This window comes from Phymastichus coffea, unplaced genomic scaffold, assembly GCF_024137745.1.
Source record: "Phymastichus coffea isolate CEN01 unplaced genomic scaffold, Cenicafe_Pcof_1.1 PCOF00023, whole genome shotgun sequence".
NCBI classification, from domain to species: domain Eukaryota; kingdom Metazoa; phylum Arthropoda; class Insecta; order Hymenoptera; family Eulophidae; genus Phymastichus; species Phymastichus coffea.
The window spans coordinates 410,953-699,310 of NW_026706834.1; the positions used below are offsets into that span (position 1 = coordinate 410,953).

The window sequence follows — 288,358 nt, forward strand, 5'->3', positions numbered from 1 at the left end:
TTTGTTTGCTCCTCGAAACCCTACAACTTTTGCTTCGAGTGTATTTCTCAGATATGCTTTGTTCTGAAATATTAGGTAAGACAATTAAATTTTGTTGGTCGGCCTTAAAATGACCTTGAATTCCCAACATGTTATAGCTTTCTAAACGTAAAATTTTTCACTTTATTCATTTACGGGTTCAAAAATAGGAGTAACTATTTTAAAAAATCACTTTATCCTTGAAGTTACCCTGAAAGTCAAATTCAAGGTCGAAGTCGTTGGTACCATGAAGTAATCCTCTTTGAACTCTACATCTTTGGATTTAAATATTTTTCGAAATAAAACCGTAAATACATTTTTTTGCGAATGTCATTGAGATCTTAACCTGTTAACCGAGGAAATCCCTTTCTAATTACGCAACATATAAAGGGCGCGTCCTTTTCCACTAATTGTAAGACGTGTATGAATGACGTATTACCATAGTAACTAGTAGTAAAATATACGTCTCGCCCGTTCCAGGGCGCAATATAAATATCAAGGACGTATTCATATGTCCTACTAGGGTGGTTCTTAATTTTTTTTTCTTAGTAGACCTTAGGTCCGGGTTAAAATGGCTTCGAGGTACTCTAAAAACTCTGCGCAAATAGTTTTTAATTTTTTTTTATTGTATTAACACGTGCCTCAAAGCACCTCAAGTTTCCCATTGATTTTATATGGGAAAAACGAGTTAAACGGTTTACCCATCCAAAACCTAGTCTAATTTTCAGATTTTTAATTTTGAAACCACATAATCGTGTGTATTTTGAGTCGCTGAATCGAATGGCACTATTAGTTTTTGTCTAAAATGCGATTAAAAAATTTTATAAGCGAAAATTGTCAAAAAAAGACAATTAACTGGCTTGTAATGTTTGTAACCAGTCAGTTATGTTTTTAGAAATACATATTTCCATGTATTTTGAGCTGCCAAATCGAATGGTATCATTAATTTCCTGATAGCTAAGCGGAATATTAAAGTTATAGGCCAATATCGGTGAAAAACTTGGAAAATCACCGGAAAACGGCAAATAACTTGCATACAATGTTTATATCCGGCAATATATCAGAAATTTCTTCGCGCTCACGTCAATTTCTATATATTTAAAGCCGCTAAAATGAAGAGTACGAGTATGTTTTTGTCAGTATAACCACACTATTTAGTTGTAAACCAAAATTCTTAAAAAACCCGCGCAAAGAAAAGGAATAAGAATCGTATACTTTTGATGAACATAATTATTAAATTTTTCCAGAGTAGTTTATATATTTTTTGACACAAGAAGAAAAATCAACGACTTATTTCTGATATTTTTTAACTATAAAATTCAAATTGTAGTAAGTACACGTATAAATTTTCACTGTCGTAAAAAATAAAATACATGAGGTGAAATCCAAAAAGTTACTATTTCAAAATTGAAGTTGCTTTATAATTCATGGTTTCGACCGACGGGGGCGCTATAGCTCGAACTGAAATGCCATGCATTAGGCATCGAGTTGATGCTCTACAGTTCATCATAGTTTCAGCTTTCAGCAAACGTATAACATTTGCCAGCATTTGTATACAATCTTCAAGTTTTATTGGTTTTATTAAGTCTTGTGCAAGAAATCTGTTAATAACTTTTCAGGAGGATTATTAGTAGCATTTATAATCACAAAGCTCAAATTATAATGAATTCTAGTGTAGGTCAATAGGTAACTGATTAGAATATGAAATTTTGTAAAATGGACAGTATACAAAAAGGTGAAATGCACAAGAAACAAACAAGAAACCTACGTATAAATAGCTTGGCTTATCGTTCTTGGGATAGTTTATTTATTGAAAATATTTTCAGATTTGATATTTTAAGAGTTCAAATCTGAATTATCTAAGTTATTGGTCGTGGTATGGATAAATATAAATTCTAAGCTGAGGTGCATATTTGCAATATGTGTGTCATTATGAAGAATATATTATTCAAATTTTCTTTAAGTGAATTAGAAAGACAATTATTTAAATTTCAGGTGGCTGCTTCTTTTGGATATATTTAATTTGATAGTACTGAATAATACAAATCTGTAGACTATGTGTATAAACCTAACAAGAATATCACATGTAGCTACTGCATTGAAATGAATAACTGTTCTTTTATTTATTTTGAAAACATGCAAGCGTACAGTTTAATTCATAATGAGTCGTTTACAGCTACCTCAACCTCAACAGACAAATAACATAATGCTCATATAACTCATTTGGTTTTTGATGAACATTCTTGAAATTATTAACAGGTACAGTAACCTATTTTTATTCATTATTTAGAGATGTATATTTACGTGCACCCATGTAAATGTGGACTCAAATAATAATCAGCCCATTGGTTTGCGGTAGTATTTATTTGTAAAATAAAAAAATTCTTGAATTATGACTAAGAAAAAACTTTATCCATAAATAAATAAGGATTGGAACCGTCTGAATTTACAAATTTAAATTCAACATAATTAAAATATTTTCCATTATTTAAATTAAACGTGAGAAAAATCATGCTTATTTCATAAAAAATGCATGGGGAATAATTTATTGAAGAAAAATTACGTACACAATTTCAACTTCAATTTGTTTTATGAAATTCTATTAACTCACCATGAAAATATTGAGCTTGGAAATATTTGATCTACTTAGATTCTGTACGTCAAACTGAAATTCCTAGTGAATGTTCTGGCAATTAGCAATGGAATGAATTTTTTCAAGTCTCATATTTTTAAAGGAGATTTTAGTATTTCGTGAATAAGTATTTGTAGAATATTTGTACATAATAAACATTTTTATGAAATTGAGCGTAGGTAGTTTTTAAATAGTACAATTTTCTTCGTGTTAAAGGGGAGCCTGATATAGATGGCAAAAGATTTACTTTAACTTTAATAATTTTATTTTGAAAAACTGACAGACATTTTTATTTGAAAATTTAACACAGCATTCTTTAATGTTTTAAGAAGTACTGTATATTTCTATGTTACATAATGATAAATAAAAAAGCGTAAAAAAATTAAGATGGAAGCACCTTTTTTTTGCTAAATTTATGAGAAGAACTGTAGTTGCCTCATCTTTTTGAAATAAAAAAACTGAAGTTTTCTTGTCGATGAACCTAATTTTGAATAATAAAAAGATTTTTTAACAAAATGGCGGAGTATTATAAAAAAATTTCAAAAAAGTTTCTTCATTGTAATTAACAAAAAGTGGTTAAATAAATTTTTGTTGCAAAATTAAATAGGTTTATTGTCTAGCTGATTGAATTATATTTAAAATGGTGGTTTTTTTTCTTCGGACTTTGAAATTTGGGCGAATGATCTTTCCCATAAAATTGAAAAATCCGAAAATTCGTTTTACGAGAAAAATGCAGCTAGAATTTGCGGTTACCTATACAGCGCGCCTAAGAAAGTTTGCAAAAATACACATAGCGCCGTAACCGTCCCAAGATTTACTCTGAAATTTTTACACAATACTTTTGAAATGTTGAACTATTAATTTATCTTACACAAAAATTGATTTATCAAACCACCTATATAGGCTTTCCCTTAAATTTATGCCGTGTAAAATAATCAAATCGTGTAGAATTCAAATCTGGGAAATACAGAGGATCCCTATTAATTTTCTTGAACTATTACATATTTTTTTATTAAAACCTTTTTCTTTCTAATGTCTTCCAGGTCTACAAATTTAAAGAAAAAAAATATTTCCAAAGTTTTATGTAATAAATTACATGAAAAATATTCCAATGAAACAACTGATTGCCTGACTTCTTATAAAAAGCAAATTGTAACTGATGAAAAATAAGAATATCATCGAAATGTGATTCATCGATTCTAGTTTTCGTTCTTTATGTACTTTTGTTATAAAAGATCAAATAATATTTGTGAGTCTCAATTCATCTTTAAGAATTTGACTGCTGATTATAAACAATCATGTCTTATAATTTGCGTGAGAAAGTGGATTATATTGGATATTGTTCTAATCAAATAGTAGCAACTAACAATTTACCAACTATCAGACAAGTACTGGCATCTTTGTTCTACAATCTCCGAAGAGTTTCTAAGACAGTTAACGACAGTGCGAAATTGGCAATAGAAGAATGTTTGATGATTTGGAAAAAAGCTCGAATAACTACACAAACAGAGATTAAATGTGTTATGAAATTAAAAGCTGAGTATGACAGATGGAGAAGCTTACACAAAAATGTTTTACGCAGATCAGAAAATCAAAAACAAAAAGAGGAAGATTATAGACAAAGTATAGATCAATTATTTGATATCGCTCATGCAGATGCATTGGAAGACATGAAAGATGAAAATGATAAACAATTTCTTCTTGATCAAAGAGATGATTATATTTACTGTTTAAAACTTCAGGCCGTCACATCCCTATTCGCATTTATAAATTTATCACATTATAGATTACTAGAGGTTTAAATATTCATAACGTCGCATTATTTTTTCCGTCGAAATAATTTAAAAATAAAATATATGATTTTAGTTATTCCAATAAACATATTAATTAATTTTCAGCACTGCGAAGATCAGAAAATTCTAGTCCCGATACAAATAATACAGAGACTAATGAGCCCTTGCCAATGGAAGTAGAGAATGAAGGTATCGATATCGAGAAAAATGAATCTGAGACTAAAGTAGACAAGGATGAGGTTGCTAGTGTTTCATATATCTCGGAAAACAAAAATCTTCCCAAAATGGTGTCAAAAGGTATAAATTTTTATAACCAATGGAAAATTATTTATTTAATCAACTTTCATTTGATTACAATAATGTTTTTTTATAAATTAATCTAATTGATAGTGATTTTATTTAATTAACTTTTTAAGTGAATTTGGCTTATACATTTTTGCAGAAATATTAGATGATTTGATTGGACCAGAATCTGAGTCGCCAATGTCTCAACATACACCACCCGTGAAACGACGAGCTACTGAAGTAGTCATTACTGCAAAACTAGCAATTGCATTAGACAAATGCAAAATTAGTAAGAGGGACTCAATGCATTTGCTGATGGCAGCAGCTGAAGCTTATGGAATAGAGGCGCGCGATTTAGTAATGAATAATAGTTCTATCCACAAGGCTCGTCAAACATTCCGAAAAGAACGATATTCAGAAACTTGCTTCTAATCTTTTCTCTAACCTACCAAGTACGATCCACAGGGATGGAAAATTATTGCTAGAGTATTTACGGAAAGAAACTTCTGATAGGCTTGCTATTATTATCACATGTGGCGAAAAAGAGCAGCTTTTAGGTGTACCAAAACTCTCTTCCAGCACGGGAGCAAATCAAGCTCAAGCTGTATTTCAGGCTTTGATTGAATGGTCTTTATCAAGTAATGTTGAATCGCTTTGCTGTGATTCAACGTCCAGCAATACTGGCCGGAAAAACGGTGCTTGTGTACTGTTAGAAGGATTGCTTGATAAAGAGCTGCTCTATTTGATTTGCAGACATCACATATATGAGCTCATACTAAAATGCACGTTTAAAATAAAATTTGGAAAGTCCACTGGCCCTGAAGTACCGTTATTCAGAGAATTTGAAGATTTTTAGAAAACTATTGACAAAACAAATTGGGAGTCAGGCGTCAATGATATTTTCGTAAATGAATCTCTCCAAGACGTACGAGAACAAATTTTAGATTTTTGTTCGGAATATTTGAAAACGGATTTGACCAGAAGCGATTACAGAGAATTTTTAGAACTGGTGACTATTTTTCTTGGAGAAAACGCACCTGATAATTTGAGTTTCCATCCACCTGGAGCAATCCATCATGCACGATGGATGGCAAAAACAATTTATTGCTTAAAAATATTCTTGTTTCGAAAACAGTTTCTATCCAGTAATAAGGATTTTGAAATAAAATGTAGAGATGTTTGTATTTTTATAATAAGAGTTTATACTAAAGCTTGGTTTTGTGCTCCGCTTGCTGCTGAAGCACCAAATCAAGATCTGAACTTTTTAAAATATTTATATGAATATCGACGCATAGACCAAAGTATATCTGATGCCACCGTCAAAAAATTTATAAATCACTTATGGTACTTGACTCCGCAATTGGCGGCTCTAGCATTTTTCGACAATAACATTTCCATTGCAGAGAAGTTGAAGATGTGTGAAGCTTTGGAATCAAGTTGTAGTGCTTTTGTTTACGAAAAACGAGTTTTAGTTAATGAAAATAATTTAATTGAGTTGGTTAATTCAAATATTTCTAATTTTATATGCAAACATATCTATAAGTTTTTTGAACGCTACAAAATAAACATATCTTTTTTGACGAAACATCCATTAAAATGGGCAAAGGATAGACATTACATTGATGGCTTGGCAATTATTAAGAATCTCAAAGTAGTCAATGATGTAGCGGAAAGAGGAGTTAAATTAATGACTGATTTTAACAAGGTTCTAACTAAGGATTATAAGCAATCACAATACTTATTAGCTGTGATAAATGATTATCGAAGCTTGTTTCCAGATAGCAAAAAAGAAACATTGATGAAACCTTATGAATAAGTATTTTAAATCAATATGTGATATGTCAAAGTTGAAAAAAGAATGATGATTTTTAATAAAAATCGATTGGACATTTGTCCAAATTGTGTAGATAGTAAATTGTACAAATAGTAATAATAATCAAAACAAAACATTAATCACCTTTATACTTTGTAAGTTTTATTTATTTTTACCACTTTTGATAGTTTGCACCGTTAAAAAATTTTTTAAAATAATATATGTGTATTTTTTTACGATAGTACGTATTTATACGTTTATTTATGAAAATTGGAATTTTAATATTCAAAAATGAAGCAGTTAAGTCGTTGAATTTCCTTCTTATGTCAAGAAATATATGAAGTACTGTGGAAAAATTTACTATTTATCATTGACAATGTTCAATAAAAGCATATGAGTCTTATTCCGTTTCTTTCCTTTTTCAGAATTTCTCAAGGATTTTGGTTTATAACTAAATTGTGTGGCTATACTGACAAAAACATACTCGTACTCTTCATTTTAGCGGCTTTAAATATATAGAAATTGACATGAGCGCGAAGAAATATCTGATATATTACCGGATATAAACATTGTATGCAAGTTATTTTCCGTTTTCCGGTGATTTTCCAAGTTTTTCAGCGATATTGGCTTATAACTTTAATATTCCGCTTAGCTATCACGAAGCTAATGATACCATTCGATTTGACAGCTCAAAATACATGAAAATATGTATTTCTAAAAACATAACTGACTGGTTACAAACATTACAAGCCAGTTAATTGTCTTTTTTTCACTGATTTTTCCATTTTTTTTGACAATTTTCGCTTATAAAATTTTTTAATCGCATTTTAGACAAAAACTAATAGTGCCATTCGATTCAGCGACTCAAAATACACACGATTATGTGGTTTTAAAATTAAAAATCTGAAAATTAGACTAGGTTTTGGATGGGTAAACCGTTTAACTCGTTTTTCCCATATAAAATCAATGGGAAACTTGAGGTGCTTTGAGGCACGTGTTAATACAATAAAAAAAAATTAAAAACTATTTGCGCAGAGTTTTTAGAGTACCTAGAAGCCATTTTAACCCGGACCTAAGCTCTACTAAGAAAAAAAAAATTAAGAACCACCCTAATGTCCTACCCGTACTTATTGTTGTTGACTTTGGACGTATTTATACGTCCCGTTCGGTTAACAGGTTAAGCAATAGAAATTTGTTTGTCTCAATTTTTTCCATTATCGAATAGTATGAGTTATTGACCGTCGGAGAACAGTGTACCGATAATGGCGTTTTAAACCGAATTAATAACAATATGATTCATTGACCAGCTGACTCGTAGTATATATGTGAAAAGAAAATCAGCGAATAGCGAAATTGATCATAGCGACCATAATTTTGCGAATTTAAAATAAATTTTGAATCATGCCGCTGACGTCATTCGAATGGTAAACCAAGAAAGGATAACTTTCAGAAATTGACTTCCGCTTTCAACACTGATGCTTTCGAATGTGGAAGTAAATCTTGGACCGGTTAATAAATGTGTGAACACACCAAAAAGTAATAACATATCGCGCCATTGAGGGTAATGAGAGGGCGCACCAAACATCCAAAAACCAATTTTGAGCAATAATAAAATTCTTTCATTGTATAAGAGGGAGTGAATCACTGTCAAGAAGACGACGAAGTCGATACTCATCCATTTTTATGTATGATCGCTAAGGAGTGCACCTTGTTTTCCGCGTGTGTCTTTATTGAGTTATTTTGTTGATTACGCGCTAGCCATATTCCTGTTACGAGGATTCGGCAGGATAAAGTGCAGCTAGAGGTAACGTCTGCATTTAATGAGTGGTTTTCGAGCGTTATTCGCGATTATCTTTGGTGAGCTCGAAATTCAGGCCGACGCATGGATCGGTCGCCATAAATCACTAACTATCACATAGATATGCAAGTTCAGCGCGCCGACCAATTTTTTTTCGCAAAAGAGATGGCGGAACAATAAACAGAGCATAATAGTAATTTCTTTGTTCGAAGTGAATAGTGACCTGAGCCGTTACTCATTCCGTTGCTTGCCGCCATTTTATTTGCAGCTGTGATCAGAACAAGTTTTTTTAGTTGTAACGTTAGACTGTTCCATTCGAATAACGGATTTAGTGAGTTCTTAGATGGATCCAGAGAAAAACTATTTGAAAACTATTTATAAAAATTCTAATGATAGCTCTAATGATTGCGACGATATGAATTTTTGAAAAATTTTCATTATTTTTTAATTATCTATAACTTTTGCACTACACATCGTAATTATCTAAAAATTTATAACGAAATTCACTACTATATAGACAAAATTTATACCATATCACGGTAACGGTGGCTTAGTGGGCAAGAGTCTAGGCTTCTGTGCAAGAGGTCGCAGTTCCGAGTCCCGGATATATGAGGATTTTCATAAATGAAATTTTCATGTGTGTGATTCCGGTGGATCGGATTCTACCATAAGCTGTAGGTCCAGTCATGATGAGCCTTCAACTTTATCCTCCTACACCATTTAAAAAAAATGATCAGAGGGGTGAGTCTGCATATTCATGACGATAGGGAACCAAGACTAATGCGTATAGGTACTTATTGTTAATTTATCTCTGCAGCGTTCCACGTGGACGTAGTTCTTGAAGTAACAATAACAATAACAATAACAATTTTATAAAAATTGATTATTTTCTTCTCAGGAGCTGATTGTGATAGCTTGGAACGTTGCATATTATAATTTTTGTAAGGCAAAATATTCGCGGTATGTGCACTTAAAGAGAGAGAGAGAAAGAGAGAGAGAGAGAGAATTCATTTGTTTGATGTCGAAGTGATTGAGTGTCAAAACTCTATTTTAAACATTCTCATTTTGTGTGGTAACTTTTTGAAATCTACACTTTATTTACTTACTAATTCTTGAACAAAAATAATTCATATATAATATTAAAATTAGTACAGGAGAAAGAAATTAATAGAAATTATAGCTATTATGAAATCTTCAAAGAAGACAACAAAGAAGAAGGATAGGAATGAGCATGTCCAAATTTTGAATCATCTCAATATTCAAAAATAATATAGTTTTAAATATAACACTAGCTAATTTGAGATTTTACGTCATATCTTTGATAATTAAATCGATAATTCATTCTCTGTCTATCTTAGTATATTTTAGATTTATTTTTGTAATTGAGATTAGCTAAATGCTTCTTGATTTCTGCAATGGCTCTACCTGGATTCAGACCCTGCAATAAAAAAATTAAATAAAAATTAGAAAAAATACATACTTTAACAATAGCTTTATCATAAAAAAGTTATTTTGTTTCGGAAATCATTGTTTCGGCATTGACAAGGATAGTCACATATCTTTCGATCATAATTACACTTATATTTTTAAGAAATCTAATAGCATATGAAAATAAAAGTACATTCATCTGAAACTTTAATGACCCACAGTTATAAATTACTTTAGTATAATCTGTCATAATGTTTATGCAAAATATTGCACAATTGTATATGTAGAGTGCTTCACACCTTACTGTAAATATAAGCAAAATGGTCAAAATGCTATCATTGATATCTTGTGTGATACTTGTACTAAAATAAGAAAAATATAATAACATTAAATTGTACATTGATTTTCAATATTATAAAGCCTTTGGTGATTTCAATATTTGTCCGTGCTATAAGTGTTGCAGAATATGGTATAGTGATGCCTAATGCACAAACAAACCAGTGTACCTTTAAAAGGCCTTGATTCTCTTTATTTCAAAAACCGTTGTATGAATCGACGATTTACGAGTACAATCTGCAAGTACAAAAATAATAAGTTTGGAAAAAGTTTTTCGACTTTTCAGATAACGACTGACTCGGATAGAAGTAATTATATGAAATTCATGATGAACTAAAAGATAATTCACACTGATAATGGTATCAATCCATTAATCTCTAAGTTTTTAGGTATTGTAACAATAGTTGCCAAGCTAATCATGGATACTACTACTAACAATCAAAATAGTAATCAAATTAGCAACTCAGCATCTCAATGAAACAACCAAAGGGTGAGCTTCAAGGCTACATCCACATCTATTAGCGAATGTAATGAAACTAATCTCTTGATTACGCCAATGGAAACATTAAGATTAGACAAATAGGATTTAAATGCAGAAATTAATTGAAATTAAAATAATAAGCTTGATAAGATCAGAGGATAATCTATATTTAGAAGCCATTATAACGATTGAAATTGCTGACTCGTTATGTCTCTCTCTTCCTAGTAGTGATAAGAAAATGTAACCTATTTCTCTGAACCTATCCTATGTATTCATGAATTTATTGTATTTATAATTATATTAGTAATCTTGATCTTAGGAGTCGTCCCTATAAATAAACTAAACACTTATTTTATTATAAACGTTTCGCAATTTTATTTATTGCCACCTCAGTACATCTGTTGAATATATATATTATTATAAATAAATGAATTCTTTCAATATTAATATTGTATTATAATATAAACATACGTTTTGTAATGTAGATAAAATTGAATAAATTAAGAGTTCTTCCGCACATACATAGTCTGTTATAAACATTACACTTTTAATTAAATAAATATTAATTTTTCTGTCTAATAATAAATATAAAAATAGAATAACAATCTTTTGTCAGTTAGGTAAAAACATAGTTTGTCAATTGGGTAAAAACACATCATGATCAGCAAATTAAAAGCTAAGTAACTGTTATGTATATAATGACATATCGTACTGTATATGAAATAAAAGAGAAAGACAGAGAGAGACACAACAAGAGAAAGAGTGTACTTGACGAGTGGGGGAAACACTGGAAGGAAAAGGGAATTAGTGATGTATTGTAATAACTATGTTTATTTTTCGTACTGAAACTAAATAGATTTTATGATGTTGAGTATTTTTGAGTATTGATTGTTTAAATATTTTGTGTCTTCCTGTGAATTGATGGTATTATCCGTAATTTTAATATACACCGACTCTGCGATGCATCTCTTTCTGTAATCAGCTTCTAAATGCATGATTTTTGCATTCTCCTAATCAAATTCATGTTCTGGATTATTCACGATATGGGCCGGTATAGGTAAAAGTTTAAATCTAGAGTTGACTGGATCTTCAATAGTTTTTTTCACGGAATATTTATGTTCACTAATTCTATTTTTGAGAGCTCTTTTGCTTTCACCGATGTAATTCGATGGACATTGTTTACACTGAATATTATAAATTGTGCCTGTTTTTTCCCATTTCTTTAATTTATCTTTGCCTAGACCAATAATATTAGATAGCTTGCTTGTCATTTTTGGTATGCATACAATGTTACTTTTCTTTAATGATGATTTGCATTTATAGAAAAATTCTTCTTTAAATGGAATTGGAAAGTAAATTGTCGGTTTATCGTTATTGTTTTTATTCTGTGTATTGTTATGACTATATGTATATTTTCTAATGCGATCTCTGATGCACACATCAACAAATTCCTCCGGATAGTCATTGTTATATAACATGTTTCTTACAATAGATATATTATTGTCATGGTGACTTTCATCAGATAACAATATCGATCTATCTATCAAGTTATTAACAATATTCTTTTTCTGTTTTAATGTGTGATTTGAGTTGTAATTTAAAATACGTCCCGACATAGTTGGTTTTTGGTACCAGTTAGTAATAATCCCATTATTTTTTCTAGTAATTAATAAGTCTAGAAAATTAATAGAACCATTAACCTCTGTCTCATAAGTAAATTTCAAATGTGAATTATAATCATTAAATACTTCGAAAACACGATCAAAGTCAATGCTTCTGATGCACATTAATGTGTCATCCACATATCGGTAATAAAAAATCAATAAATAAAATTGCGAAACGTTTATAATAAAATAAGTGTTTAGTTTATTTATAGGGACGACTCCTAAGATCAAGATTACTAATATAATTATCAAACATCAGGAGTGGAAAAAATTAACAATAATTTATTGTATTTATATTTATTTATTATATATTTACATACGTAGTTACACTTCTGTTCTGATATAAGGTAAGTGAGGTGAGAGAGATACGAATACGCAGGGATACTTCGGTGCGCGACAGCAAGGCGCGGAGAGAGAGAGAAATATAGTCGCGCCTTAGGGAGTGACTGCGCGCACTGATTGCCTCATTAAGGGCGTATCCCTCAATAGATCGCAGAAAATCGACGAAAACTTTGGGAATTTTTTAAAAGAAAACTATTCAATATTTTTTCATGAAATTTAGACTGTGTTTTATTGAAATTTTAACAAATTAGAAAAAATTTTTTTTAGAGAAATATTGTAATAAATAAATGTGCAGTACTCGTTCAAAGTTATAAACTTTTTTTTTTTTTCCTTTTTGGCGGTTCAAATCCTGGCTTTCCAATCACTCTGAAACATACAGAAAACATTTTTTTAGTTTCATTAGACATATTTCTCGTCGATGAACCTAAATTTATTGCTCGGAAAAATTATTTAACAAAATGGCGGACTTTTAAAAAAAAAATATATTTTTTTTTTATTGTTCATGCAAAAAAGCGGTTAACAAACAATATTTGACAGAATTTTATAGGTACATCGACGAGATTATTTAATTTCCGTTCAAATGGTTTTTTTTTTTTTTTTAAGTTGAAAATTCGCTGAGTAAGAGCGCCCGCCAAATCGACAAATCGAAAAAAAATGATTCGGAGATAAACGCGTTTAAAGTTTGCGGCAGGCGAAAACGGCATTTTTTTTCATACTCACATCGAATAAAATTTGTTTTCACTCAATCAGCAATACCAGCACCATAAAGGATACCTTCTTCTTCATCATACTGTTGATTTGACTTCGCAGCTTTTAGTTTTTTAGCAGTCCTAGCTGCTTTTGTGGATTCTTGGCTGCGGATTTCTTGACGCTTCACGCGCTCATCGTCAGCGCTCTTCGCGTAGTTGGCTGCGGATAGCCCGATCTTGAACTGCAGCGATTTCATAATTCTTAGTACACCATAGAATCCGTCATTCAAGAGTACAGCAGCTGTATGAGCGGCAATTTCAACAGTTTTTGGCCCACAGTGTAAATGCTTCGGAGCTAATCGCCAAATGACTGAGTTGAAACTTTCGTTTGCATTTTGCGTGTAGCCACCTAAGCATCTTTTCAATAAATCATCTTTCGATAAAACTTGATAAATCGGGATTAAATGTTTTTGTACATCTGGGTGTAGTGGAGCTGGATGCTCATAAACATCCTACTTGCTCGCCTTCTTCAGTTGAGAATTGATTACTGCGGAAAGATCTTCGTCTCTTTGCGGCACGATAGCCTTCTTCTTTTTCGCTCTTAGGATAACTAGTACTCATTTTCAAATTGTGAAAACTAGAAACACGATGCTCACTACCCAAAAGCCGAAATAAAACTGAGCAAACTGTAGTAACGGTCTCCCAAACGAATCCCTACCTTTCCCCAGAAATCTTTGTACCTACTATGCTACACCTAGCCTGACCCTGTAAACGAACGTACAGTTTATACAAAGGAAGATCGAGAAACATCTAATCCATTGTATATTATAAGTAGGAAGCGAACTGCAGCGCACCGCCCAGCGGGGCGCCTTGCCGCTCGAGCGCGCAGCTGCCTACCTGCCCTGCGTGCCAGAGTTTCTATACGAAAATAGCTATAGCGGCTGAACCGCTCTGAATTTCGGTCCAATATTTTAACAGCACATTCTTGAAATGATGTACTTTCGATCTATGCAAAAAAAAAAAAGACTTTTTTCATCGATCTATTGAGGGGTACCCCCTTAAGACGGAATCGAGTAGTTAAGCCCGCGGCGCGAGGAGTAGCTGTTTCGACAAGCGAGTGAGCGGATCGAGTCCCATCAACTGCCTTCTTCTGTCGAACCTTAGCTGTGTCCTTCTGCCCTTTTTCTTCGCCCCTGTTGTGTGTATCTCTACTAGAGAGCAGGTTGCGACGTCGTCAGACTCTACGAACAGTTCGGACACGTGAGCTGCGACCGGTGGTGTCAAGGATAAGTCTGTCGTTGTACTAGAAACTACTACCGAAGGAGATAGAGCTGTGCGATGCACGTGGTGGCCCATCTGTCGTGTGTACGCGTCAACGCACACCATAGAAACCGTCGACGTACCTAGGGTTTAGGCACCTGTATTGTAAGTACCGGCTTATTGGTTTACTCTCTCTCTCTCTCTCTATTCATTCGCTCAGCGTGCTCTCTCCCTCTTTCCGACCGTCTTTGTTAACTATTTTTAATTTAAGATTCTTTTTGTAAACGTTCTAACATACAAGGGGGGGGGGGGGGTCAATAAGTCTTTACAAAATCCAACAGATGAGGTTCGTCAAGCTTAAATTATGATGTTTTTGGCAAGCAATACTACTAACTAGATGTTGTACAAAGTTTCAGCTCGACTCGTTAAGTCATTTTTTTGTGAGCGTTAGTTGAACAAAAAGTTATTGGTTTATTTGAAAAATGGAAAAAAACAGAGTTTCGAGCGGTGATAAATAATTTTCATTTGAAAGGCCTTACACCAAAAGAAATCACAGTTGAGTTGAACGCCGTTCATGGCAAGTCTACCCCTGTGTTTAAGACTGTTTATAACTGGGTAAATAAATTTAAACACGGCCGTACAACAACAAAAGATCAACCTCGTTCAGGACACTCCGTAGAAGTAAGTACGCATGAAATGGTCAACAAAATCCACGATACAGCGTTGAGTGATAGAAGATTAAAATTGCGAGAATTAGTTGAGGCCACAGGGGGTTTGAATGAAAAATTGGGGATGAAAAAAATATCGGCAAGATGGGTGCCGCGTTTGCTCACTGTTGAAAACAAACGAACCCGCGTGGTCACCTCTGAGGCCCTTTTGGCACGCATACGTCGTAATCTGTAAGACTTTTAGCGTCGACTCGTAACTGTAGACGAAACATGGATACACCACTACACTTCTGAAACCAAAGAACAGTCCAATCAATGGCTTACCACAGGAGAACAAAGAAAGCAAAGACAGTAAAGTCAGCTGGTAAGATTATGGCCACGGTTTTCTGGGATGCGTATGGAATCATTTCATCGACTACTTGTAAAAGGACCAGACGATTACTGGACAATATTATGTGTCATTATTTGGTTAGCTGAAAGAAAAAATCAGAAAAAAATGTCCCTACTTAAACAAAAAAAATGCCTCTTTCTTCAAGACAATGCTCGAGTTCACACGTGTGCAGTTTCGATGGCAAAAATTAACGATTTAAAGTTCGAATTAATTGACCATCCACTATATTCGCCTGATTCGTCTCCCAGTGACTTTTTCTTATTTCCTAACCTCAAAAAATGGCTTGCCGGACAACGATTCACGTCGAATGAAGAAGTAATCGCCGTATCAAATGCCTATTTTGAGAGTTTTCAGAAATCATATTTTTCTGATGGCTTAAAAAAACTGGAAGGCCGTTTAATAAAATGTATCGACCTTCAAGGAGATTATGTTGAAAAATAAAAAAAAATTACACACGCGAAACTTTTTTTTCCTTCTTTTTGTAAAGACTTATTGATCCGCCCTCGTAATTATATCCCGCTACTTTATTTGAACGCCCTACCTTCTCGCGCCGACAACCGCTTTCGGATTTCCGACTTTCGCGTTCCTTAGCCAACACAACGAATCTGCGCTGATCCAGCCGTCTTGTCCCCGACGCGACGAATACCGGACCTCAGAGGACGACTACGTCGAGGAAATTTCAGGAATTCGTTTACTCGATGATTCCCAATTTATTACCTTATATTCACGGGGTAAACCGGGCTAAATCCTCGTTATAATATATAAGTTAGAAGTAAAGAATACTCACTCGGTAAATCAATTACCTAATTTTGAAAATATGTTCTCTATTCTTTATGTCAATATAAAGAGCTTATGAAATTAAGCAAACTTGAAATACTTATTGATAGTTTAAAGTATAAACCGCATTTAATTGTATCTACTGAAATAAGGAATATAGAATATTATGAACTTTTATGAACTTTCTATGCTCAGCAATTACAGGATTAATTAAAATGAAGGTAATACAGATAAACTGAACGATATAGGGGTATACATTTTTTGGTAGTTTCGTAAAATTCAGAGAAATAGACAAAGCCTCATGGACCTCAACAATCGAGTATAAGGTCGGTTCATCGAGACTATCTGCCGTCTTAATTATCCTTTTGTGAGACAAAACTAACCCAGTTCTCTTGGGCTATGCGATTCCAGAAAAATTGCCGACCGACTATGAACAACCTTACAATCATTGGAGGTAAGCTGACTATCTAAACTTGCTTAACCTTCGCCAACATAGTGAATTAATAGGTTAGAGAAAAGTAACTTCCAACGTCAAATATACTCTCCAGCGGAGAAATGCGTTAGCAATACTTTCTGGCGGGAATTGTGTCGTTATCTTTCTTTTTCATTAGGTTCTGTATCCTCTATCTATTTTTGTTAGTCACTTTTTTATTTATAAACTTTCATCATCTTTCTTCTGTCGAATAGGTATTTCTTTGCAACATCTGTAGATGGTGAGAAATAGGGTAAAAAAAATTCCGAATTTCCTCTCCATCTACAAACTCCATCGAAAAAACGTCTCATGTATGGCTAGTTGAGTTTGTTCTCTATCAGTAGTAGGGGCTATGGGAGTTTTGAGCTACTTACCAAATTAGTTGTGATTCGTACTATCCGTAATCGGCAACCATTAAATTGTCGAATTATCCGTGCATTATACCGACATTATGTATCGACGCGTGCATATTGTTCCCCGCTATCATGCGCATGCGCATGCCCCATAGAATAAGGTTTATTGAAAAACAAAAATGTAATATACACGAAAAAACTTGTCTATTTATTATAGTTGATAATTGAGTACAGAGAACAGAGAATATTTGGAGTTCCTTTCTTTGGAGCCATGAATTTTCACACTTTGAATAATTAGAAAGTTCTTCCTAAGGACATGGTGAGTTGAAAATTCAAGACTCTTTAAAAATTGGTTGGTCATTGTACTTAAAGGCTTGTACGATGATTATGATGATAGGATGATATATGAAAGATGATTTCCATAATTCTAAGTTTTTGAAAATTTTCCAAGTCAATATAATCAGTACTACTAATTCTAATATGTATATGCCCTGTTACGAGCTGGTTATTAAATTAATAGTCAATGCGTACCAATATGTGTCTAATGGGTAAGACTCACTTAAGAAAAATCCTGATTATTTGTAATGTGAGTGGAGTAAATAATTATTTATTAGTATACCTTGAAAATCTTGCTGAATAAGGTATCTGTTGATCCAGTCAGAGTTCGTGTATTGATATTAGAATAAACTTTAGACAAATCTCACTTTTAGAATAATATTTACTGAAAGGGTAGAAGGTTTTTTTTACATGTTTCGTTCGCAACAAAATTAATAAGAGTGACACCGAAATTGTCGGACTGAAGTTGTACGGAGTTCCCCGTATGAGTTACTTTAAAAGAACTTGCGATAAGAAATGAACTGTTAGAGCATATTCGAAAGCCTTTTATACTCATTTTTAAGATGAGTGTCGTAATTAAAAGTAGTCCTTGTTTATTACATTATGGTTCGCTGAATACGTAGTTTTGTTACTGCGCGTAAGCTTGTCCTAGTTTCGATTGATTTCTTGCGAATGTATACATAAAATTGATATCCTTTTTGAATTGCGAGATTGCGTGTGAAATGTGAAGAATTTCAAAACCTCTGCAAAAATACGTTGCGAGACGTAACAACTTTGAACATTTTAAAATATAATTTTAAAAAATATATATTTTTAAAGTCTGATTGGAACTTAATTGCGTCGAGATATCTACACGTATCAGAATTTTTTAAGTTCAAAAATGAATGGTATTATCTTCTTACTATGGAAGCTGTAAGCTGAATGACTCGGAGTGCAACTATAAATCATGACCTAATGTTTGAACTCCTAGTCTGATTGGAACTTATAATTGGAATTAAAATACTTATTAATCGCACGACAGTAAATGAGGACTTAGTTATGGTGAAGTAGCTGTACGTAAAAATTTTCTAAATTTATAAATGAATGAGATCATCCTCGTGCTACAGAAGCTGCGAACCGTATGATTCTAAGTGCAGGTACAAGTCGTGAAGTAGCCTTTGACCCTCTCCGCCTCTCTATTCATTAATCTATATGTAACAACAATCAATAGGTGAATGTCATTCAATTAATGAGCAGCAATGGGGTTACATATTTACTAGTTCTTTATTACAAGTGTCCAATACCCTCATTTCACTTTAAAAGATTAAAAAAATTGGTCAAATTTCTTTTCAATCAATTTTTTCTTAGCATTTAAAATACCTTTCGAATATTGAAACTTAAACCGAAAAAACTTTCATATATGTGTATAATAACACTTGCTCATGTATGCATAGAGCTGCACTATAAACTATCAAGATCGTAAAAATTTGTGTCACCGCGCTGTAGCTCAAGTGATAGATTTCGAATATTTTCAAATTAAAAACCCTTATTTTTTCTCATTTTTAGCGCATTATAGTTCGATATTTAAGAAAAACAAATCTTGTCAAAATAAAGAAGTGCCTAATGCAGCTTAAACGCAAGTGAGTGAAAGGAAGAGAAAAAAATGCCGTTTTATTTCTTCATGATATTTGTAAAAATGAAAATTGTGATTGAGTAAATAAACTGTATGATTGATTCACGATTTCATCAGCTGGAAATATCACCTTGGCAATTGCAATTTGTAAGTTTTTTACATTATGAATTGAAATGTCCATATTTTAATAGTGAAATAATTGCTTTATTATTTTAATCAGTTCATCTATATAAAGCTGAAATCAAAGAGATTGGAACCAAAATTAAAGAAGAAGCATGTGACAAATGTGCGTTGCAAAATATGTGTCTACAAAGCGTTGAAATCAAAATTGTACCTAATAATGTGATTATTTAAAATTTGGAAGTGATTTATGATTTATCAAAAGCTTTTGAAATAAAGTGATTTTTTGCGTGATAATTTATTATTATATTGATTATAGAAATATTTCGATATAATGTACGAGGTCTGTCCGGAAAGTATCGGGCCTACCTTTGTATTTTCGTGCTAGCGTTATTCTTTATCATTTGGTGGGTGGCATTCTTCAAAGTAATCCCCACTTGATTGAATAACACGGTTCCATCGATGTTTCCACTTTTCAAAACAGTCCTGGAACTCACTTTCAGGGATAGCCTTAAGTACACTCCTCGCATTGTTTTCAGCCGTTATTTTGTCATCGAATCGATGTCCTTTGAGTAGTTTTTTTAGTTTTGGAAACAGCCAAAAGTCATAAGGGGCTATCTCGGGACTGTATGGAGGTTGTCGAAGCAATGCGATATTGTGTTTGCTCAAAAACTGCTGCACAAGATTGGATGAATGCGCTGGCGCATTATCGTGATGGAGAAGCCAGTTACCACTTTCCCAAAAGTGCGGTCGTTTTCTTCTTACTGTATCACGCAAACGTTTTAAAATTTGAATGTAGTATTCTTTATTGATTGTCTGACCTGTTGGTGCATATTCGTGATGTACAACACCTTCACAATCGAAAAAAACAATCAATATTGACTTAACACTGCTCCGACTTTGACGTGCTTATTTTGGTCTTGGCGATTCAGAATGCTTCCACTGTAAAGATTGTTGTTTGTTTCAGGATCATAACCATAAACCCATGATTCATCACCTGTAATAACTTTTCTAACCATATTATCATAATTATTAACCATTTCCAGATTGTCCAGAGCGATTTCTAAGCGAATGTTCTTCTGCTCTGCTGTGAGCTATTTTAGGATGAATTTCGCACACACGCGTTTCATTCCTAAATTTTCGGTTAAAATTTCTGAAATGACAGTTTTTGGTATCCCAAGGTCTTCTTCTATTTCTCGCACACTCATACGACGATCTTGTTCAATTGCAAGTCGCACCCACTCAAGATTATCTGCGGTTTTTGTCGTCGAAGGTCACTCGGAACGAGAATCACTATCGACAGAAGTGCGACCATTCTTGAACCGTTTATACCACTTCTTTATTCGTGTTTTCCTCATACACTCGCTTCCGAAGGCATTTTCCATCATTGCAATAGTTTGCGAACTAGTTTTTCCGAGTTGAAAGCGAAATTTGATGCAAATTCGTTGATCTTGTTTTTCAGTCATTTTTGACAATATCAAAATCCGACGAACGCGAAAAAGGCACTGTAAACAAAGACACGCTGCGGATGAACTATACGTCTAGCAGGTGTCAGTAAGTAACCAATAGATTCGTGAGGCTTTACTGTTGACGATTCTGTCCGGTAGAGGTCGCTCGAACACTATGGCGCGAAGATATAAACGTAGGCCCGATACTTTCCGGTCAGACCTCGTACATCAACATCAGATAAAAAAAAATTAAAAATTTCTTTTTCGAAAGAAAATCTGTATACATTCTGTTGTATTCTACTTGGATTTACAAACATTTTCTTTCAGTTTAATATTTTTATATCTCTTGTATTTACTGAGATATTACAAATTTTAAAAAAATGGTTAATTTCTATTGCGCACGTTGCATTCGACAAATCCGAATTTACTATGAGCGTTTTAGATAGCGCTTGGAAAAAGCCAAAAAAGAATATATGTCAAATTTTGCTATGATTTTTTTTACCATACAGACCGGAATCAAAGATAGGCAAAAAAATTTTGAATTATCGTTAGAAAAAGTTAAAGCAAGGCATCAACTGCATTAGATGTACGAGATCTGTCCGGAAAGTATTGGGCCTACGTTTATATCTTCGCGCCATAGTGTTCGAGCGACCTCTACTGGACAGAAACGTCAACAGTAAAGCCTCACGAATCTATTGGTTACTTACTAACACCTGCCGGACGTATAGTTCATGCGCAGCGTGTCTTTGTTGACAGTGCCTTTTCGCGTTCGTCGGATTTTGATATTGTCAAAAATGACTGAAAAACAAGATCAATGAATTTGCATCAAATTTTGCTTTCAACTCGGAAAAACAAGTTCGAAAAATTATTGAAATGATGCAAAAGGCCTTCGGAAGCGAATGTATGAGCAAAACATGAATAAAAGTGTAGTATAAATGGTTTAAGGATGGTCGCTCTTCTGTCGATAGTGATTCTCGTTCCGGCCGACCTTCGACGACAAAAACCGCAGATAATATTGAGTGGGTGTGACTTGCAATCGAACAAGATCGTCGTATGAGTGTGCGAGAACTAGAAGAAGACCTTGGGATACCAAAAACTGTCATTTCAGAAATTTTAACCGAAAATTTAGGAATGAAACGCGTGTGTGCGAAATTCATCCTAAAATAGCTCACAGCAGAGCAGAAGAACATTCGCTTAGAAATCGCTCTGGACAATCTGGAAATGGTTAATAATTATGATAATATGGTTAGAAAAGTTATTACAGGTGATGAATCATGGGTTTATGGTTATGATCCTGAAACAAACAACAATCTTTACAGTGGAAGCATTCTGAATCGCCAAGACCAAAATAAGCACGTCAAAGTCGGAGCAGTGTTAAGTCAATATTGATTGTTTTTTTCGATTGTGAAGGTGTTGTTCATCACGAATATGCACCAACAGGTCAGACAATCAATAAAGAATACTACGATTAAATTTTGAAACGTTTGCGTAATGCAGTAAGAAGAAAACGGCCGCACTCTTGGGAAAGTGATGACTGACTTCTCCATCGCGATAATACACCAGCGCATTCATCCAATCTTGTGCAGCAGTTTTTGAGCAAACACAATATCGCATTGCTTTGACAACCTCCATACAGTCCCGAGATAGCCCCTTGTGACTTTTGGCTGTTTCCAAAACTAAAAAAACTACTCAATGGACATCGATTCGATGACAAAACAACGGCTGAAAACAATGCGAGGAGTGTACTTAAGGCTATCCCTAAAAGTGAGTTCCAGGACTGTTTTGAAAAGTGGAAACATCGATGGAACCATGTTATTCAATCAAGTGGGGATTACTTTGAAGGATGCCACCCACCAGATGATAAAGAATAACGCTAGCACGAAAATACAAAGGTAGGCCCGATACTTTCCGGACAGACCTCGTATATTGTATCATTTATTCTGAAACTAGTTGCCAAAATCTTTTAAATACTTTATTCAATTATAAGAAGTAAGACATAATCTATGTTCCCGTCCTAACATTAAGAATTTCTGGACTGATAGTAAACATCTTATTTTAGGAAAAAAAATAATAGTGAAGTCAATGCAGGCAAATTGTATTAACTTCGGTAAGTATTAAATTTTAGTGTCAAATTTTCTATATCGTAAGTAATATTAGAATCACACTAAGCTTTGAAAAGATCTTTTGATTAACCATGCCTAAGAAGAAAAGCTTATCAATGAAGCAGCGTGTAACAATGATCTCCCCTTGCACAAATTTAGTAAAAGTAATCGCCAAATTGCACATGATCTGAAATTTTCCAAACGTAGTGTAGATTATAATATATATAAATTACTTTATCATGGTGACACTAAAAATAGATATGGGGGTAGAAGACCATGAATAATAATCAAGCAAAATCATAATTAATTATATAGCACAAATTAATTTATGCGATAAACAATTAACTGCTACTTAAATCATATCTTAAATTCAAGCTATTTTGAAAATGAAAATAAGTAAAACAATTATCAAAAGAAGACTTCGAGAACCTGGTCTTTTTGGACGAATTACTGTGAAAAAAACTTTACTTCGAGAAGTTAACAGAAAAAAACGTTTATTTTGGTCCAGGGAACATAGACATTCGACTATAGCTGATTGGGACAAAGTTCTATGAAGTGATGAATACAAATTCAAAATTTTTGGAAACCAACGGAAAAGTTATGTGTGTCGAAGAGTGAATGAAAAATATTGAGAAAATTCTATTGTGCCTATAGTTAAGGTTGGTGGCGGATTAGTAATGTTATGGGAATATTTTGGGATTCCCATGTTGGCGGCCTTCTAAATATAGATGAAATTTTAAAGAAAAAAGACTATCACATTATTATTAAAAGGCATGTCGTTCCTGCAGGATTTAGAATATCTGGTTCTAATTTTATACTTTAACAAGATAATGACTGAAAACACACATCTAACCTTCGTATTACCTAAAGATTCTTGAAGAAAGAGAAAACATTAAATGTATGGTTTAGCCTCTCCAATCTCCGGATTTAAATCCTATTGAATTGTTATGGGAAAAACTTGATCGTGCTGTACGAAAGATATGCCCCACGTCGCGGACACAACTATCGGCTATATTGCAAGAAGAACAGAATAAAATCTCAGAATAAAATCTCTACGCCAAACAAGTTTGTTAACAGGATGCCTAAAATTTGCCGAGCAGTCAATAAAAGTAAAGGTAGAACTTTGATAAAAGTAATATTTAATTTATTTTTCAATGTTAATTTATTGATGATAATATTATTATTATGTTAGAACTATTTACTATGCGCAGTTAATATAATTGATGAATAAATTTATATATATATTTATGACTAATATTAAAGACAATTTATTTAGAAAAATAATGAATGTATTTAAAAAACCGTTGTTTTTTATTTTACAGGTACAAAAACTTTACCGAAAAATATAAATTTGCCTGTATGTATATTAAATGTGATAAAGGTTCTGCAACAGTAGTTGATTCGATCAATCGATACGTTCGCGATTCGGTAACACTCCCGATGCTGGAGCGAACGTCTAACAATAAGAGGGGGTGCGCGAGAGTTCAAAGTTTCAGTTAAGTCTCAGCTGTTGCTTGTGAGAGAGTATCGTCAAATTATTTTCCATTGTGTTTCGCCGTTTCGATAATCAAAAGTAGCCTTTCCAGGGAGGAATTCGTTGGCCTACAATCAGTTTCTTCAACAATTACGGCTAATCACCGTAATTGCACCGCAGGGTAGGTGCACCTCCCTTTTTCTGCGCGACAAAATACTAACGAGAGTATTTTGTCTATCGCGACTATTTTTGTTAAACATTGTAAATCCTATTCGCGTGCGTAAGTCTTTAGGCCCATCAAAGACTATACTTTATTAGAGATAAACGATCTTAATTTTATTCGCTGCATTACGTTATTTCGTTTCCTGTTAGTTAAATGGATCTATTACCGGTTAAATTTTAAACCTATTTCATCTAGGGAATTAGGTGGAATAAACATTAGGTTACTCACACGTAAGATAGATCGAGTGTCACAAGTCAGGGACTTAAGGTGAGTTCAACTCGGTTGCAAAGACCACATAGGAACAAAAGTATCAAACGTAAAGGCGAATACACGTATACTCATACGTGTTTAACGGAGTGGCGGTTCGCTCTGCATCGTGGGAGTTTGTTCTTTAATAAACCCCGTTTTTACTAGCTAATCCACACCGTTACAGTTCATTGTTATTTTAAAAAATAAATCTATACAAACGTATATTTGTTATTGATTACAGTACCCCCCATACGTAGTAAAATTATTAAAGTAGCCAATTGCAGCGCGCTTCGCGCATTCAAAAGACGCTGTCACATATCATGGACCGTTTTTCACACAATCGGATTACGAATAAACTGCCTTCATTTGCTCGGTCATAAATTTTTTTGTGATTAGAATGGGTATCTATAATTTTATAACAATATTTCATCCATATAATGTAAAAAAATATCAGGTACAGAAAAGTAAAATTTCTTTTTAAAAAAAATTAAAAAAAATTCTGTTGCATTCTACTTGGGTAAATAAACATATTCTTTTAGTTAAATATTTTTCTATTTCTTGAATTTACCGAGATATTTTAAATTAAAATAATGGTTAATTTCTAGCAAATACTCAATTGTGCGCGTTGTATTCGACGAATTCGAATTTACAATAAGCGTTTTAGATAGCGCTTGGAAGGAGCTGCGAAATGAAGTATCTCCAATTTTGCTACGATTTTTTTTCACGATACAGGCCGGAATTAAACATGGACAAAAACGTTTTGAATTTTCAAATTTGAATTATCGTTAGAAAAAGTTAGAGCAAGGTATCAACTGCATTTGATGTATACTTCATCTGAAAACTCTTTTCAAAAGCTTTCAAATGCACTGCCGCTGGTCTCTGAACATTCATTGTTAACTGACATATAAACCTTCTAGGTTTTGAATAATTTCGTTTTGGGGCGGGCAAAACAATTCGCTGACACTGTACCTATGTAATCATTTTGAAGTAGTGTAATTTTTATTATCTTCTATGAAATATACTAGTATTATCGACATGCACATATTGAAAAAACCTTGTCTGCCATAAGCCATCATTTTTACAACATAATATTGGATGATATGACGCCTATTTTTTTTTTTTTTTTTTTTTTTTTTTATTTATTAAACGGGCATAAACCCACATCAAGATACATATAAATATAATAATAAAATATATAATATAAAAAAAAAGAAGTATAAATAATTAATAAAACGACAATAGTGAGAAGAAAAAAATAAACGGAATAGCTATAAACAATATCCAAAAGTCGACAAAACAATACAGTAGAAAAATAACAAAATAAAAAATAAAAAAGTAACACAATAAAGGAAAAGAAAAAGAGAAAAACAAAATATAAAAAAGAATAATAACTAATAACTAATAAATAATAACTAATATAAAAAAAATAATAAAAGAATAATAAAAAAGAATAATAAAAAAAATAATAATAACAAAAATTAACATGTAGAAAGGGAGAAGCAGCCAAGATAGGTGTGTAAAAGGGAAGAAATAGGTGAGGTGTCACGTGACATAAGAAAAGAAAAATAAGACACTAGCGAAACACCGCAGTATTCGCACGAACAAGCCGTTTAAAAGCGCCCAAGCAAACTGAGTGAACATCCAGCGGAGTTGACAGATTATTAATAATGAGGCAAGATCGATCAATAATTGATAAATGGTTAAGATTCCACCTACGTGAACGGATGAAAAAGGTATGATTACGGGCACGAAGAGTGCGTGCTGGGACAATATGGAGGATACGGTTAGAGAGTGAAATCGAATCGATGAAATTATGACATAATTTATAAATGAAAAATGCAGACTGGTAATTAATGAAGGAAGTGACGGTACTAATATGAAATGAGTTTGCAATGGCAGAGTAGTCATGAGAGAAGGGATCCATACGTGGGCCAAATTTATTAGCTAAAAAACGCAGAAAACGATGCTAACAGTCTCTAGTAACTTAGATTGATGGTCAAAACGTAGAGCCCAAATAACTGACGCATACGTGAGACGAGAGCGAATATTACCATAATAAAGTGCAATGAGGGAGGCTGGTCGCTTAAAGGCACGACATTGCCTAAACAGTAGAAAAAGTGACCGTACAGCAGGACTGATTAATGTGAGCGGTGAACGATAAACTCCGATCGAACAATACTCCCAGATCTTTAAACTCCGTCACCCTACAAATTGCAAGATCCATACAAAAATAGTCGAATATATAAGACGCTTTACATCGAGAAAATGAAAGGACTGCACATTTATCAGTATTTAACAAGAGCCCATTAACTGAGCACCAATCAGAAAACCTCAGCAGATCCAGCTGTAACTCATCGGCATCATTCCTAGATGTAATAACTTTAAAAATTTTAGCGTCGTCAGCATAGAAAGAGATGCAGGAAGAACGAATAACGGAAAATGCATCATTTACAAAGGTAATGAAAAATAGTGGACCAAGGTGCGAGCCCTGCGGTACCCCAGAGGTAGCCAGATAAGATGAGGAGATGAATTTCAGGAGCTTAACGGAGTAGGTTCTATGTGATAGGTATGAAGAGCACCAGGATAGAAGAGGGCCATGAATACCATAGAACGACAACTTAGCAGCCAGAAGTTGATGATTAACACAATCAAACGCACTGGTAAGATCAGTGTAAATCGTATCAACCTGCCGATCGTCATCGAATGCGTCCGTAAGAAATTCAATGAACTCCGCAAGATTAGTAACCGGTGAACGGCGCGGAACAAAACCATGCTGGGAGACATTAATGACACGAAGAAGGAAACGAGAAAGTCGTATGGACACCAGATGATCACACAGCTTAGAAAGCACGCTGAGCTTGGCAATTGGGCGATAATTACAAACATTTCTCCTGTTACCACGCCTCTTATACACCGGAATGATAAAAGCTTGTTTCCAAGCAGTAGGAAAGGTACCAGATCGTAAAGATAAATTCATAATATACATAATCGGTTGAGCTAAACAATTGGTACAATTTACAAAAAAAAGTTGACGGGATTCCATCGGGTCCGGCCGCAGATGACGGTTTCAGTCCAGCAAGGCCCTGAGTTACCTCTTCAATATCAAGAGAAATGTCCGACAGCGTATTAGAATCAAACGTTAACCCCTCGAAACCATTAAGTAGTAAAGTTGAAGAAAAAACCGAAGAAAATCGCTCCGCAAACAAGTTGACAATATCCGGGCCATCATGGGCATCGATACTATTATAATACATACTATCAGGATAGCCAGAGCAACAATCCCTAGGATTAGCAAACCTCCAGAACTCTCCAGGATCAGACTCCAATGACTCCTCAACATCACTAATAAATCGACTGTAGTCGCGCAACGTCAGACGCTTGCAAATTATCCGGAAGCACCTGAAGTCATGTAATGCCTGACCATCTCCCGAAGCCTTAAATATCCGGTGGGCCATCTTCTTCTGAGAAATCGCAGCTCTCAATTCGTCTGTCATCCAACTCGGGAATCTAGCAGTGAAAGAGCCAGTAAGTGGAATTTGCAGCTAATAATTTCGAATAATTTCCGGTAAAAACAATCAAGCGCCAAGTCAACGTCCCACTCATGACCACCAAGGAGATCATTCCAATTTGTCGACGCCAGAGCAGCATTAATACTTCTATAATTTGCCTTTTTAAAGTTGAAGGAAGCAGAAGTATTAAATGGTAGAGAGCTCGGTGAAGCCACTGCAACACAGTTCAAATTAATAATGACAGGTTCGTGATGTCTGTCCGATGGTGCCAGAGGATCCAAAGCCGTGCAAAGAGACGCCGGAATACTACAAAATGCCAGATCAAGCGTGTTTCCAGAGCAATTTGTTGAACGAATCAACTGAGCGCACTTAAGAGAGCTCGTACAACTCTCCAATCTAGATGCCGAATCACGAATAGTCCTACTTGCTAGTACATCAGATGAAAGCACACCATCAAAAGCAGACCACGTGCAGCGGGGAAGGTTGAAATCACCCACAATGAGAACGGCACACTCAGGATATCCGGCAGCTGAATCCTCCAGAGAACAGCAAAAGGAATCCAAAGATGACTCGAGTATCACCGGTGAGAGAGACGTAACTGGCGGCAAATAAGCAACGGAGAGAAGTAGCGGTGCTCCATAGTCAAGCTTCAGAGTCACATGCTCCAAATCATAATTGAGGGTATGTACTGTTACAAAGGAGCATGTGCTCTCAATCCAAACGAGGATACCACCTCCCCTTGATCTGCCACTCCGAACCTTACAGCGATCCAATCTCACGAGCGAGTAGCCAGGAATCCTCAGCATAGCATCATCCACCGTGTCATCCAACCAGGATTCAGTGAGGGCAATTATATTAAACTTTTGCGCACATGTTAATACATTATTAATAAAAGTAGTGATGGATGATTTAATGCTACCAACGTTCTGGTAGTAAATAGAAAGAAGATTGGGTATCTCGGCTGCACTTATGCGTTTTTTGTTGAGGTGATGGAGGGTACGCCATTGAAAAATTTAATTTTGAGATCCTTCTCACCGGCCTGCATTCTAGAATTGATGTCGGCAATGGTCTCACGCAACAACCGCCGCTGAAAAGCGGATCGGTCCGGGCCACACTTCGCGTTCGGCACCGATTTAAGCAAATCCGGTGAGTGACGCAAGAACCACCGCGCCTCAACAGCAGACCGAAGAATGAGTTTCAATGGACGAGTCCTGTCCTCAGCCCTCTTTCTAAGGCGCAAAGTGGTGAGCAATGAAGCATCGATACTCGCCCCCACAAGTAGCGCCGCCACTGCCGCTGTGTCCTCGGCCGACGAGACATGTTCAGGGAAATTGTATATAATACAATTACATTTCCTTCTCCGCTGCTCGTTCATCTCCGCGAGAGTAACCGTATCAATCTTTGTGGAGGACTCGCCGACACAACTTTCCACCCTTGCCAGCCTAACCTCGTGGTCGTCAACTCGAGTGGCATGCTCCGAGATAGAATGGTTGACCGCCTGAAATTGTGAGGCAATGGAGCCAGTGACCACCGAAAGCTCATGCGGAATGACGCCCATCCTGGCATCCATGGCATCAGAGCGCGCGACAAGACCATCCGTCACGCGCTGCAGCTCATCACACCTTCCAGAAATCAATGAGACGATGCTGTTCAATTTCGAATCGAAATACGAGGTGTGTTCAAAAAATAACGAGAATTTTCGTTTTATGAAAAAAATATTTATTTATTCATCTACATTAATGTTGTCGCCTTCAAAGTAGTCCCCTTCGGATACAATACACTTATGCCAACGCTTTTTCCAATCCTCGAAACACTTTTGAAACTCGATCTTTGTAATAGCTTTTAGCTCTTTCAGCGATTCGCTTTTAATGTCATCTATGCTTGTAAAACGACGGCCTTTTAATGTTCTCTTTATTTTTGGAAATAGAAAAAAGTCACATGGAGCCATATCTGGCGAATATGGAGGCTGAGGCATCGTTACAGTTTCGTTTTTGGCCAAAAATTCACGAACAAGCAATGAAGTGTGAGCAGGCGCAATATCATGGTGCAAAAGCCATGAATTATTTTGCCATAAATCCGGGCGTTTTTTTCGGATTGCTTCACGCAAACGACGTTGAACTTGTAGGTAGTACTGCTTATTGATTGTTTGACCTTGTGGCAAGAATTCATAATGCACTATGCCATTAAAATCGAAGAACACAGTGAGCATAACCTTCACATTCGACCGCACTTGTCGAGCCTTTTTCGGTCTTGGCGATCCAGAATGCCTCCACTGGGACGATTGAGCCTTAGTTTCGACATCATATCCGTAAACCCATGTTTCGTCACCTGTTATAACACGTTTTAATAGTTCTGCATCGTTATTGACTTCATTTAGCGACTCCTGAGCAACTTCCATTCGCCGCTGTTTTTGTTCGAAATTCAACAATTTTGGAACGAATTTTGCTGCCACACGTTTCATACCCAAAACATTCGAAAAAATTTGATGGCATGAGCCAACTGATATGCCAACATCATCAGCGACTTCTCTGATTGTGATTCGGCGATCGTTCATAACCATTTCTTTCACTTTTTTCACGTTTTCATCGGTTGTTGATGTGCTTGGGCGTCCGGGTCGTTCGTCATCTTCAACGTTTTCGTGGCCATCTTGGAAACGCTTATACCACTCATAAATCCTTGCTTTAATAGCAGACTCACTATATGCCTTTGTTAACATTTGACAAACTTTACTACACTTTATTTCATTTTTTACGCAAAATTTAATACAAATTCTTTGATCCATTTTTTTTCACAAACGAAAATCGCCGAGCTCGAAAAACACGTCTAACGTTAGCGGCTGCCACTTAAAAAGTAAGCAATGAATATTGCTGAAAATTTTATCGTACTTCAGCGGCATGTGTACCAACATAATAAAAAAAAATTTTATACAAGCGGACTCTCCAAACCCGCGAAATTTAAAAATTCTCGTTACTTTTTGAACACACCTCGTATTTCACAACATCGTCCCATGATTCGCAATGCGAATCATTGAGGGGCTTAGGCGGAGACGGATTAGACACTAATCCGGCTTGCACGGCACTCATGATCGGAGACAACACTGGAGATAACAATGATGCTCTCGAAGGTATCTCAAGTCCTCCACAACACTTTTTGAATGACCCATTAGAATGTTTGGCGGTCTTGCTCGCACAACTCCTGTGATAGAGTGATCGGCAACCTGGACACTGCACGGCATCACTAACGTTGATAGGGCCCTTAGACGGGCACGAAAAACATCTATTGTCAGACATAACTGACGCACCAAACAATAAGACTCAACTGTCACTCACAAAAGTCCAAACAAAACAAGTCTACTGGTCAACTCACTAACGTCACGAGAGTAACAAATTAAGTGGAAAAACAATCAAGAGCACAAAAATATACACCCAATCGAAAACAGCACCAAACAACAAAATGCAGCACAACAACTGATTCAATTCAGCACGGCAATAACGAAACTCAAACACGTATTCTACTCTTATTCCTTCTTCTCGCGCGCGGGCAAAACTTTGAGGCTAGGATTCGCGTGACCACTCTGACTGACTGACTGACTATTTAATATAACGTCTATTATTTCTCCTGTGTTTGTTAATATGAGAGTTTATTCTTTTTTTTGTCATTATCTTTTTCAACATCAATTTAGAAACTATGAGATTTGTATAAATTACACAGGCCAACAGAATTTGACAAAAATATTTTGCCAAGAACCCGAGTATAGTTTTCCGAAGGTTTTTTGCGCGCTGAATCCGAATCCGAGGTCAGAATTACTCTGGTGGCTCCGGTTTTCGAGATATCCTAACCTTAAAGTGCAAAAAACGCGATTTTTGCCTATATTTGAGGTTATGTAGCAAAGAAAAGAAATTTTTTTCAAAAAACTGTATACATCAAATTAAAGTATGAGTTTTCTTCTTTCAAATGCCGTTGAGTATGCTCGGATATCTTTTTTTTTCACGAAGTTACACAAATTTGAAAATTTCAAATTTTATGAATTTAAAAAGCACCACATCATTCAACCCAAGCTATCTAACAAGTAACCATATTAAAGAGCCACTCACCAATTTAAACCAAACTTGGAAATATGACAAAACACTAAAAAATATTGTGAGCATCGTGCTTCTATTTACAAAATGTTCTCTTACGGGTAAAAACCACCCCTGCCAACCCCTAAACAGGCTCACCCACATAACTCTAGGTAGAGCAAGTTTAATTAACTGCTTTTTGATAAAAAAACTCATTTTCTAATCACAGGTATGCGTACTAATATGATCTAGATAGGCCTCATCCCCAAATACCTCCTCAACCCTTTAAAACCAGCCCTCCCAACCCCTAAGCAGGCACACCCACATGACGCTGGGTAGAGCAAGTTAGCCAAGTGCTTTTTATTTCAAATTTGTGTAACTTCGTGAAAAAAAAAGATATCCGAGCATACTCAACGGCATTTGAAAGAAGAAAACTCATACTTTAATTTCATGTATACAGTTTTTTGAAAAAAAATTTCTTTTCTTTGCTACATAACCTCAAATATAGGCAAAAATAGCGTTTTTTGCACTTTAAGGTTAGGATATCTCGAAAACCGGAGCCACCAGAGTAATTCTGACCTCGGATTCGGATTCAGCGCGCAAAAAACCTTCGGAAAACTATACTCGGGTTCTTGGTAAAATTTTTTGTCGGCCTGTGTTATTTAAAAGTACAGCTTTTTCAGTCATATGCTCACGGTAATTTTCAGGTACAGCATTTTGATATCAATACAACGTATCAAATTTGTAACGTTTTTCATTTGTTTGGATAAAAAACATTTTATTTCTTCACTATTAAGAATCATCTTTTTGTACGTCCGTTAATATTTAAGTACTTTATAAACATTTCTTTGATATTACCGTTTTTTCATTGAGTTTTAAGCTGTATATTGGAGCGTTATAATTGTTTATATCACTATACGTCAAATTTATATAAATAAAATTCATATAAATAAAAAAACTATTTCGTGAAAAAAATAGAAACTTGGATGAACAACAAATATTCTTGCTCTCGTAATTTTCATTTGAGTAAATTTGAGTAAATCATATCTTTTGTAATAACAAATGAAACTTCCTCTTAGTTTTTGTCGTCATTTTTGTTAAACTTTTCCGTTGTTGACGTCATATGTGCATGATGACCCGATTGCAGGATGGTCCGGAGGCTGAATGAGGGGATAGACTTTACAAGATGTATGATCCTGAATCAAATGTTTCATGACATTTTGATTCTAGGCCTGGATAAACCGTCGGTAGCTATCCTGAAAAACAGAAATTTCAAACTGATGGTCGATGACGAGAAAGCAACTTTAAAGGTGCTAAACCAATCCGGAGCCGGTGGTTTTTGAAGAGACGGGTAAATACAGCGGAGAATGGAGTATTAACCATCTCTTACATCTGGATATGTTTTACCCAGATTAATTTGAACAATTCTAAAAGCGCTTTTGAGATTCTATCAATGAGTATAGAAACGGCACCTATACGTATAGTACTAATATAGAAACTTTGGTTATGAAGGGATCATATTAGAGGCTTATTAACAAATGGCCACTAACTATTTGTGGGTAATAATGATGGAAATGCGCACACGTGTGTCTGAGTTAAAGGAATTGATAACCTTCTGTTACAGAATGTAAGTTTCAGGGATTGTAAATTTAAATAAAATTTAACTAAAAGATAAGAAAGGGATAAGGACAACTATAGTCACTTCGAATTACTTACAACATCAAAAAAAAAACATGCTAACAAATGGCATGAAGAAATTAATAGAGTACTGCATGCACAAAAATCTTGAATTGATCGGATGCAATCAACGCTCATTATATAGTATGGGACAGTACAGTTATCAACAATAGGAAAGAAGTACTAGTCGAATTCATTACAGGTATACAGATGGACATTGTTAATTGTGGGAAATAATTAATCTTTATAACATAATAGAGAGAAGGTTCTTGATTTTACCATGATCTCAATAAAGATATGAAAAGAATAACTAATTGAAAAGTGGAGAAGGAACCATCCATGTTGGATTATATGATCATCATTTTTGGAATGGAATTATCATGATCGAAAAGGGAATGAAAGAAAGCTCAAGAATACGAATTTAGTACGTTACGTGGAGGAACTGAAAGAATGTTTAGATCACTTTGAAATGATAACATGACAAAAAAGTGGACCTCAATTGGATAGTAAACCATATTCGCAAAGTCATGGTAGGGTTGGGTTATGAAAGAATAATTGTTCACTGAAACCATGTAGACAATCAAGTAACACGCCATGATGGAACAAACACGTTGATATATTGAGAAAAAAAAGCTTTAAATAGATCTAAAAATTAAAAAGGCTCGGAAGGATGAATGGTGTACAAAGAAAAACTCGAAAACTTTAAGAATGAGGTTTTTGGTTGATGAGGTATTGAATGAGTTTAAATATAAAAAAGAACCATGACAGAGCTACTGTTCAAGAATGAGTAGCTTAGCATATTCTGCTAAAATAGCTAGGCTTCTTATCAGGGCAAATAATGTTCAATTACAGATTCTTAAAGATGGATCAAGCGTATACCTGGAAACAGAGGAGGACAGACTGAAACTTCTATTAATAAACTTACCTAACTTTGGTAGGGAAGGAGAGATACAATGAGAGAAACGAAGACGACAAGAGGAGAATCGTAGAGAAACCAACTGAAAAACCTTAACACAGATAGTAATATATAAAATGGGAAAAAATATATATAATATTCGGCTCTGATAACATCTTTTCCAAGATGTTAGAGGAAGGACTTGAAAGCATTTTAGGACTGATTACGCGGTGAAAAGTTTCAGGTTGATTAGCCTAACTTTGTTTATGCTTAAAATAGTGCAAAAGCTGATGGATCTGTATGCCAGGTAAAACATGACAGCACAGGGATTATTTCATTATAATTAGCATACATACTCTGTGTAAAAATCTATTGAGACCGCCCTCTTTGACGGTTTGGTTATTTACATTGAAAAGGAGGAGAGGAGGAGATTGTTATAATAGTCTTTGTGAATATAGAGGGAGTTTTCAGTATCATCTTTAAAAACACTATAGATAATGCTCTAATTGGTTTGGGTATACTTTAATCCATCAGAATATGTATTAAGGGAACACTAAATTACAAAAACGTGTTTAGTATATGACAGGTAAAATAAATACAAGGTATAATCATCAACGAAGAACATCCTCAGAGAAAGGTGTTTTTATCTCTACTGTAAAATCTCATAGATGAGGCTATACATATACTTGACAGAGAAGGAGTTACTGCAGTCGAATATGCTGATAAATTCAGAATTATTGTTAAAGGAAAATACGAGGAAATACTACCGAACCTCTTACAAGGATATCTGCGATGTGATCAGGTATGTTGTCATGGAGAGATTTTGGCAGTTAATCTTGGTAAGACAGATTGTTGTTGTCACGAGAAAATACAAAAATGAGGTCAAAAAACAAATATTCTTTTACGATGATACAATATTCTATTCAGAAAGGATATAACTTCTAGAAATATACTTAGATAGAAAGTTAAACTGCCAGCGTCATCTACAAATGCAAAATAGGTAAGTGATAAATATATTCATGCATCTAGATTATCTATTGGGAGAGGTTATGGACTTGACCCTCGAAAAACTCTATAGGTATACAGAGTTATACAAGCACCAAACCTGACTTACACAATAATAATATGGAGAAAAGTAACTAAGAAAGTAACATCAAAGAAGATACTCAAACACATTCAGGCTATCACTTGCAGAAGAATTTGTGGACTGAAAAGAAGGACACCTATGGCATCTATCACGATGATGCTTGACATAGAAGTACTAAACCTAGATATCAAGGGATGTGCTGATAAGTTAGCATAAAGATTGACATGCAGTAATGACTGGAAAGACAATGGGATAGGACACATAACCAGAGAAAGAATACTATTTAGACGGGTTGTAACGGTCCTATCTATGAGCTAGTTTATTATATCACTGAATCACTGCAACCAGTCTAACACATCTATCTGTTTATTCAAATCAATACATTAAACGGCGCTACCTCACTGTTTACTCGATTATATTCATATAAGAGTCAAATCAAAATAAATAGCGTAACGTCACAAAGTAATAGATATAGATATAGTGATTAAGAAAAATTTGTTAATTAGAGATAATTTTAATATAACAAAGTATTTATTATATAGATTTTAGTACGTGGATTCAGAATATAATAACACAAATTGCATTTAATTATTAAATAATAATGAATTTCAATATGCAAAGTTGATTTATTTATTACGCTAACAATATGAATTATTAGAAAAATGTAAATAATCCATATGCAAAATGAATAAGTATAGTATATGAGTAAGAATTGGTTTCATTAATAACAGCTGAATAATAACTATTATTAGTAAATAAACAATTAATAATTTATTTAAACAATAAGCTGTATATAAAACGAAAGTATTAATTTTATACTTAATAATGATAGCTTTATGATCTAGAAATCTTAGATAATTAATCTAATAATTGCATTATAAGATTAGAAAAAACCGTTACAAATATGAAAAATTAGTTATAATTCAAATGTTATTAACTAATTTAAATATTTATTTTTAGAAAATACTTCCGAAATTAATCAACTATAAAGTTATATAAAAATTTAATAATTTTCTATTGTAAATATTGTAATATCATGTTAATTAACTTTATTAGTTAATAACTTTTGACGACACTATTTGCGATAATTGTATATTGTATAAAATCAACAAACAACAAATTCTGTAAAGTTTACATGTGTTAAAAGCTTACTATTAATGGTTATTTACTTGTAAATTAAGAAAACTCATTTCTCAAAATTCGCGAATGTCTCACGAATGTTCGATGACATCTCTCCTGCAATAATAAGTGGGAAAATCTGTGTATAAATAGGCCCACTTTTGCACAGACTAGCATTCACTTCTAGCCTTGCAAAGTGAGCGCATGAGTCTGAATAAACTTGGCTAATACCTAAGTTCTTTCTTTCATTGTGATTAACTGAGCAAGACTGTTCCTTCCTTATAATTCGAGCTCGACTTATAGAACATTTGGCGCTATAAGAAACTTGGGCCGAATTATATCGTATCCAAGAAAGACTTTAGCTCTGCTTATGCGACAATTCGCACCATAAGAAACTAACGTATCGTCTGACTTTCCTTGAAACATTATACTTATTTATATATATTTGATTTGTTTATTAGTATTAGAGTACATTTGATTTATTTATTTATCGACGAGTAAAATTATTAGAAATAAATTCTTACTCATTAGCTGGATACGAGAGTTCGAATTATGATTATTTATAAATGATACGAACATCACAGGGTCTTAATTGGGATACCCTAAGGTAGGATAGTAAAATATAGCAAGTTCAGGAACCAACAGTAAACATATAAACTTACAGACCGGCTCATTCGCGACGCGGTGGAAAATAGCAAAATTAGTCTTGCTATATAATGAAAAAGAAGAACCTGGCATTCCTTTTTTCTACAGACACTTGAGCCTGTTAGACACTGCGGGAAAACTGTACGAAGCACTACTGAGACCACGACAAACGGACTCGATCACGGAACCGGAGGACTGACTGACAATCAATATGGCTTCCGTAAAGGACACTCAATAATAGGCGCAATAAGGAAGGTCACCGAAACCTTCCAGTGGGTAAACCGAGTATGTTATGGTGCGAGACCACTGGTCTTGTTGCGATATTAGATGTTAAAAATGCCTTTAACTTCACCAGGAGGGAGGCCATTTTGGCTGCTCTACGACCTTTCGGAGTTCCTCCTAGCTCATGCGGGTATTGAGGAATTACCTACGAGACAGACGGATCACGTGCGAGACGACTGAAGGATAGTCTAACGGACTCATCACTACGGGCGTTATGCAGGGGTCAATTCTGGGACCAGATTTCTGGAACAGGGTTGATGACGGCCTAGTAAGTCTGGCTATACTGGAAATACCTCGCTGGTCGCTTATGCCGACGACGTAGCGGCGGTGATCGTACAAACATGTAAGAATCGAGACGTCTGCTAATGTCATTGCCCCACTCGATCATGTTGTACGGTGCGGAAATCTGGGCTGATAAGCTCGACGTTAAAAAATATCGTAAACGATTAACGAAAGTACAGAGACAAGGAGTGTTGTAAATAGCGCTCGCCAAATAACAGAAATGAAAGTACGAGACAAGCTCTGACATAGGAAGAACTAACGCAGCTGTTATGGAACAAGACAGAACAGTAAACGACTGGAACCAACGGTGGACAAGAAACAAGACGGCAACATGGACAAGACGCTTGATAAATGGTCTAAAACCGTGGACGCAACGAGGGTTCGGGGAGGTTGACTTTTACTTGACCCAATTCCTCACTAGCCATCGATACTTCAGACATTACTTATTTAGATGCAACCGAGTACGGACGCTAGACTACAAACATTGTGGACGTGACAAAGACAACGCAGAGCACACTTTTTAGGCGTGCCCATGATGAACCACGGACAGATCGCAACTGAAAAAGAAAACTGGTATTATGCCGGACAATACTGTGACAAAAATATTACGTGACGAAGACAGCTGGACAGCAGTCACGATCTTTATTGAGACTGCTCTGAGAGGGAAGAAGGTGGATGGATGCCTGGAATTTGGATGAATTTAGTATGAGAAAAACAGCGGGTGAATTATGTGTAAAAGGTTGAATAAATAAAATGGACGGAAAGTCGTAACGAAACAAGGAGACGTAAGTGGGGGCGGCTGCGTTGGAAATCAAGAAATACAGTAAACAACTGATGAACGTCTGTTCCTCAATATTCCCTGTGATGACAGGGAACATTGAGGATTGTCTGCTCCTAAAAAACGGTCTTAACCAAGACCGTTCTTGTGGTGGCAGGTGTAATTCCGATAGGGGCATATACGAACTTTATTTTTCTATTCAACAACTTTTCTCAATCATCTAGTTAAAATATAGTGAATAATTATAAAGTGTAGACATGAGTTTATTATCTAGAATTTCTTACATCGTCCCAGAAGCACGACGATTTACAGTACAGTACTACCATGTTATTTCTCGCTTGTTTTTGGTATGTACCTTATCTGCTGAACTGCAATTTGTCAACTCAGCAGTTGTCACATTATATGCTGCGTATCTCGCCTCTACATTTTGCATTTATTTTATATTATTTTACCTTTTATTTTAACAATCTGCAAGTATTTTTACTCGTTGCACTGTCAGTCTGCTAGACATATCGGCCGATTAAGACAATGATAAAGGACGCTACTTCAGATGAAATGAGTAAAACCACTAAAATGTAGTGGCCACTGTCAAGGACCGACCTGATAAATTGCATAAATTTACCTATTGAGGTTATGTTATGGGCCAGGTAGAAAACTATTCATCTGGTGACAATGTTCAGTACGAATTGTGTAAAGTTGATAGCTATGGATTTGACCGATTAAGGAACACTGCCTGTAATTTTAGCAAACTCTGGGGAGTTACAAAATCGATTAAACTGAGAAAAATTCTGGAGCGGTGATATAGGCAAAGTGAAATCTTACTCGGAAAAAGCAAGGAAAAACGGACAGTAAAAGATTAACGAAGTGCCTTGAAAATTTTCTATTATAGAGGAAAAAATAGTTCTACTTCATACTTAACCTATTAAGGCCCAGGCAAAAACTGGAAGAGATAGCGTCAAACTAACTATGCGATTCATAGGCAAATCGAAAAAAAAGATACCCGTGTTTTTTCTTTAGCCATTTGCAATTGTTTATAAAAAGTTATTTAAACAAATTACCAAAAAAGTTATTGTTTTACGAATCTGATTGCGGAAATCGATTCTACGGGAAAAAGCATGAAAAAAATGTATGTAACATTTTTTTACCGGACTTCAATTTATTAATGTAAAACGGCAATAAATAATTGCGGCTCCAACAGTCAAAGTTTCTTCGCCAAATCCCAAGCAAAATCTACGCTAGATATTGAAAAACTAACTATGTCATTCATAGGCGAATCGAAAAAAAAATACCCGTGTTTTTTCTTTTGTCATTTGCAATTGTTTATAAAAAGTTATTTAACCAAATTACCAAAAAAGTAATTTTTTTTGAAATCTGATTGCGAGAATCGATTATACGGGAAAATACATGAAAAAAATATATGTAACATTATTTTGTCGGACTTCAATTTGTCATGAAAAACAGCTATCAAACATTGATCATGTAATTCGATTGAATTTTTATTCAGTTTTATTTTCGTGATCTTCTCGGTGTCTTTTGCACAAAGGTATAGCACATTTTTGGTAATAAAATTCAGTTTTCATCTCACACGATAATACCCCACATGTTTTGTACATACCTTGTTTGATTACGTGTTTATGCAATGATGTGTCGCTTGATCTCTTTCGCTTGTTAGGACGTTGATTCACAAATTTCTCAAGATAAAATTCACAAACTTCTTGCACAATATCTTTTGAACCTTTAGGCAAGTCTGGGTGCAGCTTATTATAAATCACAGTTGCATTAGTCAATGAAGCCTGAATAAGTCGTAAGAACAGACACCATGTCCATTTTTTACTCCTAATTGAAGGCATCAAAGCATTGCAATGTTGATCATGCAAATCAACCCCACCCATGTTTTGGTTATAGGAAGAAAACGCTTGAGGGAAAAGAATGGACCTCTTAGCTTTTTCATGCCATCGCTGCACTTCAATTCTCGGTTCATCCACAAATTTTGTTGATAACACTGATACAGGTTTGGAATCCATCATAGTTATATAATTCAGTTTGGAATTTTGATCGTGAAGAGCGATAGTTGTTCCCCTCTCAGCTTTTTTTGGCATTTCAACTTTTTCTTTGACGCGGTTTTGTCTGACCGTCCCAGTTGCTGATAATCCAATTTTTTCCAAATGTACCATAAGATCTGGATTGGTGAAAAAATTATCAAAATACACATGATACTTAGTAAGATCTTCTTTATTAGTTACTTGTAGTAAAGGCGATAGCAACTTGATAATGACTTTCGATCCCAAACAAACAGCAACTAGAGGGTTCCGTTCATCGAGTCCTGCTTTATCTGTATAAATATCCAGTTCATATAAATATCCATCTGAGGAACAAAGGGCCCATAATTTTATTCCAAATCTGATTGGCTTATTTCTAATACACTATTTTATGCCAAACTTCCCAAAACATCTTACCATTATCTCATCTATTGCTAAGTTGTAATAAAAAAAACTGAACTGCATACTATTTTCACGAAAATAATCATATAAACTTCTAATTTTCCAAACTTTATCATTTTTATTTTCATTTTGAAGTTTATAAAATCTTATTTTCTTCTTGATTTAAATAAATTTATTTCTTGTCATAAGTTCAGAAATAACTGGACATTGTAAGATTTTTTAGTTGACCAATAGTCACGGAGATTTTTTTTCGAATTGAAAATAGTAATCATTATGATAACAATAAATTTTTCTAGATCATTCATACTTAATTCAAAATTGTTTTCAGTTGTAACTTCTATGATATAATTTTTCATTGAATTTGAGAAATATAGTTCAAATAATTCCAAAGAGTTTTTAGAATACAAAAAGGAAATGGATTGAATGTTGAAGGGATCATCGTTATTCACAGTTGAGTTATCTTTCAAATCTAATACTTGCCAATCGTAAACATGATTGGGTTCTAATAGTTTTTGAGTGCTGCTGTATGCGCTTTTTATATGTTCATACGAACCAACAGGAATCAAATCAAATGATATATTTTCGTCAACATTGCAATCAGAATCCCCATCTGAGCTTTCGTGATCTCCGGGAATGAACGATATATCGACATGAGCTCGGGAATCATTAATATCATCATCCTCGACAAAATCGGTTAAATCTTTAACCATCCGCCTTGTCATTTTTGCTTGGTTCAAAAATAGACAGCAATTTACAAGAAATTATAGATTTTCGCTGTAAGTCAGATAGAAATCAAATTTTCGTATCAAGAAACAAAACCTCTAAATTTTCTGTAAAACCGTTAGCCCACCACTCAAACGTGATCTCTAACACGGTTTACAAATTTTTACAATCAAAAAAATTTTTTTTCAACTGAACTGAACTCAACCATCAGGTTGAATCACTTGTGACTGTCGATATCAATTCAATGCTTGATAGCTGTTTTTCATGACAAATTGAAGTCCGACAAAAAAATGTTACATATTATTTTGTCATGTTTTTTCCCATAGAATCGATTTCTGCAATCAGATTTGTAAAACAATAATTTTTTTGGTAATTTGTTCAAATAAATTTTTATAAACAATTGCAAATGGCAAAAGAAAAAACACGGGTATTTTTTTTCGATTTGCCTATGAATGGCATAGTTAGTTTTTCGCTAACTAGCGTAGATTTTACTTGGGATTTGGCGAAGAAATTTTGACTGTTGGAGCCGCAATTATTTATTGCCGTTTTACACTAACAAATTAAAGTCCGGTAAAAAAATATTATATACATTTTTTTCATGTTTTTTCCCGTAAAATTGATTTCCGTAATTAGATTTGTAAAACAATAACTTTTTTGGTAATTTGTTTAAATAACTTTTTATAAACAATTGCAAATGGCAAAAGAAAAAACACGGATATTTTTTTTTCGATTTGCCTATGAATCGCACAGTTAGTTTGACGCTATCTCTTCCAGTTTTGATCTGGGCCTTAATCGGTTAATAGTTTGTAATAGTAGATAATTTTCAGTTTAGAGATTTGTACAGAAAGAAAACATTGCAATATAAATACCATTCCACAAATATAAATGAAAATGTATTTTCCATTAATTACATCTCTTACTCTCCAAGAAAGTCCAGCGTGTTTTAATATTTTTTTTTATTTTAAAATATTTGTCAAAGTTCCAAATAGATCAGAGTTCTGAAATTTTTCTGAACTGATGAAATTTTACTAATAAAATTAATTGTATACACACCTTTGGACAAGTTCGTGTACAATTCATAATTGTATGGCAACGATAAAGAGAATACGGATCTTTCAATTTTTCCAAGCGTCCTGTTGTAGCAGTATCACGTGAATCAATTATCCATCGGTAAGCCTGCAAATACATAAGAAATAAATTGGAATAAGAAATGAAGTAGTTAATTTAATATCCAAGGCTAAAATGTCTTACATTCCATAGAATATTATTATGATTTAAAAAAATAAAATTAAATAATTTAACCTACAAATTCGTAAATTGGATTAAACTTGATTAATTTCGAAATCATAAAATATCATAATTTTCTATTATTTTTCAGGATAAATAACTTCAATAACATAAGACAAGTAAATATTGAGCGAGTGTTGACCTATATTACAAAGGTGGATCAATAAGTACTTAGAAAAAGATAGGATAACTATTTTTATATGTAGATTCGTTTTTATTTTTTATTATAATCTCCTTTTCGCTGCATATACTTTTCCAGAGGTCCTTCCAGTTTTTCTAAGCCACTAGAAAAATATTTGAAAGTTCGTAAAAATAGCCATTTATTTGTATTACACAGCTCCACAAAAAAAAATGAAAGTCAAGTGTCAGAAACCAAACCTACCCTACCCTATGTTTTTCGGGTCGCTGAACACGAATCCGAAGTCCGTTTCACCCCATCAGGTCCTGATTCCCCATAATCTCAAAGTTTAACTCCAAAAACCACTAAAATCGTGATCTATGTAATTCTCAAGCATATTTACCCACAGAACAATATAATTAATCAATACACAAACCATAAGCCCTCAAACTCTGAGACCCTGTGTCGCCGTAACCTCAAAACCCGGGACCCCCGTAACGCCATAACCCCTTAACCCCCATGAACTCGTTTTACAGGCATTCCGGAAAAAAAATTCCGGAAACCAAAACCTACTTACCCTATGTTTTTGGGGCCGCTGAATACGAATCCGAGGACCGTTTCACCCCATCACATCAGGACCTTCCATAACCTCAAAAATCAACCCCAAAACCCCATAACTCGTGACTATGTAATTAACAAGAATATTCATCCACGTGACACACGAATGAACTACAAACCATACGCCCTGAACTCCTTAGACCCCGTAAAGCCGTTACCTATAAGCCCAGTATACCCCCGTTATGCCATAACCCCGTGACGCCCATAAACTCGTTTTACAGGCATTTCCCGACAATATGAATATTAAGTTTCAGTGACTCGGTTACTGTATAACCTTATAGCTCGCTTTTTAACAAAGAATTGAGTCTCAAACACTGCGAGGTTGAAATATGCGCGCTACTCTTTGAAGTGTAGTAATATTTATCAGCTCAAAATCTGAAAACTCCCCAACTTTATCATTTTCCAGAGCCGCAAACCCAAAAATCGAAGAACTCTGAAACGTTCAAGCCTAATCAGCAACAGAGATCTTCAACGCGAGGTTGCAACAGATATTTGCGTCTCCAACGCTAAACTAATGTCCTGTATCTTATTATGTGAGGAACTTTATTAGTTTATGATAAGCGAGAAATATATTCTTTTCTCATGTGTTTAATGTGTCTCGATATAATACCCACATTCAGCCGAGCCCAGGAACGACGACGTGGACATAGCAGGATTCCGTTCCCTTTGGGGTGCTTTATTTTCGTGAGTTCCCCTTGCATCTCACAGTCGGGGTACTTTATTTTCGTGAGTTCCCCTTGCCTCTCACAAATAGAAATATGAATATAAATTAATAAAAACAAATGTAAGTAGAATAAAAGTAAAGTTTTTCATTCTGTTTTGCATCTTTTATGATATCTCACTTGCTTACTCTCGAAGGATCGACGAAGTGAACGTCGCTTATGAGTTTGGCTATCCACTTGAACATCTCGTTTCAAATTCCAAACGTAATCTGCCATCATATTTACTTCCCAAACTCCTTGGTATCTTTTTTCCATATCTTTGATATCCTGGTGGAATCTTTCTCCTTGCTCTTCACTAAAGTCGCCCAATTTATCTGGAAAGAAATTAATATGAGAATCTAAAAAATGTAATTTAACGCTCATGTTGCAGCCTAGACTTTCAAAATTGTGAATAAGATCACTCACCAGTTCCTTATAATTTGGACTTTTCATATTTCCGAAGAAATTTGTTGAGACGTTGTAAAAACTTGTCCATGCAACTTTCTCTGTATTCGTCATATGATTTATGAACAATGAATCGTTGAAAAGTTTCTCGGATTTGTGGACCATCAAATACACCTGCCTCCAATTTTGCATCACTTAGTTTGTTCATTTTCTGTGCAATATACTTGAAACAGTCTCCTGATTTATCAAGAGCTCTTACAAACTGTTTCATAAGCCCGAGTTTTAAATGTAAAGGTGGTATTATGATTTTCGATGGATGTACAAGCGGTTGATTCGTAACATTCACGGATCCTGGTTTTAACGACGATCGTTCGGGCCAATGTTTCACCTTGTAGTGACTATTACGAGCTCTACTATCAAAAAGGCAAAGGAAACAAGGGAATTTTACATTACCACTTTGCATCCCCAAAATAATCCCAATGATTTTTAAGTCACCACAAATCTGCCACTCATGCTCCGAATATTTAATTTTGTTCAAAAGATTCTGAGCATTTTCGTAATTTTCTTTGAGAACTGTGGAATGAGCGATTGGTATTGGAGCAAAGACATTTGTATTATGGAGGAGGACTGCCTTCAAACTACGAAGTGATGAGTCGATAAAAAGGCGCCAATCTTTTGGCCTGTAAAAATCAGCTTTTAAACTGTTTATAAGACCAGCGACATCGTTACAATATACTAAATGTTCAAATTCGTCATGTGTAAAAAACTGTCTTAGTTCGCTTTCGCGATTTCTGTATATCGTTATTTTAGTACCTTGTTCTAAAAGATTCTTTTCTTTTAACCTAGAAGCTAAAAGTTCATGTGCCTCTTTTGATAAACCCAATTCTCGGCCCAAATCATTTAGCTCATCTTGACTGAATTGTTGTGGAACTTTAGTCGTTTTACAGACGTCATCGCTCAAACTAGATTCTTCGTTCGATTCTTCATCTTCTTCAGTGCCACTGGTACTCACGTTATTTTCATCTTGTTCTACCATCGCTTCTTTACTAACGTTGTTTGATTCCATGGGGCGACAGTATGGGGTTTCCAGGAAGGTAGCAGGCGAAACATTTGATGGGTACCTATACTTTATTTTAGATTTATTTTTCGAATTAAATCCCTTGGTTTCCGTTAAACAGAAAAAACAATCATCTCTTGATTCTGGTTTGCCCCATACGACTGGTGATTTGAATTTTGAATTTGATTTGGCCTTAGTTCTGTGGCACGTAAGTAACGTTTTGTGACAATAAGTGCATACAATGTGAGGGACCCAGTCTTCATTTTGATTCGACATATTACGATCGAAGCAATAGAGGTATGAACTCTGAATAGCATCTGTTATGGTTTTCCGACAGCTTGGTACGACGAAAGGACCGCACACATAACAGAAATTGTTTACTTTGTTGGAATTGTCGTGAACATGTATCGATACTTTCGTCTTCGTCGATGCTGGTGCACCGACCTTTTTGGAATTGCGGTTGCTTGATGACGACGTCTGCGGGCCCGCTTTCGCACCCTGACCAGCCGCCGATACTGGGGTTTCCAATCCCTGCATCGTAACTTTACTACGTGTGTTTGCCATGACGGCTCAGACGCCGTTATCCAGGGTCTCTGCCGGATGGCGAAACAACTCCGTTGCCCACCGTCAACCACGTGGAGGTGCCCTGGATTGCAAACACGCGTAGAAAATTACTAGATTTGTCTCACTATCAATTCGTTTACGCCAGCTTCCCGACATTCGATTTCAGATTCCGACATTTGGATCAATTGGTCGTGGGCTTCATTTTTGAGATTATGGGAAATCCTGATCTGATGGGGTAAAACGAGCACAAGATTCGTGTTTAGCGACCCGAAAACTATGGGGTAAGTAGGTTTTGGTTTCCGGAATGCCTGTAAAACGAGTTCATGGGGGTTAAGGGGTTATGGCGTTACGGGGGTCCTGGGTTTTGAAGTTACGGCGACACAGGATCTTATGGTATGAGGGCTTATGGTATGTGTATTGATTAATTATATTGTTATGTGAGTAAATATGCTTGAGAATTACATAGATCACGATTTAAGTGGTTTTTAGGGTTGAACTTTGAGGTTATGGGAAATCAGGACCTGATGGGGTGAAACGGACTTCGGATTCGTATTCAGCGACCCGAAAAACATAGGGTAGGGTGGGTTTGGTTTCTGACACTCGACTTTCATTTTTTTTTGTGGAGCTGTGTTATCATCTCCTTATATCCTATTCGACATCAATCACTGTCTAGTAAGCCACTTTTTTAGGTTTGGAAATAAAATAAAGTCTCTGGGACTCAAATCTTGTGAATACGGTGGATATTCCACTAATTCGAACTTCAATTCCTGAATTTTGGCCATTGAAACTACGCAAGTGTGCACTCGTGCATTATCTTCATGAAACAAATGTTTTTTCTTGTTCAAATAACAACGATTTTACTTTATTTTCTGACTTAACTGGTCCAATAACGACGTATAATACTCTCCCATAATTGTCCTTTTTTTCATAGTCGATGAAGATAATTTTACGTGCATCACAGGAAACAATGGCCATAAACTTATCGGCCAAATTAACTGTTTTTACCTTCTTTGAAGCCCGTTAACTTTTAACAATCCACTATTTTAGATATTTCTTCGTCTCGGGAGTGCAGCGGTGTATCCATATTTCATCTACAGTAATGACTCATCGTAGAAAATTGTTCAAATTAGGGTGGATGTACGCTAAGAGGGCCGTAGCAACGACCGCATAACTGCGTTTGTTCTCCACTCTAACCCGATTCTTTGATCACGTAACACCATGTCGTGGATTCTGTCGATCATTTGGTAGGTACTCACTTCTACATGACATCCTGAACGATGTTCATCTTTTGTTGATGTATCACAACGTTTAAATTTGTTTAGCTCATTGTAAATAGTTATCAATACGGGGTAGATAGACCATAAACTACATATAACTCAGCATTGATTTCTTTTGGTGTAAGGCTTTTTAAATAGAAATATTTTATCACCGCTCGGAACTTTTTTTCCATTGTTAAAAGATAAGCAAAAGTTGTTCATTTTGATCGACGATGAAAATGGAACCTGAGTTTTTAGTTTTGATAGTGTTGAAAAATATTTATCATTCGTTACGATCCAGAGAAAAGTGGATCACTGTAAAATTTGGTGTACAACGATTTCTAGGATAGGCAAATTTTATTCTCACATCCGGTCCCGATATCCGAAGGACTTTTAGCAACAATGTCATCTACATGCAGAAAACCAAACTCGCGTACGACGTGACAATGATTTCTCTACAACGATATATTGACATAGAATAATCACGAGTGCAGCACTGGTATGTGATGGAGTAAGTATGAAGCAGATTGACTGTTCTCTATTTCAAATAAACCTTTAAGTGATTGCAAAATTTCTTTTAAATTCTCAAAATTGTAACAAAAGAAAGAGTAGGGAGTAGTTGCTAGTTAATTTTTCGAGACTTAATATTAACCAATTCTTTTGGTATAAATTTGGAGCTCATTAATACTGTGAAAATTACGTTGGACTATAAAATCACAAGCATCTATCAGTGTGAGAAGTGAAGGAAATATCTAAATAAAGGGAAAAAGGGAAAACGCACTCAACTAAAGGAAACACAATCGGCAAATACTTTATTTACTTTTAATGTGCACATACCTGAAATGATGGATCGATTTATAGACACACTGAATTTATCGATTTCAGTTGAAGATTTAGTAGTTTACAGACTGTTACTTTACAGATTAGCTGTTGGATAAGTCGGTAGCGGGTAGAATGCAGTAAGTCATAGTTAAGACAGCGACCAGGTACTAAAAGGTATTTATTTGAGGATGAGAATTGAGCCATCTGGATGGGGAGTACAGGGGAAAGGAGTTTATTTTATGCTGTCAAGAGTACGAGATTCTCAAAACTAACTCTGGACCTCCATGTCTGTAATTCAAAAGTAAAAAGTACTACTCTCAGCCACGATTGAAACTTATCAAACCGACCAATATAAAAATTAGTTACTGAGATAGATAGATAGATAGATAAGAATTTATTCACCGTGATGGCAAAACATAAAATACAATAATATATAAATATATACAGTAATTGTCACAGCTTTAGTTTACATTATGCCGTACCGGCATCACATTTCATCACAGTTCGATCACAATTTTAGTTCCTCAGTCAATAAATAAAATTATGATTGTAGTTATTACGTTAAAATAAATAGACTAGGAATTGACTAGTTCACAGTTCAATATTCCAGAGGAAACAATAATTCTTATCACTACAGTCTAGCTTGCTTATAACTAGTAATGCAGTCAAAGTTTAGGCTAGTTTTCGTCATACAGACACAAAACAGCACAAAAAATAAATAAACAAATATAATTCACTACAAACACGTTAATAAATAACTGTACAAACATTTATACAGTAAACTAATAGAAATAAGAATACTCCAGTGGTACCACCCTACGCCCTCAATGACGCAAAGTATCCGCGCGCCCCCCTCTTAAACCTGCTAAGCGACGGCGCGTGCCGCAGGTCAGATGGAAGAGTGTTCCAGAGATGGGCACCCATCACCTGGAAAGACCTGCGAGCCGTCTCCGTTCTAACCTTAGCAACTCTAAGCTCAGCCTGCCCTGCCCTACCCGGATACCTTGACTTGTGCCCTATGAAGAGCTCAGCCAGGTAGCCAGGCTCGCGCATGGTCAAGCACCTGTACATTAGCAGGGACATGGAATATTCCCTGCGTACGTCCACGCGAAGCCAACCCAACCGCGACCTATATGGAGAGACCGAGACATCACGCGGGATACCATAGATGTATCTTACGCACGCGTTGCTCAGTCTCTGCAGCCGCTCTCTCTGCTCCGCCGAGGCCCCCAGACACACCACGGTGCAGTAGTCCAGGTGAGGCTGGGCCATCGACTCCACCAGTCTGCGCCGGAGCAGCTCCGTAGTACACGGCCTAACAAAACGTAGGCCGTACAGAGCTCTCCAAACCTTCGCCGCGACCCGGTCAATGTGCGATCTCCACGACAGCTTGCTATCGAGAACGACCCCGAGACTGGTCACTTCATTACTAAAGGGAACAAATACTCCCTCTTGCACCTCAACACCAGGCAAGACCTCAGCGTAAATGTCATTGACATGTTTGTTAGTTCCAAACATGATAGTTTTGGTCTTGCCCGCGTTCAGGCGCAGATCCGAATCCCGGGCCCAGTTCGCCACCAATCTCGCAGCCTCCGTCAGCATTCGGATGCCCTTTGTCAATTCATTTTTATGTATATGCAGATAAATCTGCAAGTCATCCGCATAGAAGAGGTATGAAACCTCATGTCCACGGAGCACATCTTTCAGATCGCCGACATACAGGCAAAACAAGAGCGGTCCCAGCACCGAGTCCTGTGGAACCCCCAGATTCGTCTCCCGCCACTCCGAGCCCCCACCCCCAGCAGTAACCCTTTGCGAACGACCACCGAGGTAGGACCTCAGCCATTTGAGAGCAGAACTAGAAAAACCAAGAGCACGGAGCTTGCGCAAAAGTCGCGAGGGTGATATGGTGTCGAACGCCTTGCTGAAATCGAATAACAGCAAGAGCATCATCATCCTTTTGTCAACGCCCATTCGGATGTCATCCGTCAACTTTAATAACGCTGTCTGAGTACTGTGGCCCCGCCTAAAGCCGGCCTGGAGGGGATCAAAAAGATTTTCTCTATTCAGATACTCCGTGATCTGGTCATGGGCAAGCTTCTCGAGAACCTTTGAAAGAAAGCAAAGCAAAGCTATCGGACGAAAGTCCGAGGGCGAGGAAGGGGTGTTGTTCTTCCTCAAGGCAATCAGCTGTGCCCGCTTCCAGGCTCCCGGGAACTCCCCCTTAGCAAATGAGGAATTAAATATTAACCTCAGGTGCTCACCTATGACTGGAAGAGCCTTCACCACCACCCCATGGGGAATCCCGTCCACGCCGCTCGCTTGTGATGTAAAATGGGAGACAGCTAGGATGACGTCATCGATGCTAACAGGTTTGAAGGTAAAACCTCGCTCATCCGCGACATCAACTCCAATCATTCCACTATCTATATCCTCAAGCGGCGAGGCCGCAACCCCAGCGAAGTGGTCATTCAGCTCGTCCAAGGTAAACCCATGAAGGCCATCCCCACCCGCCCCTGGCAAGAGGCCGAGGTTCCGCATTTCCTTCCAAATATTTTTACCTTCATCAAGAGCGCTAGACAGATGATTTTGAAGGAAATTAACGCGCTCCTGTTCCAAACGAACCTCGACCTCCCTGCTAAGCCTAAGAGACTCCTCTAAGACATCCGCCCGCCCGGTACGCTTATAGCGTCTTCGCGAGGCATCACGTCTGTCGACAAGCCTCCTCAGCTCTGGACCAAACCAAGGAGCATACTTTTTCCTAAGGCATATTGTCTTCTCAGGTGCAAATTTATTTATGGCCTCAGTTAAATTATGGTTGAGGCATTCCAGCGCTCCCTCCAAATCCGACTCAGCAGCGCCAACAGATGCCCAATCGCAGCGTGTCAAGAAGTCTAAAAGCATATCCGGGCGAATGCCACGAAAGCTGCGATAGGTAAAGCTACCCGCCGAAGGAGAAGGCACACGGATGTCAATCATGACCTCTATAATCGCGTGCTTACCGAATTCGGGGAGCAATTCGTTCTTCTGGTCCGTGATCGTGTCGCATGCGTCGGTCAGCATGACATCAATCCATGTGTGGGAATCACCCACGTGATGAGTCGGGCCATGCCGAACCAAACTCAGCGACAACTCCCCACCCAAACGCGCGATGGAGAGAGCATCATCCGAGCCCGAACTCATATCGGCATTAAGATCACCCATGATGATCTTATGACTGAAATCACCACAGAAATCCCTCAACACCTCAAAAAGATCCGAGCCCTGCTGCAAGGGCACCTTAGGCGGACGATAGATGACGCCTATAAGTACCGGAGGAGAATTGCCCGTCTAAATACTGCAAAACAGGTACTCTGGTATTCCCGGTTTCCCAGGCCCTTGAGTGGCGGATGAAGCCAGCCTTGTAATTTTAAATTCTTCACGTATGAAGAGGGCAACACCGCCCCCATTAATGTTGCGATCGCTTCTTATCACCGAGTACCCCGGAACCCGTATGATGTGATCATCAACCACAGGTCCCAGCCAGGTCTCAGCAACCCCAAAAACATGATAGATGGCATCCCCAGCCAGGAACAGACGAAGCCTCTCAACACGCGCTCTAAGCGAGTTAATGTTGAGAAACCCAGCCCTGAGGAAACCACCGCGACATGCAACATCTTTGAGAGAGAGAGAGAGAGAGAGAGAGAGAGAGAGAGAGATAGAGAGAGCCTATATGTCTGTTTTGAAACATAGACTCTACAGTTCGAAAGATATGAATCAAGGTAGTCAGACTGTGACATAGATAGTACTTTGAAGCATAGTATTCCGAAAGAAAGTAATCGTTTAGTGCAGAGAGCAAGCCAATTTAGGCGGAATTTATGATACATAACATGTGAAATAATATTTTTAGAGGGATTGACAAGATATGATCTATGATACAAGCTATCAAAGCTTTTCCTCCACCGAAAGTTACCAAAAATGTTAGATAGTTCCTTCGACTTTGTAATTGTTATTGATGCTTTATTCAGAATTTTGATGAAATAACAAAACCTCTGACTATACTTATACAAAAAAATGCAAAATTTTTTTGTAATATAGAACAACAACAACCATAAGATAAATTGAAAAAGTTATTGTGTGAAGCTCCCATTTTACAATATCCTCAGTCTGATAAACCTTACATCGTTAGAACTGATGCGTCGATCCATAGTTTAGGCGTGACAATCTCAAGGAGAATTGGATTACGACAGACCTACCGCATATGCATCTAGAGTTTTGAACAAATCAGAACAGAACTATATGACTTACAAATAAGAAGCCCTTGGAATAATCTTCTGTGATGTTTGTATCACTTATAAATAATAATTCGTACTCTCGTATCTAGCTGCGTTAATGAGTAAGAATTCGTTCCTAGTAAAATTACTCTAATTGTTAATAAAATAAATTGATAAATCAAATATATGCGAATAATAATAAATTGATAAATCAAATATATGCGAATAATAATAAATTGATAAATCAAATATATGCGAATATGAACAATGTTTCAAGGAAAGTCAGACTATGCCTTAGTTTCTTATGGTGCGAATTGTCCCATAAGCAGAGCCAAAGTCTTTCTTGGAGAGGATATAATTCGGCCAAAGTTTCTTATAGCGCGAGATGTTCTATAAATTGAGCTTGAATTATAGGAAAGGAAAAGTCTTCCTCAGTTAATTACAATGAGAGAAAGAACTTAGGTATTAGCCAAGTTTATTCAGTCTCATGCGCTCACTTTGCAAGGCTAGAAGTGAATACCAGCCTGTTCAATAGTAGGCGTATTTACGAGGGTCGTTTGAAAAGTCCGTGCAAAGTCAGAGAGATGGCGCTACTAGTGCGTATCAAGGTTATTTTCAGTTAGTGGCATATCTTGGAAGAGCACACACCAAGTTTCAGCCAGATCGGCCAATTACTTTGCGGTTTATATTTGTTTCAATCAAAGAAATCGAGTGGTTGTAAAATGGACGAAAAAGAATTTCGTGTGTTGATTAAACATTACTTTTTTAAAGGCAAAACGCCTCAGGAGATTAAACAGAAGCTTGATAAACATTATGGTGATTGTGCACCTTCGATTAGAATGGTTTATAAGTGGTTTCAAAATTTTCGGAGTGGCCATATGAGCACAAAAGACGCTGAACGTTCTGGACGCCCTATTGAGGTTACCACTTCAGAAATCATTGATAAAATCCATGATATGGTGATGGCTGACAGAAGAGTAAAGGTGCGTGAGATTGCTAGTACTGTAGGCATCACGAGCGAACGGGTACATAATATTTTGCACCATTATTTGGACATGAAAAAGTTATCCGCTAGATGGGTGCCGCGATTGCTCACGATTGACCAAAAACGAGATCGTATGAAGTGTTGCAAGAATGGTTTGCAGCTGTTCCAGCAAAATCCGCAAGACTTTAAGCGTCGTTTCATCACTGAAGATGAAACATGGATACATCACTACACTCCTGAGACCAAAGAATAGTCTAAACAATGGGTTATCAAGGGGGAATCTGCTCCGAAAAAGTCGAAGACAATTCCTTCGGCCAGGAAGGTTATGGCGACTGTCTTTTGGGATTCGCAAGAAATAATCTTCATCGACTATCTGGAAAAGGGTAGAACTATTACAGGCGAATGTTATTCATCGTTATTGGATTGTCTGAAAACCGAGTTGCTAGAGAAACGTCCACGATTGGCCCACAAAAAAGTCCTCTTCTACAACGACAATGCACCAGCTCACGCCTCAGCTTTTGTAGTCGCAAAACTGATGGAGATAGGGATCCAACTCGTTTCACATCCCCCCTATTCTCCAGACTTAGCTCCGTCGGACTACTATATGTTTCCTAATATGGAAAAATGGCTGGCGAGGAAAAGATTTTATTCAAACGAGGAGGTGATTGCAGAAACGAATGCCTATTTTACAGTCTTGGACAAATCCTAAAATTTGGAAGGGATTAACAAACTAGAGCAGCGTTAGATGAAGTGTATAAGCCTAAAATAAGACTATGTTGAAAAATAAAAAAAGATTTATTAAAAAAAATCAAGCAGTTTTTATTTTTGCACGGACTTTTCAAACGACCCACAGTAGCCGATTTTGGATTCAGTCGGTCATAACTTCGGTGACAAGCCAATTCTCAACCGAATCGAATGAATCTTTTTTTAAAATACTTGTAAGTAACTATAATTGTCAAGTTTCCTACTACTTTTCGGTTCTGATTCGTGAATCGCCGCAAAACGTCAGGGAACGTCAAAAATCGTCGGAGGGTAACATCACCTTGAAGCATGTACTACACCTAGGTCATAGGTAGCACTAAAATAACTATTAGATACAAAACATACCCGTATTTTTTTGTTTGTCGATTTGAGCCATAAAATAAAATTATTTAAACAAATTATAAAAAAAACAAAATTTTTTTTACATAAAAAATAAATTGCAGCAATCGATTCTACGGGTAAAATCATGATAAAAACCTCCCTAACATTTTTTCCTTAGAGCTCATTTAACCAGTGTAAAACGGCAATAAACAATTTCACGATAGAATGTGAATCTCATTTGTCGCGTCTTGGAACGGGTCTGGGCTAACCATCTTTGACTTTGAATGAACTATTGCTTTCACAGCAAAACTGAAGGAAAATAACAACACTGTTATTTTCCTACATGACTACCAATTACTTAAATGATTTTAAAAAAATTATTTCAAAAAGCGAAAGGCAACGATCTCTTTTTTAAAAAGACCAAATTGTAATCCAAAATTCACTTCGTAGAAACTTTCCGTAATAAAAATAAATGGCACTTATACGCATAGAAAAATAAATCGGAACAATTCTTTTCCTATTAAAAGACGACCAATACACAGAGATAGGTATAAGTACAACAAGATATGAAACGAGAAGGTGAGAGTGAGAATAAGAATGGGGGAGTGAGAGAGAAAGGCTAAGATAGAGTGAGGCAGACAGACGAAGAGAAATAGAGATTATAGAAAGGATGAGAAAGAGGCACATGCACAAATTTTCCATGATTATGCAATATCAGGTAAGTCAATAAAACCTGTATAAACATGAACAGCTTATTTTCCTCCAACCCGAAATTTCACTTGCTAATCTGGCAAGGTGTACCTGCTGATGCACTGAAAACTGTTAACCGTCATAAAGGTCGGCGACACTGAGGCTAGACATGTGACTATTTACCTCCTTAGCCAGTCGCCGATTTACATGGCTTTTAATCCCTTTCGGTCAACCTTCAGGTAGGCTTGCAGAGTGCAATCGTGCACCTGGAAAACACAGCTTCTGATTAGTTGCAAGTTTCGCCAATAATTACCCTCAATTTTCCACTCTTCATTTGCTGGTGTCTTTGCTCGTTGAGTGCCAAAAGTCGACTCTTTTCTTGTCCTTTCTCCGGAGAGAATAGTTCTGTAGCAAATAAATAGTTCTGTAGCCAAGTGAATTCTAATGTAATCGTTTCAGTTTTTTAATTACCATTACACAACAGTTTAAGCTGCCATCCTCAATTAATTGAAGATCACAGACGTAAGTACGATATTTCATTAAATGTAACTAGTTTAATTATTTCATCAAATTTAATTAGTTTAAATCTTAGATAATGTTCGAGTAGCTATTATTCCAATTATTAACCCATTAAGGCCCATGCCAAACCTGGGCAAGATAGCGCCAAACTAACTATGCCAATCGTAGCTAAATCGAAAAAAAAATACCCGTATTTTTTTTTTGCCATTTGCAATTATTTATAAAAACTTATTTAAACAAATTAGTAACAATTTATTTATTTTGAAAAACTGAAAGCACCATTTGATTCTACGAAGAAATTCAAGACAAAAACTTATATGACATTTTTTTGTCAGACTATTTTTTTAGCGTAAAATCGTTATAAACAATTGGAAATTTTTTTAAATTTTATTATTTTGAAAAACTAATTGTGCCAATCGATTCTATAAAAAAAATCACGAAGAAAACCTACTGAGTGTTTTTTCATCAGAATTCATTTTGCTGGTGTAAAATTGTTTTAAACATTCACTGCTCAAGGAAAATTTCTACGAAGTGAATTTTGGATTACAATTTGGTTTTTTTAAAAAAGAGATCGTTGCCTTTCGCTTTTTGAAATAATTTTTTTAAAATCATTTAAATAATTGATAGTCATGTAGGAAAATAACAGTGTTGTTATTTTCCTTCAGTTTTGCTGTGAAAGCAATAGTTCATTCAAAGTCAAAGATGGTTAGCCCAGACCCGTTCCGAGACGCGACGAATGAGATTCACATTCTATCGTGAAATTGTTTATTGCCATTTTACACTGGTTAAATGAGCTCTAAGAAAAAAGTGTTAGGGAGGTTTTATCATGAGATGAATTCTACACCTGTAGAATTGATTGCTGCAATTTATTTTCTATGTAAAAAAAATTTTTTTTTTATAATTTGTTTAAATAATTTTTTTTTATGGCTCAAATCGACAAACAAAAAAATACGGGTATGTTTATTTTGAACTTACTTTTGTATCTAATAGTTATTTTAGTGCTACCTATGACCTAGGTGTAGTATATGCTTCAAGGTGATGTTACCCTCCGATGATTTTTGACGTTCCTTGACGTTTTGCGACGATTCGACAAATTAGAACCGAAAAATAGCAGGAAACTTGACAATTACTATTACTTACAAGTACTTTAAAAAAAGATGCATTCGATTCGGTTGAGAATTGGCTTGTCACCGAAGTTATGACCGACTGAATCCAAAATCGGCTACTGTGCAACCCTTATATACACAGATTTTCCCGCCTATTTTCGCAGGAGAGTTCTCTTCGAGAAGTTTTCGAATATTCGAGAAACATTCGAGAATTTTGAGAAATGAATTTTCTTAATTTACAAGTAAATAAACATCAATACTGAGCTTTCAACACTTGTGAACTTTACAGAAATAGTTATCGATCGATTTAGTGTAATTTACAATTATCACAAATATTGTCGTCAAAAGTTATTAACTAATAAAGTTCATTAATGCAATATTACGATATTTACAATAGAAAATTATTAAATTTTTACATAACTTTATTGTTTATTGATTCTAGAAGTATTTTCTAAAAAGAAATATTCAAATTAGTTAATAACATTTAAATTATAACAAATTTTCATATTTGTAACGGTTTTTTGTATAACCTTATAACGTAATTACTAGATTAATTATCTAAAATTTATAAATTATAAAGCTATAATTATTAAGTATAAAATTTACGCTTTCGTTCTATATACAACTTATTGTTTAAATAAATTATTAATTGTTTATTTATTAATAACAGTTATTATTAAGCTGTTATTAATGAAACTAATTCTTACTCATGTTCTTTGGTTATTCATTTTGAATATGGACTATTTACATTTTTCTAATAATTCATATTTTTAGCGTATTAAATAAATTAACTTTGCATATTAAAATTCATTATTGTTTAATAATTAAATGCAATTCGTATTACTATAGTCTAAATCTACGTACTAAAATCTATATAAGAAATACTTTGTTATATCAAAATTGCATCTAATTAACATATTTTTCTCAAATAACAAAAATTATTATATCTATATCTATTACTTTGTGACGTCACGCTCCTTATTTGGTTATGAAATTATACTCTTGTACTAAGACAATCGAATAATCGGTGAGGTGGCGCCGTTTAAGGTGCTAATTTGTGTAAACAGATAGATGCGTTTGACGGGTTGCGGTGATTCAGTGACATAATAAACTAGCTCACAGATAAGACCGTTACACTTCGCAATCAAAACATTTAGAACTTACTTATTTGGAAACAAATTTACCTTAGTAACCGACCACAAACCTTTACTGTCATTAAAATCAGCCGATAATAGTAGTAGGATACAAACATGGCGATTAAAATTCGATGATTGTGACTTTAATATAATTTACCGCTCGCGTAAAGAAAAAGATCCAGCTGATTGTTTATCGAGGAACCTATAGAAGTCAAAACATGCGTCACGAAACGGGTACAAAGAACAAAATTAAAAGATGAAATAATATCAATCCAAACATTAAGTAACAACGATAAGATAACAATTATGAATGACAAAAGAATCCAGGGAAAGAATAAACGAAAACAAATACCTTGTAGCGCCAGAGATAGGCATGCAGTACAGGTGACATGCCTAATGCAGCGCATCTTCACGCGCTGGGGTAATCCCCACAGCCGTGAATCCATTTGGACTGTTATTAGTTTTGTGAGGATCATTCGGGCTCGCCCTATCCTCAGAGTGAGGGAGTGAATCGGTACGGTAAGCTGAGGTTTACCCACCGATGGCATCAGATGGCCACGTGAGTGGTCGCACTCAAGGGGAGAGTCAGAGGGTTAACTCCCTAAGACTCGTCAAAAGTGGCGGAGAGCGTGAAATCACCCAGTCGCTTTGGATTGGAGTATTGTCTTCCCTTATGGAAGGGATGTCGCAATGCTCTAGCCTGCCTTCCCTGGAAGGCATCGGTCGAGTATATTAAAAGAGGATGAATATCCGGATGGGAGCGTGTGCGGCCGTCTGACGGTCGTTTGCGGAATCGACGGATAGTAACGATGACATTACAACCTAAACTTAGTATCATCAGTAACATTCAAAACCAAAAGAATAAACATCTCATTAGAAACACAACTAACAATACAGATTGTCATAGCGAACACATTGTTTACAGTATATATTTCAATATAATTTCGCAACAATAACATAATTCATATCATTTCTGAGAAACATAAAGGATTAGATGAAAACACAAACAACATATTAATAAAAAAATCTAAAAATAAATCAAAGTTTCACTATAAATGAAATAGAAACATTAAATCTTAGAAATGGAAAAATGTTCGTATGTTTAAATACTGCTACATTAGCTGAAATAGGAAAACAAAATTTAGCCGATTTTTTGAAAATTTGAAAAACTTTTTAATACAAAATAACATTTCGACAGTGAGCATTTAAAAAAATATCGACATAAGAAACATATGGTGATCGGAAATAGAAGATATATTCATAATCGCGTTTCCGAGAGTAAGCAAGAAGTTGATACATGAAAGCTCCATAAGTTTTGATATTTCTACAATCAACGAATAGCGAACATACTGTTCGCCGCTTCTATGAGCCATTTGAAATACAATTGAGTACTGTTGCATCTATCGAGAGGAGGCCCGACAGCGCCGCGACGAATACTTAATCTAATTTTAGGCAATATTGATTTTAGAGAAGAGATAATCTAAGGCTACTTTTTTCTCATAAGAGAGAGAGAGTCTTATGAGTTGAGCACTTAGATTATCGTGAAGAAAAGGAATAGTAGGCTAACCACTGAATAATGTAATCAGTCTCAAGAAATAGCTGAGTCTTTATTTCGTTCAATGCTCACGTTATTAGGCAAGGTAGGATTATAAATCCTCTTGTCGCAACGTAGAGCGAATTTATACTTGCGAAAACGGCTCCTTTCTACACTTGGTAGCCCCTACAACGCTATTTTTGATATTAAAATAAACTTTGTACAGGTTTTGTCGCAAAATGGTTCGATCGAAATTAAAAATTAGTGATTTAAAAAATTAAGTAGAGGATAACGAATTTTTTTATATAAATCGTTTTTCAAGAAAAAATCGCCGTTTAAAATTATAAGTGATATAAGTTAGATATTTAAATAACACGGAATTTACAATAAATTTATAGAAAATTTTTACATAAAAAAATCACTCGTGATAAGTGGAACATTATTCAAAATAAAAACCACTAACTTAACAATCCATTTTTGAATAATAATACAGGCCGACAATTTTCAGACTCAGAGACCAGACAGACTGTATCTGAAGGAATTTGATGCACTGAATCCAAATCTGGCCTCAGAATTGTTCCATCACCCTAGGTTCCCGAGATATCCTAACCTAAAAGTGCAAAAAACACTGTTATTTGCTGTTTTTGAGGTTACATAGCATCTTGAATAAATTTTTTTTCTATAAACGGGCGACAGCATCATAAAGGAGCACTTTTGCGCTCTGAAATCCATTTTAGAAAAATTTGAGATAGCTTTTTTCTCATCGAGATATCATTGATTGAAGTTAAGTATTTTCGTAGTTTCGTAACAACGTTTAAACAGCCTATATTGCATATGTGAGCCTATAAGCCCAATTTAAAAGTAATCGTTTTCGATTGAATAGAAAACCATATATGGGTTATTCTTGGCTATTTAATGTGCCAGGACAACCAATAACTTTGACCAATACACCTATCAAATCATTCGATAAAGTTGCTGTGGATATAATGGGGCGATTCGAGATTACAAAAAATATCAATCGATACATACTTTCAATTCAAAACTAACTCTCAAAATTTATCACTCTAGTAGTGTTAAAAGACCAAACCACGGAAGCAGTAAGCGAAGCATCTATAAAAAATTTATTTGTATTTTCGGAACCCCAAAAGTAGTATTAACAAATAGAGCAACAAACTTTTTTAGAAGTAAAATGCTAAAACAAATAGCAAAAGGATTTCAATTCGAAAAAATTGAAACAAAGTCGTTCTCTCCAATGGCTCTGTTGTGAGAGTAAATTAACCTCTTTGCGAATATATCGCACAATTCACATAAAAAAATGCGAATGGAACGAACTCTTAGAACTAGAACAATTTAATTATAATATCAGCATTCACACTGGTTACAGCTTCACACCGCATAAACGTGTTTTTGCCTTTTCCAGCCAAACTGCTGTCCAACATATCTTTAAAAAAATCTGAGCATTTACTAACCTTTAATGGGTATTTAGAGAACATAATAAAAAACATGAACAACTTAACACACATTTATAAAGAAATTTTGATAACTTCAAAATAAAAGTCAAAAGAATAGTACGACCAATTTATAAACTATATGGAATTCAAAATTGGAGACAAAGTTTGATTCATGAAGAAACCAAGTCCTGGACAATTAGAAAAAAAAATATTTAGGACCGCTTGAAATATTAAAAATATTTGAAAAAGGCAGTGTTGTAATTAATTACATCGAAAAACCAAAAACAGTTCATACTAACAAATTAAGTTAAGTTAAGCAAATAGATTAACATTTTTCAAATTTCAGGAAACATAATGGAACGACTTTCACTGATTAATAATTATCACTCTCATCCAAACAAGTAAAGGACTCATTAGATTCAACTACGGCTCAACTGCTCTCATAGACACTAGAGAATATGTCTTCCATGCCACAAAAATAAATTCAACGCAATCTACAATAGAATTATTACAATAAACAGAATTTAGGTCGATAAAAACCATCCAACGTAAAATAGAGATACAGCATACAGTTTTTCATTGCAGTATGTTTAGCCATTCAGGTCCTATGGAAAACGTACTCTAAGAATACATCTACAATCATGATAATTGTAATAATATCCATCAAATAGGTATTTTTAAATATGATAATGTACATATTTTACGAAAACCATAGGATTAACTTTAGCAGGAAATATTGAGGGAAATTCTTGTTCGGGAACAGCCTATGCCGATAATTTCGGAACTTAGAGTAACGTTTTCGTACAGGGTCTTTTAGATATAATAATTCTATAGGAAAGTTACAAATGCCATGTTCGCCTCTCTCTCTCTTCCGCGTGCCTTCCCCTGAGCCGCTGCCACATCGGTCTTGGTTGATTAAAACCGAGTATCGACGCACGATGTGGCTTTGTTGTAGATTTGATTCCTGATCGGCGGAGATGCCTGGCGTTGGAGGGATAGGGCAAGAGCGGAGAGCAGAGGAGGAGAGAGAGAAGTAGTGTCGCCGGCATGAGTCGCACATGTGTGCGTAGCCGGCGGCGCTCGGCCGTTTTTGAGTACCTATAGGGGGGGGGGGGGGGTCGAGTAAGACGTCGCGGAAAGCGCGAGATCGCAGTCAGTGTGGCTTCGACCAGCAATTAATTTGGAGAGTTGAGCCTCGCGACCGAGAAGTGTGTGCGATAAGCATATCGAGTGAACGGAATAGAAAAGGAGGACAGGACCATCTGCATCCATCCAGAAACCCGCCTTTCGAGGACGACATCGTTGGCCCAGAAGACGCGGACTTCTGCGGCGGCGCTCCCTCCCAAGGTCAGGTACCCTTTTTGTTTCTCGGTGCGTGCCTCGATTTCTCTCTCTCCGAGCATCGTATAGGCCGGACGCGGACGAGCGGTTGCATGCGTGAACTCGCATCGCCCTCGCGGAATTCGCGGGACAAGTTGTAAGGTGATGTTCTGTCTCCTGTGCGTTAATTCGCACGAAACGAACTTAGCCCGGACTCGGCCGATGCACACGTCGAACGCTGTATGTACGTTATTGTTGTAATAAAGTGTAAAATAGCTGAACTGATGAGTTTATTCTGTTTAACCTGTCTCTCTCGTAATTAGTTAAATTGCGATTATCGATATTACCGGACGACATAGCCCTTGTTAATTTTCCGCAACGAAGCGAGTGTGCCTTCCGAGCCTTTCCCCTTAAATAATTTGTGACGCAACGTTGTTCGGGCTTAAATTATTAACGTACGTGTTACAATGGAAAAAGGCTACACCTTTTGGCCGTTATCACTACATGAAGATTGTTTTAAGAACCAATACGATATTTTGTATAAAGGACCGGTTACTAAAATTACCTCAATCTGTCAATCAATATTTAGCATAAGCACAGATGATGTATCTTTCACATTGTCAATCAGAGAAAATATAAGTTTTTGTAACAGACTTTTGACAAAAATCAAATACATAAAACATTTTATATACGAAAAATCTGTATTGAATGTTGTACATAACGAAGATATTCAGACAAAGCAAGGAATATTTAATTATGATTTGTTCACGTATTTTAATAGTAAGTTCATGTATATAGAGAAACATTTCAGCTCAAAAACAAAAAATCTTTACTTACATATTTAAAAAAAAATATGAATTGCAAAAAAAGTCCTGCACAATTCTCTATCCATTGCATCCATCTCACCTGATGAATTTGCATATAATTTCATGGAGAAGTCCAGATTTTGATTCCACATGTACAGGAGTTTTACACAACTCCCACCAAAATCAAAAAATAAAACATACTATCTCATACTTAAGACACACATACTACTGAAAACGGGATCATAAATAAATTATAACACAATCATTCCCCAACACTACAAAACAGGAAATCAATGGATAAATTTCACACCAACACCGAGAAAAGCAATCAACGCAGTCCTGACATTGAAATCAAACACTACAATAACATGACAGCTAGCTGAATTAAAATCATTAGCAACTAGTGGTATTTACTTCCAAAAAGATTTGCAACATTTACAAAACCATATATTCTTTCTCACGGAGAAAGTAGTACTCCTCGAACTAATTACGAGAGGTATGCGCGGCGACGAAAGCATGCAAGATGTGACATATTGTATACAAGTTCTATGTCACTAACAAGGAAAGTACCCCAGGTGTCCCTCTCCGATTTCAATAATACTAAGATATGTTATGGTGCATCAAAAAATAAAAGACACGTATTTTTTTATCCGCAGATATGCACCTTAAGGAGGTGAAAACCACCCCTAAAAGTCACCCTCAAAATCATATTTTTTTCAATATCTTCGGTTCTATTTAACATTTATCCATAAAACAAAATGGAAAAAAATTGCCATGAAAAACGCAACAACAGCATATACGCTTCAATAATAAGGGTTGCAACCGTCAGATTTAATAGGGGAAAAACTGTATTTTCCTAGTATTTTTTTCGTGTAAAATTTTACAGAATTGTTACGAAAATATAAAAAAATGTTTTTTAAATATAAAATGACAGAAAAAAGGTAACCTGTTTCGGTGTTTCCGCATAATCTTTTGTTACGGGGATGAACTACCCCTAAACCCTATTATAAAGCAATATAGATAAATAATACAATAAACGAATCCTCGATTTTGATAAAATTGTGGTATGTTATAGAGCACTGAAAAGTAAGGAATACGTATCTTTCGCAAAAGGGACCTCTCACAAAAGGAAAACCGGATAGGCCAAACCAAGTGATACAGCGATTCGCCTAATCGCTTTTTCATGATGAGACTGTGGAATTTGAATAACAGTCTCCCCCTTGAGCACGGAAAATACGGGTTTACTGGTTGTCTGGCTTCCATTCTAGATTTCCGTACCGTTGAACGCGTTCCCCGTTCACTCGAAGGAGGAGTGATAACAACGACCAGTGAACACGAATCCTTACCGACGGTCGGTAACCTCTTTACCAACTCTCGGTTTTGTTGCGCACTTGTAGTTAGGCGCATAAAGTCTATTATCTTTACAAATGTGACAGATGTGATCTTTTCCTTGTGCTTCAGTGGTAAACGTGAAACCTCTATCGGCGACCAGCATTAAGCTGTATTTCTAGTATTTAAATAAAGATGTTTGTTACGTTTTCTTCTAAATGAATGGTAATTATTTCAATTAAAGCCGAATCATCCTACGGGACGATTACTGTCAGTCCGAGTGGTCCACGGCTGTGGAGATTGCTCCCCGCGTGGAGACACGCTTTATTAATCACCACCTTAATGCACGTCTGCCTATAACGTTACAAAGGAGGATTGATATCAAACTTGATATTTACGGAAAAGACGTTGACCAACCTAGCGGAAAACACCTGAAACAAAGTCATCAGCAAATTAACTAAATTCGGCTCCATAAATTTAGCCATTATAATAAGTGTCATTATATTTTAATGCATTATAAGCCTATTCAACGTAATAATTAAAAGCTATACGTTCCACTCAATATATAGATTCTCAACATATTTGCTAGCAGCAATATTTAGCTCAATTATACAAGCATCTATTTGTAGCGCTAAACAAACCATTGGCTAATCAAACGAATAAAACCGCAGCGAAACACAATGAATATGAACTAAACCAAATAGTAATTGATCATCCAAAAATTACAACACCAAGTTTCTAAAATAAACACACAAAATATTCTTTGCATTGGATTTGCATTGATCAGAACTACAAAATTAACACCAACAAAATCGTAAAATGAAACTCTACTATATCATAACATGAAATATTATTAATTGCGTAATGTTATTACTAAACTCAAGATAAAAATAAGATGTAATCAAGTACAATTACTGAATATCTCAATTTAATATAAATTTATTTATATTTTTATTATATAAATTTATTTATACTTTTCCTACATTGATTTCGTACCGATATGCAACGATCTAGCTACGGAGGTGATACGTCGTGACACATAAACTTTTCCATTGAGATCAGCAGCAATCGATCGAGCTCAAAGTAACAAATTAAACACCAAATGTATTTCTCTTTTTTTTTGCAAAGCATAAATTTTTCAAATCAATAATAAATAGAACTCAGCAGAATTTGAAGTTTAACGAACCCGAAAATTGAGATGCCTGACAATTTGCTTTCATCATTGCTCGATAAATTTAATATATGCCGAAAAGATAATGTGTGAAACAACGTCTCAATATTCGGCAGTTGATTCGCGACGGGCGATAATTTCATTGTAACAAATTACTTGTCACTCACGAAGTGGAATTCATTTTACTTAATAAAGCAAGATATTCCATTAATGTCTTTAAATACCGTACTTAAAATTCATTTCTACGACGTCCAAACAAAATATCCTCAAGTAAATACAAAGATCAACCAAAGGAAACGACATAGAAAAATAAAGGAATAAAAATAAAACTTAGAAACATATACTACGATTAATATAAAGATTTACACATATTTGTTTATATGCAAAAGAAAATTGTAAACAAGGTAGCAAACAATCATCCTCTTGAAAGTATATCACCCAGGTAAGACTTGTCATTACAATAACCTATATTAACTGTAACGTATTGTCTTATGCTACGTTATAATTAAATTCGGACTCTAAGATATATTTGTAAATTGCGTTTTCGAGAGCAAGCAAGAAGTTGAGATACAGTATTAAATACTCGAAATAATCAAAATTATGAATGTCTGTGTATTTCAAGAATCGTTATTGAAATCAATCATCAAACAGCGAATATAGTATCAATCTACGCAGTTTGCTACTTCGACGTATCGTTTAAAATGCAGCTAAGCATCTTTGCATGTATCAAGGAAAGGCCCTATAGAGCCGCAACAAATACTTAGTTGAATCTCTAGGCTGTGTTAATATGATCAAAAGAGGAGATAGTCCAAGGCAGCTTTATTCTCATAAGAGAGAGGGTCTTATAAGTTGAGCTCTTACTCTATCGTGCAGGACAGGATAGTATGAAAGTGGGTCAATAAGTCCTTTGAAAATGTAAAAGATGACGCTCAAAGCATCCAAACTCATGTTGCACCAGCAAACATCACTATTAAATAGAGTGCTGCCGAAGTTTCAGCCAGATCCATCGAGTAGTTCCATTATTATCGTCGATCAAAGTAAGCAACTTTTGTTTCTTTTTAACAATAAAAAAAGTGTGTTCCAAGCGGTGATAAAACATTTCCATTTAAAAGGCCTTACACCGAAAGAAATCAAAGCTGAGTTAGATGCAATTCATGGTGTATCTGCCCTTGTATTTGTAACTGTTTCCAATTGCGTATATAAATTTAAACGTGGCTATACATCAACTACAGATAAATATCGTTCAGGCCGTCCTGTAGACGTGAGAACTCCGAAAATGATCAATAAAATCGACAGCATGGTGTTGAGTGACCGAAGAATAAATTTGCTCGAAATAGTTGAGACCACAGGGATTTCAAAAGGTACAGTCATTTTGATTTTACATGAGAAATTGGACATGAGAAAAATTTCGGCAAGATGAGTGCCGTGTTTGCTCTCATGTCAGTCGAGAACAGACGTAGTCGAGTGGTGACTGCTGAGGCGCTTTTGGCGCGCATCCACCGTAATCCGGACGATTTTCTGCGTCGATTCATAATTGTAGACAAAACGTGGATAAAAATAAATCTTATTCTACAAGCCATTTATTAAAAGAATACTTATAGAAATCCATTAATAATTTACAGTAATCTCTGGAAAGAATGGCTACAGCTCAAGCGACACAGTGTAGTTGAACAAACGCACGAGGGGCTTCGGTTCGATTCCCCGTAATGTTTATATATATATATATTTTTTATTAATATTATAATTTTAGTAAATGATAAATATATTCTTATATTTAAAAATTATTTATTCAAGTTTAAAGAATAGTGACATGGAAACATCCATCCTCATTGATTACACAAGCCGACAAGAAAAAAAACCCAGAAACCAGACAGTACGTTCCCAAACGTTTTTGGTGCGCTGAAACCGAATCTGACCTCAGAATTGTTCCATCACCCTAGGTTTTCGAGAAATCCTAACCTAAAATTTCAAAAAACACGATTTTTCACTATATTTCGCGTAGTTTTCGTCGTAAGCCAATTTTATTTTAAAAAACGAGTAATGCTATCTCAAAGTACTACTCTTACCCTTCAAAACCCTTTTTTCAGATTTAAAAAATCTTTTTTTTCCATCGAGATATGGTAGATTGAATTTGAGTGATTTAGCGATTTCGTTACAGCACGAAATAGTGGCGAATTTCCGAATAAGGATTTATAGTGTAATTATATGTTTTTTGGGTCACTGAAATCAAATTTAACGTCAGAATGACTCTATAATCTCAATTCCCTTAACCCTAGAGCCCCATAACCTACAACGCTGTAACCCCTGACCGACATACTCCAATTTCCTTAACCCTCGAGCCCTTTAACCTGCTGCGGTATAACCCCCGACCCTCACACCCCAATTTCCTTAACCCTCGAGCCCTTTAACCTGCTGCGGTATAACCCCCGACCCTCATACCCCAATTTCCTCAACCCTCGAGCCTTTAACCTGCGAAGCTATAACCCCCGACCCTCACACCCCAATTTCCTCAACTCTCGAGTCCTATTACCGCGACGCTATAACCCGCAACCCTCATACCGAAATTCGCTACGCAAAATACCTCAAGCCTCCAAATTATATTCAACCCCCGAGCCCTGCAAGTCTGCAACCTCAGACTCCTTTGCCAGAATTTCCTCAATCAGCACTTCAAGCTGCTATCGTATAACCGTATGTCTCTACATTTCAATCCCTTCAATATCCAAGCCTTGTATTCTATGCAGCTTTCAATTACGCGTTTTAAATCTCATTTATTCAGTTTGTGAGTGTTGCATCTGAATATCTGCAACCCTACAGTTTTTCACTTCTTTTTTTTATAAAAACGCTGTCGTTTATCTTGAAATGAACGTTGAAGAGATTTGCGTCTATGATGATCTGTCAATGTATCGTGTCGGTGTAGAGCCCAGCAATAGTCAGCCATCATGCTCTCATTCCATCTACCTTGATAATGTTCCTCTTTGTTTCTGAAATCTTGATGAAATCTTTCACCCATTTCTTCACTGAACGCCCCAACATTGTCCGGAAAGTATTCCAAATGTGAAAACAAAAAGTGTATTTTCAGGCTCATCAAACACCCTAATTTTTGAAAATTCTGTAACATTGTCGACACAATAGTTTTGTATTTAGGGTCCCGGTGGTTTCCGAGAAAATTCTCGGTGACACTTTTGAAACTTATCCAAGCATTTCTCTCATTAGTCGTCATTGTCAAGTGGAATTCATCATAATTCATAAGTGCTCGAATATCTCGCCCTACAAATAAGCCTTCCTTAATTTTCGCTTAAGACAATTTAGGAATTTTGCCCTGAAGATACTTGTAACATTCGCCTTCCTTATCTAGTGCCTTGACGAATTGCTTCATCAAGCCCAGTTTTATATGGAGTGGAGGTAACAAGATATGTTTAGTATCAACAAGGTTCTCATGGACGACATTGTGTGATCCAACAACCATTCCGATTCGTCCATTCTTTCCGAACCCAATGTTCTTCTCGTGCACGACTGTCCCAGAGACACAAAAAATAGGGATGCTTCGTATTTCCAGATTGCAAGCCAACTAATATATTGATCATCTTGAAATCGCCACAAACGAGCCATTTGTGTTCATTGTAATTGATTTTCTCAAGAAGGAATCGAAAGTTATCGTGGGACTCTTTCATCACAGTAGAATGAACAATGGGAATATCTGCATACTCATTCCCATTGTGCAGAAGTACTGCCTTGAGACTTTGTACAGATGCATCCATGAAGAGTCGCCAGTTCTCTGGATTATAACCTCCTTGCACTTCATATAAACTGATGAGATGCTTTATATCGTTGCAGTAAACAAGGTTATCCACGCAAGTAAAATATGGCCGAAATTTAATATTTCTCTTCCTGTAAATAGAAACTTTTGTCTCAGGTAATAAAAGATTTCTTTCTTTTAGTCTTGAAGCTAAGAGTTCTGAAGAATCTTTCGGAAGATTTAAATCACGGATCAGATCATCCAAAGAATTTTGGTCGAAAAGTTTGGGCTTTTTTGAGTCGGAAAAATCTTCTTCATCACTACTGCTGCTTTTGTCTGTTACCGGAACTTCTATTGGTTGAAGTTTTTTTGGCTCAGAATCAGAATTTTTTTTTCTTTCTATTTTTCCATACTGAGCTGCTGTTACACTAGAAACGTTCGGATAAAGGAGAGAAGCTTTGTTATTATGATTAAAACCTAAAGTATCACATTTACAAAAGTAACAGTCATCATGGTGATTTTTAGGTTCACGCCATATTGTTGGTTGGAGAACAACTTCGGTTTTAGTTTTATTCCAGTTTTTCAAACTTCGGCGACAGTCTTCACAAATATATTTAGGAACCCATGGTTTGTCTAAATTCTTCATAGGTGTCTCGTAACATTCTTCAAACTGATCTTTAATGATATCAGTGATTGATCGACGAAGTCGAGCTACCACAAATTTACCGCAGATATTACAAAAGGAACCGATTTTTCCTTTGCATGGAATTCTACATGCCGACATCTTCAATAACTTATAAGTTAATTGGAAATCACGAGTAATATTATAAACTTATTCTAATAACGAAATGGGTAAATATAATTAAGTTTCTAGAAGACAAAGTAATAATAAAGATCAGTAAAAGTACTGCACGCAGTGTTATATGAGAAATAATAGAAAGTATTTAATTCCAGTGACTTCTCCGTTAGCCTGCCGCTCAAACACGATCTCTAACAAGGATAAAGAGTAGAACACAAAAACTTGGAGTTTTTGAGCAATGTCATACACGGTTATCCTCAAGTAAGGAAATGTAGGCCCTAAGTGAATCCGATATCTGCTAACGTAGATACTTTCTTCATCGTTAGTAGACCAGAAAAATGTAAGATTAAAAATCCTAGCTGATCGATTTCGCAAGTTATAGACACTCGTAAGTAAACGTAAATTGTACTTGTAATTGTACGTAAGTTGGATATGAATTTTCCTATCACAGACACAAATTCTTCTACCTTCTTTTACCGCAGAAATGACGTCTATAGTTGTTCCATTGACCCAGCGGTATTCCCCGTCCACCAAACCCGAATTTCTTTAACCCTCGATAGGGCCGGGGGTTATAGCTTCGCAGGTTAAAGGCTCGAGGGTTGAGGAAACTGGGGTGTGAGGGTCGTGGGTTATACCGCAGCAGGTTAAAGGGTTCGAGAGTTAAGGACTTTGAGGTATGTCGGTCAGGGGTTACAGCGTTGTAGGTTATGGGGCTCTAGGGTTAAGGGAATTGAGATTATAGAGTCATTCTGACGTTAAATTTGATTTCAGTGACCCAAAAAACATATAATTACACTATAAATCCTTATTCGGAAATTCGCCACTATTTCGTGCTGTAACGAAATCGCTAAATCACTCAAATTCAATCTACCATATCTCGATGGAAAAAAAAGATTTTTTAAATCTGAATAAAGGGTTTTGAAGGGTAAGAGTAGTACTTTGAGATAGCATTACTCGTTTTTTAAAATAAAATTGGCTTACGACGTAATACTACGCGAAATATAGTGAAAAATCGTGTTTTTTGAAATTTTAGGTTAGGATTTCTCGAAAACCTAGGGTGATGGAACAATTCTGAGGTCAGATTCGGTTTTAGCGCACCAAAAACGTTTGGGAACGTACTGTCTGGTTTCTGGGTTTTTCCATTTTTTAAATTTTGTCGGCCTGTGTTTTTTTCTGATCCTTTTGTGTTATCCATCTGACATTTTCAGCAATCCAATTTTGACTTGGATTAAGTGATAGCCAATTTTTCATTATAGTTATTAGACTCATGTTTTTACATTTATAAATTACTATCGCATTTAGCTCATACCTAATGTCCTCAAACGAGTGACAATGACGTTGTTCACGAATAGAGTATTTGTTAAAACTGCATTCTTTTCGTCGCACAATTTATCACAAATAGTCAATGAATTACGAGATGATAGAAGACACGAATCTTCATGTTAGATTGATATGTAAATTTCATCGCTATTTTTGAAAGATGTATTGGTGTATGGTTGATGAGTATGAATCTCATAATAAGCCAAGAATTCATCAAAAGCAACGGGTGACAGTATTACTCATCCCAATGGCGTTAGATTCAAAAACGTTTACGTTTACTCGAAATATCTTGTAACACATTCGACGCTGCTACCTATTTTAAAGGAGAAGGGTAAGAGAGGCGCATTCGCTCTAGATATAATCGGGAGAGAAGATGAGTAAACAAACTACACTTAATTACTACATACAATAACAAACCTTTCATTACTTACAAAAAAAAAAAAAAAAAAAAATAATAAAGGACGCTTAGCTTAATCGCTTAACCTAATTTATCACATAATACATTACGCTTAAAGAACTTATACGCGACTTATCTTAATTCGATGAAAAAAATCTTGCACAGTGGCCGGCGAGTGAATGCCTGGATACAGCGCATCTACAATTAACCGCGCACACAATTAAAAACGGCGAAAGAACAAAGGTAGTAGGCAAGTTATCACCAGGCTACCTATTGTTCGTACAGCCGCATATCACTGAGAGAGAGAGAAAAAATCGGGAGTGAGAGATGACCTAACCTTTTCATTTTCTTCTCGATGATCTTCGTGAGGCGAAGGTGGCAGCGGCAGAACAAGCCAATCGCCATGCTTCTCGCCGTTGATGTTAATGCCGGCGTAGGTGGTACGCGTGATTATAAACGGCTAGGGTGTGGAGCTGCGCAGGATAGAGAATAGTCAAAAAAAATATTGTTGCAGAAACTACAAAGATGATTGGAAATCAAGGCGCGAGCGAATTTTCCAGTCGGCTAGCCTAGATAATTGGCTGATGCTCAATAACGGTTGTTCCAGAGAGAACATGCACGGCCAAAAACCACGCTCTCGCGGGTTATCCCCTCTTAACCCACTTATTAAACAGCGTGCGACAAAACGCTAATTGGTCGCGCGGTGCCCATCTGCCTATGTCCGCATAGTGCGTGCTTACGCACGCTCTCTCTCTCTCTTTCTTCAGCTGCGGCGTTTTCTCTCTTGTTCTTTGATTGCAGCATTCTCTCTCTCTTTCTTTGGGCTATTTCGACAGGGCCTGGCAATCTATGGCGACTGAAAAAGAGGTAAAGTAGTAGACGGAAAGGAAAATAGTGGGTCTAATACTGACCACTGCGCGTAGCCGACAGCAGAGGGGAAAGGGAGAGGAATTAGCGAGAAGCAGACAAGCAGTCACAGTCTCAATCAACCAAAATATAAATTACTGGAAGAGATGCTGAAATCTATAGACGGAGTGAAGTATTTTCCCTTCAAAGAGCATGAGTCAGTGATTATCCCGAGCATGAATTATCCAATTCGATAATAATATTCGATGACATCGTATGCAAGAAGCAGAATATGGGCGTGTTTTCTTTTGTATGGATAAAAATAGAAGTGTCGACTGCTTCTATCTCTCATAAACGTATACTTCTTAAACATCTCCTAAGAGATAATGTTAATTTGTTAACAGTTTTTTGACAAGACAAAGTACACATGAAATTTATATTTGGCGATCACATGAATTCGAATATGACTTACAATTAATTTAAAGAACTATGCGCGAAATGTTGACTAGATGATAAATATGGATTTTTAGTGATTGACAAGGATAGAGCAATTAATAATAGAAATTATCGAAAGGGTTTTGACTGCTTTGTTATAAATATATTACAGTAGTAATATAATATGCATCTCATAGTAATCATTAAAACGTCAAAATAGAAGATCATCTAAAAGAAAAATACATTTTTCAATTTCGAAAAGTGCAAGATGCAATTAGAAAGAAGTATAATCTATTGAATCATGCTCAAAATTGCACTGATAGTCTTAAATCAGATGTTCAAACAATATTTTGCAAGTAAAATTTAGATCCCTCCTCCTGAAGTTTTTTTACGGGCACATAATAGCCACAAATTTAATATCGTAATTGGTCCATTATTCAATAAGACTAAAAAAAGATAGGAGAGAAGGATTGAAAAATTGGTGTATCTTTACCCAGTTATAAGGTTGTACGAAACAACAACATTTTGTAACGAAGAAATGCGACCAGTCTGTCTGGGTAGCTCGCGGCTGTTCACACAAATTATTTATTTGGGGATTCAGGAAGCAAAAGACGTTTCCACGACTGAAAAATGCATCGAGCACAACCACGTTAAACGCATGGATTCAAAGTCGGGATGAGGAGTGATACAGCGGCGAATAAACACAACACCGGATTAACAAACTATTCCTTTACTTGTCAACAATCGATTACAAGACGGCGATCTCACGCCTATACGAGGGTGGTCCGATAAGTACTTAGCCTCACTGCCCGATGGCGCCACTCTCGCAAAAGAAATATTCCATCACGTAGTACAACCTTCTCGATGGTTACTGTCAAGATTTCAGCCGGATCGGAGTTGTAGTTTATTTTTGAGAGCGTGTGAAAGCACGTGTGTCAGTTGATTTTTGAAAAATGGAAAAAGAACAGTATCGGTCAGTGATTCGATTCTTGTATTTGGAAGGGAAATCGCGCAGCGAAATCAAAAAGCGCTTGGATGCTGTGTACGGTGACTCTTCTCCTTCAATGACGACCGTCAAAAATTGGTTTAATGAGTTTCAAGTGGTCGCACGTCGATTTTTGAAGAGCCACGTCCAGGTACTCCGAAAACGGCTACTACGGAGGATAACGTGACAAAAATTCACGATCTCGTATTGGCAGATCGACGATTGAAGGTGCGCGAGATAGCTAAGATCGTAAGCATCTCAAAAGACCGCGTGGATCATGTCCTGCATGAAATTTTGGGCATGAGAATGCTGTCGGCACGATGGGTCCCGCGTTTGCTTACTCCGGACAACAAGTGCAACCGTGAGACAACTTCAGAGCAATGTCTGACGCTGTTTAAGCGCAATTCAAAGGTGTTTCTACGTCGTTTCGTGACAGTCGACGAAACATGGATCTACTGATATACACCAGAGACCAAGGAACCGAAACAGTGGACTTTACCCGTCGAAAGTGCTCCGAAGAAGGCGAAGACTGCCCCATCGGTCGGAAAGGTGATGGCCACCGTTTTCTGGGATTCACAAGGTGTGATCTACATCGACTACCTGGAGAGGGGCAAAACGGTCACAGGGCTGTACTATGCCGAATTATTGGGCCGATTCGACGTCGAATTGTAGAAAAAACGGCCCCATTTGTCGAAGAAAAAACTGCTCTTCCACCATGACAACGCACTGGCTCACACCTCCACCGTCGCCATGGCCAAATTGGTCGAATTAGGCTATGAAATGCTGCCCCATCCACCGTATTCTTCAGATTTAGCCCCGTGCAACTTCTTTTTGTTTCCAAACTTGAAAAAGTCACTCGCCGGGCAGAAATTTGAGTCGAATGAGGAGGTAATCGCTGCCACAGAAGCCTACTTTTCAGACCTCGAGGAAACGTATTTTTCAGACGGGTTAAAGAAGTTGGAGCATCGCTGGGCCAAGTGTATCGAGCTAAAAGGAGACTATGTTGCAAAATAAAAGTCCACTTTTCCAAAATTTTCGTTTTTCTTTTGTAGGCTAAGTACTTATCGGACCACCCTCGTATACTACGATCGGCACAATAACAAACGTGAACGCGAAGGTGAATCGGTGGCTGGTCAGCATGCCGATTCCCTGTTTAAAACTAAATATTACAATAAATGTCCGATAAACAATTTCAATCGATATTTCGTCAACGGGGTAGCCTGCAGATCTGCCACACTAGCCATCCATCAGTTGGCACTCAAACATGCAAGAGAGAGACAAGAGAGAACACAGCACCGACCTCGACCTTCAACCTCCCTGACGGTTAGAACGCTTCGCAGTTTGACGTCACTGGTGCGCTCCTTTTCGCTGATCGCCTCGTTGGTGTTATTGTCGTCACTGTTTGTTCTCTCGCTTGTGCTCTCGTTTGCTCTAAGAATGTTGCTGCCTCAACCTCTTGTTCGCTCGTTGATTGTTGTTGTTGTTGCTTCCGCTGACCTTCGGTTACTCGGTACTGCAGCAGCGATAAATTCCGCTCATGCGCGCACCTCGCCAGTTACCCACAAGCACCGGTGCCAGGTATCCTTCGGGACACAGCTGGGCGCGACCTAGTCACAACACTCCAATTTTCGTCCGCGCACCGGGCGTATCTCCGAAAACGAAAACGTTGTCGAGGTCTCGGGGCCAACTCTGGAAAACCGTTAACTTCGGTTTAATCCGCGCGCGTGACCTTCTCTGCTCTAGCCCAGCAGATCTCTCTCGTTAAATTTTCGCCGGTGATCCCCAACTAGAGCGCTCTCTCTCTCTCTCTCTCTCTCTCTTTCATTCTTCCTCTTCCGCGCCATCTCGATCGCTCCAGCCGTCAGCTCAGCCCGTACACATCACCTCGAAAATAAAAATCCAAGCATGAGTGTGCATGTCACACGCACACACTCTTAGTTTGGCACGGCGCGCAGACATTGGCGAGAGCCAAACGGACGAAATCGGTCTAGCCGAGATTTTCTGTTACAGCCCCCCTCGAAGCAACCGATCCTTTCCATAGGATCAGGGGCTGGCTCCCGCTCTCGACGTCCGGGCGCCTCGCCATGGCTGGACCTTTCCATTGGCCACGAATGAGCTCTCTGGTAGCGATCAAACAACATAAACTAAATCCAAAACCAAAAAGTAAACCCAAAACTAAAACTAGAATCAAAACCAAACGAACTGATAAACACAAAAACAACGACCAAAAAGAGAAACGCCACTTCTTTGAACCGGCTCGGCGCCTCCCTCGATGGGGCAACCCGATGCGAAAAACCGCTCGCGGGCACTGCCTTACACGGGTTGCGCCTATGACACTCCGAACCATCCCACGCGTTTCCTGGGCTCATACTCTGAGGTCGATCATGTCGTGCCCGAAACTTGCAGCTCACTTCGAGCTACCGCAGAGAGCGTTGGACATCCGCTCCCCGCGGATCGGTTTTCCGCCAACCTACGGATCGACTCGCAGTTCGCAAAGATGCGGAACTTATAGTTCGGTGCCTGGCAGTTCTGGCACGACTCTCTCGACCGACCCAGAGGTCAACCCATGGCATAATGTCCCGGTTGACGACACCGGGAACAAATTGGACCTTCTTGCACCTGACCAGTCGGTCCTCGGCCAGAACTAGAGCACTCCAAGATTCTATGGCTTTCTCCGTTACAACCATAGCATTGACCATGAGAAACAGCTCTATCTCGCCCGTTCCTTAGGCTATTTTGACGTTGAGCGACCTGTATATTCCTGTTAGATCTTCTCTAGTTTCTCTGGATCCTAGGACCGGGATATTGTACTGGTACGGGCTGCATGAAACTTCTCGCCGCGCACTGATACTCCTCTGAGTCGCTACCCGACGAACGTCCGGACATAACATGGTATTTCTCTTCCCTCGCTTCTTCTTCTTGGCCTTCGGCTTCCTCGCCGGAGGCACATCTTCTTGGACAACCACGGCACTGACTGCCACATGGCTCTTCTTGCCCTTCCCTCAATAGGCAGCGTCCTCAACTAGCAAATTGTCCTTAGTAGAAGAAGGGTACCACCTCCTCTCACACTCATGATGCTCCTCCAGCTTCTCTTTGTAGTACTTTATATCACGCAGAGAGTATACCGTCTTTTCTCGGATGTATCTCCCGTACGCCGGATTCAGTCCCGCCCTCGCTAAACGGACCTGTTTTCTCTCTGACGGGGAGGCCTCATTCGCCTTACGACGCTCTCGAACACAGTCAGGTAATCTCCTATCGATTCGTCCTCACCCTGCGTTCGACGAGCCAACACATCGTAATACTTCTCGACATCCTCGTAATCGACAGTCTCCGGCAATAGTGATGGAGGAAATTGTAGGCAAACTCTCGAAACGTACGCCACGTTCCAAATTTGTTGGACAGCCACACCTCTGCGCGATCGGAGAAGAGGACGTACGAAACTGAAAGCAACTCACAATCCGGAAACCTGTAAATTTATATACAGCGCTCCAAGCTCTTCAAAAAACGCTCAGCCGACGATCCTGAAGCTCCGGTGATTCCACGTACGGAACGTGGTCACCGTATCAGCCCATCTCCCGTTCAAGCGCCTCCTATCGTCTCGAGGGGGACCACTCACTGGAGTTCAACCGCGCTCGATTTTCATGGTGTGACCGACATTGGAAACGAGCACATGATCTCTCGTCCTCGCTGGTGGAACTAACGTCATCCACCTCGCTCGACTCCTAAGAGCTCACGGGCCTATCGCGCCTCCTGCCTGGCCTTTCCCCGTGACATAGTCACCTGTGATACGTCTCACTAGACAATTTCAGTGACGACGTCGGCAGACCCAAATTTCCGGTTGGTCTCGCTCGACGCTCTCTATCACTTGTCGCTGAAGCCACTGACCCTCGTCTCAGCTTCTGCAAAAGTCCGTAAGAACCTGAAAGCTGGGGTAGCCTGGGCTGACTCACTCCCTGCTGTGGCGCGATTCTCGCACGCGCCAACGACACTCGAGAAACGACTGGAGCAGTGGGAAACTACGCCGCCGGAGCCACATTCCCTGCCACAGCTCGACTACCTACACCAAACTCGAACGCCTGCAAGACCAGCACTATCTGATCAAGTATGGCTGGGTCATCTGCACAATGGCCGGTAGCAAAGTAGGGTCCGGCAGTACCGCATTTTCCCTCCCAGCTCCGACACCGGGATCCACTGCACCATCCCCCAGCACGGCCGAGGCAAACACGGGGACGTCTCGTTCCCCCTCTCGACCTCCGATGTGTTCGACTCATGTCCAGCACCCTTTTCAACGAGGGTCCGCTGTGCGATGTCGTATGGGTCAACCGACCCTGAAATCGAAAGCGAGTGCTCCGTCCCCTTACACTCAGAAGGACGGAACAAGGAGAGGTCATCACCTCCCAAAGAATTCGAGTGAGACTCACACGTTAACGCCTGCTCTAGCATGTTGCGCAAACCCTGATCCGCCCCCATATCCTCATCGTCACCGAGGATGGGCTCTGGTAACGGACCAGACAAGAAGTCCTCGGGGTACAGGGTAGCGCCGGTCTCGCGATTTCATAACGAACGCGCGGAAAAAGCGGTTCTGAAGCACGACTAGCTTCTCCTCCGGACTCAAGCCCTCCTGGAGCATCAGCTCCGTATAAAAGCAACAGGTGCCGTATAAAAAGCTTCGGCTCCCTTGAATTTTGCGGCATCTCAATTTGTCTCCCGATATTTATGCGCTCTGCTGGCACGTCTGCGGGCACGGATCCTTTCTGTATACGAGATGAGCCCTCCGAAACAGACTGCGCAAGCTTGCACGAATTGTCTACCGCGCTATCACAGTCAAAGCACCGAACCAATCCCCACTCCTTGTTGCCACACCTGCATCTGTGGGTAGACACGCACTTCTATGATTAGCAACCAATGACCCAAAAACCAGGAAAACAACTAAAAATTCTAAAAAACTACTACCCCGCAGGATGGGCCTTCCTCTAGCTCCAACAGTACCCGCTCGGCCATGTACAACAGTGTCCCAGTTACTACGCACCGCAATACCGCGTCTCAGTTGACAACCAGGCTAAGACTCTACTGCGCACGCGCTTGAGCCGCTTCCGGACACCCCAGCGCCGGCTGCTACGTACCTACTCAGCCCCCTGCGCACTCACGGCGTACGCGCACTATCTAACCGTCGTAGACTGAGATACTGCATACCGCAACGGTTGCACCACACAACTATTCACGCTCAAAGTGCCCCTGCACTCAGGCAGTCACGATGCACTCAGATTACCTACTGGAGTTCACCACCACACTAGGCGAAAAACCTAGTTGTCTAGAATCATAAAGACTGTTCTAAAAGTCTTGTTTAAGCGATAATAAAGCGATAAATAAAGCGATCGAATGAAGCGATCTGTTGCATGGTGTTTCTATCTTTTTATTACATAAATCGGAATTAATCAACGAATGAATTAATTGTAGGTCACTCTACCTTCCACATATTTAGTAAAATATATATATTTTTCCTTCGTATGAAGAAGAAGGCTCACTCGACCAGGGAGCTCATTCGCAATTTCTTTGATGAATACGTGTGATCGTATCCGTTGAGATTATGAAAAAATACAGGTATTAATTCTTTATAAACAATGTTACATGTAGTATGAGCAGATCCTCGATACTTTCCAATAAAGTGTCTATGATCGCGAACTTTTGTATCCTTTTTAGTATCGAACAGCTTTTTACATTCGTGGCATATCGTACCATGAAGAAAACTGAATATCTCATGAAAATTTAAAGGACCCCATACAAATCTTATGGAAACTGGTTTTCGGCTAAATTTCCTAAAATTTTGCATAGAGGTAGCCAGGAATATATTGATAAAAAATCTCAATAGGCACCTTAAATCAAACCCCAACCCCCTACAACCCTCCTAAACTCCAAAAAGTACTTGTATGAATCTAGGATCATCGATGTTAACATCCAGCTGAAATTGCTCATCATTTTCTCTTACTATTTTATCTTGAATATAAGAAGGAGAAAGGCCAACTTGATAAGTACCTATGGTAATAATTTAAATCAAGGAGAAGAAAATCAAGTAGATGTTTATGTAAGCGTTGCCAATTTCTTCGTCTTAAGTTATCGATTTCCACTCTCGCTTGCACAACATTAAGGGTGTTGTCCAGTCGGGCACTTTGAAAAAATCGATTTTTTTTTTTACATTTTTCGAATGTATATGTATGTAAGAATATTGTGTTAAATTTTTATAAAGATCAGAGCAATATAAGTGTATTTTTTTCAACCGAAACGACCCTACCCGACCGCTCGTATACCTGCGCGCGGAGCGCGCCGATCAGACCTCTGCTCTAATCCCCTCTGACGTGTCTTTTCTATTCATTTAGACAGCTGATGCTGTATGAATCATACAATTCTCTGAATTCTATTGTAAATTTATCTTTGTATTGATTTATAAACGTATACCTTTAAGTTTTTGGAGCAATAACGTACCTTGGAAAGAGCTCTGCTGCTATTGTAACAGCAGTTTACGCTCAGACTTCGTGCGTGCAGTATCCACAGTTCAGCATCATGCCTCAAGCGAAAAATAAGAATCCGAGCAGAAGAAATAAATGGAGATTCAGTAGAAATCAATATACTACTGAAAAAAAGTCAACGCAGTCAACAAGCAAAGCTGCTGAGAAATTGGAATCTGACAATTCATGTTTTGACGTTGAAGAAGATCCAATGTCTGGGTACGTTATTATTAACTTTTTGACTGTGTTTTCAATGCTGGCAACATTTTTGGTGTGCAAAGATTGTAGTAAAAGTATTAAGTTTACGAAATTTGGAATACGAGGATTAAGATTCAGATTATGTGTAACGTGTGAATGTGGAAAAAAATTCATAGATTCGTGCCCGCGTATTAAAACTGGGTATGAAGTTAATCGTCGCATAGTATTTGTAATGCGATTGATTGGTGTTGGATTAGCAGGAATTAATAAATTTTGTGGATTAATGGAGTTGGGCAGAGGTTTACACAAAAATGCTTATTATTGTATTCTCGATCACATTACCGCCGCAGTGAACAGTGTTTTCAACATCGTAACGCGCAAAGCCGTTAGCGAGGAACAAGAAGTGCATAAGGAAAAAGGACTTCCCAAGGATGTTTTATCTGTTTCGGGTGACGGCTCTTGGGCAAAACGAAGTTTTTCCTCTTTGATAGGAGTAATATCTCTTGCCCTTAAATTCACTGCAAAAATTGTGGACGTGATTGTACGCTCAAGTATATGCAAAGCATGTGCACTGTGGAAAGGAAAAGAAAACGATCCTGAATATGAAGCTTGGTACGAAGAACACAAGGAGCATTGTGATGCAGACCACGTAGGCAGTTCTGGTTTGATGGAAGTCAAGGGAATCGTCATAATGTTCTACCGTTCAATCGAAAAATTTGCAGTTAAGTATGGATTTTATATTGGTGACGGCGACTCAAAGACTTTCAAAATGTTGCTGGAATCGGAACCGTACGGTAACCCTCTTGTTGTGAAGAAATTGGAGTGTGTTTTACATGTAGCAAAAAGAGTTTTTAAGCGTGCTAATGAAGCCAGAAAAGCATTGATACAAAAGAAAAAAGCCTTGAAGGAAGCTGAAAAAAAAGCTACAGAAAAAATATCAGTGAAAAAACCCACACCGAAGAAAACTGTTGCGAGCAAAGTTGCAGAGAAAAAAAGGCTGTCGCACAGCTTCCCGCTACTAAAACTCAAGATTTAACGATCAAATTAATGAAAGAGCTGTCAGAAAACTACGGTTTAGCTGTTCGCAGAAATAGTGATTCTGTTGAGAACATGCGAAAAGAGATCTGGGCTGGTTTCTATCACAAAATCTCAACAGACAAGAAGCCGCAGCATTCGTACTGTTTGCCGAGTTGGTGCACATACCTTAAAGCAAAAGAAAGTAAGTCTGAAAGATTACAAACACAAACCGGCTCTTTCTTCTGAGGTGCAAGAAGTACTCAAGCCGATTTATGAAGATTTGACGAAGACCGAACTACTTGAAAGATGTTTAGGTGACCACATACAAAATAACAACGAAAGCTACAATCATTGTGTCTGGAACATGGTACCTAAACATCTTTTCAATGGCAAAAAAATAGTTAATATTGCAGCAAAAGTAGCTGCATGCATACACAACGAAGGATACAGCCCAGTTTTAAAAATCATGGAGGAAATGGGTTTGAAAATCGGGCCGAGCTCTGCGAATTACATCGCTGATCACGATTCCACGCGTGTTCAAGAAGCAAATCGCCACAGCTTGAATACTTCCAAAGAGTCTAGAACAGCGAGAAAAAGGGCTAGATTGGAAGAAAATCAAGGTTTCGATCAATCAGAAGGTACTTCATACGGTGCAGGCATTGCAGATTAAATTTTGGTAAGATATTTTTTATATTTTTTGTTTAAAAAAACTTTAAAAACGCGTTTTTCTCAAAACAACGTTTTTTCGGACCTGCAACATGATTTCTCCGGAACCAGTGGACCGATCCTTTTGAAATTTAGACCACATATTCTATACATAATTATCAACAAAATTAGCCCAAACTTAATAATTATGGTCCATTCTGTAGCTATTATCATACCAAATCTAAAACACTTTGATTTTTTTGTTTCAGATAAGCCGTTGCTGAGAAATCATGTTGCGACTAAGCTGTCTTGAAATTACCGCTCAATATTCAACTACGTATTTCGTACAATAAACTTGAAAAAAATGAATAAAAAAAAATTTTTTTTTGGAATTTAAGATCTAATTTATTATACCTATGTATTTTTATATCCATATCTTTCATAATCTACTCAAAAAAAAATTCCAAAAAATAGCAATTTTTTTACCCCGCCGACTAGGCAACACCCCTAAGCATTCTTGATCTCTTAAGCATTTTTCTCACAAGTTCAGCATTTGCTTCTTGCATAAGTATATGCTGACATACAAGCATATATAAATGATAACGTATGATCTTAAAACGCATTTTAGATCAGCGAAGCACAGGACAGGTGAAGAAAAGGTAGGGGAAGCTGTTCTAGTCGCTTTGGCTGTGTAGCTAATATAGATAGTAAGAACTATCAAGAGATAAATGCAGCCATCTCTCAGTTGGTAGAGCTACGGTCTTTGGATAAAATGCGAGTTCGATTCCCTGTAGTTTCTGTTCATTTTTTTCGCTGAGTTAAATCTCTATTACATACACATAAATAAATTATATTATATAAATAAATTAGATTTAATTACATATAAATAAATTTGAATATTTAAAACGCATTTTGAATTGGGTGGGAGAGACGGGGAGGGAGAGATTGGGGCGGGGGCTCTCGCGCGTGATTTAAGAGTGTTGATCTGATAGCTCATACACTTCAGAACACTGATCTGAGGCCCCTATAAGTTGTGGCTTCTCTAGATTACCTACTCAGGCAATTAATAAGGAATATTACATTCAAATTTTACAACGTTTGGGTGAAGCAATGAAAAGAAAACGTTAGCACTTTTGGTCAAGTAATGGCTGACTTCTCCATCGTAATTATGCGTCAGTGCATTCGTCGAATCTTGTGCAGCAGTTTCTGAGTAAACACAGTATGGGATTGCTTCGGTAACGTCGATACATTTCCAATATAGCCTCTTGTGACTAATGGCTGTTCCTAAAACTAAAAAAAAAAAAAAAACACTCAAAGGATAGTAATTCAATGAAACAATGACAGTTGAAAATGACGTAATGAGTGTACTCAAGGACATCCCTAAAAGTGAGTTTCAGGTCTGTTTCGAGAAGTGGAAATATCGGTGGTACCATGTTCAATCAAGTCGGAATTACTTTGAAGGCTGAGACCCACCCGATGATGACGATAACACCCATCAGAGTAAATTAAATAACTTATTAACTTGAAAACTTTCGATGAGTGTGGAAGTTAGTTCAGCAAATGCCATGCTCTAATACAAATTTATTACAATAACGTTTGGACGGCATGAAGTTAGTATTAATTACATTGAATTCCTCGACGTAAAACTATTTTATTTTATTTTATATATAGCCAAACTCAGTGTGCCACATAAAAATCTTTTTTATACACGAATTTCCCGCTAACAATAAATTATTTAAGACTCTTAAAAATATTTGAAAATAGGCACGTTCAAAATTCTAGTGACACTATATTGAGTATAAAGTATTGTTATGTATTCTCCTCTGATTTCGAACGAAATACGTTGCTAAGCGATTTATTAGTTTTGTTCGTTTTGCTTGATTTTGTTTTCTCAGTTGTGTTTTTGTGTTGAGATGAAAAACATATATTTGTGGTTATTTAAATAAATACGTTCTCGTTCTTTTTATAACAAAGTTATTGTTATTTTGTGTGAGTGTACGTGTGAGTGTAACATTTTGGGGACCCCTCCGGGATTTCGAGATGTCAGGAAAAACGCCGCGCACACCAACGCATGTACCATTCCAGACAAAAACAAGAGCACAAATTGCCGCGGAGGAACAGGCCGCTGCAGTTGCTATTACCAGTGCCGAGATTGCTGCTATGGCCGACGTTGTACTTGTTAACAATGATACCGCTGCTCCTATTAAACATCGACCGGAAAAACAAACAAGACCTACTAAAAATACAGGTACTGTTGCTCACACTAATACTAAAGCTGCTCATGTTGATTCAGGTGACGACTCGACGGCTGACGGCTAGCGCTCAGGGAACAATGTCCGGGTAGTGATTGCGGACGTTTTGCCAACGCCGCCGACGGTCGCAGATGCCTCGGGTGCGCTGACCAATGAGTTGCGGGCGGTGACTGAACCCGTCCTCGTGCCTACGGTGACCGATATCCCGTTGCCACAAGCTACTCTCCAAGAAGCGCTGTTAGCACTCAACGATGCAAGGGTTGAACTCGATAAGTACCGAAGACAACTGGAGGTTATGCAAACCGAACGAGAGGCCGAGCGAGCATATCGTGGACAATTGGAAGAAAGGTTACAACATCGCAGCGTCGAAGAGCAGAACGTTACGACGGAGCTTCGTCTAGATGCTACTGTTGTTGATCGTCATCGAACCATTGAGAATCTACAGTCGCAACAATGTCTTCTTGAACAACAACTGACCCAGTTCCGTCAACAACGAAACCAGATGAGTTCCTCTTCCTACCTTACTACACAAATTACACCAATAACAAATACAGCGAATACAAGTAACACGTGTACACAACAGATAAGGTTAGATAATAGGGAGATGAATACACCTATTGTAAACTCAGCCGAATCAATTGAAGTAGGGTTAGGCTATAACTTCAAACCTGACACTTATGATGGCACAACTCCTCTATGTGAATACTTAAATCAATTTAATTTGATTGCAAGAGCTAACGGGTGTAGTGATGAAAAGAAAATGATAGCATTAGCAGCTTCGTTGCGTGATAAGGCAAAAGGTGTATTGAGTAGCTTTACCGATATGGAAGTTTTGGATTTGAAATCATTATTGGGGAAACTAGAAGCACGATTCGGTGAACATTTAGAATCAAGTAGTTATTTCTTGTTTCAAAATAGAAGACAGAAAATAGGCGAAGATCTTCCAACATTAGCTGCTGATATCGAGAAACTGGCATCGTTAGCTTATCCTGAATGTTCATTAGAGATTCGCGACAAAATTGCTTGTGCTCAATTTATTATAGGTATCTATCATACTGGAGTTAGAGAAGTTCTTCAATTAGAGCGTATAATTTCTTTGAAAATAGCTTTAGCTCGTGCTCTAGAAGTGAAATCGATCAAAGAAAGAAACAAGATTCCCGTCTTTCGAAATGCGCGAAATTTCCAGAATAACCCAAGTTCTTAAGAAGATAAATTTCAAAATGAAGTAAATAGTATAGATAATGGCAAATAGAGTCAACCATTAGATCCTCGAGAATGGTTGAAGAATATTGAATGCTATCATTGTCATAAAAAAGGACATACACGCTCTCGATACCCGGAGCAGGGAAACTAGGGTGTGTCGAACTTTCAGGAGCGGGTTTGACATTTAGTGAACAAGCTCCTTCCAATAATGTTGCTGGACCTGATTTGTCAAATATGCGCGTTCGTAGAGTTCTTGGAAATTTGAAGACTTTTAAGTTTAAGGGTAGTATTGACAGACAGTTATGCGTTTTTAAATTAGATACAGGTTCAGACGTGACGATCGTCAATCTTCGATTTGTTGATCCTCATTATCATAAAAATTTTCTATGATGGTTCGAGTGTGAGGTACCCCACTGGTGAAGAAGTTCCTATCCAATTCAAAACAATTGTCCGCGTTAACTTGGGTCAATATTCAATCTTGATGACAGTTTTTGTTGCAGACATTACTGACGACTGTATACTTGGGTGTGATTTTTTGAATAAGACCAAAATTACAGAACCAATAACTTTTTATTTCGAAAACTATTGAGTTTAGAGGAAAAGTTTATAGAACAAAAAGTCTTAGAATTCATCAAGGAACATGTCTGAATTTTTTCAGAATTTTTGGAGATGATTTTCGAAAAATGGATTTTCCGTATTCTCCGAAAATTCAAAAATCTCCTCGGAAAATACTGAAAAAATTCAGGCGTATTTCTCGTTTAATTCTAAGACTTTTTTGTTCAATGAACTTTTTATCTAAACTGAATGGTTTCCGAGATAAAAAATGAGAAATGTTTTTTATGGATTTTTTTTTATTTTGCCACCATTTTGTTGGAAGAAGTGATTCAAAAATTCCACCAAAATTTCTGGAGATACTTTGATAGTCGTGATCACCTCTGATCATATTTGTTTGATGATTTTTTAGCGGTAACATTGCTAAAAAATATCGCAAACTTGATTTTTCGCAAAATTTTTCAGGTTTTTATTGTTTAATTGGCTATAACTTTTTTATAACGCAATCAATCGCAATTTTGAAAAAAGATTCTGAAAGAGCGTTAAATTTCCCATCCAAATACGTGTTTGCAGAAATTTCTTAGGCCTATGACTACCGAAAAAAACGCGTTGAAAATCGACAAAAAAATTGAGCATTTTGGTCGTTAATGGGTTAATTTATAATCATAAAACCATGAAATGCATAAATGTATGGGCTTCCAAAGTATTCATTCACTTCTACTTCGCTCATGATCATTTACTCATAAAAATAGCATAGTATTTTTATGTTTTCGAATATTCTCACATTGTATTTGTTACAATGTCACTTTCACCATATTTGTTCTTAAGTATATCTTTCAATCTATCTTTTAAATTTGTATTGTTTAATTAATATTTTACTCTTCTGAATATTTTTTCGGAAACAATAAATATTGAAGAAAATAGATATTTAAGTGTACTCTGAAAGGAAGGTACCCCAGGTGTCTCTCGTCAATTTTAGTCTTTTTCGAATATATTATAGAACATTGACAAATAAGACGAAATATCATTTATAATAATAAATATAATTAAAATAATATCCAAAAACCAATAACCCAATAACCCAACCCAAATAACTAAATGGTCTTTATTAAAATAAAAGTTCTTATTGATAATCATGTCTTTTATGGCGATTTTGTGTAATATAATAGCTATTTTTCTTTTGAGTTTGGCTGTAAACCGCAGTTAGTACTCCCCACCAATACACGTGTAAGATTAACAAATTGTAAGAAACATTTTCGGTCTGCCACATTTTCTGCCACAATAAACAAAAACTGTTAAAGTATGCTATTATTTCGAAAAAAGATACCAATTTTCTACTGATACGTAATAAAATATACGAGGGGTGGTTATCCCTTGACAAAATTTGTTAAATGCAAATACACGTCAGCTGACAATGAGATATATATGTTTGGGTAACATATATTTTTCCAGATTTTTTTTCAAAATTAATACTTTAAATTTATTAATTTTTTAAATTTATTTTTGGTTTATGCTTGAAACTAGAACAAATTTTGTGATCTATTGACATATCCTAGCATTATTTTTAATATGGATTTTCTAGCTAGTTTGGATGAAAAATATAGTTTTTCCCTTTAAAGGAACTATTTCTTGACACCCGTAACTTTGACGAGCTGTTTGTTTCATACCTAAAAATCGTTAATCCATAGATAAAAACACGCGTGTCTTATTTTTCAAAAAACTATTAAAGTATGCTATTATTTCAGAAAAAAATCCCAATTTTGTACTGTTACATAGTAAAAGATTCGAAAGGTGGTTACACCCTTGAAATATTCTATTTAGAAAAAATATAGAAGTATGGCAACTGAGATAAGTATTTGTGTATAACATATTTTTTTCATATTTTTTCACTCAAAATTAACTTCTTTAAATATTTTTTTATAAACGAATTGTTTATTTTACTTAAAAATAGATAACATCTTGTCAACAAATCGATATTTTTCATCCCTTTACGTAACACAAATTTTCCACTGAGTTTAGTTAAAAAATATTAAGTTATTTTTTTAAAAATGCTTAAACCACCCCTCGTCGATTAAAATTTTGAGGGGCTGTCTCATCTTCCTGAAAAGCTTTTTCCATAGATAAGAAAAACATGTGTAGCTTATTTTTTAATGTTCTACGACATATCAAAAAAACACTGAAATAGGCGAGGGACACTTACGTTACTTTCCTTGTGAGAAAATGTTAGAAAATCACTTATACAGGTATAGCAAAATACTTATGCATTTATCAAATGGCAAAGACTTACCTGCATCAACACAGCAGGGCCAAGATATTTATCTCCGTTCCACCAATAAGAAGGACACGACGTACTGCAGCATGCACATAATATACATTCATATAATCCATCCTAAAAACAAAACTTATTAATGAATATGTAGAAGTAGTTTAAATAAATAAATTGCAAATAAACTTTTCAAAGCGATTAATATTTAGGTATCTTATAATATATTACTAAGAAAATAGCTATTCGAAAAAATTTCTGGTTCCAATACTTAGATCTACATTTTTCTCATAAGTAAGGAACACTTATTCAATGAACAATTGGATGGACCTACTTAAGCTACAAAAAGAGAGAGGTTTAATTTTCAAATTTATATCTATAGCCTATGCGTGTGGCTATAAATTTATGGAAAATATTTCCAACGTAATTTAGTGAAAGAGAAAGTAAGATAAAGTTAAAGATACCAAGGACCTACATAAACTATGGGACATTGGAAATTTGTTTTTCACAAATGTACAAATCCTATCTTATTATAAATTTATTAGATAAATTAAATTTCTTAAAAGCGATTTATAATTTACTCTATAAGAAGACGTAAATATGTTCAGATACATTCGTCGACGAGGCTCGAAGGCATCCTGGACTTTTTGTATAAAGCCGCTTACCAGGGTAAGGGCGCGTCCGCCGTGGTGTTCGGTGAAGGCCAGAATTTTGGATTGGTCTTCGGTTTTAGAAGTCGCGATCCTGGAGTGGCGAGCCTCTCCTGCAGTTGCCTCGAGCGATACCCATTCCTTTCAGAGGACCGCCCAATAACGGACCTTAGAAGATTGTTCGCTGACCATCCCTTCGTCTAGTGGAAGCTGTACCGCCAAAGTCTCGTGTATACGCAATAGTTGATTTTTAATTTCAGTGTAATAGGAATTAGCCTGAGGCTTCTTCTTCGGTAAGTTAATCATATGCTTTTCCTCGATAAACGCCGTGATTATTGTTTTGATCGTTCAATTCATCCCTTCCGTTGGATTACTCTTTAGAGAGAACGGAGTGCATGAAAATTCGCTCATTAAACTCGCGCTTAACGTTTTGTACGTTTGTTTTCTGTACTATTATACACCTTATCCAACGCGTAAAAATGTCTATAAATATTAGCAAGTGTTAGTATCCTTGGGTCGATTTCAGAGGTGGACCTATGACATCTCCAGAGACCATTTCTCAGGGGCGGGATAAAACATATTTCCCTATCAGTTCAACAGGAATCCTCTGCTCCACTTTTATCTGCTGGTAGATTTGACAGTTGTGCAAATAATGGAAAATAATGGCAAAGGTGGAAGACCGCGTCAAAAAGTGTCAAAGCAGTTAACTATGGCAGGAAATGTATACCTGTTAAAGTTACCTCTATCTTAACTAAGAAGAGAAGAGCTTCCAAACTTGTCCTAAGTATTGATTATGACGTATCTGACGATCGCATTAGCTTTAAAAATAGCAATAACAAAAAATACAAGGTATCGATAAAAACAGTTGAACGTCATCTTAAATTTGAAAAGACTGATCGATTTGAAAGACACGACAATGATTCAGCATTAGAATTTTTCATAGAATATAGGTATAGATTACATGGATACATTACAAATATTACAAATATATTACAAATATATTTATATATATTACAAAATCAAAAGAGAATATAGCGTGAAAACGGCAATTAAACGTCACGGTAAATGATAACGATATTCATTATTTATAACATTGTTATATCATATATTCATTATATTACAAAAAGTAGTTAAAATCGCTATTTTTAAAACTGACTTCTCCTTTACATTATGTCGAGACTTCGTCTTGGCACTTTTTCTATCTAGTGACACCCATCTCCTTGCACTGTTATTAATATTAATTTTGACCGATTGTTTGTCGTGTTTCTGTACAAGTGCGTTTTTGAGAACGCTATATTCAGTTTAGGGAAAATTATAATCCATTAAGGTGATATTGTGATCTTTACAGGAGTGGAGATAGAGGATAGGTAAATTATTTCGTGTAGTTACCATAGTAGTATAGTCGTTGTTATCCAGGGGCTTTGTTGGATAGTGAGATAACTCCGTCATCCATTGTCACTACGTACGGGTGCCCTGGTTGCAACTATATGACTAGGTTACTAGATTATGAGTGAAAAAAAAATACAAGATATTTTTTCAATTCTACCACAAAATAATTTCGAATTGGCTGCGAAGTTAACTTCACTTGAGAATGAGCTATTGAACAAACTTTAAAGTCGGATTGAAATTCCAAAAAACGGCTATACGCATTTTTTAGAATTTTTTATCTGCTTTTTTGGAGCTTGACCTTTAAATGTTTTTCGATCTGTATCAAATCTTTCCAAAAACGCTTTATATAAGCAATAAAGTTTTCATTTTTTGAAGAGATAGTTGGGGTGAATAAGAAAGTTGGAGCTAGCCTTTTTAAAGTAAAGTTGACTTCATTTTTTAAGTAGATACTGTTGGAATTTTTTTCGAATATTTTGGCTAAAATCTAATTTGGGTCAAAAGTCGGCTTTACAGAAATATTTATTATTATATTTTTATATGATATAATAATATTATATTATATAAATCTATTTTTTAGCGAAATTGTTTAAAAACAAAACGAACCAGTCTCAAGTTATATTAATAAATTACAAAATTTAGTTTTACAAATAAAAAATTTGAAAAGACTAAAAACAGATATGACTGACGGAAAATACTCCGACTTTGAAAATTTCATCAATGCAGCCGCAGTAGTAAATTCTAATAAGGGTTTGCAACAGGATATCCGACTAGGAATGTATAACCAGAATGATTTAAGTGCGGCACTACTAAATGTTATCGAAATAGAAAGCAATCTCAAAAATGTTACTGATTGTATTGGCGGAATGTTGGAATGTTTTCTTGAAGGGCAGTGTATAATGTTTGGATATACAGGATATGCCAGTTTAATCGCCTCAGTGAGTTTTTGCGGTTACTATGGGAATTAGCGAAAACCGCTTCGGATGAAAGTTGCTCAACTTCGAAGGAGACGTGTCCCTATGACCTTGCCGTTAACCTTGTTGTTGGAGGCTATGTTTAAGGTTATTTTTAAATCAACTTTATTTTTTTTTAAAGATTTATATGTAGATAACTTTTTTTATATTCTGACACCATCAATCTAAAATTCAGATAATAATCTTCAATCGAACTCTCTCTACAGACATCTAAAACATGCTAACTTGCTATAAGCTTGTTACAAATAAGAAAAATAGATAAATCTTGATTAAATTAAATTGATATAAGACTGATTCCGTCTCAAATCATGCGCAGCCAATTGGGCATCCATGTGCGAATCACTCCATACTATGAATTTGGAATTTTGAAATACTAATTTTGAATCTCTGTTCTTTGTTTAATATTAGTCGCAATTAGATAAAATCTTTTTCATGTTATAGTACAATGTAAACCTTTCAAATTTATGTAATGAAAAATATGTATAAGTGCATTTCATGGAAAATTATGCATTTTTCGAAAAAATGCATTTTGTAAAAAAGTTGATATATCTCGAAAAGGCCATTTTTTTGACTCATATTTTTTTTACACATTCTTCGTTTCAATACCTTCAAATGTATATAAGTTCGGTTTCCGATTTTTGCTTTTTTATGGAGATAAAAAATTAAAAAAATATTTTCACATTTAATAAAATTTGTAATTGAAACTGCAAATGAATAGTTGGTGTTTGTTCAAGAAAGTTCCAAAAGAAACAAAATAATATTTTTACACCTTTTTTATGAAGAATACACACACACACACGCGCGCGTAAAGTTTTATTCGATTTAGTTTTCCTTTTGTTACTTGTTTTTTCAACTTTGTTTGATACAACTTTTGCCTTAATGTGGCGTATGTTATTATATCGACTCTTTTTTGAAGATTTTTTTTCATTTTAGTTTTCCTTTTAGTCACTTTCTTCTCCTTTTTCTCCACTTCTATCCATTTATGTACGGCATTTATAGCGATGTAACATTTGGTCTCCCTTTCGGATGGCTCAGACTTCCAATATGACATTGCTGTATATCGTAAAACTTCATGACAACATTCCTCTCTCTAAAAAATTTTGAATCTCTTCTGATTTTATAAGTATTAATTATATCCGTGAAGTGTGTAACGGGCTTATCTGCCTCCTGCCGCAGCCCCGGAGGCCTGACGATGTGTCGAGTAGATGCGTGAGAGATTTTTGTAAGGAACCTCTTAGCTGCAGAAGACAAAGTAGCCGCGATCTTATAAAGTGATCGCGCGCGTACTTATTGAGCCCTCGCGCACGCCTTATAAGATATTGGGTAAAGGAACGGGAAGGACGCCGGGCAAGTGAATTCGAATCGGTGTCGACCGTGATCTTTTGTTTATTCTATAAACAAAACGGCGTCCAGAGAGCGACGCTACAAAGCGGTACACTCGAGATCCAGACCGGACGCAAACGCTGCGTAATTTGCTCAATGTGAGAGACAGAAATGACCGATAGCTAAACTATCGACAATGTGACGTGCACTCGCTCACCGGATCCGCGCGTCATACCTCACTTTCTTCACTTTTAGATCCCTGGTGTTCGGACTCTAAAACGGTCCAGTGCACTCGTTGCCTTTCGTGGAGAGCCTTTGGGGCTCGATGTCCTCTCTTTTCGATGTGGCTTGTGCAGCGTAGTCAACGGCACATCGACGATAGCTCATTACTCCGACAAGGTGGTGTCGCAATTCGCCGACTCTTGTCGCACCAATTGCCGCTCGCATAGGAACATCCATGTGTGTAGCAACTGTGAGAGGCTGCCCTATTTGTAGCCTGTCTCGCTGCACCGGTTAATTATTGGTTCTAGACGACAAAACTAATGATGCGACGATGCGAGGGTACCGAAATGAAATTAACTACCAATTGCACGCTCCTTCTCTCTCTCTCTCTCTCTCTCTCTCTCTCTCTCTCTCTCCTTCGCTCTCGCGCGCGGTTCCTCGTCCACCAAGTTACCACCGTGTAAACGACTTCTTGTGACTCGCACGTGATTTGGCTCGTGCAAGGAGCGGACTTCATTACAAGTGTATTTCTGAACATGATGAACGGAGCTCTCGGCATTTTGAATTGAGTCCATCTCGGAATAATACAAATTATGGAGAGTAGCATAACGTTTTACTAAGCCTTCGAAACCATCGACGGTACCTTCTCCATTGCCAGATCTAGAAAAAATCCATTTTTTATCACTTTTGCCTTTTTAAATTCACACAACTAGAAGCGATTTTTCAAATAACCTGCAGCACCATAAAATAACATGGTTATTGTTTTAAGTACAATATCATCTTTAGTGAGTTATACTCTCAACTATTTTAATTATTTTTTGCATTACTAATAAAGCATGAGAATAATCATATTTCATATCATCACTGACAACGACAAACCTTATCACCATATGTCCTACATATCAAAGTACAGTAGAAATTAAAACCTATTTGTTAACCCAGTTTACCTTTCCTTGAACAGGAGTTTTCAAGATAACTGTCCAATTTTCAGCGAAATCGACGTGCATTAACAGAAGTCAAAGATTTGTTGGCACTCTTTCTTTTTCTGTTTTTATTTCTAATCTCTGTATTTCCTTAGTCCTTAAGTGTTAAATCACTTTAACGGTATGCTTTGCAAGCTCTTCCTTAAATGTGAAAATAAATACCGTTCTAGTCTCTAAGTTTCTTTTATTGCAAACAGCAAAACATATCTCATTTGACATCTGTAATTTTATTTAAAAAAAATTATTTTTATTTTTTATCTCTGTAGAAAAGCAAAAAACCGGAAACCGGACTCATATACATTTGAAGGTATTGAAATGAAGAATGTGTAAAAAAATATGAGCCAAAGAAAAAGATGGCCTTTTCGAGATATATCAACTTTTTTACAAAATGCACTTTTTCGAAAAATGCATAATCTTCCAAGAAATGCATTTATACACATTTTTCATTACATAAATTTAAAAGGTTTACATTGTATTATAACATGAAAAAGATTTTATCTAATTGCGACTAATAATAAACAAAGAACAGAGATTCAAAATTAGTTTTCATTTTCTATTTTATAAGTACATTTTCAAAATGCATAATCAGTGTAACTATGCATCTGATGAAGAAAAGAAAATACACATGTCTCGTTATTTTTGATATAGAGTCATAAAAAAATGATATGGAGTGGTTCGCTTATGAGTGCTCAGTTGGCTCTGTATGCATTGAGATGGAATCAGCCGTAATGTCTAAACGATATATTCATTGCAAAAAATTATACTGAAAACATGAAAAATGTTACAACATAACAAAAAAAATATTAATTTTTTTTCAGTTTCATATTTTGAAAAATCACTAAAAGTAAATTAATGACGGAACTTGAGTAATTTTTTAGATTTTCTCTACTCTTGAATCTTGGAAGTTTCGATTGAAATGATTGACGTTCTTATCTGTTACGTAAGTATTTTTTCGACATTATTTCGCTTATTATTATATCTATTAATTTAATTGTTTAATTGTGTTTATTGAAAAAAATTGAAAATACATTGATGTGATGATTTATTAATTAAAAACAATTTATTAATACTAAATGTATGTTTTATTCCATGCTTCACTGTGACGGCGGCTCGAAAAAAAAGAAAAAAAAAACAGGCCACACACTTAGCTCGTAAATTAGGATGAAAAATTGCATACAGCTGAGTAAAGAAAATTTTTTTTGTGAACGGCAGTTTTCGGCTCGCGCATCTGGCAATTTTCGGATGTTTGGAACAATCAGAGCGAGTTTACGACCGCGCCATTCGGAGTAGCCAGATTGCGAAAATCTTTGAAAAATAGAAATCTGCAGCGCACATGTGCACCCTACCGATAATACCGTTATTTTATTTTAAATAATTTATTCTCAATTTTATTAATTTCTTTCAAATTAAGGGAAGTACATTTGCTTGCAGATCTCTTAAAAATATGCGAGTATTCATTAAGATTTTTACTGCGAATTTTATGTGTTTAATCGTTGAAAAACTCAACTTTGCGTTAGAAAATTTAAGAACGGCTTGAATGAAAGTTAATGAATATATTCATTATAATTAACTCTGATTTTTCAATATTTCTTAAGGCTTTTTAGTAATTAATTAATAGTTAAGACTATTAAAATCTTGTTTGTTTACAGATAAATATAATCCTTAACTTTTGTTCTGTACTTTAGTTTTATTATAGATTAAATAATATTTTTGTAAAATTAGAGTACCACACACACAATTACATTTAGATAAAATTAGTTTATATAATTAAAGATTAAAATAGTACATAGAGGGCCATCTGTGTGAAGAAGGCTCAAAACACTTGAATGAGGCCACTCCCGCACATTCCCCCCCGGCCAATTAGGCTTCGAATTTCGCTTACGCTTGAGACACTCCCCAAATTTTCCAACCAATTAAATCAAGAAAATTTGAGTTCTTCCTACCCAAAAATGACAAGGATTTTAGGGTGGGAGTCTCTTGCAAAAAGCATAAAAGAAAGCTCTTTAAGAAAATTAGGCAGTTATTTTTTCAGTTCGTGTAACTTTTTCGAATTCGTTTAGTTGGTTCAAGTTATTTTTTGTTCGTTCAGTCTGTTCAGCCCGTTCAAAAAGGATCTCCGTGTGTGTGGGAAAACTAGTATAAAAAGTGAGTAAAAAAATTAAATGAAAAATTTACACTTTAACTTCTTTCCATTAATTTTTCTCTAATTTTCAGTTCATTTCTTTCCTTATTCATTCCTTTTCTAGTTTCACGTACGGTTTTTCTTTTTTTTAGATAGTTACACTCGATTGCCAAGCGTGTGGTCGGATACATATTAGATAGGCTCCCTTTTACGTTATTTTATTGCCAAGAGTGTGGTAAAATAACGCGAAACATTACTATATTGCCAAGCGTGTGGTATGGTAAAGCTTCAATCCTCCGTCGCCGAAAAGAGAATTTCCCATGATAGTGGCAACACACTTCCCGGTTATTGTTATAACGGGCTTATTTTGTTATATCTCGAGAGACGGAGGCCGTTATAACGTCGGAGCACTTACCAATTCCGACTTTACATCCGCTCTGCTGCACGGCTAGATGTCATTCAGGGAGCGGGAGTCGAAAGAATAACGCGAGAGAAATCGGGTAGAATTTCTCATATATTATCACTAAGAAGAACAAAGGGGAATTGCCGAGGTCGAGCCGCAAACGCTAGCACGGACAAACGAACGAGGAGAGCTTCGACTACTCTTACAAACGATCTCACGCGCGCATACACTCACTCCTCATTCTCGACGCAAGTCCCGTCGTGTGCCTCGGCGAGGGTGCGCACACGACGGACGACGGTGTACAAAAGGGGGGTACTCACGGTGCTCGACCGAGCCGCAATTGCGTATGCGCTAGTCGCAACTTCTGGACGCTCGGTGCCGGTGTCCATCTACCACGATGATCCGGCGACGAGGGGGTGGATTGGGCTGCTGCTGGCAGAGATCGACCGGGTAACGGGTTGGCGAAGAACTTCGTTGTAGACTGGGAAGCATTTGTTGCACGAGCGCGGGAGCGAATCACCAGGTTAGGTTTTGAGGTGTCGACGCTAAGACAGATAACTTGGTAGTGGAGCCGGCCGGTGGCTCCTGCTCTTGCGGGGGGTAATGTCGGTTCGTTACTGACTGATAGGGCCTTACGCACCCCGTTACATCCCCCTCCCCTAGACGTCGCTTACTTATAAGCGACTCGATAACTAAACGGGAGGCCGAAAGAAAACGCATGTAGATTGTTGGCAATGGGAGAAAATAGCGCTTTATTATTTATTTTCAGCGCTCAGTAGAAGCGGCGCCTAGGGCATTTGTAGTGGTTGCTTCAATTCGGGCACATTCTGCCGGTTGCTACTTGCAGCTCGCCGCAGATGATGCAGCTGCGCTGCGTCGTCCTCGGCGTACACGGTCGCTACTGGTTCAGTGGAGCTTCTTCTGCTCATGCCTGATCTTGGAGCTCGGCTTGGAGCTGCTGCTCCTGTCTGGCCAGTTGTTCTGCCCGTTCCTTGGCCTGCCTGGTAATTTCCTCAGCCCGCGCTCTCTCTGCTTGGAGCGCTTCGATCTCCCGTCGGCGCTTCTCTTCTCTACGCTGTCGTTCTTCTTGTCGATTCCGCTGCTTTTCTCTTCGCTGGCGCTCGTTCTCGCGGTCGACTTCCTCATAGTACGTGGCTTTTGTCTGCCTGTACATCACCTCCAGGCGGCGTAACTTGGCGTCCATCTCCTTTATACGTAGTTGGAGATCCGCGCTGAGGTGTGAGATGTCCGGTAGTGGGACGATCTCATTTTGGAGGGTGGCAGTCTCCTTCCATTGCGTTGCCTGGTTCTTCTTCCCTGGTGGGGGAGCCGGGGCGGCGATGGGCTCGCCTGTAGCGAGGGCTGGGAGCTCTTTGGCTTCAGCTGTGACTGCGAGCGAACTCACAGTCGATGGGCCGGTTGCTCCCTCGTCGTCGGAGATTTCCTTGATGACGATGGAGCTTCGAGTAGTGGTATCTTCTCCTTTTCCGCCTTTTTGTCGGTCTCGTCCCATGCCGTCATCGACATGGTCAGCAGGGCGTTTACCTCCTCGCTAATCTGACAGTTGATGAGCTTCTTGCAAAGCTCCTCAAACATTAACCTGGCCTTCCTCGTATACTTTTTGTTGCATCTTCGGAAAGAACTCTCAGGTTAGGTCACAATATTGGATTTGGATCTTGTGATGCGCCTGTATGGTGCATCGTCGCTCGCGGTTTTTGGGTCAGTGGGTTCGTTTGGCCGTTTGCTTTTCGCTTTGCGCGCTTGTGTTTGAATAGGGCGCTTGATGACGTATTGTACTTTACGGGGCCGGCCCGTTTTCCATTTCGCGGATACCGAGATCGCGGTTTCATTTATACCGGGCTCTTCGGGAGCCGCTACGCGTTCGCTTATTGTCTGTTCTTCCTGAATCGCTGTTTCATTCGGCGGGTCGCGCTTCGCCTGATCGTCCCTCGGTGGTTGTGGCTGTTCAGCATCCTGGTTCTGGTCTTCGATTTCTTTGTATTTTGGTTGGAGATCTTCTTCTCCGAAATCGTAGATTTCGTTGAACTTTTTCAGATCTTTGGCCGGAATTAAGTTTTCTATCTTTCCTTCAGCGTCCTGTAGTTTGTACGTGTTCATTCCACGTACTTGAATAATTAATTAGGATGTAGTTGTATCCTTTTTTGGTTTTAGGTAATGATCCCATGATGTCACCTGCCACTACTTGCCAAGGTTTTTCTGCCATTCTATGGCCGAGAAGCCCTAGGGGGAGCCTTTGCTCCGGTTTACTCTGCTGGCATATACTGCACCCTTGTACGTATTTTCGTACCTCGGCATAGAAGTTTGGTCAGTAGTATAGTCTTGCCAATCATTCGAAGGTATTTTCCCTTCCGAGGTGGCCTGCGGTGGCGTCGTCGTAACATTCTTAGAGTATATACAGGATTTTTCCGACGATTTTCCATCGCGGATTGTCTTCTGGGTATTCCGAGATTTTTTGGTATTGTTGTCTGTACCATTCATCTTTAGTGGCCTGAGACCAAGTTACTGATGCTAACTGGAGTTTTTCTTCCTCGAACATTCTTGAAAGTGGATCCGCTAGGTCATTGTTGATAGTTTTGATGATGATTATTTCGTAGTCCAATTCTTGTAGGTATATTATCCACCCAGCGAGCCTATTAGTCGGACCCTTCATTGACTTGAGCCATTGCAAACTGCTGTGGTCTGTGATGATTTTGAAGTGGTATTCTTCTATATATGGACGGAATTTTTTAGTCGCCCATACGACTCCGAGGCATTCCCGCTCTGTCACGCTGTAATTGCGTTCGGCTGGGTTTAACTTTCGACTCGCGTATTCTATGATGAATAGCTGGTTGTCGACTTCCTAGAGCAGTACTGTTCCTAGCCCTGTGTCGCATGCATCTGTGTGGATGACAAACGTACTGCCAGATCTCGGGCGTTGTAAGACTGGGGCTGAAATCATTATTGCTTTCAGTCTGTCAAACGCGGTTTGTTAGGATTCGGTCCATTCGAATTTCCTACCTTTCTTTTTTAGTGCCGTGAGTGGTTCTGCTATTGCCGCGTAGTTTTTTATGAACCTACGGTATCAGGAGATCATACCTATGAACTGTTCTAGTTGGTGAAGGGTTTTCGGGGCCGGATAGTTGACGACTGGTGCAACTTTCTCAGGATCCGGCCTGGTCCCGTCCCTATTCACCAACAGTCCTAGGTATCTAACCTCCGATTTGCAGAACTCGTATTTTTCACGGTTCACTGTGAGATTGGCGTTTTTTAATTTTCGAAGGACTATTTCGAGGTATTTTTTGTGGTCCTCGAAATTCTCGGTGACTATTATAACGTCATCTAGGTATCGAAAGACGTTAGGTTCGAGTTCGAATCCTATTATACTGTCTATTATTCTCTGGGAGGTTGCTCCCGCATTGCATAGTCCGAATGGCATCCTATTGTATTGGAAAAGGCCCATTCCTGATACGGGGAATGCTGTTATGGGACGTGATTCCAGAGTCAGTGGGACCTGGTGGTATGCTGAGCTTAGGTTAATCGTGGAGATGAATTTGGGTTGACTTAGCTTCTTTAGTATATCGTCTATAAAAGGGATCGGGTAGGCATCCTTTTTGGTGACGGCGTTGACTTTGCGGAAATCTATACAGAAGCGGTACTTTCCTTCTGCTCGCTTGATCAATACGATTGGGCTAGCCCATCCGCTTTTGGATGGTTCTACTATGCCTTTTAACTGTATATCCATCACTATTTGTTGGATGATCTCCTCAATTTTCTTGGATACTTGGTATCCTCTCTGCCTTATAGGCTTTGCATCGCCCACGTCAATGACGTGCTCGAAACCTTTCACACAGCCCAGTTCTACGTCTGCTTCTCCTAGAATGCGCACTAGTAGCTCCTGCAGTTCCTTCCTTTGTTCATTGGTGGTATCTGCTGTACCGATGGCTGCTAGTGATACTGTATTCGCTTGTAAGGTTGAGATTTCTAGGTCGACTTTTTCGTCTGAGTTTTTGAATTTCAATTGGTCCGAGTCTGAGTCTATGTATGAGCGAAAGGCTCTGATAAAGTTAATACCGAGTAAGCAGTGTTCGTTTATGTCCAGTACTGTTCCTACCCGGATTTGTTTGGTAACGTCGGCCACTGTAAAGGGTAAGCAGACGTACCCTAGCAATGTACACTGGCTGCCGTCTGCCACTTGGACTGTGGACAACTGCTCGTGTTGGAGTCGTAGACCGTCGAGTCGAGATGCGATGCGATGAGGAGCCCCATGCTGCCCATGGCTGTGGTGGAGGCTCCGGTATCGTACAACGCCCTAATTTTGAAATCGCCTATTTTTACGGGGAGCCACCATCGAGTGTGATCTTCGGGATTGTAATGCCGGCTAAGTTTTTTTCCCCATTTTCTGTTTTTTTCTGAGTCACTGATAGCTTTAATTATTTTGTCTTCGAGGATGTTTCCTACCTGTGTGACTGTATCAGCTTCAGAAGAGAAAATATTTGATGGGAAAGTCTTTGTAGCTGTTGGCTTCTCCTTGGTTGGCTGATTATCTGGGACCTTGGTCGGAGTGAGAGCGCTAGGGGTCCTGTCTAGTCGGTCTTCTTTTCGTTTTTTGACTCCCTACAATCTGGGCATGAATATTTGCTGTAGCCCAGATTTCCGTAATTGTCACATTTGAGGGGCTCGCTGAAGCGCCTTCTTGATGGTGGTGATTTTTTACCACCTGTTTCTTTATTGGGCTTTTTGTTTTTTGTAGCCTCTTTGACATTGGCGGCGATTTTACTGTCAGCGCACATGTTTTTGAGTTCCTTCCTCACATGATTTTTGAAGTTGTCCAGGTTAGTTTGCCATAACTTGGTCAGCTCCTGAAGTAACTCGTGCTGTGGCTTTGGCAGCCATCCCTGTCCTACCGCTGTTACTTTGGCTTCGCAGTCCTCTTTGGGAGCTTTGTATGCTAGCTCCGGTAGCAGGGCTTTGGAGAGTTCTGGTGGCTGTCGATATAGTTCCGCCGCTGTCAGTGATTCTTCTGCCTCTGTTGCCAATTCGAGCAGGTCTTCTATTGTTCTAACGTCCGCTCTTCTAACGTGCTTTTGGATCTCCGGTAACATGTTGTTATGTAGATGATCCAACTGAGTCGTTAGCGGCGGCGTTGGCTGCATTCTGTTCATTATGCCCGACAGGTTAGTTATGTACGTACGTACTAATTCCTCCTTGCCTTGGAAGCGACTGTGCGCTTCCGTTAGCAGTCTCTGTTAGAATCTTCTACCAGGCCCGAACCAACGCCGGGCTGACTCTAGGAAGTCGCTGTAAGTGTACCAAGTGTGCTGGTGGTTACGATACCATGTGAGTGCCTCTCCTGTGAATACTTCGGAGAGGGCTCCCAGTACTTCCATATCCGAAATTGTTGACGAGGTCCTGCATTCGTTCATCCTGGTAAGAAAAACTTTTAGACTTTGGCTTCTGTCCCCAGAAAACTTCAGGTTCCATTTTCTCACTGTTTGTCCTGGATCATGCGTGCGAGCTGTCGATCTGGTTGAGAATTCTGCGTTACATCACCCGTCGTTGGTGAACGTTACGTTCGTATTAGTTGGAGCTCGACGGGCTCTTCCCTCTTGGTGTGTCCACCGTGGTAGATTGTGTGGACCAGACATACTTGAATGTGGCGTACTTCCTAAGGGCCTGTGCGTATGGTCCGTCATGAAAGTTTGGAATTCCACTCGGCGTCTCTCTTCAGTTTGCCGTTGCAGCAGCACGACATTGTTCCGTAGCTCGATTATTTCCCTGTTGCTACCGTTGTAGCTATTCTGGAGCTCGTCAATCTTTCTACTGATTGTATTGATCAGGGCTCCGAATGTTTTTGGGATTTGGAACGGGCGGTTGTTTTCGTCGTGCAGTATGACGATATCCTCGTCCGCCTCGTGGTTTTCCGTGCTGTTATGTGCTTCTCGTTGCATATTTTTGGTGATCTGTTGTAAGCCTGGTGAGTTGGGTGTTTCATTTTGCTCGACTCTTGGTGCTGTTGTTTTGTTCAAGTTTTCCTCTATTGATTCGTCTTCTAGAAACTGTTTTATCAGGGTTAGTGTTCCATCAAGTGAAGCTTCAGTTGAGCCTTCCTTTTCTTGTTCTTCGAGGAACGTTTGTCGGAGAGTGACTCTCCTGGACGTCGCTTCTGTCGTGTTTGCGTCGTCGACGAAGTCGGATGCTGTATAATTACCTAACATCCACTGTTGAAACCTGTCTATTTTGCATAGTCGTCTCCTGTCGCTTCGCATTTCCATTTATTGGAGTCGCTCGTTGAGGGTTTTCTCGTCCCAATCCAGTAACCAAGCTTCGGTTGCGTTGATTATTCTATCCATAATGTTTTTTATTATTTTACTTTTTTAGGGTTGAACGACTCTTAGTTTGCTATTACTAACCGCGAGATTCGTTAGAGACATTCAAGCCTTTTGCGTATAAGAGTCCATTTATCTGTCTTTTTTTCTTTTTTTTTTTTTTAATGTTGCTATAAATTGCACTAATTTTACGAATATTTAATATAAAAGGAACAAAATGTTGCAATAAAATTAAATGAATTAATTAATTTATTTCACCAGGTGTTGTGAAAATTTGTATAATTAGTTATAAATAATAATTAACTATTGTTATTTGTAATCATTTGCTGAACGTTAGTCAGCGGTTTATTGTAAATTTTCGAGTGACGTTGGGCGAAAATAATAATTATATGTTAATAATTATAATTAAAGTATCAATAAAGTTAATGCCTAAAAAAACTAAATATCGATAATTTATTCTTTATTGTAATTTTATTACTAGTTGAACGAAATTGCGTTTTTTTGATTTATATACACTAAATTGTCAATATTTCGTTTGTCGTTACTGTTTGTTATTAACCTATGTTAGTATTAGTAAAGGTTGTTCGACCATACACTTTTTCGAATACATTGAGTTTGAAACAGTAATGACTTTTTAGCATTAACAATTAGTAACACCTGGTTATAGACTCGTATCGCAAACTTTATGAAAATAATATATCATATGGAAAAACAAAAAAAAAAGTCGTTTGTACTTGCATACCGCACTCACTATTTAATTTTGATGCTCACACTGCGTCACCACTAATGTAGAAGCACCCTTCAGCTTATAAGAGTACCTGCGAGTCTTCACTATAGACTGTGGCTTTACGCGTATGTCTGAAAGTGCGCGCCGCTGTCGAGTCTTTTCACGCGTACCTTGAGCTTCTGTTTCGCTCTCGATTGTGCTCGGGCGCTCTCGTCGCTGTTCGTGCTTTGCCAGAGAGATGTTTTGTATTCTCTCCTACTTTCGTGCTTATTTACGTTTCGCGGCTCTGTTTGAAACGCGACGGCTCGACGTTGGATTTAACAGAAGTTCCACGATTATTCTACCGCGTGGGCGCCAGTTATAACGGGCTTATTTTGTTATATCTCGAGAGATGGAGGCCGTTATAACGTCGGAGCACTTAACGATTCCGACTTTACATCCGCTCTGCTGAACGGCTAGATGTTATTCAGGGAGCGGGAGTCGAAAGAATAATGCGAGGGAAATCGGGTAGAATTTCTCATATATTGTCACTAAGAAGAACAAAGAGGAATTCCCGAGGTCGAGCCGCAAACGCTAGCGCGGACAAGCGAACGAGGAGAGTTTCGATTACTCTTACAAACGATCTCACGCGCGCACACACTCACTCCTCATTCTCGGCGCAAGTCCCGTCGTGTGCCTCGGCGAGGGTGCGGACACGACGGACGACGGTGTACAAAAGGGGGGTACTCACGGTGCTCGGCCGAGCCGCAATTGCGTATGCGCTAGTCGTAACGTCTGGACGCTCGGTGCCGGTGTCCGTCCACCGCGATGATCCGGTGACGAGGGGGTGGATTGGGCTGCTGCTGGCAGAGATCGACCAGGTAACGGGTCGGCGAAGAACTTCGTCGTAGACTGGAAAGCACTTGTTGTACGAGCGCGGGAGCGAATCATTAGGTTAGGTTTTGAGGTGTCGACGCTAAGACAGATAACTTGGTAGTGGAGCCGGCCGGCGGCTCCTGCTCTTGCGGGGGGTAATGTCGGTTCGTTACCGACTGATAGGGCCTTACGCATCCCGTTACATTGTCTGAAAGGATATCCCAAAAAGTGCGCCTGAGAATTGTCTCGTCCACCGACGTTACATCACAATTCATATTTAATTAAAACAAATAATTACAATCAATTGTATTGATTCAGTAATTGAATAAAGCAAGTAACAAATTCGAAATATTCCATCTAATCAATCAGATATTTTTCAAAAAGAATAATTTATTGAATCAAGCTATTAGTTATTTACCATGTACAATTAAATGATATTTCTCATTATACATTTTATAGTTCTAACGAAAATAATGTTTTTCCAAAATAAAATACTAGTTTTTCATATGAAATAATCCTTTTTTGAGTTGAAAACTTATTGTTATCCTTACTAATTTTCATTGATATTAATATTATTTCGTAGTTTAATTTGTTTGATTACAAATCAAGATATTTATTTATCGCTGTCAACCTTCTAGTACCTGAACTGCATATTTTGATGAAAAGTTTGGCTGTAAATTTTTTTCCTAAAACACCTTTTCTATTACTTTCGAATTCGTTCTTTTAAATGCCGTATTTGAAATTTCTGAAGAAGTACTAATAATAGAAAATATTTTGAGGATATTTTTACAGTCATAAATTTTTTGATAAAATTTATTTCGTGGATGTATTTTCTTCATATAAAAACTTATATATATAATTTCATATGAGATTGATGTGACCGTTGAAGATACAGTGGAATTTCACGAAGAGTATAAATATCATAATGCAAAAATAGTAAAGAATCAATTTTATTAAATTTCTGATCTTAGGAGTTATCCCTGTAAATAATTACACACCTTGTTTTTCTTGTAAACGTTTCGCAATTCAATTTATTGCCACCTCAGTATACATCTGTTAAATATATAAAATGAATAATTTCAAATCAAATATAGTAATAAATTAAATATAAACCTACGTTTTTTAATATGCTTTGTATTGCAATGTTGATTAAAATAAAAATTATTTCCTCACATATATAACGTCAATATAAAATTATAACATCAATTAAATAAAACAATAATTTTTTGTCAGTACGGTATAAACACATCATGTCCAAGCAAATTAAAATAAAACTGATAGAATACGTTTGTATATGCTCCTAGTAAGTCACTCACGCTGTATAAGAATAGAAAGAGAAAGATTGAATGGTCTAATAAGAGAGATATGAAGAGTGGGGAATACAAAAGAGGAAAAGAAAGATCAGATCATGTTAATCTCATAATACTATTACTAAATAGACTTAATGATGTTAAATATTCTCGAATATTGGTTGCTGAGATATTTTGTATCTTCTTGTGAATTAATGGTATTATCCGTAATTTTAATGTGTACTGATTCTGCGATGCATCTTTTTTTGTAATTCTGTTCTACATGTATAATTTTTGTGTTATCCCAATCAAATTCATGTTTCGGATTATTCACTATATGAGCTGGTATAGGTAGATGTCTAAATCTAGAGTTACTTGGATCTTGAATCGTTTTTTTTACCGAATATTTATGGTCATTGATTCTAGTTTTTAGAGCTCTTTTGCTTTCGCCTATGTAGTTAGATGTACATTGTTTACATTGAACATTATAAACTATACCTGTTTTTTCATATTTTATTAATTTATCTTTGCCTAGAACAATAATATTGGATAACTTGTTAGTCATTTTTGGTATGCAAACAAGGTTACTCTTCTTTAATGTTGATTTACATTTATAGAAAAATTCTTTTTCGAATGGAATTGGAAAGTATATTGTCTGTTTTTTGTTATTGTTTTTATTTTGTGTAATGTTATGACTATATGTATATTTTCTAATTCGATCTTTAATGCACGAATTTACAAATTCTTCAGGATAGTCATTATTATATAATATGTTTTTTACAATAGATATATTATTGCTATGGTAACTTTCATCAGACAACAATATCGATCTATCTACCAGGTTATTAACAATGTTCTTTTTTTGTTTTAATGTGTGGTTTGAGTTATAATTTAAAATACGTCCCGACATAGTTGGTTTTTGGTACCAGTTTGTAATAATTGTATTATATCTTCTAGTAAGCGATAAATCTAGAAAATCAATAGAACCATTAACCTCTGTCTCGTAGGTAAATTTTAAATGTGAATTATAGTCATTAAATGTTCCAAAAACACGATCAAAATCCATGCTCTTAATGCATATTAATGTGTCATCCACATATCGGTAATAAAAAATTGGGTTGATATTAAATTCCTCCTTCAGAAAAAATAAACATTGTGTCTCTAAATCCTCCATGACTAAGTCTGCAAATAATGCTGATAATGGGTTTCCCATCGAAATACCAAATATCTGTTTATAAGTAGTATTATTAAAACGAAAAAATGCATTATTGAATAAGAAATTAATTGTTGTTATGATTTCGTCAAACATAATTATCGATTTCCTGTGTAATTTTTGGAACCTCTTATATATGCTGTTAAGTATTAAATATCTAGGTATACTTGTAAATAGTGAAACTACGTCGAAAGATACCAATATATGGTCTGTTGGAATGTATATGTTCTCGATACGTTTTTTTAATTCAAAACTATTTTTAATGTGTGATCTAGGTACGTCTATGGATTCTTTAAGAGCCTTGTTGATCAGTTTAGATAGGAAATGCGTAGGAGTGTTAACTGTGGATACTACAGGCCTGAGTGGAATGTGATTTTTATGGATTTTTGGAAGTCCATATGCTCTAGCTAGTGTTGTATGGGATTGTGTGAGGATAAATTGGATAATAAGCATATTCGGGAAATATTTTTTTATGTATCCTTTTTCATTGAAATTTGTAAGGAAATACTGAACATCTTTTTGCATTTTGGTTAAAGGGTTATTTGTCTCCCAGATTGTGTAGGTACTGTTATCTGACAACAGAGACTGTTAGAGACACAATGTTTACTTTTTCTGAAGGAGGAATTTAATATCAATCCAATTTTTTATTACCGATATGTGGATGACACATTAATATGCATTAAGAGCATGGATTTTGATCGTGTTTTTGGAACATTTAATGATTATAATTCACATTTAAAATTTACCTACGAGACAGAGGTTAATGGTTCTATTGATTTTCTAGATTTATCGCTTACTAGAAGAAATAATACAATTATTACAAACTGGTACCAAAAACCAACTATGTCGGGACGTATTTTAAATTATAACTCAAACCACACATTAAAACAAAAAAAGAACATTGTTAATAACCTGGTAGATAGATCGATATTGTTGTCTGATGAAAGTTACCATAGCAATAATATATCTATTGTAAAAAACATATTATATAATAATGACTATCCTGAAAAATTTGTAAATTCGTGCATTAAAGATCGCATTAGAAAATACACATACAGTCATAACATTACACAAAATAAAAACAATAACAAAAAACAGACAATATACTTTCCAATTCCATTCGAAAAAGAATTTTTCTATAAATGTAAATCAACATTAAAGAAGAGTAACCTTGTTTGCATACCAAAAATGACTAACAAGTTATCCAATATTATTGTTCTAGGCAAAGATAAATTAATAAAATATGAAAAAACAGGTATAGTTTATAATGTTTAATGTAAACAATGTACATCTAACTACATAGGCGAAAGCAAAAGAGCTCTAAAAACTAGAATCAATGAACATAAATATTCGGTAAAAAAAACGATTCAAGATCCAAGTAACTCTAGATTTAGACATCTACCTATACCAGCTCATATAGTGAATAATCCGAAACATGAATTTGATTGGGATAACACAAAAATTATACATGTAGAACAGAATTACAAAAAAAGATGCATCGCAGAATCAGTACACATTAAAATTACGGATAATACCATTAATTCACAAGAAGATACAAAATATCTCAGCAACCAATATTCGAGAATATTTAACATCATTAAGTCTATTTAGTAATAGTATTATGAGATTAACATGATCTGATCTTTCTTTTCCTCTTTTGTATTCCCCACTCTTCATATCTCTCTTATTAGACCATTCAATCTTTCTCTTTCTATTCTTATACAGCGTGAGTGACTTACTAGGAGCATATACAAACGTATTCTATCAGTTTTATTTTAATTTGCTTGGACATGATGTGTTTATACCGTACTGACAAAAAATTATTGTTTTATTTAATTGATGTTATAATTTTAAATTGACGTTATATATGTGAGGAAATAATTTTTATTTTAATCAACATTGCAATACAAAGCATATTATAAAACGTAGGTTTATATTTAATTTATTACTATATTTGATTTGAAATTATTCATTTTATATATTTAACAGATGTATACTGAGGTGGCAATAAATTGAATTGCGAAACGTTTACAAGAAAAACAAGGTGTGTAATTATTTACAGGGATAACTCCTAAGATCAGAAATTTAATAAAATAAAATCATCAAATATCAGGAGTGAAAACATAAGAATTTTTTATAGTAAAGAATGAAGTTTAACTTCATATTCCTAATCTTTTTGAAGCACCTACAGACTACTGTACAGAAGAAAATGAAGATATTACTTTTCAATATAAGCAAAGAGCTGTAGAATACTGGAGAAGTAGCAAAAAAATGATAAATTCAAGTGTTGAAAGCGTACGTCAAAAATTTAGAAACGTTAGGTCACTGAATCAGTTACATCATTAGGCTCACACGCTTAATAAAGGTGATACTAATAGAGAGAAAATTGCAAGAATTTGTCAGCATACTCTTGATAATTTTAAAGCAGCAGTAGACGCTGGCTACATTATTCATGATCGAGATATACATCGATGGGCATTACAATCTCAAAAAGACATAGGCTGAAAAGACGTAAGATTTCAGGCTTCAAAAAACTAGGATTTAAAATTTAACATAGCTCAGAGAATAGTATGTTGGAAAGTATGGTGGAAAGTAAATAAGTTTGTAACCAAGAAAACACTAAAAGCAATTCAGAACTAATGACTATAACAGATGTGTTTATTGATGATGTTAAAGCAGACATAGGAATAATTGGAATTTATAATGTGTATAATTCTGATTAGAGTAGATTCCAACTGGCGATGCACTCCGGAAGAACGCTAGTAGTTGAAAGAGGAAAACAAGTACAGTGTTTTCGTACAGTCAGTTTTATTGACGATACATAACTATGTTAGTTTTATCGATGACACATAATAATATATATGGCTGTATAGTATAGTATAACTATATTATACAGTCACTTATATCAGCTAAAGGAAAATTACCGTTACGACTTTTTAATTTTGAAGGAAGCTGGCAGTGAGTTTGGACCCATTGTTGAAACCAATTTATTTAGACCGGTAAACGTACATGTAGAAGCATCTAAATCTGGAAAGATAACCACAGGTATAATTTCCATCTAGTAACAATTTATGTCATTATAAATAAATTTACGGGAGGTTAGATGTCACTCGAGGGGAGTGTGGACGTGTCTTGGATGTGAGCGCGAGTTTTGGTGAGAAAGTTAAAGAGGAAAAGTGTTTGAGGAGAGAAATAGAGGTGAAAAGAGCGTGGAGACGGAGGAGGAGTAGAGAAGAGAGAGAGAGGCCTGGAGAAGAGCAGGAAAAAGCAGAGAGAGAGGAATAAAGAAAAAAATAAAAGTTGAGGATAAGAGAGAAAATCAGAAAGCAGGAAAGGCAGGCAGAGAGGAGGGGCGGTAAGAAGTAAAGGCAGAGACAGAAAAGGTAAGATAGAGAATAAAGGTGGGATCACGGGTAGATATAGAGAGTCGAATTAGGCGTACGGGATAGGATGGAAAGATTTGTGACAACAGAAAAATCAAGAGATAAAGGTGGAAGGTTGGATAAGCAAGGCCCAGAGGAGGAAAAGAAGAAAAGAGTAAAGGTGGTGAGGGGGAGAGAGAGCGGGGAGGGGTTGAGGGAGAATAATAGAGGAGAAATGAAAGAGGCAAAGAGATGCAAGAGTGAGAGCGAAGGAAGTGAGATCGATGGGAAGGGGGGAGAAAGATTGGACAACACGATAAGAGAAGTGGGAAAAAATAGTGGTGCAGAAGATATAATGGAAAAGATACGGACAGATATAAGGGAATTAAGAGAACTATGGGAGGAGAAAAGGAAAGAATGGACAGAAATGTTTAAAGAAATAATGGGAAAAATGGATAGAATGGAGGCAGAGGGGAAAAGAACAGAAGAAAGATGGGAGAAGGAAATAGGAAAAGTTAGGAAAGAACAAGAGACAGAGAGAGAAGAAAGAAAGAAAGAGACGAAAGAAGAAAGGGAAAACGCAGAACGTAGAGAAAAGAAACTGCAGGAAAAATGGGGAGAGAGAGGATGGACTAGTTGGAAGAGGAGTGCGTGAAACTAAAAGAAAGCATAGAAGGAGGAAACAAGAAGCAAAGAGGAACAGAAGTGGGTAATAAGGAAGAATTAGAGCATATGAGAGAAAAAATGGATAGAGAAAGTAGGATAAACAATATAATAGTGACAGACTTAGGGGGTGAGTTAAGATGGGAAAAGAAGGAAGAGGCAGAGCTCTGGTTAAGGCAGGTAGTAGAAATGAAAGGAGAGATAGTGAATCTGAGAAGAATAGGAGGAACAGCGGAGAGGGATGATCGGAGAGAAAGAAGAAAAAACATGTGGAAAATTAGATGCGCTTCATGGGAACAAAAAGAAGGAATTATGAAGAAGAAAAAGAATCTGGCACAGAAAAAGATATACATAGATCAGGACTGGACGTGGAAGCAGAGAAAGATAAGAGAAGAAGTAAGAAGGAAAGCGAAAGAAATAAAAAGTAATGGTAAAGAGGTGAAGATGTGGCATAACGGGGTGAATTCAAAGGAAGAAGAATGGTGGTGGAGCGAGAAAGAGGGAAAAATGGTAGGAAAGGGGGTGGAAGGGTTTCGAAAACAATAAGGTAAGAAAGGGGGAAAGAGACAGAAGCAAATATTTAGAAGCAAAGAGAGAATACAGAGAGGAAATAAGAAAAGCAAAAGAAGAGGAAGGGAAAAGATTGGCAGAAGAAATAAGAACAGATAAGATGAGAAGAAAATTCTGGGATAAAGTGAATAGCAATAGGAAGAAAAGAATTGGATTAGATGAAAATATAGGAAAAGAAGAATGGATAAAGCACTTCAAGGAACAATTGGGAAAGAAAGAAAAGGGAGAAAGTAAAGGGGAACAAACCGAAGACAGCGAAGGAGAGGAAGGTGAAGAAATTAAAGAAAGAGAAGTAAAAGAGGTAATAAGAAAAATGAAAAAGAAAAAGGCGACAGGAGAAGTTGGTATAGCATATGAAGCGTGGGTGGAAGGCACGGAAGGCTTGATAAAAGACATGACAAAATGCTTAAACGGAATATGGAACGGAGAAGGATATCCGGAAGAATGGAGGAAGGGAATAATAATACTAATATATAAGAAAGGGGGGAAAGAAGAAGTAGGAAACTATAGAGGAATAACGCTGATGGATACGGGATATAAAATATATACGGAAATACTGAGGAAAAAGCTGGAAAGAGAACTAGAAGCTAAAGAAACGCTAAGCGATACGTAGATGGGATTTAGGAAGAAAAGAGGAACAATGGACGCAATATATATATTAAACACAATAATAGGGAAGGAAATAAAGGAAAAAGGAGGAAAACTGTTCGTATTCTTTGCAGACATGAAGGCCGCTTTTGATAAAATAAAGAGGAAGAAAATATGGGAAACAATGAAAGAGAAAGGGATAAATAGAAAAATTAGGAAAAGAATAGAAGAAATACACAAGAAAACAGGGAGTAAGGTAAAAGTTGGAGGAGAAATAATTGGGGAGTTTGAGACTTACAAAGGCGTAAGGCAAGGGTGCCCGTTGAGCACCACGCTATTTAATCTTGCCTTCGCCGACCTGGAAGTGAAGATCAAGCAGGTGCAGGAAGGAGGGGTAGTGATAAGAAGGAAGAAAATATGGACATTAGGATATGCAGATGATATAGTGATGATAGCAAAGAGTGAAAGTGGAATGAAAGCAATGCTGAAAAAATTAAAAAGATACATGGAAGAAAGGGGATTAGAGTTAAATGTAGGAAAATCAAAGATGATGAAATGCAGGAGAGGAGGAGGAAGGGGGAAGGAAGAAGAATTCGAATGGGAAGGTGAGAAGATAGAGATGGTGAAAGAGTACAACTACTTTGGATATGTGATAAGCAGAAATAACGGAAATAAAAAGCATATAAAGAAGGTAGAAGGGAAAATAAATATGGGACTCGGAAGGCTATGGGGGCTAGGAGAAAAGCTATTTAGAGAAAACTGGGAGCTAAGGATGAACCTGTTCGATGCTCTGGTGAAAAGCGTGATTATGTATGGAGCAGAAATCTGGGGATGAAAGAGATATGAGGAAATAGAGAGACTACAACTAAAATACATAAAGTGGGTATTAGGATTAGATTATAGTTTAATTGCCGTTACTTGATTACGTGAGTACTGCGCGACTTGCTAATAACCAGTTTTGTTCTCTCATTTAATTATTTAACTCACTAAGTTCGTGAAAGTACAGCGCGCTGGAAATTAATTCATTTATTTCTGATTCTCGCTCATTTAATATTCAATTTAATAGTGCAATGCGAAATATGTTGTGGCGTAACAGCGAATTGTAAAATTGCCTGATTCGTTTAATTAAATTTAAATGATTTATAAAGAGAGCATGCATGCTCAGACAGACACATACACAAGACACAATTTTGATTTTGTAAATTGACGATTTACCGACAATTATTGACCATGCTACTTTGGTCTTACCACGACATAAATGATTACAGTCAAATTGACTACTTGGGTATATCGATCCAAGTTATCCAAGGAATTTAAGGTATTTTAACATAGACTTATGATACATGGTCCACATGTGGTGAATAAAATTTAAATTCACCGTTTATAGATGATAAGAATATTTATACTAAAAATTTTTCAAAAATGTTTAATTCAAGAACAATGTTCAAACCAAATGGGTATCTAGTATATAAGTGATGTAATGCTGGTGTTACTAGAAGTTTTAAGAATAAGTTTTCTAACAGAATTGCTGATAAGTTCCATACAATTCATATTTATTTTTGAAGTTCAATGCACATATTAATGTTGAAGTGTGCTAAACTGTACAATGTATCAAATATTTATTCAAATATTATTATAAATGCCATGACTGTGCATTTATAAATATAAAAGAAGCAAATGTGGATTTTGTGAAAATCGATCAAAATAAAATTAAACAAGAGTATTATGATATCGGTAATTATAATTATGATGAAATTAGGTATTATGAAATTATTATGAAATTAGTACTACATAGACACAAGATAGTTATGTCCACCAGAAGCTATACATAGGCTACTTGAGTATCTATTCACATAATTACACATGTGATGAATCGTTTAGCAGTTTATGAAGAGAATCAACAAGTTTATTTTCAAGAAGGGCAAGAATAATTAATAATCAATAAAAATGTTAATACTACATTACCAGCGTATTTTGAATTGAATATACCGATGTTTATGCTCGTAAATATTTGTATTCAGATATACCAATACATTATATTTTCGATAAAAATTTGAAAAGATATTATAAAAGAGTAAATACAAATAAACCTATACTTACGCGACTGTACTTGGTAAATGTGAAAGATCGAGAACGATATTTCATCAAACTATTACTTAAAGAATTGTGTAGAGTTGATGATGTTCTTTATGCCACATTTTATGAACCAACGAAGGCTAAAAATTTGATTAAAGAAGATGAGGAATGAAATCGGTGTTTAGAAGAAGCTTCTACAGTAATATTTCCTTATGCACTATGTGAATTATTTACATTGATTTGTATTTTCCATAATCCGACTAATATTCGAGACTTATATGATAAATACAAACATTATCTGTATTCTCCAAAATAAGAAAAAATATAGGTGGAAAAGTGGCATTGCAATCAATGGACAAAATTTTGAAAATTAACGATTATTGCTTGGATGATTTCAATTTACCTAGTATTACATCATACGAAGATGTCAATATTAGTGATACAGGTTACATTGATGTTAATGATGCTTTGAATGTTTTTCAATGTAAATTAGATTCTCTGAAAATAGAACAAATAGAATATTTGATGAATGTTTGAAATGCTGCAAAACTAATGCGAAAAACAGATGTTTATTTATGGATGGGCCTGGTGGAAGTGGAAAAAATTTATTTATAGGTTCAACTGTAAATCTTTATGGTGCAAATTTATTGAAGAGTGGACGAACAGTTCGTACAACATTTAAATTACCTCTCAATATTACAGAATAAACAACATGTAAAATTAAACATAATTCGACAGATGTTAAATTAATGAGAGAATTGCAAATAATCATCTAGGGTAAAACATCTATGACTTCGAAATATGCTTTTGAAACAGTAAATCGTCTCCTCCAAGATTTGAACAGAAAGAAATATTTGGTGGTAAAACGGTAATTGTCTCTAGTGATTTTCAGCAAATATTACTAGTTATTCGCCATGGGAGCCATACAGTAAAATGGAAAACTCTGTAAAATATAGTTATTTACAGGAACATTTTGTAAATATGCCACTCACTCATAATTTAAGAAATACTGATAATGATAATGATTTCATGGAATGGCTTTTAAATGTTGGAGATGCAAAAAATCGAAATTCATATACGGAAGAGAATGAATTGTTAGAAATTCCAGATTTCATTTAATAGATAAAAAAATTTAATTACATCAATTTTTGGAGATAGAAAAACATTAGATAATTTGAATATAGACGACAGAATAATTCTCGCTTCTATAATTAATAACGTGATAATGATTAACAATGAAGTTTTACATATAATGGAAGGTGATTGATATGAATATTTAAGACACATATAGATACGAAGATGATAATGGAGAAAATTTAGATTTTATGTTACCAACAGAATTTTCTAATTCATTAACTTTAAACGAATTACCACTTCAGAGGTTAAAACTGAAAGTTGGGCTGCTGCAATATTGTTAAGAAATTTGAATGTTAATGAAGGATTTTGTAGTGGAACACGAGTGATAATTAAACATCTGTACAAATTCACAGTTCAAGCACACATTCCACGTAGAAAAAATAAAGGTAAGACTGTTCTTATTCCTAGAATATGGTTATCACCTGTAACGGAGAATCAGCGACCGTTCCTGTCTGGGTTACTCGCGGCCGTCCGCACAAATTATTTATTCGGGGATTCGGGAAGCAAAAGACGTTCCCACGACTGAATAACGAGTCGAGCATAAACACGTTAAACGCACAGATTCGAAATCGGGATGAGGGGTGATACAGAGACGAATAAACACAACAGCGGATTAACACACTAATACTTTAATCGTCAACAATAGGTTACAAGACGGCGATCTCGCGCTTATACACTACGAGCGGCACAATAACAAACGCGAACGCGAAGGTGACTCGGTGGCTGGTCAGCCTGCCGATTTCCTTGTTAGAACTAAATATTACAATAAATGCTCGACAAACACTTTCCGCCGTTAAACTATTAACGAGTAGCCAGCAGGTCTGCCGTGCTACCACCCATAAGCTGGCGCCCAAACATGCAAGAGAGAGAGAAACAAGAGAAAAACAGGGCACCGACCTTGACTTTCAGCCTCTCTGATGGCTAGAGCGCTCCGCAGTGTTCGGTACTGCAGCACGTCCAGACTACTCGCGCGCGCAACCGCTCACCTCGCCGGTTACCCACACGCACCGGTGCCGGGTATTCTTAGGAACACGACTGGGCGTGACCCAGCCTCACACTTAAATACTCGTCCGCGCACCGGGCGTATCTCCGAAAACGAACAATCGTCGACGAGGTTGCGGGGCCAACTTTGGAAAATCGTGATCTTTCGGTTTGATCTGCGCGCGCGACTTCCTCTACTCATAGCCTAGCAGGGACTCTCGAATTTTCCGCGATTGTCCGCGATTCGAGCGCTCTCTCTCTCTCTCTCTCTCTCCCTCTCTCTCCCTCTCTTTCTCTCTCTGATAAGTCTAGCATATATCCAACGGCAGCTCCTGGATTATATGGTTATTTGGCTAATCTTTTCATCGCACTTTCTCAAGCTGATTGTTTTAGGTGATGCAGTTTCCAAAGGGCTACCAGGCTTTCGCTTATTCGCATCTCTTCGTGCATTTTAGCCCAGGAAATTTGCATTACCTCATCGATGCACCTGGAAACTAACCTCCAAAAATTTTCGACATTTCTGCCAACATCATTGGAATCATCATCTTAAGCCTTATTCGGACTGCATCTGGCTATCACTATTCACGGAAAAATTATACTCGCCCTGCCGACCTTGTTGCACTTCTTGCCTGCTGTCCACCGACTTTTCATCAGTGCATCGATTGAATTTTTTACAAACGAGTGAGAGAGTAGACATTGCTGTGGAGTCCGTTTTCATAAATACAAAATATTTTCGCATGTGCTCATCTTATTGTGTATACATTATTAATTTCATGTTAGATATTGTAATGATACATGCGATACACCTCATTTTAATTATGGGTTGCGCTTAATTTAAACCTATTTTATTGTTCATTTGCATTTGCGACATGCTCATCATTTTACTTAGTCATTATTTGTATATGTACCTACGTCTTTGAGGTTAATTTTCACCGATCGCTCGCAAATCGCAGTATTCGCCAATCACAGTATTTGGGCGCCAAATTCGAATTTATCCGCGTACTTTCGCTAGGTTAACTGTGGTGTTACAGTTTCCGTGATAATCCGCTTTGTAGGCAGCAATTATTCCTGCTTTTGTCACGGTCGACTACATTGCAACCTAAATTACCTGCGATTTTAGCGCACGAAAATTTCTATGTCAAATCACAACTGCTTAAAGTGTGATCAAATTTTACGGCGTCAAGATCAAGTACTTCTTTGTAAATGTTGCAACAAATTGTACCACTTCAACTGCATCCCACAGACTTCCAGGCCTCTTAATTCAAACTCCATGGATTTTATTTGCTGCAATTACGATTCGCTGATTGCTGACACGCCTCCTTCGCAATCAACATCATCGCTCTTTCTCACTCCTACTAGCCAGGCCCCCTCTGTCTCTTCATTGGCCAAAAAGCGTACTGCCTCGCCCTCGCAGCCACCGCTCTTGCCCGCAGCGAAACAACTCTGGACTGTTCTTGCTGATACGCCCCCACTCTCTTTTAGGACTTCCGGCCTGTTTCCTGGCTCGTTATCACCACCGCAAATTGCAGAGCTATCTCTTCCTCAGTCTACTACCGAAAACATCTCTCATTTCGATTGCTGAGACTCCACCGTGGTTTAAGAGCGAGGCTGAGCTCAGTGCCAAGCGCCACCAAGAGGTCTGCCAGTTAGTGTCAAAGAATCAAGCGGAATTATACACCAGAGAGGTACATTTTTCTATCACTGAAGAGCCGGAGATCCTAGTGTATGGTCTTTCTAGCGACTTCCAGGGTACGTTCCGCCAGGCCGCAACAGCCATTCTCCTTGCCCTTGGTTTTGGAGGCAATCATAGTCTCCCTAATATTATTTCGACTCGTGAATGAATCAATACAGCCCCCCCCTCTCAACCACTAGAGGCAAATGCTCCTCGTCTACAGCCATTACCACCCCAAAATGAAAATCTTTTGCCTGAACGCCGTTCTTTTGCCTTTTTGTTGGACTCTCCTACCGTCCACGATAGGATCATCCGTCTGTCTCCAAAACTTATGGAGCATACTGCTCACTCAATTTTTGGCTGTGGAGGAATTGCCAGGGTATACTTGCGACCAATTTGGCCCAAACCTGTCTTCGATCTCCTTACTAAGGCAAGGCAAGCCAGTCGGGAGTTGGGTTATGCGTGGCCACTGGTAAAAAATCTCAGAGTTTTCTGTCGTGCCACTCAACACTCTGATTTGATTCCCATTGTCACTGAGAATGACCTTAATAAGCTCAAACCAATTCGCGCACCCAATCACCAGCCAGCAGATACTAATGCTCAGCGCCGTCTTGATGATACAAAACAATACCCTAATCATCTTAACCAGCGGTTGCCCTGACTTCCAGCTCCCGGTGTTTCTGGACACCTTTCTAAGTCTACTTCCCCAACATCTCGCACACAACTTACAGTTGCTCACATCAATATTAATGGCCTTAATATTCCGTGGAATTTTGCATTGCTCGAGGCAGAAGCAAATCAAAATTATTATATTATTGCGATCACTGAAACTAAATTAAATAATCTTGTTCAGGATGCACACCTTAGTCTAAGTAATTTTAAGTTATTTCGTTTAAATCACGTAGACAAGGAGGGCGGTGGAGTCGCTCTTTTTGTTAGAAATTGTTTTAATGTAAAAATATTAGTCACTTCTCAACCTATCTACGATAACACTCCGGAATTCATTGTTGTTGAGTTACAAAACAAGAATAAAAATAATGCAAAGTGCCTTTTTGCTGTTGTTTACCGTCGCCCCTCCGCCTCATCTCCAACCTTTTTGTTTGATTCTATCTCTCCTTTTTTCCTCTTTACAGAGACGTCATAATAACTGGCGATTTCAATTCAGACCTTTCCTCTAACCTTCCTCATGTCTAAGCCCTCCGTGACCTAATCGACCAAAATGTCCTCAAAGTTGTCTCTCTTGTACCAACACATCACCCTATCTCCATAAATTGTGACATCACACATACCACGCTGGACCTGTTCATTATAAATCATTCTACTCATGTTCTCAACTTCTCACAGTCCCATCCGTACCTTTCCATGACTTAATTCAACTCACCATCTCATTCTTTACCCCGATTGAATCTCCTAGATCTTTCATCTTACGTTCACTCCATCGCATCAATAAACCTTCTCTAAACTCTCACATCTCCTCTCTACTTCCTGAACTCCCGACACCTCACGATGACTCGCTTGCATCTACTGACGTGGATCAACTTGTCTCTTCTTTTACTAAGGCTGTAGTCGCATCTTTTGATATACTCACACGTTCTAAGACAGTTACAATATCCTCTAAAAAGAAGCCTTGAGTCACAGATGATCTCAGAGTCGAAATGCGTTCTCCAGACGCTGCTTTTAAGCGATTTAAGACTTCATGTTCCTTACAGGCTCTAGATCAGTACCGTACAGCCCGCAACCTGGTTTTTAACAAACTAGACACTAAAAAACAATTATATCCGCAATAAGATCGAAAAATCCACTACACCTAAACAAAAATGGAGAGCCCTGCACGAAATCGGCATAGCAAACAGGCTCCTACCATCCCCTTTTTCCTTTTCCATTCCTGATACCCTTAATAACTATTATGCAACAGTTGTAATTCGTTCCGCTCCTCTCACTTTACATAAATTTGAAAATATCCTCCAGCTTCTTGTCACAAATTACTTTTCTTCTTCTTCTCCACCTTTCCCTCCTTTTTCTTTCTCCAACATTTCCGTGATGTCCAGGTGATGAAAGGTCCAGGATGAGATAAAGGCACTTCATTCAAAGGGTAAAGGTATTGATGATCTCACGGCTGAAATGCTTGAACTAGGCATGGGCGCTGTTGCCCCCTCGCTCACTCACATTTTCAACCATTCCATCTGCACCTCCGCTTTCCCTGAATCCTGGAAACAGATCCTCATTCGCCCATTATCCACAATCAACTCATCACAGACTCCATCCGACACTAGACCGATTACTCAACTCTGTGAACCCTCTAAAATTTTCGAGGGGCATTCTACTGAAACTACCCTTACAGCCCTACTTGACAACATAAGATATGCAATAGAAAAACGAAAATTGACCATCCTCCTTTTATTTGATTTTTCAAAGGCTTTTGATTCTATTACCCACGACCTCCTAATCACAAAGCTCAGACAGTGCAATGTGGGCGATGACACTCTCCGTTGGTTCTTTACCTACTTGGCGGATAGGCTCTAGGCTGTTATCGACCAGGGTGGTACTGTATCCAAATAGTTGCGTGCACAGTCTGGAGCCCCTCAAGGCAGTGTTCTCGGCCCCCTCCTTTTCGCCATTTTTATTAATGACCTTCCTAGGCTCCTTTTCTTCTGCAACCACATCATCTACGCTGACGACACACAGATTTACTATCATTGCCTGCCCTCAGAAATTATCGAAGGTCTTGGGTGGGTTCGGCTGGATGCACAGGCGGTTGCTGACTGGGCTGTCCAAAATGGACTTCAGATGAGCGTTGCTAAGACCAAGGTGATAATAATTGGTAGCGAACTCTATGTCTCCTCTCACGACCTCAGCTCCTTACCAAATACCAGAGTAAATAACATCCCTATCCCTTTCTATGTCTCAGTTAAAAACCTTGGCCTTAACATCACCTCCATATTACAATCGAAACCTCATATTACAAATATCATCAATAAAGTTTATTCCAGTCTCCATATTCTGAAATTCAATAAGAAATCCCTCTCTTTCACCACCAGGAAATACCTAGTTCAGACCCTCATCATAGCCCATTTTAAATATGCCTCTCTTGCTTTCTTAAAACCCGATAAAACTTGCACTACGAGGGTCGTTTTAACAAAAAAGATTGCAGGTTTCTCAATGTCACCTGTGCACATTACGAATTCATAGAAGTCTCTAGTGCCATCCAGCATGCCAAACACCGACACAGACAGATACGGACAATGACATACGAGGCTCGTTTGAAAAGTCCGTGCAAAGTCAGAGAGATGGCGCTACTAGTGCGTATCAAGGTTATTTTCAGTTAGTGGCATATCTTGGAAGAGCACACATTAAGTTTCAGCCAGATCGGCCAATTACTTTGCTTTTTACATTCGTTTCAATCAAAGAAATCGAGTGGTTGTAAAAAAATGGACGAAAAAGAATTTCGTGTATTGATTAAATATTACTTTTTCAAAGGCAAAACGCCTCAGGAGATTAAACAGAAGCTTGATAAACATTATGGTGATTGTGCACTTTCGATTAGAATGGTTTATAAGTGGTTTCAAAATTTTCAGAGTGGCCATATGAGCACAAAAGACGCTGAACGTTCTGGACGCCCTGTTGAGGTTACCACTTCAGAAATCATTGATAAAATCCATGATATGGTGATGGCTGACAGAAAAGTGAAGGTGCGTGAGATTGCTAGTACTGTAGGCATCTCGAACAAACGGGTACATAATATTTTGCATCAACATTTGGACATGAAAAAGCTATCCGCTAGATGGGTGCCGCGATTGCTCACGATTGACCAAAAACGAGATCGTGTGAAGCGTTGCAAGAATGGTTTGCAGCTGTTCCAGCAAAATCCGCTAGACTTTAAGCGTCGTTTCATCACTGTAGATGAAACATGGATACATCACTACACTCCTGAGACCAAAGAATAGTCTAAACAATGGGTTACCAAGGGGGAATCTGCACCGAAAAAGGCGAAGACACTTCCATCGGCCGGAAAGGTTACTGTCTTTTGGGATTCGCAAGGAATAATCTTCATCGACTATCTGGAAAAGGGTAAAACCATTACAGGCGAATATTATTCAATGTTATTGGATCGTTTAAAAACCTAGTTGCACGAGAAATGTCCACGATTGGCGCACAAAAAAGTCCTCTTCCACCATGACAAAGCGCCAGCTCACGCCTCAGCAGTTGTGACCGCAAAACTGATGGAGATAGGGTTCCAACTCATTTCACATCCCCCCTATTCTCCAGACTTGGCTCCGTCGAACTACTATTTGCTACCTAATATGAAAAAATGGCTGGCGGGGAAAAGATTTTATTCAAACGAGGAGGTGATTGCAGAAACGAATGCCTATTTTACAGACTTGGACAAATCCTATTATTTGGAAGGGATTAACAAACTAGAGCAGCGTTGGATGAAGTGTATAAACCTAAAAGGAGACTATGTTGAAAAATAAAACAGATTTATTAAAAAAAATCAAGCAGTTTTTATTTTTGCACGGACTTTTCAAACGACCTTCGTAGATCGAGTGTCACAAGTCAAGTGACTAAAGGTGAGTTCAACTCGGTTGGAAAGAAGACACTGAAACGAAATCATCAAACGTAAAGGCGAATACACGTTTAACTATACGTGTTTAACGGAGCGGCGGTTAGCTCTGCATCGTGGGAGTTTGTTCTTCAATAAATTTCTCATTTTGTAGGATAACCACCCTGTTACAATATATATATTTAAACCTATTTCATCTAGGGAATAGTTGAATATATATATACAGTCCGTCATATAACAGAAACATTTCAAAGATATGAATAATTTTCAATGGAATCAAGTGAATAATAAATAATTTCTATATTATTTGTTCTTTATACGTTAAATCGTCAGTCGCAGCATTCCTTGGTAATTATGTTGGAAACTATGGTATTATCTTTGCAGTTCCTACATATTTTTACTTTTCATAAATACTAATTATCAAATAAATATATAATTACCTACAAATATGACAATAAATAGCAATAACCTACATATGACATATGCTATCAAAACAAACATACACCTCATAAATGAAATATTAACCGGGGAGGTTATCTAACTAAATGAAAAATTTATTTAAGCACAAACTTCCACGATGCAGAGCTAACCACCGCTCTGTTAAACACGTATAGTTGTACGTGTATCCGCCTTTACGTCAGATGATTTTGTTTCGATGTCTTCTTTCCAACTTAGTTGAACTCACCTTAAGTCACTTGACTTGTGACACTCGATGTATCTTAGGTGTGAGTGGCTTTATGCCTAATCCGCTTAATCTCCTAGATGAAATCGGATTAAAACCTAAGCCTTTATAAATCGCTTAAGCTCATAGGAAATGAAATGACGTAATCGGCGAATAAAATTAACTAACTTTAATCAATAAAAACTACAGTCTTTTATGGGTCGAAAGACTAACGCACGCGAATAAGATTTACAATGAATTATTAATATTCGTTGAGAGAAAAAGAGAGAGAGAGAGAAAATTCGTAAACTACCGCGAAACTAACGCTTGGCGCGAATAGAAAAAAGATTCAATGTCGGGGTTGACAACATACTTCCGAACGTATTTTTTGTCACGCAATAATAAAGGGAGGTGCACCTACCGTGCGGTGCAATTACGGTGATTAGCCGTAATTGTTGATGAAAAAAATCAATTACCGATACTCCTCCAATTGATCAGCTGTGCTGCCTCGCTCTCCAATCCGCTGCAATTTGCTGCTGCTATACTGCTGCTTTTTTATGCTACTTTGCCACTCATGCACGCACGTAACAAAATTATCCTAGGAAACTTTAGTCGAAACGGCGAAATAAAGTGCATATCAAATTGGCGGTATATATGCGAAAGCAACTAAATTTTAACTGCCTATTTCAAATGCTCGCGCGCCCTCTCTCTCTCTTTCTCTTAATCGTTCGAACTAACATGCGAGTAACAGAATCGCGAACGGATCGATTAATTGAATTGACTACCGTTGCAGCCGCCTCCAAGTCCTGACTACCCGGGCAGGACGAATACCCGCTATTCGCCGCCATCAGGAACCTGAAAAGAAAAAAAGGAAATGAACCAAATAAACGATTGATCGAATCAACTACTGTTGCATTAGATACCATGTAAGCCACGCTATTATTAAGAATAATTTATAAAAGTTTATGTAATAGATAAAATATTAATTATAAAATAAAATATAACGAAAACGGTACTTGGAGAGCCATCTAACGAGATAGGGCTCATACCTTTGGACGCACGCTTCCGATTTTCACCACGCTCTCTCTCTCTCTCTCCCTCTCTCGCTCTCTCCCTGTCTCTCTCTCTCTCTCTCTCTCTCTGGTAAGTAGCAAGTACGGTTGAGTGTGAATTCGCTCCACCGTCCAAGGCCGGGAACTCAGTGCTCATCGAACCTGTGTGAGTTTCTACTGTTTTAGAAGTTCCGGTCTCCCGCAGGCTCCACGCATTCGGAGTGTTACCTGCTGGGCTCCTTCTTTAAGAGCCAGGGAGTCCGTTGTAAAGTGCTACTTCCGAGAGTGAGGTTAGGACGAGCAGTGCAGATTTTTGCGAGTTTTGGCGCAAATATCGACCTCTCTGCGCCTGCGCCGCCTGCGCCGATCATCGCGCTTCTGCTTGAGCCCGCCAAATATAAACTGCGAAAACGACATGAGCGATTTCAAGTGTGTCGTTTGCGGGGAGAGTTCGGCTAGAAGGCTCAAACTCTGCACTGTGTGTCAGAAGCCGAGGCATAGCAAGTGCTCCGGCAACAAGAAAGACGGCCCATGCAACAACTGCAAAGTGGACTTGCCGAAACCATCCACACCAACGGCAACTATTAACGCACCGGGCAAATTGGCGGCCAGAAGATCGGCTGAATCGAGTGAAATCGTCGCGCAGGGCTCATCATCCAGTTCAAGCCAGGGGGGGGCTTGTCGCCGAGACGCTCGCCTTGTCCGGTGGGCCAGTCGACAAGTGTGCGACAGGCATCGGTAGCACTGATTACGGGTGCACGGGCGCTAGACGATGCTAGTGGATTAGCAGAACGGGTGGCTGACGTGCAGGCGCCCGTACTCGAAGCTAGCAAAATTGACGCGGAAGTGTTCAACGACAAAAACAACGACAATCACAAGAGCATAAATGAACACTTCCTAGGGACTCCGGAACTACCTAGTATTAACAACATACTGATTCCGGTAAGCACCCTGGAATTGTTATTCCAGAGATTTGACGCTATTGAGAGACAGGTCGATGAAGTGAAGGCCCTCTTGACGCGGTGTCCGGCCTTGCAGGCTGCCTCGGTGGTCTCTCCATCACCTGAGACTGAAAGAGATGTTGCTGGCGGGGATCGCATGCTGGCGCTAGAGGGCGCGATCCGAGACCAGTCGTCGAAGATGGAGGAACTGCAAAATACCTGCAGCTCTCTTCTGGCGAGCAATTACTCGCTGGAGGAGCGAATTAAAAAAGTTTTGACTGACTCTGGTAACCTCTGGGGTGCTTGCCGGGTCAAGGGTGGTGTTAAGAAAGGTACCCTGAAGAAAAGTACACGTAATGTCGTGAATACAGACAAAGGTGATAATAATACACCTGCATCTAACTCCAGTGGCGCTGCTCATGGGCCCGGGGCTGACCTTGACCTGCCTGGGTCGGGGAGGAGGGCGGAGTCGCTGCCTGATGACGTAGACGATGGGAGCTGTGAGTTGATTTTGAGGGGCCTATTGCCGGACAATAGAGACATCTCTAGGGATGAATTAAACAAATTAGCGCTTGCAGCCCTCAGAGCTGTTCGCCCGTCAGTGCTCCCAAAAAATATAGTGGGAGTGCGTGTTTCGCATCCCACACAGAAAATTATAGGGGGCGTGGCTGATGCGGCGATTCGCGGTGGGGGGAGGGGGCCAAGATCGATTTTTCCGGCCTGTATAGTCACATTGGACAGTGAGTTTATGAGGGCAGAGGTGATGAAGGATAGGAGGGGGCGTGTGAACGCCTATTTGACTGCTGCGGATCTCGATAGGGACCTGCTTGGACCGGAACTGCATGCCACTGTGCCACAGAGAAAAATATTTATAAATGAAATGCTTCCCCTAACACAATTTAAACTGTTCAAGAGCCTGAAGCCTATAGCAAGGGGACTTGGCTTCAGGTATGTATGGCACAGTGGTGGACGGTTCTTGGTTCGAAGAAGGGTGGGTGAGAGGGTGAGCTCGTTCGAGACGGAGGCAGATTTGCGGGCCATTAGGACGACATGGGATTCAAGAAGCGGATCAGGGTCGTCGGTGATATTGGGGACCGTGCCGCGGGGAAGGGACGTGGCGGGGGATGTGGGTCCTGTTAATGAGGGCGCTGCCATCGATAAGGGGACGGCGTGACTCGCAAAGGCAGGCACCGCGGGTGTTGCGGATCGCTGTGGCTTCCTCAGGGCTGGCTTTCTCAACATAAACTCGCTACGAGCAAGGGTAAAGAAGCTGCGACTGTTCCTGGCTGGGGATGACACTTACCACATTTTTGGACTTGCCGAGACCTGGTTGGGGCCCGTGGTTGAAGACCACATTGTACAGGTCCCGGGTTATACGGTAATAAGATGCGATCGCAACACGAATGGTGGTGGAGTTGCTCTCTTCATACGCGAGAACTTCAAAATTAAACAACTAGCATCTTCTGCTACGCAGAGGCCAGGTAAACCGGGAATACCTGAGTATCTCTTTTGCAGTGTTGAGACGGGCGGCTCCCTTCCGGTGCTTGTCTGAGTGATCTACCGTCCACCAAAGGTGCCCTTTCAGAAGGGCTCGGATCTGTTCGAGGTGTTGAGGGACCTTTGTGATGGTTTTAGCCATAAGATCATCATGGGTGATCTCAATGCTGACATGACCTCGGGCTCGGATGATGCTGTTACCATCAAGCGACTAAGTGATGAGTTGTCGCTGGGGCTGGTCCGGCATGGCCCGACTCACCATGTGGGAGACTCTCACACGTGGATCGATGTCATGCTGACTGAATCCTGTGACACCATCAAGGACTATAAGGCGGAATTGCTTCCCGGTTTTGGCAAACATGCCATCATTGATGTCACGATCGACATATATGCGCCGTCTCCGCCGAGGGATAATTTTACATACCGTAACATCCGCGGTATCTGCCCTGAAAAGCTTCAGGACTTTTTAAGATCCTGTGATTGGGCAATGACCGAGACTGCCGAAACAGACCTGGAGGGTGCTATTGAGGGTCTTAGTAATAACTTGACCGAAGCCATTAACGTACTTGCACCTGAGAAGGTAGTTTGCCGCAGAAAGAAATATGCTCCTTGGTTTGGTCCTGAGTTGAGGAGACTTGTTGATAGGCGTGATGCTATGCGCAGACGCTACAAGCGTACTGGGCGGGCGGATGTCTTAGATGAGTCTCTAAGGCTTAGCAATGAGGTCGATGCGCGTATAGAACGAGAGCGTGTTGAGTACCTTCACAATCATTTATCTAATGCTCTCGATGAAGGAAAGAATATTTGGAAGGAAATGCGTAGCCACGGCCTCTTGCCTGGTGCGGGTGGGGATGGGCTTCATGGGTTCGCCCTGGACGAGCTGAATGACCACTTTGCTGGGGTTTCTATCGCGATACTTGAGGATGTAGACGCTGGGATGGACGGAGTGAGTGTTATGAACGAGGAGGGTTTTACCTTTACGCCCGTTAGCGTAAGCGATGTCGTCCTAGCTGTCTCCCACTTTACATCACAAGCGAGCGGAGTTGATGGAATTCCCCATGGGGTGGTGGCGAAAGCTCTTCCGGTAATGGGCGGGCACTTGAGGACCATATTCAACTCCTCATTTGCTAGGGGAGTGTTCCCGGGTGCCTGGAAGCGGGCACGGCTGATAGCCTTGAGGAAAAATACTGCACCCTCCTCGGCATCGGATTTCCGTCCGATAGCGCTGCTCTGCTTCCTGTCAAAGGTGCTTGAGAAGCTTGCCCATGACCAGATCACGGAGTATCTAAAGAAAAGTCAACTTCTGGATCCCTTCCAGGCTGGTTTTAGGCAGAATCATAGTACCCAGACCGCGCTGATAAAACTAACAGATGACATCCGAATGGCCGTTGACGAAAAAATGGTGACGCTCTTGCTGTTGTTTGACTTCAGCAAGGCATTTGACACCGTGTCGCCTTCAAAGCTTTTGCGCAAGCTCCGTGCCCTTGGCTTCTCTGGTGTTGCTCTTCTGTGGCTGAAATCCTACCTACAAGGTCGCTCACAACGAGTAACCTCTAAGGGTGGGAGCTCGGACTGGCGGGAGACCAATCTGGGGGTGCCGCAGGGCTCGGTGCTGGGACCGCTCTTGTTTTGTCTATACGTCAATGACTTGAAAGATGTACTTAGTGGACGTGGGGTTTCGCACCTTTTTTATGTAGATGACCTGCAGATTTATCTGCATATACCGAAAAAAGAATTGACGAAGGGAATCCGGATACTGTCAAAAGCGGCGGGATTGGTAGCGGGCTGGGCCAGGGAATCGGGCCTGCGCCTCAATGCTGGCAAGACCAAAGCTATTATTTTTGTGACTAACAAGGACACAAATGACATATATGCGGAGGAACTGCCAGGCGTTGAGGTGCAGGAGGGCGTGCTTGTTCCCTTTAGTGATGAAGTGACAAGTCTCGGAGTTGTGCTGGACTCCAAGCTATCCTGGAGGTCGCATATTGACCGGGTTGCGAAAAAAGTTAGGAGGGCTCTGTATGGCCTGCGCTTCATTAGAGCATGCACTACGGAGCCCCTTCGACGTAGATTAGTTGAGTCGATGGTCCAGCCACACCTGGACTATTGCACTGTGGTGTGTCTGGGAGCTTCGACAGAGCAGAGGGAAAGACTGCAGAAATTAAGCAATGCGTGTGTGAGGTATGTCTTTGGCATCCCGCGTGATGCATCGGTCTCTCTGTTCAGACAAAGGTTAGGTTGGTTATGTATGGACATTCGCAGGGAGTATTTTGCATCTCTGCAGATGTATAAGTGCCTGTGAATGCGCGAACCGGACTACTTGGCGACGATGTTTGAGATGCATAAATCGAAATATCCGGGCAGAGTGAGACAGGCCGAACTGAGGGTGGCTAAAGCAAGGACGGAGACGGCACGCAGATCCTTTAGGATCATGGGAGCTCGACTCTGGAATTCCCTTCCGTTTGAACTGAGGCATGCGACGTCGCTTAGCAGCTTCAAGAGGGGGGCACGAAAGTATTTTGCAGCGTTAAATGCATAGGCCACTGAGGGGTGCTACTGGAGTTATGGATATACAGGTTGATGGATGTACGATGACAGTTTTGACTTCAGACTGCCTTACTAGTTTTAAGTAAACTGACTCTAGTCAATTGAGGATTTGATGATATGTTTTAACTGATGATAACGTGTTCTAGTCTATCTAGTCCGTTTGAGTGTATTTTATGATTTATGTTATCGATCATCAACCTATTTGTATATACTCTCATAAGCACATGTTGTATGATGTGTACGTGTTTGCGCGTACACTGATTGTTATATTTTTGTATCATGCAAATAAAGACTCTCTCTCTCTCTCTCTCTCTCTCTCTCCGGATAATTGTAAATCCTATACGTGTGCAAGTTTTTCGGCCCAACGAAGATTGTGGCTTTTTTTGTAATAAATTATGATTTTTTATTTTTTGTTATTTGTTTAAACCGATTTCATTTAGGGAGCCCTTTTCCTGTGCCGGCGCAGGGAGCACTGCGGAGGACTCCTGCCCATTGTCTACCCGCAGCAAGACCTCTCCGTAGGCCCTCTGGCGTTGAGCCACCTTTGCCCACTCCCCGAGCAGTTTTTCTGCGCCATGGCGGTCCATGAAGCGTTTTAGGTGCTCCTGTAGACTGGAGATCCTTTGCGAACCGCCAGGTACTCTCCACCTCGTTGATCCCCAGACGTACGTGTCTGAAGTCGAATAGGAGAGTGGGCTGCTCCGGGATACGGGGGTGGTTGTAGACCCAGTGCGCCCCACAGGTCACCCTGGGTCCTGGGCACTGCACCCCCTGGTATACGGATGCCCTTCAATTTACGACCGGAACTTTTCAATAGCCTATACCACAGCCAAGCACTCTTTCTCGGAGACTGTATAATTCCTCTCAGCGCTGTTGAGTGATCGGCTGGCTTATTCTATTACACGCTCCTCTCAATCGACATCCTGCGTGAGGACTGCCTCGATCCCACTGTCACTGACATCAGTTTCTAGTACAAAGTAACCGCTAGGATCGAGCGATTGCAATATTGGGGCGAAGGTCATCGCCTCCTGTAACCTCGTCAAAGCTCGCTCTTGCTCATCCTCCCAAGAGAAACGTACATTCTTCTTGTCAGGCGGTTTATAAGTTCAACGATCAAACTTGAGTATGAAATGCCTATACCACGAGGTCATTTCCATTAATCGCTCAACCTGTTTGACAGTCCGGGGTGTTGGATACTCTAGTATCGGTCTTATCTTTTCGGGATCTGATCTTACTCCGTCGTGGTTAACGAGAACTCTCAAGTACCTGACTTTCGTCTTGCAGAAGTGGCTTTTGGCTTTATTGATGGTTAGACCCGCACCTAGAATTCTCTGTAATACCATTTCTAGGTGCCGGTTATGATCTTCAAAGGACGACAAAACCATAATTACGTCGTCGAGGTAAGCAAAAGCGAATGGATCCATATCCGGACCTATCACCTTTTCCATCAACCTCTGGAAGGTCGCTCCTGCGTATGACAGTCCGAAGGGCATTCTTTTGAATTGAAAGTGCCCTAATCCAGGTACTATAAACGCTGATGTCGGACGCGATTCTTCCTTTAGGGGAATCTGATGGTACGCACTGCTCAAGTCCAGCGTGGATATGAACTTTGCATCCCTTATCCGCCTTAAGATGTCATTCATATACAGTAAAGGATAGGCGTCAGGTTTGGTAATTGCTTTCACCTTTTGGTAATTCACGCAAAACTTATACTTTCCATCAGCCTTCTTTACCATCACCACTGGACTTGACCATCCGTTGGTCGCTGGTTCAACTACAACTTTTTCCGGCATATCCTTGACCAGCGCGTACATTTCCTCTCGCACTCTATCAGAAACTGGGTAGTACTTCTGTTTGATGGGTCGAGCACCTCCAACATCTATTTCGTGCTCAACCCCCACGGCACAGCCTCACGCCTGACCTCCGTCAGGAATCAATCTTCTAACGAGGTCTTCTATTTCCTCCAGCTGTGTTTTCGTGGCCTGCCACAGTCCTACTGATGCGAGAAATGCCGTACGATCAATTCCCGCCACGTCCATAGGTACTTTTACCTGGGCGTCCTTCAGCCATAATTCATCCTCATCGGGATCCTAAACTACGCGGAACTCTCTTATAAAGTTCGCGCCTACGTAACAGTCATCCGTCAGAAGTGGCGTAATAGCGACTCTAATTTCCTTTGTGGTTCCCCTTACCTTAAAGGGGAACATCACGTGACCAATTATGGGGCATGGGCGCCCATCAGTGAGCCTTGCATCGCCCGCCCTGGTCACATTCAATCCGAGTCCCATCTCCGATGCCAATCGTAGCCCTAATTGACTCATGACTGTGGATGAGACGCTGGTATCATAGAGTGCTCTAATTTTAAAGTCACTTATGTCTACCCGCAACCACCACCTGGTCTCATCCTCTGGGTCATATCCACGAGTCGCATCTTTCCTCCCTTCGTTGTGCTTTTCAGCGAATTTTTCCTTCCGCTGCTGCGACGACGATGGGCTTGTTTCCACTCGTGGATTCCTTGCTTTTTGTGTGGAGAGATCCAAACCTTTTAGGTTTTCGGGTTGCTCGATCCTTACATTCGTCGAATCTTTCCTCCTCCTCCACAACTTGTATGTGGCCACCTGGTTCAGGATGACCACTCCCCTATTCTGCCGAGGGCTGGCATCGGGCTCGATCGCCTTCTGCTCCAACGTACCGCTAGGTCCTGGGCTCCCTTGATGCCATACCAAGACCTGTTTGGATCCCTGGGTCGTCGACAACTAGCTGTTTCCCAATAACGATGCTGATCTGGAGGGCTGTCTTGCGTTTCATTGGCTAATTTGCGTAAAATCCGCTCAATACCCTCCAGACGCTTCTCCATCTTCTTATCAGTAGTGGAAGCTTGCGTAGCCGATACTGTCTCTTGTACGGTAGGCCTCCTGTCCGCACTGCGGATCTCACTCCTTCGCGCGCGCCTTTCCTTCGCTGGCCATTGCAGTGGTTTGGGATTTACTACCAGCCGTTCTTTTGCTCGGCTGGTAGGCGTGCTGAGGGAAGATCGTCGAGTTGGGGTCTGCGAATACACGTGGAGGACGACCGTAAGACAAGGTGTTTTGTACTTCGGTCGCCCTCCTATTAAATTCTCGTATCGACGTCAACTCGCTCCGACGCGGCTAATCTGGATGTTCGAAAGAAGGTTTACATGGAGCAGATCTAGTAGTCTCTCCAAGGAATTTGGAGGTTACAGTCTATTGACAAGAGCTACCAGGTTGGACACGTAGTCTCGCACTAATTCGTCCTTATTAACAGTTAATTCTCAACGCATACACTAACTGTCGAACAAGTGCGGATCTCCCGTAGTCCTCCGGATCCTCTTCACCTCCTCTTTTGGACGGCTTTCGGTGGGGTAACGTCCCTTCTTTTGGAGGAGCCGGTGTGCTTCACGGAATCCCAGAATCGTAGTGACAGGTGAATGTGTCCTGAAAGTCCACATTACGTCTGGAGCGTGGTTGAACCGAGTCGCTCCGTGAAGAACGGGTTGCATTGGCCATTTCATGCATTCCGGCTTCTAGCTCTAGTATTCTTTGACGCATGTCCAGCGCCTGGCACCCAGCATGCACCTGTATTCCCTGCAGAGTCTGAAGGGTTTCTAGGATTCGACCTACTAACTTGCCGTTGCAGTCGACTCCCTCCTTCAGTGCAGGGTGCAGGATTCCTGCGACCTAAGATCCGGATTTCTCCGTTTTCTCTCCCACTCCTCCTGCTCCTGGGTGCGTAGAACCTTCTGGATGAGCTCATCCTCTTCTTGGCGGCTGGCTTAACCCTCCAATTCCACATCTGGGCTGGCGAATGTCCTTGACATATTCCTTTCCCGTTGATGAGCTTCAGGGGATGGTCGCTGTTCTCATCTGCGCTGAGGTTTTCCAACTCTTCACAGACTGTGCCGAGCCACGCTTGTCGGGTGCGCCTCCTGCGCCCCGCCACCACTTTGCTGTACGTGGTCTCTTCGAAATCGGTGACGGTGTACTCTCCTAGCAACCATCTCCCAAACCTAGCCGCCTGCTGGATTACACTTCCATCCTTGCGCAGCTTTAGATCAGCCAAGTAGCGTTCACGCTGTGCGGAGGTCAGCTCTAATGCCCAATTGTCGATTTGGGCTGACAACAGAGCTATCTTGCCTCCGCACGGATTTAGGATGCGGTCGAGGTTTAAAATTATCGACCTAATCGACCACTATGAGCGGGGTATATACTATTTAGTGCAATTACCCTTAATGCCGCCTTTTTATAAGGCACAAACTCGCGAGATTATGATCGCGTGCAGTCTCTGCAAACTAACTAATAATATTATGAAATATCCTACCTAAGGTCGAAGCCTGCCGTTTGCTTGCTCCGCCTGGCTAATATTTCCTGGACTGCACGCTTGGGTTACGCTCTCTGCCTTTATCGTCGTTAAGGTGTTTCCAATCCCCCTATATCCGCCAAACTCTGGCTGAAATAGGTTAACACCTGATTACTCCGAACGACCTGAAATCACTTCGACCTACTAATAATTATCGCTTTCGGCCCTTTTTACAATTAATTTAACAATTTATAAGTAAAAGTTGGAAGTGACTTAGTTTTTTTCCTCAGTAGAGGGCGTACCGCTCACGATCTCGCGCTACCACCCGTTCAAACCTCCCTAAGCGCTCGCGCAATCGTCTCTCTCTCTCTCTCTCTCTCTCTCGTGCGTCGATTACCTTCCTATTCGCACGAAACGGGTCTTAATACCAGTTGGGCGCCATGTAACGGGGGAGGTTATCTAAAAAAATGGGAAATTTACTTAAGAACAAACTCCCACAGTGCAGAGCTAACCGCCGCTCCGTTAAACACGTATGATTGTACATGTATTCGCCTTTACGTCAGATAATTTCGCTTAATTGTCTTCTATTGAACGGAGTTGAACTCACCTTAAGTCACGTGCCTTGTGACACTCGATGAATCTTAGGTGTGGGCGACTTTACGCCTAATTCACTTAATCCCCTAGATGTCATCAGATTAAAACCTAAATCTTTTACAAATCGCTTAATCTACTGGGAAAATTAAATGACGTAATCGGCGAATAAATTTGACTAACTTTAATTAATAAAAATAACTACAGTCGTTATTGGGCCGAAAGAATAACGCTCGCGAACAGGATTTTACAATGAATACTATCGGATGAGAGAGAGAGAGAGAGAGAGAGAAGATTCGAATTATACCGCGAACTAACGCTCGGAGTAAATACAAAAAAAAATCGCTATCACAATTGACAAAATACCGAATGTATTTTGTCACGCAATAATGACGGGAGGTGCACCTACCCTGCAGTGCAATTACGGTGGACAGCCGTAATTGTTGATGAAATATATCTGCCTTTAATGTGCTGCAATGCTGTTTCTGCACTGCTGCTACTTGCTGTTGCAATACCGTCGTTGCACTCACACACGTAATTGTCCCAGAAAATCTTTAATAACGGCGAAACACGGCGCAAAACAATATCGGCGGTAAACTCGCGTAAACAGCTGAGGCGTTACTGTTTATTCAAATGATCGCGCGCCCCCTCTCTCTCTCTCTTAATTGTTCGTACTAACGCGCGAGAAGCAGAATCGCGAACGGACCGATTAATTAAATCGACTACCGTTGCAAATCTTTATCATGCTTTACAAGGGCTTTAAATAAAAATATTCTGATTTTGACTTCATTACCTTATTTACATAAAATTCACTGTTATAAATCTCCTTGGAAATTGCGAACTGGCGCATTAAACAATAACATAGCGACCATTTTCGAGTTCAACAACGATAAATTAGTATCTGAAATCTGTGTTAATGTTATAGTATCTTTTGAAAAGTATATTTTTCCTATAGATTTTGGAGTGAAGAGTGTCTGATGAAGAACGTGATAGGATTAGGAAAAATCTGATTGAAAACCATACATGACTGTAACTTAAAATTTGAAATTTGACTATTAGTTGGCTATTGATTTAAATTAAAAACTATTATAATTGTTTAAATTTTAGATTGTTTAAATTTTACTTTATATTGTTTAAATTTTAAATTGTTTAAATTTTACTTTATACTTGAGATTATGATCCGTATAAAGTTGCACTTGTTTTTCAAATTTTGTTAATTTATCGCCGTCCCAAATAAAAACAAAGTAATGGCTCGATAGATTTAATTTAATTGTGGGAAGTTCTTGTGGGTATATTGAATTGTATAAGGCAAACTTAACATTATTGGTTTTCGTGACACTGTTGATTCAACGCACTGCTACCCACCAAAAGCCATTTTTTTTTAATTTACGTAAAGCATGGAGGATATTTTTATTGAAAAATAAATGGCCAATCTTTATAGAGACTTTTTTCAAGTTTTAGAAGCTCATCTTTAATTTGGTTTGCGATCATTTGGATCTATGACATCGATGATCAAAGACAAAATGATCCTTTTGTATTTAAACTCCGATATTTCTGAGATAATTTGTAGTATTAAGCTCTACAAGATACTAAATTAAAACTGAATAAATAAACTATCCAATCCATATAATACTTTAGATTAAAAACTATTTCCGCATCCGTATACTAAAATAAGAACCAAAAAATTTCGAAACATTTTTTTCGCAATATCGTTAGCTTTTCGCAAAAGATATGGACTGAAAAATTTTTTTACTCTAATATTTAAAAACTAAAAACTTCAAGCTTTAATTTGCTTATTTGAAATATTTTATACGATTTTACAAAGATACAGTTATTTGAAAAATCATTAAAAATTTGGATGTTTTTAATTCCTTAATTTTTTCTGTTGGTATATTTTTAATTGCCGAATTTGTTATTGCAACTTTTGAAAATCTTAGATAGCCTGATTAAATGAATACAAAATTTTATAACAAAAATAAATCCAATACTTACAAGTTTTTTTCGATCTGCAACGCTTTGTAGATACTGAAGAGATCCAATTTTTTCTGATTTATCTCTTTGTAACCATGGCTGTATACTGCGATATTGTTGATAAAAGTTATTCATATCCGGCACGAGATCTTTTATGATATACATATGTGGAAGAGGATAGATTTGACTTATTTTATTTACATTAGAATCTATTGAACTGAAATAAAATAAAATGTAAAATAATATTTCAGTATAAATAATATACAGTAATTTACCTAATGCAAGCCAATGTATTAATCCCTTCTATGTTCATAGCGCAAGATCCGCATATTCCTTCACGACAAGACCGACGGAATGTTAAGCTTGGGTCTATGTCATTTTTTATTTTTATTAATGCATCCAGAACCATAGGTCCACAACTAAAATCGGTAAAATAATCAATCTTTTGTTATAAATAATAACATAGTATTATATGGCAATCTTTCGAACCTATTCAGATCTACATGAAAATCTTTCATATAAGGTTTCTTATCTGGTTCATCCGGACTCCAGCGGTAGATGGAAAATGTTTTCATACGAACCGCATCGTTACTAATTGAGGATGTACTTAAATTACGAACCTAAAAATACATCAAAATTTATCATAACTCTAAACATTAATCATATTTTCAGAGACATATTAAATGAGAAATGGTGGTAAAAATATTTTAACAACACTTTTGAGTCCTGATAGAAAGTATTATCAATCAAATAATCTTAAGAAGTAACGCTATTAATGATCAAGTAACGACTCTTCAATAAAAATGCCGAAAACTCTATATGATTATTTTACACGATATCCTGCAAAAGTTTTGTACGGAAACCTACAGAATACGAACTTCCATATATTATTCATAACCATATAAATTTCTTTACAGGATACATTGCCTAGTTATCAGCATAATACGATACACATTAAACTATAGGTTACATACACTTGATGAATTATAACGTAATTGTCTGATGCTCCAAAGTTTTAATAAATTATGGCAAAAATTGATCGATCGTTTTATTCTATCTTAGACCGACAGATTCCAAAGTAGTGTCCAAAATAATAAATCCGAAAACAATATCTGATCTTCTTTACAAGAATATCGATAACAAATGATATTATTTTATTCTTTAACCTATATCTCTTTGTATGTATAACGTGGAAATACGGCATATAAATACAAAAGATGGGTAAGAAAATAATATCAGTTATTTAATACAAATCTATATATTCAAATTTTCAATCTGAAAATTCATAATAACAATTATTTCATAGAAAATAACACACGGCATACTCCATTTTAATGCTCCTATATAACGACAATTTTTTAATAGCACAATGTTTCTGAAATTAAATATTTATCAGTGAAAAGACGAGAATTCAACAATAGTCTGTTAATTATTATGAATAGAACAGTCAATAATCAAGTTACTTGTTTTCTTTTCTCTGAAACATAAAAACTCTCTATATGCTAACTGTCCAGCTTGCTAAGACCATAAGACTAACCCTTTCAAATTATTAAAAAATTGTAAACATTCTTCAAGATGTTCTACAAGTATATAAGTACGAGTACAATTTCAATATTATTGATATGTTTGTGGCAAGTATAGAGTCTAATTGTTCTCTCGGTAAATTATGTAATTCATCAATGTTATTAATATTTGTAGTAGAAAAGTAAGAACCCATTATTTTATTCATCACTTTTAAAAAAGGTATGAAAGATACTAAACGTAATTGGCCTGCAGACTTATAAATATTGTAATGAAGCAGTTAACAATGATATTTTTACAATTTCTTGCATCCATTTCCCTTAAACATTTTCGCGTGATAATACTTAGATAGAATTTTCTGCTTGATAGGCCAAGATAACTCACTTTCTCTTCCAACTAGTGGAACCCAACCATCCCAGAAAAGGCGATATAGATAATTCTTGAATACGATTATAAAAGCTTTTATTCCTAATTTCTTTTCATCTGCTTTAAATGTTATGTATTACAAAGTTAGTCTTTGATTTCTGAAATCAATTTCATCTTGATGTTCTATTAATAGTTCATTGTTTTTTTTTGTTATATCGTGATACCGTTATATCGTAATTGTGTTCTGTGTTACTAATTGTAGTTAGTGAAATTTATTTTCTGTTTATACGAGGTCTGTCCCAAAAGTATCCGACCTATCTTCACGTAAAGAGACTCAGGCGACCTCTGGAGGGTATGAACGTCACCAACAATTTCAAACCTTCATGTCAGTAGTTCAAGATAGCGATGAAACGCCTTAGTTCCCGTGCAACGGTTATTTGTTTACAACTTTTTTGCGTTTATCGCAATTCATTTATTGCTAAAAATGGCAGAATGAACCGAGCAGCGAATTCGCATTAAATTATGCTTTAATTTCGGTAAAAGTTGTGCGGAAATTATTGAAATGGTTCAAACAAAACAACAGTTTTCGCAGTGGAAGCTTCCAGTTGACCCTCAGCCAAAAAAAGCCCGTCAAAGTTTAAACAATATCAAGTCAATGTTTGTTTCGTCCTCAAAACGAGTTGAGACTATAAAACATAAAACCCTCTTTCGAAAATTCAAATCAATCACGTTTATCTTTAAAGTAATATATTTTTTTTGCCAACTGTAAACTCAATAGCTCATTTCAAATATTTCAGAAATTCTAATCCCAAACACATGAACAGCGCATGTCACTCAATTGCTTTATTACGCCGTGCTCGCCTCGAGCTCCGATTATTTTATGACAATCTCATATAAAAAGGGTCTTTGGGACTCTAGGCAGTTTTATGCTCCAAAACTGACCGCTACCCTTTCCACAAAAATGCATCTTATTTTGTCAACTCCCACGAGCTTCGTACTTCCTTGCCTCATACCTCCTTATTCAATGAAAATTCATTTCCCAAAAAATGTATACACCCTACGAACTATCGTCGCATCTGTTGCGTCAGACTATAATCAGATTCTCGCAAAACGTTCAGAGAGCAACAGCTCAGCCTTGGCTGTGCAGTCTTATACTTACGAGGGTCGTTTGAAAAGTCCGTGCAAAAATAAAAACTGCTTGATTTTTTTTAATAAATCTTTTTTATTTTTCAACATAATCTCCTTTTAGGCTTATACACTTCATCCAACGCTGCTCTAGTTTGTTAATCCCTTCCAAATAATAGGATTTGTCCAAGGCATTCGTTTCTGCAATCACCTCCTCGTTTGAATAAAATCATTTCCACGCCAGCCATTTTTTCATATTAGGGAACAAATAGTAGTCCGACGGAACCAAGTCTGGAGAATAGGGGGGATGTGAAACGAGTTGGAACCCTATCTCCATCAGTTTTACGGCCACAACTGCTGAGGCGTGAGCTGGCGCATTGTCGTGGTGGAAGAGGACTTTTTTGTGGGCCAATCGTGGACGTTTCTCTAGCAACTCGGTTTTCAAACGATCCAATAACGATGAATAATATACGCCTGTAATGGTTTTACCCTTTTCCAGATAGTCGATGAAGATTATTCTTTGGGAATCCCAAAAGACAGTCGCCAGAACCTTCCCGGCCGAAGGAATTGTCTTCGCCTTTTTCGGAGCAGATTCCCCCTTGGTAACCCACTGTTTAGACTGTTCTTTGGTCTCAGGAGTATAGTGATGTATCCATGTTTCATCTATAGTGATGAAACGACGCTGAAAGTCTTGCGGATTTTGCTGGAACAGCTGCAAACCATTCTTGCAATACTTCACACGATCTCGTTTTTGGTCAATCGTGAGCAATCGCGGCACCTATCTAGCGGATAGTTTTTTCATGTCCAAATGTTAGTGCAAAATATTATGTACCCTCGAGATGCCTACAGTACTAGCAATCTCACGCACCTTCACTCTTTTGTCAGCCATCACCATATCATGGATTTTATCAATGATTTCTAAAGTGGTAACCTCAACAGGGCGTCCAGAACGTTCAGCGTCTTTTGTGCTCATATCGCCACTCTGAAAATTTTAAAACCACTTATAAACCATTCTAATCGAAGGTGCACAATCACCATAATGTTTATCAAGCTTCTGTTTAATCTCCTGAGGCGTTTTGCCTTTGAAAAAGTAATGTTTAATCAATACACGAAATTCTTTTTCGTCCATTTTTTTACAACCACTCGATTTCTTTGATTGAAACGAATGTAAAAAGCAAAGTAATTGGCCAATCTGGCTGAAACTTAGTGTGTGCTCTTCAAAGATATGCCACTGACTGAAAATAACCTTGATACGAGGGTTGCTACTTATATTTTGAGCCTAATAATGAAAAGACAGTAATTTATTATCTAAAATGGCTTTATTGTTTTTCGAAGTATAGTATTCTCCATGATGATAAATGAACTTTTGCATGCGCTCGAACCAATTTTCGTAACACTTTTTCCTCTCTGATTGAGGTACCTCCAAAACATGGTTTTTGAATGCATCAACGGCTTCTTCAGGCGCCGAAAAACGTTGTCCACGCAATTTATTCTTGATATGCGGGAATAAAAAGAAATTATTTGGTGCTAAATCAGGGTTGTATGGAGGATGACCCATCAATTCAACGTTTTGGCCAGTCAAATAGGAGGTTGTTTTAGCTGATGTGTGAGAGCTTGTAATGTCATGATGAAGAATGATCCTTCGTTGTCGCTTCTTTTTTCGTATTTCACCAAGCACTTCTGGCAAACAAATGGTTGTGTACCATTCAGAATTCACTGTTCTACGATGCTCGAACGGTACAGTTGCCACATGTCCAATTATTCTAAAGAAACAGGCGATCATTTGCTTCGAAGTGCTTCGCGCACGAATCACTTTTGTTGGATTCGGCTCGTCTTGGAAGACCCATACAGTGGATTGCTGTTTTGTTTCGGGCTCATATGCATAGATCCAAGATTCGTCACCTGTGTAGATGTTATACACAGCGTTTGATGCACCGCGATTGTATTTTTTGAACATTTCTTTGCACCAATTGATGCGAGCATCTTTTTGAGCTTTTGTCGAATTATGAGGGATCCAACGCGAACAAATCTTTTTTACAGCTAAATGTTCATGCAATATCTTATTGATGCTCGTCATACTAATGCCCAAGGATGCCTCAATCTCACGATATGTTACATGCCGATTTTGCTTTATTAGTTCGTGCACAGCATCAATGTTTTCTGGCACAACAACTGATTTTGGACGACCTTGACGACTTTCATCCCCGAGCGAACTGCGGCCACGATTAAATTCGTTATACCAGCGTTTCACAGTGGCAAGGGATGGGGCTTCATCGCCAAAAGTCGAAGTAAGTTGATCGATGCACTCCTGTCTTGATAGCCCACGTCGAAAGTCGTAGAAAATCATCGCACGAAAATGCTCACGAGTTAATTCCATTTTTTGCCCGAAATGAAGTTTTCAAGTTACTGTGAATAACACAAATTGCACTCAAATGAAAAAATGTTCTGAAGAAGATTATGGTTAAAAATGTCAAACTTTCCAATGGAAACGTCAGATGGCGCCTCTAAACACTTAGTATTGCCAAGGCTCAAAATATAAGTAGCAACCCTCGTACGCACTAGTAGCGCCATCTCTCTGACTTTGCACGGACTTTTCAAACGACTCTCGTATTCATACTTTGTCACAGTCGCTTGTATAATTTTAAATATTAAAATATTTACTTTCCTTTTATAATTAAATAGAGTTTAAGTTAACAGAGCTCTATTTATTTTATCCTCTATCTCGCCCGTTCGTCATTAATTTTACGTGCGGCTGGCGGAATAAAAAATATTTCCGCTCAACTCAACACATGGTCCTCCGAGCCGGATTGTAAATAAATTAACCAGTGTAACAATGCCATAATACAAGAAAAACCCATTGCATTGGTGCAAAGCAGCCATTTGGACGACTTAAGTAGCCGGTGGAACAGAACCATCATAAAAAATCACGGAGTTATACAGCCGCACAGACATCCCGCAGCAGGAAAGCAGTCGTCGGCCCAAGCATTCAAGCAGCCTCTCGTGGACATCTAATATAGAAAGCAGCCCCGAGTCTAAGTAAGCTAGAGAATCTCCGTCCTTATTCATTCCTATTTTATCACTCCGATTGATTCCATTTCGATTATATATTAAAAGCAAAAATGAATGCTAATGAAATCAAATCTTCCAAACAACAACGCGGAACTTTGAAAGCAAGTGTCACGCTTTTAATTAAATTTTTTGGCGATAATGCTGAAGCTGATATACACGATTGCGAGAGTAGACAGATAAAATTAGAAAAACATTACAATTAATTTGAAAAGATTCAGTTTAATATTGAGTTCGCGTTAGAATCTACTAACGAAGATAATATAAATGGTAATGAAATTGCCTTGCAAGAAGATGAACGAACAGATTTCGAACAAAAGTATTTTTCTTGTGCAAAAATTATAAAAATGCGATTACAAACAATCAAGGCTGCGTCAACGCCTATTCAACCTAATGCTCAATTTCTAGAGCCACCTGCTAGAATTGCGAAGTCTGATGTTTCTACTCCTACTAACATTACTTATCATATCAATCATGGATTGGAAAAATTACAAGTCAGGCCTTACGATGGTAACCCGCGCGAGTGGTAAAGTTTTCGCGATGCTTTTACAAACTTAGTGCACAAAAATGACGCGATGACTGCTACAGAGAAATTTTATAGACTTAAACAAGCTCTCCAAAGGGAATTGATTAATCTTCTCGACGGTCTTGATGCATCTGAAGAAAACTACAACGTTGCTTGGGAATTGATTTCACAACCGTGTGACAAGCCACGAAAAATTATACAACCACACTTACAGCAATTGCTTGAATTGCCGGGTATGAAAACGTCCTCAGCTGCATTGATTCGTTTATTAAAAGAAAAAGCATTAATGCATGTCAATGCTTTGAAGGCATTAAAAGAACCGGTCGATTCGTGGGATTCAATGTGCTTGTTTATATGATGTGGCGGGGAATTTCGGAGGTTTTAACCGCGCTACGAATTTCTTCCGCCACAAGGCCTGTTTGACTCTTTACCCCCGATTATTTAGGGCTCCAGACCGCCGGCTAATTAAGGTGATCGTCGGGGGTAGGGCCAAAATGGGATTCGTCGCGTGTATCCCGGTTTGTCTTCACGGCGACTGTGCAGGGTGAGTACTCGCGATCTCCTCTCTTTCAGGCCTCGGTGTCCAACAATTCGCTTCCTATTTGTCTCCATTGTTATGGTATGCCGGTATGTCAGATGAAGACTCCTTATTTCAGGTCGAAAGTTCGGTCGAATTCGCGCGTATGTTACCTATCGTGGGACCTGGAAATATAGCAAATCAGCGTTATCGGATTATAACCGCTCGCGGCTGAAAATCACCAGCATGCAAATGAGGCAAGGTAATAAAGTAAATTGTATATAAAAACAATTAATCAGTTGTATTGGCGTATTTATTGATCCATAAATAAGTGGTCGGATTGATTAGGGTCAGTATGACCCGATATAATTATGAGATAGCAAGGACACGAATTAGTCGAAATACTAATATTCTCCCGGTCGGTCTTGGATTGACAAAGATGGTGGAATGGTCAGCGCAGATAATTAAGTCACGACTTCTAATTTATCTATTCCCAATTTCGGCAATAAATTATTATACGGCGAAAAGTTAGCGCGAATAATTGAATCACGAGTTCGAATTCGTCTACCTTCAATATTCGCAATAGATCATTTTATTGGCGAAAGGTTAACGCGAATAAATTAAATCACGAGCCTTCTTTGTCTGATCCTAACGCTCACATTCGATTTTATGAAATGGCGGAAAGGTCAGCACAATTCAATAAGACCGATAATCTTATTCGGCTAATTCTACGTTCGCAATAAATATTATTGGTGAAAGGTCAGCGCGGTTAAATTAATCAATAATTTTATTCGGCTAATTCTGCGTGCACAATAAATTAGTATACGGCGAAAGGTCAGCGCGAATAAATTAATCACTGCTTTTAATCCGTATAATCCTAACACTCACGTTTGATTCTACGAAATGGCGGAAAGGTCAGTGCGATTCGATAGGCACCAGCATCGACGGATCCACGCGTCGCGACGACCTACGGCACTGAAAAATCCACTCCAGCACTCCGCGATTAATATAAATGAGTGCCACTTTGCCTACTTACGATTTTTCTTGCTGTTTCGGCGAACGAAATTAGCGTGAACAGAAGGCGTCTAACGCAATTGGTCCTGCGACAAGATTATCTGGCGTGATCACTCCTTCTAGCTAGAAGACCAGTGGCAAAATGGACGAGAATCGGCTTTTCGCGGTCAAAGGTAGCTTTTCTTCTCCTCTTTCCGAGAAGAAATGTTATTATTGGTCGGTATGCTAATTCGGATATCGGTAGCGCCCTCCGAATATTTTATCATTGGTCTGTATGTAAATTAGAAGGATACAGCGCCCTCCTTAACTCTCCTACATTCGTCGTTATTTACCCTCTCTCACCCCCCATTAAGGTAGCTATCATTAATTGACGGAAAAGATCCACCCCTACTCTTATCTATTTTTCTATCCGGACGGAAATCAAATTTTATTCTAATTCGCTTATTGGTCGTAACGTCACTAGCGAATTTCGTCAGAGGTTCGAATTCTGTCGGTTAATTTATTGATTAAATTTAACGGGGTAGTTGTCGCTCGCTATTATAATAGGGGTGTGTCGGTCGCATGCGAATTTTTATAGTTCGGTATTTATTCCATGTTCATTTTTTTTTTATTATAATTTTAATTTTAATTCGTTGTGAATACATATATAATATACGTCGTTTCAATTGTAGCGCTCCCATCCTCGCATTTACATATTATTCTATTCATCATTTCATATAATCTGTCTCGCTCGCTCTTGCTTAGTCTATTTCGCTCGCTCTGTCTCGCTCGCTCGCTCTCAGTCTGTCTCGCTCGCTCTGTTTAGTCTATCTCGCTCGCTCTGTCTCAATCTGTCTCGCTCGCTCGCTCTCAGTCTATCTCGCTCGCTCTGTTCAGTTCATCTCGGCGCTTCAAAATGGCCGCTCGGTCTCTCGCGCGTACGCCTCGTGTTCCCGTATCGGTTGTTGGAGCGCCTCCTGGGGCGCTCCCGTGTCGGTTAAGTGACGTGTTCTCAGATTCGTGTGTGTGGTTATTGTTGTGGTTGTGTGTGGCGCTCAGGATGTCGCCGATGGTGTTCGGCAGCCCTACCCAGCTGATTGCCGGCTGCCACTTCATCGGCGATTTTCTGCTCGCCCCAGGAGTGTCAGTGTTCTGTGAATGTTGGTGTTGGTGCCTGGGAGTGTAACAGATCTGCATGTGTCATTAACATGCTTTTCCGGTGCATTTCCCAGTGAAGTTTTCCCGTTTTTCTTTTGCCGGTCGGCAACACGTGGTCGGGAGTGAGTGTGTGCGTGCACTCTCTTATTTCGTGGTGCGCTCCTTTTTTTTTTTCTTTCGAGTATCCGTCGGATCACTATCATAGAGTTTGTTTCGTCAATATCTCCGGTGTGGTTGTTCTGGCATAAAAAAGGGTAATCGTTTTTTATAGGGCGCGTTTGTTTTTATTTTACGCAACTGGTTACGGGGCGGCAAGGGACGGGAATGGCTTTCCTGAGGTGTTGCAAATAATGCAGCGCTCAGGAAAGGCCTTGTAATGTACCGCATTACAATGATTAGTAGCAATCGATCGGTTTACGCGCAAAGCATGGAATGAATCTCTTGAAGATGATGCAAAACCTAAATTTTCAGACATGATTGCCTTTTTAAAGAAAAAGGAGCGAGGGGATGGTGATGATTATTATCCACCATCACAAACTAATAATGCACACAATACAGTTAATGCGAGTACTAACAGAAAATCAAAAACAAATACTCAGCAGTCATTAGTTAGTACCAATAATTCGGACCTTTGTACTTTTTGTAAACAGGACCATAAAGTTTATTCATTTCCTGAATTACTAGATATAAATTAAAATGATAGAGCACATGCCGTGCGAGAGAAAAAACTGTGCTTAAATTGCCTTCGTGATAACCATTTTATAAAAAATTGTCGCGCGTCAGGTTGTAGAACATGTTTAAAGAAGCATAATACTTTATTGCACTTCATTAAAAATTCTGATGCTGACCAAACTAACTCTCAATCTGCTCAAAATCAAAATGTTCAGCAAAATCAAAAAGTAACTCTTACTATAACGCATGATTCTGAAGTTTTATTAGCGACTACATTAATTAATATTCTTGACAAAAATAATAAGCCCCATACATGTAGAGCTCTACTTGACACAGGCTCTCAAATGAATTTTATTTCCGAGAATTTAACATCAAAATTTATGTTAGATCAAGAAAAGATTGATCTGCCGTTAAGTGGTTTAGGCCAGCTTGTTACGCGTGCTCAATATAGAATGCGAGCAAAGATTCAATCATGCGTCAATGCATATGAACAAGTATTAGATTTAGTTGATCTACCTGCTATTACTGGTGTTTTGCCGTCGCGATTCGTGGACAAAAGCTCTCTTAAAATACCTGCAGGTATAACACTCGCTGATCCCGAATTTAACAAACCAGAAGAAATTGACATACTACTCGGATCAAGCTTGTTTTTCAAATTTTTAAGTACAGATCAAATTTTAATTCAAGAAAATCCTGACGTTATTTTGCAAAATTCCTTATTAGGCTGGATTGTGACAGGTGAAGTAGAAATTCATTATAATACACCTCGGCCGCGATCGTGCCACTTACTATTAGTAACTCTCGATTCAAAAATTAGTCGCTTTTGGGAAATTGAAACTGTTCAATCTAAAAAGCTCTTATCTATTGACGAGCAAAAATGTGAAAATTTTTATGCTGAAACTACTACTCCTGATTCGAACGGAGCTTATGTAGTTAGTTTACCATTCAATGAACGAAAGAAAGAACTAGGTAATTCTTACCCTAGTGCTCTTAATCATACTTATTCTCAAGAGCGCAAATTATCTAAAAATCCCGCATTAAAAGATGCTTAAACGAGGTCTGTCAGAAAAGTATCGGGCCAACCTTTATATTTTCATGCTAACGTTATTCTTTATCATCTGGTGGGTGGCATCCTTCAAAGTAATCCCCACTTGATTGAATAACATGGTTCCATCGATGTTTCCACTTTTCAAAACAATCCTGGAACTCACTTTTAGGGAAAGCCTTAAGTACACTCGTTGTATTGTTTTCAACCGTTGTTTTGTCATCGAATCGGTGTCCATTGAGTGGTTTTTTTAGTTTTGGAAACAGCCAAAAGCCACAAGGGGCTATGTCGGGACTGTATGGAGGTTGTCGAAGCAATGCGATATTGTGTTTACTCAAAAACTGCTGCACAAGATTGGATTAATGCGCTGGCGTATTATCGTGATGGAGAAGTCAGTCACCACTTTCCCAAGAGTGCGGCCGTTTTCTTCTTACTGCATTACGCAAACGTTTCAAAATTTGATCGTATTATTCTTTATTGATTGTCTGACCTGTTGGTGCATATTCGTGATGTACAACACCTTCACAAACGAAAAAAAAACAATCAATATTGACTTAACACTGCTCCGACTTTGACGTGCTTATTTTGGTCTTGGCAATTCAGAATGCTTCCACTGTAAAGATTGTTGTTTGTTTCAGGATCATAACCATAAACCCATGATTCATCACCTGTAATAACTTTTCTAAGCACATTATCATCATTATTGACCATTTCCAGATTGTCCAGAGCGATTTCTAAGCGAATGTTCTTCTGCTCTACTGTGAGCAATTTTGGGATGAATTTCGTACACGCGAGTTTAATTCCTAAATTTTCGGTTAAAATTTCTGAAATGATAGTTTTTGGTATCCCAAGGTCTTCTTCTAGTTCTCGCACAGTCATACGACGATCTTGTTCGATTGCAAGTCGCACTCGCTCAATCTGCGGTTTTTGTCGTCGAAGGTCGGCCGGAACGAGAATCACTATCGACAGAATTGCGATCATCCTTGAACCGTTTATACCACTCTTTTATTCGTATTTTGCTCATACACTCGCTTCCGAAGGCCTTTTGCATCATTTTAATAGTTTCCGAACTCGTTTTTCAGAGTTGAAGGCACAATTTGATGCAAATTCGTTGTTCTTGTTTTTCAGTCATTTTTGACAATATCAAAATCCGACGAACGCGAAAAAGGTACCGTAAACAAAGACACGTTGCGCATGAACTATACGTCCGGCAGGTGTCAGTAAGTAACCAATAGATTCGTGAGGCTTTACTGTTGACGTTTCTGTCCGGTAGAGGTCGCTCGAACACTATGGCGCGAAGATATAAACGTAGGCCCGATACTTTCCGGACAGACCTCGTACAGCCGAATTCTGCAAATACCGTGATCTCCGGCATTTAAAAGAAATTACCAATACAAACGTGCGCGATGAATGATGTTACATACCTCATCAAGAACGACCAAAGGCCCATCGAATGGACCCCTGAAGCGGAGCGTGCTTTTGAGAAAACAAAGTCTGACCTAACCACCGCCACATTGTTGAGCCACCCCTCAACAGACGCGGAAACACGCATAGTTACAGATGCATCTGATATAGCCATGGGTGCAGCCCTCGAGCAATTTCTCGACGGATCGTGGAAACCCTTAGCATTTTTTTCGCGCAAATTTAGTAAAACCCAACTTAATTACGACACGTACGATCGTGAATTAACAGCGATATACGAAACAATTAAGTATTTCAAGGATTTCCTCGAGGGAAGAGAGTTTGAAATTGTGACAGACCACAAAGCGCTGATTTTCGCTTTCGCTCAACGCTCCGATAAAGCGTCACCGCGTCGACGACGGCAACTCGGTTATATCTCGCAATTCACAACCAAAATCAAACACCTACCAGGCTCCCAAAACGTCGTGGCCGACTGTCTCTCCCGAGTCGAATCAGTCCGTCTACCCCTCGAGATTGACATGCTCGAACTAGCAAAAGCTCAGGCTGACGATCCCGAACTTAAGGACCTGCGTCATAATGCACAGAAACACTCCCTAAAACTGGTTTTTCTGGAGTGGGGTCAAGACCACAACCGCGTCTGTGTCGACCAGACCGGTACCGCCCTTCGACCCTACATTCCCAAGCCCTTGCGTAAGCGCGTGTTCAACCTCTTTCATTCACTTGCTCACGGCGGCCCGAAGGTCACTGACCAGGTCATAAGACGACGTTACGTCTGGCCTGGTATGCACAAAGACGTAAAGCTATGGTGCAAAACGTGCTTAGATTGCCAAGCGTCAAAAGTGTCACGTCACGTTAAAAATAACCCTTCACCGTTCGTTGCACCGGACGCTCGTTTCCAACACGTCCACCTGGACCTCGTTGGCGAGCTCAAACCATCGGAAGGCTTCGTTTACTGTCTTACGATGATCGATCGATTCTCGCGTTGGATAGAAGCGGTACCAATCCGCGACAAAACAGCGCAAACAGTCGGTCGAGCTTTTTACGACCACTGGGTATCCAGATTCGGAGCCCCTGAACTGGTCACTACCGACCAAGGCTCCGAATTTGAGGCACAACTCACTAAAGCACTACTCTCACTAATCGGTTGTCAGCGCGTACGTACCACAGCCTGGCATCCAAAAGCGAACGGCATGATTGAACGGTGGCATCGCACCGTTAAAGCGGCTATTATGTGCCACAACGATGCGAATTGGGTTCGCACACTCTCGACCGTCCTCCTTGGATTACGCACACATGTTCGAGAGGAAACAGGTGCTTCTCACGCGGAATATGTGTACGGCACAGCACTACGCTACCCGGCGAATTTTTCCTCGAAGGAGAATTCACACCCGATCCGCAAGTATTCCTCGAAGAATTCCGCGACCACATGCGCAAAGTAAGGCCTATACCAGTCGCTCAAAAGTACAAGCCCCGCGCGTTTTTCTTCAAAGACTTGCACACCTGTACGCATGTGTTTTTGCGTACTGCGTCAGTCAAGAAACCTCTTGAACGCCCATACACTGGTCCCTACAAAATTCTCGAGCGTATCAGCGACCTTGACTTTAAAATAGAAGTGAAGGGCGCTCCCAAAGTCGTGTCAACAGAATTACTGAAACCAGCACATTTCCTCGCTGAACCTGAAACTCCACCGACACCTGCGTTTTTACAGCGCCCGACTACTACTACGACACAACCCTCCTCCACTGACGATTGCCATATCACCCGATTACTGCTAATACACCCGCTTCCAAGTGCTTCAAACTCACCTGCCACACAGCGTCCTGTAATAGGTCAAACAAAACCGCCTCAAAGTGAGGTACCGGCACAGAATCTCGCTACCGAACCCGCCACCCCAGGCAGCCAACCCGCGCGAGCTCCTGCGCCACCGCTACAACCAGCCCTAAAAACCTACCCTTCAAAGAAAACATCACATAAAACCGTCACCTTTAACCCCGCGGCGAACGAGATTTACTTAGTACCAAAGCGTAATTTTAGAGACTCTAGTTTTTAAGACTACTCCTAAGTTTGTTAGTAAGGTACATACATACATAAATTTCGTATTATGAAGCTATCTCCTCCGTGCGATTCAATAAGGGAGGAAACGTGTAGGGATCTACACAGTCGACCGATGCTAAGCGAGCATTTCCATTCGACTACTAACGCCGCCGCGTTGCTGCGGCCGACTTGGATATTCGACCAGTACCGCTCTACCCGCCTGTTCGGCAGGTTGCTCCTTCCTACGCTCGTGTACCTGTGTTAAATAAAGTGTTAACCTTTTTCTGATCAAGTACTGGCTATGGCTACATTCATTCCTCTCCGGAACACCTCAATCTCTATCTCTGGACGACGCTACCCAACAGATACGCACTAGTAGCGCCATCTCTCTGACTTTGCACGGACTTTTCAAACGACCCTCATACTTAGGTATTCAATACGTAACATACTGCCTTGATTCCCTTATAGTTTTCTTCAATGATAAATTTTGTAATAATGGAAAGAAGGGAAATAGTGAGAGATGGAAATTCACTTAATTTTAATTATATTCAGCAACGTTTCGACAGCACATTTGCTGACCTCTTCAGGCTGATTTCTCTCGTAGTCAAATTACATAGGCCGACAATTTTCAAACTTAGAGACTAGACATACTGTACCCGAAGGAATTTGATGCGCTGAATCCGAATCTGGCATCAGAATTGCTCCATCGCCCTAGGTTCCCGAGATATCCTAACTTAAAAGTGCAAAAAAGACTGTTTTTTGCGGTTTTTGAGGTTACATAGCATCTTGAATAAATTATTTTCCAAAAACGAGCTACAGCATCATAAAGGAGCACTCTTGCCCTCTGAAATCCATTTTTCAAATTTGAGATAGCTTTTTTTCTCATCGAGATATCATTGATTGAAGTTAAGTATTTTCGTAGTTTCGTAACAACGTCAACACAGTCTATATTGCATATGTGAGCCTATAAGCCCAATTTAAAAGTAATCGTTTTCAATTGAAAAGAAAACCCATATAGATCTTTTCATAAAAAAATCTTTTTTTTTTATGGTGTGACGTCGGGGTCACTCTCAGGTACGCTTGCCGTAAGCGTAAACTCAGAGTTGCTCTGATTTGGCTATCGTGTAACACATAAGCCGGGACGAGCAATATTGTTGCGTTGAGAAAACTGTATGCTAGCGTGGTATGTAATAACCAAATGTTATTACGAACACAACAGACTCACGCTTTATGTGTTCTTAAGGGACTTTAATGAAAATTCACCAGACTCACGTTTAATGAATTTCCAAAAAACGGATTGCTTAAAGAAAGAAAAGGAAAGCCAGATATAAGGTTTTACTTACTTTTATTTTATTTAATTAATTATTATTAAGGCTGCGCTCTTTCTGCTCTTTGACCTCTTTCTCTCTCTTCTGGATGTAGTTGGGTGACTTCTTAATTGAATTTTGGCTGACTCCAAAATTTTCTTCTTTGATGCTTCCTCCAGCACTCATTCACTGGTAATCACTTCTTGTTAGGCACTTCCTGGTGCTAACTCTACTCCTCCAGTCTTGTACAGAGCTTTTTATAAGCAGTGGGTGGTTGGGTGGAAATCCCTTTCCTCAGGCCCATGAAGTGATAACGGCCAAATTTTGTATTGGTGGGAAATTTTCTAATGATATCTAGGATTTCTTTATTGGTCTGTGGGCGTGAATTTTCAGAGAGAGAAAGGACGGTTCCTTTTTAACTTGGGCCCTTTTCTCCAGAGATGGCTATCGAAGTGCCACTTTTAAGAGCAAGAGTAACGCTATAGTTTATAATTACTTATACAAAATCGTACTAAACTTAGTTAATTTTAACGGTACATAGTGATTATTACAATAATTCAATTATTATAAATATTTAGAAAAATCCAAAACTTCTACGATTTATTATAAAATACATTATTGTTCTAATATAAAATTATTTATTGGTTATTTGGTGACTAAAAGATGCGCATTATAAAAACTTACAAAATTGATTAAAATCTATTTAATATTACAGATATTTTCTTAAAATTCGGTGGAAAAAAAAAAGATAAATTGCATTTTTATGGCCCCCTTCCATTATCAGCGCGATAACACTTCACGATGTATACGCGATGATCGTAGGCTCCTGTCAAGACATGCGCGTGGGTCAAAGCAGGATAGAGCGTCGATTGTAAGGCCGAGTATGCAGGCTTGGGCCACTATCAAAGTTTATATAAACACTTTATTTCGAATGTGTCTTCATCGTGGGAAATCAGGAAGGTTCCCACTCCGTTCGTCATATTTAATAATTAAATTAATCTAAAAAAAAAAACTAAGTTACAGCTGGCCGTCACACCCCCACACTTAAACAATTGCTAGAGGAGTGCAACGAGGAAGAGCAATCGAAATTTTTATTCTAATTATAAAGATCTTATCGTATCATGCTGTAATCAAGGTTTTATCATTATATTTTATATTTTATTAATCTTGAAGGTCTTGCCCTAACATGGGAGAAACCCAAACGATGGTTTAACTGCTTGAGATTGTGATGCTGGAATCGAATTACTGTGGTTGTATTGTGTTATTTCATTTCCTATTGTATGTAGAGTTGGATATAACTTCTGTCCAGGAGCGGTGGCAATATTTGCTGGTGGTTCTACATCCCTTTTCGCTTCTGTGCGTTTTGATGCTAAATGTATCAGAAAGGTAGTTAAACTATTCCATATGGCCCCAATCAGATAAAAAGACCATCCATAAATGCTATGTAGAGTTATTCCATTGATGAGGACTTCTATTAATTTTTTTGTAGTTTGGACAATTAGTATAATTGCAAGTATACCGGTACTGAAAGTACCAAAGGTCATAAATTTCATCCACATTTTGTTCCAGGTATTGACTACTAACTGCTCCATTACATTCTCGATCATTAACTTTCCAATTATTCCGTTACTGTCTTTTATGGTGTGTCCACGAATTTCTCGGGTTACATCATTTATTACTGCAGGTTGTTCCAAGGGGAACAGGATTCTGTTCATTAAATCTTATAAATCCTTTTCTGTATATATTCCGCTGGTGGCTAGTGAGGGAATATTCTGGTATTTCCAGGTTAATCCGGAAAAAGGCTTAAGAGTGATGGGAGTTTTTGCTTCTACTGCTCTTGGTAAAAACTTATACCAGTCATCATTGAAATAAAAGAATATGGGTAGTAGGGCATTACAATCAACTACTGTCCCATAAGCTTTCAAAATATGTGTTTTAGGAGATAAGAATTTGGTATGGTTGTTATGGATTACTTTTAGTTCAGCATAACATTCGTCTCCTTGCGATACTTTCACATCAACGGGTATACACTTAACGATGTGCACTACCTCTTCTGCTGTTACAGCCATGTATCCGGGTCCTTTCATGAGATTATAGGCAAACTGATCGGGAGATTGACTAGCAATTGCAAGTGCATTTTTTAAAATTTCTCTTTCTTGCTTACAGCGATGTACGACAACATCCTTGTACATACGACTTAATTCTACTTTTATGTGACGTTCTACATATACAAACTTAGAATTTCCATACGCAAATATATCTAGGTTATACATTGATATTTTCTTACTTAGGAAAAATGCATGATTTTCGACAACATAAACAAATAATTTTGGGTGTTCGGTAACTATAATTTCGTAACCACATAGATTACGTTTAGATTTGGATATTAACGCGAAAGCAATGTCTTGTGTTACTAACGAGTATAAAGTTTGTTCTATTTCACCTTCAATTTGATTAGCTGCTCCTTCATACAATATTTCATATCGATTAAATTTGCATACATCTTTAGGTATACTTTCCCAAAAAGTGTATTCTCCTTCAGAATCTATACAATGTTCACTACCTAAAATACATCTAACGCCACTACGTAATATTATTTGGTTATTATCTAAGTCCACAGAAGTGGTATATTCTTGTAAAGTTACTTTTATTTTAGCTTGGACAACTACGGAACTCCAGCTTCCATAAGCATCGAAATAACTACCATAGGTACCATTATGATCTACGCTTCCTGCAAGTATAGCGGGTCTAACTGTGGTTTGATTAACTTTAATATCTCGAAATAGATGTGAATTGTCGAAGTAAAATGTACCGCTTTTGTGCAAATCATAACATATTTGTTGGCATACATCCATTAAATATTCTATTGCGCCATTCTCTATTATGTGAATTGTGTGAATGCATTCCACAATAATAAACAGTTCGGCCTACTTGGACTTTACATTGAATCACTTGAGCAGTTTCATAGTTATTGAACTGTAATAATTGAATATATTTTCTTGTTACGTTTATTTTTGTAGAAGGCATTTCACATTCTTCCACGTTTAATAAAGATATAGTGGTTATATTAAAAGATCTTGCTCCGCAGTCGTACCCTATGATGGCTGTAACTGGATTAGTTATTGTTAAGAATATTAGTGATAACAGAGAAGAATACATCATGTTTTCGGTTCTGTAATCAGAAAATATTTCATTATACGTTCCTTTTGTTCAATTATCTATTATTAGTTTCATAATATATATATTTTATTTTATGATTTATCTCATTTTATTTTATATTATATTATATTTTTCCTCTCTCCCTTTTTTTTCTATTTTGGCTTATTTTCTTTGGTTGATTTGTTTATATGTGAAATTCGGAGTCTATTTGAATGAACTATTTTTGTGCCCTTATTATTCTCTATTTTTACATTATGTTTTGGAAGAATACCAACTATTTTATAAGGTCCTGAGTAATGATCCCCGAATTTCCCTGGTTTAGGTCCTGATTTTAAGAAAACGTAATCACCTAAACTAAAGTCTTTTGGATTTATATGTCTATCATAATATTTTTTTGATTTTTCTTTAGAGCTAACTAAATTTTTGTAAGCTAATTTTCGTATACTACATAAACGCGCAACTAAATCTATTATATATCCTTTATATGTAGGTAACGTATCGCTTTCACGAAGGGGATTATTTGAGGGCATTCGAGCTAAGCGGCCAAATACAACTTCATACGGCGTATGTTTGGTACTTTCTTGTACACAGATATTGTAGTTTAGGATAGCTAGGTCGAGCCAATCATCCTAATCGTTGTCAAGATCAGTGTATTGCTTTAAGTACTCAATTAATACGTGATGAGATCTCTCAAGGGATCCGTTTGACTGAGGCATGAATGCTGTGGTTTTTAATTTCTTTATTTTGAATCGCTTGGAAATACGCGTCATTAGTGAACTCAAAAAATGTCTGCCTTGATCAGTAAGCACAGCTTTCGGACATCCAAAAACACAAATGAATTTCTTAAGAAATGCGTCCGCTATTGTTGATGATAAGGTGTCTGCTAATGGGACAGTTAGACAAAATTTACTTAATTGATCCTGTAAGGTTAAAATGTATTCATTTCCTTTTATTGTCCTTTTTAGGGGGCCTACAATATCCATAGCAATTTTATCAAACACTGTAGCACATGTATCAGTTATTATCATGGGTTGTTTGGTCTGTAAACGAATTAATTTTTTCAATTGACATTCTAGACACTGTTGGATTCGCCTTTATATATCGTCTTTTAGATTTTCCCAATAATATTCTTGTCTGATCCGGTGAAAGGTTTTTGAAACGCCACGATGTCCTCCAATTGGGGATTTATGAAATTCATAAAAGATTCCGTCGCGTTGTTCTAAGGGTACATACTCTAACTTATCCGTACAAATTATTAATTTTATTTCACTATTTCTAAAGACACTATCTAATAAATACTCTATTTCTGACCAACTTAAATTCTCTATATGTTTACTCTGAGCAATACAGACTACGTTTGATGAGTATTAATTAGCAAATCTCTTAATATTTTTAAAGTAATATGTATATAGTCCTTAATATGAGTTAACGATTCTGGGCGGTCTCTTCGTATGCAGAGTCCAAATTGATGATAGTTCTTCTTCTTCTTTTCTTTTGAGACTTCACCCACTTGTAAGATTAGTTTAGTATTAATTTTCTTATTTTCTATCAATTTTCGAGCGCCTTCGTCACAAGGTTGTCCATTGCTGCTTATAAAATAAGCAACATTGTCATTGCGCACATGTATGGTTTCTTTAACCTTAACTATATTAGCGGTGTCGTTGTCGTTATTTACGGAATCATCCGAACTATTATTCATTGAGTCCTCTTCGGAATCAGTATCTTGTATATTGTGAGGTAGATTCTGATTGAGTTGCACAGGTATTTCGGGTATAACTCGTGCCTCACCTTCAAGTTCACTGTTGTCTAGATCACTTTCTAAGTAATCAGGTATCTCATTTCGAGTTCTTTCGGGGTAACGTTTTGAAACAACTTCGACAGATTCAGGTATGGGCAACTTCTCGACAGGAGGTGTTCTTGGGTGTGGAATAATATTTTTATTATCATTATTAACAGGAATTTTCCGGGGTCGTCCATGTGGACGTTTTATTGGTTTGATTTTTTCAGTTTCTTTTAGAACTACCACATGGTCAGATGAATGTTCCATTTGTTGTCTTTGCCTTCTAGTAACTACATTTATTTCAGGAATTTGATGAGTTTTGTCTGCTTCGGTGATTACTGATATGTAACTATTATTCTCTTGTGTTGGTATTTTCCGTCTTCTAAAAGGAATGTAAGTGTCTCCTATTTTTATTGTCTTTGTGTCAAAATTAACACTTGCTTTACTAGAAAAAAGGAAATCAGATCCTATTATGCCTTCGCAATTTACAGGAAAGTCATTTTGTACAATATGGAATTTCATTGGTATCTCAAATAATTTCAGTGTTATTGATCCTAAAGTTCTATGGGTTAAACCATTAATATCTATTAGGTCAATTTGATCGGTCTCATCACGTATTCCTAAAGCATACTTTTCCTTTATTAGACTCTGTTCAGATAAACTATTAATCATATACTGTGTCCATCCGTATTTTGGATTATATATATTCAATAAAGGAGGTTCTTCGTTAACGAGTGGCGTATATAAATTATAAATTTTCCTATATTTTTGCATGTTACTCTCACTAATAACGGGTTATACTGCGTTACTTTCGTTTATGCTATTGTTATTATAGTTTATCCTCGTACTGGTGTTGTATAAGAAATTTTTACCTATGTTTCCGTGATATGGCATTTGACAATTTGCAACAACATAAAATACTATTTCATTTCCGGCTATTATTAACTTGACAAATCCACATTCTTGATAATCATCTTCAGTAAAAATGCTCTGCATGGGTAAGATATTGAACATTTGGATAGGTACACAGCAGGATTTAATGATATTGGTAGTGGAAGTAGAATCAATTAAGAATTGAAATTCTTCACCTGTCTGTTTGCTAATATAATAGTAAACTAAATTCTTAATTTCTCTATCATTCTATCTATCATATACCTCTGCCTCTTGTAATTGATGCGCTTGATTCAAATTGGTCCTCTGCATCGCACTCTGATGAGAGGACTGCTGCCCGTTTCCCTGAAACTAATGGCGATAGGGTTGTCTTTTTGGACAATTAGCGATATAATGGCCTGGTTGCTTGCAATAAAAACAATTAGTGTTTGGAGTAACACTATTTTATATATATAGAATGTTATAATAGTAATCTATTATAACATTCTTTTGCTGAATGGCCTGACTTACGACAAATTTGGCAAATAACTTCTATATCATGGTTGTTGTTTAAATTTTTGCGACACTCTTTCGCTGAGTGGCTAGATTTATCACAAATTTGACGAATAACTTGATTTATCATTCTTATTTGTGTTCGAGTTCGGCAATCTGCAGCTATATGACCGTTTCTATTACATATTTGACATTTGAGATGTGTTCGACAATCACGAGCAACGTGACCTTTCCTATTGCAAATTTGACATGTTGTAGTATTATTCCTTAACTTGGAGAAGCATGAATTTTCTTCGTGACCTTTTGCATAAATTACATCGTTTATTATTACTTTCTCTAGTTATACTATTGCAATTTAGGGCAATGTGGCCTTCTTTAATGCAATTTTGATAGAGGGTTATTGATCTGAAAGAACGAGAATTATTAGAGGCTCGTGCTCGCAGCATTGATTGTAATTCTAGGTCCTTTTCGATTTTTATGTCATTCTTTAGCGCATTTAGGATGGTGGTGTCACTAGGTAAATTTAGCCGAATTTCAGGCTTTAGTCCTCTTCTAAAGCATTCAAATATGTTTTGTTCAATTATCTGTTTTTGTGTAGGCGTTAAAGACTCTAGATTCTCTTCTTTCTTTTTGGCTTCAATAATTTTACTACTTAACAGTCGTAACCTATTTCCAAAAGTTAATACCTTTTCCTCATTCCTTTGGAACTCATTGCCTAATTCACCTAATAATTAATTTAGTGTTTGAATATGACCGAATATGTCAGCTAAATGGTTTAATAATTTATCTACACTAGAAAATGTTAGTCCTACTACTGTAGCACGTGCTCCTCCTTCTAATTTCGATCTCAAACGTTTGGTTAAATTTTCTTCTATGTTTGGCGGTATTATGCTTAATGCCTCTTTGCATCCTTCTACAAATTGGGTCCATTGGCTTGGTCTTCCATCAAATGTTGGTACTACACTTATTGCATCATTTAACGATACTTTATGTCCTGGTAATGCTTTGGTTTCGGCGTATATTTCTACTTCGCTATTATTATTGATTTTCGGCGGCATTTTGTTATAATTAATAAAAGGGATAGGTAAATCAATAATTGGAAAGGGTCGCTTAAGATATATGAAGTGGACGCAGTTTCGACTTGACACAAAGCTCTGTTGGAATTAAAATTTGGATCTAAAGCAGGACTGTCTTGAATATTATTTAAATCAGGGAGTGACTCGGTTGATCGCCTTAGACCTCCGCCAACTTTACTAATTGTCCAGCTAACACTCGAGGTTTTCGACTGGCTGCGTATAAGTCGCTTATCCTTGTTTTCGCTCATTAATATATATACATATATGCATTTATGTATGTCAGACAGAGGGAGAAATTAAGAAAATGAAATTTGTACTAGAAGGTGTAAATTTATTTGATGTTTTATTTTGATAAATATTACAAGTATTTATATATTTTTACATAATTTGATGTTGATAAATCGTTAAGTAATTACAACTTAATTAAGGAATTTTTATAATCTTTTATTAATGCGAAAAATTTGTCTACTCTAGGTATCGGCTCACTAGCAAAGGATAAATTAGGAGAAGCCTTACAATTTACATTTTTTTTTTGTTATCAGTGGTAAAGTCGGACTTAAAAGAGCTTTGGGCATAGAAGGAGGATCTGACGATTTCTTTTGTATCTTAATTTTTTTAATCGCGCGCAAGGATCTTTGTAAAACTTCGTATACTTCCGGGTTTACTTGCGTACCGTCACTCAAGGTTTTTGTTGAAGTTTTGCTTCGTTCAACATTAATTGAGATATCCTTAATATTATATTTCTTTTTCAAGCTTTGATTTTTACAAATTGGAATGTTATATCTCTTCTGAAATTTTTGCTGACATCTAACGCAATGTTCTAAATTTAACAAATGAGGGCATAGAGATTCTCGAAATTTAGCGACCTTTCTCTCGAAGCTTAAATTAAATTGATTATTAACTAAGGGCGCAATATGTTGTGGAAATTTGGATAATTCTTGACTTTTTGGTAGGTCCAAGCTTGGTGTAGGAACAATATCCACACGACGGGTTGATTCCTTTTTATCCTGGGCGAATTTTGCTTTCAACCCGCTCTCATATGCTTCCTTGGTCAATCCAAACTCATGCTTGTTGATTTCTCTACGGAGAGCATTACGTTGCGTTTCGGATAATCGTTTTTTAGCGGTACTGTACCCGAAATCCTTTAAATGTGTAATGTCTTAAATTAATTCATCTACCGTGTCGACTACTTCGTTAGAAAAAGTATTAAAACTAACGAACGGTGGCATTACAACTAAAAGAAAGACAAAAAATCTTATCTAACAACAAAATTTTATTAAAATAAAAAACTTATTCGTTAATCTTCCCCTATTTCTAAGTAAAATAAACGTATACTTTTAGTCAATAATTTTCAAATACAAATTCAATTTTCAATAAGCACCGGTAATTTTTAGTTAGCCACAATTTTGTAATTTTTCAAAAATTACTTCGATCAATAGTTTTAAATATATCTTTCATTAATTGATTCTTTTTCTATATTACACTCAAGACGGATTTTATTCTATCTATATTGATTGTTTTATTCGTTTATAATAAATTTCCTAAAAATTCCTCAAAAATTAATTTTTATTACTAATATATTCCTTTCTGGTTAGCGACTCAGACAATTTTTGTAATTAAAATACTTTTTCAAATTTTTCTCTTCGAGGCACAAAAGAAGACTTTTCTTTTGACAAATTTTCTATTCTGATTTATAATTTTATTTTCAACAAAAGTTCACTGGAAATCGATTTTATTTTGCTTATAATTTTTTTTCTGATACAAAAATAATTCCTCTCAAATACTATTTTATTTTTTTACAACTTATATGTTACATTACTTTATATCTCTTATATTACTATTTGTGTCTCGTATCCAGTTTGTGTAGTTGATTGTGTGTGTGTGTGTGTGTGTGTGTGTTGTGTAAATATGTGCCTTTGTAGGTGTGTCTGCAACTCTTGTGGCCTCGTCTTCTACGCCTGCCTGTTCCTCTTTTCTTCTCATTTTTCTTCTGATTACTCTTCTCTTCCTCTTTCTCTCTCCAAGATCTGCCTTTTCCTCTCTTCTGTTTTTCTCTTTCTTGCATATTTTCTTTTGCCTTTTCACCTTTGCTTTTCCTTTGCTTTTGCTCTCATTCTTGCTAATCATTTCCTCTATCTTTCTCCTTATTAAGGCATTGACACCTTTTTCTTGTTTCCTATTGCTCCCTCTGCCTTTCCTTTCCTCAACCTCACTTATTTTTCCTTAGTATCTTATAATTTGCCTTTTTCTTTCTCTTCTTCGAATCTCCTTCTTTTCCATTTTGCTCCGTCCTCCAATACTGCTTTCTCTCGCTTATGTAGTTGCTGTTACTTGTGTCTTGTGTGTGTGTGTGTGTGCATGTGTATGTTTATGATTGCGCGTATGTTTGTGTTTTGTGTGTGTGTGTATGTGTGTGTGTCTAGATGTGTCTGCGAGTCTTGCTTCTCTGTCTTCTATTTCCGTCTCTCCTTAGGGTCTTGTAGCTTCGTCTTCTTGCTTTTCTTTTTCTTTCTTCTCTTCATTTGTTCTTCTTTTCCATTTCAACTCCATCATCCACGCTATCTTTTCTTTGCTTCCTATTATTATTTTTTCCCATTCTTCTCCTTCCATTCTGCTTTTTTCACATTTTTCTACCATGTACTTCCAATTTTCTTCCTCTTTCATACACATTCTGCATCTCTTATTTTCTTCTTTTTCCCAATACTTGCTTCCTCTCGTTTCATTACCTAGCCTAAACCTTTCCCTTATTTGCAGGCCTTTTATTCTTCCCTCTCCTTGAATTTCCTTTAACCTATACCTTTTCATTTCTTCTTTCAGCTCTTTCCACTCGTTTATGTATCTTGATTTTTCTAGCTTTTCTTCTAGTTCTTTTTCATCTTTTTTCTTCAGCTCATCTCTTATTTCTTCCCAAAACTCTTCCCTCATTTCATCTCCCTCTTCTCTCTCTCTGTAAATTTTACTTTTTTCCAGCCTTTCCTCTCTCTCCTCCTTCTTACCCTTTTTATCTTTTTCATTTCTTTCCCTTTTCTTTAATTCTCTCCATGCTTCTTTTCTTATTGAGCAATCTATTTCTTCTCTTATTTTGTTTTCATACTTCATTGCTCTTTCTAATGCTGTTTCTTTCATTTCATGTCTTCCTGTTTCCCATCGTATTAGGTAACTTGGCGTGTTTCTATCTAATCCTAAAACCCACTTTATGTATTTTAGTTGTAGTCTTTCTATTTCCTCATATCTCTTCCATCCCCAGATTTCTGCTCCATACATAATCACGCTTTTCGCCAGAGTATCGAACAGGTTCATCCTTAGCTCCCAGTTTTCTCTAAATAGCTTTTCTCCTAGCCCCCCATAACTTTCCGAGTCCCATATTTATTTTCCCTTCTACCTTCTTTATCTGCCTTTTGTTTCCGTTATTCCTGCTTATCACATAACCTAAGTAGTTGTACTCTTTCACCATCTCTATCTTTTCATCTTCCCATTCGAATTCTTCTTCCTTCCCCCTTCCTCCTCCTCTCCTGCATTTCATCATCTTTGATTTTCCTACATTTAACTCTAATCCCCTTTCTTCCAGGTATCTTTTTAATTTTTTCAGCATTACTTTCATTCCACTTTCACTCTTTGCCATCATCACTATATCATCTACCTATCCTAATGTCCATATTTTCTTCCTTCCTATTATTACCCCTCCTTCCTGCACCTGCTTGATCTTCCCTTCCAGGTCGGTGAAGGCAAGATTAAATAGCGTGGTGCTAAAAGGGCACTCTTGCCTTACGCCTTTGTAAGTCTCAAACTCCCCAATTATTTCTCCTCCAACTTTTACCTTACTCCCTGTAGTCTTGTATATTTCTTCTATTCTTTTCCTAATTTTTCTATTTATCCCTTTCTCTTTCATTGTTTCCCATATTTTCTTCCTCTTTATTTTATCAAAAGCGGCCTTCATGTCTGCAAAGAATACGAACAGTTTTCCTCCTTTTTCCCTTATTTCCTTCCCTATTATTGTTTTTAATATAAATATCGCGTCCATTGTTCCTCTTTTCTTCCTAAATCCCATCTCCGTATCACTTAGCGTTTCTTTAGCTTCTAGTTCTCTTTCCAGCTTTTTTCTCAGTATTTCCGCATATATTTTATATCCCGTGTCCATCAGCGTTATTCCTCTATAGTTTCCTACTTCTTCTTTCCTCCCTTTCTTATATATTAGTACTATTATTCCCTTTCTCCATTCTTCCGGATATCCTTCTCCGTTCCATATTCCATTTAAGCATTTTGTCATATCTTTTATCAAGCCTTCCGTGCCTTCCACCCAAGCTTCATTTGCTATACCATCTTCTCCTGTCGCTTTTTTCTTTTTCATTTTTCTTCTTACCTCTTTTACTTCTCTTTCTTTGATTTCTTCACCTTCCTCTCCTTCGCTGTCTTCGGTTTCTTCCCCTTTACTTTCTTCCAGTTCTTTCTCTCCCAGTTGTTCCTTGAAGTGCTTTATCCATTCTTCTTTTCCTATATTTTCATCTAATCCAATTCTTTTCTTCCTATTGCTATTCACTTTATCCCAGAATTTTCTTCTCGTCTTATCTGTTCTTATTTTTTCTGCCAATCTTTTCCCTTCCTCTTCTTTTGCTTTTCTTATTTCCTCTCTGTATTCTCTCTTTGCTTCTAAATATTTGCTTCTGTCTCCTTCCCCCTTTCTTACCTTATTTAACTCTGCCATCACCCTATCCCTTTTTGTCTTACATTCTTTTCTCCACCAGCTTTTTTTTGATCCTTTTTTTTTTCCTTATCTTCTTTTTTACAACTGCGTTCTTCACTCTATTTTTTATATCTTTCCATTTATCTGTTCCCTCTATTGCATCTATCCATCTCTAATACTCCCTTATACCTTCTTCACTCCAGTCGTCTATCATTCTTTCTTCCTCTTCTTTTCTTTCTTCCGCTATTTTGTCTCCCAATTCCACCTCTATTGGTAAGTGGTCCGACTTTACCATCTCCTTTATTTGAACCTTTTTTATCGCCTCATCACCTTCCTCGATACCTACTACATAGTCTATCGTTGACATTCCTCTCGCTCCTATATATGTTATTTCTCCCTCTTCATCTCCTTCTTTTCTCCCATTCGTTATCACTAAGCCCATTTCTCCTAGCCATTTTATCATTTCTTCTCCCTCTGCGTTTAACACTTTATCCTTGGCCTTAATTGCTTCTAGTTTCTCTTCTGTATCCCATTCCCTTCCTTCGGTTTCTGTTCTTGCGTTAAAGTCTCCTCCTATAATTATTGTTTTTCCTCTGTTCTCTTCTATCTCTTCACTTAGGTATTCATAGTTTTCCTTCTTCTCATGTTGCATATACACCGATGCTATCATGTATTCCTTCCCTCCGATCTTTATTTCTCTTACTATTACCTCACTTGTCCTTTCTTTCTTCCATTCAACCTTATTCATCCCTTTCCTCTCTCTTACCGCCATTATTCCTCCCCCTATTTCTCTCCCCCTTCTTCCTTCTCTTCTTGAATCCCTCCACTCTATACTGTACCCTTTCAGTTGTTTCTCCACACCAGTTTTTGCCCCTTGCCTCTTCACCCAGGTTTCTGTTAGCCCTATTATGTCGAATTCCCTAACATATTCCCAGTCGTCTTCCTCCATGCTCCTCAACCCCGCCACGTTCCAGAATAGTATTTTTACTGCATTCCTCCCCCCCCCCCCTCTCCCTTCTCTTCTCTCTCTCCTCTTTATCCCTATTGCTTTCGAAACCCTTCCACCCCTTTTCCTACCATTTTTCCCTCTCTCTCGCTCCACCACCATTCTTCTTCCTCTAATTTCACCCCGTTATGCCACATCTTTACTTCTTTACCTTTACTTCTTATTTCTTTCGCTTTCCTTCTTACTTCCTCTCTTATCCTTCTCTGCTTCCACGTCCAGTCCTGATCTATGTATATCTTTTTCTGTGCCAAATTCTTTTTCTTGTTCATAATTCCTTCTTTTTGTTCCCATGACGCGCATCTAATTTGCCACATGTTTTTCTTCTTTCTCTCCGCTCATCTCTCTCCGTTGTTCCTCCTATTCTTCTCAGATTCACTATCTCTCCTTTCATTTCTAGTACCTCCCTTAACCAGACCTCTGCCTCTCTTTTCTTTTCCCATCTTAACTCACCCTCTAGGTCTGTCATTATTATATTGTTTATCCTACTTTCTCTATCCATTTTCTCTCTCATATGCTCCAATTCTTCCTTATTGCCTACTTCTGTTCCTCTTTGCTTCTTGTTTCCTCCTTCTATGCTTTCTTTTAGTTTCACGCATTCCTCTTCCAACTAGTCCATCTTCTCTCCCCATTTTTCCTGCAGTTTCTTTTCTCTACGTTCTGCTTTTTCTCTTTCTTCTTTCATCTCTTTCTTTTTTTCTTCTCTCTCTCTCTCTTGTTCTTTCCTAACTTTTCCTATTTCCTTCTCCCACCTTTCTTCTCTTCTTTTCCCCTCTGCCTCCATTCTTTCCATTTTTCCCATTATTTCTTTAAACATTTCTGTCCATTCTTTCCTTTCCTCCTCCCATACCTCTCTTCATTCCCTTATGTCTGTCCGTATCTTTTCCATTATTTCTTCTGCACCACTACTTTTTCCCCCTTCTCTTATCGTGTTGTCCAGTCCTTCTCCCCCCTCCCCGTCCATCTCGCCTCCCTCGCTCTCACTCTTGCATCTCTTTGCCTCCCTCATTTCTCCTCAAATATTCTCCCTCAGCCCCTCCCCGCTCTCTCTCCCCCTCGCCACCTTTACTCTTTTCTTCTTTTCCTCCTCTGGGCCTTTCTTATCCAACCTTCCACCTTTATCTCTTAATATTCTCCCTCAGCCCCTCCCCCGCTCTCTCTCCCCCTCGCCACCTTTACTCTTTTCTTCTTTTCCTTCTCTGGGCCTTTCTTATCCAACCTTCCACCTTTATCTCTTAATTTTTCTGTTGTTCCAAAATCTTTCCATTCTATCTCGTACGCCTTAATTCGATTCTCTATAACTACCCGTGATCCCACCTTTATTCCCTGTCTTACCTTTTCTGTCTCTGCCTTTACTTCTTACCGCCCCTCCTCTCTGTCTGTCTTTCCCGCTTTCTGATTTTCTCTCTTAACCTCAACTTTTATTTTTTTTCTTTATTCCTTTCTCTCTGCCATTTTCCTGATCCTCTCCTGGGCTCTCTCTCCTCTCCACTCCTCCTCCACCTCCACGCTCTTTTCACCTCTATTTCTCTCCTCAAACACTTTTCCTCTTTGACTTTTTCGCCAAAACTCGCACTCACATCCAAGACACGTCCACACTTCCCTCAAGTGAAATCTAACCTCCCTCTCAAATACTATATTTTTAGAACAGTAAACTTTCTTCAAACTTTGACCAATTCATAAAATATTTCAAACTCTTACAAAACTTTTTCTTAGGCAACTTACTTTATTTTTTTCTCAAACTTGTCTATTAATTTACTCGTTCAAATTTCTAAATTATTTCACTATTCTTTATTGCAAATAAATTCCCATTAATTTTCCAAAAATTTCCTAAGTTCAATCCAAAAAAACTCTAATTAATTTTTACTTTCAATTTAAGCTATCTTCTTGTTTAACACAAAACTTATTTTCTATTTTCTCAATTAAATCAGTGATTTTCTGACTAATAAATTTGTATTGCAACGATTGCCGAAAATCGTTTGAACTCGCGTGGGTTACTAAGCGTGGTTGAGCGTAGCAGCCGCGATCGGTTTGAGAGAGAGAGAGAGAAAGAGGGCGCGTAAGGGGCAATGACCGGCAGGGGAGAGTTAGCTAGCCAGTATGACTGTGTCCTTCAGTCCGGCTACATCGTAATCGACGAGTCGGAGACAACAACGAGTCCTTTTGTTTCCGAGTGAGAGCCAGGGAGCTGTGCATATTGTTAGTGAGTTGTGAGGTGGGAGTACACACTGCGCAACGTGTGCATTAACGACCGACAACAACAATCGGTGCGGTGGGACGAGTGCAGACACTGCACAACGTATGTGACACCGTCACCGGTAATAACAACTGTGAGTGGAGTGCCGAGTGCGCGCATTGCGGAACGTGTGTGACCTCGGCAGCAGCGAGCTCAACCTCTGCAACTCCTGCAGCCACGCAACAACAACAGCGGAGCAGCAGCCGCAGAGGCAGTTCATCAGCAACGGGTTTAATCGGATACGGTTGGCCACCGTATCCCCGTCAACTTAGCGGTAGGTGCACAGCACGTTTGTTGAGTTGTATTTAGCGTGCGATCCCGCGCAGCGCGCGCGGTGAGTTTATTGATAGCGAGCGTGCGAATAGTCCGCGACGTCCGCGAGATTTACTCTCTCTCTCTTCCCGTTCGATTTGTTATATCGGAATAGCGTGCGAAAGTCTCTCGGCAAATTCCTTCCTTATATACATTCTGAGTTAATAAATCGGTTAGAGATCAATACGAGATTCTCTCTTTATTTTGTCTTCCCTTTGTTCGACATCGGTGTTGTTGTTTACGTTTGATTCGAACGCGCCGGTAGTACAGCATGGATCACGTAAGCAACGAGAGAAGCTGCCCGCCAACCGAGTTGTCAGCAGTGGCCGACGGAGCGCTGTAAAGCAGGCGTACCAGCGCCCCTGGAGGTGAGATCGTGAACCCAGGTTAGATCGGTAAGAGAACTCGGCGCAGGCGCACACCGGGACGAGGTGAGCAAGTGTGCTAGGAGCACACAGTTAACAGTGCACCGTCTGACTGTATTTAGGATTATTATTACCCGAGGTTTGCGGCTAGGCGGCAGCCTGTTACAGTATTCTTATTCAAACAAAAATTTTATTTCTTTACTTTATTTTATTCATCACAGATTTAAATTCAACAAACTACTTTAAGTAGTATTTATTTATAATTTTCTTTTTCTCAAACTGATCACTGACATAATTCAAGAAAGGATAGCCCTAACAGTTTTCTTGCAACAATTTAATCCCTCCGGGGCCTCCAAAATTTATATGTGACGTCGGGGTCGCTCTCAGGTACGCTTGCAGTAAGCGTAAACTCAGGGTTGCTCTGATTTGGCTATCGTGTAACACATAAGCCGGGACGAGCAATATTGTTGCGTTGAGAAAACTGTATGCTAGCGCGGTATGTAATAACCAAATGTTATTACGAACACACCAGACTCACGCTTATAGTAAGGGTGTTGCCTAGTCGGCGGGGTAAAAAAATTGCTATTTTTTGGAATTTTTTTTTGAGTAGATTATGAAAGATATGGATATAAAAATACATAGGTATAATAAATTAGATCTTAAATTCCAAAAAAAAATCAAAGTGTTTTAGATTTGGTATGATAATAACTACAGAATGGACCATAATTATTAAGTTTGGGCTAATTTTGTGGATTTTACTTAATAAAATGTGAAAAGTTGAAAAAAACGGCTTTTTTTGGCATTTTATGGAAAAAAAAATAGTAAACATCAAAATTATAACTTGTAAGTGGTCCACTTTGTGGATAATTATGTATAGAATATGTGGTCTAAATTTCAAAAGGATCGGTCCACTGGTTCCGGAGAAATCGTGTTGCAGGTCCGAAAAAACGTTGTTTTGAGAAAAACGCGTTTTTAAAGTTTTTTAAACAAAAAATATAAAAAATATCTTATCTGCAAAATTTAATCTGCAATGCCTGCACCGTATGAAGTACCTTCTGATTGATCGAAACCTTGATTTTCTTCCAATCTAGCCTTTTTTCTTGCTGTTCTAGACTCTTTGGAAGTATTCAAGCTGTGGCGATTTGCTTCTTGAACACGCGTGGAATCGTGATCAGCGATGTAATTCACAGAGCTCGGCCCGATTTTCAAACCCATTTCCTCCATGATTTTTAAAACTGGGCTGTATCCTTCGTTGTATATGCATGCAGCTACTTTTGCTGCAATATTAACTATTTTTTTGCCATTGAAAAGATGTTTAGGTACCATGTTCCAGACACAATGATTGTAGCTTTCGTTGTTATTTTGTGTCTGGCCACCTAAACATCTTTCAAGTAGTTCGGTCTTCGTCAAATCTTCATAAATCGGCTTGAGTACTTCTTGCACCTCAGAAGAAAGAGCCGGTTTGTGTTTGTAATCTTTCAAAGACTTACTTTCTTTTGCTTTAAGGTATGTGCACCAACTCGGCAAACAGTACGAATGCTGCGGCTTCTTGTCTGTTGAGATTTTGTGATAGAAACCAGCCCAGATCTCTTTTTGCATGTTCTCAACAGAATCACTATTTCTGCGAACAGCTAAACCGTAGTTTTCTGACAGCTCTTTCATTAATTTGATCGTTAAATCTTGAGTTTTAGTAGCGGGAAGCGGTGCGACAGCTTTTTCTTCTCTGCAACTTTGCTCGCAACAGTTTTCTTCGGTGTGGGTTTTTTCACTGATGTTTTTTCTGTAGCTTTTTTTTCAGCTTCCTTCAAGGCTTTTTTCTTTTGTATCAATGCTTTTCTGGCTTCATTAGCACGCTTAAAAACTCTTTTTGCTACATGTAAAACACACTCCAATTTCTTCACAACAAGACCGTTACCGTACGGTTCCGATTCCAGCAACATTTTGAAAGTCTTTGAGTCGCCGTCACCAATATAAAATCCATACTTAACTGCAAATTTTTCGATTGAACGGTAGAACATTATGACGATTCCCTTGACTTCCATCAAACCAGAACTGCCTACGTGGTCTGCATCACAATGCTCCTTGTGTTCTTCGTACCAAGCTTCATATTCAGGATCGTTTTCTTTTCCTTTCCACAGTGCACATGCTTTGCATATACTTGAGCGTACAATCACGTCCACAATTTTTGCAGTGAATTTAAGGGCAAGAGATATTACTCCTATCAAAGAGGAAAAACTTCGTTTTGCCCAAGAGCCGTCACCCGAAACAGATAAAACATCCTTGGGAAGTCCTTTTTCCTTATGCACTTCTTGTTCCTCGCTAACGGCTTTGCGCGTTACGATGTTGAAAACACTGTTCACTGCGGCGGTAATGTGATCGAGAATACAATAATAAGCATTTTTGTGTAAACCTCTGCCCAACTCCATTAATCCACAAAATTTATTAATGCCTGTTAATCCAACACCAATCAATCGCATTACAAATACTATGCGACGATTAACTTCATACCCAGTTTTAATACGCGGGCACGAATCTATGAATTTTTTTCCACATTCACACGTTATACATAATCTGAATCCTAATCCTCGTATTCCAAATTTCGTAAACTTAATACTTTTACTACATTCTTTGCACACCAAAAATGTTGCCAGCATTGAAAACACAGTCAAAAAGTTAATAATAACGTACCCAGACATTGGATCTTCTTCAACGTCAAAACATGAATTGTCAGATTCCAATTTCTCAGCAGCTTTGCTTGTTGACTGCGTTGACTTTTTTTCAGTAGTATATTGATTTCTACTGAATCTCCGTTTCTTTCTTCTGCTCGGATTCTTATTTTTCGCTTGAGGCATGATGCTGAACTGTGGATACTGCTCGCACGAAGTCTGAGCGTAAACTGCTGTTACAATAGCAGCAGAGCTCTTTCCAAGGTACGTTATTGATCCAAAAACTTAAAGGTATACGTTTATAAATCAACACAAAGATAAATTTACAATAGAATTCAGAGAATTGTATGACTCATACAGCATCAGCTGCCTAAATGAATAGAAAAGACACGTCAGAGGGGATTAGAGCAGAGGTCTGATCGGCGCGCTCCGCGCGCAGGTATACGAGCGGTCGGGTAGGGTCGTTTCGGTTGAAAAAAAATACACTTATACTGCTCCGATCTTTATAAAAATTTAACACAATATTCTTACATACATATACATTCGAAAAATGTAAAAAAAATCGATTTTTTCAAAGTGCCCGACTAGACAACACCCTTAATGTATTCTTAAGGGACTTTAATGAAAATTCACCAGACTCACGCTTAATGAATTTCCAAAAAACGGATTGCTTAAAGAAAGAAAAGGATAGCCAGATATAAGGTTTTACTTACTTTTATTTTATTTAATTACTTATTATTAAGGCTGCGCTCTCTATGCTCTTTGACCTCTTTCTCTCTCTTCTGGATGTAGTTGGGTGACTTCTTAATTGAATTTTGGCTGACTTCAAAATTTTCTTCTTTGATGTTTCCTCCAGCACTCATTCACTGGTAATCACTTCTTGTTATGCACTTCCTGGTGCTCACTCTACTCCTCCAATCTTGTACAGAGCTTTTTATAAGCAGTGGGTGGTTGGGTGGAAATCCCTTTCCTCGGGCCCATAAAGCGATAACGGCCAAATTTTGTATTGGTGGGAAATTTTCTAATCATATCTAGGATTTCTTTATTGGTCTGTGGGCGTGAATTTTCAGAGAGAAAGGGTGGTCCCTTTTTAACTTGGGCCCTTTTCTCCAGAGATGGCTCTCGAAGTGCCACTTTTAAGAGCAAGAGTAATGCTATAGTTTATAATTACTTATACAAAATCGTACTAAACTTAGTTAATTTTAACGGTACATAGTGATTATTAACAATAATTCAATTATTATAAATATTTAGAAAAATCCAAAACTTCTACGATTTATTATAAAATACATTATTGTTCTAATATAAAATTATTTATTGGTTATTTGGTGACTAAAAGATGCGCATTATAATAACTTACAAAATTGATTAAAATCTATTTAATATTACGGATATTTTCTTAAAATTCGGCGGGAAAAAAAAGATAAATTGCGTTTTTATGGCCCCCTTCCATTATCAGCGCGATAACGCTTCACGATGTATACGCGATGATCGTAGGTTCCTGTCAACACATGCGCGTGGGTCAAAGCAGGATAGAGCGTCGATTGTAAGGCCGAGTACGCAGGCTTGGGCCACTATCAAAGTTTATATAAACACTTTATTTCGAATGTGTCTTCATCGTGGGAAATCAGGAAGGTTCCCACTCCGTTCGTCATATTTAATAATTAAATTAATCTAAAAAAAAACTAAGTTACAGCTGGCCGTCACAATGGGTTTTCTTTTCAATCGAAAACGATTTAAATTGGGCTTATAGGCTCACATATGCAATATAGGCTGTTTTGATGTTATTACGAAACTACGAAAATACTTAACATCAATCAATGATATCTCGATGAGAAAAAAAGCTATCTCAAATTTGAAAAATGGATTTTAGAGGGCAAGGGTGCTCCTTTATGATGCTGTCACCCGTTTTTGGAAAATAATTTATTCAAGATGCTATGTAACCTCAAAAACCACAAAAAACAGTCTTTTTTGCACTTTCAAGTTGGGATATCTCGGGAACCTAGGGTAATGGAGCAATTCTGAGGTCAGTTTAAGATTCAGCGCATCAAATTCCTTTGGGTACAGCATGTCTGGTCTCTGGGTCTGGACTTTCATCAAATTTTGTAGGCCTGTATTATTATAGGCTAAAACGAACAGCTCATAGCCAGTCACGTTACAATACAGTCTGTATTGTTCAGTCTGGATTGTAACTGGCTACGAGCTGTTCGTTTTAGCCTATAATAATATGACTACGAGAGAAATCAACCTGAAGAGGTCAGCAAATGTGCTGACGAAACGTTGCTGAATATAATTAAAATTAAGTGAATTTCCATCTCTCACTATTTCCCTTCTTTCCATTATTATAAAATATATCATTGAACACTTAGGTATTACCTATTCCGTAGCATACGATTTCCTCTACGCAATAATATTGCTCGTCCCGGCAAGCCAAATCAGAGCGACCCTGATGCTACACTTACTCCAATCGTATTTCAGAGTAACCCCGATGTCACATCAAAAATTTTAAAGGCCCCGGAGGGATAAAATTGTTGCGAAAAGAAATTGTTAGGGCTTTTTTTCTTGAATTAGATCAGTGAAAAATAATAAAACGAAAACAGGATAATTTGAAAAATAATGTAAGTTAAAATATTATTAATTTGTAATAAAACCAATAATATTCAATTTTTCATGTATTATTTTCATGAAGAAAAACTTTCGCCCAATATATTTTTTAACATTGAAAAAATTTATTTATAAAATAGTCTTCAAGACATTTATTTAAAGACAAAAATTTCTTGTTCTCTTCCTTTCAAATTTCATAGGATTGATGAGTGATAATAAAAATAACAAACGTTATACACGTAGTCATCTGAAGCAGAAAAATCTTAGTTGGACTATAGGTAAAACTAGCGGAAGTTTAAGGCGATCAACCGAATCACTCCCTAACAGAGAAACATGTGAAGACATTTTTATTTTAAATCAAAATTTTAGTCCAAATAAAGATTTGCATCAAGACAAGTCACTAATCAGGGTTGAAAGAAAAAGAACTGAAGCCGTGTCCTTAATTGACCTTAGTTCAAGCGCTAATTTACCGATTTCTTTTAGTACTTTAGTGCCGTATAATTATAATAAAATGCCACCAAAATTAGATAATTGTAATGATATTTTCGATAGAAAATGAAATTTCCCGATAATTTGAATGGTACCATCAGAAAGAGCATACTTCAAGCTATAAGAGTGCACGTGTTCCGATTTTTTTTTGCCTCGAAATGTAATATCTGTGAGAATGGAAAGAGAGTTATACAAAACGTGTTCGCCTCGGCGTTAATGGGTTACTATTATTGGTAATTGGTCTTCTTAAAGGGCCCCAACACACACACATATATGCACACACAAACACGCACACATACAAATACAGACACATACGAGGTGTGTTCAAAAAGTAAGGTGACTTTGTATTTTTAAGAAAAAATATTTATTTATTTATCAATATTTATGTTGTCCCCTTCAAAGTAATCCCCCTCAGATACAATACACTTATGCCAACGGTTTTTTCAATCCTCAAAGCACTTCTCATAAGCACTTTTCGGTATAGCCTTGAGCTCTTTCAGCGATGCAGTCTTTATCTCTTCAATCGTTGCAAATCTCCGTCCTTTCATAGATCTCTTTAGTTTTGGGAACAAGAAAAAGTCACATGGTGCCAAATCCGGTGAATATGGTGGCTGAGGCATGATTGTGGTGTTGTTTTTGGCCAAAAAATCTCTCACAAGCAAAGATGAATAAGCAGGGGCATTATCGTGATGCAAAATCCATGAATTGTTTTTCCACAATTCTGGGCGTTTTCTTCGTATTGCTTCTCGCAAACGGCACATAACTTCAAGATAAAACTGTTTATTGACCGTACGCCCATATGGTAAGAACTCCTGATGCACCACGCCATGGTAATCGAAGAAAACAGTGAGCAAAACTTTAACATTTGATCGAACTTGGCGTGCTTTTTTCGGTCTTGGCTCATCTGGGCTCTTCCATTGGGACGATTGGACTTTGGTTTCGCTATCATAACCATATACCCATGATTCCTCACCAGTTATGACCCTTTTGAGTAAATCTGGGTCGTCGTTGACGTCATTCAACAGTTCTTGAGTGATGCTCATGCGACGGTTCTTTTGGTCAAAATTTAGCAATTTCGGAACAAACTTCGCTGACACACGTCTCATGCCCAAAACATTAGAAAAAATTTCATGGCACGAGCCAAGCGATATACCAACATCCTCAGCAACTTCTCTGATAGTGATTCGACGATTTTCCAGAACAATTTTCTTCACTGCTTGAACGTTTTCATCAGTTGTTGACGTGCTTGGGCGTCCAGAGCGAGGCTCGTCATTGGCATCTTCCCGGCCATCTTGGAAGAGTTTGCACCACTTGTAAACATTTTTTTTACTCAGAACAGTTTCACCGTATGCCACCGTCAACATTTCAAGTGTGTCGGAGCACTTAATTTTATTTTTTACACAAAATTTGATGCAAACCCTTTGATCCATATTTTTCGATAGCAAGAAATCGCCGAGCACGCAAACACTTATAACCTTTACGCCTTTCACAACCAAACAAAAAATGCTATACACTTGAAACTTGGTACAGATGTTCAAGAAGAGTGTACTAACATAACAAAACAAAAAATTCGATAATCGAAAGTACGTTGCCCGTGAAATTTGAAAAGTCACGTTAATTTTTGAACACACCTCGTATAATAAGCTGAACCCGATTGACTACCTCCTCATGGTGCTTATTGGGTAACACTAAAGTTAATGGTAATTTTCGTTTCGCTCGAATACGAGCTTTTCATATCGATTTGATCAAAATCAACAAAGAAATAACATTTGAATACGTGTATCTGGCGTTTTCAACCTGAAATATCGATCTAGAAAGTCGCGTCATTCTACATCGCTGATTCAATCGCAGGATGGATCGAAATTTTTCCTGACAAAAAGCGTTTTTTCAATATAATTTTTAAATCGCTGTAAAATCGTCAAATAAATTATAGCAGGTCAATTGTTTTTAAATTAAAGAAAAAGAGTTATACCTTAAGATGCAATGATCAGAATTATCGTAAATAAATCACCTACACGTGAGGCACTGAAAAAGTTTACGATTTTTGAGATTTAAAAAATGGCTTTAAATATCAGGATCACGTAAGTAGGGGTTGCGTCAAATCGAAAATCGAATTCCACCATCTGAAAGTGGAGACTTCAACCTTTAATTAAAAAAAATCGATTCTCTTCAACAACATTTTCATCTGAGATATCGATCTTCGAATTTGCGCTCTTATTTAGTCAGAAATAGGTATTGCGTTAATTTTATTACGGAGTGTATTTGAAAGATAAAAATTTTCATACTTATCATTCACTAAAATTATAATTAAATGAAGAAAATAGTTTAAAGTATTCTCGTATAGCAAAAAATAATTGTTTATTCGCATCTAATAAGACTATACATCAACATTCTCAATATTGCTATACTGAACTGGAAAATAGGAAATATATATTGACATACCAGTCTTCATGGTTGACCTAATTTCTCGAATAAAATTAACTCTATATAGAATAGCTAAAATTATTATCTTCTTATAAAATAATTGTAAATATACATGGTGTCTGAAAAATTCCAGGACAACAAGAAATCTTCGCGGGAATGCATTTCCGAAAAAAGGTTCCACACAACGATTATAACGAGTGAAACTGCTGACTCCATTCAACAGCTACCGGAGCACTTTTTGAGGACGAGACTGCCGACTTCGTTATCAAGACTGACGATGGCCCAAGGCAGCAAAGATATGTCCGCGGAGTGGGACAGAATCCTAGCTCGGGCCAAAGCGGCCAGGAGGGCCCGGATCGGCCCAAGCAGGAGCAGGAAGCTTACCAAGCCGTCCTCGATTTTGTAGGTCACTCTGATGCCCAAGTCGCGGAGCTGGCCAAAGAGTGGCTACCCAAAGTGCAGGAGGTCATCGATTCCAGAGAGACATCCTTAGGAGCTGGTACATCCGTACTCAGCGTCTGAGCCGGGGGATATAACGAGTGAAACTGATGACTCGTTATGTCTCTCTCTCCCTAGTAGCGATAAGGAAATGTAACCTATTTCTCGGAACTGATCCTATGTATTCACGAATTTATTGAATTTACATTTATTTATTGTATATTTACATATGTAGTTGCACTCCTGTTCCGATACAAGGTAAGTGAGGTGTGAGAGAGATGCGAATACGCAGGAACACATCCGTGCGCGACAGCAAGGCACGGAGAAAGAGAGACAGATATGGTCGCGCCTTAGCGAGTCACTGTGCGGACTGATTGACATACTGAGACGGAATCGCGAAGTTGAGCCCGCCGCGCGAGTACTAACTGTTTCGACACGCTAGTGAACGGACAGAGTCCCATCGACTGTTTTCTTCTACCGAACCTCTGCTTTATCGTTCTGCCCTTTTCTTCGTCTCTGAAGTTACGCAGGAGACGTTTGGTGTCCGATCGATCACGAGCTCTATTTTTGTGAGCGTCTCCACTAGAGGATCGGGTTGCGACGTCACCTGACTCCTCGGACAGACTGGACACGTGAGCTGCGGTTGGTGGTGCAGAAGATAAGACTACCGGTGCACGAGGGACTGCTTCTGCCGAAGGAACTAGAGCTGTGTGGTGCACGTGGCGGCTCATCCATTGTGTGCGTGCATCAACGCAGACATTCACAGAAACCGTCGACGAACATAGAATTTAGGCATCCATTTTGTAAGTACCGGCTTGATGGTTTGCTCTCTCTCTCTACTCGTTCGCTCAGCGTGCTCTCTTCCTCCCTCTGACTTCTTTATTAATTATTTGCTATTAAAAATTTTTCTAGACGTTCTAATATATCTGTATCTCGCTACTTTATTTGAACACCCTATCTTCTCGTGCCGAACACCGCCTACGAATTACCGACTTTCGAGCTTCTTAGCCAATATGACGAATCTGCACTGATCCGGACGTCATGTCGTCGACGAACGCCGGACCAGGGAAGACAACTACATCCAGGAATTTCAGACTTCGTTCACTCGACCATTCCTCATTCATTATTTTATATATTCACAGGGTAAACCGGGCTAAATCCCCGTTGTACGTTTATATGATTTTTCTTTAGCTATTCTATAGTAAACTTGATATTTGCCTTGAGCTTGACATTCCAGGTCATTTGAAGATTCAATTGAGTTTTTTGAATAGAACCCCGACTTTTTGACCTCGGAGAGAAAAAGAGCAACTTATTCGATGTTGCAATCACTTTTCATTTTTTTCTAATTAGACCTTGCAAGCTCATAGTCAAAATGAAATATTTCTAAGGCAGAACATCTGAACAATATGATAATGACACCACGTTATAGCCAGTTACGGCAAGACTCGTTATTTACCAGCCACTTAAATCAAGATTTTGCAGAGTCCAGCCAGTAAAGGCGAGACTTTTCATAGCTCAGCCAGTCAAGGCAAGATTATGCAGTTTAATCACACACGATCACAGCCAATCAAAATTATTTTAGTGCTCAAAGTATCTTCCGTTCATCTCCTACCAATAACCCAATCAATTATAAAAACTGTTGGCGTTGGTGATGCATTAATTTGGTATAATAGCACATTTGTTTAAGGGTGTTGCCTAGTCGGCGGGGTAAAAAAATTGCTATTTTTTGGAATTTTTTTTTGAGTAGATTATGAAAGATATGAATATAAAAATACATAGGTATAATAAATTAGATCTTAAATTCCAAATAAAAATTTTTTTTTATTCATTTTTTTCAAGTTTATTGTACGAAATACGTAGTTGAATATTGAGCGGTAATTTCAAGCAGCTTAGTCGCAACATGATTTCTCAGCAACGGCTTATCTGAAACAAAAAAATCAAAGTGTTTTAGATTTGGTATGATAATAGCTACAGAATGGACCATAATTATTAAGTTTTGGCCAATTTTGTGGATTTTACTTAATAAAATGTGAAAAGTTGAAAAAAAGGGCTTTTTTTTGGCATTTTTTGGAAAAAAAAATAGTAAAAATCAAAATTATAACTTGTAAGAGTTCTACTTTGTGGATAATTATGTATAGAATATGTGGTCTAAATTTCAAAAGGATCGGTCCACTAGTTCCGGAGAAATCGTGTTGCAGGTCCGAAAAAACGTTGTTTTGAGAAAAACGTGTTTTTAAAGTTTTTCTAAACAAAAAATATAAAAAATATCTTACCAAAATTTAATCTGCAATGCCTGCACCGTATGAAGTACCTTCTGATTGATCGAAACCTTGATTTTCTTCCAATCTAGCCTTTTTTCTCGCTGTTCTAGACTCTTTGGAAGTATTCAAGCTGTGGCGATTTGCTTCTTGAACACGCGTGGAATCGTGATCAGCGATGTAATTCACAGAGCTCGGCCCGATTTTCAAACCCAAAAAAAATACACTTATACTGCTCCGATCTTTATAAAAATTTAACACAATATTCTTACATACATATACATTCGAAAAATGTAAAAAAAAAAATCGATTTTTTCAAAGTGCCCGACTAAACAACACCCTTAATATGCGTTGTTGCAAATCTTGTAAATTCTGAAAATTCGTTTTGAAAACATTATCTTTAAAATAGCGCCACAAAAAATAATTGAATGCAATTAGGTCAGATGATCTAGCTACTCAGTGAATAAATCCTCTACGATCTATCCAACGATCGTTAAAGACAATGTCGAAATAATTGCGTATATATATTCTTCTATAGTGAGATGGGACACCATCTCGTTGGAAGTATGTATGCTAAAATTTTAACCAGTTATTTCAATTATTCTAAGGTCAATTTTATAGCAAAACATGTTTTCATATTTTTTTACTTTCAAATTTACTTCAATAAAAATCGGACCTATCAACACATAATTCAATATTCCACAAGACACAGTCAACTTCTGAGGGTATCTCGTTCTGTCTTTCGCATCCAATAAGGAGTAGTATCAACCTAATATACGCAGTTATATCTATTCAAAAATGCATTGAGCTCAGATATGGCTTCAGTAAAGAAAACTATATCGGAAGAAAAGTGTAGATCATGCAGACTACATACCGGAGACGAAACGGCCTATCCCTGCCTGTGTTAGAGTTTAGGAGCTCTAAGTCCTCCAAGGTGCCTTAGAGGGCTACCGCGATCTAGTGGTAACAGCCGGCGCGTCGAGTTTTCGAAGAGATTGAAACACATCCCATAGCTTGTGTTTCAATATCCTGCGGGTACTACTATACCGGCGGTAACGCCGATCAGTTACCATGCGTTAACGCGCGTCGATAATTCAAATCAGCACTAGATAGCGGTAGCCCTCTAAGGCACTTTGGGGGACTTAAGGCTCTTCCTGTAGGATTTAGGAGAGTGCAAGTAACAACGCTTTACAAAGTTTTATAGAATCAATCAATTTTACTTTTATCGGGGTATTTTTCATCCCAACCGTAGTACAGTTTTTTTTTCTCTGGCTTTTCCGTTAACTCTGTGACTCGATCCCGAACGAATTGTGCCCGGGCGTGCTCGGAATACGACTAACCTCCTCTGAGACGTCTTTACGCTTCCCCTGCCAATATGGCGGGCGACACTGAGATTTCTCCGATGGACACTGGGAACACTATAATGGTTAATTCTAGAAAGAGAGGTGCCGATAATCCTACGGATAATGTCAACAAAGTAGTCGTGATAGAGAATAAGGAAGTCGTTAAGACACCTTCACAGACTAGGGCTGCTGCCGACGGCACAAAGACCGTCACGGAAACTGCTTTATTCAGGAAAGACAACAAGGGTCCATACAGCGTATGGATTAAGAAACTGACGGATGACAAGTCAGGGCTCAGTGCCTATAAAGTTGGAAGCATTTTGTTCAAGAAGTATAAAAATATTATTACTATTAAAAATAAAGGCCATTTCAAAGTTGAAGTCATTTTCAAGAATTTAGAAGAAGTCAATAAGCTTTTAAAAGATGACTCACTCAAACAACATAATTGAGACGCTTTTATCCCAGGATTTAGACAGTTCAGACAAGGAATTATCAGAAGAATACCTACCGAAATTTCTGAAAGTGAAATAAGAGAAGGCCTTAAATCAGAAGCCATTATCACCGAGGTCAGAAGACTGAACAGAAGAAACAAAAGGGCTACGGGTGAAGATAACAAGTGGATCAAATCGCAAACTGTATTGCTAACTTTCTGAGGACAGATTTTATCCAAAGAAGTTTTTCTTTTCTGTGTGAAATCTGAGGTTGAGCTTTACGTCCGCAGACCCATGCAATGTTTCAACTGCTTCAAGTTCGGCCATACTGCTAAATCATGTAAGGGTAAGACAAAATGTATCGATTCATAATGCCCTGTTTATGAAAAGTATTACAGAGTAAACATACTCATGGCCCATGATAACTTGTCATTTGTCGAGGCAAAAAAAATTATATTCGAAGAATCAACTCCACCAGCAAGGACTAAAGAGCACTATCCGACGATCGATGAAAGTAAGCGTAGAGAGCATGTTCTCTCAAAGTCTAATTCCAACGAAGACAGTATACAAGTCCCTAGCGGCAAATCACTGCAGAAGACCAATCTAGAAACTCTAAATTCAACTTTCGAAGAAGACCTAAAAAAGAGTAATGACTCTCTCAACTCTATGAAGACGACTGTGACAAATAGCCAACGAGATTCTCCAGCTCCAGCTCAACCTCATTTGACCAATACCATTACCAAACTGAAGGATAGGCTAATGGAGGCTAGTAGCAGCAGTGGCAGCGGCGGCAACAACAGCAGCAGCAATTACTCCAAGCGCACCCAAGCAGTCAACACTAACAATACCATTAGGCAAACTTATTCTCGCAGTAACAAGAAATAATATTAATTTTATTTTTTCTTCAATTACGATCTACAATTGCAATTTTTTTGTCTTTTTTTTTATCTCAATTATATACTATTTCAAGATAATTATTTTAATACATATCTATAATGGATGAAACGAATAACTTCAAATTCTTACAATGGAATTGTAGATTGATCGCAACAAAACTTTCTTTACACAAATATGCTTACGAATACGCCATTATCGCCACTTGCGAAACTTGGCTTAAAGATAATAAAAAATTTTCATTAACAGGATTTAATACTCTCAGGTTAGACAGGATATCTGATCAAGGGGGAGGCTTGGCATTCTTTATAAAGGAAGATATAATATATCAGGAAGTGAACATCAATGTCAATTTAAATAACATAGAATTACAAGCAATTTCTGTTTCATCTGATTTAGGTGAATTGATAATTGTATCTTGTTATAGATCGCCGAAACAAGGCAACGACTTAAAGAGTAACGAGTGGTTAGCATTAATAGATGAACTTAAAAATTTCAATTCGTTTATTCTACTTGGGGAATTCAATGCCCATCACCCCCTGTGGGGTAGTAAATCATTCTGCCGTAATGGCAATATTATATTCGACAATACAGACTTCGACAAGTTTTTCCTTTTGAACAGTGGTAAGCCTACTCGTGCGGCGTTGTCTGACAAAGGTCTTAACTTAACAAATATAGACTTGACTTTTGTATCAATGAATTTGTCCTTTATGACAAGCTGGTCAGTCCTCGAGGATTCCTGGGGGAGTGATCATTATCCAATTGAAATATCTATCAACTTGAAGTGAGAAGAAAAATATACAGGGTGTCCCATTTTAAAGGAACAACCCCGAAATTTTCGACGGTTGGCGTTGTACAAAAAAATTGTTCAGACAACAGTTATTTGGGACAATAGGGGCAACCTATCTGTGAAATTCGATTTGACCTTGAGATTCATTTTCAAGGTCATTTGAAGGTCAAATACATTTTTTGAGTAGGAACCCATATTTTTGATCCCAAATTCGGAAAGAGCGGAAAATTCTACGTTCAGATAACGTATTATGTGTGGGGTGCTGTTACCCCCCCCCCCCCCTCGGCAAAGGTCATTAGGGGTCAAATTTATGATTTTCTTCATCTATGCACAGGGATGATCGGGCAAGGGTAAGGTTAATTGTAATAACCCAATGACTCCAATACCCAATAACTCGATAACCCCAATAACCCCAATAACCCAATAAACAAGAGATATTTTGAATAAGGACCCCCATTTTTTATCCCGGATTCGAAAAGAGCGGGAAATTCTACGTTTAGATAAAATATTATGTTGGGGGAGCGGTCCCCCCCCCCCCCCCCAGCACACCGGGGCAAGGGTGAGGTTAGTACAGGCTTAATATTAGGCTTTAAATACATGAAGTCGACTTTGAAAATCAACCTAACGTTTAAGCTCAAGGTCACTGTTGTTTGACCCTACAATTTTTTGGGATATTGGGGTTATTGAATTATTGGGGTTATCGGGTTATCGGTTTATTGGGTTATTTGGGTTATCGAGTTATTGGGTTATTACAATTAACCTTACTTTTGCCCGATCATCCCAGCCAATGAAGGTAAGGTATCGATTACCCAACCAATGAAGGCAAGGTATTGATTACCCAGGCGAGTGCTGCGGGTAATACCTTGCCGCAGCACGATATCGGCCTTTGACATGCCCCGAGAGACAACAGAATATCAACAATTTCGTTTCTCGAATAATCCGGCATATTCCCTCCTTTTAAGTCGACTAAGAAAATTACACTTGAACTATCCTGAGAAGGACTGTTCGTGAATCACTATTGTCATAAACAATACTAAAAAAGTGTTATTAAACAATTTAGTTGAAACTTTGAAGGATTGTCCGGAATCACAAAATGGAAAATGACACTTCTCATGAAGGCTTTGAATACATGAAGTCGACTTTAAAAATCAACCTGAAGTTTAAGCTCAAGGTCACTGTTGTTTGACCCTATAATTTTTTTAGGATATTGGGGTTATTGAATTATTGAGGTTATCGGGTTATATTGGGGTTATCGAGTTATTGGGTATTGGAGTTATTGGGTTATTACAATTAAACTTACCCTTGCCCGATCATCCCTGTGCATAGATGAAGAAAGTCATAAATTTGACCTCTACATGACCTTAGGCGAGGGGGGGTTAACCGAACCCCACACATAATACGTTATCTGAACGTAGAATTTTCCGCTCTCTCCCAATCCGGGATCAAAACTATAGGTTCCTATTCAAACATGACTTTGACCTTCAAATGACCTTGAAAATGAATCTTAAGGTCAAACCGCATTTCACAGAAAGGTTGCCCCCATTGTCCGAAATAACTGTTGTCTGAACAATTTTTTTGTACAACGCCAACCGTCGAAAATTTCGGGGTGGTTCCTTTAAAATGGGACACCCTGTATATCCGGAGACCGGAGATATATAAGTCACAATTTTTTGGTCATCTTTTAATTATGAAAACAAAATGTTATATGCTTCTAGCACAGTAGGACATAGACCAGATGTACCGGACACCTTGGTTATAAGCCCGACTTATGAATGTCTAACTGCGTTCGAACTTTTCGTTCAATCATTCAGGTCGAGACAATTTTGCTCCACCTTCCATCATCTATCAGATTACTAGATTCCTATTTGTATAACAAATCATGCTCAATAACCCAATATCCCAATAATTAACCTGGTTAACTTCCTTCAAGCAAAATTATTTATAATGGCTATTTCTATTCATTGGGATTTTAGTTGAAACGAATGTAAGACTATTGCTGAATGTCATCCTACTCTGCCTATCCGATTTATGTAGATGTCGGTTTAGAATAGTTTCTAGTTGACAATAGATAATATTTTGAATTTTTTTATTTAACACGGGCTGGTTTCCTTAATACGTTGAAAATTATTCTTCAAGTTTTGAACACCATAACAATAAGCGCTGGAATTTTCTTTTTAACAATATATCCGGCGTTCCCTAAATGAAAAAACGGCAAGTGCTACCACGTTTATTTCCAAAAATATATATCCCTCAAGCTCTAATCCCAATAACGCAACGTCGTTTCAAATGTTTTTCTCAAAGAAAAAAATAACACGAAACGACGTCTGCGGATAATTATTTACGTATAAAATTGACAGCGCGTTTTTTTATTTGGTATAAAGCCAGAGTGATTTTTGATTCAGAGGGTTCGTTGAAGACCTCGTTGATTCAGTCCATCGCTGTATAATTATTTGATAGTTCTATGGTCACAACTATATTACCTATAAAAGTAGAGAAAATTTTGAAAAAATAAATGCGCCAGGACGCAGAGGTAAATTAACATTTAATATATGTAATATAAAAAATATTTTTTTCTTTATTGAAAATCAATCGATTTTTCTAGTTTGAACAAGCACAGAAGGAAATATATTATTGAAATCATTTCCTATGTTTTTACATCATCAAGCCAAGTTATCCGCTGATCAACTCAATCAGATAATAGCAAACCATGCACTCAATTTTCTGCATAGTATGTATTCGGACCGGTGGCCGTGTGATGTCCCTGTAATGTACGTGTACAAAATTATTATATAGGCCCGTTATGCATATTGGTCATGAGCTCCGTCCGTAATGATATTCAAATATCTACTAGCCGTATCGTGCCGTGATAACGCGACTCAATGAGAATCATTATTGGCCGTACCGCGCCCGCCATATTGTCTGGCTAATGACATTCGTGTTCATGAGAACTTGTCATGAGTACAAACCCGCCATATTTTTAAATTATTGGCCGGTCGATCAGCCGTGTCGGCCGTTTTTCAAATAGAATAAGCAAAAGTGCTCGTCGTGCCTAACCTTTCAGAGAATGAGCGGAGATCACGGGTGGCCATGCTCGGCTGTGTTTGACATAAAAAGAAAATAAGGGCTCGCCGTGCCTGGCTGTTTTCAGCATGAATAAAGATAAATCAGAGCATAATTATGTTGTTCGAGAAGCAATAAATAAATGTTTCCTTAAATATCAAATTTTTTTACCTGAGTCGATTCAAAAATTTTTTCGTATGTTATGAAATTTTTAAAAAATAATTTTTTATACCAAGATTTGCTTATTGAAGAAAATATTTTGCTAATAAACTTTTATTTACATAACTCTAATTATTTACATAGATCTAAAAATAGTGAATGCAGATTTTATAAGATACATCAGTCCTTAAACATAGAATATTTAACTGTTAAGGGCCCTCTCTACCCCTATATAGATATACAAACGAATAGGACAATCTTTGCTCCATAATTTTGACTTAAATACTGATTAAAATGATCTCAAAAAATATACTTCGATAGATTTTATCAATAAAAGTACAATGAACTTGTTTTGGATGATTCGGTCCGTGGATTTTTCTCACAATTCACAAACGTCAACAAAATATAGTTTGAGGTTTGTATTCATTTTTAAACAAATGAAAAATTGCAAGCAGGTCAGTAAACGACGTTTGTGAGTTCATGTTCATAAATTTATTTTGAAAAATTCCGCGGACCGAATTATCCAAAACAAGTTCATCGTACTTTTATTAACAAAATCTATCGATATATATTTTTTGAGATCATTTTAATCAGTATTTAAGTCAAAATTATGGAGCAAAGATTGTCCTATTCGTTTGTATATCTATATAGGGGTAGAGAGGGCCCTTAACAGTTAAATATTCTATGTTTAAGGACTGATGTATCTTATAAAATCTGGTTTCTGGTGGATTGCTTCGCGCAAATTGCGCATAACTTGTAGGTAATATTCCTTATTTACTGTTCTACCCTGTGGCAAGAACTCATGATGCACCACGCCCCTGCAGTCAAAGAAAACTGTAAGCAAAACCTTTACATTTGATCGAACTTGGCGTAGGTGAGGAGTCGCACGAAATTCCAAGCACTATCTACCTCTTGGAGGGCATTGTGGAGGATCTTATCCTCCAGAGAGGATTCCATTGGTCAGGCCAAGGGGAGGTAGGCCAGTCGTCCCGGTTATACGGGCGGTCTCGCCTGCCACGGCCTCTCCGATTGTGGAGCAGCAGCGTTCTCTGGCCCCGTGTCCGTTGGCCGCCGGCTCGGTGTTGTGGCTGCGGCGCTAGGACCGATGGTGGGCTCCCGGTTGACCGAGGAGCCCATTGAGGGAGGAGAAGCCTCCGTGCAGCGTCGGTGGAGGGAACAGCCTCGGTGTTGGTAGCTGCCTCTGTCGTCTCCACTTGTCTCGCCTCCGCTGGTGGACTTGGGCGTCCCGGGGCTGATCGTGGTTGCCCCTCACTCGTGGACATCGGCAGGAACTTCTCCCAGAGTCCCCTCAGGCCCTCTGATGGAGGTGGCGGGGCCAATCCCGGTCTGTGGGTGACCACTGGGATTCCCGGGTGGGATCCCTCACCTTGACGATTTGGATTGGGCGATCGTTCGGCCGATCTCCCGGGGCGAGCATCGATTCCCCTTGGCTGTGGGCGCGTCCGAGTTGGGTGAGGAACCGTACTTGAGTGTGTATGATTAGTTCCCTCGCGACGCGCCCGATGTTCACCTCGCCCAGTTCGTTGAGGGCCGCATCGGCTACGCCCACCATGGTCTCCTCCACACGGGTCGGGTCTACGAGGTCTCGGGCCCTGACCAACCTCCTCTTCATCCGGCCCATGATCTCTGTGACCCTCGTCTGTGCAGAGTCCGATAGGTGGAGGTACTGGAGCTTTTCCTCCATCCAGTCGACGTTCCCTCTGATGATGGTCTCCATCCTAGGGTTGAGGTAGATGAATGATGTTCGACATGAGTATGATATATGATACGATATGTTAGAAAAAGGTAAATGGTTACATTATATGAATTGCTCGTACCCCGGGGTGGGTATTACAATTAACGAGTTCATGCTACGATTTCCGAGGTCGTCCGCGTCTTCGTATGGGAGGCTCGTCTCCCCGCTTTTCGCTCGAAGCCGCGCGCTCGACTACCCGACGCACCACCGGTACGGTTTTCCTTGGGCGACCCCTGCCTCTCTTTTCAGAGATCGGAGCTCCCTGACTCTGTGGTCCTCTAGGAGGCCGCCCACGTCGTCGCCGTCCTGGTGCGTTCCCCGCCTCGGAATCCTCGGTTTCCGATTGCGGGGGTGCGTCAATTAAGTCCGGGGTGCGTTCGGGGCCGTCCCTCTCGCGGTTGCCGTCGTCCGATTCGTCGCATGTCGCTGGCGGGTCGCACTTTGCCTCGATGTCCCCCGGCGGTCGAGTGTCTTCGCCTTCTTCTTCCTTGGTCGCTTCGTAGAATGGTTTAAGATCTTCGGCATGTACCGTGCCTTCGATAGTCTCCTGGTGGTTGGCTATTCGGAAGATATTCGCACCCAGTTTTTCGGTGATGGCATACGGGCCTTTATACAACGGCGCCAAGCTAGCCGAGATTCCCTTTGCCGCGGATGAAAGGACGCGGTTACGGTACCACACCCAGTCGCCAACCTTGAACGGGACTTGGCGTCGCTTCTGGTCGAACATTTTCGCCTGGCGTTCCTGTTCGTGTCGCCCCCTTTCGATAGCCGTTTCGAATAGCCCGGGCAGGTGACTCATGTAATCCGCCCAATCTTCCCGCGACTGGTCTTCTTCGTTCTCCGCTCTTATCAATTCCTGTTCGCGCCGGACCGTCGCAGGCGGCACCGGTTGTCTCCCATAATTTAGCATGGCGTGACTAACCTTGGTTGAACTGTGGACGGCGGTGTTCAGAGCGAAGCAGAGATCACGAAGCTTCTCGTCCCAATTCTTGTGCTGCTCCTCGAGGTATGACCTGATCATGGTCTTGAGGGTACGGTTATATCTTGCCGTCGGATTCGCCCGCGGACAATAAATTTGCGTCAGGCCCCGCGAGATACCGTTTCTATTAAGGTATTCTTCCACCAATTTATTTTTAAATTCCGTGCCATTGTCCGATAGGAAGACCTCTGGCGCACCATACCGTGTGACTATTTGATCGTGGAGTTCTCGTACGATATTTCTAGCTGTGGCCTTCCGAAGGGGGATACATTCTACCCATCGAGTGAATAGATCCACGAACATCAAGATATACTCGTGCCCTCTCGGGCTTCGAGGAAGGGGTCCAGCTATATCTGCGGCTACGACCTGCCATGGTTTTTCAACATGGCGACGCCCCATCGTGCCGTAGGGTGGGCGCTGCTCCACCTTACATTGTTGGCATACCGTACAACTTTTTACATATTGGGCGGCGTCGTCTACGAGGGTTGGCCAGAAGTAAAAGCGACGTATCCGGGCGAGAGTCTTTTCCCGCCCAAGGTGCCCAGCCGTCGGGACGTCGTAGCACTCAGCCAAAATTGACTTCCTCTGTTCCTTGGGTACTGCTAGCTTCCATGCTTCTTCCTCATCGTCCAATTCACCGAGTCGCGTGTCTGGGCGGTACGTATACAAATTTCCCCCAGGACTTTCCATGTCGCGTTCTTCTCCGGCTCATCCGTCACTGCCTGTAAGGTTTCCAAAAACCACTTGAGTGCACCCACTCCAAGTCATGGCGCACAGGGTCGAGTCTTCCTCGCCATTCTCTTCGTAAGCTCTTGAGAGGCAGTCGGGCACGTGATGTAGAGCACCCTTATGATGTTCCACCTCAAAGGTATATCCCTGTAATTTAAGCGCCCATCGAGCCAAGCGGCTTGTCGGATTCTTCATGCTCCTCAGCCACTTGAGGCAACTATGATCGGTTATCACTTTGAAGTGATAACCTTCCACGTATGGCCGAAATTTCTCGATGGCCCATACGACTCCGAGGCACTCGCGTTCGGAAACCGAGAAGTTCCTTTCTGGTTGGCTCAACGTACCACTAGCAAATTCGATGACTCTTTCACTTCCTTCCACTATCTGCGTCAGCACTGCCCCCAAGCCTGTATCGCTTGCGTCGGTGTGCAGCACGAAGTCTCCCTTCGGGTCGGGCGGTTGGAGGATTGGTGCCGTCGTCATTAACCTTTTTATCAGATCGAATGACGCCTGTTGCTCGGGACCCCACACGAATGGAAACTTCTTCCTCAGGAGCCTGTTGAGGGGTCTGCGATTGTGGCGAAGTCATCTACGAATTTCCTGTACCATGAGGCCATACCCATGAAGCTACGGAGTTTTCTCACATTCCTGGGGACAGGAAACTCTAGGATTGGGCGTACCTTCTCGGGATCGGGGCGTATCCCGTCTCGATTCACCAGTACGCCCAAGTATCGTACCTCCGATTTGCAGAAGGCACTCTTCTCCAGGCTTATTGACATACCGGCTTCCTTGAGCGCCTCTAATACCTTTCGCAAGTGCTCCTTGTGTTCTTCGAGTGTCGATGAGACAATTATTATGTCATCGAGATACGCGAAGGCGAAAGGATCCATGTTGGGGCCGATTACTGAATCTATGACCCGCTGGAAGGTCGCGCCGGCATATGAGAGGCCGAATGGCATTCTCACAAACTGGAAGTGACCCATACCTGGTACTGTGAACGCTGTCACTGGACAGGATTCCTTTTTCAGGTTAATTTGATGGTAGGCCGAATTGAGGTCGAGGGTCGATATGAACTTGGCATCTCTTAGTCTGCGTAAGATATCTTGCATGAAGGGAATGGGATAAGCATCTGGTTCCGTGACCGCGTTCACCTCCCTTAAATCTACGCAGAACCTCCAGGTTCCGTCCCCCTTTTTGACCATCACTACGGGGCTTGACCATCCACACTTGGATGGCTCGATGACCCCCGCCTTCAGCATTTCGTTAACCAGCCGATGCATTTCCTGTTCGGCGAAACCGGATAATACCTTTGCTTAATCGGCCGAGCGCTTCCGACGTTGATTTCGTGCTCTACCCCGACAACGCAACCTAGGAATTTCCCTGGCTTTGGCAAGATCTTGGAGACCATTCTGCTAATTTCTTCTCGTTGGGCATCCGTTGCTTTCGTGATGCCCACCGATGCCAGCTGACCTAGTCCCTCGATACTTGCCATCTCCATCCGTATCTTGACCTTTTCGTCTTTGAGGAAAAGTTCATTATCTTCCGAGTCTACCACGGCTTTAAACGCTTTGATGAAGTTGACTCCAGTGTAGCACTCGTCCGCTAACCTTGGGATGATTGCCACTCGGATTACCCTTGTCACTCCACCTACCGTCACGGGCATGAAAACGTGACCTGTTACGGATACCTTTGTGCCATACGGCAAACGACAAGAACCCGCATCTTTCACCTCGACCATAGTCTCAAGCCCAAGTGCGAAGCGATTTCCAGTCCTAAATTACCCATCGCAGTGCAGGACGCTCCCGAATCGAATAATGCTCTGATCCGGAATCCCCCTATTTTGATAGGCAAATACCACCTCGTCTCATCTTCGGGTTCGTATTCCTTGCTCCTGGGCTGATCTCGACAGTCGCCTTTGGCTGATCGGATAGCCGGTGGGGGTGGTCCTTTTTCCCTGGGCGCGCACTGGATGACTTGCTCCTTGCAAGTTCCTTCGTCTGTGACGCCCAAGGACTCTTGGCCATCCTTCCCCTCCTCCGGGTTCTCCTTTAGATCGGCGCTCGCGATGTCGAAGTCCTTGTCTGTGGAACTCGATACCTCCATACCCTCAGATGGTCGATTTATTGCCTTGGATTCGCTATCTTCGCTCGTTTCTTGCGTGCTGATCTCGGTCGAATATTCACCTCTCACTCCCGATACTTTTGCCACCGCCTCATCAGGGGTAGCTGCTTGGTTCGTCTGAGGGATATCACCATCCCACTGACTATCGGAGTAAGGGATCCTCTCTGTTTTTGGAACGGTAGGGACCCCCTCTAACCGTCCCGTGTCTCGTTTCCCGACTTTGGGCTCTCCTTACAGTCGGGGCAGTGTTTGATGCTGAAGCCCAACCTGCCACACCTTATACATATGAGTGGCTTGGAGAAATCGATCTCTCGTCGAGATCCCTTTGATTTCATCTTTGGGCTTTCGCTTTCCTCGGGAGTTTTCGGTTTCTCCACAGGCGGGGCCGGGCGCAGACCTCTCCGGTCTACTATTTTCGAGATTAAACTCTCCAGCCCCTGTATCATTGTGGACGGGAAGGTGTGCTCCATCAGGCCCACTATCTCCGGCACCGTTGGTTCTTTCTTTCCCTCCTCGTCCCCTTTCTCGCTCGACATGCCCGCTACCTTCGGCCGACGGTTGCTTGCTGCTGCTTCTCCGCCCGTGGATTGATACGCCCACTCTGGGAAGAGAGAAGCCTTGGGTTCCAATAGCGTCCGTTTCTGGCGGACGAAGGTAATGTCGTTCTGCGCTTTCGTCGTTAGCCGGCACAGCTCCCTAATAGATACTGCGTCTCTTCTCTTCACGTGAATCTTTATCTTGGGAAGTAGGTTGGAGTACATCAGCTCGAGTATCTTTGCCGGTGGCATTGGTGGATGTAGTTTGCTCACCATTGCCTGTAGCTTCGTGAGGTAGACCTTAGCTGGCTCGTTATCACCCTGGTATCTCGATTGAGCCTCTCTTTTGAGCCTCTGCTGTTGTTGGATGCTAGTGCCGAACCATTCTCTCGCATCCGAAACAAAGTCCTGGTAGTCTATCCAATCTTTGTTGTTGTTTAGATACCAGGTGTGGGCTACCCCGGTAAGTACGTCGGGTAGCCCGAGAAGCATCTCTTCCTCTGAGAGACCAGCTGCCAATCTTTGGGCTTCCAGCTTTTCCAGGAAGACGTCTACACTTTGGTCGTCTCCTCCCGAGAATTTGACTCGCCAGCCTCTCACGATCCTCCCCACGTCTCGTGTGGTTGACAGGCCCGTCGTCGTGTTCTGCACGTAGCTGCCTGTGTGCCTCGTGAAACCACCTTCAGCAGAGTTATTCGCCGTATTCTGCTGTCCACTCCCCCCCCCCCCCCCCCCCCCCCCCCCGAGGGCTGTACTGGGGGGTCTCCCGCTGCCCTGGGGTTCCACCGTGGCTGTTCCGTTGGTGGTGGTCTCTTTGGAGTGCTTCCAGGGATCACGGTGTCATAGTGCAGTGTCACCGTGTCTTGAAAGTTTACTGTTTTACTGGGCGGCTGTTCTGTTTCTTTGCTTGGTGACGATGGCTGGTTTTCCTGGAGCAAGTATATTTCGTTTTCTATATTGCCTATCTTCTGTAGAGTCCTAGTCATCCTGGATGTTTCCGTGGCCTGGGTAGCGCATATAGTTTGTGCCATCTGTGCTATCGATAACATGTACTGGCGCTCTCTTTCCATAGCCTTTTCGACTCTTTTCAGTCAATTTATCCATTCGTTCATTACTTCCTTGATCGCTGCAGGGATTGCCACGGGGTTGCCCCTTTCATTATATATCGTGGGCATCTCATTATCTGACGTTATTGAAGCTTGTTCTTCTTCGTACTCGTCGCTTTTTGAGATCCTTTCCGCTCCTTTTGATAGGGATTGGCTCACTGATAGGTTGAGCTTGATTGCGATCTCATCGTCGGTGAGTAGCCTGTGTAGGGGGTGGTTCTCGCGATCGGTTGCTCCTGTGTCTTCCAGTGTTTTGCATTCCTTGGAGATGTAGGCGTATCTCAATTCATTTCTTCGAATAGGGTCTTGGGCGATTTCTTGGGTTGTCGTTTCGTCAAAATCAGCCGATGTGTAGTCGCCCATTAACCAACGCTGGAGTCTCTTTGCCCTGATTGTTTTTTCACCGTCGCTTCTTAATTCTAAAGTTGCCAGAGTCTGATTTAGTCGATCATCATCTAGATTACTTATCCACTCCTCTATTTATGCTTCTGTGTCATCCGTGTCTTTCGTGTTTGACATATTTCTATTTATTATTATCACTGGATATGCGCGCTGCGTTAGATCCAGTGATGTTTGTTTTGTGTGTGTGTGTACTTTTTTATTTTTCTAGTTTTCGATACCACTTAAAGAAATATCAAAAAAAATTTTCCCAAAATGAAAAGAAAATTATAACTTTTTAGGGTAATTAAATTTTAATTTTTACTGTGGTATTCACCACGAGGTTTCTTAATTTGCTTTTTCTACGCTGATTTTACAATTTTCCTACCTATTAATTTTCACTTACTGTTTGTAGGTGAAAATTTGTTAGTTTTTATCGGCGTAATTATTTGTTTAAATTTGTCGTCGTACAGTGAGCAGTTTTCTATTTTTAGATTTTCTATCAATAATTTTTGAAAAAAAATTTGAATATTTTGAAAAGAAAATTTTATTGATGCGAACAATTTTCTCGCGTCGTGATATTTTTGCCGAGAGAGCGTGCTTAATTTGATTTAGTTTATTTTGCAAAGAGAAAGAATTACATATTAAATAATTAATTTTAATATTATTAAATTTTATCAATTAAATAATAAATAATAATCAATATTAACTATTGAATACGAATATGTTTGGATAGATATTATTCGCTGCTTTATGCTGTGCGGCTAGCCTGTTGCCGCTGTGTTTTACTCGCTCTCTCTCTTCGCGGCTTATGACGTCACGGCGGCGGAGTTTCTTGAGCGTGCTGCCGTACTACAAGCTTGCGCGCTCACTTTACCGTGCTCACTGTATACTTCTCTGGCCTCGAAATTTTGTTTTTGTTAGTAAATACTCTCGGCCTTACAATGGTCTGTTTATATAATATGTTTATTTCGTGGCCAGAGTACGCTCAACAAATTTTACCGCTTTGAAACCTCGTGGTGTTTCCTTTTACAGACATACACACTTTCTTTTTAATTTAGCGCGAGTCTCTCTCTCTCGGAATTTTCTTCGTGCGCGCCCTATCAATTCTCTTGTCGGGGTTCGTTCTTTTCCTTATGCTTTGTTTTCGTTTGGGTTGGGCGCCACTGTAACGGTTGATGATTTCTTCAAAAGTAAATCGTCTTCCGTTAGCAAAATCTATATGTCACCGCTGTTTTCCTCTTTTCGGCTAGCTCTGTGCTGAACGCGCAACCTGAAAACGAGCGCGAAAGCACGAAGCAACAAAGAAAAGCGATGGTCGAAGGTTCTTCGAAAACGGTGCGAGGGAAAAGGGAACGTTGAGAATGTCCAGGATTGTCGAATAAATATGTCGGCTTAATAATATATCTTTGCCGAGTTTATTCGCTTTTTACAACTACATAGGCGCGACAACTCACGTTGGCCGAGAGGTTCACGATATACGATCTAACCGTACGCACGCGCGAGAGAGAGACAGAAAATACAAATTTGATCAACACGCAGCCGACGCTGTTTACAAGCGCTCGCTTGTCGGAATTTCCGCTCGCAATCCGGGAAACAAAGGAGGAGATTTACGCGAACGAACGCTGCTGCAGACAGCTTCGCTTTATATCTCGAGCCTGGTTACGTAGGGATCGTCGCCCAAGGTTGTCGAGGCTGGGAGGCTTATGAGTGGATCCTCGTGGATTGTGGGCTCCCTATTCCGATGGCGGTCTTCGGTTCGCTCGTCCTCACACGTCGATCTTTACTCTCTTCCTTCCGCAGTCACCGTGCTCGCACTTCGCAAATTCTCAACCCGCGGGATCGATACGTCGCTCAATTATTCCACACACAGAAAATAGAAGGGTTCCGAGCGCGTGTTATCCGCTTGCCGATCTCACGTGTACTCTGTTGGCCCGCGTGTCCTAGCTATATCTCTCTCTCTTTCTCGCTGCGCGGGTCTTTTGCGCATGGCGCGCTATTTCGAAACTCGCTCATCCACCCCTTAACGAGTGCGCTCGTTACAATTTATACATATATATATATATATATATATATATATATATATATTGTAACGGGGTATGACCGTTTAATCGATAAATCGCGTGATTACGCTAAAGGGACACGCGTGAATCGTTGCTGCTCACTATCAACACGGGAGAGCACGAGGAAACACACGCCGGTCAACCGATTATTGTTTATAACCTAATTGAACTGAGTGGAAGCTACGTGAGGAGAGAATCAACGAAAACACTTGTTAGTATTATAAATCGGACGTTTTATTATCTTTCTAACTCACAAAAGGTCGGCCCGCGAGTTTGTTTACACGCACGCTCGCTCATCGGCAACATGCTTTGCCGGTACGCTCGCTGCTCTCTGATATTAGAGCCTCACATGCACGCATCGAATATTAGCATCAAATTATCATTCATAAGATCGCGATCGCGAAATTAAGCTGGCCAGCTTACCTTATACTTTCAGACGACCGGAGAAAAACACTGTAACTCGCACAGCACGGCACAGTCGCTTATTGTCTTAATATTTGCGAGTCGCGAACGCGTGCACGCACTGGTTTCGCCCTCGATGGCGAAACCTCACACACTCTCCTAGGATCTCTCGATCGGGCCTGGCTCGCAGCTTGGCAGCTCCTCGGCGGCGACAATCTCTGGGTTGCTAATCTCAGCAGATTTCGAAGCGTGTGGGTGTCAAGGGCACGTGAATGGACGAACGATAGCGTGAGCGGATGGATGGCACGATAGTTTATGCTTCACTGGTTCGAATTCGTTCGCGCGCGTTCCGTCTGCTCGCGTACCGAATTCCTTCGTTACATATTTTTGTCCCCCCGGTAGGTGCTGCCCTCACGGACAACAATAAGGTTAAATAATTAGCGCTAACTTGACGATTACCGTCACAGCCCCCTTCCAGTCTGGGCCTATAGGGTCCTTGACGATGATACCGTTAGCGCCATACTTTCCGAGGAGAAGGTGAGGAGGGATAATAAAGGATCATAGTCCGAGTAATATCAAATCCGTGTTTTATTGGACGACAGGGCGACGTATCGGTGGTCCTGCCCACGGGGGCAGGACATCATCACCTAGCTGGCCTCGGTGGTATCTCCTGGCCCTGGTCGTCCAATGGAGGTCGGCCGCGTGCCTCCCACCCCAGTCTCTCCTGGACCAGGTCGGCGTGTTGCCGCACGCGTGGGCAGCGGTCCGTACGGGTCACCCCGGGGTAGTGGCACACGTTGCACCCCTCCCACTGAGCGCGGGAGAGGGTGCCCCGTGGGAGCCCTCGCTCACGGGGGGTCAACGGCAACCCGTTCCTACGGTTCGGGGCGGACCACAATGGTCTTTCGACCGTGGAATCCGCACCCGAGGGGCCCAGGACCACATTAATGTGGATGGGCCCCGTTGCCTGACCGCTTTGACTCCCGTCCACGTTGACCACCAGGGTTACCCCGCCTTCTTGTGGACCCTGGTGCGGCGTCCTCTCCGACCTGGTTTCCGGAGCCGTTGTTTTGGTCCCGGCGGCCGGAGACTGGGGGGGGCTGATGGTGTCGTCACTCGCCGGGCCCTCGATGGCCTGGCGGAGGCGCTGCTGCACGCCCCTGATCGCCGACGCGAACTGGCGACGGCGGGACACCACCTTCTCCCAGTAGTCCAAGTCTTCCGGGTGGTGTCCCGCGGCTGTGTACGCATCGAACTCTGCGTACACAGTCCGTTGGAGGATGTTGAGGGTCGTCCAGCCGCGCTCGACTTCCCTCAACCCCTCGACGATGTCTCCCCAAGTCCGCCCGCCAGACGGGAGTGTCTGACTGGTGAACCTGGGGCGCCAGGTCGCGTCGGTGGCACCCTCCTCCGTCTGGGTGCCGATGGTCGCGGTCGGGGCTTTCCGGGGAATTGGTCCTCCCTGGGGTCCGGGCAGCGGCGTGGTGTCACCTCGGGCGATGCCGTGGGTCTTCGACGGCATCGCGATCGAGTCGTCGGCCGGGAGCTCTTCAATGAGCACGGATGACGAGCTCTCGTGAGCTCGCACCCGTGCTCGCTCCTCTTCCTCCTTTTTCTCGGCCAACAGATGGAGCGCGGCATGGACCACCCCCTCGACGGCGGGACCTAAGTCCAGGCTGATGAGGGCGGCTGCCGCCTGCTCGAATTGGTCGAGGGTGATCTGCATCCTGTAAATGTCCGGCGAGTTAGTATCCTAAAAACAACTTTGAACATCGAAGGTGGGCGCCTGTTCGGCTGCCCAGGGCCTTCGTCGCCGGAATCGAAGGTGGGGTCCTTAGCGTCGGTCTCCCAGGTCCTTCGTTCGCCGTGTATCACGCATCCACGGTTGTCGCTTTCGGTGGTCTGCCCCTCTTCCTCTTCACGATGATGGGAGGAGGGGCTCGTGTCGTTTGTTGATGTTGTGTGGTGTGTGTTGTTAGCGCGGACTTACGAGGTCTTCCTCGTGGGCGCTTCGTCGGGTTAGTAGGAGGGATATGTAGCGGAACTCGGCTGGGGGGATTACGGCGAGTACGGCGAGGTGAGTTCGGGATCGTCGCGTCGTCCTTTCGGAGTGTATTGTCTGAAGTGTTGGCGCTCCCGTTTCCGTGTACCGATGTCTCGCTCGCGTTAGGCGGGTCGCTCATCGCCTCGGCTCCCTCGGTGGTAGAGGTCTCGTCGTCATCTCGCGTTCGAGGCCCATTTGCCGGTATGTCGTCGTCTCGTCCATAATAGGGTTTGAGGTCCTTAGCATGTACTAGCTCTGTGACCTCTTCCTGTTGATTGGCGAGGCGATATGAGTTGGCGCCGAGTACCTTTGTGACGATAAAGGGGCCGATGAACTTGGGTGCTAACTTCGCGGAAATGCCTTGTGCCGCACAGGACGGTATGCGGTTCTTTTTCCACACCCAATCGCCTTCTTTGAACCTGTGGTCCCTGTGTTTGGCATTATAGTACTTAGACTGCCTCAGGGACTCATCCGAGGCGCTCTCGTGAGCTTGTTGAATGGCGGAACGGCTCTTCTGCATGTGCTCGTTCCATTGTCCAATTCGAAGCAAACTCTCTTCCTGTTCGGCGAGCTCGTCCATCCGTTTCCGGAGAGTGTTCGGGGCTCCCGGTTGTCTGCCGTAATTGAGCATGGCCGGACTAACCCCGGTGGAACTATGGACAGCCGTATTCAGCGCGAACATGAGTTCGGGTAGCGCTCGGTCCCATTCCCGATGATTCCCCTGCAGATACGACGTTATCATCGTCTTCAAGGTGCGGTTAACCCTTTCCGTAGGGTTAGCCTGCGGGGTATATGTTGGGGTGAAGGTCCGTTTTACCCCCTGATCTCTCAGGTACCCGTCCACCAACTGATTGCGGAACTCGGTGCCGTTGTCAGACAAGAAGATCTTGGGTGTGCCGAAACGTAGGATTATTCGTTCCCGAAGTTCCTTCACGATCGTCTTGCCGTTAGCACTACGTATGGGTATGCATTCAACCCAACGTGTGAATACGTCGACGAATACTAAGACATATTCGTGCCCTCGTGGGCTCTTTGGGAAGGGTCCGGCGATGTCGCCCGCGACCACTTGCCAAGGCATAGACCATGTTCGGTCCTGCATGAGCCCGCGCGGTGGCCGTTGCTCGACCTTGCACTGTTGGCAGACCTGGCACTTCTGGACGTATCCCTTCACATCCGAGTACATTCCCGGCCAATAATAGGACTGGGCGACACGGGCGAAGGTCTTCTCGCGTCCTAAGTGTCCCGCTGTCTCTAGGTCGTGATTTTCAAACAGCACCGCTTTGCGTTCCTCTGGGGGTACGACGAGTTTCCATTCATCGCCATACCGATCTCCTCCTGGATGGTCATAATTCGGCTTTCGGTGATACATCACCCGGCCGACAACTTTCCAATCCGAGTATTGCTCTGGTTGGTTCTCGACGCGTCGGAATTGATCCGTGTACCAGGCGCTGTTCCTTGGCTTCGGCTGATCCAATGCGCCAACCTCTGCCTTCGTGGGCTCGAAAGCGCGTGATAAGGCGTCGGGCAATACATTGTCTGCCCCCTTTCGGTATTCGATCTCGAAAGTATGGCCTTGAAGTTGTAAGGCCCATCGGGCGAGACGTCCAATTGGATTCTTCAGGTTGTATAGCCATTTCAGGCTATTGTGGTCAGTTACCACCCTGAACGGGTACGCTTCTATGTATGGGCGAAACTTTTGGATGGCCCATACGACCGCCAAGCATTCGCGCTCCGTAGCTGAGTAGTTTTGCTCAGCCGGATTAAGGACTCTGCTAGCGTACTCTATGATTCGGTCGCCGTCTCCTGCCTTTTGTAACAGGACGGCCCCGATTCCGGTAGCGCTAGCATCTGTCTCCAACACGTACTGTCCATCTGGTTCTGGTAATCCCAGGCATGGTGCGGACATCATGAGTGCCTTAATTTTGGCGAAGGCTTGTTCCTGTTCCTCTCCCCACGCATATTCGCTCTTTTTTCCTGTTAACCTCGTTAGCGGTTGAGCGTGCGTGGCGAAGTCGGTTAAGAATCTGCGGTACCATGAAGCTACCCCCAGGAAGGTGCGTAGCTGCCGCACGTTTCCCGGTCTTGGGTACTCCATGATAGAGCGCACTTTTTCAGGGTCTGGCCTGATCCCTTCGCGGTTGATCAGCAGGCCGAGGTATTTGGCTTCAGACTTGCAGAAGACACTTTTCTCTCGATTGATCGAGAGGCCGGCTTCGCATACCCTGTCCAGTACGATTTTTAAGTGTCGTAGGTGATCCTCGAAACTGGACGATACCACTATGATATCGTCCAAATAGGCGAAGGCAAATTCGCCTAATTCGGGACCGATCACACTATCGATCAACCGCTGGAAGGTGGCACCGGCGTACGAGAGACCGAACGGCATCCGTACGAACTGGTAATGTCCCAGTCCCGGTACGGTAAAGGCCGTAATCGGTCGAGACTCGATCTTGAGCGGGATCTGGTGATACGCGCTACTGAGGTCGAGCGTAGATATATAGCGCGCATTTCGCAAGCGTCTTAATATATCTTGCATAAACGGTAAGGGATACGCATTCGGCTCGGTGACCTTATTGACCTTTCGGAAGTCAATACAAAATCTATATGAGCCGTCCTTCTTGCGTATCATGACGACTGGGCTCGACCAGCCACTGTCGGCTGGCTCGATTACCCCTTGGGTCAACATCTCCCTTACCAGTCTATGCATTTCTTGCTCGACCTTGTGCGATACTGGATAGTAACGCTGTTTAATCGGCTTCGTATCACCGACCCGAATCTCGTGCTCGATGCCTGCCGCACATCCCAAGCCCGTCGGGGCTCGGGATAGGGCCTCGTTGATGGTCTTCTGCAGCATGGTCTGTTGTGTAGCCGTAACCTCGGCTAGTCCGATTGTGGCTAATCTCGGACCAGCCTCCAAACTAGCTACTTCCAGCTCCATTTTGGCCTGCGATCCCTTGAACAGCAACGTGTTATCGTCTGGATCAAGTACCGCTCTGAACAACCTGACGAAATTCACTCCTAAAATACATTCCTCGACGAGGGTAGGGAGGATGGCTACTCTCGTCGGCATCGTCAATCCTCCCACGGTGAAAGGTAGCATGGCGTGACCGACGATCGTTAACTTACGACCGTCGGGCAATCCTGCTGTTCCCGCGTGGGTGGTATCTAGTCTGACGCCTAGCACAGTCGCTATTTGTAGAGCATTACTACCCATGGCTGTGGTGGAAGCTCCCGGATCATAGAGGGCCCGTATTTGGAAGTCCCCTATCTTCACCGGTAGCCACCAACGCGTCTCCTGTTCCGGGGAATATCGGGAAACAGTTTCGACGGCTCCACAGCTTTGCCCTTTATTTGTTATAGCGCTAACCGTTGTGCTCTTGCGTGGTCGAGTGGCGTTACTTGTCGTCTGAGACCCTTTGGTTCGGACGATCGGAGTTTCCTTGAGGTTTTTCTTCGACGGTTTATTTGCCTTAGCCCGTGCCCCCGAGGGCGTGCGCGATCCGTACGTCACCGCCTCGGCTGGTCCAGGGTCTGTGGCTTTACCAGCGTCGAAACCTTTCTTCTCCGGGTGCACTCTTCCGCCACGCTTATCTTTGGCGTCAGGAATGGAGTTCTCGTCCTCGACGCCCAACACGCTCGCTGTTAACGGCTTAGGCTGTGTTGGCGGAGGCCGCGAGATCTCTTTGACGGGGTCTGGGTTATTGGATGAAGGAGTGGGATCAACCCCACCTATCCACTCCTTTGGTCGTTTCCCTTATTACACTGGGGACAGAACTTCCTATAATAACCCAGTAGGCCGCACTCGGCACATTTGATCGGTCCGGAGAACTCTCTCCCTCGTTTACGGGGAGTCTCCGGCCTTTTGCTTCGGTCATCGGAAGTCGAGCTTTTATCGGTGCGGTTACTCTTCATTTCCGCCGATATTTCTTTAAGGGACAGCAGGATTTGGTTGAATGCGTCGATGGGTGGGACTTTCTTTTCACCCTCGACGGCTTCCAGGCTCGGATTAGGTGTTGCCCCCGAGGGCGTCGGTGTGTAGACGACCTGGTGCGTCACCTTCTCGAGTACCTTCTCCATGCGTTCCAATCTATCGCTGACTTCCGGTTTATCACCGGACATGGAAGCCACTTTCCCTTTACGAGCCTTGCTCGCGTCGGTGCGGGGATGATACGCCATCTCAGGATACAAAGTCGACTGAGGGTCTGGCATCGTCCGCTCCATCCTCCGCTGATGCAAGTTGTGCTGGGCCGTCATGGCCAGGACGTTTAGGGTTCGTACGGAGTCCACTTCTGATCTCCGTATCTGGCTTTGGATTTCCGGTAGGAGGTTGGTATGAAGCAGGTCTAGCTGACTCTCGTGCGTCATCCTGGGGTTTAGCCGACTCATTAGGCCCATCAGGTTCGCGATATACACGTTCGCGGGTTCGTCCGGGCCCTGATATCGGCCTTGTACCTCTTTGATTAGACGCTGCTGCTGTTGCCTGCTGGTTCCAAACCATACTCTGGCGTCTGCCTCGAAATCTGCGAAGGAGAACCATTCACTCCTCATCGCCTCGAACCATACAAGGGCGGGACCGGTGAGCAACTCGGAGACAGCCGTGAGCATCTCGTCTTCCGTGAGTCCAGCGCTGCTCCTCGAGTTTTCTAATCTCGTTAAGAAAGTGTCGATGCTCGCGTTGCCCTCTCCGGAGAACCTGAGCTTCCATCCCCTGACGATGCGGCCGACGTCCCTCGTTGTGGATAACGGGCTTGACGTCTGCTGGGACGACCACATGCTCGGCGGGTGGTTGCTCACTTCAGCATTAACTCCACCGAGTTGATGCTGTCCACCCTCTCCAAAAGGGGGCGTTCGGCGGGGGGTCCTGTCGGGGGCCCCCGTGGGCCTCAGGCCTGGTCCGGCTGGAGTGCTCTGGGGTAGCCTTGCGTCGTAATGGCATGTGAAAGTGTCCTGGAATGTGACACTCCTACGCGTGTTTTCGGGTTGCGGTTCCTCCTTGGAAGTGTTTGATTCGTCTTGCCGCGTACTTTTGTTCGCGGCATTCTCCAGTTCCGTAATCCTGGTCGCAAGGTTGTCCATGTGTTCTTGCGCCCTGACGTTGGTCTGGACGATTTCTTGCATAACTTGGGTAAGGTCAGACGCGTTTCTATTTCGCGATTCTTGGACCTCCCATTTCCTCTCATGTTCCCTGCATCGGAAAATGAGGTCTTGAATCATAATTGCGAATGCCGGTGGGAGTTTGAACTGGAATCCTTCGTCAGTTGTTATAGTAATTTCTTTATTACTATTACTATTTTCTCCGCTGTCCAGGGCATTCGCGATGTTTATCGCGGTTTTCTGAACTCGCGATATCACGTCCGCACTCTGTAGTAATTGGGCTAGCGGATGTTCTCCCTCTTGCTCGGATGCTGTGTGTTCCTGGCATATGGATGCTATTAGCTCCGAGCGTAGGGCGGCTCTTTTGGCTGAGCTGCTGTTCTGGTTGTCGGTTTCCGCGAAGTCCGCTGCGGAATAGTCCCCGAGTAACCAGCTTTGTAGACGTGCAGCTCTCGAGAGCTTGGTTCCGTTTGTTTTGAGCTCCAGGTGTTCGAGGTACTCTTCGATTTTTTCCTCCTGGAGCGTCAACACCCAATTTTCTATTTCATTCTGAGTGCGGTCCATGATTTTCTGTTAGGTTACTTGCGTTGGATTTGTTTGTAAAAAAAATACAGGTATTATACGCGCGTGCGAGTGTTATATTAAAATTCGTGCGCCGAATTGAAAAAATAAAAAAAATTTTATTTGCCAACACTGGGCTTGATCAAGGGCGCTTAATGAATTAATTGCCGAAAGATTCTTTGCTCGTAAATACGCAATATAATGATCCTACCTATCAGATGCACTAACTGTTTGTTAGCACGGCTGTGTGAGTTAGTATCTAAAATGTTGCAATGAGCGTTGTGCGTAAACACCAATAACCGCTTTTAATAATATTAAAAAAGGTTATGCTAACACAATACAATGTCGAACAAAATTATTCAATTGAATTAATCCCGTTTGAAAATTGCCGGTGTTAGTTTTTCCCCGGGCCAACGGGTATAATATTATTTGCGGCAATTTTCAAAATTCGTTGGTGTTTACGTACTAGAATCTTTCGGTCGCACTCGCACGCGTTCACAGGTTTTGTTTACAAATTTTCGCCGCGGCGGGCCTTCGCAAGCTAGCTAACCGGTATTGTTTACACTTGTGGCTTTCGGCGTCGAGTGCGCACAACAACACTTGACTGCCACCTGAGCTATTGGTTGACCGAGCGCGAGGTTAATATAAAGAACCGGTGTTTTGCACAATCAAAAACACCGTAGGTTCTTTCACGTTGGGCGCCATGTAACGGGGTATGACCGTTTAATCGATAAATCGCGTGATTACGCTAAAGGGACACGCGTGAATCGTTGCTGCTCACTATCAACACGGGAGAGCACGAGGAAACACACGCCGGTCAACCGATTATTGTTTATAACCTAATTGAACTGAGTGGAAGCTACGTGAGGAGAGAATCAACGAAAACACTTGTTAGTATTATAAATCGGACGTTTTATTATCTTTCTAACTCACAAAAGGTCGGCCCGCGAGTTTGTTTACACGCACGCTCGCTCATCGGCAACATGCTTTGCCGGTACGCTCGCTGCTCTCTGATATTAGAGCCTCACATGCACGCATCGAATATTAGCATCAAATTATCATTCATAAGATCGCGATCGCGAAATTAAGCTGGCCAGCTTACCTTATACTTTCAGACGACCGGAGAAAAACACTGTAACTCGCACAGCACGGCACAGTCGCTTATTGTCTTAATATTTGCGAGTCGCGAACGCGTGCACGCACTGGTTTCGCCCTCGATGGCGAAACCTCACACACTCTCCTAGGATCTCTCGATCGGGCCTGGCTCGCAGCTTGGCAGCTCCTCGGCGGCGACAATCTCTGGGTTGCTAATCTCAGCAGATTTCGAAGCGTGTGGGTGTCAAGGGCACGTGAATGGACGAACGATAGCGTGAGCGGATGGATGGCACGATAGTTTATGCTTCACTGGTTCGAATTCGTTCGCGCGCGTTCCGTCTGCTCGCGTACCGAATTCCTTCGTTACATATTTTTGTCCCCCCGGTAGGTGCTGCCCTCACGGACAACAATAAGGTTAAATAATTAGCGCTAACTTGACGATTACCGTCACAATATATATATATATATTTTTTTTTTTTTTTTTTTCAAAAAATGTTAATAGGATAGAATCCAAATATTAATGAGACACTTTTAATCGTAGGAACTTTGTAGACGGCTTGCAAATGTCTTTTAAGACTAGGCATTAGTCTTGGCGATATGGACAGAGTTCACAGTAACAATAAAGTTTTCCACAACTGGTTTTAAGCTGCTCGAGACTAAGATGATTGACAAAATCCTTTCCTCACTTATCAAGTACAACCACACTTGTACTCAATAAATAGAAGGTTTGATATATGACAACTGGTTAAGTGAACTAATGGTTATCGTTGACGTATACCCTTATACTGACAATCATTGTAGAAGAATAATCGATTCTTTGGTTGACATTGATTCTTGATATGCCTGTAAATAACTGTCTGAGATAAATGATCTTTGCTCATTTCACTCCACACATTGTAAACTTGTAAGCCATGATAACTTTGCACTTCGGCCACCTTCTTGGTTTGATCACACACTCACTTTACAATCCTTACATTCACCAATTAACACAGTTTTAGTTTTATTTTTTACTTGTTGGAAAAAAATCTTAGAAAAAGCACATTCTCATTCGCCTGATTATCAGTCCTTTAATTTGCACATATTTATTGCAATTGATCTTCATCGCCATCATCATCACCAACATTTCTATTTCACTTCATCCTGCTGAAATAAAAACTCCTGCAAAAGAAAGAACATTCACAAAGTAATATGTTTTTATTTTCTATTGTAGATAGTAAATAAATAAATAAATAATAACTTATCTAAATACCAATATAACGATAAATCCTTGCTGAAGCAAAAGCAGGTAAAAGCATAAGAAACTCGGAAGAAACATTTAAAATAGACATATACACGTGTAAACAGCCTTTTTCAGGTCTGCTATTCGAGCTTTGATTTTGACTGCTACTTTCAGTCCGTAACGGTGGTTTTCAGATCGGCCATAGTATAACGCTCGTTCTTAAATTATATAATTAAAACCTAAAATCAAATAATCATGCATCTAAATTCATTGTTCGGCAAACAATTAATTTTAAACCTAAAAACAAATTAGTAACGTTTTAGCTTTTTATCGTATCTTAAAACGAATTTTTATTTTTGAATTTTCCCGCGGTTACTTCGTTCCGATGTAACGACGGAATTCTCATACCAACCTAACTGGGGGGGTCGCGATTCAATTCACGTTCGGTGTACTTTAAAGTAAGTCTTAAGAGTAAGTCTTCAAAGTAAGTATTAAATTTTGAAAAGCAAAAAGATGTAATATTAGTTTCATTAAAAAAGAAGGAAGAATAACGAAATAAGAATATTATACACAGAAAAAAGTACATTGACATGTACTTGCACAGTCATTGTAAAGTGACTGATGTTTGTATCAATAACATTCACATACTCATACATTACTTATTTCTCTCAAACTCTGTGAAAACAAACATCCTTTGCACTAAACAAGTTTTCTTCTATTTCAACTGTTGCATTTTTATCTGCATCATTACATTCAGGATGAGTACAAATACATATTTTACTTTTCTTTTTTATTATCTGTTTATGTTGTTTCTGTCGTTTCTTTATTTTTTGTAGTTTTAGACGGATGATTCTTGTACCTGCAGAAACTAAGTACTTATAAATCACAAACAATAAAAGAACAAAAGCTTGTTCGAAACATCCAACTGCACAAACATTTAGAGTTTATAATAACTGAAATTTTATGTATAATCATGAAATGTAACTGTAATATTAGGAAGTATCGAAGAAAAGAAATGAAAACACTCTTGAGAGTAAAATCTTCAGGTCTCCTTCGACAACAGAGAGAAGTTCTCAAGCAAGTGAGAACTAGGTATAACAATGCTGGTTGTGCATGATTAAATAGTAAACTAACAAGTAGACCCAAAAAGTAGACAAACAAAGTAATAGAAATAAGTATTTGATTTTCTTTTCAAACTGTGATCAAACCTCAGCAATAAGGCAATGAAAATTCCAGCTACAACAATGTCACCTAATTCTAGCATAGCAAAATTAAAGTCCTGCAGGCCTTTATCTTGAAATGACCTGGCTACTGTGACCATGACATTTATTCCAAAGACCTAAAATATATCCAAACCTAAAGTATATACAAACAGCCCAGACAGGAGAATACTTTCAGTCACCATATTGTTCAAATACAAAAGCTCTACTTCATTGATAGCAAGCGTAATCTTGAACAAATTGGTGGCAATCCAATCCTGTAAAAGTTGATTTGTTTAGTATTGTAATTACTTCAATTAAAATAGAAAATGAAAGATTACCTTTTTTGATAAATACCAAACACCTACTAAAGAGCAGCGTCCTAGGCAAATCAAATCATGGAGTTTCATACACTTATAAATATATATATATATATTATAGTAGAACTATTCCAAGTATTGTAACTTTGTTATTATAGATTTTCTTACACTTTACCAAATTGAGTAGCTACATCTGCTTTTCATAGTGGACAACTTGGATCTTGAACTGATGAGCACAAGCAATCAAATCTGCTCATCTGAAATTAAAAAATATTATGACCTAAGTATCTGCACTTTCATCAACACAGGTAATCTATAATAATGTACAAAAAAATATTTAGAAATAACTGATCTAAATAGGCGTAATACTTACTACACAGTCACGAAGCTGCCAATTTGCCAAGGATATATTTTCAACAGTGCCAACAATTATTGAAATTGCTTATTGAACTTTAATAATTTTCATGCTTGAAAATGAACCTCTGTATTATAATCGATAATATCGGTATCAAAACAAATTCAAAACATAAATACTAAGTGGAACATAGTATCACAACAGCGGAATACCGTATGATGGCCATGGTTATAAAACTGATCTAGAAACGTCGCGTTTGGAAAAAAGTTCCCTTTCCTCTGCCCCATCAGATTCTCATCGCTGATAGAATATAATAAATAATTTCCAATATTTTATTGCAACAAACAAGTTTTCTTGGATTTTTAAATTGAATATTTTTTTATAATAACTTTTCGGTTACTTATGAAATTGAATAGTGAAAAAAACAATTAGTGCCAGAATTTTTTGCAAATTTGCTAATTTCCATATTTTGGAAAAGGCACTCTTAGTTTTGACAATTTTTATTTTAGTTTGATTATATAAGATTGTTTTAGGTTAGTTTGGATAAAAAAGTATATACTGTAACGGTCCTATCTATGAGCTAGTTTATTATATCACTGAATCACTGCAACCAGTCTAACGCATCTATCTGTTCATTCAAATCAATACATTAAGCGGCGCTACCTCACTGTTTACTCGATTGTATTCATTGTAACGGGGTGAACACCGTTTAATTGATTTATTCGCGCGATCGTACTGAAAAGCGCACGTAATTACCTATGTTAAATACGAAAGTCGGAGAGCAAGAGGGAACGGGTGTCAGTCAACCAACTAACTACAAATACGAGAAGAACACTTCGAAAATACTGTTAGCATCACATACGAGAACTTTTATTATCTCTCAATATTACATCAAATTCGGCCCGCGTGTTTATGTTTACATACCGCGTGCACGACAACAACATGCAGTGTCGGATCGCTCGTCGCTCTTTGTTTGCCGAGGTGTTACATGCACGCTTTTTGTCGAATCAAGGTATTAGTCGCGTAGCAATTATATCGCGACCGCGAAATTAAGCTGACCAGCTTACCTTTTATTGCAGTCGTACGGAGAACGAAAAAAACGGTGCGCACTCTCGTTCCGGGAAAGTCTGTCCTTTTTGCACAAGGAAGTTCGCGTTTTCGGTTTCGCCCTTGCTGGCGAGACTCCTGACACACGCTTTTCTGGCAGGCGTAGGCTCCGCTGTCGCAGCTCCAATTCGGCTCGTGTATCGGCAACATATTCCGCGCTTTCGGCTGAACGTGTCGATAGCTGATCCTTCACTTGCCGCTCCTCGTATCAGTAGTTAGGCCTGCACTGGTTCGTTTTCAATTGCGCGCGTTCCGCCTCGTCGTGTGCCGAATTCCCTCGTTACATTTTTCGTCTACCGGTAAGTGCTGCCCCCGCAGGCAGCCACTAGGTTAGGCTATTAACGCTAATTCGACGTTTACCGTCACATCATATAAGAGTCAAATCAAAATAAATAGCGTGACGTCACAAAGTAATAGATAGAGATATAGTGATTTTTGTTATTAAGAAAAATTTGTTAGTTAGATATAATTTTAATATAACAAAGTATTTATTATATAGATTTTAGTACGTTGATTCAGAATATAATAACACAAATTGCATTTAATTATTGAATATTAATGAATTTCAATATGCAAAGTTGATTTATTTATTACGCTAACAATATGAATTATTAGAAAAATGTAAATAATCCATATGCAATATGAATAAGTATAGAACATGAGTAAGAATTGGATTTATTAATAACAGCTGAATAATAACTGTTATTAGTAAATAAACAATTAATAATTTATTTAAACAATAAGCTGTATATAAAACGAAAGTATTAATTTTATACTTAATAATGATAACTTTATGATTTAGGAATCTTAGATAATTAATCTAATAATTACATTATAAGATTAGAAAAAACCATTACAAATATGAAAAATTAGTTATAATTCAAATGTTATTAACTAATTTAAATATTTATTTTTAGAAAATACTTCCGAAATTAATCAACTATAAAGTTATATAAAAATTTAATAATTTTCTATTGTAAATATTGTAATATCACGTTAATTAACTTTATTAGATAATAACTTTTGACGACACTATTTGCGATAATTGTATATTGTATAAAAGCAACAAATAACAAATTCTGTAAAGTTTACATGTGTTAAAAGCTTACTATTAATGGTTATTTACTTGTAAATTAAGAAAACTCATTTCTCAAAATTCGCGAATGTCTCTCGAATGTTCGATGACATCTCTCCTGCAAAAATAAGCGGGAAAATCTGTGTATAAATAGGCCCACCTTTGCACAGGCTAGCATTCACTTCTAGCCTTGCAAGGTGAGCGCATGAGTCTGAATAAACTTGGTTGATACCTAAGTTCTTTCTCTCATTGTGATTAAATAAGCAAGACTATTCCTTCCTTATAATTCGAGCTCGACTTATAGAACATCTCGCGCTATAAGAAACTTGGGCCGAATTATATCCTATCCAAGACAGACTTTAGCTCTGCTTATGGGACAATTCGCACCATAAGAAAGTAGGGCATCGTCTGACTTTTCCTGAAACATTATACTTATTTATATATTTAAAGTTTATTATTATTAAAATACGTTTGATTTATTTATTGATAAGTAAATTAAAATTATTAGACACAAATTCTTACTCATTAGCTGGATACGAGAGTTTGAATTATTATTATTTATAAGTGATACGAACATCACATCACTAACAGTTGTTAATTTTATATTATAAATAATAATAATATATAATAAATAGTAATATATAATAAATCAATCGTAAACGAGAATTATAATTTTATTCATATGATATTGTAATTTAAAACGTTAAGACAATTATTACACATGCACAATAGAACTATTTAAATTAAGAACTCTTGAGCTATATAACGTTTTGAAAAATGATATATTAAATTGTTTCCAAAACGCCTAGTTATTTGTATCATTGATAAAAAATCGATCTACCACCTTTTTATTCTAATAATAATAATATTAAATGGACAAAACTTTGTGTACATTCTCTAACGAAAAAAAAAACAAATATCGATACTGGCTCACGTGTAAATAAATAAGTTTCTTTTTATAGTTTATCAATTTCTCTAAGAAATTAGCAAACTTAATTTTTGAAACATCAACGAATTATCACTAAAGTATGAGCTGTAAACATGCATAAGTATAGAAAAGTATATAAAAAATCGGACTAAAAGCTTCAGAGATAACATAAATATTAATCAAGAGGAAGTATGAAAATTTATTACGTTTTTTCGTTTTATTGCTTTTTATTTGCTATCTGTTCAAGCTTAATATACGAGGTGTGATCAAAAAGTAAGGTGAATTTTGAAATTTAGCGGGCTACGTCCGTTCGATCTTCGACTTTTTTATTTGGTTATGTCGGTACACTCGTCTAGAACATACGTTCCAAATTTCAGCTTTGTAGTATGTTTGGTTTGTTTGTGAGAGGCATCAAGGTTAGAAGTGTTTTGCGTGCTCCACGATTTGCTGCTGTCTAAAAACATGGATCAAAGAGTTTGCATTAAATTTTGTGTGAAAAATGGAATCAAATGTTCCAAAACACTTGAAATGCTGAAAGTAGCATACGGTGAGTCTACTTTAAGCCAAAAAAATGTTTACAAGTGGTATAAACTCTTCCAAGAAGGCCGAGAAGACACCGACGACGAACCTCGTTCTGGACGCCCCAGCACATCAACAACTGATGAGAATGTTGAAGAAGTGAAGAAAATAGTGTTGGGAAATCGTCGAATTACCATTAGAGAAATTGCTGATCATATTGGCATCTCATTTGGTTCGTGCCAATCAATTTTGACGAGTGTTTTAGACATGAGACGTGTGTCAGCGAAGTTTGTTCCGAAGTTGCTCAATTTCGACCAAAAGAAACGTCGCATGAGCATCGCCCAAGAGCTACTGAATGACGTCAACGATGATCCAGATTTACTCAACAGGGTTCTAACAGGTGACGAAACATGGGTATACGGTTATGACATCGAGACTAAGACTCAATCGTCCCAGTGGAGGCATTCTGGATCACCAGGACCAAAAAAAGCACGCCAAGTTCGATCAAATGTAAAGGTTTTGCTTACAGTTTTCTTTGACTGCAGGGGCGTGGTGCATCATGAGTTCTTGCCACAGGGTAGAACAGTAAATAAGGAATATTACCTGCAAGTTATGCGCAATTTGCGCGAAGCAATCCGCCAGAAACGTCCGAATTTGTGGAAAAATAAAAATTGGCTTTTGCACCATGATAACGCCCCTGCTCACACATCGTTGCTTGTGCGCGAATTTTTGGCTAAAACCAACACAGTAACGATGCCACAGGCACCGTATTCCCCAGATCTGGCCCCCTGTGACTTCTTCTTGTTCCCAAAACTGAAGAGGCCCATGAAAGGACGGCGTTTTGCCACGATTGAGGAGATAAAGACGGCATCGAAGAATGAACTAAACAAGATCACAAAAAATGATTTTTTGAAATGCTTTGATGATTGGAAAAAGCGTTGGCACAAGTGCATTATATCCGAGGGGGATTACTTTGAAGGAGATAAAATAAAAATTGATGAATAAATAAATATTTTTTGAGAAAAATAAAAATTCACCTTACTTTTTGATCACACCTCGTATGTGGCAGTTTACTGAGCGCTAGCAAACTTTTTGCGAACCTGCGCGTTAAATCTCAAAATTGGATGAATGTTTTATTTAAAAAATCAGTCATACAGTTTTCCGCGTTCATATATATACAGGGTGACCCATTTTAATCGCTACACCTGGATTTTTCGAATTCCAAGACAGATAGGAAAAAATGGTTCAGACAAAAGTTGTAGGGGACGAAGAGGGCCAAACAATGGTCCTAACAAATTTGACCTTGAACTTGACATTCAAGGTTATTTCAAGGTCAAGTGGTTGTTTTGAATAGGAACACCTATTTTTGACTCCGGATTCGGAAAGAGCGGAAAATTTCACGTTCAAAATCATATTGAGACATTTTTTTCACGGACATTTCAAGGTCAAATCAAGGTCAAACTCCGAAAAATCCATTTTAAGTCGTTTTTCCACGAGACACAGGCTTAAGTGGTTCAAACTGATCGTAGATTTAGTTACATCACTTAATTAAAGTAAGTCCCTTCGCCTCACACTGTACGGCGTGCTTGATTTAAGTGAGTCCCTTCGCCCCTACCTTGAAATACTGATTTCCGATTGTCGCACCACGATAATTACTTCAGCTTTCTCCTAAAAGTAACGTCATGTCAATAATCTTTTTAGGCTGATAGTCAACCATTTAAGAGCCAGCCATTAATTACTATTAAATTTAAATAGTAAAATGGTATAAAAAATATTAATAATTATAATATTCGCCTGTATGTGGTTGCGACTAAAAAAGAAAAACGTTTGTCACACTTTATTAATTATAAATTTTATAAATAACTAATTTGATGTTTTTTGTAAAAAACAGAAATGTTGTATCTTTATTTATTTTTTCGAAAGTTATGAGAAAATTGAAGATATGAGCTGTAAATAATGTGATTGTTTAAAAAGAATAGTCATAACTTTCGAAACAATAAATATGCAACATTTCTTTTTTGTACAAAAAGCATCAAAGCTATTTTTTCTAGAATCAAACTATCAAAAATAAAGTTTAATATTAAAAATGTGCGGAAAATATTAAAATCGGTCAGCAGTTCAGATATTATTACAAGAATCTTTGACTGAACAGAATTTATTTGTAAATGTGCTTTTAATGATTACATTATCAATATTAGTATTTTTTAAGTTTGAACGGAAATAATTCACAATATTTAAAATAAAAGCAAGTTTTAGTATTATGTGCAATTAAAATTAGAAATTGTGACGAGAGCAGGCCGCGTGCCGGTCTCTCGTCCGCGTTTCTCCCTCCCCCACTCGGCTAGGCGTGGTGGCCAACGTTGGGCGCATTTAAGTATGCGTCTAACACTTGGCCTTTTGTTTCAGCGCCAAGGACGAGCCAGCGCAGTTGAGCGCAAGAAAAGTTGAAGAGCGCGGAGAGAGAGTGAGAAAGAGAGAGAGAGAGAGAGAGTATTAGGCCTATGCCGGGATTGGCAGGCGCGCAACGCGTGACCGATAAGCGACGCGTCGCGTGCCGCCTAACTAATAGGTCAAGGTAGGGAGAGGAGCGAGCGCCGCTGAGCGACTGCAAGATGCGTGCAAGAATTAGTGCGTGAGGAGAGTCGCAGCCGAGTCTTACGAGAGTGAGGGAGTCTAAGCCTAGTCCTACGAGAGTGTGGAAGTCCGAGCCCAGCAGAGAGAGCAGTTTGGGATAGCCGGGAGGAAGGAAGATCAACCCTTCCGACAACGGCTTTGCCAGCAACTGCAGCCAGCCCACCTGCCAAGAGAGTCAACGTCGCCTACGGATACCTGGTCAGCGACAGCGGTTAGCGACGATCTGACCAGCGACGACACCTGGTACTTCCTGCGGCAGCGCATCGCTCAGGATTCCCGACATTGCGAGGAACAGGAGAATAAAGGTCAAGCCTTCCTTTTCTTCTTTCTCTCTACACTCTCTCTCTCTCTCTGTTGATGCGACGACCGGTGCGCGTGGAAAGAGATAGCCTGGCACTCACGTGCCGGCTATCTGAAGGTTCGCGCTAGGTTTAATTCATAGTGACGTAAGTTGCGACCGGTGAATTGTCCAGGCGCCCACGTGCCGGACAATTTACCCGGTATTAGTCCGCGTAGTTTTTAAGTAAGTTTGTAATAGGTTAAGTACGCGATTAATACGCGTATGACTATGTGCCTGAAAGTAAATGGTCGTAATTTCGAACATTTGCTTCGAGGCTAGATAAACACATAAGTGAGAGGCGAAGGGACTCACTTAAATCAAGCACCCCGAACAGTGAGACGCACGGGGACTCACTTATATCAAGCACCCTGAACAGTGAGAGGCACGGGGACTCACTTAAATCAAGCACCCCGAACAGTGAGAGGCAAAGGGACTCACTTTAATTAAGCACCCTGAACAGTGAGAGGCACGGGGACTCACTCAAGCACTCTAAAGGAAACAGTCCTTACTACGTCCACGTCGTTGTTTCTGGGTAGCGCTAAACGTAAGGTTAACACATTTACAACAGAAGCTTCAATGATCATGAAGTTTCCGTTAAACAAACATCATACATGGGATAGAGATGTGTGGGACTGGGGGATGTCTGGTGTAACAGATTAGCATGTGAGGCTATGAAGAGAATGGGGTTCGGATGTGCAAGTTCGATTTTTGTTTACTAGGATGTGAAAGTTTTGGGTGTATGGGCTTCCATTTTAAATCAACGATCAATTTGAACCACTTAAGCCTGTGACTCGTGGAAAAACGACTTAAAATGGATTTTTCGGAGTTTGACATTGATTTGACCTTGAAATGACCGTGAATAAAATGTCTCAATATGGTTTTGAACGTGAAATTTTTCGCTCTTTCCGAATCCGGGGTCAAAAATAGGTGTTCCTATTTAAAAAAACCACTTGACCTTGAAATAACCTTGAAGGTCAAGTTCAAGGTCAAATTTGATAGAACCATTGTTTAGCCCCTTTCGTTCCCAACAACTTTTGTCTGAACCATTTTTTCCTATCTGTCTTGGAATTCGAAAAATCCAGGTGTAGCGATTAAAATGGGTCACCCTGTATATATCAAACGATTTACTCCTTCAATTATAAATTTGTTTGAAATTCTACATATGCATATTGTTATAACGTAGGATGAACCACGTAGCAGAAAATAACGTCAATATTCCTCTACCAATTGCTCGTGATCTTCGTCGTGTAACGGTCCAGTCTGATTTGTCCCTTTTTTCCCTCTGCAAAATAGCAACCCTTCGTGCACGAGAAAATCAAAGAAAAGCGGTAATTGAGCGAAGGCGCTCTTCTCACATATATGTAAATGTGTTAGGGCAATTCAGCGAAAACAAGACCATATAAGGAGCGTGACGTCACGACCGTGGGAAATTTATTGTTTACAATGCAAAATCGACAATTGCAAAGTTTTTCAAATGAACAAAAGCATTTTTTTAGTCAATTTTGATGCGCTGATCTTGAATTTCATGTTGTTATAATTCTCAAGTCTGTATTTATTGGTTCAATTTAATTTACAAGTTAATAGTGTTAGTTATTTTGCAATAAATAATTATATTGTTAATTCGAATATGTGATTAAGTCCGCAACGTATTGAAACAGAGAAGCAAGAATTTGACACTTTGGTAACTGATTATTCACTGAATTATCAATAAATAAAAAAGTTATAATTTATTCAAACAATTAAAATTGCGTTGTTAGATAGCGAGTCAATTGTACATATCTGTAAAATTAATGACAATGATTGTCACTAATTTGCTGATTTTTAAATGGCTAAAAAAGAAATTTGCAAATTCGTTGTTTAATTATTATTCAAAATTGGATAGCTATATTATTCGTTATTAATTTAGATAATGTCCCACTAATCACAAGCAATTTTTTTATGTAAAAATTTTCCGTAAATTTATTGTAAAATTGGCGTTATTTGATTATCAAATTGCATTACTTATAATTCTAAAAGGCGATTTTTCCTCGAGAATCGATTTATGTTAAAAAATTCGTTATTTCATATTTAATTTTTTCAATCATAAAATTGAATTTCGGTAGAGCCATTTTGCGACAAAACGTGTGCAAAGTTTATGTCAATTTCAAAAATAGCGTTGTAGGGGCTACCAAGCGTAGAAAGGAGCCAATTTCGCAAGTATAAATTCGCTCGTCGCTGTCGGGCTTCTCCTCGATAGATGTAATCATACTCAACCGTATTTCAAAACGATTCATCGAAATAGAAAACTTTGCGTTTGCTATTCGATGAATTTTGATATCTCATTTCTTGTCGAATATACGAGGTGTGTTCAAAAAGTAAGGTGACTTTGTATCTTTAAGAAAAAATATTTATTTATTTATCAATATTTATGTTGTCCCCTTCAAAGTAATCTCCCTCAGATACGATACACTTATGCCAACGGTTTTTCCAATCCTCAAAGCACTTCTCATAAGCACTTTTCGGTATAGCCATGAGCTCTTCCAGCGATGCAGTCTTTATCTCTTCAATCGTTACAAATCTCCGTCCTTTCATAGGTCTCTTTAGTTTTGGGAACAAGAAAAAGTCACATGGGGCCAAATCCGGTGAATATGGTGGCTGAGGCATGATTGTGGTGTTGTTTTTGGCCAAAAAATCTCTCACAAGCAAAGATGAGTGAGCAGGGGCATTATCGTGATGCAAAAGCCATGAATTGTTTTTCCACAATTCTGGGCGTTTTCTTCGTATTGCTTCTCGCAAACGGCGCATAACTTCAAGATAATACTGTTTATTGACCGTACGTCCATATGGTAAGAACTCCTGATGAAGAAAACAGTGAGCAAAACTTTGACATTTGATCGAACTTGGCGTGCTTTTTTCGGTCTTGGCTCATCTGGGCTCTTCCATCGGGACGATTGGACTTTGGTTTCGATATCATAACCATATACCCATGATTCGTCACCAGTTATGACCCTTTTGAGTAAATCTGGGTTGTCGTTGACGTCATTCAACAGTTCTTGAGCGATGCTCATGCGACGGTTCTTTTGGTCAAAATTTAGCAATTTCGGAACAAACTTCGCTGACACACGTCTCATGTCCAAAACGTTAGAAAAAATTTCATGGCACGAGCCAAGCGATATACCAACATCCTCAGCAACTTCTCTGATAGTGATTCGATGATTTTCCAGAACAATTTTCTTCACTGCTTGAACGTTTTCATCAGTTGTTGACGTGCTTGGGCGTCCACAGCGAGGCTCGTCATTGGCATCTTCCCGGCCATCTTGGAAGAGTTTGTACCACTTGTAAACATTTTTTTTACTCAGAACAGTTTCACCGTATGCCACCGTCAACATTTCAAGTGTTTCGGAGCACTTTATTTTATTTTTTACACAAAATTTGATGCAAATCCTTTGATCCATACTTTTCGATAGCAAGAAATAGCCGAGCACGCAAAACACTTATAACCTTTACACCTCTCACAACCAAACAAAAAATGCTATACACTTGAAACTTGGTACAGATGTTCGGGAAGAGTGTACCAACATAACAAAACAAAAAAATCAATAATCGAAAGTACGTTGCCAGTGAAATTTGAAGTCACCTTACTTTTTGAACACACCTCGTATAAGAAAGTCGGTCTAGAACGCCAGACTAATATGTGTAAATAGTTAACAGACACTTTCAATAACAATTAACTTACAATATATCAAAAAGTTGCTCCTGAAATGCTCCCTACAAATATCAAATTGATTCCAAAATTAATTTTTTTTTTCATAAGTTACAAACAATTTTCCGAATTTTATGATACGCGCCCATCAAACGGCTAATACAGACAATTTTAGCCTGTATGAATAGCGAAGGCACTGCCGAAAAGGTATCGCACTCGAATCTCTAATAATCGCGTTAAGAAAAGGCAAGGCCTCTTGTTACTTCTCTATCGTACGTAACTGACTTACTCTATACGGACCCGAAATTCGCGCAAATTCGGTGCAACCTCAAGGTAGACATGCGGTTTCTTGCATTAAAATTCAGAACACTTTATTTGTCACCGGCGTTAAATCGTAGGATCCGCACGCCCGCCTTAAGGTTGTGAGCGAATTACATATGAAGCAAATCTCTAATTCTCATTCATTACAATTTTTATAATTTAATATATAGTTCGTGTTTGCATTTTGGGCATTTGGTTTTCTATGTCCATTTTTGGCGCATTATAAAATTTTTTTATTGCTCTTGAATGCTACTTCTATTTTGTTATAAAAGAACTACCTGATTAACGTATAGAAAGAAATACTTAGAGAATTGGGTTTCTTGAGAGACATAAATACTTAACCTGAGAAATATGGATAGTAATTCCATTGTGCTATCTGGTAAGATTTTTGTGCTGTTTATTCATAGAGGTGCTTTACCTTAGATTACAATAATATTTTTTATTTCTCAGAAGATTCAGCAGAAGATTTGTTATAAAAAGCCACCTGATTAACATATAGAATGAAATACTGAGAGAATTGGGTTTCTTGAGAGACATAAATACTTAACCCATTAACGACCAAAATGTTCAATTTTTTTGTCGATTTTCAACGCGTTTTTTTCGGTAGTCATAGGCCTAAGAAATTTTTGCAAACACGTATTTGGATGGGAAATTTAACGCTCTTTCAGAATCTTTTTTCAAAATTGCGATTGATTGCGTTATAAAAAAGTTATAGCCAATTAAACAATAAAAACCTGAAAAATTTTGCGAAAAATCAAGTTTGTGATTTTTTCTAGCAATGTTACTGCTAAAAAATCATCAAACAAATATGATCAGACGTGATCACGACTATCATAGTATCTCCAGGAATTTTGGTGGAATTTTTGAACCATTTCTTCCAACAAAATGGTGGCAAAATAAAAAAAAATCCATAAAAAACATTTCTCATTTTTTATCTCGGAAACCTTAAGTTTAGATGAAAAGTTCATTGAACAAAAAAGTCTTAGAATTAAACGAGAAATACGTCTGAATTTTTTCAGAATTTTCCGAGGCGATTTTTGAATTTTCGGAGAATACGGAAAATCCATTTTTCGAAAATCATCTCCAAAGATTCTGAAAAAATTCAGGCATGTTCCATGATGAATTCTAAAACTTTTTGTTCTATAAACTTTTCCTCTAAACTCAATAGCTTTCGAGATAAAAAGTGAGTTAAGTTATAATCCTAGCAGCGTTAATATTTTTGATACAGAATAACGAACAGCCATTCAACAATAATATAATAATGTTTTGCCTTTTTATGTGTATACAAGTGCAGTTTGTATAGCGTATACTAATATACACATATCAAAAAAGCAATTCAGAAAATTGTATGTGAGCTCATTTTTATTACTTACTAGTTTCTGGTTATTTTGAGACCAACAGGAAATCGAATCGAAAAGATTATTTTCGCTTTCTAAAGTCTAGGTTTGACAAAAAGCATTGAAAACTGTACTAATTATTTTCATTAGGGATTTTTATTATTTTATATAACATGTCGCAAAAACGTAAAAGACGTTCCATTCGCTCCCATGAATTGTACGAAATTGATACTTCAAAGAACACTTACGATGATATAGTTACCCTTCCAAATCCTGACAATTCTGGTTCTGATGGATCAGATTTCGATACTGATTCGGATGATGAAATTTCTAATATAACGTACACAGAAGCTTGTAAAACATATAATGAAACTCAAACTAATTTAGAAAGAACGCATGAACTCCAGTGGATGGAAGGAGAAAAAAAGTATAATGATAATTTGAAAGACAAAATTTTATTGAAAGACTTGGTAAAAAATAAAATACAAGAAATGGAGCCAGTAGAACTATTTGAAACATTTTTCTCAACTGAAATGAAGCAATATATTATAGATGCTTGCAAAGAAAATAATTTTGATTTAAAGTTAAAAGACTTAAATACATTCGTGGGAATAATCATTTTGACTTCATTCAACAAAAGGAAATCTCAGAGGGATTACTGGTCACGTGATCCCTTTTTATCTTGTAACGTTGTTTCTTCTGCTATGTCACGTAATAAGTTTGAAGAGATCAAATCAAAATTAAAATATTCACAAACGAAAGATAAAAATACAACTGACTATGCTTGGCCTGTCCGTTCACTATTAAACCTATTTGAAATTAATATTATGAAGTTCGGTGTGTAGAGAACTGCCCTTTCCATCGATGAAATGATGGCTAAGTCTTATGCGAGGACGGTTCTAAAACAATTCATTCGAGGAAAACCCATACGATTTGGTCTCAAATTCTGGGGTCTTTGTACTTCCGATGGTTTTGTATTAGGTCTTGACTTATACTGCGGAAAAAATTCTACAACGGGAAGTAAATTTAGTAAGTGTGCATTAGGTACTCGCGTAGTCATGAATTTACTAGAAAAGTTTTTTCGTGTTATACCTTCGGGCAAAATATCTATGTTCCATCTTTATTTTGATAATTATTTCACAAGCTTAGATCTCACTGTGCTTTGAAGAAGCTTGGGCTAAAATGTACAGGTACTATTAGAGAAGATAGAGTCAAAGATAAAAATGTTCTAAATAAAAAAGCTCAATGAGGTGAGTATGCCGTGAAGCACGATAAGAACAGTGGTATAAATTACATCACTGTAATGGATTCAAAATCAGTTTCGATTATTTCTACTACTGCAGGAGTAACTCCATTATCCTTTTCAAATAGATACAGTAAGTAAGAAGGAGAAAAAGTTGAAATACCTTTTCCGAGGGCTATTAGCGTCTATAACAGTTTTATTGGTGGCAATGATGTCCACGACGGACATTGTAACAATTTACTTCCGAGTATTCGTTTAAAAAAGTGGACGTGGGTAGTTTTTTTAAGACTAATTCAAGCTTCGATTGTAAATGCTACTGTACTATTCAATGCTGTCAATGATGAGAAAAAAAGGGTTGGAACAAAAGATTTTGCACTTTCAATAGCTAAAAATTACGTGACGCAGAGACAATGAAAAAAAGAGAAACACAATATGTCCAAACAAACATAAACTCGAACTTTGTTCTTATTGTCCCGTAAGAACGAGAATTATCTGTGAAAAATTTAATTTATCGATTTGTGTTGAACGTTTCAAAAAAAAATTCGTATTACAGTGAGAGGCAAGGGGACTCACTCAAATCAAGCACCTCGAAAAGTGAGAGGCAAGGGGACTCACTCAAATCAAGCACCCCAAAGGAGACAAAATTCTACTACGTCCTCGACGTTGTCTCTGGGTCATGCTAAGAGTAGAACGTTTTTTATCTCGAAAACTATTGAGTTTGGAGAAAAAGTTTATGGAACAAAAAGTCTTAGAATTTATCAAGGAATACGCATGAATTTTTTCAGAATTTTTGGAGATGATTTTCGAAAAATGGATTTTCCGTATTCTCCGAAAATTCAAAAATCGCCTCGGAAAATTTTGAAAAAATTCAGGCGTATTTCTCGTTTAATTCTAAGACTTTTTTGTTCAATGAGCATTTCATCTAAACTTAAGGTTTCCGAGATAAAAAATGAGTGGTTCAAAAATTCCACCAAAATTCCTGGAGATACTATGATAGTCGTGATCACGTCTGATCATATTTGTTTGATGATTTTTTAGCGGTAACAATGCTAAAAAAAATCGCAAACTTGATTTTTCGCAAAATTTTTCAGGTTTTTATTGTTTAATTGGCTATAACTTTTTTATAACGCAATCAATCGCAATTTTGAAAAAAGATTCTGAAAGAGCGTTAAATTTCCCATCCAAATACGTGTTTGCAAAAATTTCTTAGGCCTATGACTACCGAAAAAAACGCGTTAAAAATCGACAAAAAAATTGAGCATTTTGGTCGTTAATGGGTTAACCTGAAAAATATGGATAGTAATTCCATTGTGCTATCTGATAAGATTTTTGTGCTGTTTATTCATAGAGGCGCTTTACCTTCGATTACAATATTATTTTTTATTTTATCAGAAGATTCAGCAGAAGATGATGTAAATTGTCAAGTAGACAATCAAATTGCTTCCTGTAATACCACAAATTATGATTTATATGATTCTGAATCAGAATCGGTCACAAGTGGTTCAGAATATGTAACTGATCCTGGAGATGAACAAATTTACACTACTGATGATAACAGTGGATCTGAAATATCGTATATTGAAAAACGGAATCATACAAAGTTTGATCATGAGAAATATAAAATGTCTCTTAGCAGTGAATTGGCTTTTTCAGATAATGAAGACCGTAATGATTTGATGAAAAGTGAAGAATTTCAAAACCCAGTCATGTATAAAAGTATCAAATAAGCTTGAAACCATTGAAGATTATAAGTCTGAGTCATCATCAGATGATGATTCAATAAGTAGCAAAATTCTCAATTTACCAGCCAAGCAATCATGTAAAAATCAAACTGCAGCTGGGCATTATGATTATCGTCAGATACTGAATCAATAACTAGTAGCATTCTTAAATCGTCCACCAACTCGTCACCTATGCACCAAACAGTTGATGATACTGAACTATCATCAGATAATGATTCTGCAAATAGTAAACTTGATTTGTCTAAAACTATAATAGGTAGAGGAAAACCTTGTACAGGTAGAAAATTAGAAAGTTTGTTACCAGAATTAGTTATAAAACTTACACCTATAGATGCAGATATACCAAAGTCTAAGATGTATATAGGTGAAGCTGCAGGAGGTAAAATGGATATTAATTCAGAACAAGGTAAGAAATGGACAGCAAGGAGTAAAACAAATAATGAAGCTCAATCTTTAATAGGTGAAAATTCTAGAATTGATAAACAAGATTGTAAAAATGTTCCAGCGAGTACGGCAGAAAGTAATATTTTATCTGGTGGCAAACGATATTTAACTAAATGTTGTCCTATAGTAGCTGCTACAAAAAAGTCTATGATTGAGCATTCTTCTGTTAAATTAAAAAAATCAAAAGCTGTGAAAAAAACTAAAAATTGTAAGAAAACTTCCAAGGTTACTTTTGCCAAATCAAGTACTGTTACGACAAATTTCCTTGAACATTCTGAGTTGCTTGATACAAATAAAAATAATCATGTTGATAAAATTCAAAATGATAATGTGAATGTATCTTCAGATCTGAGTAGTTTAGAAAACTAATTTGTAAATATTAATTTGAAATCAGTTGGGTAAGCTCTAAGAAATAGAACATCTGAAGTTATATTATGCAGCAACGATGGATGTAAAAAGAACTGTTGTTTTTATTGTGTAGTAAAGCGCATAGAGGAAAATGATTCTAATGAACGTGTCTTGTACACAAAATTACCTGAACACTACGTATCAAAGCATTTAAATGAGAGAGTAGTGGTAAAACTTAAAAGACTGAAAAAAAAGTTAGCAATTCATAAAGAAAAACGTTATACTACTTCAAAAGAACAGCAACAAGGATGGATTAAAAAGCGAAAAAAAATTCTGGACTTGTTAAGAATAAAAGCAAGTCATTTAAATAATTTAAATGCAGAGGATGGTAGTCAATATGTGGTCCGCCGTAGACCAAAGGTAGAAGGCAAATTATTATCTAATTATCTTCCATGCTACAATTGTACCCAAGTATTTTCTGTAAGTTCTCTACGTAAACATATACAAAAATGCACTAGACTCTCATTCAAAAAAAAACATGTTATAAAGTCAAAAGGAAGAGAAACTAATGGTGCTTACCATGAGTTAGCCAATGAATCTGCTATTAAAATTATATCTAAAATGAGGGAAACTCAAGCAGTTGAACAAGTAAGGTTTGATGCAGCTTTTTTTATGTGGCTCAATGCAGAAGCTAATAGAACTGAAGTAAAAAAACACATTCATCCTAAAGTTAGAGCTAATATAAGCAGATTAGGCACATTAATGATGGAAATAAAAAAAATCAATGAAAATATAACAGAGCTTAGCGATATATTCAATGAAGATCATTACAATGATTTTATTGCAGTTGTTAAGATTATGGGGAAGCCACATCCAGATACTGCTTTCATGCAGTCACCAGCTACAGCAAATGATATGTTTAACTTAATAAATCATGTATGTGAAATCTATGAAGTTAACCTTGGTCCAAAGAATGAAAAAGAAAGATTGACAGTTCAAGCTTTTCAACGTAAATTAAAGAAAATGTGGCAATATGATATAGGCAGTACCATTTTGGAAACCCAAGCCAGAATACGAAGAAACAAAGTCATTGCCTTACCTATGCAATCTGATACTGCTAGTTTATACAAACATTTGCAAGAGGAAATGAAAACTGCAGATTGTGAATTAAAAAACAAATACTCTGACCAAGCATATGAACGATTGAGAAATGCTACTCTTTATTATTTGCAAGTAACTAATGGTAGGCGACCTGGGGAGACAGAGAGAATGGAAATTGTGGACTATCAACATATGCAAAGTGATAAAAAGGAGTGCTTGATAATTATACGTGGAAAAAGAAGCAGAGGTGTTCCTGTTGTTTTTAATATAAATATCAAAGGCTATTTAAATACATTAGTATCGTGTAGAAAAAGAGCAAAGATATCAGAAATAAATCCATATATATTTGCTACTATCCATGATGTAGCATCGGAAGATTTTGGATATGTATCAGCATGCACTTTGATGAACAAATTTTCTGAGAGCTGCAAAGTTGAAAATCCTGAAACTCTGAGAGACACTCGTTCTATTGATTCTTTAAGTATTGAAACGAATATTGAAGATCCTATTGAAGATCACAGCAGAGGCCATGGCAATACTAATGATAAATCAATTTCAGGTAATAAATGTTCCTTATAACTACCTTCATTCTAGAATACATTTTAGTTCAGTTATAAATTTTATTTTAATTTTCCAAATGTTCGTTCTTGATCAACAGAAGCATCTCGACCTGCACGATTAGCTTGGAGGCAAAAACAAATAGATGTCCTCTAAGCGGCTTTTCCAAATGCATTGGATTTGAAATATAAAGTTCCATCTATTAAGGACATTAACACATTTATAACCAAGACTAAAGATCCAATATTAAAAATGAGATCTCAAGGTCAAATAAGGTCTTGGATGCATCTTGAAAGAAATGAAAAAAAACTGAATCAGATTTGCCAGAAAGAGATCATATACCGAGTTACATTTACAGTTATTTTGCAAAGTACATTGATGCAAACAAAGTTCCTTCACACAAAAAATGTGGAATATTCTTAGCCAGGTCACCATTTAAATCCAATATTACCACAGCTAATATACAAAATTGGGTGAGTTTAGCTATCAGAAAGAAAACAAATGTTAAAAATAAATAAAAACTCTAACTCAATATTTTACTTTAAATATTAAAAAAAAAATTTCTTTAAAAAATTGCTTTAAAGTTTCGTTTTTCTTATATTTAATTATACAGAGTGTCCCATTTTAAAGGAACCACCCCGAAATTTTCAACGGTTGGCGTTGTACAAAAAAATTGTTCAGACAACAGTTGTTTGGCACAATGGGGGCAACCTTCCTGTGAAATCCGATTTGACCTTGAGATTTATTTTCAAGGTCATTTGAAGGTCAAAGTCATTTATTGAATAGGAACCTATATTTTTGATCCCGGATTCGGAAAGAGCGGAAAATTCTACGTTTAGATAACGTATTATGTGTGGGGTTCGGTTCCCCCCCCCCCCCCGCCTAAGGTCATGTAGGGGTCAAATTTATGATTTTCTTCATCTATGCACAGGGATGATCGAGCAAGGGTAAGGTTAATTGTAATAACCCAATAACTCCAATACCCAATAACTCGATAACCCCAATAACCCGATAACCCCAATAATTCAATAACCCCAATATCCCAAAAAAATTGTAGGGTCAAACAACAGTGACCTTGAAAACTTCAGGTTGATTTTCATAGTCGACTTCGTGGGATAACATGTTATTTCCATTCTTTTTTCTAGTGTGATTCCGGACAAGCCTAAAAAGTTTCAACTAAATTGTTTAATAACACTTTTTAGTATTGTTTATGACAATAGTGATTCGCGAACAGTCCTTCTTAGGATTGTTCAAGTGTAATTTTCTTAGTCGACTTAAAAGGAGGGAATATGCCGGATTATTCGAGAACCGAAATTGTTGATATTCTGTTGTCTCGCGCGGCATGTCAAGGCCGATATCGTGCTGCGGCAAGGTATTACCCGCAGCACCCGGCTAGGTAATCAATACCTTGCCTTCACTAGCTGGGTAATCAATACCATATTAACCTCACCCTTGCCCCGGTGGGATGGGGGGGTGAACCGCTCCCCCAACATAATTCTTTATCTAAACGTAGAATTTCCCGCTCTTTTCGAATCCGGGATAAAAAATGGGGGTCCTTATTCAAAATATCTCTTGGTTACTGGGTTATTGGGGTTATGGGGATATCGAGTTATTGAGTATTGGAGTTATTGGATTATTACAATTAACCTTACCCTTGCCCAATCATCCCTGTGCATAGATGAAGAAAATCATAAATTTGACTCCTACATGACCTTAGGCGGGGGGGGGGTAACCGAACCCCACACATAATACGTTATCTAAGCGTAGAATTTTCCGCTCTTTCCGAATCCGGGATCAAAAATATGGATTCCTATTCAATAAATTACTTTGACCTTCAAATGACCTTGAAAATAAATCTCAAGGTTAAATCGGATTTCACAGGAAGGTTATCCCATTGTGCCAAACAACTGTTGTCTGAACAATTTTTTTGTACAACGCCAACCGTTGTAAATTTCGGGGTGGTTCCTTTGAAATGGGACACCCTGTAGAGCTGATTATCGCATAAATTTGAATAAAATAGACTTTATTAAATTTAATAAAATTCTTGACGATGGAAAATCGATATTTAACAATTTAGTTTTCATTAATGAACCAGCCGCTAGTAGATATAATATATTTTTAGACTTTTTATACGACGCTTTAAATGAATCCGACCCTAAGAAAATCTCGAGGTCTGATAAGCCTTCTAAACGTAAGAGAAAAGTTAGAAGATGCATTTGGTGGAATGACAATTGTGAAAAAATCAATCGCTTACGTAATGCATCCTTCATGCCTGTACATTATAGATGTAATCTAGAGTCGTTTATTAATCATAAGAAACTAGAAGCGCAAACTATTAGAACTCTCAAAGAAGAAAAAATGAAATCCTTTCATAATTTTTGTGTATCGATTAATAGAAATGTTAGAATAGCTGATGTCTGGAAGAAAATCAAGGCTTTTAAAAACGGTTTAGATAGACCCACCTCTTTGAACGGCAATAAATCGGCTCTGAAAAATGCACAAATTTGTCTGAACGAGCTTTGCTTACCTAAAGATATAAGTTTATGCCCTCATGAAAATATTTCATATTTCATTGATTATCACTATTCAAATACTAATAACGATCCCCATTTCATGGATCATCCCTTTTCTTATGAAGAACTCGATACTGCCTTACACTCAGCTAATACTAAATCAGCCCCTGGAACAGATAAAATTAGTTACGAACTTCTAATACTCCTACCGGAATTTTACAAAAGACTCTTACTAGACACATTTAACGACTTTTTCAATCAAGGTATTTTTCCAGAGAATTGGTCTAAATATCTTATAACCTTCCTTCCTAAAAACAATAGTGATAAAGTACGGCCGGTTTCAATGGCTTCTTGCATTCTCAAAACATTCGAAAAAATTATCAACAATCGCCTGATTTTCTGGCTAGATAACAATATTTTCTCCTCTTCGTAATTTAGATTCCGTAAAAAGAAATCTTGTGCCGACAACCTCTCCATTTTAACGACCCATATTCACAGGACATTCTTTGAAAAAAAATGCCTAGCGGCCTTCTTTCTGGATATTAAAGGCGCCTTTAATGAGGTGATACCCGACATACTCATCAATGATTTGATTAATTTGGGATTGCCCAAAAAATTCGTGGTATTCATCAAATTCCTCATTTTTGAAAGAGTTCTCATTCCATTAAACACCAATGACTGCATTTCGTATCTGGTAAATAAAGGTCTCTCTCAAGGAAGTGTTCTTAACCCTATACTTGATACAATTTATACAAGACAATTGAAATCACTTCTTCAACCAGACATCGAAATCTTGGAGTTTGCAGATAACGTAATCTTCTTTACTCAATGCGACAAGCCAGTTCAGGGTGCTGAAAAATTAAAAAACACTATAGATACAGCTATGCCCTTTCTCAAGGGCAGAGGCTTAGAACTTGCCCTTCAAAAATGTTATCTAATGTTCTTCAATAAAAACAATATAGACACTAATTGCATTTCTTTGAATATAGAAAATGAAATCATCTTACCATCTAAAGAAGTAAAATTTTTAGAAATGATTTTAGACCATAGGCTTAACGGTCGAAACACATATCTTATTTAGTCAGGAAAAGTATCTTATCCACTAGGATCATCAGTTGTTTAAGAAGAACTTGGTGAGGAGCGGACCCGAGTACCTTAGTCCTTCTTTATCAATCCCTAGTAAGATCTAGACTAGAGTATTGTGGATTTCTTATCTCCCCTTGCGCAGAATCACACCTCGAAAAACTTCAAAGAATACAATATTCAGCTCTAAGACTTGCTCTAGGATATGAGAAAAGCACACCTCTTAACATAATTGCAGCCGAATCAAAGCTGCCACACCTCTCATATAGATTCAAATTTCTCGGGATTAAATATTTACTTAAATAGGAAATTTTACTATAAAAAATATTGAAAAAATCATTCAGCAGTCCGAAAATTATCTGCTCGACTTCAACTATGAAAAATCCTTACTAGTCAAATGTTACGAAAATTTAAGATGGTACACTGATCAGATCATAAAATCTGATATCTTCTTCAAGCTTACTTAACCCTGAGAGAGCTTTTACGGAGATTTTGATATAGATTTGAAGTCAGGCAAAGAAATATTAAGATCCGCCGATCATTCCAAAACTTTCAAAGAACTTTTCGAACCCGATCACGAAGTAATAGACATTTATACAGATGGATCAAAAATAACTTCTAACAATAAAGACCATGTTGGTCTTGCCGCGTGGAGTCCGATACCTCAATTTAATTTCTCTTTCAAAATCCCGGACATAGCCTCGATTTTCACCGCAGAAGCTCTAGCATTATCTATTTGTTTAGATAAAATTATCTCGGAGGAAAACTGCGATTTTAGAATTTTGAAGAATGAGAATATTAATTTTTTTAGAATGTAGAAAAGAACTTAAAAAATAAACCAAAACCGAACCTACCTCACTAGTTCCTATTCTCAAAGAGATGAATGTAAACATTATTGATGTTCTATCAGATTTTATTCTAAAAATAGATATAAATATTTAAAAGTCTTCCAGGTGTTTTAAGGATAGAGAAAAAATGTTTAATCACCAAATCTATTAGATGTAGTATATAATTATATAAGTTTTAAGCTATGCAAGTTATCAACTAACCAAAGGTCGACCTGCCAAGTTACTTATATTTTTGTAATTTAATATTACACTAAATATTAAATTATTTATTATTTTATATATATAAAATTTTACCATTTTATATATATATATATATATATATATATATATAACCTATAATTTCATATAACTATTCTTAGTATCAATTATAATCTCCTGTTAGAGTTTTCCATTATGTAAGCATTCTGTAGTATTAGAAATATCATGTATTCGAACGCTGTGTTTCATCTCATCCTCACCGGCGCCACTGTGGTGGTGGCGTGGCTCTATACTGCACACAGTTCATGCCAATAAAAATACTAAAAATTGAAATTGAATTGGGGGACTTAAGCTGGAGAATTCTTAAACATTGCGCTTCGTCTCCTGTATGTAGTCTCCATGGTGTAGATCATCATCATTATTAGTGTCATCATGTCCTCACAAAATTCTAACCTACGATCGAAATCAGATTCATTCAATCCATTCTCAAAAAGACGAGATCTCATTCGAAAAACTCAATTTGATCTTTAAATGACCTTGAAGGTTAAGCCCAAATTTAAGACCAAATTCAAGGTCACCATTGAATAGCCAGGAAATAATTCTATCACTTTTTTATGAAACATTTTTTCTGAAAACACCAGTTAAACATTAATGCTCTTTTAAGAATTCTTGGATGCCAAAGACATTTGACCTTCAAATGACCTTTAGATCATATTTTATCACCTATGTATTTTATACTATTGAAAAGGGAATTATTGGCTTTTTTAATTTTTGCAATATAAATGGCGGTATCCATTTAAAAAGCTGAACTTGACCTTCAAACGACCTTGAATGTCTAGCCCAGGGTCAAATTCAAGATCACCATTGAATAACCAAGGAAAAATGTTATCACTTTTGTATGAAACATTTTTTCCATAAAGGTGTTCTTGCCGAGTTAATTATTAAAAATCAAACTTACTTAGTTGATCATCATGATCTCTTTTGTGATATGTATAACATTGTGATTAGCATGATTTCCTAGCAATGCCCGTGTATATCTAATTTTAACTTTGATATTTCAATAATATGATAAAACATGTATTTATCAATAAAATGTTTTTTTTTCTTACCATTTAAGTTTAAAATTTTACCATTTTATATAAATACATAAGACTAAAACTTGTCATTAGTTTTACTGTTTTTTATTATCATAACAAATACTTGTTAGAAAAAAAAATAAAATTATTGTATTGACTTGCTGTTAATTTGACATAATTTTATACTAATATTAGACTATATCACTACAGTATATTTATTTAGAAAATATTGAATTATTTACAATTAAATTACTCTATAACTAAATCTTCAAGTAGTTTGCATCGTCATTACTGTTTTCAATACCAATATTAACTATGAATATTTTTGTCCCACATGAGATCCTATGCAGGAATTTCTATTCAATTGTAACCTGGGATCATATGTGGTTTCCCACGTGAAATTTTATATAGCTTTTTAATTTAGGATTCTACATGGGTATTTTCTAACCACATGAGTTGATTTATTTTTTAACTGAATTTTGAATATTTCAACATTTTGATTGTACATTTCTTATTATTCTATTCATTTTTATAAATCATAGTCAGGTAATTACATCATGCTATCACAGTCAATTGTTAAGTTTCTTTTTTATAAAATATCATCTAAACTATATTTAATTTATTTTGATTCTAATCATGTCAAATATATTTATTTTATTTTTGCAATGTAAAAAATTGTCTTCTTAATCCTGTTATTATTACAACATAACATTAAGAGTAACATAGATGTACACCCAGTTGAAAATACATATTGAATAGTTTAAGTAGAATGTTGTTATTGGTAATAGTTATTTAAAACATAATATACAAAAAGCAAAAGTTGAGGGTTAACACTTTGCAATTGACTATGTTTTAATAATCAAAGAAAATAATTGTACATATTGTCTATATTTCAATAACTTTAGAAAAGACTACATTATCAATAAGAGTAAAAATACACGATCGGATGGTTAAAATTAATTCAGACCAACCAACCATGCAATTTTACTTATTACTTAAGATGTAATGTTATGAAAAATTATTAATATGTAGTTATATTTAAAGTTATTTCCTGAGGTGGTTAAGCATTGATTATCAAAACAATAAAAATTGTAAATTAGTTATGTAAATAAATATAAATTTGTAACATAAACTAGTTTACAAAATATAGACTATTGATCAAAATTACATGAAAACTAAGATTAACTAACTTATGATTCTTAGGTCAAATACTGTAAAAATAATTTTTTCTTAACATTTATCTTATTAAAATAATTCATAGATTTTCAACCAAAACTGGAATTGTATAAGTTTTAATATTAAAGTTGCTATATCTATAATAATATTTGTCAATACAAAATAAAAAATTTAATTCAAGACTGTTAACTAAATATTTTCCATGTTAGTATTCAGAGTTCAGAGTATAAATACATGTTGTTAAGATATTTTTGAAAGTATATTTGGACCAATTCTACTGTTTCGTGAAAAAAATAATGTTTGGTTTGAATAAATTATAATTCTAACATTATATAATAAAACTATGATTTAGGATATAGAATACTTATATCAAGAAGAAAAAAAGTTAAAATACAATTTTATCAAATTTGTTGACAATTTTATAAACAGTTGACTGAAGATGATGATTAACTAAAATATATTTTAAAAAAGCAATAATATTTGATAATATAACAAATGAAAATATTAAAATAAAATGTGCATTATGTAACTTATTTTTCAAATATCATGATAATCCTTTATGGATAAATTGTTCAAAATATTTAAGGTACAAAACAACACTTACAAGCGTAAACAATAACATTTTCGACTTATGAAGAGACTTTTTTAATGCTACCGTTTTCGTTGTCATTTTTATCATTGGAGATAGAACGATTTCGTATTAATAAAAAATCGGAATTCTTAATAAATCCTTGCTAAGAAATATATATTGAGACAAAAGTTATATTGTTCAAATATGATTAATAATAAATCACGTAAATGATCAGTATTGAAAGAAACTAAAATTTTGTTGCCATAGCAACTATTAATTAAAATAAAAATAATTACAAAAATTTTATCAACTAGATTGTTTCTGAATGCTCTCTACTGTTAGACTTTTATAACAACTTCTAGAAGCGCATGCGTACACTCTATACGTGAAAATGTCTGTGTTGCTCATATGTTGACACCAGGGAGTAAAAGAGAAGGAGACCCCACTCTACGGCCGACCAACAAAAATCTAGGACGTTTGCACCGGCAAAGATCGCCAGGCTCGCTCGTCGGAATAACTGACACTAGCTAGGGTCAGACCCCTCTAGCGAGCGCTATTCGTACTGCATAGCAGGTTGATTTTATCTACCGTTCACTGTCAACTGACATGCAACAACGTATATGAAATTATGCTTCAAAACTGTGCTTAATTATGATGACGATATGATTTGAGTTGACATAAATGATAAATTAGCTATCAAACCCCAAATACTATAACTATAAACTTAATCACAAGCCCCTCTCGGCAACTTAAGGAGGGTCAATCGTCGGCCATGATATTTCCCAAATTGTATTGTTTTTGACCAAACTTGAATATAATATTATTTAAGTACTCATCTTTGTGTCGGTATCATAAAATTATGAGGTAAACGATGTAAATAGAAAGTTATCGTGCCACAAAAAGAAATTCTTATACATATGGGTATATGGGGAAAGTTATATTTCATACCCTTAATTGACGATAACTTTATAATTATTGAATAGTTTTCAAGAAATAACTAATAAGTAGTAAACTATTTTATGAGGATTAAGGTAGTAAAGAAAAAAAGGGGGGTAAATGATTGAAATAAAGAGAAAATATACTTTGAAACAACACATATTTAGTTAAAAACAAAGCGACCGAATCAGCTGATCCTTTCTACGCAAAGCGTTATAGAACTGGCAACGTTGTAGAGTGTACACGTGCAGGTATTCAAACGCGCAAATCATCATGAGCAAATTTTTGATAAGAGTTTTGAGAACATTTCATAGCGTAGGTTAATTAAATAAATTGCAACACATTTATCATTTAAATATCATTATTATATAAAGTTATATTAGTAATACTAATTTTCGAATAATAACTTTTCATTTATAGTATGTAATGAGTAATAACACGTACGAGGTGTGATCAAAAAGTAAGGTGAATTTTGAAATTTAGCGGGCTACGTCCGTTCGATCTTCGACTTTTTTATTTGGTTATGTTGGTACACTCGTCTAGAACATACGTTCCAAATTTCAGCTTTGTAGTATGTTTGGTTTGTTTGTGAGAGGCATCAAGGTTAGAAGTGTTTTCCGTGCTCCACGATTTGCTGCTGTCTAAAAACATGGATCAAAGAGTTTGCATTAAATTTTGTGTGAAAAATGGAATCAAATGTTCCAAAACACTTGAAATGCTGAAAGTGGCATACGGTGAGTCTACTTTAAGCCAAAAAAATGTTTACAAGTGGTATAAACTCTTCCAAGAAGGCCGAGAAGACACCGACGACGAACCTCGTTCTGGACGCCCCAGCACATCAACAACTGATAAGAATGTTGAAGAAGTGAAGAAAATAGTGTTGGGAAATCGTCGAATTACCATTAGAGAAATTGCTGATGATATTGGCATCTCATTTGGTTCGTGCCAATCAATTTTGACGAGTGTTTTAGACATGAGACGTGTGTCAGCAAAGTTTGTTCCGAAATTGCTCAATTTCGACCAAAAGAAACGTCGCATGAGCATCGCCCAAGAGCTACTGAATGACGTCAACGATGATCCAGATTTACTCAACAGGGTTATAACAGGTGACGAAACATGGGTATACGGTTATGACGTCGAGACTAAGACTCAATCGTCCCAGTGGAGGCATTCTGGATCACCAAGACCAAAAAAAGCACGCCAAGTTCGATCAAATGTAAAGGTTTTGCTTACAGTTTTCTTTGACTGCAGGGGCGTGGTGCATCATGAGTTCTTGCCACAGGGTAGAACAGTAAATAAGGAATATTACCTGCAAGTTATGCGCAATTTGCGCGAAGCAATCCGCCAGAAACGTCCGAATTTGTGGAAAAATAAAAATTGGCTTTTGCACCATGATAACGCCCCTGCTCACACATCGTTGCTTGTGCGCGAATTTTGGGCTAAAACCAACACAGTAACGATGCCACAGGCACCGTATTCCCCAGATCTGGCCCCCTGTAACTTCTTCTTGTTCCCAAAACTGAAGAGGCCCATGAAAGGACGGCGTTTTGCCACGATTGAGGAGATAAAGACGGCATCGAAGGATGAACTAAACAAGATCACAAAAAATGATTTTTTGAAATGCTTTGAGGATTGGAAAAAGCGTTGGCACAAGCGCATTATGTATATCCGAGGGGGATTACTTTGAAGGAGATAAAATAAAAATTGATGAATAAATAAATATTTTTTGAGAAAAATAAAAATTCACCTTACTTTTTGATCACACCTCGTATTATAGAAGTAATCTCTTAAAGTTAACAAATAAATTGCCATAGTAAGAACATTAAAACATAGATAATTTACTAAATTATAGTAGCAATTTAAATAAAATCACATTTTCTTATATAAATTGTCGAATGCTGCGAAAATACTTTAATCTGACTTGATTCTCGAATTAAAAATTGACTTGATAATCTTCTTGTTATTAGTAACACGTGGTTTACCGTTTACACATTCAGCTAACAAAATAGTCAATTCCTCAATACTATTTGCGCAAGCTTTTTCGAGTATTGTTCTATCGATGCTAGCTTTTACAATTTTGCTTTTCATATTTATTGAACAATTAATATCTTTCAAAGTATTTTTCATTTCACTTTCTTTTTTCGATCTTTCTTTGGTCGCATTTTTGGCAGTAATAAGAGTCTCATAATCTCGTGTATGACTAATAATAGTTGAAGTATCATTGTACAAACATGTTATTAACTTTCTCAGCATTATCACATCATTAAGAGCATTATGCGCAGTGACAATATCTTCTTTATTTAAATAATCTTTGGCCAGTGCCGATTGATTAAAACTAATCTTGTCTTTTTTTCTCTTTGGTAATAATGATTTGAACATATACAGCGTATCGCAAAATCCCTTGACAAAACAGAAACTGTGTCAATAATCCTAAAGATTCAGCTAATTTGACAATTCTAGGCGCATCAAATCTAAAAAAAAAGAAAAAAAATGGTGAAGAAAAAGAAAATTATTTATAATGGAAATCTTAATTTTTACAGTTATACCTGAAACCATTGTGACTGATCAAAATGCATGGCTTTTTACGTTCTTTTAAAAAGTACAAGAATTTCAGAAATCTTTCACGGGCAGAAACAGTGGTAACTTTTACTTTGTTAACGAACATTTCCTGATTTTCTATAGTAATACCATTAACTTCAGATGCCTTCTCAGAAATACTTCTATTTGGCATAATGTATACCTCAACCTGTGAATTATTTCATTGTTTATAAAAATCAGGTTTACGTTTCGAATATGTTCTAAGCATGCACTGAATATTTACATAATGCGAACGTTAAAATTTGAAAAATGAAAAAGTAAAATGAACATTTTCTGTCGATAAAGTACAATATTTTTCCATTTACATACTAAATCATAAAATACTATTGAATCAGCTACATTATCTCATATCAAAGCACTCTCAATGCACACTGAAACACATTTATAAGAATTTAATCTTTCATGTCACTCTCAATTATACACTATAGAATATATTCATTTTATACTACATTATGTGGTCAAATTCCAAGCTTAACGTTCAATTACTATTGTATCATGGAATACTCATAATTAATTTTACTTTTGTTCCTTGGCTTCTAAAGTTAATCGTCTCTCTTCCTTGATAGCATCAATACAACTCAAATGTGCGACTTCATGTATAGTTTTACCCACACAGCTCTAATATTAATTTATGTACAACGCCTAGAAGTGGCAACCGCAGCAGACAATAGAGTACGAGGTAAGAGAGAGAGAGAGAATACATAATATGCAACGCGAACTAGCGAGAAGAAGGATAAGCTCGTGCAGGTCCAAACCGAAGGTGTGCTGATGTGTGAGAGACAGACGGTCGCGCGATAGGAACCGACTTAGGTTCGACAGAAAAAGGGAGAGAGAGTGGGGAGCTCTGTCGATTGCGTCCGAAAGCACACGTGCTCCCGCCGGCCGGCTTTTGCAGTGAAGATCGACTACTACTTTTTTTATTTAAACTCCCAGTTTGGCCTTGCGGCAGTTAGAAGGAGAAACTTCCCATTGCAATTGGTGTATAGAGAGTGCTGTGTGAGAGTGTGTGGGAGTAAACAAGTGCGAGTTTGCTGTTTGTTCCACTGTATTCGAGCGTATGATAAGGCTCATCCGTGGTCCAGTCCGCCTATGTAAGTACCTTCTTGCGTACCTTGTTTCTCTCTCGCTAGCTAGTTATTCTCTCTCTCTCTCTTTATCGCTGCGCTGCCTTCTATGTAAACCCACATGCTATATAAATACCGTTTATCTTATATATTCCTTCCTCTTATTTACACCCAACTCTACAACCATCCACGCTTCCCCGTCGACGAATTAACTCGAAGACTAGCTGCTGAATCCACGACGCTCCCGCGGGCCTTAAGGCGTAACTAAGCATCCGGGCATAGTCTCGTGCGGTTATCGTACGCCCACAACAAACTGCATAATATATTCATCGTTCTCTCGCGAAATAACGCGGGCAAGTAACCACCCCGTTATATTGGCGCCCAACCGACAGTGGCATTCGAAGTAGCTTTTCCTCTTCTTTCTTCGTGCGAGAGACACAACGCTGCGTGTTTACGAAAACGATAGAGTATCAGTGCGTGTACAATAGCGACTCAGCGACTCAGGTTGCGCAGCGAATGTAAACACAGTGTGATATTTACACGGCAGCCTTGAAATTGCTATAAGCCTCGCTAGTCGAGCAATTTCAAACTATTTCAATATTGGAATATAATATATTTTTCAAGGCTACGCCGTTTAAGAAATATCACACGATTATACATAAGAATATGTGTATGTATACATAGGACACGGCGAAAAGTGTGTTGTGGTATGTGAATTCGACGAAACGTGGACCTTCGTTCGCCTATAAACTAACAAGCTAATCAAATCAAAACGATAATATACATATAGAAGTACACATATACAATAATATATAACAACCTTTCTCGGCGGCGCATGCACATGTTTTCTTTCTTTCGCATAATTGCCTCGCGATAATTCTTAGAGCGAATACAACTGGACTGACGCCTGAAAGAATTCCAACTTCGCTTTTGGAGCGCACGCAGTATATATTGCGCTAGATGTTGAATTAATCTAAACTCAATTAACGATCATTTAACTTAGCCTTTAACGATTTCGGGTAACAACTTTCGTTCGTTTTCTTCGGTAGCGTCTCCGAACTAGCTCGGTCCGCTAACTATTATATAATAAAATTAATAAAAACCAATCAAAATAATAAAAATAAACTCAAGAAACGACAATAATGGCAACTAATTGGACGCTCGACGACTTAACAATCTTTAAAGAAAAATTAAACGAACAACTGCTTACCTGGATCCGAAATTTATCAAGTATCGACCTAGACAACGCACTATCACAATTAGAATTGCACAACGAAGGACGCTTTCTGGAGCGAGCGGACAGATTATACCACAGACTACAAGGGGACTATACAGCACAGGACTTCGTAGCGTCCAAAGACGAAGATGATGCATTGGCCCGTAAAGACGGGATGACTTAGCCAAAACATTCTTCGAGTCAGGTACACTACCATCCGACATTAGTAAAGACCTACATACAGCTTTGGAAATGGAAAGATATATAAGCCTCCAAATTACCATAAATGAAGAAAGTGAAGAGCGTTTGGCAACCAGCTCACCTCACAATGGTAACAGCGAAATGTCGCTAACCCTCGGAGCAGACTCACACTCTCCCGAAATTACAGGGCAAAGCCATCAAGTATTACCATCACAACAGACAAGCACATTTATGACGACAAATGTAACCCCCGTAAACAACACCACTACCACCGCGCCAACGTCAAAGTACGATAGTACTAGTCAAGAACAAATAAAAATCGTACTGCCCAATGGCCAGACAGAAATTACGACGAAACTGATAGCAGACGAACTGCGTAGAGGATGGAAATTAGAAATGGCAAGACATGCAGAACGAACACAATTCCAGACGCAATTTGCAGCCTGGCAAAAAAAAGTAGAAGAAACTAAAAACCTGCTGAAACAATACGAAAGTCATTTCAGTCGCCTTGGAATGGACTTACAAAAACTCAAAACAGAAAAGGACACGCTGTACACAGCGAACATACAACTGCACGAGCAGTTAAAAACAAGCTGGTCCATCAATCAACAACAAGCAGCAGAACTAACTCGCCTAGAAACACAAAGTTCAAAAACAGTGCAGTTCCAAGACACCTTAAGTTATAATTACTATAACGAAACACAAAAATTTAACAACAGTTCATCCCCCGACCACTTCGTCACTGGACCCACGGACTTCGATGTTCCACTCCACCGTAAATCCCTCTGCGATGGCACCGCCTAATGCATTCCTCTCCACAATCACCTCGACGGCCCAAAGGCATTTTACACCGCCGCAAGCCCACTCGCACGACAAGCGGCATGCCCCATTCACTGTCCTTTCTTCGCTCGGCCCGACGGCTTCCCTCGTTACCTCGACCGCCCCGGCAAGCTCGAGCTGGGGGAGGGGGGTCATACCTAGCGCGACAGTGAACACACCACAACAGTGTGCACATTTCTACCCACCAGTAGCCAGCCACACGACTAGTTTACATTAAACAGGTCCAGCTTATTACCCCTCGAGCAGGAACCTGGGGAAAACAATCAGAGAGTGGAAATTAAATTTTCTGGTGCCGAAGGGCTAAGCATTGAAGAGTTCCTGGAAAGAGTAGAGGAGAATCGGCGCCTAGACCGAGTGGCGGATACAGAGCTGTTAGACTCCATGACTCCCTTATTCTCCGGATCAGCTCTCTTTTGGTATAGGGCCCTAAGAAAAACCTGGGACACTTTCGACGAATTTAAAGATACGGCTCTCGCAATCTACTATACAGCAAATCAAAGAAAAATCGGAAAAACCTAGTGGTAGAAGCTCATTGCCGAACCCAGGGTGCAGAAGAACTAGTGACAGAATATAGCATAGCCCTGCTTACCATTTTGAAAAGAATGGATCCGCCGTGGGAGATGAAAGACCAGATAACCCTCGTCATCGATAATATGCTGCCTAAGCTTCACAAGAAAATGAAGCACTATAGGAATGACCTGGAGGACGTTCGAGTACTTTTGACCAAAGCCCAAGAGGCTGAAGATGATGAAGCTGGACAGTGGAAGCCCCCACCTCCAGCTAAGTACAGCATCCTACCGGAGATAGCGTATAGGCCTCCGAGGGGCACCAAGAATAAGCCGTACTGCCTATCCTCCATGAACGAGAGCTCCCTCAGCGCTTCAGCGGACGAGTTGGAGAAGTTGATGACGAGAATCCTTGAGAAGAAGCTCAGAGAAATGGAAAGCTCCAAATCACCTACTATTCAGGCCAAGGATGGGAGCCCTGGCACCAACTCCGAGTTCAACCGCCGTGAGGAGTCTAAGAACCCTCGTTGGGACTCGTATAGAGGCAGAGGCCGTGGTCGGGGAGGTCTTAGACCCCGCGATAAAAATCCCTCTTTAGTGGCTACGCCAAGGTCGGATAAGAATAAGGACCGGGCAGCCGGCCCTGACGGAGATAAACTTCTTTGTTGGAACTGCAGTTGGCCCGGCTATACAAAAAAGTCTTGTCCAGAGTGCGGTCCTTTGGAAAGTGCTAGACTCAAAGCAAAAAACGACGAAGGGAGCACGTAGATGAGGTCCCTACTGCTCCCCCAAACCACGGGACCTTCGAAACTAGCGGCGACACAGGAGCTCCGCAGGCTGTACACAACACGGTGAACGACCCGATGCTAGCTCAAGTTAGTTCTTCCGACGTGCAACAGCCCTGCGATGGTGGTACTGTGGCCAGCGCCCAGGTTGAGAAGTCATCTCGTTGGTGGCTGACCGTGAGTAACGGCGATTATAAATTTAGAGGCCTCTGGGATACCGGATCTTCCCGTACTGTCCTTGGCCCAAACGCTATTTCGATTGCCACCGCCTTGAATAAGCGCGTGCATCCTTATGTGGGCCCAGGAGCAAAGGCAGTCGATGGTCACTACGTACCCATTATGGGTATCGTAAAGTTACCCTTTACCTTGGAAGGGGTAACTCATGCGATTAACGCTCTCATTTTATCAGAAGTCGACACCGAGTGCACTTTAGGTGCTGACTTCAAACGCGCCTTTTCGGCCATGTTAGATCCCACGACTAACAGGCTGACTTTCAAAGGTTGCTCCGAAGGCGTGCCTGCAGCCCTCTCCTCCGAGAAGTCTGAAGAGGCAATGGCCTTGTTCTCTCTAGGGATCGAAGATCTCACAGGTGAGCAGAGAGCTGAAATCGATAGGGTCATGCATAGCTTGATCCCTGAAACTTCTGGTGAATAGTTAGGTTGCACCGGATGGATCGTCCATGAAATTAACCTCACTAGCCCGCGCCCGATTAAGCAAAGATACTATCCAGTGTCTAAGAAAATAGAGGACGAAATGCACGAGCAAGTACGTAAAATGTTGCAGATGGGAGTGATCCGGAGATCCACGAGCGAATGGTCTAGCCCAATGGTAATGATCCGGAAACCAGATGGAACGTATCGGTTTTGTGTGGACTATCGCAAAGTTAATGCGGTTTCAAAGATATCGGCATATCCATTACCTTATATGGATGTTATTTTACGCAAGATACAACACGCCAAATATATAAGCCCCCTAGATTGTTCGGGAACCTTTTGACAGATTCCACTTAAGGAAGAGTCTATTCCGATTACGGCCTTTACTGTTCCTGGTATGGGTTTATTTGAATTTACTCGGATGCCTTATGGCTTGGCTGGCAGTCCTGCTACGTTTCAAATGCTGGCGGATAAGCTTATCACGCCCGAAATGGAGCCTTTTGCTTTTGCCTATTTAGACGATCTGATCATTGCAACGGATACGTTTACCGATCACGTAAAGTGGCTCACGCTGATTCTGAAGCGAGTTAACGAGGCTGGGCTTACTATAAATAGGAAAAAGTCTAAGATCTGTATGTCAGAGGTGCGCTACCTTGGCGTACTGGTGAATCGAGATAGCTGCCGCCCGGATCCTAAGAGAGTGAAACCCATTTTACAATACCCGAGACCTAAAACTTTGCGTCAACTACGTCGTTTCCTAGGCATGGCCTCGTGGTACAGGAAGTTTCTGGATGACATTGCAGCTATTGCGGAACCACTCACTTCCCTTACTAGGAAAGATTCCAAATATGTATGGACCGAAGAACATTGGGCCTCCTTCGAGCAAGTTAAAGCTCTCCTTGTTTCCGCTCCAGTTCTGGCTAGACCAGACCCTAATGCCCCATTCTCTATCGAATGTTACGGCAGCAGAGTCCTCACTACTGCCGAGCGTCGCCTGTCAGTCACCGAGCGAGAATGCCTCGCGGTAATCTGGTCGATTGAGAAATGTCGCCCGTACATAGAAGGCTATCACTTTACAGTGGTTACAGACCACCATAGTCTGACTTGGCTTAGGAATCTGAAGAACCCTAATGGGAAACTAGGCCGCTGGTCGTTACGCCTTCAAGGCTACGACTTTGATATCGTACACCGCAAAGGCAAGGACAATGTCGTGCCCGATGCACTTTCGCGTATGTTCGAGACGGACGAAGATATCGCCGCCGCTTTAGCTTCTTGATCCCTCGACGACAATACCAAAGACCCCTGGTATAGACGCAAGATCTCGCAAGTCGCTCAGGATCCAAAAGCGCATCCCTACTGGAAAGTAGTAGGTGGCCGCTTATATGTTTATCGACCTAACCCAATAGTCGATTTGATGGGCAATGATGACGACGCCTGGAAGCTAGTAGTTCCTCGAGAACAACGAGAGAAAGTCCTGGCGGAATGCCATGATGAGCCGACATCGGGCCATCAAGGGCGATATAAGACTCATCAACGAGCCGTATTGCGCTATCATTGGCCTGGTATATACAAAGATGTTGAGCACGTTGTGCGTAACTGTATGATTTGCCAACAAGTAAAAGTAGATCAAAAATCCCCTGCAGGACTCATGGGTAAACACGTAATTATCCGTCCCTGGGAAGTGGTCTGCGGTGACACCATGGGGCCTTTGTCTCGCTCGCCCCAAGGCCATGAGCACCTGCTCATCTTTATGGATGTGTTCACTCGTTGGATCGAATGCATTCCAATCCGTAAGGTTAACGGTAAAACCATTAAGAAAGAACTCAATCAACGGGTTTTCCTTTCCTTCGGAACCCCTGACCGTTTTCTTTCGGATAATGGCACGCCCTTCAAAAACAAGTTAGTCGACGAGTTCCTGAAGTCACACGGAGTGGTCCATGGAACATGCGCCCTGTATAATCCACAGTCGAACCCCACTGAGCGAGTAAATCGGACTATTAAAACTATGATTGCCGCTTTGATTGAAGATAAGCATGCGAAATGGGATGAACACATAGCGGAATTCGCATTCGCCTATAACTCAGCCATTCATGAAGCTACTCGCTCTAGCCCAGCTTTCCTCAACTACAGGCGACATCCAGCGCCCCCTTGCACAGTTCGACGCGAGGAGGAGCGTGCGGCGGTCCTACAGTTAGTGTATGTGTGTCGTTCACACTTTTCCGCTTTGAGGGTGGCGCGGCGTAATCAAACATTACCACCCCTCTCTCTGGGCGCCAATAGGTTGGCATAGCCCACTGTCTTTCACCCCTTCGCTTTCAAATATATTGGGGATCCGGAAGTCAAGTTTGCTACGACATCCCTGACGCGACTCAGCGAGTCGGAACCTTTTTAATCTATTGCGGCGACCTCCTCGGAAGGAGTACCGATCTTTTCACGGTTCGACGCTCAAGGAGAGCGGAACTAAAGGCTTGACCCTCGGTTTGGGCGCGACGGGACTCTAGTTGCCCCAACGTCTACTGCGTCGGAAGCACGCAGCATACAAATCTTACGAGATTTGCTTGACCTGGTACCACTACCCCGCAGAGGCCAACCCAAATTGGGATGTCAGAGGAGAGACTCAGCCAGGACAGCCAGAGGAAGATTCCTTAGACGATCAACCAACTAAGCCTCCCTCCTGGGCACGCGTTCAAAATACATCCCACCCTGCGTTCCTGTATTAAGGGATTTCTCCCACGACTCACAGGTCCATCGCTTCGACGTGCCGGGGCATGTCTCCCCATTGCGTTTCGGTCCGACCCGCTCACGCTGGTGGGTATCCGTCATTCGAAAGGTTGTTTTTACCCCGTTCCGTCCCAAAGTCAGATCTTTCAAAACTCTGTCGTTGGGTCAAAACGGGGCTCATCGCGTTCAAGTTCAGCTTTTTATCGTGGTCGCCATCCACGGTCTTTATTGCTTGGCAAGCTTAGCCAGAGCCGCCTTTTGGCCACCCTTCTGGGTGTTCACCCCGTTGAGGCGGAGCAGATGGCACTTGCGAGGTCTGCCGTTCAAAGAGATCTCGCTTTAAAACGCGGCGGCGGTCCTACAATTGGAGGCTACTGCCCGTGACGAATGGCGCGACCGTATGGAAAATCTCGTCGAAGTACGACCTGGAGCTCTGGAAAATAGCAAAGCCGCGCAGACGCGACAGGAAAAGTACTTTAACGACTGCCATCGCGACGTCGTCTATAATGTCGGTGACAAAGTCTGGGCGAAAAATCATGTTCTCTCTTCGGCGGCTAAAGCCATTGCCGCCAAACTTTGTCCAAAATTCTGTGGTCCGTTCATCGTGACTAAACGTTTGGGAATTAATTCCTATCTGCTCCAATCAGAAAGTAGAGTAAATATAGGAAAGGTAGCTGTAAATCAGCTTAAAATATGCAACGACAAGGAACAATTCCCTCACGCCGCCCCCTCAGAATTGGTAGACAACACAGAAGGGCAAAATAACTTAGCTATCCGCGAGGAGAGCCCGGAGGCAGCGGGTCGTTCGGCGACTCAGGACTCTACTACAGTGGCTACGCTTTTCCTGCAGCTGACCTGACTTCTCAGCTAGGCTCAAGTCAAGCTCTACCCGCCCTCGAGGCGGTAGCTCCACGTAAGAGAGGCAGGCCCCGTAAGTCCCAAAATCTACCGCCTGCGTGGCCACCAGTTATACTTTCACCTCGCCGACTACGTTCGCGACACAATCCTACATCGTAGTTATTAATGGATATACGTTGCCTTGTCACTAACTTTTCTTACCGCTCTAACGCTTCTTATATAATAAGCTATGTTTTTGCTTTTTCTTGAATACATTATGTTATTACTCATGCATGTACAATAAACGACGGTCTTCCTTACAGATCATGTTACCTGAACGGCAAATTTCCGGTAAGCAAGAGACCGTTAAGGTAGAAGCTCCGCGCTTCGTAGCCACCCGGCTCTTGGAACTGGCCAACGAAATGGCCATGCGAACAGCCACCCTCCCTTCCCAGCTGATTCCTCAGCTCCCCTCAATTAAAGAGCTGCTCCTAACCTGGGCCGATACAGCCGGCGGTCGCCAACCCATCCGTGAGGTCCTAGCCCAGCCTTGGGTACCGGCTCTTCCGGCCCCTACTGCCTCGACCCGTCAAGGAGGAGATATGGCCAATGCCGTCCCCCCCCAGGAACAATGGTCGGCCATTAGGCTGAAGATAAAGGATCTTCGAGCGGCTCGCCGTAAGGCTGATCAAGCCGAAGGTCAGGCCTACTCCGAGGCCCTAGCCCTGGCTAATCATCCTGACCATCGGATCCGGGCCCTCGCCCCCGAGGATCTGATCACCAAGATCCAAGACGAAGTGGAGCGCCGCGCTTTCTTAGCTGATGCAGCGGCTCGCTGGGATACGGCGAAGAAGATCCAGAAGGAGCGAGCTCGCCTGTTGGAACTCCAGGAACAAAAGCTCCGGGATGGAGAAAAGATTCAGCGCCAGTTGGCCCAGCTAAATCTGCTGGAAGCGGAGGTTCAACCGCTTACCGTGCCTGCTGGGGTGTCACAGGCCCCATCCTATCCCGCCGCCGAAGCTGAAGATCTAGCGTCGAGAGAAGTCCAATTCTCTCTCGATCAGCGCCGGGAGCTGGCTCATAGGGCTCAAGCCGCTCACTACTGCGAAGGTAACCAGAACCTGGTCCCTCAGCACCCTGCGCTGAAGCACATGTGTGCTACCACACCCTGCGGTAAGTGGGACAGGCCTAATGTGCCAAAGAGGGGCGTCCGGTACTGCTTCGTGTGTAATCTCACCGGTGTAAGCAGGACAGAAAACTGCCCGAACTTTTTCCAGCATTGGAAATTCGAGCTGGGATTGGCTAACAACTACCTCGAAGACTATGGCCCTAGGGCTTTCCATTAGAGGACCGTTCAGTAACCGTCCCTGCTATTCTTTGGCTACGCCGAAGACAGAAGAGGACGACCCCCCATCGAGAGATCACCTTTTTTTTTATTTTAATGGCCATTGCCTTCTACTACACGTCAAACAAGTAATGTACTGCAATCCGTGTGAGTCAGCTGCTCTTTTGTTTTCTTCACGGCATTGCCTTATTTCCAACACTTAATTTTTGTAAATCAAGAGAGAGAGAGAGTAAGGGAGCTACTTATAATAAAGCATTATTGTTCACATCAAGTCAGGTTATTATATTCATTTTGTCTGAAACCATTACACTCAATGACCTGCCCGATGAATAGTGGTCTTTTTCTTTCCTATACCCCTGGTAGTTTTCTTCCCTGAACGAGAGAGACCAAGGTATCGAGTGGGTACCGCCTGCGTTACCAACGTCTGGGGGAGGGGAATATAACGTATGATAAACTACTCGTTATGTCTCTCTCTCTCAAACGACCACTCTTATTTATGTACCTATATACTTATATACTTATATTTATATTATTTATTTGACATAATATTAATTTATGTACAACGCCTAGAAGTGGCAGCCGCAGCAGACAATAGAGTACGAGGTAAGAGAGAGAGAGAGAGAGAATACATAATATGCAACGCGAACTAGCGAGAGGAAGGATAAGCTCGTCCAGGTCCAAACCGAAGGTGTGCTGATGTGTGAGAGACAGACGGTCGCGCGATAGGAACCGACTTAGGTTCGACAGAAAAGGGGAGAGAGAGTGGGGAGCTCTGTCGATTGCGTCCGAAAGCACACGTGCTCCCGCCGGCCGGCTTTTGCAGTGAAGATCGACTAATACTTTTTTTATTTAAACTCCTAGGTTGGCCTTGCGGCAGTTAGAAGAAGAAACTTCCCATTGCAATTGGTGTATAGAGAGTGCTGTGTGAGAGTGTGTGGGAGTAAACAAGTGCGAGTTTGCCGTTTGTTCCACTGTATTCGAGCGTATGATAAGGCTCATCCGTGGTCCAGTCCGCCTATGTAAGTACCTTCTTGCGTACCTTGTTTCTCTCTCGCTAGTTAGTTATTCTCTCTCTCTTTATCGCTGCGCTGCCTTCTATGTAAACCCACATGCTATATAAATACCGTTTATCTTATGTATTCCTTCCTCTTATTTACCCAACTCTACAACCATCCACGCTTCCCCGTCGACGAATTAACTCGAAGACTAGCTGCTGAATCCACGACGCTCCCGCGGGCCTTAAGGCGTAACTAAGCATCCGGGCATGGTCTCGTGCGGTTATAGTACGCCCGCAACGAGCTGCATAATATATTCATCGTTCTCTCGCAAAATAACGCGGGCAAGTAACCACCCCGTTATAGTATCATAGAAACCAGAAGATTTTTTGCTTGTCTCTATTTGGTAAACCGAAAGACAATTATGACATTTGTAACGGAATTATTTAAGCCGACTATTCAAGGGAATATTTTGCTCGCGGCCGTCCGCACAGTATTTATCAAAAGGAGGGCTCGGGAGGCACGAATGCTCCCACGACTGAATGGCACACCGAGCGTGTGTGCCAATCGCGCACGAATTAAAGGAAAGTCGGAAAACGAACGGGTTGACGCAGTAACATATGACACATGAATATATAACAAAATTTATTAATACAACACAATAAAAGAAAATAAAAGGAAAAAAAACACAAATTAATAAATAGACGGAGCACGCACGCTCCGTCTCGCAAATCGGCCTAACACAAAATTCGCTAATCCGCTTAATCCGCTTAATCGGATTATCGGCAATCACTGCCCGATAATCCGACTAAGCCTATTCGCTCGCGAACGCACCCGCGACCTCAAAACCCGGCAACGGGGGCCGGCATCACTGCCCGACCTGCACCGTTGCACCCGCGAACATCCCCGAACATGCAAGAGAGCGAGAGAAGGAGAGGGAGAGAGAGAAAAAACCGGCACCGACCTCGCCGACGGAGACTGTAACAAAAATGGCCGCGCCCGGCCACCAGCTACTGCTCGCTACTGCTGCTACCGCTGCTACTCGCTGTTGTTGCTGTTGTTGGCAACCGGCTGCTGCTACCCCTGGTTGTTGCTGCTGTCGACCGTTGTTGCCAACCGGCCGCTGCTGCTCGCTGCTGCCGTCGGCTGTTCCCCAGCCGCTCGCCGAACGCGCGCGCGTCGGCGGTACGGACTTCGCCGTTACCCGCGCACACCGGTGCTGGGCGGCAAGGCTTGGCTGGGCGCGACCCAGCCACTCACTCCACGCACGAGAAACAAAACCACCGATGCGCGCCCACACACCGAGTGCGCATCCACAAACAAAACGACGACGAAGTACCGCACCGCTTCCAAAACCAACGGAAAACCAACAAAATCGGCGACGAACGAAAATAACGCGCGCACGCGATCGGCCAGCCCAAACGATACTGCCGATTTTCCCTCCCGGCCGCGCACGCGTCGGATGCGTGCGCAGCCCACGCTCTCTCCATCCCGCTCGCCCTCCCGCATGACGATCCTGGCAACGGATCATCGCCTCGTCGGCCGCCTCCAGCTCCGCCAATGCCCGCTCACCGCACCTCAAATAAAGAAAATGCAGGCATGAGAGTGTATACAAACACACTCTCAGCCCGAGCGCAACGAACGGACGAGAGAGAGACAAAGGAGAAGCCGGCAAACCGAAATTCTCCGTCACACACTGAACATAAAATATACTTGTCAGGCCAATTTCTTTTTGTTTGACTACATAACGCAGTGATAACGCCTGCTTGCAAGGACTGCACCACAAATCATCAGTTAGCTTTTGAATGCCAACAATTCTACGACCATCAACTACTTCATACTAAAACATTTCAAACAAAGTTTGATTATAATGTACGTTTTTGTGTTATAATTTTATGATAATAAGATGTAAACAAAACTATCGAGATTGAACTTGAACAGCATTCAAAACTAACCTTAATTTTACTTTCTGTCGTTGCAGTTGTATTCTTCGGCTGCAGTCTCTGTTTAGAACGCTCCACAAATATTTCAATTGCAACAATCACTTTTTTCTTGGCAAACTTCCCTTTATTCTTTCCTCTCTTTGCATGTTTATTGTACGGCATTTTTACACTATTATAGCAATAACAATTCAACGCGACCGTTGCGAGTAATGCGAGTTACTAGTTTGAATTTTTTTTACGCGATTGAGTCGAGTGAGCGAATAGAGGGAACGCAACGTTGTCAGATCTACATTTTCAGTATCGTATGAAATTGAGTGACCATGAAGGGTGCTTGAAAAAAGAAAATTGTTTTCTTTGAGCATTTTTGTAAGCATTGATATGCGCGTTTTATGTGATACTTATTAAAGTAGGATACTAGAAATAATAACGATTAAAGGGAATTTGCAGTAATAATAGTGCCTCAGAAGAATCCTTAATAACATACGGCCCTCAGCGATTGACCCTCCTTAAATATAACTTTTGATATTTATACAGTGATATAAGCACGTTACCCGAGAAGCTAAGATTTCTGCTTTGAATTGTTAGGATCGCCGGTTTGAATCCTAGAGATGAATTTTTTTTTTGTCATTATGGGGAATATTAGAATCATATAAATACGTAAAACTAAATTGAAAATGCAAATAAGATATAATTATTGATTCTGTGTTTAAATGATAAAGCACATACAAATGAAATTTTTTGTAGATGGTAATTTAAAATAAATTAGCATAGACTTTTACCATTTTTCCTGTACCTATTCAAAATATAAAATGATAGAAAGCGTCCATGAACATTTGAAGAGTTTACTGGGGCATTTTTATCAACAATTTGATATATTTATCCTTAACTGAAATGCGTGCCACAAAAACTAAACTTTAGCGCTTTTAACATGAATGCTGACAAAAATAATAACACTATAGTATTATACGAAAAAATGAAAAATATCACCGGTTAGAAACATATAACACATTCTTCAAAATATAAGTTCATTACGCTTGAAATTCAAATAAGTAAAACTAACACATCAACAGACTGTGCTGTCAGTCCGTTTAATCGATCCAAAAATTCACTTTATTTTCTATACTTTTCAACAGTTACTCAAAATTATTTTCAATAATGCGACATTTATTTGAGATGTACTTTTTTGTTATACGATATGATGATATTATTCGTATATGTATAAATAAACGAATGTTGCAGTGATATTGTATAAGAAAAATATATTTAAAACAATGAAAATGTTATATGAACATGTATGTATGTGTGTGTATAAAGCGGAACATCTGAAAGCTTGTGTGAGCGAAAAACTTTCGCCTATTTAAAATGGAAAAATTATCATCTAAAATAATGTCGAATGAAAGGGTTGAAAAAGATATTAATGCTAATGTGTCAAATATTCTTTATCATTTTCTACCACTATCTGAAATAACAATCGAAAAAACGTCCGAAGACGCAGTGAAATTTATTTTTAGCGCGTTAATAATGCGACGTTTATTTGAGATGTTAACAGATTTTTTTTCAATCGATTTATTCAGTATATATTGATGCATGATCATTATATATTGATATTAATTATATTAAAATAATTTGAACTGTCTTTTAAATGAGAATTGGAATTCACTTCAAGGGTATTTACTCGAGTATAATTTTTTTATAATGATTTATTTACACGTCGATGTCATACCTTCACAAACAATATTATTTATATATATATATGGCAACGTGACTGGCTACGAGTTGTTCGTTTTAGCCTATAATAATTTGACTACGAGAGAAATCAGCCTGAAGAGGTCAGCAAATGTGCTGACGAAACGTTGCTGAATATAATTAAAATTAAGTGAATTTTCATCTCTCACTATTTCCTTCTTTCCATTATTACAAAATTTATCATTGAAGAAAACAATATTATTTAATTATCGGCGATTCACTATTAACTTATTCGCAAATTTGTTTTCTTTTCACTTACGTTGTTTTTTCGCGACAGGTTTTACTTTAACTTCGATACTGGAACCGGCGTATTTTCTTTTTCTTGTGTTTTTCGTAGCGTTCTTGGTTTTAAATTTATCAGGTTGTTTTACGATGCCAACACCATTCGTTTTTGTCGCAGGAACATTCGAGAGCTTTGAAAGCTTTCTTATTTCTCTTGTCATTTCTGTCTCAATATTGTCATTCTTGTTAGATTGCTTCGTGACAAAAAACATTCGTGTCGTCAAGAAGAAAGCAACAATGTTATGAGTGAATGCAGTACCGTGTTCTTTACAGCCAAGTAATGGAAGTGGTGGTAATTCTGCCAATTTTGTGGTAACGTCGTATAATAATTCCGCATAAATGATCTGCTGATCATTGATAACTGTCGAAATAGCTCTTTCTAAAATATTAATTAAATTAAAAAGCTGTATAGAAGAATTAAAGCACCTCTATTTCTGATTTGTATGAGCTTGTAAGAATTTGGGGCGAGCTCTTTATTACCGAGATATAGTGTTGTGGTACAAATTGAACAAACTAGACGACGCTTTTTACTGTTAGTGTCTACTCCCATTACAGTGTCAAATCGAGCTGATTTTCTTGCCACATATCCAGCTACGTATGTAATTACGTATTGAGAGGTAATACATTTTATACAATCATGCTCTCCGAAATTGACAGCAACCTTCTCAAGTTGATCCATACCCACTCCTCTGTCCAGTAATGTGTCAATTAGTGCATCAGATTGTTGTTTTTTTTCTATGTCATTAATATCTGTAGCATCTGTTATTGAAGTTAAGCTTTTCATAAGATCACTGCCCGTAACGTTTGACCCTTTCGGTGGTTTGACTAATGAGTAAGTTAAAACAACCCTGTAATTTTGTATAAACAGCGCCGAATCGGGATGGTCATTTGAACGGCAATAATTACGCATCATACCGAAAAATCGCTGTGAATAAAATATTTTTATGAGACTAATGTAATAATAATACCATTTTTTATTTTACTTATACGATAGTAATTGGTCGATCTGAAAGATTTTAAATGTGACTAGGTCAACAAATATTAAATAATGATACAAGTTTATGAAATATAAAACTATTAATTATATTTTAGCACAATTGAAAATATACGAGCGTTAGAGAGCAAGGTTATCTTCGCTAGTAATTAATGATTTTTATTATAGGTATGTCGATAATCTAAGGCTCATTTAGAATTTTCGTTTGATTGTTAAATAAAAAAAGAAAAAAGATAGGAACGATGCGCGCACTTGGAAATTACCAGGTTTATATAAATAATGCAGCCAATCAAAATAAAAGTTAGACATTCGTGAAGAATATTATATTTAAAATATTTAGACTTAACGTACTTCCAAACTGTCTTGATTTAAACGAGCTGTCATCAAGTATTTGAAACCACTGGTGTTGACAAGGAAATTACATATATCTAAAGTTGCTTTCGAAGATATCTTCAAACCATAGCATGTACTTGGAGGCATGAACTCCATATTCTCATCTTTAGCTTTTTGTTCCCACTCTTCAAGATAAACAATGAAATCTTCAACAATATAAAATTATAATATTAATAAAAAATGCAATGTAATATAAATTTATTTCGTAATAATCAATCAAATAATGATATAATTTACCTTATAGAAAGCATTCCCTATCTTCATATTATCGATTGGAGTTCGGCAATTCATAGCTTGTATTAAACTTTTCACCCTATTACAGAATTTAATAGTCCCATCGCAATCACTCAAACTAGGATAATTGTCTTTCAAAACGGTCATTGCATCGCCAGCTCCAAAGAACTATATAAGCAACAATAATTTTCTCCGCTCAAGATTGCAAAATTCAAAAAAAAAATTAGAGTTATAAAGCGCATACTATTCACTGAAGTTATACATTACTTGATAAAGTAAATAAAACATAGTGTGAGGATTCGAGCGAGTTTGAGCTAAGTAAATTAAATTATAATGAAATAATATTTAAGAAGACAATAGGTGTAAACGAAGTTTTAATGAGCGAACTTTCCTAATAACGAAATATAAATTGATATTTGCACGACAGGTCATGATGATAATCATGGGAATCTTTTATTGTACCGTAAATTAATGAGATAAATTATATTCATAACTCAAAAGCTCGATTAGTCACATGTAATTCAATGGCGATCTGTCAAGCTTCTACTGCAGTCGAAACTTTCAAACGAGATTATGAAATAAGTCTCAAATGTAGCAATAGTAAAGCGTATATTAATACACAAAATGTATTACCCAAATGTTATCGTAGCGTCCCTGCTTTGAAAAAAAGTTGCGCAAACATTTTATCAAATGTGGAAAATCCGATAAAAACCATAAACGCCGCATGGAATCAGGATCAGTCTCAGCTACGTGAGGAATACTTATATTCTCCTCATTTACATCAAACTGTTCCCACATATTCCGATTCCACGATGCACCGTTGCTCGTGACCGCATCAACTTTTATTCCAGCTTTTTCAGCCAATATTATACATTCCAGCAATATCTAATGCAAAACTGTTCCAGTTGCGCTACCTTTGCTTAAGAAGCATCCTAATGTTTGTACCCATTTCCCTTTGAAGGGTTGAAACATAATCACCAACGCGTGATCACCTTTAACTCCTTGTTGGTGTTTGGGAGTATACTTGCCAAGATTAGTGAAGCCTTCGAATTGTAAATTTTGCCTATTAAACGATAGCGATTTTACAATCTTCATCTCATCTACAAGAATAACTCCTGCAATCGAAATATAGTTAATAAATAAATTATCATCTACCGTATTACAAGTATAAAATATTCCAGTAACAGTGTCGTGAAATTTATTCGTTTATACAGACAATAGTTGTAAAAATAGCAAACCATTGCCTTATTAAAGAAATCACCTGAACAAGTTTCACAAAACAGACACGGTAAACCAGTTGCCCCAAAACTCTGTTGCGCTACTTGATTGTATATACGACGTCAGGTTATATTACAAAATAAATGTAGAAAGTCGAATTAGTCATGCGCAATTATTGATAAAAAGCAATTGGGTATTCGAAAATGTTTGACGGATTAACGTTATTAATAACAAACGAACACTAACTTCGGTTATTCCATCTCAAAGAATAAAAAAGGTGTGTATTTCAAATTGGGATAGTAATTTATTGATGATTTAAATAAAAGACTCTTTTGTTTAATATATTGCTTCAATTAGTTGGTTAATAAAAAGAATTTGTAAAATTGTTACAATATTTTTCACGTTAAATACTTTATTGGAAAGAAACGTTAGTGCTTTATTGCACTAGTGCTAATGGACGATTTCGTCGTGAAAAGAAGGAAAATATCATCTAAATGCTCGATTAATTTAGCTATCGATAAACGACATACCAAAAGACATTTTCGTACTATTTACACAGAGTTACATACTTATGAGAATAATGAATTAATAATTGCTAACCTCGGACATCATTGGAATTCATGCTTTCAGTTTTCGCTTTTAAAATGTCGAAGGTGCTTTGGTCCAAACCGTATGCTCCTTTCAATCGCTTCATAAGTGTTATTAATGATGGTAGGGCAAGTATCTGACGTGATCGCAAGTGATGGTAAGTTTTCTTGCTTTTTATTCGAAGCATCAAACACTTATAAATCCACTGTGTCGAATATCTCATGCTTTTACTACCTTTGACCTTCGATGCAGTCACGCATGCTTGTATATTTAATCGTTGATTTTCCGGAAACTTCTCGCTAATTTTTATAGCCGCCTCCTCTCATGTCTTGGCACATTCATTTTTAATTTGCATAATTTTCCTTTTCAACCTAACAATCTAATATGAATTTATAATGATAAATTAAACTTGCGATTAAATAATTAGCATGATGAAGATAATCATATAATTGATAATCTTAAAGATTTCAGTTATGTCCAAACACTATCGTATACATCTCTCTTTTGTTACCGCATTTCACGGTCTGTAAATAATAAGAACAAGACTAGAAACAAGATTTACTTTTCTATAGATACGATATATAATATACATTATCTTTTCACATTACTTGTTCCTGTTGTCTCCCATATTTGCGCCTCACATTTTTCAAAAACATAACTAAGTGTTTCCTTTTTCTTTTCTCCTTAAGCTTTATTTCTTTCGCATTTACTTTATTTCTCAACCTCAACCGAGCAGCGGAGCATTCTTTGCATTGCATTACTGGCGGACCTGTGAACTAACCTTCTTGAGAATGAATCCATAACATTTATCCGACCTGATTTCGAAATAACATTTACATAAAACGTTTTTAATTCTATAAATTAAAATAATTGTATGTTAATATGACGAAGAATATGGTACTTTTTTATACCGTTCATTTTGAGACATGGTATCACCCAATGATTAACAAACTCTATAAGTTATTCGATGTCCTTGCAATTATCAACCCTTTGTTTATCATCAATATTTACTCGGTTTTCTTCAATGTAAATCTATAATAAAAGATTGTTATGAATACTTTAAATGTGTGTAACGCAAGATGCATTAAAAATATACGTTTGGGAAACATTTTTATTAAGAAATGTTTATTTATTTGTAAAAATTGAAATTTCATTACGTGATTGAAACTTATGTAAAAAAAGTACAATACGCTTTTCACAGCTCACATACATCTCTTTCCACTCAGAAAACATAATACACGGAATTTGGTTTATAATAACTTGAGGGATCCATTGAGCAGGCATTGCGATACAGCGAGGGTTGTTATTGAATTCATTGCATATATTAATAAATATTTCCGGATTAGTCATACTTTCAGTTGAGTGATCATTATTAGAAATAATTGTCGAGTCCAGTACTTCAACTTCTTTTTCAGAAGAATCGAGATTTATGGCAGAATTATTAAAATTATTGAAATGCAAGCTCAAGCTTTTTTTATTTTCGTAATCTGAGTTAATAATAAAGCAATTAACATTTCCCATCACATTTACGACTGTAATATTGGAAATAGTCTTGCTTGTAATAGCCTTATCGTCTGTAATATTTGCTGAATGTACATGTGTAGTTGAATCGAAATTTTTATGAACAACAAGCATATCCATTGTTTCAATGTTATTTACAGAACACGGTACAGAATCAACATGATTATTTAAAATATCTGCGCTCACAATACACTCATGTGTATTTGATGCTTGCATTCGATGCTTCTAAAGCTTTTGCACTAGCATTAGTCGAAACATCTGTGAAACCGAAGACAGTATATGTAGAAGCATGTAAACAGAAATTGCCATATATTAGTAATTGAAATATTATTTTTCAAATCCAAATTTTCTAATAATTTTAAACAAATCTAGTTTATGTGGTATCCTCGTATAGATTTGAATTATAACATTCATCAATAAACTACAAATAATTTTTTTTTTAACTTTAAGCCTATTTTGTTCAGCACTTCATGAAAAATAAAGACATTCTAATGCATTTCAAATATAAGCAAATTTACATAAAAGTGATGAATTTTTCGATTTCCCTCTGTAATTTTCGAAAACATTGATTATTAACTGTGACGATGTAAAAGTAAGCCAATAAATATTTATATTATAAGATCTACTAATCATTAATCAATCTTAAAAATAATAAAAATTTTACCATTTTCATTACAAAAGAAAAAAAATTATGTTACAAAGTGGATAAATAAAGATTGTTTTTAATTCCAACCAAATTTTAGGAAAAAACACAATTAAACTATACTTGATGGTTTAAAGCGTGGTGTGGCGACGATACACTCGAAAAATCATTTGCAATTTACTTTGGAAATCTCAACCAAAAATTGTATATATTGTTATTTCAATTATTAAATTAAACATAAAATATATCATACATTCTTGTATACTGCCTGTAGCCTTTGATTTAGGTAAACCATCGAACTCGACCACATTAGGAAATATGATAGGAAGGGAGCCTTCTTTCAATGTGGGTTTTTCTTTGATCATCGTGAATATTGAACCATCTTTCAGCATTTGGTTGAAGGTCTTTTCTACTTCATTTTCTTTAAAATGCAATTCGCAAACATTGTGATGCTTCATTAAATCGGGAATGACCTCCCGCCATTTCTCAAGTGTTTCATTCTGTTAATAAAGAAATACAGAATGCTTTTTACCGATCTGTTGAATATTTATTTATGTAAAATTTGCTAAATCATTCACGTAAAGTTACTTATGATATTGATAATACGATCACTCGAGTAGATAAGCAATGTATGTTCTGGGACACAAAGGAGCCGACAAAGGATGCCGCCAATGTATAAGGGATATGTGTATGTTCTGGGACATAAAGTAGCAGCCCGATGAAGGTGTCCCGGCAGTGATACCTTTTAATTTAAGGAGAGACCCCATGCTAAGTGTTTAAAAGGCATTTGTTTTTCGTTTGATACCTCCCGCGTGCCAGTGGGCCCCTTCGACAGAGTGCTCCCCCCCCTCCCCTCCCACTTACAGAGGTTGTTAAGGTAGGATGCTGTAGAAGTCGGTAGGGTGTTTGGTAAATTATATGATTATCTCTCTCTCTTTCTCTCTCTCTCTCTCTCTATCCCTCTCTCTCACTCTCCTTCGATAGTGGGGCGCTTAAGCTGGCTGAGTGAGGGACCTCGGAGAGGGGGTAGCGTCTCTACCTTGCTGGACGCGTACGTCGTATAGTGTGGATGCTGTTCTCTCTCTCTCTCTCTCTCTCTCCTTCGTTAATAGGACGCTTAGTAAGCTTATGCTGGCTGAGTCAAGGCTCTCGGAGAGGGGGTAGCATCTTTAGCCTGCCAGGTGCGTACGCCGTATAGCCCTGGGAGAAGGGGTAGCGTCTCTAGCTGCTTACTAGGAGCGTGCACAGATAGCCCTTGGAGAGGGGGTAACGTCTCTAGCTGCTTGCTAGGAGCGTACGCCGTATAGCCCTTGGAGAGGGGGTAGTGTCTCTAGCTGCTTGCTAGGAGCGTGCGCCGTATAGCCCTTAGAGAGGGGGTAGCGTCTCTAGCTTGCTAGGAGCATACGCTGTTTAGTGAGGATGCTGCTCTCTCTCTCTCTCTCTCTCTCTCTCTCTCTCTCTCTCTCTCTTTCTCTAAGCAAGCGCTATAATAGTTTCATTAGATTTCGGGAAACTTTCAACCTCACAGTTGATTTTATTTGAATATTGATTAATAAAACTTATAGAATTTTCGTTTAATTATTAATTTATTGTTCATTCAACTATACATTAAATATAATACAGTCTGTCTATAATCTTTATTTCCAGTAGTTGACATAGCTATATTGAAATATTAAGTTGAATTTTTATATGTAATATTGTCAACTTCATCAATACCTTCCATTTCAGATTGCTTCCGTCTAGCTTTTATCCATAAAAACAATCTTTGTGTATCTGTAACGGCACATACAAAGTTAGCTGGTTTATTGTAATGATATGCACATATTGTTTCTAATGGGTTAGGTAGTACGCTCATTGGTGGACATCTCATCTCGCTTTCAAGTTCTAAAATTTTTCTAAAAAAGGAAAAAAAATTTTATTTAATAATGATAGTAGTATAGCAATGTATGTTCCAGCACACCTGCGGGGGGTCCGTAATCCTTTGGCCTCCTTGGCTTAACCCTTTCATGTTAATAATAATTGTTAATGTTAACAATTATTATTAACAATATTCGTGGGCGGTCCCTGGTTTAACCCTTTGATTCCCTGGCCTAACCCTTCAATGTTAATTCTTATTAATGTTGGTAACTGTTTATAATTTTTTGAGGAAGGTTTCTAGGGCTCCTAGTCACTAGGGCTTCTAGTCCCTAGGGACCCTATATCTAGTGCTTTCAGTCTAATTAAATTTAAATGTATTTTTTTAAAAAGTTATAAATATATATTATTGACAATTTACTTGCTACATTGAAAAAGAAACAAGTAGAAAATAGGGACAAATTTTTAAAAAAATGAAGAGACAGACCGGAGAAACGAAGCGGAGTCCTCTGAGTTGGCAGGCTAGCGCTCTACCACTAGACTAATGCCACATATACCTTAGAGGATGCATATTATGTATATTAGCTACACACGCATACATTTGCTATAGGGCCTGAGCGTGTGGAGAAGGGGAAGCGCATGCTGTCTATAGTTCTAACTTGAGGATGCGATGCTATAGTGGTAAATGCGTGCTGGCTCTATAGCTCTGACTCAGCGTGGATCACAGCGTGGGGAGGAGGGGAGCGCATGAGCAGCTATGCTTACTAACTACCCTCTTATCTTAAGTTGATTATATCTATCATAAATGTAGATCACAGCTGGTTTGAGGGTGATCAAGCTTCTCCACTACTTTCAGAAAGAGAGAACATCTATGCTTACTACCTTCCCTCTTATCTTATGTTGCCTATGACTATCACAAATGCAGATCATAGACGGTTTAAGGATGATCAAACAAACTCATTAGCGCGGACGCGTGACCATCTGCGTTTAATGCGTTTTTTGCGGATGACCATAAAGTCACCGGCACGTCGCTCAAAATTTATGAAGTTTTTTAGAAAGTGGCAAACTTTTTAGCACATATGGGGAGGGAAAGGGCACACCAAACGTCTTATCTCACTCAAAGAATGTCTACGTTTGTCTGTAGCGTTACGTATATTGTAGAAAAATCGTACCTGATAATAGTGTAAGTGTTCGGTAGGATTTTTATTGGTCAGTCTTAAAGGAAACATCGCGCGGTTCACAGTGAAGTGCTGATTGTGTATTATTTAAACATTAGTAAGGTTTGATATTTTTATAAAATTTATTTAATAAAAAAAGAAAAAACAAACTATGAGGAATATTATTAAAGCGTGCGAGCTTTTAGAAACTGTCAGTATAATTTTTAAATAATTTAAAAATAATTAAAATAACTTTTAGAATTTTTTTTCAATAATAATATTATTATTCAATTTCAGCTTACTAATCCTACCGTTCAGGCTGTAGCAAGAGAGCCGTTATATCGGCTATTAATTCTAATATTAATAACTGTAAGTATTTTTTCTCATCATATATTTATTTATTTATTTATTTATTATCATTTATTTTGCAGTTGCAACGATTTGTAGATGAGAGTAGTCCTCAAGCATTGTAAATCCGGGAGATAAAGGCGATTGTCCAACAAGTAAGTATTAAAATAAACATAAGTCATATTTAAAGTCATAAAATTATATCAATATATATTTTTTATTAATATTTTATTGTCTTTTCTCTTTTCAGTGGATTAAGGAATCTATGGCGGCCAAAATGATGGCGCACCAAGTCGCGTATCAAATTGACAAGATTGTCAATGATCGCGTGAAGGCAAAGTTGGAACGACGTAAGCGTGCGGACGCTATGAGGAAGCAGCAAGAATCCGCTCGATTGGAATGGAAACGAAAAGCCGACTTAGCTAAAGCGGAGCAAGACGAACTTGCTGCGAAAGTTAAGCGAAGGCTTTCCAGCATAAAAGAGATTGCTGCACCATCAACAACCACCATGATGAATCAAGATAATGTACCATCTTCGAGAATGTCAATATCATCTGCGTCGGTGACATTATCATCATCATCAGCAACGTCGATGTTAACATCACCAGCGACGTCAACAGCAACCTCATCTACAGCAACATACGCAGGCTGTCAAAGAGACGATGCACAATTCGATATACCACTCGATTTAACTGCTATTGTAAGTAATTACATTATAGAAATAATTAATAAATATAAATTAAAAATAATAATTAAAAAATTTTTTTTAAAGAAAAAAATTTCATCCACCTACCTAACCTCACCCACCCACCCACCAACATTCACCTACAGAGGTTGGTAAGGTAGGATGTTGTAGAAGTTGGTAGGGTATTTAATAAGCTATATGATGGTCTCTCTCATTCTCCTTCTATAGTAGGGAGCATAGTAAGTTTATGCTGGCTAAGTTTGGACCCTCGGAGAGGGGGTACCGTCTCTACCTTGCTAGGTGCGTACGCCGTTTAGTGTGGATGCTTCTCTCTCTCTCTATCTCTCTCTCTCTCTATGATTATAGGTAGTTTGTATTAAATTCTAACAATATATATATATATATACATATATATATTTTATTTTATTTTTTTATTGAAAAGCATCGTGTAAATTGATGTCTTGTTAATTTTAAACTAATTTTTTAACATCACTACTAATTGGATTATATTGTACAATACGATCGTGTAATATTAAGCAGCAGGCTGCAGTATCTTCAGGAAAATCGGTCTGAGTTTCAAATTCTAGGCGAACATCGACTGGGGCGTTTTTTGATGCTTCATTTTGTTTAGAGCACTCTATAACTATTAACGGTACTTTATTAATGAAATCCTTTTTATTGAGTAACGGCTCGTTTTCTTGACCATAGTAAGCGTTTTGAAAATTAGTATACATCGTAGTATAGTATACATCGTAGTATATATCGTAGAGAACAGCAAACTGATTTTGATTGATATTTAAATTGAGTTTTCCATACGGATAGCATTGTGAATTGAGGAATAGCTTCACATTACTAATATTACAATGATCAAAATTACTAGAATTAATACACGCTGAATTTTTACGTTTAGTTTGAAAAGCTAAAATAACAAAGCGAGGCTTTTCCAATTGATTGGAAGTCTTAACACTCCAAACATACTTTGATGTACGAGATAATTTTGGGTACTCATACATTTTCCAAATATGATAACTCATAGTAACTGCACAATCTCGTCCAATCTGATTGAGTAATTTGATTTTTTGTTTGTCCGCAACCATCACATATGACATCAACCATCGAAACTTAGTTTAAATAATTTTTTTTTTCTGAAGCAGCAGGATTCTCTATTGGAGTACTTAAAAGAGCATTCAAATCATCTCTTGATCTTGTGAGAATAAGTTGATGCTTGACATTGAATACACTTTTCCGATAATCTTCAGCTAAGCCCATTAACATACTGTGAGGGATAGTCACAACAAAATAACCAAGAACATTACATATTCAAACTTCATTGTTATCACCACTCCATCCGGCATTTTCAGCGATAGAGCTCTGACATGGATTGAGTGAAAGCCAATTTTTCATGAGGCTCGTTAAGCCTACATTTTTGACTTTATCAATTTCAATAGCATTTATTTCATATCTTATTTCCTCGAACAAATGACAGAGGGCGTTGTTGACTAATAAAGTGTTCTCGATTAGGTAAAGGTACTTCGAGCTTTTTTTTTTTAAACCTTTTCCACTTGAATATGGTTTCAGATGAAGACCATAACCTTTACGATATGGTTCCAAATAAAGTCCTTTACCAATAGCAATAGCTTCCATAGTTTTATTATGTCTATGAGCTTCTTTGAGTTGATTTTGAGCGGCCTTAGCACTGTTAACGGCTTTTGCTATTGAAGCAGCTCCTCCAGCTAGAGCTCCAGTGGTGCTTGAAGCAGCAAATAATGGAATTAAAAAAGGAAGCGCTCCACCAACTTTACTGGGAATAGGTAAAATACGTGGTATATTTATTTTACTTTTACCGCCAGCCTTTTTCACAGCTTCTTTGGCTCCTTTTATAGCCGAACGAATAACTACAAGAGCTCGATTGTTAGGCAAACTACTTTTCGAGACCGTCTTAATAATTTTATTCAATGTAACTGACGGCTTTTTGATTTTTCTACATTTCTTTCGTGCTTGGCGTTTTTTAAATCCTTTACCTCGTTTCTTACTACCTTTCTTCATATCAACACCCATACCAAGCTAATTTTTAACTTTTATAATGTTGGCTACAGTGAAGGCAGCTGCTTTCTCACCAAAACTGCTATCTTTAGCTTGCACTCTTTCCCAAGCTTTGTTAGCTAGAATTTCGTCAGCTTTATTTCTTGTCGCAATATCCTCCAGATTTTGTACATAAGCAATATCATGTTCTTTACAAGCAATGTCTAGTGGATTTTTACCAGGATCTCCACGTGCCAATCGTTTGTTCAATTTTGTACCAGGACCACAATATTGACATCCAGGTAAGTGAGCTTCAATAGGCAAGTTATTTATAATCTTGTTCACTAGATCACCACCAGTCTTTCTTTTATAATACGTGATCATACTTTTTCAAAAGACAGCATGTTAATGAAATAAAAGATATATAAGCAGACTTTTTATACCTAATAAACTCATTCATTAAGGTGTCGATGATGAGTAAACAACATGGATTTCAAAGTACAGCCTCTTCAGCTGCAAGTCATTAATTTCGATAGAGTGGTGGAGACGGAAAAACAAGAAAAAAGACATGGCGAACCATTGTCTGATAGTATCCGTGCCGTTTTTTGCGGACTTAGTAATTGTGGAAAAACTAATTGTTTATTAACATTAATCACTCATCCTAATGGTCTTAGATTTGAAAACATATATGTCTACTCAAAATCCCTTAATCAGCCTAAATATACATTTTTGAAAGATTTATTAGAGCCTATTAATGGTATAGAGTATCATGCTTTCAGCGAGTATGAGACAGTTGTTTCACCACATAAAACACGACCAAATTATATCATGATTTTTGACGATATAGCCACTCAGAAGCAAGATAACGTAAGAGCATTCTTCTGTATGGGTAGACATAAAAAAGTAGATATTTTCTATCTCTGTTAATCGTACGCTCACATTCCGAAGCATCTCATTCAAGATAATGTGAATTTACTTGTTTTGTTTCGACAAGATGACGTGACTATTAAGCACATTTACAATGATCATGTTAACTCAGATATGTCTTTTGAGAAGTTTAAAGCAATTTGTTCGAAATGTTGGAGAGATGATAATCATGGGTTTTTGGTTATCGACAGAGGCAGACCAATAAATCATAGACCATATAGAAAGGGATTTGATTCTTTTGCTATAAATATAGAGGCGTGTGTGGATGAAAATTATTCAACTTTAGAAATTACAAGCGTAAACATGGCTGACTTTGAAAGAGAAAAGAAGATGCTCGAGCAATTATCCATGGCTCGTGATGCCATAAGACGCAAGTATCAACTAATAAAACGCGGCAAAAGCTGATTTACAAAAGACATTGCATGAAACTTTTAAACCAATGGTTGATCCATTGAAGAAACTCGTAGAGGCAACCACTGATAAAAGTAACGCTACTACTGCTGAACAGCCAACTAAAAAGAAAAAGAAAATCGCGTTCGATAATGTTTTCAAGTCAGAAGTAGCAACTGACAGTCCCTACAAATCTAGATATTTCAATAGTACTGCTAATGAATTAAATTCTACATTACAACCGCTTGGTACTACATTTAAGTCTGCTATTTCTATTGATGATGATGATGATCATGATAAATCATCACTTGATACAACTGCTATAAATTTGAACAAAAGTAGTTCAAATGTAACTACATAATAGAGACAACAGCTATTGGATTTTTCGATTGTAGGCAACTATGTTCGACTATTGCACATGAACCTCAGCAGAAAAGTAATTTAGACAAGACATTTGGTGTTCGCTTGCATGAAAATACAGATATCATAGGCAATTCTCCAATTTCCTTTCAAAATGATAACGTGACTGTGAATGATAAAGCATACAGCAAGACGCTTGGTTTAATGGAACTTCTCTTTGGTAAAGAACCTGATTCTAAATTAATCAGTTCATTGGATATTGAAAATTATATAAAAATTTTTGAAATCACTAACGCTCATCGAAAGAGATACGAAACAAATGGAGAATATCGCAATGCATGTAAATAAATTCAAAAAGTATATCGGTCCAAATTTATCTTTGAGCAGTAGCGCTAAGAAGCGAAAATCGACTATTGATGGAAGAGGTCTTTTTCCTAACTATAAAATAGCTAGAAAAGGAACGTTATTTGATTATGTATATTGGGATGATCCAAACGAGCTCGTTGATCGATTGAGATTGCTTATTCCCGAACAAACCGCCGGTAATTCTAGTCATGTTAATGAAATTCATTCAATTATTGAAGTATTACGTGAAGCTGGCTATATATATTAAGAGTATCCTAAATATTACTCACAATTAGAGGTACGTCAGATTTAGGATTGATTTTTAGAAGTAAAGAAGATGATTTGAAAATATATACTGATACCAGTTTCAAAGATAAATTCCACTTCAACGAGTGGATTGGCTATAAATTTGTTTGGTGATATTATCACGTGGAGAAGTCACAAACAAAATAGAGTGTTGGCATCCATATGTCACACTGAATATTATGCTATGAGTAAGGCATGTGACGAAGCTATTTCATTAGATAAAGCACTTAGAGACATGTTAGGTAAAACAATGTATCCCATAACCCTGTATTGTGACAATATGTCAGCTAGAGATTGCACACAGAAAGAGGGTAGCCATAAACTTAAAAACTTTGACGATGACTTGACAACTATTGAAAGAAATTAGAAGAACGTGAAAAATCAGGTGTGAAGGCAAATCTTACAGAAACTCATGGTGATTATATTAAACAGTGTGTATCTGAAGGAAAAATTAGAGTAAATTGGGTTTCAACTAAAGAAAATATAGCGGATATATTTACAAAGCCTCTTCCTTTTGATGCATTCAAAACATTTAGAGATAAATTACTAAATGTGTAATTAACAATAGATGTAATTTATGTGTATTTATTTTTCCAGAATCTGAAGACTAAAATCAAGATTTAAATATGAAGGAATAGACTATTTTTAGAATTTTTATATATTTGATACTAGAGTATTTTGATAACTGATAATAAAATTAAAAAAAAATATGTTTCTTTTGTTTCTTTAATTAGAGTTATTAGATTGAAAGATTTAACTAGATGATATTTTGATTTAAATATTTATATTATTTACACTATGATTAAGACAGATTGACACATATGTGTTCATTGAAATTGTGATCAAACAAGAAAGATTATATTACTATTATGTTAAGTCGAATTGTATTTGTATATAAGCACTTATAATTGTATCAAGATTGTTCAGAAGGGAGGGAGTGTTGAAATAAAGGCTTCCGAGCCCTCTTAATATATATATGTATTGGCGCATGCGCTACACGCGCGCCACTGGTGGTCTCGCTGCTGTGCAGCACTCTGAGATGGATAGCCGAAGAAGCCGGACATGCCTTGCTCTCCAATAAAAACCTCTGTATAGATTACTTTAGATTAATTACTTTCAACAACCTTTCACTATCCAAATCCAACAAATACTTTCATTAAATTAAATATATTGTTGATGAGACTTATATTCATTATATTTGTGACTTACAGCTAGCTGCTACGTCCAATCAATTCAGTGTATCCAGAGAAATTTTTCATTCCACTCGAGGGTTGCAACTGTGTGTTAGCCCCAGATGTGTTAGCCGACTCGTTCACTCTTACAAAAGGATCTACTTCATGCACTTTTTTTGGATTCACATGAAGCCTATCTATTTGAAGAGTTGTTTGCTTTTCCATTCATCAGTTTCATCTATTCAAAAAGGTATTTATTGACATCTTCAAACTATAAGTAGACTCTTTCAACGCATGTATCTTTAAAAGCTACCAAGAAGTTACATTTTACATCATTTTTAATATTCATGTCTTTTTACATAACTACGATAACGCAAAGAGATAAATATTTTTTATTTAGTAAAATTAAAAATAAATAAAATTATATTTCATTTCAGTTTTTCTTCTTTTATAAAATATCAGACTCAGAGGTAAAGTTGAACAAACCTTACGCCTATATTTACATTATACCTACTAAAACTGGAGAACAAGGTACCAAAGTAATCGTACCTCTTAGTGAAATAAAACGTTTTGATTACGAGGCATATAAGAATGATACAAAAATCAAGAGACAATACAAAAATTCACATTTTTTTTGGAGGCGACCGAATGAAAAAAAGGTAAAATGTTTTGTGTTATATGTTGGTTGTGAGTAAATAATGAACTATATAAATAGAGCAGAAAGCAATCACAGAATACAAATAAAATTGTTCAATTTTTTTAATATGCTATTTTCAATATTTTAGACAGTTACGATGACGTTAAGCTTTCTTCAGAGACAAAAAGATTTTCTCCTCCATCATTCGGTACAACAATAACGGATGATAATGAAAATACGGTTTTAGAAGTCGACAATTCTGATAAGGCCAATTGTACAATCCAAGATAAGGATACCGAGGATGTATATACAATGCGATCGGCTAAGAAGGCGAGGAAAGAGAAAAAGAAAAAGATAAAAGATAATCAAAATCTCATCAACGATCAAATTTTAGATAATTATCCTCGGAATCATCCAATTGATACTCCTGCTGCTACATCCACACCTATTTCCAGACATGGCAATACATCTACAGTAAGGGTTCCTTAATTTTTCTATAAATTTTATGAAGCTAATCAATTTGAATATAAACACTTTGCTTAAAATCAATTTTAATGTAAATTTACCAACTATTTACAGGAAGACGAAAAAGATAAGATGATCAATAATCAAATGAGGTAAAAAACAATTGCGAGACTAGTTAGAAGAAGCTAGAAGGGAAGCTTCAACCAGCAGAGCTGAAAGTTTGGAAACAGAAAGAAATAAGGAAAACAGTGACAGCTCAAACAATTCAGCTTGCTGTTCACGCGATCCCTTCCGAGTTCGCGATAAAACTTTTGGATATACCGAAAAGTAATTAACGGAGGAACAACAGTACGACGACCAAGGGAACGTGCATATTGGATACAATCCTGTAGCATACAACGATAGTTTTAAAACTAAAAATCCTTATAAATGTTTGTCAATATTAAGTGAAGGCGTTATAAGGGGATTTTGACCTAGTGCGGTTCGCTCGTTATATAATTTACGAGGAAGTTGGGAACAGCTCGGAGTGGGCCTCGTAATAGGCTGTGCGAAGCCTAACCCAGCAGCAACAGCAACTACTTGGTACAGCATCTGTTACCTTAGCCCGCAGAGAGCGTCGTGTAGTCCTATGGGCGCTTTTGAGCGATCAAGAAATTCAGGTGCGAGGGAGGACGGAACGGGATTGACTACGATAGGTAAAATGCTCAGAGAAAGAAAGCAGATATACAAAAAGCATCGAATTTACTACTGAGGAATATACAGAGTTAGGACGCAGCATAAGCGAGAGAGAGAAAGAGAGCGGCGAAAGGTTAGCGAGAGAGACACGTATTCGAAGTGGTACTTACAAAGACGTTCCAGCGTCAGCCCTGGAAGCGGTGTACTCAGCCTCGCACGTGGCTCGCGAGGACGCGCAGTGTACAGCTCGGGTGCAGCCGGGAGGCGGGCGGCCTTAAAGGCTCGCGCGCGTATTCGCAGGAACTGGTTCACCAAGGGCACTAGAGATAATCTCAGACCGGAAGTCTTGCACCGAGTGGACACTAGCGTACTCACCGGAAACGCCAAAAAAATCGGTAACGGAGAACAAAGGTCGCGCACGTGTAGAGCTATTCGTAATACGTCCGCGTGCGACGAAGTCGCCAATACAATTGTCAATCCCCACTCTCATTCTCGCGTGCGTCGCGTCAGCTCCCCTCTCTCTAACTCTCTCTCTAACTCGCCCTCTATTAGCGCTCTCTCTGACTTACCTTTGCCTGCCGTACATATGAAATAAGTATATGACAAATAAATATATATATATATATATATATAAGGATAATTATAATTATGTATGGAGGGAGAGAGGCATAACGAGGGTCTGGCCACTCGTTATATGCCCCTCCCCCAGAGCTGGGTAGCAGGGCGTACCAGGTCGAAAAACCTGTCTCTCTCCACCATGTAAGGAAAATTAATTGGTACAAAAAAATCAAAACATCGTAGGGGTAAAAAAAATATATTTTATTTTACAACATTTTGTATACGTAAAGTTTTGGGTGGAAGGTAACTTATCGCGACTCTCTCTACTCGCGCGGGTCGCAAATCTTATAAAATAATATATAAAAAAAACGAAAGAAAAGAAAGGGGAAAAAAAATGTGGGCGTCAATGCCTGATTCTTGAGGGGACCTTCGAGAGTGAGGTCGCGAGGATGGTCGTAGCGTCTAGGTCCGGGTCTGGTGCCTGGCCATGCCTCGTCTGTCACCTTTGTCCGCGTGGGTGGCCTACGACTCTTCCTTATCTCGGAGGAAGGCTTCTCTGCGTTGACGCGTTTCGGCTAAGCTATAAGAATACATACGCTGTCCGCCCTCCCTCCAAAGCTCGTGCCTCGACCAATTCGGGCAGTCGGAGGTTCGATGTGTTCCGTGAGACCGCAAGTGGAGCAAGCCCGCTTGCCAAAGAGGTCGGGGCTAGGACCGGCCCAGCGGTTGCACGACTCGTCTCCTGCAGCTCCTTGCAGGGCAAAGAAGCCTGGTGTGCGACGCGTTCGGTCATTTAGGATGATCTGGCTGGATACTCGATGGAAGCGAGACGTTGGCGGGTCGCCCAAGGCTGCAAGCTGCCGTTGCACCATTTCTAGGTGCTCTTGGGCCCGACGTTGCTGCGCATGCAAGCGTTGTCGCTCCTCCTCGCGTCGTTAGCGATCCTCGCGTTCCCTTCGCCATTCGGAGATCATCTCCTGGCTGTAGGCCCTAAGCTCTAAGGCCTCCTGCAGCTTGGTCACGTAGGTTCCTGCGATGGCGATACCGCGGGATCCATGGCGTTTGATGAAGGCGAGTCCGTCTCGGTATGCCTTCTCTTCCTCCTTTTTTGCAGCTAATCGCGCCATTCTGCAGGCGGTGAAGTGAGTCTGGAGGGTCTTTCACTCCTCTTCGAGAGTGGGTGGCTCTTTCATCGCAGGGGTCGGATCCGTCTTGACCTTAAGACTCATAGCGACGTCGCGTTCCTCGGGACCGGAGTTGATGCTGCTGGTAGAGCTGGGGTCGCCGTAGCCGCGTTGACGCAGGATTGCCTTCAAGCGTTCTCCGGCCGCCAGGGCAGAACGGGGAGCCGTGTTGGTGCGCTTTGGGCTGCGGTCTGGTGAATTCTCGTCCTCACGGTCCTCGTCATCTTTTGGCCGACGCGACCTGCGCAGCTTCCTCTGAGGGAGAACCAGTGTGGTCTCCGCTGAGCTTGCGCCACTGTCGTCGCCCGACGAGGCCTGCGTCTCGCTGGCCGAGTCGTCCCCTACCTCGTTAGAGTAGACAAGGGCAGGCGCGGGAGAAGCGTCTCCGCGCGTCGACGGCGTAGCGTTTCGGCGCGACGCGCTAGCTACGGCCGACGTGAGTGCTTCGTGCAGCACCTCTTCCAGCCATTTGACGATCGGAGCCATTTCGGCGTTAATCAGTATCCTCTGTAGGACGGAGCCTACGCAATGGTAGGAAAAAAACGAACTCAATTTCTTACATCAAGCGATAGAGGAGTTTTAATAGCGTAGAAGGTGAAATAAGCAGAAAGAGAATGAGGAAACAAGCAAAGTTGTAAGATGCTAGTTTCTGGGACGCAAGCGCCGAGGGGATACGTCGGCGGGAGCATACAATTTTTGCTTGCGAGGACGACCTTTTCTCTTTAGGGCGGTCGGTATTTCGACTTGCACGGGGTCCTGCCATGGGCTTGTTGGGGCCTTTGGCCCTATATCTTCCGCAACCGACGCGTCGTCGTTCGAGGCATCGCGCTCGTCGCTTTCTTGCGTGTGATTGGGCGAGAAAATTTCTTTCAACAACATCGTCTCGTCGTTTCTGTTTTCTTCAAGGAGAGAACCGTCCGCCGCGTCATCGGGGCACTGGGCTCCGTCGAAGCACGGTCGCAAATCGCAAACGGCGGTTTTACTAACGTCCCGACCTTCTTCGTTCTGGAGTTGGTATGAGTTGGGACCGAGGCGTGCGGTAATGATGAACGGGCCCGCGAACTTCGGGCTGAGTTTCGCGGCTGTCTGGTTAGCGGCGGAGGACAGTACACGATTTTTCGCCCAAACTCTATCACCGACATTATACCTAACGTCGCGATGTTTAACGTTATAGTATATTTCCTGTCTATCTTGGGCTTCCCGCGAGTGTTGCAGGGCAACGGCTCGGAAGTCGTCAAGCTTGTCAATTAGAGCGTGCCAGTTGTTGACCGCGGCCGTCTCAAGGTTTCGAGCCACAGCGCGTTCTTCTTCTCGCTTCTTCGAGTTTGGCAGCTCGGGATCATACGATTGCAACACAAGGGATCAACGACCGAGCTTGCCGTTTGGGTGTTTCAAATTAGTGAGCCATTTAAGGCTCTGGTGGTCGATTACAACTGTAAAGTGATAACCTTCCACGTAGGGTCGGAACTTCTCGATCGACCAAACGACGGCGAGGCACTCGCGCTCAGTAACCGACAAACGGCGTTCGCACGCCGTCAGGGCGCGGCTTGCGAAGCACAGGACTCGATCTTCGCCGTCGATACGCTGTAGCAAAACGCTTCCGAGGCCAGTATCGCTCGCGTCGCATTCGATGATGAACGGCGCAGCGAAATTGGACCTGGCTGGACAGGGGCCGTTGCAAAAAGGGCTTTGACTTGCTCGAAAGCTTGCCGCTGCACTTCCTGCCATTCAAACTTGGCGTCCTTGCGGGTGAGCGCGTTAAGCGGCTCACAAATCGTAGCGTAATCGTTTAAGAATTTTCGATACCACTAGGCCATGCCCAGAAATCTGCGCAAAGCACGAAGATTTTTCGGGGCTGGATACTCGAGTATCGGTGCAACTCGTTCTGGATCGGGGCGGGTACCATCGCGATTTACCAACACGCCGAGATAACGCACCTCGGTCATGCAAATTCTAGACTTCTTGCGATTAATCGTAAGGCCAGCTTCATGTATTCTTTTTAGAATATGCGTGAGCCACCGGACATGCTCTGAGAACGTTTCGGTAGCGATGATCACGTCGTCAAGGTACGCGAAGGCATAAGGCTCCATCTCGGGTGAGATGAGCTTGTCGGCCAACATCTGAAATGTTGCCGGGGCGCCAGCCAACCCGAAGGGCATTCGAACAAATTCGAATAGCCCGAGTCCCGGAACAGTGAAAGCAGTTATCGGAATGGCCCTCTCCGAAAGAGGGACCTGCCAAAATCCGCTCGCGAGGTCAATTGCGCTCACGAACTTGGCGTGTTGGAGCTTCCGCAGTATCGCGTTCATAAAGGGCAACGGATATGCGCTCACACGATAATTAACGCTATTCACCTTTCGGTAGTCTACGCAGAATCGGTATTCGCCGTCGGGTTTCCGAGTAATCACCACCGGGCTAGACCACTCGCTGCGGGACTTACGAATAATTCTCATTTGCAGCATTTTATGCACTTGCGCGTGCATTTCCTCCTCGATCTTATGCGACACCGGATAGTATTTCTGTTTAATTGGGCGCGCGCTGCCAATGTCGATGTCGTGCTCGATCCACCCGGTGCAGCCGAGCTGCTCGCAGGAAGGTTCGGGCAGGAGGTCATCCATCACTTGATCGATTTCTTGTCGCTGCTCCTTCGAGATCTCTTCGATACCCAAGGCCGCCAGCGACATCGCCTCCTCCGCACGAAGTGAGGAGACAATCGTCGGGACTTCCTGATCGCAACCTTTGATCCTTATCGTGTTGGTCTCGGGATCCGAGGTGTGCACTCAGCATCAGCCTCGCTCAAGATGAGTACGTCGATCGAATGGGTAACACCACCTATCGTAAAGGGTAATTGTACATTACCGATGATAGGGACATAATTACCATCGACTGCTTTCGCGCCGGGCCTGACATACACGTTGACGCGCTTGTTCATCGCGGCAGAAATCTGAAGGGCAATGGGGCTCAGAACAGTGCGCGAGGCTCCAGTGTCGTACAGAGCCCTGCAAGTAAATTGACCGATGCTAAGCGTCAGCCACCATCTGGGGTACTTCTCTACTAACGCGCTCGCCGCAAAACTCTCGGAACGCGTTGGCGCTTCGTTCGAGTCACTCGGAACCGGTATTGAGCAGACCGTCTCATCGCGCGAGGCAGGCGCTCCTCCCGCGGGGGCATCTGTAGCGAAGGTCCAGGTCGCCTTCGGAACGGTAGGGACCCCATCTACGCGTTCCTTTCCGCGTTTTTTGGCGCCTCGATTTTTGAGCACTCGGGGCAGGTGGCTTTGGTGTACCCAGGCCAGCTGCAGTCCCAACAGAGTAATCTCTCAGCATCGGGGCCGGGGGGCTTGCTCTTGTTTTTGTCCGACTTGGGAGTGATGACTTGGGCCCGACCGTTTCTTACTGGGCGGCCACGGCCGTTTACCCCGCCCCGTCTTCTCTCGTGTTGACGCGGGTAAGCCGGAGGTTTGTCATCTTTCGAGGAGCTGGCAGAGACAGATTCCTGTACTGCACTCTTATGGGGGGCTGGAAGCCCTTTCTTACCCGCTGCCAGTTGCTGCCACTTTTTATCAAAAAACTTTTGGAAAGATTTCTCGACGTCGGCCTCGGAGAAAGGGGACTTTTATACCACAGATGCGATACTCGCTTTTGCCTTTGCCGGCGCTTTAACCCTAGGCTGGTATGCCGCGTCGGGCAGTATGCTCTGTTCCGCGGAGGGGGGGGGCTTTCCAATGCTCGTCGGACTCCGCGATCTCTACTTCCATTGCTTTGGCTAACAACTACGGTAACGACGTGAAGTAGTTCTGAGCCTTTTTCAACTCTTTCTTCAATTTAAGCAACATATTATCGATGGCCAAATTGATCTGGTCTGCGATGCTCCACGGTCTTTCGAAGCGGCTAAAAATAGTATTCAGCGCTGCGAGGTAATCGCGGACCGGTTCATCGGGACCCTGTGTCCATAGGTGGGCTTCAACCGATAGATTGCGGTTATACTTCCTAGATTTATTATAGGCGGATAGCGCGGCATCCCTGAACTGCTCATATGACGCTCACGTGGGCCGCAGCAAGCGGTACCATCGAAGCGCGGATCCGCGAAACAGGGTGGACAACGAATCTGAAAGCTCGTCTTCCGCTATTCGGTCTAGGCAGCAGTTTTCCTCCAGCCGCTCCAAAAATTCCTCGATGCTGATGGTGCCGTCTCTCGCAAAAGAAATCTTCCATTCCCTGATGGTTTTTTCTAGATTCCTAGTTGAACTCATCGAGCGGGAGGTTGTGAGAAGTGGACTCGATCGCCAATTGGGGACACCGAAGCTCGAAGGCATTTGGGCTTGCGCGGCAGCCGTTTGCTGCGCGCCCGTCGCTTGCGAGAGCGGACGACTTGAAGGTGTGACTGCCCTTCCCCCCCCAGCTCGAGCTTGCGGGGATGTGAGGGTTCGCGTTGGAAAACTCCGCTTCCGTTAATCGCGTGGCCGCTTGCATCCTGTCGGCCGGTCTCACTGGTGCGGCTGAATATACTGTTGGCCCTGTCGCGTATTGTGTCGTCTGCTGCTTCGTTGTCGAGCAGAAGATTCGTGCATGGGGATTTAGATTCGGACTGGCTACAGTCAGGTCAAAGTCCGGATCGATGAGGCTATACGTATCGCGAAAGTTGACCGCTTTATCTGCGCGAGTCGCGTTAAACCGTGTGCACTCGTTTTGAGCTTGTTGTTAAACTGTTACTTCTGCTGCTTGTAGTCTGGCGAGGAGGTTATTGTTCGCGGTCTTCAGATCTTTATTTTGTCTTATCAGCTAGTCGTGTTCGTTCGACATACTTTCTAAACAGTTTTGAAGATCAAGAATTTGTTGAGTCTGTGTACGTTCCGCTATCACTGCTCGTTTTAGCTCCTCGGCTGCCAAACGTGGCATTTGTTTTGGTTCACCGCAAGGCAGGTTAACCCATACGAGGTCTTCACGATAATTTATCGTACTTGGGGTGCCTGTTGTATGTATCGATGCCTCGTGCGAGCATGTTGTGTTCGTGTTGGCATGACGTGGTTAACTTGAGCCTACGTTTGCTACTGATACTGTGCACCACGGTGTTGACTGCGATGTCGGCACGTGGATGCTCGTAATTTCCGCGAACGTCGGTGTGTATGTGCGTACCGCATCTCGCGTAAGTGTCTCGTGCGTATTAGCTGTCGTTGTGAGCGACATGTCGCCGTTATTCGTTTCTTCTATTTCTTGATTATTTATCATATCTTCTTCTATGTCTTGACTAATGGCGTTAACGAGGTCTTCACGCAATTTTCGCGGTAGCGCGTCTGATTTTATAAAAGTGAGACAAAGATTATTGCGCCGCGTTATCGTTTCGTGGTCCCACGCGTCTATAGTTTGTATGAAGTCTTTTTCTTCGTAGTCGCCTTGCAGTCGTCTATATAAGCGGTTCGCGCGTTCGTATATCGTGCCGTCTGCGACGAGTTCAAGATTTTCCAAAACGTTATCTATTCTATCACTTGGCAAACTCTTAATCCATTCTTTAATGTTATTGTCGATCTTTTCTTTTATAATTGTTAGATCAGTTATATCTTTTTCGGCCATTTTTAATTATTTTCTACAAAACTGTTAACGAAAAACAATAGTTTTGGAATATCCTGAAATAGTGGATATTAATCATAGGACGCGTGACAATTTTTAAGCGAATACGCCCGATTGTTGCCAGCACGCACAACGGAAAATAAATGTTGTTACGCTTGTACACATACGTTTTTAAATACGAAGAATTACAACTCTCGCTCGCACGCTATGTTAAAATTTTAAGGTGCTGAAAACCGAGCGCCTTATTTTGGTCGTGCGCTACGGCTAGCTTCTAGGACGTAAACAATTCTCCTCTCGTCGCGCGCGTCGCATTCCTCGGCGGATTCCGCGAATACGCGCTTTCACTATACAATTATAATTCGAATTTCGTAATTTTTGGAAAAGCTATGAAACCCATGCGTTGTTGGGCGAAGTCTAACCCAGCAGCAACAGCAACGACTTGGTACAGCATCTGTTACCTTAGCCCACAGAGAGCGTCGTGTAGTCTTATGGGCGCTTTTGAGCGATCACGAAATTCAGGTGCGAGGGAGGACGGAACGGGATTGACTACGATAGGTAAAGTGCTCAGAGAAAGAAAGCAGATATACAAAAAGCATCGAGTTTACTACTGAGGAATATACAGAGTTAGGGCGCAGCATAAGCGAGAGAGAGAGAGAGAGAGCGGCGAAAAGTTAGCGAGAGAGAGAGCGGCGAAAGGTTAGCGAGAGAGAGAGAGCGGCGAAAGGTTAGCGAGAGAGACACGTATTCGAAGTGGTACTTACAAAGACGTTCCAGCGTCAGCCCTGGAAGCGGTGCACTCAGCCTCGCATGTGGCTCGCGAGGACGCGCAGTGTACAGCTCGGGTGCAGCCGGGAGGCGGGCGGCCTTAAAGGCTCGCGCTCGTATTCGCAGGAACTGGCTCACCAAGGGCGCTAGGGACAATCTCAGACCCGAAATCTTGCACCGAGTGGACACTAGCGTACTTGCCGGAAACGCCAAAAAAATCGGTAGCGGAGATCAAAGGTCGCGCACGTGTAGAGCTATTCGTAATACGTCTGCGTGCGTCGAAGTCGCCAATACAATTGTCAATCCCCACTCTCGTTCTCGCGTGCGTCGCGTCGGCTTCCCAAATTCTCTCTCTCTCTAACTCGCCCTCTATTAGCGCTCTCTCTGACTTACATTTGGCTGCCGTACATATGAAATAAGTATATGACAAATAAATATGTATATATAAGGATAATTATAATTATGTATGGAGGGAGAGAGACATAACGAGGGTCTGGCCACTCGTTATAGCGTATATGGATTAAAAGATTTAGCGCAAAGATGTGTGAGAAAACAGAAAAATACGCTACACAAAAAAGAACTGTCTCCCGTGAAACGGATGGCTATAGAAAGACGAGTGTATTGCTTTATGAGAGCAAAGGATAAAACCATTAGTCAAGTAGATGATTTTTTAAATGACATTAATGGAAACCATCATAAAGCTATTACTTCAGCTGCCATTAGACAAAAAAATTTAGAGAAATTAGCAGAGTTAGAGGCTGCAAACTTGGAAAACTAGTTGGTAAATGCATTCAAGATTATATAATTACAGAGAATCAAAAAGAGACTTCTAATTTTTTTAATTTATAACAAATAACGATTTGATATTTTCTTTTACCAAAAAAACAATCTTATATTCATGAAAAAAAACGTTTGTATGAAATATTTAATGATTATTATTTCATTAACTGTATAGTTAATAACGTTGTACATGCGATATGTAGTTTCTAATCAAAAGTATTAATATGTTTATGAAGTTCGATAACATTCGTTGATAAAGTAATATTGAGCAAATATTTTTTTTAAATATTAGAATAAATATGTTTATACTTAACTATTATGTACCTCCTTGTTTTATTGAGTGAATAAAGTCATTATTTACTATTATATTATTACAATTAGTCTGGATTTTATATTCATTTTGGAATATACTATGTATATTTTCCTGTTGGATACTATTAATAACCGATAGTAACCGATAATAACTATTAATAACTGTTAATAACTGTTATTAACGGTTAGTGTCACTTACTTACATTTTTCGACTTACAATTTTGAATTTTTCAATTTTGAAAAATTATTATAAATGTTAAAAATTGTTATTATCAGTTACTGTTAATTATATACTGTTGGTAATTGTAAATAACAATGTATTACTTTTATTAACAGTTATTAACAGATATTTTCATTTATAAATCATAAAAATATTTTTTTTTAATGCTAATAATTGTTAATAACTGTTACAAACTGTTAGAAGCTAAAAGTAATTGTTATCAATAGTTATATGTGTCTAAAACCTGACGTTTTAAAACTTTTATAAACTGCAAATAACTGCAAATTACATTTACTAATAGTTTGTCGCAGAAATTATTTCCGACAGGGTACAAACAAATAATAATAATGATAATAATAAAGAGAAAGAATTAAGGATTACGCCGTTTGACTTTTCATTCAATTATAACAAATCAATTATAAAAATGAAACATCAAAGAGTGGTGAATGAGTTACACAAACCAGCACGTCAAAACTATCCTCGTCGAAAAGTCGATATACGCGGAATAGATGAGACCTGGTAAGCTGATCTTGTTGAGATGCAAAGCTATTCTAGAGAGAATAAAGGTTTTCGCTATCTATTAACTATTATAGATACGTTCTCTAAATATGCTTGGGGAGTTCCAGTAAATCAGAAATCTGCTACAGATGTCACTAACGCAATGGAATCTGTATTAAAAAAGGGACGCATTCCTAAAAATCTCCAAGCGGATAGAGGCAAAGAGTTCTACAATAAAAATTTTCAAAGTTTAATGAAAAAATATAAAATAAACCTTTATTCTACTTATAGCAATCTTAAAGCATCAATTTGTGAACGTTTCAATCAAACACTAAAAAATATTATGTGGAAAAAATTCATTTTAATAGGAAATTATAAGTGTATTGACTTTCTCCCCAGTTTAATAGAATCTTACAATAATCGAAAACATCAAACAATAAATATAAAGCCTAAAAACGTGACTAAAGAAAATGAAATGCAGGTCTTGACACGATTCTCTTACGATCATCGTCTTTTCAAAAAACCGAAATTCCAGGTAGGAGATAAAGTGGGAGTGAGCAAGTCTAAACACGTTTTCGAAAAAGGATATACGCCTAATTGGTCTACAGAAATTTTTACTATTCATAGTATTTCGAGAACTAAACCTGTAACATATCACCTACTAGATTATCAAGAAAATCCCATTGTTGGTGATTTTTATGAGCAAGAACTACAGAAAGCTATGTATCCTGATATTTATCTTGTAGAAAAAATTCTCAGAAGACGGGGTAATGAAGTCTTCGTAAAATGGCTTGGCTTTTATAATACTCACAATTCTTGGATTAATAAGGAGACTATACAACAATGAATTACAAATATAAATTTATATGTATCTAGCTTGTATTTAAATAAATAATTGTTTTCATTTATAAATATTACATTGTTTTTTTTATTTTAAGGATAAGAGCCCCAACCTTCACTCTTACCTGTGAGGTACTTCTATTTTTTATATTCGACATTAGTGAGTCCATTAAGACAAGTCGAAACCTGCTTTAATAGAAGCACTAATGACTCATTTACCTCTCCAGAAAATAATTTTATATAATACAATCTTTATGGAGGTATAATAAGATATACAAATACATTTACTTAATATTAAATTGAAATCGATCACATCCATGATATTGAATTAATAATGCATATTTTTGTACTCTATCAGAAAGATAAATAAAAAGATCCAAATGATGAATTATCGCTCTTGACATTTGGTCCGGTAGAACAATTTCGAACTTACAATCGAGTTCAAGAATAATTCGAGATTCATCTTGTCTCATGAATGTTATTAGATAATTCTCATCTTCATGCAATTCATAATGACTTTTTTCAGGAAGTATATCGAAAAGCTTCATTCCAATGTTATTCAACATTTCAAAATTCATCTTGCTGTAGGTAAAGAGATCTAGAATGTTACGTATTCTTCTTCTAATACTACTTCTACTACTACTTCTACTACTACTTCTACTACTGCTCTCACTGCTGTTGGTACTGATGCTGCTGCTGCTGCTGCTGCCGCTGCTACTACTCGATTCTTTTAAAACCGTTCCCCACTACTTTGGTTTTCGAGCCGCCACAACCGCCACCCTCTACTTTAAATTACATTTCCATTTTCTTTAACATATATATATATATATAGTGTGATGATTTTCTAATATAGGACCAAGCATTTGATTCATCATCAATATACGTTTCCTGAGTAATACTCGTGATATAACTTTATTCAATTCAGCAGTACGTCTTTGGAAACGTTCGTGATCTCGTGCTATCTGCTTCCAAATACCTTTTCTAGAGTCTTTTTCTTCGTATGGAAGATGATGTATTTTAACTTTCTTCGCAAACCATACATGCTTAGAAGAGGAGTGAGATCTCCTGTTGTCTCTTATAGCTGGCATGGCTAAGCTTCTACTACTACTTCTTATTCTTACCACTGCTTCGAACAGAATGGGCTTCCTATTAACATCTTATCGCTATTTTAGAGCATAACCCCACTACTTCGCTTTTCGACTTGCTGAAATCGCCCCCTTCTCTTTTTTTTATTTTTTTTTGTTAGGGAATGGTGAAAGCCCCAAACATCGCTCTCACCTGTGAGGTGCTTTCACTACTAACATTGCTTATGAGACCTTTACACTAAGTCGAAACTCAGCAGAAAGAACGCATAAGTAATTACTTCAACCTCTCCAAAAAAAGGATTTGAAGGAATAATTAAATTAGGATTAAAGACATAATTAAAATTTTAAATATAAATTTATTTACTATGTATACATTTACACATTATACTAATTTAATTTTTAAATTCAAAATTCGAGCCTTCTCGATGGTAAATAAACAACTCCTTTTTTTCTATAGTCTCGTATAATTTCTTCAACATATCTTTGTCTTTTTCTAACGCTAAGCTTACTCGCTTAGGTAGAAAAATTTCAAATTCGTCGTCTACGGTTATTACTATACTGAATCCATAACGAGTATTCAGCCATTTTAATTTGGTTATCATATAGGTGCAGTTATTTTCTAATTGCGACAATGTTTTTCTAGGTAAGAATGCCAATTTGGCTATTTTGTTGATTGATGAAAAATCCATTCTACAATAAAAAAAATTAATCAATAATTAATACTACTAGGATATAGTTAGAGAGCTACTCGTATATAAGAAACTTACTTTTAAGAGAAAATCTAGAAGTCGAATAGGAGAACTAGGAAGACTACTGCTGTTGCTTCAACCTACTGCTGAATAACTGGGACGGACTGAGGTGTGTTCTCAGTTTTGTATCATGCGTCCCCTCTCTGAGAACTCGAGCCGCCGTAATTTTCCTCTCTTTTCGCCTTATCCCCACTTGAGTAATTTCTCATATGATTCCATTGCCCATACTCCTCCGACTTCAGTCGCCATGTCTACCGTTGTCCCCCACTCTACCGTTATCCCCAATCTCTCACTATTCTATCCTTAGTCTTTTTTCTAACTGAGCCTTCTTCCTCTCCACTATTACTACTCTATTCTAAGCGACTTCTATCGGAGGTTGGAGGAAGCTTATAACTTTCTTGAGGATTTTCTTCTATTTCAATGATCTTTCTTTTCCTTCGTTGTTCCGCACTCTTGATTTTAAGCTTTGACGTTTCAATAGTTTTGTAATGACCCCATGGAAGTGTATCAGGATTTTTATCGAATATACATCATTTATCATCATATGTACTTAGTGCTACTTTCTGCATTCTTTCTGTTGTTACTTGGTGCAATACACTTCGTATATTGCATTACTCACGCCTAATAATTTCTAAATACAATAAACAGTTTCGAAAATCTTCATGATCTATTGTTTTTATGACAGTATGTGTTTTTAGGCCTTTTGCTTTCTTTATTACTTGATGGTTTTCTATTAGTATACTATACATTTTACTTCGAAGTCCAATGAATTCTCTCATAATATTAGTATTGCATTCATCTTTCATAATACCGAGAACTTTTTTATTAACTAACGGCATATTAAACTGATTATTTTCTGAGTAATCTGATGCATCAAATTTATTGATATCTTCTTTCATTATTTCATATATATCAACATCTTGAAATTCATATACGAGGCTATCTGTATCAGTATAAAGTAATTTTGCTTTATGAGGTAGTCTTTCTTTTATGTAGCCATAGTGGAAGTTATATACTAATGTTTTTGAGAGATCTAGCACACAAAGTCCAATATATATTGGTTTTTTAATACTAATAGACGTCCATGATAACTGTATTGCTACTAAATTTTCATCAAAGATTGAACTACAATGAAAGTTGGGTTGGGCGATCCGTGCTTCTGCTCCATACCTGCCACTCCATGCACTAATTAATTTAACGTCTTTTCGTTTCCTTTCATCGTCCATAGTCTTTCCGTATACTGCATTAATCATGAGTTTATAGAATAACTTATCAAATTCATTTTTAGCTTGTTTTTTTTTCCGTATTCAGATCTACATAAGTTTTAAGCCAAGGCTTTTGATTAAACTGAAGTGCACTGTGTATTTGTTTTATTTTGAGTCCGTATTTAATAGCCTGCTTTAGCGCTCTATAATGAATAATACCGCTCTATAATGACATACCGTTCTTTATTATACAGTGTTTCAAAAGTTTTTTTTGTCTTGATCCGGGTGGTGTGTTATGTTCAGGACAAAGTGGAAGGTCCTTATGTTCGTCGTGTAGTTCTTTTGGATACACTAGATCAACTTCTAAAATATATCCAACCTCATTATTATCGGAAACATTGAAAAAATGAGGCTCATCGATGTTAGAGACCCACTTAAAATTTTTATACGGTAATGATTGCGTCATGCCCATCCATATAAATTGTTAACATCAAAGTACATCAAAGTCTTGGTAGGTTCTTTTACATTATATTCTGAGCTCATATATCGATTATTAGCTTTTGAATATCTATTATAGCATTCACTAATACCTCCTCGAATACCTTTTTGGATGAATAAAACCATGTCTATATCGGTTAGAAGTTCTAGCTCAATTTTTGTACACTTTAACATAGCATCCCATGTTAATCCAGGAGTAGTATAATAATGTGCTGGGTCGAGTTGATACGCATCCATACAAGTTTTATGAAAATTTTCAAAAATATCGGCCAAGAGTAATACGTTAGTTTTTAAATATAAATCAGAATACTGCCTAAATCAATGATATCAAATGCATTCCACACTTTTTGTTTATGCTCATAGTCAGCTTCAGAGATGTTGCTATCTATCAATTAACTATGAAAATCTTCGATAGGTGGTAATTGAGTCTGTTTTAATCTTTCAAAACTGTTAACATACTCATATGGAAAAACGCATTTTCTCTTCAATAATTCTATTTGTGTTTTTGTATATTTATCTATCTTGAATTCATGCTCTACGATATTTAGTTTGGTTAAGTATGAAGCCAGTTTTTCGAGAGATGATGGCATAAAACGAAACGAATCAATAAATCAAAAATTTATAGTACTACCGTCCACGTGTTTTGTGAAAGCTATATATCTTTCCTTGTTTTTATCTAAAACAGTCACATTTCCCTGAAGATCAGAGCTAGTAGCTATTTCTTTTATTATAAAATGAGAATCATATCCAGTAAGGTTATGGAAGACGACTGGTATAAAATAAGGATTCTTATAATTTAAATTACAGGATGCGTGAGCAGCACCTCTAAATCGACCCGTCAAATGACAATGATCTCTAACTCTTGTTTCATCACGTTGAAAATATTTTCTACAAATATGAAACACTTTGCTCATCTTCAAATCCATTTGATTACGCCATAAAAGATTCATTTCTATTGCATTCTTATATATTTGATGCATTTCATCTAACAAAATCTGAAATTGTTTGATAATCCATTGTGCGGGTGATTGTTCGTCATTCAGTTTTTTTCTATACATCTTAAAGACTGATTTGGAATCATCATAACTAGATTTTATATAAAGCGCCACACTAAAGGGTTCATGATCTTGGAAGGATTGTCCATTATTTACTGGTTTCAATAAGCACTCTAAATCAGCATACTAGGTGTGTTCAAAAAGTAAGGTGACTTTGTATTTTTAAGAAAAAATATTTATTTATTTATCAATATTTATGTTGTCCTCTTCAAAGTAATCCCCCTCAGATACAATACACTTGTGCCAACGGTTTTTCCAATCCTCAAAGCACTTCTCATAAGCACTTTTCGGTATAGCCTTGAGCTCTTCCAGCGATGCATTCTTTATGTCTTCAATCGTTGCAAATCTCCGTCCTTTCATAGATCTCTTTAGTTTTGGGGACAAGAAAAAGACACATGGGGCCAAATCCGGTGAATATCATGGCTGAGGTATGATTGTGGTGTTGTTTTTGGCCGAAAAATCTCTCACAAGCAAAGATGAGTAAGCAGGGGCATTATCGTGATGCAAAAGCCATGAATTGTTTTTCCACAATTCTGGTCGTTTTCTTCGTATTGCTTCTCGCAAACGGCGCATAACTTCAAGATAATACTGTTTATTGACCGTACGTCCATATGGTAAAAACTCCTGATGCATCACGCCATGGTAATCGAAGAAAACAGTGAGCAAAACTTTGACATTTGATCGAACTTGGCGTGCTCTTTTTGGTCTTGGCTCATCTGGGCTCTTCCATCGGGACGATTGGACTTTGGTTTCGATATCATAACCATATACCCATGATTCGTCAACAGTTATGACCCCTTTGAGTAAACCTGGGTCGTCGTTGTCGTCATTCAACAGTTCTTGAGCGATGCTTATGCGACGGTTCTTTTGGTCAAAATTTAGCAATTTCGGAACAAACTTCGCTGACACACGTCTCATGCCCAAAACGTTAGAAAAAATTTCATAGCACGAGCCAAGCGATATACCAACATCCTCAGTAACTTCTCTGATAGTGATTCGATGATTTTCCAGAACAATTTTCTTCACTGCTTGAACGTTTTCATCAGTTGTTGACGTGCTTGGGCGTCCAGAGCGAGGCTCGTCATTGGCATCTTCCCGGCCATCTTGGAAGAGTTTGTACCACTTGTGAACATTTTTTTTACTCAGAACAGTTTGACCGTATGCCACCGTCAACATTTCAAGTGTTTCGGAGCACTTTATTTTATTTTTTACACAAAATTTGATGCAATTCCTTTGATCCATATTTTTCGATAACAACAAATCGCCGAGCACGCAAACACTTATAACCTTTACGCCTCTCACAACCAAACAAAAAATGCTATACACTTGAAACTTGGTACAGATATTCGGGAAGAGTGGACTAACATAACAAAACAAAAAAATCGATAATCGAAAGTACGTTGTCCGTGAAATTTGAAAAGTCACCTTACTTTTTGAACACGCCTCGTATATAATAAACGGAACCATTTCTTTTCGATTATAATGATTAAATTTCAGAAGAGGAAAATTAAGTAGTTTAACTCTATATTTATTTAATTTTGAACAATCTGTCTCATGAATATTCAATTGTTCTTTATTATTAAAATAGTGGAGACAGCGTTCACATAGATAAAAAACCCCGCAAGATGCCTATGAGAAAAGTGGTTTCGGTTAATTTGGCTGCATTTTTGATATGTTACTCATTTCGGCGTCCTGAATAAATGTCTCAATGGGCATAAACTCAAATCAGAATAGGTCCCAAGATAGGGCCCGCTAAAGTCAGTATAACAGGGTACCAGTGCTAGACACTTTTTGTTCTACTTAGTACTGTGGTTTCCATTGATATGGCCCGATTTTCGGCTTAACATATCTCAAATAAATACTTTAATGGGCGCGAACCCTACAACTCAATGGGCTCCAAGATTACCTCGGGGTCAAGGTCAAATCAAGGTCAAATCAAGGTTATCGCATTAATCTTGGGCTAGGGACCGTTTCTATATGTTTTTGAGGTCGATGAATCCGAATCCTGGGTACGTTTAAGACCTCCTTAAACCTTGATACATTTGTACCTATTTTTATAGTGATTGAATCTGCAATTAAGTATATTTGTAAAATCATTCCACATACAGATAAAATGGAAGCAAAAATAAAACAAAATAATCAAAATACATATTAGTCAAAATAAAAGGAGGGACTCTTGCCATGTGCATTAGCATTACCCAGAGTTTACCACGTGGAGGCTGCAAAGTCGGACTTAAACTCCTTGGCCATCGTCAGTCTGTCAGTCATTATAGTTATTAAGTCTTGTATTTGTCGAATCTGTCTATTCTACCGTTACTTTTGTTATCTTTTTAATATTTATAGGTACTGATCTTTTTAATCTTTTATAATCTTTTACAAATGTCTATTCTTCACCATCGATTATTAATTCGTCTTGATGTGCACCATCATCATTTTTTCTGTGGCCGGCATCTAGAATGTATCTAAGAAGCGCCGTACTAGGATACTGTATGTTCTGTTCATGTCGAGCCCACCCAAGAAACCATAGAATACTTGCAATATGTTCACAGCAACCTTAAGTCCTTGCCCCAGCCTTACAGGTACAATAATATACTAGTATAACATCACCTTCATCTTCATCTACCATTCGAACATGTTCAATGTCAACTCGAAAAGTTATCCATAATTGATAGCGAGTAGCATTTCTAAACCGAGAGTAGATTCTAATTCTTAAGAAGCCTGGTACATCTCTATTTAGATCAAGTTCGAAGACATCAGAACTTTCATGTTCGAATTTGTCTTGCATATACGATGGAGCTAATTTGAATTGATGTGGACCGAGGGTCAATCGGCGTAAATATTGTAAATCCAATCGAGGAAATTCAGAAACGTGTTCCTGATTTAAACGTTCGTACGTGGTATTTCTTCTAGCAAGATTATGCTCCTCATCTAACGCTTGAACTACGTTTACATCATTTAATCGAGTTTTAATCTCTCGTGCTAGGGCAACAGTCTTATCTATTATTAGAAGCGGTACTCAATATTTATTTATTAACGCTCCAGCAATTAAGTAAAAATCTCTTAAATGTAAAACATGAACTCTTGGAATAAGTCCGTCTAGAAACTTGTAAATGGATTTTACATGACCGTTTCGAGCTTCAACTACCCATCGTTGCATGGTCACCATGCGGGCGCGATTAGCCATTTCAGTGGGGAGTTGACGATTGCCTTCAGTAACAGGTGGCATGTGGACATTATATCGTTGATTCTGCAAGAACTCGACTGCATCCCGATAACCTCAATCCACAATAAAAATGTCTCCATTTTGAAACCACTCATTAATGTTACTGACATCATTTTGAAACTGATCAATTAATATCGATGCATCATTGTTTCTACCATCTGCAAAATACGGTCCTTGAATATCGAGAATGTAACCGTCAGGTGCAGTGACCATAACAGGCTTTACTAAATGACGTCCCTTGTGTACCGAGTAACTTTGTCTTAAGATTCGGTAGTTTCCTAATTTTTCGATGTAACTATACGTTCCATCTACAATTTAAATGGCTTTTAAATCATTTGGATTATCATTGTACAATTCATTTGCAAATGGAGTGACGTGCCGTGCGATATAATCCTCACGATTTATCGCTTCAAGACCAATGTTCTCACGTACAAATCGCATTATCATCGCTGTTCTAACTGTTCTAATTAAATCACTAATTCCCTGTATACTTTCATAGTTAAATAAAATCTTTAGAAAATCATCAGCAAGTCCATGACGCATTTTATATAAAAAAAAAGAGATTTTCTCGTTATTCGGTGGAAATTAACACCTCCAGGTACAGGAAGACAAGATTCATGTAAATCATCAAGTTGAGCTTTCGATAAGGATGTTAGATAAGTATAGTTTCTGTCGGTTAAAGAGTCAGGATCAAGGTAGTTCTCACGACCTCTTACAGCCGCTTCTCTTAATTGCGTAAAAAATCTACTAACTTCTATTCCAGGTAAAATTATAGGACGATTTAAATGTTGCAAGCGAGCATAGTATTCACTTAAAAGAAAACCATTTTCA

At 38.7% G+C, this 288,358-nt stretch overlaps 1 protein-coding gene across 2 annotated transcripts; it reads right to left on the minus strand.

Annotated features, from left to right (window-relative positions):
* Positions 1–9,396: 9,396 nt before the first annotated feature.
* On the minus strand, positions 9,397–233,766 carry LOC131675474 (succinate dehydrogenase [ubiquinone] iron-sulfur subunit, mitochondrial). Of its 2 annotated transcripts, none has more exons than XM_058954466.1 (7): positions 233,420–233,766; positions 137,772–137,902; positions 137,558–137,701; positions 137,304–137,499; positions 89,647–89,748; positions 43,314–43,436; positions 9,397–9,777 (listed from the first exon to the last, which is right to left on the minus strand). In XM_058954466.1, the coding sequence occupies exons 1-7, from the start codon at positions 233,492–233,494 to the stop codon at positions 9,694–9,696; spliced, it is 855 nt and encodes a 284-aa protein (XP_058810449.1). In that variant the 5' UTR covers positions 233,495–233,766; the 3' UTR covers positions 9,397–9,693. The 2 variants fall into 2 exon arrangements, with proteins under 2 accessions (XP_058810449.1, XP_058810450.1); XM_058954467.1 differs by lacking the exon at positions 233,420–233,766 and adding an exon at positions 152,815–152,818.
* Between the last annotated feature and the right edge of the window lie 54,592 nt (positions 233,767–288,358).

What these genes read in the sequence shown, in the direction of transcription:
- LOC131675474 (XM_058954466.1), bottom strand. Translation starts at nt 233,494, where the DNA reads ATGATAAAAATGACAACGAAAACGGTAGCATTAAAAAAGTCTCTTCAT. An exon ending in TTTCATGTAGATCTGAATAG is followed by an intron (nt 137,702 to 137,771) that starts GTTCGAAAGATT and finishes TACCGATTTTAG; the next exon opens with TTGTGGACCTATGGTTCTGG. An exon ending in GCCCTGCTGTGTTGATGCAG is followed by an intron (nt 43,437 to 89,646) that starts GTAAGTCTTTGC and finishes ATGTATTTGCAG; the next exon opens with GCTTACCGATGGATAATTGA.